Source organism: Poecile atricapillus, chromosome 23 (assembly GCF_030490865.1).
Source record: "Poecile atricapillus isolate bPoeAtr1 chromosome 23, bPoeAtr1.hap1, whole genome shotgun sequence".
Taxonomy (NCBI): Eukaryota; Metazoa; Chordata; class Aves; order Passeriformes; family Paridae; genus Poecile; species Poecile atricapillus.
This window is the reverse complement of record NC_081271.1, coordinates 5,217,455-5,494,981: the sequence shown is the minus strand read 5'-3', so window position 1 is coordinate 5,494,981 and position 277,527 is coordinate 5,217,455. Positions and strand designations below refer to the sequence as shown.

General features: G+C 50.5%; 14 protein-coding genes and 1 long non-coding RNA gene across 24 annotated transcripts; 8 read left to right on the top strand and 7 right to left on the bottom strand.

Annotated features, from left to right (window-relative positions):
• Window positions 1-4,709: 4,709 nt before the first annotated feature.
• KCNA2 (potassium voltage-gated channel subfamily A member 2) lies at window positions 4,710-6,209 on the bottom strand. The gene has a single exon (XM_058855994.1). The coding sequence runs from the start codon at window positions 6,207-6,209 to the stop codon at window positions 4,710-4,712; it is 1,500 nt and encodes a 499-aa protein (XP_058711977.1).
• Window positions 6,210-25,388: 19,179 nt separating this feature from the next.
• On the bottom strand, window positions 25,389-38,609 carry KCNA3 (potassium voltage-gated channel subfamily A member 3). The gene is made up of 2 exons (XM_058856154.1): window positions 35,229-38,609; window positions 25,389-25,791 (listed from the first exon to the last, which is right to left on the bottom strand). Exon 1 carries the CDS (start codon window positions 38,464-38,466, stop codon window positions 36,715-36,717), a length of 1,752 nt encoding a protein of 583 aa, XP_058712137.1. The 5' UTR covers window positions 38,467-38,609; the 3' UTR covers window positions 25,389-25,791; window positions 35,229-36,714.
• A 39,136-nt stretch (window positions 38,610-77,745) lies between these two features.
• On the top strand, window positions 77,746-87,784 carry LOC131587774 (omega-hydroxyceramide transacylase-like). Its single transcript, XM_058856004.1, has 7 exons — window positions 77,746-78,497; window positions 81,254-81,350; window positions 81,996-82,216; window positions 82,874-82,939; window positions 83,710-83,770; window positions 84,211-84,421; window positions 86,309-87,784. Exons 2-7 carry the CDS (start codon window positions 81,272-81,274, stop codon window positions 86,337-86,339), a joined length of 669 nt encoding a protein of 222 aa, XP_058711987.1. The 5' UTR covers window positions 77,746-78,497; window positions 81,254-81,271; the 3' UTR covers window positions 86,340-87,784.
• A 2,438-nt stretch (window positions 87,785-90,222) lies between these two features.
• Window positions 90,223-97,155, bottom strand: PNPLA1 (patatin like phospholipase domain containing 1). The gene is made up of 7 exons (XM_058855579.1): window positions 96,954-97,155; window positions 93,951-94,183; window positions 92,833-92,898; window positions 90,919-91,131; window positions 90,447-90,507; window positions 90,271-90,367; window positions 90,223-90,226 (listed from the first exon to the last, which is right to left on the bottom strand). Exons 1-7 carry the CDS (start codon window positions 97,153-97,155, stop codon window positions 90,223-90,225), a joined length of 876 nt encoding a protein of 291 aa, XP_058711562.1.
• A 4,223-nt stretch (window positions 97,156-101,378) lies between these two features.
• BCL2L14 (BCL2 like 14) lies at window positions 101,379-106,752 on the bottom strand. The gene is made up of 7 exons (XM_058855578.1): window positions 106,678-106,752; window positions 105,459-105,679; window positions 103,702-104,438; window positions 102,972-103,106; window positions 102,455-102,516; window positions 101,944-102,201; window positions 101,379-101,741 (listed from the first exon to the last, which is right to left on the bottom strand). The coding sequence occupies exons 2-7, from the start codon at window positions 105,488-105,490 to the stop codon at window positions 101,697-101,699; spliced, it is 1,269 nt and encodes a 422-aa protein (XP_058711561.1). The 5' UTR covers window positions 105,491-105,679; window positions 106,678-106,752; the 3' UTR covers window positions 101,379-101,696.
• A 2,927-nt stretch (window positions 106,753-109,679) lies between these two features.
• On the bottom strand, window positions 109,680-115,812 carry ETV7 (ETS variant transcription factor 7). Its single transcript, XM_058855991.1, has 8 exons — window positions 115,679-115,812; window positions 113,806-113,923; window positions 113,372-113,536; window positions 113,013-113,120; window positions 111,943-112,131; window positions 111,538-111,680; window positions 111,085-111,185; window positions 109,680-110,634 (listed from the first exon to the last, which is right to left on the bottom strand). The coding sequence occupies exons 1-8, from the start codon at window positions 115,682-115,684 to the stop codon at window positions 110,523-110,525; spliced, it is 942 nt and encodes a 313-aa protein (XP_058711974.1). The 5' UTR covers window positions 115,685-115,812; the 3' UTR covers window positions 109,680-110,522.
• A 1,457-nt stretch (window positions 115,813-117,269) lies between these two features.
• On the top strand, window positions 117,270-147,003 carry KCTD20 (potassium channel tetramerization domain containing 20). 4 transcript variants are annotated; one of them, XM_058855604.1, is made up of 9 exons: window positions 117,401-117,418; window positions 121,874-121,945; window positions 137,920-138,116; window positions 138,758-139,037; window positions 140,051-140,153; window positions 140,651-140,771; window positions 141,709-141,906; window positions 142,345-142,455; window positions 143,877-147,003. In XM_058855604.1, exons 3-9 carry the CDS (start codon window positions 137,969-137,971, stop codon window positions 144,167-144,169), a joined length of 1,254 nt encoding a protein of 417 aa, XP_058711587.1. In that variant the 5' UTR covers window positions 117,401-117,418; window positions 121,874-121,945; window positions 137,920-137,968; the 3' UTR covers window positions 144,170-147,003. The 4 variants fall into 4 exon arrangements, with proteins under 4 accessions (XP_058711586.1, XP_058711587.1, XP_058711585.1 ...); XM_058855602.1 differs by lacking the exons at window positions 117,401-117,418; window positions 121,874-121,945 and adding an exon at window positions 128,557-128,684 and having other exon boundaries at window positions 138,758-138,792; window positions 138,895-139,037; XM_058855603.1 differs by lacking the exon at window positions 121,874-121,945 and having other exon boundaries at window positions 117,270-117,418.
• Window positions 147,004-147,129: 126 nt separating this feature from the next.
• On the bottom strand, window positions 147,130-163,846 carry STK38 (serine/threonine kinase 38). Its single transcript, XM_058855605.1, has 14 exons — window positions 163,654-163,846; window positions 161,710-161,842; window positions 159,170-159,221; window positions 158,903-159,025; window positions 158,299-158,382; window positions 157,467-157,590; window positions 156,918-157,072; window positions 155,230-155,332; window positions 154,619-154,680; window positions 153,953-154,070; window positions 153,473-153,596; window positions 152,684-152,779; window positions 152,342-152,436; window positions 147,130-150,952 (listed from the first exon to the last, which is right to left on the bottom strand). Exons 2-14 carry the CDS (start codon window positions 161,838-161,840, stop codon window positions 150,822-150,824), a joined length of 1,398 nt encoding a protein of 465 aa, XP_058711588.1. The 5' UTR covers window positions 161,841-161,842; window positions 163,654-163,846; the 3' UTR covers window positions 147,130-150,821.
• A 12,467-nt stretch (window positions 163,847-176,313) lies between these two features.
• SRSF3 (serine and arginine rich splicing factor 3) lies at window positions 176,314-182,354 on the top strand. Its single transcript, XM_058855955.1, has 6 exons — window positions 176,314-176,454; window positions 177,195-177,402; window positions 178,267-178,401; window positions 180,596-180,634; window positions 181,229-181,315; window positions 181,564-182,354. The coding sequence occupies exons 2-6, from the start codon at window positions 177,197-177,199 to the stop codon at window positions 181,589-181,591; spliced, it is 495 nt and encodes a 164-aa protein (XP_058711938.1). The 5' UTR covers window positions 176,314-176,454; window positions 177,195-177,196; the 3' UTR covers window positions 181,592-182,354.
• An 11,589-nt stretch (window positions 182,355-193,943) lies between these two features.
• On the top strand, window positions 193,944-198,951 carry CDKN1A (cyclin dependent kinase inhibitor 1A). Of its 2 annotated transcripts, none has more exons than XM_058856076.1 (3): window positions 193,944-193,992; window positions 196,598-197,011; window positions 197,728-198,951. In XM_058856076.1, exons 2-3 carry the CDS (start codon window positions 196,606-196,608, stop codon window positions 197,775-197,777), a joined length of 456 nt encoding a protein of 151 aa, XP_058712059.1. In that variant the 5' UTR covers window positions 193,944-193,992; window positions 196,598-196,605; the 3' UTR covers window positions 197,778-198,951. The 2 variants fall into 2 exon arrangements, with proteins under 2 accessions (XP_058712059.1, XP_058712058.1); XM_058856075.1 differs by lacking the exon at window positions 193,944-193,992 and adding an exon at window positions 194,539-196,208.
• A 2,280-nt stretch (window positions 198,952-201,231) lies between these two features.
• Window positions 201,232-214,516, top strand: RAB44 (RAB44, member RAS oncogene family). Of its 2 annotated transcripts, XM_058856116.1 has the most exons (17): window positions 201,232-201,400; window positions 202,760-203,002; window positions 203,098-203,212; window positions 203,448-203,619; window positions 203,867-204,010; window positions 204,312-204,402; window positions 204,511-204,606; window positions 204,890-205,077; window positions 205,409-205,457; window positions 205,754-205,848; window positions 206,336-206,730; window positions 209,971-210,528; window positions 211,002-211,083; window positions 211,420-211,534; window positions 212,210-212,311; window positions 213,139-213,215; window positions 213,659-214,516. In XM_058856116.1, the coding sequence occupies exons 2-17, from the start codon at window positions 202,793-202,795 to the stop codon at window positions 213,744-213,746; spliced, it is 2,577 nt and encodes an 858-aa protein (XP_058712099.1). In that variant the 5' UTR covers window positions 201,232-201,400; window positions 202,760-202,792; the 3' UTR covers window positions 213,747-214,516. The 2 variants fall into 2 exon arrangements, with proteins under 2 accessions (XP_058712099.1, XP_058712097.1); XM_058856114.1 differs by having other exon boundaries at window positions 206,336-210,528.
• A 3,692-nt stretch (window positions 214,517-218,208) lies between these two features.
• C23H6orf89 (chromosome 23 C6orf89 homolog) lies at window positions 218,209-238,093 on the top strand. Of its 2 annotated transcripts, none has more exons than XM_058855678.1 (8): window positions 218,209-218,322; window positions 221,751-221,958; window positions 223,330-223,495; window positions 234,975-235,129; window positions 235,446-235,567; window positions 236,652-236,778; window positions 237,449-237,572; window positions 237,957-238,093. In XM_058855678.1, exons 2-8 carry the CDS (start codon window positions 221,770-221,772, stop codon window positions 238,040-238,042), a joined length of 969 nt encoding a protein of 322 aa, XP_058711661.1. In that variant the 5' UTR covers window positions 218,209-218,322; window positions 221,751-221,769; the 3' UTR covers window positions 238,043-238,093. The 2 variants fall into 2 exon arrangements, with proteins under 2 accessions (XP_058711661.1, XP_058711660.1); XM_058855677.1 differs by lacking the exon at window positions 218,209-218,322 and adding an exon at window positions 221,177-221,408.
• Window positions 238,094-242,674: 4,581 nt separating this feature from the next.
• Window positions 242,675-252,990, top strand: LOC131587621 (peptidase inhibitor 16-like). Of its 2 annotated transcripts, none has more exons than XM_058855679.1 (6): window positions 242,675-242,804; window positions 245,046-245,283; window positions 246,515-246,727; window positions 247,332-247,441; window positions 247,724-247,812; window positions 248,779-252,990. In XM_058855679.1, the coding sequence occupies exons 1-6, from the start codon at window positions 242,734-242,736 to the stop codon at window positions 248,919-248,921; spliced, it is 864 nt and encodes a 287-aa protein (XP_058711662.1). In that variant the 5' UTR covers window positions 242,675-242,733; the 3' UTR covers window positions 248,922-252,990. The 2 variants fall into 2 exon arrangements, with proteins under 2 accessions (XP_058711662.1, XP_058711663.1); XM_058855680.1 differs by lacking the exon at window positions 242,675-242,804 and adding an exon at window positions 243,514-243,609 and having other exon boundaries at window positions 248,779-249,780.
• Window positions 252,991-253,900: 910 nt separating this feature from the next.
• LOC131587617 (proteoglycan 4-like) lies at window positions 253,901-262,372 on the top strand. Of its 3 annotated transcripts, XM_058855675.1 has the most exons (7): window positions 253,901-254,163; window positions 256,592-256,810; window positions 257,072-257,181; window positions 257,976-258,064; window positions 258,458-258,585; window positions 258,640-260,263; window positions 260,615-262,372. In XM_058855675.1, the coding sequence occupies exons 1-7, from the start codon at window positions 254,011-254,013 to the stop codon at window positions 260,755-260,757; spliced, it is 2,466 nt and encodes an 821-aa protein (XP_058711658.1). In that variant the 5' UTR covers window positions 253,901-254,010; the 3' UTR covers window positions 260,758-262,372. The 3 variants fall into 3 exon arrangements, with proteins under 3 accessions (XP_058711658.1, XP_058711657.1, XP_058711656.1); XM_058855674.1 differs by having other exon boundaries at window positions 258,458-260,263; window positions 260,618-262,372; XM_058855673.1 differs by having other exon boundaries at window positions 258,458-260,263.
• Window positions 262,373-264,609: 2,237 nt separating this feature from the next.
• On the bottom strand, window positions 264,610-272,710 carry LOC131587645 (uncharacterized). The gene is made up of 3 exons (XR_009279393.1): window positions 271,804-272,710; window positions 270,956-271,204; window positions 264,610-266,654 (listed from the first exon to the last, which is right to left on the bottom strand). It is a non-coding gene; the product is annotated as an uncharacterized LOC131587645 (long non-coding RNA).
• Between the last annotated feature and the right edge of the window lie 4,817 nt (window positions 272,711-277,527).

The following is a 277,527-nucleotide window of genomic DNA, read 5'->3' as shown; positions in this document are numbered from 1 at the left end:
TTCCAGGATTCTGTGATAGAACTACCCTGGCTCCAGAATAGGAGCCATCACGCTGGAACCAAAAGTCTCCATAGGTGAAGAGATTTAAAACCCAACCATTACAAACAATAACCCCAAAGCCCACTCAGTGCAGCACAGCACCTGCAGCTCAACCAAATCCCTTCAACCACTGCTTGGCTTTCCCTGCACAGTCACTGAAATGGTCAAGACCAGCCCAAGCCAGGACTTGGGGCTGGGAACAGACACTGCAAAGCTGCTGTTTGCAGAGGGGTGCGAGAATGCCACCAGACCCTCAGGATGCTTCTGCTCCCAAGGCAAGATCCAGATCTCCTTCCCTTGGACCCATCCCCAAGTATATTGCAAGCTCTGGAAAAGCTACAAGGCTTTGGCAGCAGTTTCAAAGGCTGACCCAGGAATTATCTGATAACAAAGCAAGGTCCTTCCTGAAATACCTCCTCCTCCTCTGTCTTTTTCTCTCCTTCTGTGTATTTATGCACAAATATGCCCATATTTATACACCCACGTGCCACTCTCATAACGCCAATCCAGAGATCCTTTTCTTCTTATAGCTCAGTATTCAAATCTGTAGGACTTTGACACAGTCACTGCAGAGATTAATTTTCCCAATAAAACATTGTGCTCCAGAGAGATCATTTTTTCCTAATCACTTGGTAGCATCCAGCTGGTACATGAGCCTCACCCCATTGCCCTCAGCAGATATTCTGGAAGATTTGAAAGGGCTGATGGGCTGCCTGCAGGCTTGGGCACGAGGCTGGGTGTTAGAAGACAACCCGCTCTGTAATCACAGCTTTCCATCTCTCCAAAACCATGGCACAGTGACTAAAACTAAAATAGAGGCGCTGCCTCCTCCGGGTGCCAAGCCAGGAGCACCTCCACAGACCAGAGAGCTCCAGTTCTCCATTCCAGGCCTGGAGAGAGGGAAATGGCTCCTCAGGAGGAGGAGAAGAGCCAGACTATCTCTGTTTAGGGGCCTGATCAACTCTAACACCGCTGTGGGACCCTCCCCTTCCTCAGTCCCTAATTTAGCATCCTCAGTCTGAGCCTCTTTGCAGCTCATTTTTGCACCTTTCAGAGTCAGGAGGAGATTGGGATGCTCAGCATCTCCACAGAAACAGGCCCAGACTCGCTCAAACCACATTCCTTAAGAAAAAAAATTTTAAAAAAAAGAAAAAAAAAGAAAAAAATATCACAGTCTCCTCCTGAAAAACTGGTTCAAGATCACATCAGTGAGTCAGAAGCAAAGCTAGAAATAGCACTAGAGCTCCGACCTGCAGGCACAAATCCCATTAAAAGCTGTAGGGGAACAATTTCTCTGTGCGAGGCAGGAGTCTGGACCCTTCTGCTCCATGTGGGCTGTCAGATCCCTCCCAGCCACGAATCCCTCCCAGCCGTGGATCCCTCCCGCCCACAGCCCTCACCGACCCTTCCCACCCTGAGCCAAACATCCGAGCACTGACCCTGAGCGTTTTCCTTGTGCCCCCAACAAGGGCAGCCCAGAGCCGCGCTCCCACCAGCGCTCGTTTTCCCAGGAGCATCTGCCAGGGTCAGTGCAGGAGGTGCTGGATCTGTCCTGAGGAAGGGACGGGCTGTGCTGGCATGGGGACACTCATCACCTCACGTCAGTGACATCAGGAGAGTGGTCTCATGCTCTTCACCCCCGTTTGCCCCTGATGTGTGACTGTGGAACTTCCCCCAGCTTGGAGATGGGGTTTGGATGTTGGGATCCTGCTCACGGATCCGCTGTCCCCTCCTGCCTGGCCTTGGAAAGCCCAGGGGAACACCGTGCCCAAAACCCCACCTCCCCAAAGGAAAAGCTCACCTTCCTCTCACCAAACCACCACCACACACACCCACTGCTTTGGCCAGCGCTCCTCCAAACCAGCCCAAGCCCTCGGGCATCCAACAACCGGACACTTCACAAAGTCTCACCGAGTGCCAGCAGCCTCCAAAGCACCTGCAGCAAAACCACCAGCAAAACACCTCAACCCTGACCAGGAACGGGATCACCTGGTGCCAAGGGCATCCAGAGGATCCCAGCACATCAGGCAGCTCCCCTGTGTGAGCCCATGTCCCCACGGAACCACCACGAGCCGGATCTGTGGAAGTTGGCCGTCTGCCCTGGGAATCGTGCCTGAGCCAACGACTCTCGCCAGCCCTGTCCCATCCAACAGGATGAGCTTCAGAACTCAAGATTTATTGCTTTTGGTTGTGTTGGCTTTTTTGTGTGCGTGAAGGGGCTTCAGGGTCTCCCATTCCCAGGCTGCCACAGCAAAGTGGGAGTGCAGGGCTCCCAGTATAACGAGATCCAGTTAAAGACAGACTGGGGACCCGAACACCCCTGAACCCCAGCACTTGGAAGCTGCTGGTCCTCTGCCCCACACAGAAACAGGGACTGCCACGCACAAACCATGGATACTTGGAATTAATTATAGCCAGGCCTCAATCAATCAATCAATCAATCAATCAAATAAAACTGAGGAGTGAGTCCACAAACCATGGATACTTGGAATTAATTATAGCCAGGCCTCAATCAGTCAAATCAATCAATCAAATAAAACTGAGGAGTGATTCCGCTTGGCCAAGTGGAGCCCCATCAGCACAAGATGGATCCTGCTCTGGAGCAGCATTTGGAGCCATTGCTGTAGATACTTTAGCACCAGTTGGATTATTGTCAGGAGCAGGGGTTTCCTCTCTGAGGAAGGAAGGGTCTGGCTCACCCCTCCCCAAGCTCCTTGTGCTCACCCTTCATGCAGAGTTTCAGGGCTGATCATGCCCCAGTTCAGCCCAAATTCACCCCGACTGAACCCTGTTCCACAGCCCAGGGAGGCTTTGCTGCACCGTGACCTTGGCAGAGATTTTTCCCCCGTCTCCCCTGACCTGGAAGAGGAGCAGGACACCTCTCCCTGAGGATTGTCAGCAATAGGGAAAAAAACAAGCAAACCCACACAGGGATGGGGAAAGCAGGTGAGATTCCCCACACATCAACAGCTCTCACCCATCCCCAAATAACACTGGGCATGAAGAAAGAGAGCCTCAGGCTCTCTGCACCTTGACCCACTGCTCTTGAACACCCTGGAGGAAGGCAAAGCAAAGGCTCAGAGGAGCCAGCTCAGATCCAGGCCACCTCAGCACGTGCCCTCTCCATCAAAAAGGAATAAAGCCCCAGCCCTGACAGGGCTTTTTGAGCTTTCAAGCCCAAAATGCACCCTGCCCTGGTGACCCCATGGGCTCCAGGGGCAGGCCACCCTGCTCCAGCCCATGTCCCATCATCCCAGCAGCCCTGAGCCGGGAAGTCCTCGATGCCCCAAGCGCTCTGTTTGCTGAGGATTCGGCCCTGTAGTCGCTCTCTAAATATCTATACACACACACACACGGGAATTCTACGGGAACGGCTGAAAACTGCTGATCAAACAAGTCAGGAGAGCTGGAACCTGCTATTCCACCTGCTCCTCGTGCCCTCTCCGATCCGTCGTGGTTTCTGCTCCTGACACCACGATTAATGACTAATTACTCGCCCCATAATGAGCGCAGGTGTTTAACTTTCAGCTCACCTTCCCTGGCTTGCATTCGTCAGCTCTTGTGTCTGGATGCTCGGACACTCAGGCTTTGCCTTGTTATCTCTCAGGCTTTGCACTGGTATCTATCCAACTGTTGTCAGCACACGCCTTCCCCATCCGGTTTTTAACTATAATGGAGATTTCTTTTTTTAAACTCCCATGAATCTCCTTCGAGCCACCGGAGAATCTATAAACACTATAAACATGAATACTGTATAGTCTACTAAGAAAATATATATTTGTGTGTGTATTAAATATTCAGATTCATGCAACAAATATCCATGCAGCTGTACTGTATTACTGGTTAAATTTCACTGCAGTATAAATATATTATAGGCCACAGCATAGTTGCTCCAGTTTTATATATAGATATAAAAAAAGATGCTTTTTCCAACTCATTTTCAATGTGTCAGTGGAGGTGTCTTTGGTGATCCTGGAAATATTGATGATGGAAGTGTCATCTAAATAAATAAATAAATTCCAAGCTCTTGATTTATTTACTCGTCCCTCCCGATGCCTCGCATAGAAAATTTAAGACTTAATAAATAATGTGCTGTCACACTAATTATCCCTCCCCTGGGCCTCACACTGGCACACTGCAGTGGCTGAAACTATTGCAGCATGCAGCATTCTCAGTTATGAAACAGGAGCCGGGCGCCGCGTTCGCCCTCGGCTTTCCCGGGGCAGGAACCCGAGCCCTCCAGCAACCCGGCCCCACGCCTGCAGCGGCCCTCCAGGAAGTTCTGCCTGACCTTTCCCAGCTGTTCCCTGTGCCTGGGAGCTGTCACCCAGGACAGGGACCAGGATTTGTGGCACCCGGGGGTGGCCCGGACCTGCCCCTTGCATCCCCATCCCGCTGCTCCAAGTGCCCGTCCCCTCCGTATCTTTGGAAACCCACGAGCCTGGGATGGGAGAAGGGCGACAAAATGGTTTGGATTTGGTGTGGTTTTTTTGCACGGACGCTTATTCGGTGCGGAAATCAAAGGTTAAAAGTCACTTACACAGCTATTGCTTCCCATGCAGAACCAAATATACACCGTAGAAAATACTGTATTAACTACAATGCAGAGCAGCACTCAATATCTGCAATTGTTCCACTTCAGCTTTAAATACGGGACTAGATTTTAGCAACTAGACATCGGTTAGCATTTTGGTGATATTCACATAGTTTGTGTTAGCTAGGGTGCAATTGGCTGTCTTCAAGTTCTCCTCCCTAAAATCCTCATTGCTATTGTTCACACCTTCCTGAATCTCCATATAATCAGACTTACTAATGGTAGAGGCACTTCTGCTTTTCTTTAGGTCAGGGGAAGAGGGGATCTTTGGGCAGCTGGTTACTTGCAAATATTGAGCCTGCTCCTCTCCCTCGGTCTCCCGGTGGTAGAAGTAATTGAAGTTAGACACTATGACGGGCACAGGTAAGGCAATCGTTAGTACACCAGCGATGGCACACAAGGAACCCACGATTTTCCCCCCGATGGTCGTGGGGACCATGTCTCCGTAGCCAACAGTCGTCATGGAAACCACAGCCCACCAGAAGGCATCGGGGATGCTCGGGAACTGGGACTCGCTCTCGTCGGCCTCGGCAAAGTAGACGGCGCTGGAGAAGAGGATGACGCCGATGAAGAGGAAAAATATCAAGAGGCCCAGCTCCCGCATGCTGGCCTTGAGAGTCTGTCCCAGGATCTGCAGCCCCTTGGAGTGCCGGGAGAGCTTGAAGATCCTGAAGACCCGCACCAAGCGGATGACTCGAAGGATGGCCAAGGACATGGCTTGCTGGCCCTGCTGACCATCCTCTGGCTTCTCGGCCAGCTCCGTCCCTAAGGTGATGAAATAGGGAATGATGGCTACGATGTCTATAATGTTCATGATGTTGGTAAAAAAACCAGCCTTGCTGGGGCAGGCGAAAAACCTCACCAAGAACTCGAAGGAGAACCAGATGATGCAAAGTGTCTCCACGATGAAGAAGGGGTCTGTGAAAGAAGTGGACTGCTGGTACCCCATGCTGCTGTTGGAGTAGGGGGGATGGCTCAGCCCGCTGCCGTGCATGTCTTCGTTCTCATCCCGAAAAATGGGCAAAGTTTCCAAGCAAAAGCTGACGATGGAGATTAAAATCACCATGACAGAGACAATAGCTATAATCCTGGCAGGGCCTGAGCTCTCAGGGTACTCAAAGAGCAACCACACTTGTCTCTGAAACTCGTTCTCAGGCAGCGGCCTCTCCTCTTCCTTGATGTAGCCTTCATCCTCCCGAAACATCTCCATGGCTTCTTCCCCCAGTTCATAGAAGCGGATCTCTTCGGAGAAGATGTCTAAGGGCACGTTAACCGGCCGCCGCAACCTCCCCCCAGACTGGTAATAATACAAAATCGCATCAAAGCTGGGTCTGTTCCGGTCAAAGAAATACTCGTTCCGGAGAGGGTCGAAATACCTCATCCTCTTTTTAGGATCCCCTAGCAGGGTCTCTGGAAACTGGGCAAGTGTCTTGAGCTGCGTCTCGAAGCGCAGCCCCGAGATATTGATGACCACCCTCTCACAGCACTCATGGTCGGTCTCAGGGTTGTACGTGTCCTGCGGGTGACCGGGAAGAGCTGCAGCTTCATCTGCAGGATCTCCAGTAGCAACTGTCATATTGGGCTTTAAAAGAAATCCTTATGCTAAACTCTTCCCAGTGCCCAGCGGTGGGATCGGGTTCGGGGCAGGGCTACTATCCTGCAGAAGGACAGGTACGTAGGTTTGGTAGAGTCTCATGAAAAGGCGAAGGGATGAGATAAAAAAAGAGAAAAAAAAAAAAAAGGAAAAAAAAAAAAATAAGAAGAAGAAGAAAGAAAATCGCCCCTGCTGAGAAAGAGAGAGATGGAATAAAGTTGGGGGGAGGAGAGCAGATCCCTTCTCTAGCACGTCTATCCCCTTCCTGGAGGGGTTAATTTGCCTTTCTTGGGATAGAGTTCAACAACTCTCATCTAAACCCATTAGGTGGAACACCGAAAACACCTGAGGAACCAGCACCTGTTCAAAACCAGCGTGGAAAAACTGGCACTGCTAAACCAGGGCTTATTTTTTGGCTAAAAATAAGAATTCCAGTTAAAAAAAAATAAAATAAAGAGGGGGGAGGGAAGAGAAAGGAAGGAAGAAAAATAACCCCATCCAGCCCTGAAGTGCCGAGAGGACCCCCCGGGGTGCCGGTCTCAGCTCATTTCCAGGCATGCAGCTAAGGGTTAATTAACATTTAACCTTACGATCTCAGGCAATCTACCCTCCAGGAAAGCTCCAGCTCCGCTTTTAAGTTTAACACCTTCCCAATCCTCTTTCCCTGGTGACATGCTGCCCTCCCTGCCTGCAGCCAGGCTCTGCGGCTGCCGGAATGTGGAGCCGGCGGTTCCAGCTGCCCCGCGGACCACCGCAGTCCCCCTCCTCGACCGCTGGGGTCCCGGCTCCTGTCATTCTCTGCAAACCACCATGGCACACAGAAAACAAATCACATTACCTGGAGAAGCCAAATCTTAGTGTCTCTTAGTAACACCGATTATCTGACCCTGGGGAAATCCTAGAGAGAAACACAGGCTTCCAAGATCCCCATAATTTCCTCTCTCTTCAAAGTTAAAAATAATGGTGAGTCATCGTAGAAAAAGGAGAAGGGACATAAGAGGGGTTAGATTTCCAGATGGTGGAAGTCAGGTCTTGTAATGGTTTGGACTGGAGAGAGAGAGAAAGAGAGACAGAGAGACAGAGAGACAGAGTCTTCCCGGGAGCTGTTGCAGATATGCACTTCAGGGCAGATGAGCGTCTGTCTGATGCCTTCGGTACGACGGTGAAAAGCTGCTAAGCTCAGCAAAACCCGATGTCCCCAGTGTCCTCGGGAGGTGTGGCATCGCCTGGAAAAAACACCGAGAAGGTAGCAAGCCGTGGGGGCTCGCAAGGAGCATCCGCAAAGCCGCGGCTGCTCCGGGCACCCGCTTTCCCCGGCCGCCCGCCCAAGCCGCACTGCAACACGAGCGAGAGAGAGCAGGGCGAGAGCGCCAGCGCCGAGGCGGAAAAAACCCGAGCCCCGTGTCCCTGCGCTCTGCTCAGCCCAGCGGGGCCGGCTGCCCGCCGAGCCCGTGCCAGGCGGAGGAGCGGGGGGGGAACGACGCAGCCCCCCCGGCAGCCGAGGCTCCGCAAAGCCACCGAGGGTTCCCAGCCCCGCCAGCACCCGGCAGTCGGTGTCACCCACCGGGCACGGCACCCACGGCCATCGCCGCGCCTTCCCCGGTGACTCAGGAGGCTCCGGCTTCATCCGGCGGAGCGAACCCCCCGCCGGTCCCTGGCTGCGTCCCCGCCAGGGCCACCAGCCCCCCGCTGATGGCTCCAAGCCCCGGCCGCGGGACCCACGCGAGCTGCACCCACCCTCCCCATCCTCCCGAGAGCCACCCCCCCGGCCGACCCACCCCCGTGGGAATTCGACTCCGTTGGGTGAAATTTCTCGTGGGGATGTTGAGGCTCATGTCCCCGGTGGGTGCCGGGTCCTCAGCATCCCTGCTCCCGACGAGCGCTCCCTTGGATCATCCTGCATTGCCTTGCACCATGGAGATGCTCAGCCCGGAGAGGGACAAACAACCTCTCATTTTTTTGCTTTTGCTTTTTTTTGTTGTTTTTTGGGTTTTTTTCCCCTCCCAAATGAAATAAAAACCCCTCTAACCTCCCTTCTTCAGCTCCAACTCGACTTGTCTACTTTGAGCCAGGATTAGAGAACCGGGCAGGGGAGGCAGGTGGAAAATAACCCCGCAGTCCCAACCTCCTCGGCAAAGATTTCAGCCATCTCCAGGCCATTTACGCCTGTTGGTTCCTCTCTTCATTCCCCGAGGTGCAGATATTGCCGCAGATCCCTCTTTTCTTGGAAATTTCCCTTTTCCGTGCAACCCTCCTCTCCCTTCTCCTTATGCACTAGAAAAAATAGTACAACCCTGACGAGGCTTGCAGCATTCAACCGCTTCTCTTAACCCTTTTCTGCCAGGCCCAGAGGAGAGGAGGTCGCATTTGTCCCAGTTTTTATCCTTTCCCTGCGTTTTCTCCCCACCACTCGCTCCCCAGCGACTCACCGAGGAGTTCAGCTGGATTTGACCTTCCCTGGCTCCTCCGAGCATCACGCCAGAACACCACAAACACCATCTTCCTGCTGCTGCAGGAAAGATCTGGCAGCCACAAACCCCCATCTCACCCAAGATCAACCAACCTTCAATGTTTTTTGAATTTTTTCATAAACACGCCGTTTTCCTCCTGCCCATAAACTCTCTCCTCCCCTTTCTCCCTTCCCCAAACACCCCAGATTTTTTTTTTAACAGCGCAGAAATTTACTTTGTTTTTATTTAACGTGTTGATTTTTATTTGGCATTGGTTCTGGGTTTCTTCCCCCGACTCCAAACCCAAGCGTTGATGCTCGGTGCTTGGAGGAGAGGGTTACGGCATCATCTCAGTTGACATCACCCATCCCAGCACTCAGTTTCTCCTAATTTCTCCCCAACCCTGCTTTTCCTGGCAAACAACCTCCGCCCCCCTTCAAGCATCTTTAGGGTTAATTCATGCAAATTTGGGGTCTGAAGAGGGGGGTGGAGGAGGTGAGGAATTGCCCAAAGCCCCTCAGTTTGTTCTGTGCCCGCACTGAGCACTGCAGGCGGGAGTCACAGGATTTGGGGTCGTGTTTGCGACTAAAGCACGACTCCCTCGCTTTGCACCGCTCCTGGCCAGGCTGTGTTTGAGCAGGGGAGCAGCGGGAAGAGGGGGAAGGATGCAGGGATGGGGTGGGGGGGAGAGAAAAAGGCACCAACTTACACTTGGCTCTGCAGTCAGGCATGCGGAGAATGCACAAGCAGCTGCTCTGCTCCCGCCGCTGCCGGCACCTCTCACCCAGAGCCCCCCAAAAACTCGGACCCCGGAGTCAACCTCCGAAGGCAGCTCAGCTTCTCCATGAATATTCATAAGATTAATATGAGCGTCTTCCCCCCTCTCCCCCCCCCGCACCCCTCCTCCCGAGCAGGAGACCTAGATTTCAACCACTGGGAAATAATCATATCCCTGGATACACGATGCTGCTTTGCCATGCGGCTCCGATCCTTCCCATACTCCTGGTAATAGCCTGGATCTGCTCGGGAGATCTGGGGGATGGAGAAGCACCCGCAGCTCTGGGGAAGGAGATGGGGCAGGGTTGGACTTGCAGGGGCTGCCCTTGGCGGGGCTGAGGATGTGAAAAGCGATAATTTTGTATCACTTTGCAATTACTGAGGTCCTTCATGAGGAAGCTTCTTCCATCCCAAAGGAAGGAGATGGCCAAGCTCCCACCAACATAAAAGACCTATGGATCAACCCCTGCCTTCAGGCACAAGGTCTGGACCACTTTGCCATTCCCCCATGGCCCCACAAAGAGCACCAAGGAAGCAACAAGTCCCACAAGACTCCTGGCACCTGAGGCACAAGTGCTGGACGAGACGATGGGAAATATTTCTGTTCCCATATACAGCAGCCAAATTTGCATGGAGCTACCAGTGCTGACAGCAATCCCTCCTGGAACAGCCTGAACACCTGAGAAAACCAGTGCTCAGTGTGGTGCCCAGTCATCCAGGGGGATGTGGGGACATGGAGGGGTAAATCACTGAATTTTAGCTCACCAAGGTGCCTGGAGCAGGTGGCACAGACAGAGAGCGGGTGCAGCACTGGGGGATGTGATCGCCTGCTGCTCCTCCCAACACTCCTCTTCACCTTGAAACAAAAATTGTATTTTCCCAAGGCCCAGGCAGATCCCAATACTGAAAATTAATGTATAACCCTAAGGAAAAATGGTATTCCTTCACAACCAGCCCTTGCACTATGGGTTTCCTTCCTGCACGCATCCAGCTGGGCAGGAGGCTGCTCTGGCCGAGGGTTTTTCATGGCAGTTGCACCATTTTAGCCTTTTCTGGAGGTGGATCTGCCATGGCAGGGTGGGTTGAATGCAGAAAATTATTTGCCTGAGGCTGCTCCTTATGCAATACGTAGAAACTGAGGCTGGGGATGGAAGAATTCAAGTGGAGCTGAATTTCCAACGCGCTCCTCCTGCTGCCGCCTTGCGAGGGTTCTGCAAAACCAGGGGGATTTGTCACCCAAACAGCACCAGCTCCGCACAAAGAGCCAAACTCCCGTCTCCAGCAAATCAGGGGAATTTCTCTGAATTGAGTGACGCTCTCTCCTGATTTACTATCCTAATTGTGAGCTATTATTATCATCTGTGTGTCTGCGCTCGCCTCCCTCAGCCACGCTGACAGCTCCAGACGGATCCCAGCCTTTCAGAGAACCACACGAGCTGAGCTCTGCACCCACTTGGCTGTTTCACAAGGATTTAACAAGATGACGCCTTTGCTCAGTATTATTATTAAATAATAATTTCCTCCTGAATTATTTCTCTTATCTCAATGGATTTTATAGGCGCCCAAACTGGAATTCTTACCCCGCCTGAGTGCGTGGTGCTGGGAAAAGCATTTGGTGGGAAGATGTTCCAGGAACCCGGCCATCCTGTGTCCAGGATGTCTCCTTTTACTCCCAGGGATGCCCCCACAGGCTGTTCTGACCCTCTGTTTGTGGGTTTGCAGGCAGCCATGAAAAATAATAAAAAAATGTGCCTCTCCCCCCTGTTTCCCCCAGTATGGTGCTGGCAGTGGGTCTGAGAGACGTGTCAGGAAGAGGTGCTGTGGGGGAGGGATGAAAGCCACAGGACAGGGTTATCCCCAGGCCTGGCCCTGTCCAGAACAGCTGAATCCAAGCCCCAGGGTCATTGGAAAGCCCAGCCCACAGCCAGGCCCTGCTTAGGGCACCCAGGGTGGGCAGCTGCATTGCCAGGAAGGGGTGGGACAAGCTCTCCAAAGAGGACAGAGCCTGTGCCACCACCTTCACACCTCCTGCACAGCCTCAGACAATGGCAGCTCTCTGTGCTGTCCCTCCTGAGGACCCTGTCCCACCTGCTGCAATGCCAGAGGGACTCTGAGGGCTGGAGCAAACGCCAGCAGCCGTTCTGGGAAAGGGCTCCAAGCTGGACCAAGCCCAGAAGAAGGATTGGACAGGGCAAAGCACTGAGCCCCATCTCCATCTGAGCCACGGTTTTCCAGCTGAAGGTGTTGACATAACTGGGCCTTGTGTCATTTTGGGAGCTGTGAAAGCTGTAAGCGAGTTCCCAGGACTGTGATTCACCCTCCAGGGAAAGCATCCGACCTCCCACCCGCTGCTGACGTCAGAGCATGGAGCTCCTGGACCCTCAGCACCTCCTCACCCCCCCTCGGCGGGTGCTGGCAAGAGGAGGGGATGCCAGGAGACATCTAAAAATGAACAGAGCCTGGGAGCAGGGTGACACGGACCCACTGAGCTGGCTCCGCTCTGCCATGGCAGGTGCTGCTGGTGGATCCCAAAATACCGCGGTGAGATAGGTCAGAGCGGCTTCCCCCATCCTGGGAGATGGGGGAAGGACCAGAGCCTTGCCTGGAGTGATGTGGGAAAGGAGGAACAGAGCAAAAAGGGATGCTGGGCAGGGCTCCTTGTCCCTGGGAGAACCTCCTGGACCCCAGAAGAATCCCCTGGATCCTGGGACAACTCCTAGACCCTGGGGGAACCTCCTGGTTTCTGAAACCCTGGTTTCTGAAGAGATCTCTTGGTCCCTGGAAGATCCTCCTGGGTCCTCTGTGGTTCTCCTGGAGTGTGAATATTTCCTGGTCCCTGGAGTGTGAATATTTCCTGCCAGGCTGCCCCTAATGGGCCTGGGCTGGCTTGGGACAGGTGCTGGGCCTGGAGGGTGTCTCCCACCTGGGCTGCTCCTGCCACCCCAGCTAAAAGGCTCTCAAAGTCTCTCTGTTTCACAAATTCAGGAAGGGAAAAGGAGTCAGAAGTCTCATTCCAGCCAGGGATGAGGATTTCCAGCTCTGGGGCTCACAGGCCTGCACAGCACCCTGAGCTTCCCTGGGGCTGGGTCTTCATTGCAGGTGTCATCTGAGCTGGTCTGGGCCACCACCTCCTCACCAAGGAGACCCAGGCACGTTCCTCTGTCCTCCCAGTCCTCCTGTTCCAAAGAGACCAAGAACAGAGAGGCTTCAAGGCTCCAAATGTGCCCAAACCTTTGCCATGATGCCAATTAAACACCTGCCAAGCCAGGGCTGGCTGTGGCACCCCAAGATGAAGAGGAGCTGATGAATATCTTGATTTCTTCTTGCACAGGTCTGGACCAGCCCATGCCCATCTCCCAAAGGAACATCCCTCTTCCTCCAGTTCCAAGGAGCTTTTCTCTCACTCCAGGAGCTGGTGCTCACTAAGAAACAGGGAAATGGGGCCAGAAGTTGAAACCTTCTGGTTGTTGAGATCAGGGAAGAGAAGACTAAGGGGAGATGGAAGAAACCTGCAGGGGAGATGGAAGAAACCTGCAGGGGAGATGAGACTGCTGGAAATGGCCAAAACGTCGGCTGGAGATGAGCAGTGTCTGCAGACAGATTTGCTTTGCCTGGGGGGAGCTGTTGGTGACCTCGAGGTCCCCTCTGCACTGCCCTGGTGGGACACAACTCCCCCCAGCCATCAGCTCTGGGGCTGGCTCCCCGTGCAGGGGCTGGCCAGGGTGGGAACATCTCCCTCACAGCACAGATGGGATGAGCAGCCCTGCAGACGCTTCTTTTAGAGCCTGTGGGTCTCAGCCCGAGTGTCTGGTGGTGCTGGGAGGGGGCCAAGAGCTGCTGAAGGTCAGATCTGAGCCACAGAGTGGGGTGAGATGTTCCCATCACCCCAAACTTTCATCCCTCCCCAGGCAGCCGCAGGACTGCAAACAAGGCAGGAGGAAAAGTGGTTTGAGAGGATGATTTCCCTCTTCTCTTCCTCCCACACAGAGCTGCTGCAGGGAGGAGCAGCCCAGGGCTCGGGCTGGGAATGCCTTCCCCATGGCCTGGGCACGTGGCACTGTGGTGGCACTGTGGGCAGGGTGGCACTGTGGGCAGGCTGGCACTGTGGGCAGGGTGGCACTGTGGGCATGGTGGCACTGGGAATGTGGTGGCACTGTGGGCAAGGTGGCACTGTGGGCAGGGTGGCACTGTGGGCAGGGTGGCACTGGGGATGTGGTGGCACTGGGGATGTGGTGGCACCGTGGACATGGTGGCACTGTGGGCAGGGTGGCACTGGGGATGTGGTGGCACTGTGGGCAGGGTGGCACTGGGGATGTGGTGGCACTGGGGATGTGGTGGCACTGTGTGCTGGGTGGCACTGTGGGCAGGGTGGCACTGTGGGCAGGGTGGCACTGGGGATGTGGTGGCACTGGGGATGTGGTGGCACTGTGTGCTGGGTGGCACTGTGGGCAGGGTGGCACTGTGGGCAGGGTGGCACTGGGGATGTGGTGGCACTGTGGGCAGGGTGGCACTTGTGGGCAGGGTGGCACTGTGGGCAGGGTGGCACTGGGGATGTGGTGGCACCGTGGACATGGTGGCACTGTGGACATGGTGGCACTGGGGATGTGGTGGCACTGGGGATGTGGTGGCACTGTGGACATGGTGGCACCGTGGGCAGGGTGGCACTGGGGATGTGGTGGCACTGCGGGCAGGGTGGCACTGCAGGTGTGGTGGCACTGGGGATGTGGTGGAACTGTGGGCAGGGTGGCACTGTGGGCAGGGTGGCACTGGGAATGTGGTGGCACTGTGGGTGTGGTGGCACTGTGGGCTGAGTGGCACTGGGGATGTGGTGGCACCGTGGACATGGTGGCACTGTGGGCAGGGTGGCACCGTGGACATGGTGGCACTGTGGGCAGGGTGGCACTGGGGATGTGGTGGCACTGTGGGCAGGGTGGCACTGTGGACATGGTGGCACTGTGGGCAGGGTGGCACCAAGGCAGCGTCAGATGCCCTGAGTGGAATGGCCACAGAGCTGGCCAAAGTCCTGGGCTGTCACAGGATGTGCCAGCCCCATGGCTGTGCCAGATGGTGCCAAATCATGGAATCACAGAATGGTTTGCGTTGGGAGGGAGCTCAAAGCTCATCCACTGCCACCCCTGCCATGGCAGGGACACCTTCCACTGTCCCAGGGTGCTCCAAGCAGCCCCATCCAGCCTGGCCTTGGGCACCGCCAGGGCTGGGTCAGCCACAGCTGCTCTGGGCAGCCTGAGCCAGGGCCTCCCACCCTCACAGGGAGGAATTTCTTCCTTGTATCAAATTTAAATCGACCCCTTTTAGTTAAAATCCTGGGTTCTGCCAAACCTGGCCTGTGCCAGATTCTGAGCTGTGCCAAACCACGAGCTGTGCCAAACTCTGAGCCACACCCGGCCAAATTGTGAATGGTGCCAGTTTGGGAGCTGTGCCAAATTCCAGGCCAGGCCAGCCCACTCTGCCTGGCTTCAATCTCTCCAGAAGCCCCCAGCTGCCCTCACCCTGGGGCCAAGCCCCCCCCATATCTCTGCTGCCCAGCGCAGCTCCCTTCCCTGCAACCTCCCCTGGAATCGGCCGTGTCACGGTGGAAAATTCCTGGAAGAAAAAAGCCAAGGTTTGATGTGCATTTCCGAAGCATTTGGAGGACACTCATTATTTATTGTCACTGCTGAGCTGCCAGGAGCAGCTGGAGGTGCCCCCATTGTGGTGACTCTGACCTGGCCCTGGGAAGGTGTCCCCAGCAGCTCTGGGTCACCTGGGCAGGTGACAGATCCAGGGCTGCAGGTGGCACAGGGAGGATGCCAAGTGACACTTCCAAGGCTGTGTGGGCAGGCAGTGCCAGAGCCCTGTCTGGTCCCAGCAGGACCCAGAGAGCCCTGCTCAGAATCCATGGGGAATGGCACTGGGATCCATGGGGAATGGCACTGGGATCCGTGGGGAATGGCACTGGGATCCATGGGGAATGGCACTGGGACCCATGGGGAATGGCACTGGGATGGATCCATGGGGAATGGCACTGGGATGGATCCATGGGGAATGGCACTGGGATCCATGGGGAATGGCACTGGGATCGTGGGGAATGGCACTGGGATGGATCCATGGGGAATGGCACTGGGATGGATCCATGGGGAATGGCACTGGGATGGATCCATAGGGAATGGCACTGGGATCTGTGGGGAATGGCACTGGGATGGATCCATGGGGAATGGCACTGGGATGGATCCATGGGGAATGGCACTGGGATCCGTGGGGAATGGCACTGGGATCTGTGGGGAATGGCACTGGGATGGATCCATAGGGAATGGCACTGGGATCTGTGGGGAATGGCACTGGGATCGTGGGGAATGGCACTGGGATGGATCCATGGGGAATGGCACTGGGATCTGTGGGGAATGGCACTGGGATGGATCCATGGGGAATGGCACTGGGATGGATCCATGGGGAATGGCACTGGGATCCATGGGGAATGGCACTGGGATCTGTGGGGAATGGCACTGGGATCGTGGGGAATGGCACTGGGATGGATCCATGGGGAATGGCACTGGGATGGATCCATGGGGAATGGCACTGGGATCTGTGGGGAATGGCACTGGGATGGATCCATGGGGAATGGCACTGGGATCCGTGGGGAATGGCACTGGGATGGATCCATGGGGAATGGCACTGGGATGGATCCATGGGGAATGGCACTGGGATCCATGGGGAATGGCACTGGGATGGATCCATGGGGAATGGCACTGGGATGGATCCATGGGGAATGGCACTGGGATGGATCCATGGGGAATGGCACTGGGATGGATCCATGGGGAATGGCACTGGGATGGATCCATGGGGAATGGCACTGGGATGGATCCATGGGGAATGGCACTGGGATGGATCCATGGGGAATGGCACTGGGATCCATGGGGAATGGCACTGGGATCGTGGGGAATGGCACTGGGATGGATCCATGGGGAATGGCACTGGGATGGATCCATGAGGAATGGCACTGGGATGGATCCATGGGGAATGGCACTGGGATGGATCCATGAGGAATGGCACTGGGATCCATGGGGAATGGCACTGGGATCCATGGGAAATGGCACTGGGATGGATCCATGGGGAATGGCACTGGGATCTGTGGGGAATGGCACTGGGATGGATCCATGGGGAATGGCACTGGGATGGATCCATGGGGAATGGTACTGGGATCCATGGGGAATGGCACTGGGATGGATCCATGGGGAATGGCACTGGGATCCATGGGGAATGGCACTGGGATCTGTGGGGAATGCCACTGGCAGGCAGTGTCCTCTTCCCCGTCATTCCTGTGCTGTATTTACTATTTCTTCATCTCCCACCCCCTCTTTTGGGAAGAGACAGACTTCCCCGTTTCCATGGAAACACTCCCCCTCTCCCCTCATTTCTTCAAAGAGGTTTTCATCCCTTTCTTTCAAAAATAGCTATTTTTAGCCACGGCTTCCCCTTCTCCCCCTCCCCACACTCTGCTTCCAGCTCACGTTTTCCCAGACAAGCAGCACCCACCAGGCACCCCCGGGCACCCCTGGGAGCCGTGGAATCGCCCCCGTGACTTGGCCTGGGCAAGAGCAGCTCAGACCCAGATCCTGAGGGCTCTCTGTGGTTGAGAATCTCTGGGGCTGTGGAATATTGGTATATTAAAAAGTGCTCATGTTTGAGGGAAGGTCCTGGGATCATCCAAAATCCATTCACTCTGTGGAATGTCCCCACAGCACCCTCTGTGATTCCACAGCCCTGGGAAGCCAGAGGAATATTTCCTTTCCTGCCGTCAGGATAAACCAAGATGTGACTCTAACACCCAACAGAGCAGGAAATAAAGTCTCTTCCACCCTTCCCAAATACTGACAGGGCAGAAACCACCCAAATCCTCGGGATTGGGGCTGCCTGTGGTGAAGTGAGGGGCTGGAAATGCACCACGGGGAGGACAAAATCAAGAATCTATCAATAAACTGAATAATAACAAATGGCCTGGATGAGGTGCTGTTGAGTAAAGGAGAATTCCATAGGGGAAATGATAACCTTAGCATTCCCATGGATAAATATGAGAGCAGAGGGACGGACAAATACCCCTCATGGAGGGATGCCAGGCCTGGCTGGGATACAAAGGAAGATCCTTTGGATATCACCATCCACTCCAAAGATAGGAAATGAAGTATCCAGGACAAGAGCTCCTTAGCAAGGCATGGTTTGAGGTTTCCCACAGGGAAATACCTGTAGCAGCCTGACTCCAAGCTGGAAGAGCCCCTCTGCAGCATCCTGGAAAAGTCACAGTTGGAAGATCCGGGTGCTCTGGCTTGGAAAGAGGGACAGGATACAGGTCATTAAAATCCTGCACGGTGCTGAGGTGCTGAGCAGGGAATGATGAATCGATATTTCTCCATAATGCAGGGAGCAAATGGCTCCCAGGGAAATTCCCAGGCAGGAAATTTCGAGGCAGCGAGGGAAGGATTTACAGCACAGCTCCATCGCTGTGCAGGGATGTGCTGCTGGAGCTGCCACAGCCACCAGCCCTCCCAGGGGATGCCCACACTCAGGTAGAGCAAAGCAGGAGCTAAAAGGCAGCAGAAACCACTCTGTGCACAGCCAGCTTCTTCCTGAGCCTCATTAAAGCTGAATTTCTCTGTGAGGAACCCCGGCAGCACCAGGGCTCGTTCTGGGGGTGGCTCTGAGCACCCAGCACTGTGGGACTGCAGCAGCAACACTCTGGACATGCAGCAGGAAACACCCACCCTGGAACCACCAGCCTCAATTCCCCCTCAGCTCCTCCCTCTAAGATCTGGCAAACGCAGCCCAGCTCTGGCACTGAGCAGCGCTGCCCCTCTGCAGCTCCTGCAGGCACTGAGCACCCCAGGACAGGCTGGGAACCCTGCACAGCCTCGGGCCAAGGCTCCTCCTGGGCTGGCTGTGGGTATAGCCCTGGGTGCCAGGCCCGTCCTTCCTAGCTGGGCCTGGCTGTGGCTGGTGCCATTGGTGCCCCCTCTGCACCTCAGAGTTTGACACATCCTGTTTTTCCTGGATGTTCCAGAACCCCCCAGGGAACCGAAACTTGCAGCTGGAGCCACCACAATCCTTCAGGGAGCTGATACAGAGATCAAGGTCACAGCAGAGGATGAAGCAGCAAGAGCTGCTAAAACCCACCTCAGAGAGCCCCTGAACCAGCCCAAAATGTGCCCTGAGCCAGGAGTTACTGTGGTACCATCCAGCACAGCCCCACGGACGGATTTGGGGGTTTCTGAGCTGGAGCTTTGCTCACCATGGATCATCTTCCCCCAGCAGAGCTGGTGGCCACAGCAAACCTCGAGAGCAGGAAGAGGTGAAACCACCAGACCAGGTCCAGCACTGTTCTCTAGGAGCTTCTTTGCCCCATCCCAATTCCTGAGGCTCAAGATGGATCAAGATGTTCTGTAAAGTTTGGGAATTTGAGGTTCTCCATGGCTGCTGAATTCCCCTGGTGTGATGCTGTCCAGGGTGACTGGGCACACGTGGCTGCTGCTCTGCTCCCAGTCCTGAGCCCCCAGGATTTCCTATTAGATTTCAGTCCCAGAACTGGGATTTGCAAAAATAACCAAGTCAGTTGGGATAATGCCCCTGCCTCAGTGACACTAAAATAAAATCCCCTTGCAGCAGCCTGGGACCTCTGGCCCTGGGACAGAGACCAGCAGCACTTGTATGCACAGCTCAGGTCATTTTATCATGGAATCATCAAGGCATGGAATCTTGGAATGGTTTGGGTGGGGAGAAACCTTAAAGCTGATCATGGTTTGGGCTGTCCCATGGTTGAAACCAGCTTCCAGCAGCCCAGATTTCTCCACCCTGCCCTTGGGTACTCCCAGGGATGGGGCAGTCACAGCTTCTCTGGGCAACACAGGAGAAACTATTTCAGTATTTTTAAGGCAACCAAAACCCTAAACCAAAACTTTGACACTCTTTGGCCACATTCATTTTTGGGTGAAGCTCACAGATGTGGTTTGGAGCCAAGAACAAGGTTTTCAAATGAACTTCTGAGCTCCTTTTGCAGGATTTCCACCTGTGGTCAGAGCAGGGGGGGTCAAACCCCTCCTCCTGATGGGTGTGCCCAGTGACATCCTTCTTGTGACACATCATCCCGATTCTAAGGGTTTGCCTGGAGTTTCCTCAGTCCAGGTTGGGTGGGGAGAAACCTTAAGGGATGCTGGGAATGTGCAGATTTTACCCCAGGATTTCATTTCTCTGGCAGGGTAAATCTGACTCCTGTGAACGGCATTAAATTTCAGATTATTTAATCCTGAAAAATGAGTTCACATTAGAGAACACTCCTCAAGCCTCACCCTCACACCACCCCTTCCATCCCAGCATCTCCTCCTCACCCACCTCATTATCAAACACCACACGCTGCGGTTCAGCCGTTTTATTGAACTTTGCGTATGAAAGAACAGTTTCAAGTTCTGATGAGAAAAAAATAAAATTAAAAAAATAAATTCAACATCAGGTAAAAAAATCACACAACTGAAAAAAAAATCACTTTTTTTAACCAGGAACCGAACACAAGGCCCACACCATGGTGGAGTCACCAGGACAAGGGGATGCAGCAGCTGGTTTTAGCATCAGACTGGTATAAAAAAAAAACAAGTTTTAAACAGTTGCAACACAGCTCACTGGCAAAACCAGAATTTAAAATGAACTCAGAGTAACAAGACTGCATTTAACATCTCCAGTCCAAAATTGCATCGCTCCTGTGGCACCTGAATAGCCAGAATTCCAGTTCAGATTTCCAGTTGGATACACAGAATTTCCCAGAATTTCACTGTTCATAGACCCAGTGCATGGCCCAGGTGAGACAGTCATGAAAACATTTCTGCATTACCCACGTGTGAAGGAAGGAAAGCAAAGTCAAAACTATATCCAGCCATCTCCATCCTGGGAAGATTCCATGAAAATCAGTTGCATAGTAAAGGATGGGAAATTAAGAAACACGAGCTGGTCCTGTGCTGGAGGACAATGCAAAACCTCCTTTTTGCCATGTTTTGGGGTCTCAGGTGATGAATTAAGAGCCTGTTTTCCTTGCAAGGTGCCAGATTCAGCCATGGAATCCCTGACCTCCAGCAGTGAGGATGACTTTCCTGCAAGACCTGAGCACTTGGGATAACCAAGACTAATTCCAGTGCACCAATGGCAGCACCAGGGATGTGGCAGCCAACACGGTTTTGCATAAAAATTCCAATATTTCAGGCACTTCCTGACTACATTTCCACTTAATACCTTTTGATTCACAATTCCAGCTCTGTCCAAGACCCGTGTGTTGCCAGGCAAATTGTCCTGCTCTGAAATCATCCTCTGGAATGGGAATGAGGCATTTAAAACCCAGCAGCAGTGCCTGGCCTTGCAATGGTCAGAGATGTGTTATGGACAGCAGCAGTCAGAACCATCCCAAACCACTCCCTTTACAGGTGCACTGGTGACATCAATGTGGACCAAGCAGAAAAAATGGGAAAAAGAAACATAATTTACCTGTATCATAGGCTGGCAGACAATATGAGGATTAGAATGTGCAATTTAATTCACCCAGAGCTGGTACTTGGCTTTAATCTCAGGTTGAGAGACAGACTTTCAGCTGGATTTGTGCAATGCAGCAGAGTGGGGAGCACTCAGGGAAGAAAAACTCTATCTCAGAAATTCCTTAATTTTAAAAGGATTCCGTAGCAATAACAGCATTTGAACACCTGGCTCAGAAAACACCCAAGTGTGTGAGGTAATGAAGCCTCCAGCATGCTCGAGGCTGGTTTCTGAGATGTCAGTCCTGCAGGAGTTTACCTGTGGAAAGATGCTGGAGGCTGGGATGGGACTGTAGGAATTACAGAATCACAAATTAATAAAATCCCACAATGGTTTGGGTTAGAAGGGACAACTTATCCTGTTTCCATGGGCAGGGACACCTTCCACTATCCCAGGCTACTCCAAACTCCATCCTTGGACACTCCCAGGGATCCAGGAGCAGCCACAGCTGCTCTGGGCACCTCTGCCAGGGCCCCACCAAATCCTGACTTTTCCCCAGATCCAGCAGGGCAGAGCAGCTTCCCAGCGTTCCATCACTGCTAAGCCCTGTCCCTGTGCTGTGTCCCCTGAGCCTTCCTTAGTGCCCTGAAACACTTTTGGAGACCTTTTGCTTTCTAATTTTGCTGCCTTCTTAAAACAGCTTAAAACACGTCATTAAAAGCAGCGGCTTTACGTGACCCCACACCAGCCCGGCTCCCCAGATCCGCTGTTGCTGCCTCTCCGCCAGCACAGAGCCAACAGCAGAGCTCTCATCACTGTAATTGCACCCAGAAATTAAAAGGGGCTGGTGCACAGCACTGGGCTGGGCACAGAGCAGAGATGTCGACGTGTTCAGTGTCTAAAGAGCTCGGTCTGAGCACGACAGCTCCGAGCTGCTCCGGCGTCTCGGAGCACAGCTTTGAAGGGCTATGAATAAAGATGAGCAGCCTGCCTTGGGATGATTATGGGAATCAAAGCACGCTATTTTTTGGATCTTCTCTTGATGTCAGCCATCATTAAATCGCTCCCTTTTTTTTGTTTTTTTTTAATCGGCTGGATACATTTTTAATTTGCCTTCCCTTGCCAAACGCAGCCCTGCCACGGCTGTCCTGGCACGATGGTTATCTGCAACACACACGAGACTGGGCTCAGAGCGGTGACAACACACATTAATACACTGGACTGACAGTTAAAGACTATCAAACTCCCAATTATTGTGGAAAAGCACATTAACACCCAGCTGGCTCAGCGACCAAGCACAAGGAACCCAAGAGCACGGAGCGACGTGGTCAGCGCCAGAATGTACAACACCGAGGAGAGGTGGCATTTGGCAAGATTGTCATCGGTGTGAGGTGGCCAGGAGGGACCCACCCACCCAGCCAGGTGAAGGGATAAGGTTTTTCCCACCAGTTTAATAATCAAAATACGATTTTGAGCCCTAACAGAGAGATGCTGTAACAAGTGGCTACTGAAAACAGATGAGGTATAATTATGTTTCACACACACACACACCATAAAAAAGCTCTCTGTAACACCGGTGAAAAATAAAAATAACTTTAGTACTGATACATTCTATCCCCCATTTTAAGGGCTACTAGATCATGTTCCAAAAGAAACTAAATATAACACCTTTGGGACCAGGGTTTCCCAAGATCCAGGTCTGTGCTGCAATCCAGAAAATCAATTCTCCTCCTGTTAATGCGCCCTTACCTGTGTGGGCAGCCTGGGCTCCCCCTCCTTTCACGGAGGCTTTGGCTGTTTGCAGCCCAAACCCATCAACGCGGTGGGAAAGTGGCTTTGGGGCCAGTCTCTCACTATTTCAGAGCTGCTAAAGCTTTGCTCGGTCTCCTTTGCAGGCTCAAGAGCACACTGCGAACCTGTCACGCTGCAGGGAGGCTGCAAACAAATGTGTTTTGCAGCTCCTTAGGGGTTTGGGAGGTGAGATGTCCCAAGAAAAGGCCAGCTCCATCTCCCCCAGCCTGCCAGCAGCTCCCTCCAGGGCGCTGGGGAAGAGCCCTCGGGAGCTCCCCGGGATGGAACCGGCCCAGCCCTCGCCCCAAGCAGCGGGCACCTGGCCGGCTCCTTTTAAAGGGCTTCTCTAAGGTCTCTGAGATGTTATGGTCCGAGCAAAAACTCATTTGAGTGCTGGGGTGAGAGAGGCAGGGGAGGGGAGCCAGCTGCTGTGTCAGGGACACCGGAGCGCGTTTGGCTGTGCCCGGCACAAGCGCCCCGGCCGCGGGATCTGCCGCAGGAGCGATCTGCGGGAAGATCCCCTGGAGAAGCTCCCTCTCCCCGCTCCCAGCACGGGCTGGCCTCCGGGCAGGGCACGGCCAAAGCGAGCTAATGAGAACCACTGCTCTAATTAGCTCTAATTTGTGCGGGCGGCTTTCGCACCGCATTGATTCCACCCCGCGGGTTGTTTCACCTCCGCATCCCTGGCGAGCCCTGGCACCCCCTGCTCATCTCCGCGGGCTCGGGGACCTGCTCCATGTGCTCCTCCAGCAATCCTGGTCCCCCATCCCAATGTCCCTCGGCACCTGGCGCTGCTCCAGCCGTGGTAAATCCGGGTGCCGGCAGCACCAGCCCTGTCTCCTCCATTTACCCACGGCTTCAGTGGCCACGGGGTTTCTTCCATGCTGGGAATAAATGCAAGAAGAGCAACGTCCTACTGAGAGCCAGATCCATATTTGCTCTTCATTCTCCAACTGATTAAATTGACTAAAACTGCTGGGTTTAACACTTTTGCCTCTTTTCACCCTCTCAGCCCATTCTGCCCAACCTACACCTGTGCAGAGCCCCAGAGACTTCAGTGTTTGGACCCCCCAAGCCCTTCTGAAGAAAGTCTCCACCACCAGTGGTGCACCTGCCATGGCAGGAGGAGGAATTCCAGCCAAGAAATTATCCGTGTTTCAAAAACAAACCAAATAAACGCGACCTCACCAAAGCCGGCGCGTTCCTTGTAAGAATCACATCGTTCCCCAGCGTTAAGGGAATTTCTTGACCCGAATTTCAGCTGACATTTATATGTGCAGGGTTCTTGTTCATCTTCAAAGCTCTTTTGCAAGACAAACGTGGTGCAGACAGTTGGCTGCTTTGCCTTGAATATTCCAGAGTTTTCCCATTTCTGAGCCTTCCAGGGGTTGGTTTCAGCTCAGCCTCGCTGGGGCTGTGCCTTGAGGCACCCCAGGTGTGTCTCCTGTGGATGTTCCGTGTCGAATGCAGGTAAAAAGGGGATAAGGATCCAGGTTTTAGTGCTTCCCTCTGGAAGAGAGGTCCTTGCTCCACCTTCCAGATACCTGGTGGGGACCTCAAGGCTTGTCCTTGGACACCAGAGACAATCAGCAGCATCAGCTCAAGGGTCTGTTTCACACAAAACCATTTTGGTTCCTGTTACCTCCCCCTGAGCAGCCTCTGCTTCACAGGAAGCTCCAGCTCACTTGGCTCTGTCCAGTCCAAATTAACATTCCCAAACCATTCCCAGGGAATTATTGCAATGCAGACAAAGAGGTTCCTGTGCTTATCTGAGTCCCTCCAACATTATTTTCACCCTTAAATCCAGCGCTGTTCCAAGTTTCACTCTGCTCCTCCGACAGAGGCTGTGCTGGGAGGGTTTCGGTCTCCAAGCTGGGATGGAGGCAGCATGAGCAGGTGGATGAGGCTGGGGAGGGGGAAAAGGGGGAGCCAGAAGCAGGAGAGACCATCAACCCCTTTGCCATTTGCATTTATCCCTTTGCAGACCATTTATCTCATGGCACCAGGATGATATTGATCCGTGCACTCCTAGGAAACACAGTGAGGTTATAGAAAGCCCAGCTTTAAGAGCTTCCCAGCCCAGGAGGGGCAGCCCACAGCTCTAAACCTGCCACCAAAACCCTCAACGTGCAAAATGAAACAGCAACAGGCAAAGGAGGGATGGAATTCCCGATTATTACAGAACTGGCAAGGCAACACTGTAATATTCCCACAAGACTGGGGAACTGTGGAAGTGCAGACAAGGGCAGAGAGGCTCTCATGAAATGAAGCAGGAGCATGGTCAGCCAAGAATTGGGGGTTTAGACCTTTTCTACCCTGGAAATTCAATTTGTCCTTATTTTTTCATGGAGTGATCCTGATAGAAAGGCACAACTGTTCGACACCATTTTCCTCAGCACCAGTAGAGATGTTTCTTTCTAAATAAGGACTTAAAGTAAATCACAGCCTTTGGTACAGCACAGAGCTACTTATAAAGGGCAATTCCAGGAAAGTGAGAAAAATGGAACAGGAATGATTCTCGAAGAGCTGAGAACAGCCCGTGGCCTTCACCAGGGAACAGTGACAGCAACTGAATTTCCCCCCACTCCCTCCCACCCCGAGCAAAACACTTGGACTGTGTTTTAGCAGCTCTGTTTAACATATCCTTTCTGGCTGCTTCATCTTTCAAGAGATTTTTTTAAAAAAAATAATATTAAAAAAATTGAAATAATGTCCAAGTGACTTCCACCTCTCCTCCTCCTTTTTCCTGGCTTTGCTCAGTCTCGTTATATTGCACATGAGTTGAAGATAATCTGGCTCCAAAGATGTTCCCTTTTACATAATGCACTTGTTAGAAAACAGAGATGACGTGGGGAATGTTCCATATATAAATAAATGTATGAAATATGGACTGGGTTTAGGTGGGGAGGACAGGCCCTCTGTCAGTCGGGCCCATGGCAGCGTTGGTCACCGTTTTGGAGATGTTTGGGATGTTTGTCCTTTCCTTGGAGATGTTTCATTTCTCAACACAGTCCTGAAGGTCCTCATTTCAAAACTTCTTCTGTGATCTGTTGGGCAAAGCAAAGAACCACTTTTATGCACAGCCTGATTTGGAAAACAAAAACAGGTTCATTTTTTTCAAGTAAAGTGGAAGTTGCACATTGGTCCCCCCTGGCAAATTCCCAACTCCTTTTCCCACAAATGAAAAATGAAAATTTTCTAATTAAAATTCTTTAATGGACTAGATGCCACAGAGTCTAAAGTGAGCTAAAGATAGGAAAAAGATTCATTAAATATATTCCTGTTGTTAACTGTTATCTCACATTAATGGCAAGTTCCAAACCCACAGTAATTAGTGCCAAGTGGGTTTTCCTCATGTTTTTGTCTTAATCAAGCTGTGTTTGTTCTGACCTGATGTAATTCATGAGATACTGAGGAACTGGTTGATTTTATAAATGCAATCCAGGTGATGCCAGGAGCCAAGGCTGATCCCAGAGCCTGGACTGTGGAGCTGCTCCCACAGGAGCACAAATCCCAATTCCCATTTTGATGTGGAGATGGGGGTGTCCAGCAAAGAGCCCAAAAAATCCCCCCAATTTATGCAGTGCCAGAACTGCATCCATAACTCCACACCCCAAGGACTGACTCCTATTTTAATACAGGGAGATGCTCTGCTCTTTGAGACACTGAAGTTTCTAGAAATTTCATGCAACTGTTTTTGTCCCTCTCATCTTCCAAACAATCCATGTTCTGCCTTTACTTCACACCATGGCAACTGGAGCATCCCAGCTGCCCCGAGCACACTGAGCCGGGTGCTTCATCAGCAGCTGGGGATGAGGGAAAGGCTGGGAGGAGATGCAGTCACAGCCCAGAGCCCAGCCTAAGGCACCAGGACCTGCCTGCTCCCAGCTCAGCCCCAAAAATCAGCCTGTGTTCCCCAAAGATCACAGGATCTGTGTGATGAGGAGGGATGGATGCTGCAGGGATCAGGATGGAGGGATGGAGACGTTGCAGGGATGAAGTTGCAGCAATAATGAGGATGTGGGAATGAAGTGGCAGGGATAACGAGGATGCAGGGCTGATGAGGATGCAGGGAAGATGTTGCAGGGATAATGATGGTGCAGGGCTGATGATGTCGCAGGGATGATAAGGCTGCAGGGAGAATGATGGTGCAGCTATGATGAAATTGCAGATGAAGTTGCAGGGATGAAGTTGGGATAATGAGGATGCAGGGATGAAGTTGCAGGGATGATGAGGATGTATTTGCAGGGATGATGAGGATGTAGGGATGAAGATGCAGCTATGATGAAGCTGCAGGGATGATGAGGATGTATTTGCAGGGATGATGAGGATGTAGGGATGAAGATGCAGCTATGATGAAGCTGCAGGGATGATGAGGATGTAAGGATGATAAGGTTGCAGGGATGAAGATGCAGCTATGATGAAGTTGCAGGGATGATGAAATTGCAGAGATGAAGTTGCAGGGATGATGAGGATGCAGGGATGATGATATGGGGGTGCTGAGGATGCCTCTGCAGGGATGATGAGAATGTAGGGGTGTAGGAATGGTGTTACAGGGATGCTAAAATCCAGCAAAGGAAAGGGATGGGAATTCCTGGCAGGAGCAAAGATCCCTTGTGAGGCAGTGGGGAAATGAGCTTCCAGAGGGGCTCAGTGCTCTGAGCAAGGATCTCAGCCCAGGCACTTGTTCAAGCACCAGCTTATCCTGAAGTGCCAGCAGGACATTCCTGGGCTTAAAGCTAACAGGGCTTTCTGCTTTATTGGACTGGGTTTGCTGGGGGATTAAACCCCTCCCACCTGCCAGCTGGAAAGGGCTCCAGACTGCCAGGATCCTCGAGAATCAAGGGAGCATTACACACTCAGGAAATAAATAAATACACAAATTAGACCCAAACAGCACCTTCAGCCCAGGAAATGCCACTGGGCAAGATGGTGATGGTGGAGCTGGGACTCTGCAGAGGAGGTGGTAAATAACAGTTTGAATTCCCACCAGGCAAATAATCCAGTGCTTTGGGGTACCCTGGAGCCTTTCCAAGCTGTATCCTTGCCAGTAAAGAAAGAAATGCCAAATCCTCAGCCTAACAATGGTGTTATTTCCCTGGATCCAGTAAGAACAGCAGTGAGAAGTCAGGAGCATTCAGGAGCTATCCCTGCTCCGGCTCCTGAAGGGATCCAGATGTCTTTCCTTTGTACAGGGCTGAGGAAATCCTCTCCATCCCAAGAGAAATAGAGGATATTAAACAGCAGCCATAAAAATTAGATGTTTTTTAATTGGCTGAGCCAAATAACTTCTACCTAAACACTCAGAGCTGGCAAAACAGCTCCTGGGAGGGCAAGTCCTGAGCATCTCCTTCCAGAGGAATGGAAAACAGCTCCTGTTTGGAACAGGTTTTTAAGGGATAAACAAAGCAACCTCCAAAAATGATGGGTCTGGCCATCCATCACTGACACAAAGAATATACTGGAATGGCTGAGAGTCTTAATGCAGAATTAAAGAGGCAGATTTAATTGATGCCAATCAACACAGGGTTTCTGTTAAGATAACAGATCTTATCAAATTAACTGATATCTCTGACTGAGTCCCACACTTGGCTAATAAAGGTGCTTGTGCAAAGCTCTCCTCCAAGGGAATTGCATGGCTGTTAGGTCAAGAGAATGGAGCAATAAAGCCAAATTCCCAGGAAATTCCCAAGTGAGAACGCAGCTGGACTCAGGTCACATTCCCCACTCGCTTCTCCTCAGGCTCACTGCGCTTTCTCAGAGCATCTTGCAACCAGGATGGGAGAGATATCCCTGAAAATTTCCAGCCCTGGGAGAGAACAGCCCAGGCTTGTTTCTGATGCTGCAGAAAGAAGACTTCCTGCCTTAATTCTGAGGGATTTAAAGTGTGGAATATCATTCAGGCACCTGCACACACTGAGGCGCGGGCAGAGGCAGAGAATCCTCTAACCTGCAATGCTACATCGAGTTCCCAGCAACTCCTTCCTCATCCCTCCTGCAAACTCAAGTTGCCAGCAGCCAGGGCCATTTTAAGCCCAAATTTCTAATGTCTGGTTTCTGACCCACTGCAATAGCAGGAGGTTAAATTTTTACAGAGACACAGAGGCAGCTCCAAGCAGAGACCAGCAAGGAGGGAGAAGAGGGTTCTCAACCCTAAACTCACAGAGATTTCAGGGAAAATGGGCCAGAAGGGGGGGAAAGGGAAGATGCAGAGTGAAGAAATCATGGGAGAGGAGGCTGTTGATGGGGATCTGAAGGCAGAGTTGGCAGCCTGGGAAGCTGTGTGAAACCTCAGGCTTCCCTCCAGCCAAGGGAAAAAAACTGAATTATTGGGGTACCCAGGGCAGGGTCTGCAGGCTTTTCCAGCCCCAAGAAAGCTGAATCCCATAAAACCTTTGGAGGAGTCCTCACTTCTTGCTCTGTGTTTCAAAAGTGCCTCTTCCTTTTTCATTGCAAACACTTCCTGAAGTGGTTCTGTGCCATTTACAGATGGGGAAACTGAGGCACAGAGCCCACCTGCCCAAGGCCAGAGAGAAAATCCCCCACAGTGCTCACACACTCCAGGCTGGGGAGCAGGGACACGTTTCCCTGGGGTACAACCCAAACCCCCTGAATGGCACCACATCACCCACAGCATCACCCACAGCATCACCCACATCACCCACAGCACCCACAGCATCACCCACATCACCCACATCACCCACAGCATCACCCACCACATCACCTTCATCACCCACCATATCACCCACAGCACCTACAGCATCACCTACATCACCCACATCACCCACAGCATCACCCATAGCATCACCCACAGCATCACCCACCACATCACCCTCATCACCCACCACATCACCCACATCACCCACATCACCCACAGCATCACCCACATCACCCACATCACCCTCATCACCCACCACATCACCCACAGCACCCACAGCATCACCTACATCACCCACATCACCCACCACATCACCCACCACCTCACCCTCATCACCCACCACATCACCCTCATCACCCACCACATCACCCTCATCACCCACCACATCACCCACATCACCCACAGCATCACCCACATCACCCATAGCATCACCCACCACATCACCCTCATCACCCACATCACCCACAGCATCACCCACATCACCCACAGCACCCACAGCATCACCCACATCACCCACACCATCACCCACACCATCACCCACCACATCACCCACCACATCACCCACCACCCGCTCCACACACGGCTCCTTCCTTGCACCCAGCCCAAGGGCAAACTCATCTTTCTGCAAACACAGAAAACACTTTGCAAAGTGTGTGTTCATCCCTTCCATCCTCCCTTCCATCCTCCCTTCCATCCTCCCCTCCATCCTCCCTTCCATCCTCCCTTCCATCCTCCTTTCCATCCTCCCTTCCATCCTCCTTTCCATCCTCCCTTCCATCCTCCTTTCCATCCTCCCTTCCATCCTCCCTTCCATCCTTCCTTCCATCCTCCCTCCCAGCCTTTAGCTTCCCGTGGAGCCACAGCCCGAGCGCGGACCCTGCTGCAAGCCCCGAGGCCGCTGCCCAGCCTTCGGTGCTTCCACCGTGACAAAACCCCAGAGGATTTTCCTCATCTATCCGTGGTGGTGCTGTGAGGGAAGCAAAGCAAAGCAGCTGTGCTGGGCAGCCTCCGAATAAACCTGAGTGTGCTCTGCAGCCTTGCTGGGGCGAGCAGAGGGGGCGATGGGCTCGTGTTCCTCACAAACCACACATCCAAGCCCAGCCCCCCCAGCCAGGGGGTTCAGAGACGTTAAAAATGAAACGCAACCACTGGAGCAAAGCATCAGAGCTCCAACACGCTCAGAAAAGCATCGGAATCACAAGTGTGAAGGAAATGAATCATTCCTAAACAAAGCCAGCAGCGCCTGCTGCCGTCGGTGCGGCTGAGCCGGGGGTCTCACAATGAGTGTGCAGAGCCAGCAGAGAACGGCTGCTCCCACCCCGAGCAGTGATCAGGGAGCATTCCAGCTTCTCCTGACTCCAGTGAGGAGCTGAAGGAGATGGGAGACATGTTCTAATTTATTTGAGCATGTCTTGGTTCATAAGGAGGAGAAAAGTGACGGTGCCCTGCGGGGATGTTCATGCGGGGAGGTTTCCCTGCGCTGCTGCCGAGCATCCTCAGCACTGAAAATTCAGGCTGTGAGCGGTGATGAGACACAGACAGACCCTGAACCCTGTGGGTGTCAGAGCAGCACGTTAATCGAGGAAGGAAAAGCACAGAGAGGCTCACGGGGTTTGTGTTTGTGGTGAGTTTTGCAGAGCAGGGGATAAAAGGGCTGCAGGCGGGACCCCGCACAGATCCCTCTTCCCCACGCAGGGAGGTTTTCAGGAGCAAAATCTGGGATTCGCTGAGTGACAAAAGCAGGAGCACTGACGCCTTCCCGGCATGGAGCAGCCAACAGAGGGACAAACACCCCTGGGACAGGGACACCATCGCCCAAGGACGGAGTGAAAGTCTCGCTTGTACCCCAGGCTCAACCACAGGAGAGCTTTGCCTGGAGCAAGAGCTGGGAGGAGCTGGGAGATGGGGCTGGGGCTGCTCTGCAGGGATCCCAAATGTGTCCTTCCCTCAGACACAGACTCCTCCTGGTGCCAGTCTCATTTCTGACCTCAGGAACCCCCACTCGCCACCCCCTGGAATGGATGGAACACCCTCCACTGCTGGACAGGCCATTCCCAGCTAAGACGAGGCACCTCAGGGCACCCAAAATATCCCCCAAATCCTCCTCAAGGTGGTGATGGCCACGGCCCCGGGGCTGTTTCCAAGGAAAAGAAGCACATGGCTCCATCCCTCCGTGCTCAGTGCCCACCTCCCACCTCTGGCACGGGGCGAGGGCTGATGCCACCCTGCACCCGGCGGGATTGCCGGGACCTCAGCCATGCAAACAGCACCCAGGAAAAGGGGGAAAGGCAGCAACATCCCATCCTTAACACATCCTCCAGCTGTACAACACCCCCAAAGCCGAGCAAGGGCCAGTCGTGCTGCAGGGAGGGTGCAGGGGAGCAGCACCAGCTCCGTAGGAGTGAGAGTTCCTGGGACATGGCCCTGCCCACAGCAGCCTGTAACCATCGAATCCTCAGATCCTTTGGGTTGGAAGGGGCCTAAAAGATAATCCATGACAAAGATCATATCATATCCAGAAATCCCTTATTTCCCTGCTCCCACACGGCTGCCCTTGCAGGAGGATGCCGGGGCACTGAGCTCTCCCTCCAGGTACACACAGAACGGAGACTGAAGGGCAAGATAAGGCACAGTTAAACCCTGTTTGCCTGTTTGCACTCCCAGGTTTGCAGCCTACCCAGAGATCGTTTGCTAAAGCATTTAAAAGCAGGGAAAACCAAGCCCTGCTTCCCTGCGGCGGCGGTGGAGCCTCCGTGTGCTCGCACCAAGACATGCATATTTTAAAAGCTTGGCAGGAGAGGGCTCCAAACTACACAATTAAACAGATTTTACACACAACGCTCCCAAGCACTGCCAAACACCCTTTCCTTGTGCAACATCCCTGCAGGAGAGACCTCTTCGGAGCAATGACCCTGGCTGGCTCTTTCCATTCTGCCGGGGAAAGCGCTTGTCTGCCCTTTGCCGCTGCTTAATTGCCCATAAACTGGGCATTAAAAACAAAACCGGCTTCTTTTGTCAAGGGACGGAGCAGGAACAATTGCCTGGGAGGAAATTTAACCCTCCTGGAGGAAAGAGGATATCTCCAGCTCTTGTCTGTGTCCACACGTGGGGTGGGATGGATACTGCTCTGCTCCGGCCACCCCAAGCACCCGAAGGGCATCTATTGTGCTGGAGAACAACAGAACCTTTTGAAGGAGCTCAGGCCTGAAAACACACAAAAAAGAGGGCAAAGAAGCAGGAGAAAAAGGTGATGGTGTCAAAGCACCAAGTGGAGGGGTCAGGGGTGCGGCTGCTGCACCCCCCAGCACCAAGGGTGTGTTTCAAGGTGGCATCCAGGGCTGAAACAGGGAAACAGGAAAATACGGGCAGAGGGAAAAGGAAACTGTCAGGACTCTGTGAAAACAGAAAACAGGAGGTACAAGGTTCTACAGCACCCAGTGCCCCTGTGTAGGGGCTGGAACAAGATGTTCTTTAAGGTTGCTTTCAACCCAAACCTTTTCTGTGATAAATTAAAGGCATCCACAGAGGCAGCTCCAGCCTCCCAGGGCTGCATCCCTGGGGTGGGAGCTGCCTCTTCCATCCTCGCTCCCATCCTTCACCATCACCGGGTCTCTCGGGTGACAGCAACAAAGGACAGGGGACGGGAGGACATCGCAGCAGAACCACGCTGGGACTGCCCAGAGCTGCGGGGACCCTGCTCCCCTGCTCTTGGGGTGCTGGGAAGCATCAGCCAGGAGCTCGTGGTCATGCCTGTTCCTCCATTTAGTGTAAAAAGCTGAGTCTTTGGCTCACAGACAGCAGCTCCACTAACACAGATCCCCCAGTGCTGCCCCTCCAAGCACATCAGGGACAGGCGAGTCCAGCACAGCCGAGGCTCCCCTGGAACTCCCCAGGGGCTGCTAAAACACTGCCTTGTCCTAATGGGGCACACGGCAGGAGAGCAGAGCCACTTCAATAACAGCTGGCTGTGGAGAGCCCAGTGTTTCAGGGATCTCTCCAATTCCTGCCACAACATCTGCAGCAGCAGTTCCAGAGAAGCCTCAGACCACGGAACAGAAGGTATTTATCAGAGTCACTGGTTGGTTTGGGTTGGAACAGACCTTAAAGATCATCCAGCTCCAGCTCCCTGCCATGGGACACCTTCCACTGGAGCAGGTGGCTCGAGTGGTTCAGTTTCTCTCAGTGAATGGTACCCACGAGACAGCAGAGAGGGAAGATGCAGAGAGGGCAGAACATCCAAAGGATATCTCCAGTTTTCCACTTTCACTTCTTGGGATCTAAAAGACAGAGCAGCAGTGTATTTTTGTCTTTCAGTGATGCTGAAAAGTATTTTTCTGAATGTGAGAAAGGGGAAATTTAGGTCAGATATTGATTGCCCAGAGCAGCTGTGGCTGCCCCATCCCTGGAAGTGTCCAAGACCAGGTTGGATGGGGTTTGGAGCAACCTGGGATAGTGGAAGGTGTCCCTGCCCATAGCAGGTGTGGAACTGGATGATCCTTAAGGTCTCTTTCCACCAAAACCATTCTGGAATTCTACCAGAGCCAAACTGCCTTTTACCCCAGTGGGTGGAGTGGTTTCCTTGTCACCACTCCTATAAAGCATCTTTCACTGTCAATAAAATCCCCTTGAAACTACTCTGCTCCTATAAAATCAAGCAGGGAGGAGTCAGGAAACCAAACCAACAGCCTGCAAGGTCTCTGCTTATTTCAGATGACAGAGAAACTGAAAATTGTTCTGTGCCATTTCCAGGAGAACATGTGGTTTCCGTACCCTGTGCAGCTGCCATGGGGAAAACACCAACCCAGAACCCATCTGCAAACTCTCCTGAGTGCAATGTTTCCTCTGCTCTTAAACTCAAACCCTCCTTTTAGGAATAGGCATGAGGGAAAGCTTTAATAACAATAAAATTTAATAACAATAAAATTTAATAACAATAAAAAGGGAGAGCTCATAGGCTGAAATGACATTTTGGCCCACTGGCAGCCTGGGGAAAAGGCAAACTGAGGTGTTCCCAGTTATCCCACACAAGGAATCCCACTTATCCTGGACAAGGGATCTCAGGTTTGTAACTTCCCATGAAGTTCCAGAGCATCTACCTAATAAAGATCATTCTCTTGCACCCTCAGCTGATGGAAATCCTGGTAGCTCCAATAAAACCATCACACCCAGCAGCCAAAGAGAGGCTCTGATGTTTTTCTTTGGTTTATTGACTGTGGCTAAGGGAAGGTGCTACAAACCATCCAAATCCTTCTGAGTCTCAGAAAAATCCCAGCTAAACTCCAATCTTGGCATGGCCAGCATCTCTCAGGACGAGGCCCCCTCTCCACAGCCTTGGGAAAGGTGCGGGGAACCTTGGGAAACCTTGCACAGGTTTGGGATAAATTCCTCTTTGCTGTAGGTATTTAACAGCATCCCTGTTCCATGTGCTACCTCAAAGGAATTCGGCTTTTTAACCCAAAATCCAGCAAAACTGAGCAGAGCTGAAGCCAAAGCTCTCGAGGCCAAGCTGCTTTTGGTTTGTGTCGATGGCAGGGGCTGGATGGGAGCACTAAACCACTGAAATCACCTTTTTAGCACAGAAGTGAAGCAATCCAGCTGCAGAGGAGCAGCAGGGTTTTCCTCCTCCCACAGCACTAAAAAGCAAATATGATCAGAGGAGCTACAGGATGTGATCCCACTTTATCTAAGGTGTATAAAAATACCCGAGAGCGGCAGGATAAGCTGGAATAAAAGTAATAATAAAAGTAAGCAATGGGAAGCATGGAGTTTGTCCAAAAAAACCCGAACATTATGACTCCATTGAACTCTCCCCCGTGCAAAGCTCACCTGATCCCATCAGATGTCCCATGGCCCCTGGCGCACACGTGACGATGAATTTTCCCCGGTGGGATTTTTGGTTATTTTTCAATCCTGTTTTTTACTGTCCCCCTTGTTTCACAAAGCTGCCGAGGCTCCCCGGCCAAGCTTCCCTGCAGCTGCTCGGTGCCAGCTCCCACTGGCTTTGGGGTTGTTCTTGGTGGAGCAGGATGAGCCTCCATCCCCAGGTTCCACGGCCAAGGTGAGGGACAGGAGGATCTGGGGGTGTTTATTGCCTGTGGATGCTTTGTTGGGCACACGGGAGGAGCAGCGGGACTGGAACAAGGAAGGGGGTGCAGAGCCACGATGGAGGAGCTGGAACCATCTGGAAAGGCTTTTTGCGGGAAGAGCAAGGACCAAGGGGGATGGGAGAAGGGATGCCATGACAACCTTTGGGGGTTTCCCAGGAAACCATGGTCACCATGGCAACTGCATCACTCCGGTCGGAATTAGTGACTTCCGCTGGAAGGCGTGTTCACCACTTTAATCTTCTGGTGATAAGCGGCTGCATCTCTTCCAAAGGCATTGCAAAAAGAGGAGGAAATATCCCTTTGTCTCCGGCTGGGTGGGTCGGAGGCTCCCAGCCACAGCGAGGAGCCCATCGTGGATCCTGCTGACACCGCTCCCTGCTCCCGAAAACATTCCAGTCCTCGTCTCCTCTCCCTCCCCCTGCACACATCCCTGCTGCACCGCCACAAACTTGACATTGGAGGAAATAATTCCGTCAGGTTACAGGGGAAGGGAATCCAGAATAGAAAATGAAGGCTTAGGGGATTCTTTTTCTATTTAAACCAGTATTGATTGCGCTCGGTCTCTGACCAGATTAGAATTTCATAAATTATCTAATGGGGAGAAAAAGGGAATCTGGGATGTGCCCATAATGGCACATCACATGTTCCAATATTAAGCATCATTTAACGATGTGGTAACAGAGACTCTCTGCAGAATTAAATGGTTATTTCCTCCCAGCCCCCTCCCAGTATGCTCTGCCTCATGTTTTCCTCATTCCTCCACCCAGTCCAGGTTTGTTAATCCAATAAATTACTCTACGTGATGGAAGGGAGATCGGCTACACACTGCCCTTAGGGAAAGGGGGGGAAATTCGGGAGCAAAGCAAGAGGTTCCCCAAAAGCCCAAAAAGCAAAGCAGCCCTGCAACACGTTGCAGAACAAACACCTGTTTTGACAGTGAGTGTGGTTTGTCTTCATCTTCCTTCTCTTTACCCTTTAGCTGTCCTCTTCTCCAGAGAATTTTAAATCCTTTTACTTTTGGATCTTTAGAAAGGAAGGATCTAAAAAAATAAAGGTATAAAAACGAGGGCACACACAGACCGACGATGGTGCATGTTCCACACAACACCGACACACAGTCACTTTGCATTATTATTGGTATTATTATTGGTATCGTTTTACCGCGTCCTCAGATTTTGTTGCTGTTTGTTTGGTTTGGGTTTGTTTTAAACATCCGTAAAGATCTTTTTGATGTTCACACAGTTGGGATTGTTTGTGGTTGTGCAGTTGCCTGCTTTAAAGGCAGCCTGTTTGAATGCACTGTGATTGATCCCCCCTTCCTCGATCACCATGTACTCGGACTTGCTGAGGGTGGAATTGCTGCGAGCCTTCTTCATCTCCTCGCTGGACGAGAGGTGCTGGCAGCTCCCGACGTGCATGTACTGGGCTTGTTCCTCACCTTCCGTCTCCCGGTGGTAGAAATAGTTGAAGTTGGAGACGATGACGGGCACAGGGAGGGCGATGGTCAGCACCCCCGCGATGGCGCACAGAGACCCCACGATCTTGCCCCCAATGGTGATGGGGTGCATGTCCCCATAGCCCACGGTGGTCATGGTGACCACAGCCCACCAGAAGGCATCGGGGATGCTACTGAACCCCGAGCTGGGGTCATCGGCCTCTGCGAAGTAAACGGCGCTGGAGAAGAGGATGACTCCGATGAAGAGGAAGAAGATGAGCAATCCCAGCTCCCTCATGCTGGCCTTGAGGGTCTGCCCCAGGATCTGCAGCCCCTTGGAGTGCCGGGAGAGCTTGAAGATGCGGAAGACCCTGACGAGGCGGATGACTCTGAGGATGGCCAAGGACATGGCTTGCTGGCCATTGCCTTGCCGCTCAGCCAGCTCTGTGCCCAGCGTGATGAAGTAGGGGATGATGGCCACGATGTCAATGATGTTCATGATGTTCTTGGAGAAGGTGGCCTTGCTGGGGCAGGCAAAGAAACGGACCAGCAGCTCGAAGGAGAACCAGATGATGCACAAAGTCTCCACCACAAAGAAAGGGTCAGTGAAGGATGACACCATGGAAGCAGCCGAGGATGAGGAGTTGGTGAAGACGTCAGGTGGGAGAGGGCCACCCCCTGTCCCGAAGGTTCCCCCGGTTCCCTCATAGTCGTGGTCATCCCTGAATTCGGGCAGGGTCTCCAGACAGAAGATGACAATGGAGATAAGGATGACCAGGACAGAGACAATGGCAATGCCTCGGGCCGGCCCAGAGCTCTCGGGGTACTCGAAGAGAAGCCACACCTGGCGCTGAAACTCCTTCTCAGGAAGCGGCCGCTGCTCCTCCCGAATGAAACCCTCATCCTCCCGAAACTTCTCCATGGCCTCCTCCCCCAGCTGGTAGAAGCGGATCTCCTCGGAGAAGATGTCGATGGGGACGTTGACGGGACGCCGGATGCGCCCGCCCGACTGGTAGTAGTAGAGGATGGCGTCGAAGCTGGGACGGTTACGGTCGAAGAAATACTCATTGCGGAGGGGGTCGAAGTAGCGCATCCTCTTGCGGGGGTCCCCCAGCAGCGTCTCGGGGAACTGCGCCAGGGTCTTGAGCTGTGTCTCGAAGCGCAGCCCCGAGATGTTGATGACCACGCGCTCGCAGCACTCGTGCTCCCCGCTGCCCGCGGGCTGCCCGGCGGGCACGGCCGGCGCCGGGGGCTGATCGTAGCGCTCCCCCCCGAGCAGCGCAGGAGGAGGATGCTGGGGCTCCTCCAGCAAAGGGTCCCCGCCGCCGCCGCCTCCCACCACGGTCATGCTGCCTTCCTCCCCTTCTTCGCCCTCTTCCTCCTGCTGCTCGGGGCCCGGCTGGGGGGCGGCGGGGGGCTCGCTGTAGCCCAGGTTGTGGTGGCTGCTGCTCGAGCCGCCCCGAGGCTGCCGGCCGGCGGAGGAGGCGGCCGGAGAGTAGAGCAAGCTCCGCCGCTCGTCCATAAAGGTGTGGGGCGGAAGGGGAAGGGGGGGGAGGGGGATCGGAGAGGCGGCAGCCGAAGCCTCTTCTTCCTCCTCTTCCTCCTCCTCCGGGCGGAGAGGGAGCAACAGCCGCCCAACTCCTCCAGCGGCTGCCGCTGCTCTGAAGAGCTGAGGCTCTTCTCAAAAAATCCGCCCCCAGCCCTGGCACCGCCTCACTCAGTCACCGCTCCCGGAGACACCCACCAGCCCCCCGGCCCTGCCCCGCAGCCCCCCGCCAGCCGCGGGCACCCCCTGCCCTGCCCGGGGGAGCCCCATCCATCCATCCCGCAGGCAGCGCCGGGGGGCTCCAGCCTCCTCCCGGGAGCATCCTTTGCTGCTCGGCGGGCTGCAAGCAGGGAGAGGGGGGTTTCCTGGCACAACCGCTGCCTAGAAAGACTTTTTCTGCCCTTCCCCAGGTGGAATGCTATTTTGGCTCTGATTTTTGGGGTTTGCCTGTTGGTTTTCAGCCACGGTTTCACACGGTGGGAGGCTGTGGGCAGTGGAAAGCCGACAGCGTGGCCAGAACCAACAGTTCTTTTGAATCAGCGTCTGGGTTAGGCTGGGGGTTGTTTTTCTCTGTCTAGGAGAGCGTGTGTGTGTGTCCATGAGTGTGTGTGCACACGTGTGTGTGTGCGTGTGCTTCCCCCACCAAAATAAACCCGGCAGCAAAGCTGAGCCAGCCTCTACCAAGGAGCTTCCAGGCTGAACCGAAACCTGCATTTCAGACTTTCCATCAAGAAAGCCAAACCCTTTCTATTTCTTTTTCTTTCTTCCTCCCTTCATCTGGTCTTCTTAAGCAAATAGTTCAATTCTGAGCAAAAGGGACTTTTTCAAGCAAAAACCTCCTCTGCAGAAGCCCAGAGCTGGAAAGCACCCCATGCCCAGGAGATGTGCGTCAGGGACAGCCTCTGATCTCTGCACTCCCAGCTCTCCCCTGGATCCTCGTTTTTCCAACCCCCTGCAATAGCTGAAATGCTTTAACCCCCAGCCAAGGGGATTTAACCCCCAGCCAAGGGGATTTAACCACGTGCCAAGGGGGGTTAGGCAATTCAGGGAGCTCCCAGCTTGGGAAAAATGAATGGAATGGTTTGGGTTGAAAAGGACTTTAAAGCTCATCTCACTCCACCTCTCTGCCATGGTCAGGGACACCTTGCACTGGACCAAGAGCTCGACCATGAGGCCTGGGGAGAGGAGAAGAGGGAGCCTGAGTTCTCTTCTGGAGCCAGATGGGTGGTCCCAGCACCACGATGGAGGTTAAAACCCATCCACCATCCCCACTTGAGCTCATCATCCCGGTTATTTTTAACCAGCACAGCCTCCAGAAGGTAGAGAGAACAACAGATGAAAAGATCAAACTTATTTATACTTTAAATCAGAAACAAGCTGTCCAAAATACCCAGATCTGGGGAGGGAACAACAATAAATATTGGTGCAAGAGCCAACTCCAGACTGAACGGCAGATGAACCATGAGGATGGAGTCCGGCTGAGCTGAGCCCACCGAACTCTTTGCTGACAGAGGGGAAACACCCTCTGCCACCAGAGAGCCAGGAGGATTCCTGAGGGAATGAGCCCCAGCCAGGTGTGCATGGAAAGGTGGATGCTCACCCATGCCCCCACACAAGGAGAGTTGTCTCCAGGCCATGTCACCCCACCCCAGACTTGGGCTCAAGTCCTTTGTTGCCACCTCCATCCTTGGCTTTAAGCCCCATTTTTGACACCTGGTTTTCTTGGATTTCCTGGAAGGAGGGAGTTGGGAAGTTGCTTCCCCGCCATTCCTGCAGCAGTTCATGGTGCTAACCAGCAACTTGCTCCCAGTGAGAGCATCCACTCCTCCCTTCCAACCCACAGAATCTCCCAGCCATCCCCAAACCCAGACAAGGCAGGAAGCAAAGCCCTGGAGCACCATTAACCCTTGAGCTCCCCTTGTTGCTTGTAGGTTGGGAAAAATTCCTGTATGCAACAGTTCACATCCAAATCTGAGGCTTTATTTTCATGAGAAAGAAATAACCATCATCTCTTCTCCACATATATGTGTGTGTAGCAGCTAAAAACTTGTCTGGCTCATCCCTTTTCCCTGCTAGGATTTCTGCCAATAAATCAGAGTCGTCTGGTCTCAAGCAAACAAATGAGGCTGCCTCAAACCATAAACATTTATTGAGGATACAAGGCTCGAGGCACAAGGTGTAACTTCCATAATTGCAATAATTTACTCTGCATCTGTCAGGGGCAAACCCATCAGGAATTGCCGAGAGAGCCACAGACCTTTGGGATGCTGCTTGGGAAAGCCTTTCCTTTAAGAGCAGCAGGATGAAGCCCTTACCCCATGGCAGCAGCACAGCAGCAGACATTAACCCTTGAGCTCCGGTGCCCTTGGTCGGGCGTCGCGCTGGGATTTCTCCAGGAGCTGCCGGCCCCAGCACCTCGCCCTGTTTACTCCTCCGCTGCCTCCCTGTAATCCTATCAAAGCCAATTAGGCTGTGCCAGGCGAGCAGCAGCGCTGCAAGCGGAGAGCAGCCGAGGGGCAGATCCTCCCCAGCCCTGCCCTTCGGCTCCTGCCTTCCCCTGGGTCTCCAGACGAGTTTTGGATGCAGCAACAGCATCACCTCCCCTGCGAGCCCCCGCCAGGCTCACACGGCTTCCCTGCAGGGGTTTGCATCCAGGAGCTGCAGCAAGCCCAGCACTTGTCAGGCAGAAACAGAGGTGTTCCAGGTCAGGCTTCACAACCTGGAGGTCTGAGCACAAGGGAAGGGGAATAAAAGCCCGGGGGAAGGGAGATCTCCCTGGTGTCCAGCCTCACCAAAGCTTTCCTGTAAGCTGGGAACTCGGTGCAGCACCAAACCGTCTCCTCTAGGCTGTGGTTTGCTGTCTAATGCGAGATGTCCCCTCTGCAAATTTCCTTCTGCTTTTTCATCCATCTCTTCTGCAGCATCTGGTCTCAACAAATTGAATTTTTTTCCTAACGGCCATTTAAGAAATCCCCCAGTGCAATGATCCACACACAGGCTGCCCTGGAAGAGAGCACGCAGTTTCTATGAGGAAGCAAAGCAAGCATTGCTCTTTTCCTCCCTTAATGGCCTTCTCAGGGCAGATTTCCAAGCAGAGGGGATGAACAACTTCCCTCTTTCCACAGCCAGGCCCAGACCACGAGGAGAATTCCCCCCAGCATCCCTCCCCTGGGGGACACAAGCTGCACAAAACAGCTCCTTCTCCCCAACTCTCAGTTATTCCCAGCCATGGGGCTGCCTTAGCATCCTGCTTCCCCCTTGGAATTTTCCTTCCTTCTTGATGATTTCCAGTGCCTCTCAAGCAGCATTTTGGGGTTGTCCTTCTCCCCCTCAAGGCTCCCCCTGGTAGCACCAGCAGCCAGGCAGAGCATACAGAATCCAGCCTGGCTGTGAGCAGGATCTCACCCACCCTTCCTTCCCTCCCATTTCAATGGGAATTCTGCTTCCATTGATAAACCTGGGACAAATCTGCTCATCTTTATTTCACAGATCAGAGACCTCTCAGCACACACAAGGTTACAATAATACCTTAATGCACTTCAAATGCATTGTCTGTCCTCCTGCAGCAAAGCCCCAAGTGCTGCAGCCAGGCAGCGCAGCTTTAACTCCCTCCAGGTTTCTCCTGTCGGGAACACGAGCGCTCCTGTGCTGCTCAGGATGGACAAACCTCATGGAGAAAGCTCGAGGTTGTCACTCAGTCACCAGTCACATGCAGGACTGCAGGGACTGTTGGCAGAAAACACAGCTCAGCACCAACCCAGCCTTCTGAGAGAAACTTGGAGCAATTATCACAGAATCATGGACTTGTTTCATTTGGAAAAGCTCTCTAAGGTGATGGAGTCCAACCATCCACATAACTGCCAAGGCAACCACTAAACCATGTCCCCAAGTGCCACATCCATGTGGCCTTTAAATCCCTCCAGGGATGGGGACTCCACCACTGCCCTGCTGACACTGTGGTAGTGCCATTTCTTGGGAAAAAAATTTTCCCTAATATCCAACCTGAACCTCACCAGCACAACTTGAGGCCGTTTCCCCTTGTCCTGACTCTCAGCAATCAGGGAACAAGTTGAACAATACAACAATCAGGGAATAAGTTCACCAATACAACCTCTGGTTCCAGACTGGCCAGTCCTGCCATCCTCACCTTCTCCCTGGAGACAGGAGGTGGGAGCATCCCCACAGTCCGTGAGCTCACACCCTTCCAGAACTGGGATGTTGTTCCCAGCGAAGTCCAAGTTGAGGCCATCTCATTCCCAGAAATCAGGGATCCTTTCTCATCTCATCTCCTCACCGAGCCACAAAAGCAGCCAGTGAGGGTTCCCTCTCTGGGGTAAGACAAATCCTCCACCAACGCCATCCAGGGAGACAGCAGGAAGGACAGGATCTGAATCTCGACTTCCCAGGATGGATTTAGAGCTCTAAGTCTGGAGCACCCCATTCCTATTCCTGTCGCTGTCTTAGTCAGACTCCAGGTATAGCTCATCCATGGAGTGAATCCTTCAATCCCTCCGTGCCTCAGTTTCTCATCTGTACATTGAGGGAGTATTTCTCGCCTCCCACCTGGAGTCTATTTCAATCCTACACCAGCAGCTTTTCACTGCACTCACAGTTGCAGAGTTGTTTCTGTTTCTCAGTTGAGAAAGATACTGGAAGATGGAAGAGGGGGGAAAATCTGATGCTGCGTAAATCCTGCAGCTTCCTCAGCCCTCGGCACAGGTGGGAAGCATCTCTGGGAGCTCCCCTGGGAAAACTGGAGATGCTTCTCTGCCACAGGACAATCAGCACCAGGCACAGCAGGACCCCAAACACCCTGGGATCCTCTCTGACTGCTGGCTGCCTTCAGAGAACAGGCAGAGGGGAGGGAAGTGAAAATTGAACCGATACCCCAAAATAACCGAGGGTGGACAGCAGCTATTTTTCATGGGTTGTTTCCCACAAAGCCGAGGATTGAGCAAGAGCATTTCTTGGGAACTGAAGAACAAGTTTCAGTGGCTAAAAAAGATCAGCCAAATTACTCAGCATCACCGTCATCCGTCGGCTTTAATGGAGCTAAATCCCATCCAACCTCTGGGGATCCAGGGGTTACAGCTCAGGATGGAGATAGACCTATTTCAATATCCTAAAAATGTGATTAACTGGGTGGGATTATGATGGCCAAACAATGTTAATGCAAATTCCACTGGAATGGGGATCACATTCCAAGGCCTCTGCAATGACAGCAAAACGATACCCAACGACTCCTGTTGCAGGGCATCATTTGGTCATTAAGGTCTAAGATTACATTGACAAAGCAATTTAACCACAAATCCTGGGAGACAACAGTGTTTTCATTACCGGTGTCCACAGCAGGGGAAGATGAGCTGCACTTCAGAGAGGGGAGCAGAAAAATCAGGGACATCTCAGGGACTCAAGGTGATGCTAGAAGAGCACCGCTGCTGAGCCAGACACAGACTCAGCCTAAAGATGTGAAACCCCCAATGTCTGGCCCTAAAAAGCATCCTGTGGGCCAGGGGGGACTGTTTGGCCACTGAATAATTTATTCTGTGGATGTCACTTCTGGTTGTGATTGGTGACAGTCACTCAGTGAGGGGACAGAAGCTTTCACAGCCCCCCTAAGCAGAGCAATGCCATCCCACAGCAGGGAAAGCTCTTGGTGCCAGCCCCTACCACCAAAACCAGCAACTGATCTCCCTCTAAATCAATGTGGCTGGAAAAATTTTCCCTAAAATGTGGGCTCAGTCTCTTTCCAGCAGTATTTTAAGCTGAATTTTCAGAGGACGTTCAAGTCTTTCTGGGTGATTTGGTGCCTAACTCCAGCTGCACAAACAACTCTGTTTTTAAGGAAAAAGGTTCTGCCTTCCATAGAAAACCCAGGGAATCTGTAAGTCACCGCTGTGCCACAAAGCATCCCTTGTTCAGGCTCAGAAGTTTATTTTTGAAACACACCCTCTCCACCTTTTCCCCACTCTTTAGCCAGTTTTATTCAGCAAAATAAATTGCATCAGAGAAATGAAGCAATTTTTCCTGCGTTGGGCAGCTGGGCTGGAGCCAGCCTCGACCCTCCTGTGCCTGGCAGCAGGCACCAGAGTCCCCCAGCAGTGAGAGCCGTGGGAGCTGGGTGAGGAGGAGGAGGAGGAGGAGATGTTTGGAGGGCAGGGAGCTGTCTCAGCCAAGCACAGATCCCAGTGACAGCCACGGGGCTGCCTGGAAGCTGTCAAGGACATTCAAAGTGTGTTTTGTCTCTTGGATTTTTCTGCCTTTCCGCAATCCTCCCAATTTTTCTGTGACTTTTCATTTGCTCGTTCGCTGAGCATCGTGTTAGAAAGGAGTGAGGGGGAATCTCAGGCTGCAGGAGTTTGACTGACACAGCCCAGGAGCAAATAATGGATGAGGCATTGCCATCACGGTGTATTCCAGCAGGACTCTTGGCCCATCAGTCATGTGTTGATGGAGAAGAGCCACCATTTATTGAATTATACAACCCCAGCGTGGTTTGGGTGGGAAGGGACCTTAAATCCCATCTCATTCCACCCCTGCCATGGGCAGGGACACCTGCCACTATCCCAATTTGCTCCAAGCCCCGTCCAGCCTGGCCTGGATGGGGCATCCACAGCTTCTCTGGGCAACCTGGGCATCAACACCTTGAGCTTGGGGACAAAGCAGTCCTTGGGGGGCAAGGCTTGCTCTCTAGAGCGTCCCAGGTCTCCAAGGATGAACAGGGTTGGGCAGCCCAACCCAGCTCTGGGTACCCCCAGCCCCCCTGCAACCATGAAACCCAAAAATCCAACTGAGGGACCTCTGCCTTTCACCAAAATCACACAGCAGGGTTTGCATGATGTGAAACTGGTGGTGGCTAAAGCAGGAAACACACAGGGAGAAGAAACCGAAAAGGGGGAGAAAATCCTCTTCTGTAGTTCACATTTTTGTGCCTTCTAGTACACACAGGAACAAAGTCACTGTGCTAGAATTACCCTGAAGCCATCAGACTGCCATTAGAGTTTGATGAAATCATGGAAAGAAACAGAGTGACTCTGCCTGGCTGCAGTGAGAGAGCCACAACAGAGACCAGGATGCTCCTGAGGGCTGGATCCCCCAGCAGCTCTGTCCTTGCTTTTGGTCTCAAAGGAAGTGACTAAACAGAAAATGAAAATCTGCACAGGTCACCAGGCCAAACACATTAGTGCAGCCCCAGCTTCCTGGCCTCTGTTCATCAGTTAATGTTTGGGCAGTGCTTTGAGAGAAAAAACACACCCTGAATGCAGGTCTAATATTGTCATCATTCCCTTTCCAGCTGGAAATCCAGGGAAAATTCTCTCCTGCCTCAAGACCCTTCTGTCTGTCCTCCCCATCTTCACGGCCAGTTTAACCTTCCATCACCAGTGCTGGGAACTGGTTTGTTATAAGCACCCTCCCCTGAGCTGTAAGGTTGTTATTGAAGGGTCACTTTGTGCAGGGGAGGTGAATTTATTTGCAAACACAGGCGGGGACTTCAGCTTTAGCTGCAACATCTGGATGCTGATAGAGCTGCAGAAGCTGCAGGTAAAGCTGGAGCTCCCAAACACTCCCTTAGCCATTGGCAGAGGTTTCATTTCTAGCTGGAAAACCCAAACCAGCAAAAATTTGGAGCAAAGGAATTTGTCTGCAAAGGGCTTGGAGACCTGAGCTGTGCAGCTCAACCCTGTGATTTATTTTTAATCAGATTTCCTGCTTGTCAGCTGCAGCACTTCTGGGGAAAGCCCCTGAAGCCTCACTCAGAAATCTCCTGTTTGCAAGGCTGCAGATGGGGTGAGGGAGAGCAGAGGAGTCATTTTTTGCCTTCTTAATCATCCTGTCGAGACTGTGGGTGTGATGGGTGACAGTCCAGGCAGGAGGTGACCCATGGGTGCCACAGGTCAGGTTCTCTCTGCTGACCCACGTCCTTTCCAACAAGAACCAGGAACAACACATTGATCCCGAAACAATCACCACAAGATTCTCTCAAATGACTTTTCTTACACAACTTCCAAAACCACCATGTTCCTTCTATTCCTTTTCTCTAAGCCCCAAACGACAACATAACTAATTTAGGGGTGGGGTTTTAGTTTGTGGTGGTTTTTTTGGCAGAATGGAGGATTTCTGCAGCCTGGATTTTGGTATTGCTTTGATATATTCAGAAAAACATGTCCTGGCTGGGCTTGGGGACACCAGAAAGGCTGATCCGCTCTGTCACCTGTGACAGTCACCCCAGCAACAGCTCTGCTGCCAGCAGAGGCAGGAGAGGATGCTGACTCACTGCCTGCTTCGCTTGTGCAGCTCACCCTTCACAGAAAGCATTGCTCAAGTCTTGCTCTTCCTTTCCTTTAAGCCCTGCCTTTAAAAAAAAATAAAAATTAAGAAACCTTAATTATAAATGGACACGTGAGGGAAAAACAAGCCAAGTAGCAGCCACTTTCAAAGAGAAGTTTTATTCCACTAAGAAATTGATTTGGGTTCCAAAGGCAGTGCCCATTGTTAATTCACTGGAGTTGTTGCACACAGGAATTACTCTGAGATGGAAGGGTTTGCTGCAAATATAAATCATTGGTTAATTTACAGCCCGGAGACAGCAAGGAAGGGGAGGAAACTTGAGGGGCCTTCTTAAAACAGGAACCTGCCCCAAAACAACCAGGTTTCCTCTTCCCTTTGACCCTGTTTCTGTCTGCTGCTTGCTTTTCTTTTCAGTGTAAATCTGGTGATTTCTCTGCTGCTTTGTTCCCCTTCTTCTCTTGGGGAAGCACAAAATGAAATCCAGAACAGCCTAGAGAGAGAAAATCACCTGACTTTGCCTTTTCCTCACAGCTTTTCCTCCTGGTAAAGTCATTTTGGCCAGCAAGTGATGGGAGCAGGGTGGAGGCAGAGGGTGGAGGTGACGGTGGGAGTGGGACCAGGAGTGGCTGGGAGAGGGGATATCATGGAAGTTCCCACCAGGATGTGCTTCTGCAGCTTCCCTCTGGCCAGCAGAGCTCTATGACACACCTCCTAATAAATGGCCAGTTGGCCATATTTTTTAATTAATTTTAATTATTTTTAATTAATTTTAATAATTTTTTTAATTTTTTTTTTATTTCCAGGACTTATTTCTGCATTTGATTTCTTCATTTGGTCCCTCCTGAGGAGCATCCAGGTACCCAGACACAGGGTAATGCAGCTCTTGCCAGATGTGGCCAAGCGTGGGCTGGGTTCTGTCTGTGGTGCCCCCAGTTCCTGTCACCCAGCAGGGATGAAAGACCTTCTCTTTCACTCAGAGGTGAATTCCCAGCCCTCATGCAGCACAGAGCCAGAGAAAACCCTGCACAAGATATTATCATTGTTATTATCTTCCAAACCCTCAGGAGGTGCCTGGAGATGCCAGGGAGGGGGAGAGGCAGAGGATGAGTTGTGACTCACGGCTGGGAAATGCACGAGGATGGCAGAGCCTGGTAGAGAAAAATGAACCCAAAAATCCCTCCTTGCTCAACAGTTGCCAAAAGCCAGAATTCAACAGGGAAATCCTGCTAAATCCTCCTGCTCCTGCAACACACAGAGCCAGCTCTGGCACCGTGGGGATGCAGCAGAGCCCAGGGCACGTGGATAACACAGCCTGGGGATGTGCTGGGGTACTGGGGAGTACTGGCCAGAGAGACTCTACACTCACCCTACACACACCTTACACACACCTTACACTCTACACACACCTTACACACACCCTACACACACCCTACACACACCTTACACACACCCTACACATACCTTACACACACCCTACACACACCTTACACACACCTTACACACACCCTACACACACCTTACACACACCCTACACACCCTCTACACACACCCTACACTCTACACTCACCTTACACACACCCTACACACACTCTACACACACCCTACACACACCCTACACACACCTTACACACACCCTAAACACCCTCTACACACACCCTACACTCTACACACACCTTACACACACCTTACACACACCCTACACACACCCTACACACACCCTACACACACCTTACACACACCCTACACACACCTTACACACACCTTACACACACCCTACACACACCTTACACACACCTTACACACACCTTACACACACCCTAAACACACCCTACACACACCTTACACACACCCTACACACCCTCTACACACATCCTACACACACCCTACACACCCTCTACACACATCCTACACACACCTTACACACACCCTACACACACCTTACACACACCCTACACACACCTTACACACACCCTACACACCCTCTACACACATCCTACACACACCCTACACACACCCTACACACACCCTAAACACACCCTACACACACCTTACACACACCTTACACACACCCTACACACACCTTACACACACCCTACACACACCTTACACACACCTTACACACACCCTACACACACCCTACACACACCCTAAACACCCCCTACACACACCTTACACACACCCTACACACACCTTACACACACTCTACACACACCCTACACACACCTTACACACACCCTACACACACCTTACACACACCCTACACACACCTTACACACACCCTACACACACCTTACACACACCTTACACACACCCTACACACACCCTACACACACCCTACACACACCTTACACACACCTTACACACACCTTACACACACCCTACACACACCTTACACACACCTTACACACACCTTACACACACCTTACACACACCTTACACACACTTTCCTTCCCCATTCACCCCTTGCAGGTGTCAGCCCCCCCCCTGCAGACAAACCCCCCCAGGAGCTCCAGTGCCAGGAGGCCGAGTGCCTCCACTCCCAGCAGGGAACCTCCCCGGCCTCCCAGACCCACAGTGCTGGCACTTGTCCCCAGCCCAGAGCACCGAGTGTCACCTCCAGGAGTTCACTGAACACTCCAGGCATGGGCACTCCAAACCTCCCTGTTTTTTCCAAGGGAGCCAAGGCCTGAGCAGCCTTTCCATGGGGAAATTCCTGCTGATGTCCACCCTGAGCCTCCCCAGGCCCAGCCTGAGGCCGTTCCCTCTCCTCCTGTCCCTGTTCCCTGGCAGCAGAGCCCGACTCCCCCGGCTGTCCCCTCCTGCCAGGGACTTGTGCAGAGCCACAAGGGCCCCTGAGCCTCCTCTGCTCCAGGCTGAGCCCCTTTCCAGCTCCCTCAGCTGCTCCTGGGGCTCCAGACCCTTCCCCAGCTCCGTTCCCTTCCCTGGACACGCTCCAGCCCCTCCATGTCCTTCTTGTCTTGATGAACCCAAAACTGACCCCAGGATTGGCGGCGCAGCCTCAGCAGTGCCAAGAACAGAGGGACAATCGCTGCCCTGGGCCTGCTGGAGCCTGTTCCTGATCCAAGCCAGGTGCCTTTGGTCTTGTTGCATTTTGTTAGAAACTGATGTCCTCCAGTGATGTTCTTCTTTAGTATCACAGAATCCCAGAAAAACTGAGGCTGGAAAAAACCTCCAAGGACAACAACTCCAACCTGTGCCCCTTGTCACCCAGCCCAGAGGACTGAGTGCCACATCCTCTCATTTCCTGGTCACCTCCAGGGACAGCATTTCCACCAGCTCCCCGTGCAGCCCCTTCTAATGCCCAAACACCCCTTCCATGCAGAAATTCTTCCTGATGTCCAGCCTGAACCTTCCCTGGCATAGCTTGAGGCTGTGCATTGTCATCCTGCTCCTCATTCCCTGGGAGAAGCAGCCAACTCCTTCTTGCTCCCATCTTGCTACAACCTCCTTTCAGGGAGAAATCATCTCCTTTCAGATTGAGATGCTGTCAGCAGATCCACCTCCTGCTCCTGCTCCTGGCACGGGGAATGACTCAGAGAATGTTTTTCACCTGCTGCCTCCTGCACAGGGCTGCAGCTGTACCTGCCTGTGCCCATCGTCTGCTGCCTGTCCTCCACGGGAGCTTTGAACAGCTCTGCCATGGCAGCAGAGAGGGTGAGAAGCGTCTCTGCAGCTGAGCTGGAAATGCCTTTTAATGAGGATGATTCACGGTAGCTCCCAGCCCTGGTGTCAGCCCTGGCACCGCGGACACGGCGCTGCCTCGCGCTGACATTTCATCACGAGGAGCTCGGCAGAAAAGCTCCTGGCTGCTGGAGACTGCAGAATGGAGGAGACAGGGAACTGGGACCTGAGGCAAATCTCTGCTCATCTGAAGCCAAAACAAGGAGATAAAAGGACGGGTTGAGGCCCAAAATTTGAGCAATGATGTAACCACCTCCTCCACCCTCCCAACTCAAGGACGGGGATAAAGCCACAGAGCAGGGACAGGAGAAGTCCTGGACCTGGATTTTGGTGGCTGCTTCACCATTTAAAGATACCTGAACTGCAAATCAGGGTCAGGGAAAAGCCAGGATGTTTGACCCAGGGTGCCCAGGGAAGCTGTGGCTGCCCCAGACCTGGCAGTGCCCAAGGGCAGGTGGGACAGGGCTCAGAGAACCTTGGGATAGTGAAAAGTGTCTCTACCCATGGCAGGAGATGGGCTTTACATCCCTTCCAAGCCAAACCATTCCATGAGTCAGTGCCCACACCCGGCTCAGCCCATCTCTCCTCATGGCAGGAAACAGATCCATTCCTGAGCCCATCAAACCATTCCTGAGCCCATGAAACACAAAACCGGGACATTTCCCAAGGCCATGCGGAAAATCTGGGGGGAAAAGGACCAAACCACACGTTTCCCCATCCCTGTCACCAAGGGCCTGCAATGCTCTGTGGTGCCTCAGTGTCCCCATCTGTTAAAAGGGTTGCAGGTATTGACACTTCCTCCTGAAGTACCCTGAAATCTAGGAACCAGTAATCACTGGTGGGGTGGCAATTATAATTATTCACACCCTCCTAATGGATCTTTAGAGCCCATCAGGGCTGTGTCTGCATTCTAGCATTTGTTAGAAAGAGATAAAAGCTTTTTTCGCTGATGATGTGAAGATTTTCGGGCTCTCTTTGATGTGCTGTGGCTTAATAGCCCCTTGGTTTGATTAATTTTCATTCCTGCCGTCGGTCTTTAAGAGCTGCCACACAGATTTTGTGAATGGACTGGAGGAGCTGGAGCAGCGATTCCCCCGCCCCGAGCTGCTCCCATTCTCATTAATCCCAATCCCTGCAGGGCGAGCTCCCAGCCCGGTGCTCGAGTGCGCGGAGCCGAAAATAGCAGCGTTTATAATAACAATAAATAACGGGGCAGGCGCTCGGAACCATGAAATGGCTCCGACGGATCTGGGGCGGGGGGGGCTGGGGTGTGGATGTGTGCGGGAAGGTCCCAAAACGCAAGTGACAGCAATAATCCAGGCTTTTGTCAGAGTGTGAGCGCTCACAATAATTGAATCGCTGCCTTGTTACATACGGACCGATTTAGACCCTCATTATGCGTTTGGCAAGTACTTGGCATAACGAATCAATTTAAAACGGCACATGAGACTCGAGTAATTCATAATGAAAGTCCAAATCAAGATTACAAGGCAAGACTAAGCCTCCTCAGCAGAAATTACCGGGATGGGGATGAGGGAGGGTGGGAGGAGGCTGAAGGAATCCTCGGGTCCAGCATCTCCCCCTTCTGGGGCTCTGCCCCCCAGAACTGCACTCGTGGAGAAGAATTTCACTCTCCTTTCACAGGAGGGAGGTGAGGTGTGCTCTGTGGTCACTGCTGCACCTCCCTGGCTCCATCACATCTTCATCTTTCTACTGAAGAAACAGCCCCAAATTCAACCAGCTCTTCTCCTCAGTACTCCCATGAAAAGCCCCTATTCCACATGGCCTAGGAGCTCTGTCATCCCCCTCTGCTGATCCCAAATATTTCCCCACCCCTCAAAAATCAAAAACCAAAAATCAAAAATCAAAAATCACTGTTTCTGGGCTTACAACTGTGAGATGGGACAAGAGGTATCGAGGAGTCATGTGGGAGGGGTGAGGTACCCACAGCAGGATTGGGGTGTAAATGAAGCCCAGAAAGGTTTCATAAACATCCTAAAATCATAAATCCATCAGAAAGGACAGGGAAGTAGTGCAAAAGACTTGGAGCAGGGCAGAGCCTGGCATAAACTGTGCTCAAACCTGGCTTTACACAGCCGAGGCAGGCAAGGAATGAACCAGCACATTCCCAGAACATCCGTCTGCTCAGGATTTACCTCTGTGCATTTTAGGAATTACCCAGCTGGGATTAAAAATGCCTCCCACCCCTTATTATTTAAATATAGGTTTTCAGGCTAGCAGAAAAAAAAAAATAATAAAAAGAAGAAATTAAAAAAAAAAAAAAGAAGAAAAAAAAAGAAAGCAAGTCAGAGAGAAGGCTTTGCTCAAGTAGAGCTGAATAATTAGGGATGACTAATACGATGTCCTGTGGGAAAGCACAGAGGAGACTCTTGCCAGGATGCAGGCCCTGGCTGATAAAACCTGCTGCCTCTACAGGATGGGTCACCTGGGGTTTCTGGGACACTGCTGGCTCCAGCTGACAGCCTTCTGAGGCCTGAGCAGGCTGCTCTGCTCCCACCCTGAGGAGCTGCTGGGCTGGCACTGCCCGTTCCATCCTGCTCCTCTCAAGAGCTCCCAAACAAACAGGACCATGCAATCATCCCATATGGATGCTAGCTTTGGAGCAGGCTGCAGGGAGCTGCACAAACTGCAGGCCCCATGGCCTTTCAGGATAGCTTGAGAAGCTAGCCTGGGAAATTCATAGGAGGATTTCAAAACAATCCTCAGAGACACAAAACAACTGCCAGGTGCTGTTTGTCTGTCCTCTTGTTTTCCTTGCAGGAGAAAGTCAGGGGGTGGTGAACCCCACTGACCAATGATGGTAATGTAGCACTTTACTAACCAATAAGAGTTTCTTTTCTGTACTTTCCATGAACTAGTCTATATAACATGACTGAAGCAATAAACTAGGGATCCTCTCCTGTTCTGACTCCCTTGAGAGTCTTGTCGTTCTTTTCCGCCGTTCCTAATTAGAACAACAATCCCAGGGTGGGCTGGGAGGGACCTTAAAGCTCATCCCATCCCACCCCCTGCCACAGGCAGGGACACCTTCCACTGTCCCAAGTTCCTCCAAGCCCCATCCAACCTGGAAATACACACCAGAGCCAAGTCCTGGGAGCACTGGGAACTCCAGCTTGGCTCAGACACTTGAGTTACTCAGGGAAAGGAAAAAGCTCATCTCAGCAGATTTACACCCAAGTAATGCTCCTAGCAGTTATTCCTGGTTAGAGGAATTAGAGCTGCTGTTACAGGGTGACAAAAGGATGTTGCTAAGATCTTGAAATGCAAGCACAATCCTTAATCTGTATTATAATGTAAAGCAGACTAAGAAAAATATTTGGTATCCTCTGATATTCCCACTGCTGCTGAAGCTGCTACCCAGTGTTAGTATTAGGGATGTGCAGCAGCAGCTTCCACATTTATTTTTTTTTAAGATGTCAAAAAAAAAAAAAAAAAAAAAAATTAGAGCTTTGTGTGTCCAGAACATTTAATGCAAGAGATTGAAAAGAACAGTATCATATCCAGTGTCACTGTGGAATAATTTTGGCTGAAAGGCATTTCTGGAGGGATGTTGTGCACAGGAACACTTAAAACAGGCAAGAATTGTACAGAAATATTCATGGAGACTTGCATGTTGTGATAAATCAATACTTATTGCAATAAGTTTCATTAGACATATTTCTTGCTGAAGGTCTTAGAGGTTCAGGATTTATTCTAAAAAGTGCAGGGGTGAAGTTACAAGATACTTTACAAAGTTATTTTACCTATTTTCCAATATAAACACCTAAATATTCCCTGCTCAGTATTATATCAACAGTGCCATGGCCTATACAGGTCTTGTTTTGGACAATATAAAATTTTGGTGGGATGGGATGTCCCTGAAGTCACAGCAAACTCCCAAAATTTTGGCAAAATTAAGGCTTCTCCTGCCCTGGTTCTGTTTACATCTCCCAGCTGGATCCATACGGTTCTATACATCAAATGTGCACAATCAACTCTTTCCTGTCTTCACATTTTCCCAAAATTTTTCTTTTTTTTTTTTTTTCTGAAAACACTTTGCTGCATTTCTGTGCCCAAGGCAGGCTTTTTCTGCTTATTCTAAAATCTGCTACAACTCAACAGAAGATGAGAGAAATTCATTCCCCAGAATGTGTTCACAATTCCTCTACCCAAAACACTTCCTAGGACTCAAAACCAGAATGAAGTATTCCAATTTTATCCAAGTTTGCCAATTCTTGTAGATTTGTTTAGAAAGCTGTAATCCCCAGGAAACCAACAGAAAATTGGGGAAGAAAAAAAATCAAAGGGGGAAATAATGGGAAATTACAAACTTGGGTCATGTTTTGCTCTAAGGGAACTATTGTAAATGTGGAGTCTGGACTCAAAGCATCTCTGGTGAGATTGGAGAGTTGGGATAGAAAACAGGGAATCTGCTGAGCCAGCAAGGGAATGTGAGTGTGCACCCACACGTGTTCACAGCGCTAACTGAGACATGGCAAAGTGTGGAATGTGTTTTATCAGAAATTAATGTGCTCTGGGGGTGTTCTTCATTAATATCACAGAATCCCAGGATGATTTAGGTTGGAAAAGACCTTTGGGATCATCGAATCCAACCTGGGCCCAATCCTCACCTTGTCCCCAGCCCAGAGCACCGAGTGTCACCTCCAGGAGTTCACTGAACACTCCAGGCATGGGCACTCCAAACCTCCCTGGTTTTTCCAAGGGAGCCAAGGCCTGACCACCCTTTCCATGGGGAAATTCCTGCTGCTGTCCACCCTGAGCCTCCCCTGGCCCAGCCTGAGGCCGTTCCCTCTCCTCCTGTCCCTGTTCCCTGGCAGCAGAGCCCGACCCCCCCGGCTGTCCCCTCCTGCCAGGGACTTGTGCAGAGCCACAAGGGCCCCCTGAGCCTCCTTTGCTCCAGGCTGAGCCCCTTTCCAGCTCCCTCAGCTGCTCCTGGGGCTCCAGACCCTTCCCCAGCTCCGTTCCCTTCCCTGGACACGCTCCAGCCCCTCCATGTCCTTCTTGTCTTGATGAACCCAAAACTGACCCCAGGATTGGCGGCGCAGCCTCAGCAGCGCCAAGAACAGAGGGACAATCGCTGCCCTGGGCCTGCTGGAGCCTGTTCCTGATCCAAGCCAGGTGCCTTTGGTCCCTTGGCCACCTGGGCACACCTGGGCTCGTGTCCAGCCGCTGTCAGCTGCACCCCCAGGTCCTTTTGCAGCTTTCCAGCCACTGTGCCCCTGGCCTGGAGAGTTCCATGGGGATGTTGTGACCAGACTGAGCTGGTCATTGTGACCATTCTGGAAGCTGCACCAGGGGCCACCACAGTCCCAGACAGCAGGAGCTGGGTCCTCCATGGACACAGAGCTGGCTCCAGGGCCATGGACCCGAGAGCAGGTGAAAGCCAAGGCCGGGCCGTGTGGGATCAGTGCCTGAGTCACCCAGAAGGAGAGCAGGTTTATGGGTTGTCATGAACCCTCCTCCTGCCACTCCATGGCAATGTAGGACACACAGCCTCCAGGGAGGCTCCAGTGCTGATAAAGCGTTCCTGATTTACTGAGGGTTGTGCTGCAACGTGGTCCTTGGCAGATGGATAATCTGGGCCAAATCCTGCCCAGGGATACCCAGCACACCTCTCCATGACTTCACTGAGCCTCTGGATGCTGCTGAGCCAGGCAGGCAGCGTGACCATGGAGTCTGTGAGTGCTGGAACGGGCTCCTGAGTGTCCCAGGTGTCTGCCAAGCCATGCTGGGCTGTCCCACACACACAGGACGTGGGGACAGTGGGGCTTCAGCCACCACTGCAGCCCTTCATTGTGACAAGAAGCATGTGGCCATCCCAGCACTGGGAAAGGCACAAGGGAAAGGATGGGATCAGCAGCTCTCCAGTGTGTGGAATTGGGGTTTTTAAGTTAAAGATCAGCTGTGCAAGGCAGATTTCAGCTCCTGCTTGTGGCACTGAGCATTTACCGTGAATCCTCCCCCAAATCCTGTTCTTGAGGGAAGCCACGTCCCAGCTGCACGTGTTCAGTGCAAATGAAATGCAAATGATTAAAAACCCTTTTCTAAGGAATCAGAGAATCATTAGGGTTGGAAAAGACCCAAGATCGTTGAGTCCAACTGCTAAAGGAGACCCTCCCCTTCCATCCCCCCACCATCTGCACAAATCAATGTCCTGTCCCTTGCTGGGGAAAGGAACTGACCTTATTTCCAGTTCTCCCTCCTGCAGAGCAAGGAGAGAAGGTGACACAGTTTGGAGATCCAGCTGAGGCACAAGGCAGTGCCTTGGGCATTGTTGGAGCACCCTGGAAGATGCTCTAAACCGGGAGGGATGATGTTTTTGGCACTGTGTTCTGCAATGAGCTGCTCTAAAAATCTGACTTGCTATGAAAATAATAATAAAAAATAAAATTAAAAAAAAAAATAATAAAAAAAGAGTTTCATGCTACAAAAAAATGCTGCACCTGGTAAAAGACTGCTCCAAAACACCAAGATCCTTGGTTTAGCTATTTTTTGGGAAATGTCCCCCAAACTGTGACCCCTAAGCACTGATTAAATCCATTCATGTGACAGTTTAAGTGTTCTGGGCTTCCCCACTGGTTGGGTGTTGGTACAACACAGATTTACCAGGAATGTTTCCCTTTGTGTTTAATATGAAAAAGCTTCTTGCCCTGCAATTCCCACATCAAGCCTGGCTTACAGCAGAGCTGGAGGAGCTCTTCAATATTACACCTCATCTCAGTGCAAAATTTCCATTACTTTTTCCATTCTCTCTTTATTCCATGGCTGAGTTTATTTTGCTACATCTTACAAATATTCCCATAGAGAGACAGACTTTGAACTTTGAATTTTAGGGCTTCAGCTCAAAACATGATGGAAACAGAGCCACAGTTTAAAGGGGAGAAGAGGAGGAGCATCTCCCTGCCAAGTATTTTAGCACTTGAGCCTTCTGGATACAGACACACAGCTTAGCCCAGCTTCGTATTAATTTTTTTTGAGATGCAGAGTTTGACTGAAAAATGCAATTTTGCTTAAGAAGAAAACTTTATCTCCATGAGCCAGCAAGGGAGAGGCTGTACCAGAGCCATTGGCACATCCTGGAGCAGACACAGCCATTCATCTCAGTCACCTGAGGACAAGGAGTTTGTCTCTTATCCTATTTTAACACCAGCTGGGCCCAAGTGGCAGAAAGACAGAACAAAGCTGTTGATTTAATTTCTATTCGTCTCCTTCAGTTTTGCTGGATGCTGAGCCCATTACTTTGGATACATCCCATGAAGCTGCTGCTGTTCTTCTTGGGAAGAGCTTCTGTGCATTATCCAAGCAGAGCAAGCTCAGCAGTGACCAAATCCTTTCTGGTTCTTGCACTAATCCCCCAGCCTCTCCATTTTACCTAATAATCTCTGTGTTTCCCTATTTATACTGCTCTGCTGACCTCCACCTAGGCAAAATCTGCTGCTCTCCCCATCTAGGAAAGCAGGGACTAGCTTGTGAATTTTTCAGTTGTGCAGGTGAGTTAAAAAAACTGGCTTCATGTTCACAGCCTCATCTGTTCCTTACTTTTTTCCCATTGTTTCGGTTTTCAGGGACTGACAGTTGTGTGAGCTGTGAGGTTTGGGGGCAAAACTACCCCTCAGCCCCCAGTCCCATGGGCAGAGTGGACACCCAGGAGCCATGCCAGGGATGAAATGAAGAGCTGAGGACCCCCTGAGGGAACCATTTTGTTCCTCATCTCAGCCTGACCCAACCATAAATACATGAGGATAAAATGATAAGAAAAAAGGCCTGGTTTTAGCCACTGCTGGGAGAGGTGGGAAGGTTCATATCAGAGGATCGAAGAGCAATCTTTGTGAGTCCCTGGAGCTCAGCCAAGAGTCACGAGCTCAGCCAGAAAACCTGCTGCCCTCGGTTATTAGCTCTGCTGTAATACAGATGCTGCAGGATCCAGCTCTGCCTCACTGAGCGGGAATCCTGTCCCTGGGGAGGCTGGGAAAGCACACAGCCACCCAACCTCCCCCCTTCACCTGCACTTCAGACACCCACACACAACCCTTCCTCCTCCTCCTCCTCCAGAGCCAGCACTCTGCTCCTGCTCATGTGCTGGAAGGGGGTGACGAGCACGGAGGTGTTTTCCACAGGGCAGAAAACCTCCCAGGTTTTGCCAAGTCTTCCCCCAGACACCTTCAGCTGCCAGCCAGACTCTCACAGAGCTGCCTGTATTAAAATCAGATGCAAATCTCTCCACTGCAGAAATATTTGACAGATACAAGCCTTTGTTCTTTCCCAGGCGTAATTGCAATTTGAGGAATGCTCTCATCTAAGAGAAATGTCTATTTAACCTCTGTGCTATCTAGAGCTGGTTAAACTCCACGTGTCCATCTGCAGCAGCTGATAGGGAAGCACTGAAGGAAGCTGATAGCATCTTTCATTTCTCCTCGGTAACCCCATGGCCAGCCTGCTGCCAGCCAGCTCATTTGCCATTGTACAAGCACCAGCTGCATCCTTCCAAGCCCTAACAACCCACTTTTCTATCTATTCAAAGTCTGTCACTTCCACCAACATCATTAACAACAAGATTTAGGACAAAATGTTTTGCACCTTGGTTTTTTTTGTTCATTTTATAGTCACAGCTGGGAGAAGGAGGTTTGTTTTTAGCTTTGCAAAGGAAGCTGCTAGGAGAATGACAAGCCTTTGTTCTTCCTAGGGTGCTTGGAGAATTGGCACTTCCAGAATTTAAGTCCTTAGGAGGCCATTCAGACTCGAGGCTGTTAAGAAAATTGATTAGAAATTCCATTAAGCAAGTTGAATGAACTGAATCTGGCACCGTTGATTACCAGCCCTGCTTGCCTCAAACTGACATTCCCAAAAGCCTGACAGATCCAGCCTCCTTTTTTTTATTATTTTTTTTGACAAAAACCCTTTCTGCAAAGTTCAGCAATGCAGCTGAAGAGCCCTGACACAGAAACCCAGGGTCAAGCCTCAGATCTGGTCCCCACAGCTGCGATGTGTCTGTGACACTCAGGCAGAGTCAGGATCTGGCTGTGGCAGAGCCTCCACCCAAACCCAATCACCCCTTCCCAGACCCACAGAACATCCTGCAAACTCTCCAGAAAGTGCTGGAAACGGAAGGGCAGTGAACAAACAAACCAACCCACTCTGCAGCCCTCAGCAGAGTCTGGCACCAGGATGGACACAAGCCCTGAAGGGCACAAACTGACTCCAGCAGATATCCCAAGTTCCTGCCATGGATCCCACACCAAGGAGAGGCTGTCCCTCCTTGCCATGGGTCCTGCTGAGCACAAGAGGTGCCCATAACTGCTGGAAGCTTTCCTGGAGAGCCTGGAATGTGCTGCATCACCTCCAGCATCCAACATGTGTCTCTGAGGAGACATGAGGGCCTTTCATCAGTCCTCTGTACAGTGGGACCATTCTGGGGGGTGATGCTGGTAGCCCCCACCAGGAGAGTGTCTCCTACTCAACACCCTAAATCCCCACCTGGCTCTGCCATCTCCTGTGTCAGGTCCTGCCTACACACCTACTGAAAGGTCCCTTTTGTCCCAAAAAGCTCCAGCTGGAAGTGCTAACCTTGCTGTAGACATGGGAAATGGAGGCACAGGAGTTCCTGCAGCTCAGGAACTACAACCAGATCTCCCACATCTGACCTCAGTGTCCCTCAGTGACCACTAAACCACAGCCCCTCCCAGCCCCACAGCTCATTTCGGTTTCCTCAGCACAGGGATGGTGGAATTCTCCCTGTTTCCATCACTCATCCTGCAGCAGGGTCTATTCCCAACTCCCAGCACCAGGCCAACACCCTCTCACCAGGTGAGAGATGATGGGGGATGTGTGGCCTCTATTTTAAGGTGCTGCTGTGAGGCTGCTGTTTCACTGTTTTTCCAGCAGCTCAGCGGTGTGAACACAGTGTCAGGGACAAGGTGGGGACGGTTCCCCACCCTTGGCTGTGGAGCAGGAGCAGTGCTCACATCTTCCAGCTGAGTCACCACCAACATGGGGAGAAAGCAGCCTTCCCTTCCCATCCACCCCATCCTACCCCATCCCATCCCATCCCATCCCACCCCACCCCACCCCATCCCATCCCATCCCATCCCATCCCATCCCATCCCATCCCATCCCATCCCATCCCATCCCATCCCATCCCATCCCATCCCATCCCATCCCATCCCATCCCATCCCATCCCATCCCATCCCATCCCATTGTGCCCGTGGTGTGGAGGAGATGTTGGGATGAGGGAGCTGATGATGTCCTGGGGCTGAGACATTTGAGTGCTCAGTTCGGAGCCAACCTCCATCCTCTCTCCGTGTCACCGGTGCCTGGTGACAGTGACTTCCAGCACTCCCATGTGCCCACCTGAGAGCACCAGGTGCCAGGCTGGAGCAGATCCCAGTGCCCAGCTCAGAGGTGACATCTCCCACCCTCATTCCAGTTTGTCTTCCTGCCCACCCTTCCCAATCCCACACCCGGAGGCGCAGCCGGATCCGTGGAGGGAGCGACGTGCCCCCGCCAGCTGCCATGAACAGACACGTTGTGCCCAGCTCCTCCTGGAGCCTGTTCCAGTGTGCACTGGAAACACCAGCTTTTTGTCTCTGGTGTTTGGGAGGGTTATTGGTACAGAGGCAAAGCAGACAATGAACCCTCAGTGCTGCTTCAGGAAATTTCAAAATCCATCCACAGGGACCTGAGCCCTGAGACCTGAGCGGTGGCTGATGCTGGGCTGTTAAACAGGCTTCTATTTATTTTTAATAATAATTCCTCCATTAAAGCAATGATTTTTGCTTCCAGAGACAGGAAAGTGAAAAAAGGAGATGTTGAACCTGCAAGGCCAGGCAGCCATCTCCACTGTTTTCCTAACCCTCATCAAAATAGTCCTAAAAACAAGGAAAAGCTTGTTTTCCTGACAGGGAGGGATATACAAATGATTTGGCCCAGTGGGGAAAGCCCTGCACATTGATCTGCCCCTGATAGCCAGGGAAAACCACATTTATAGGATTAGATCAGCTAATCCCTGATAAATGCCGTTTTGTTGCACCTTGTTCGGATTGAGAAAAGAACCCAGCATAAAAACCCGGACAAAAAGCAGAGTTGAGGTTATTTGGATCCCAACAGGGAGGATGGGGAATGGTAAACACTAAAATCCAGCAATTGATGGAAACACAAAACTGAGCCCAGGGGATAATTCAAGGTAGAAGGAGGCAGTTGAGGAAAGGTTCCAGGGCTCCTGCTTTTACATTCGGTGTGATTTAATGCTCAACTCCCTGACACCCTCCCCTAGGGAAAGAAAAAAGGATCTGAGCGCTTTGATTTAGCTTGGGTTGGCCCCAAATCCCACCAGAAATAGGTTCAGATGAGGTTGTGCCATACAGCAAGGGATTTCCCTGCCCCTACATGGAAAACTTGTGCTCAGTACCTGCTGCTGGTGAGAAGGAAGGCAAGAACTTGTCCAATGTACCAGACACTCCAGGGATGTCTCCAGTCCCCCTCCATCACCTCCTGCTTTCTGCCATATCCCACCCTGCACTTCCCCCATAGGGAAACCCCCAGCCAGGGATATTCCTTCCCATCAGAACACTGCAGCTCTCAAACTGGAATGAACCTGACACCATCCAGCACTGCCACAGCCACATGGAGAACACAAATCCCTTCTGCAGGCACGGCTGGACGTGTGTCAAACCCCACGAGACCTCACCAGACAGTGCTTTCCTCTCAGCCCTGCAGCAGCTGATTCTCTTGCTTTAATGGGACTTGACAGGGTTATTTTTTCCCCCAGGTACACTGTTCTGTCTTTTCTGCTCTCTTCCTGGCTTTTGATGGCTGTGATGCTGTCAGCTTCATCCCGTTTCACAGCAGGGGCTGATGTTTGGAAGGGATGCCCTGTTAATACCAGGAACTGGGGGAGAGGTGGGGGGGCAGGAATTACATATCAGATGCTGATTTCTTCCTTTTAATTGCAAAAGGGGGATCAGGCTCTGGCTCCCACATTTCCCATAGGGTCAGTTCTTCATGAGGACTATGTATTTCCACAGATCTTTGCATAAAGACACCAAGAATCACAATTACATCCACAAAAAACCCAGACCCTCCAGACTTCCAGATTGCAAACCAGGGTGCTGGGTGGCTGCAGGGGACCTTGTGACACCCACTGTTGTCACTGCAGAGGTTCAGGGTTACACCCAGCAACCCAAGGCCTGCACAGCTTGAGATTTACTTTGAGCAGAAACACCTCTCCCAGCTCCCATCCCCTTCTCCATGTCCTGTCTGAGCAGCAACAGCCTGGTGAGCTCAGGCTGAGCGTGCCAGATGGACGACCTTGAGGCGAGCGAGCACGCTTGGATTTAATGTGCTGAACAATCCCGTAGAAATCCTGGGCCCAGATCCTACATCTGCTCCAGCAGCCCAGCAGCGCCTGGAGCCGGAGCCTCCGCGGGGTTCCCTGCACGGGGAATCCCAGCCTGACACCGATACCCAGCGTGGAGAGAGAAAACAGGAAATCTCACAATTCCTGTAAGAGCACCCTGGGGTCGTACTCTGGTAGCCTTGGAGGTGATGTAAGTGACATGTGGAGCCACCAGCCAGCGTCAAGGCCTTAAAACAGGGCTGGGCTGCTGCTTCCCGCTGGCAGAGGCTCCGTGTTACACAGGTGTGAAAAAAGAGGTTCACATATTTCTATATAGAATTTTAAAGTTTAATAAAAAGACAATTAGGAGATAAAAATAAAGTATACAGATACGGCCGGGTGTCTCTGCATTCAGCCAAGAGAGCTCACCTTACTAACAAAGGATTATTCCTTAAAAACAGAACCCTACTACATATCCATAAATTCTCATACATATTCATACATTCTTCTTAAGCTTTTGATGCTCATTTGTTTAGTTTTTACTTTGCTCCCTTCCCAATAGATCAATCTTCTTGGTGTCATGGGGTTTTCCACCCTCCGATAAGGATGAAATAAATCCTTCTCTTGGTGGGATTGGAGGACAAGATAATTTTAAGAATGCAGGGGGGTCTCTGACTATCTTTTCAGTCTCTGGGTTATAGAAACAAAAAGTAGTTTGTGCTTTAATATCATGTTATAGCCTAACATATATGCGTATTATACCACTATTTCTAAATTTCATTATTAACAAAAATAAAAGAAACTATATTAGTACAACAAAGTTTTCTAACCTTATACATACCATTCATTATAATATTTGCAAAAAGCCAGTAACATAATATGCACTTGTAACACAGGGGACACAGCTGGGCTCAGGTACGGCTGTGCAGCCTTACCCCACCTCACAGCAGCATCTGCAGACTCCCAAACCACACCTGCAGCGCCAGGAGCACCCGAGCTCCTTTTCACACTCTGTGTGTACGTTTTCTAGTCCACTGCAGCAGGGCAGGGAAGTCCCAGGAACTCCGTGTCTGGCGTCCTTCCAGCGCGCCGGGGGACCTGTCGCGAAGGGAGGGCGATGGAGCTGCTGAGGCTGCCGAGCGTGGCAGGAGCCTTGATGCAAACCCCAGCGTGCTATCTTTAGAAGGAGCACATGCTCTGCTCAATTCCTTCTGCTCTATTTGCCACGTGAAACCCTTCCCGGTGCACGCTCACAGGACGTGGAGGGAGGAGGGGGCTCCCCGTGTCCTGCAGCCAGTGATGACAAGTCCGGGAGCACCAAGCAGGTTGGCATTTAAGCTTTGACACCATAATGCCTCTCCTCCTGCTGGGGACTTCGTTGTCACACACCAAGAGGCACAGGAGAAGGTCACCCCAGTGGGGTGTGGAATGGAGCCACGTCCTGCACAGCCATTCTCACCACTTACAGTCAGCTCCAGGAGGGCTGGTGGAAGCCCTGGTGCAACAAGTGTCATGGAATCATGGAATGCTTTGAGTTGGAAGAGACTTATAGATCATCCAGTGCCACCCCCTGACATGGGCAGGGACACCTTCCACTATCCCAGGTGGCTCCAAGCCCCATCCAACCTGATCTTGAACACTTCCAGGGATGGTGCAGCCACAGCTTCTCTGGGCAACATGTGCCAGGGCCTCCTCACCCTCACAGGGAAGAATTTTTTCCCAATATCCAATCTGACCCTACTCACTGTCAGTTTGAAGCCATTCCCCCTTGTCCTGTCACTCCAGGCATCTGTAAATAATCTCTCTCTGCTTCTTCTAGGCTCCCTTCAGGTACTGAAAGGTCACCATTAGGTCACCCCAAAGCCTTTTCTTCTCCAGGATGAATATAAAGGAGAATTCATGGTCCAGCATCCAGACCCATCCAAGTCTGGCAGCTGAGGGCTTCCATTCTGTTACTCACATTTATCAACCTTTTAATAACAGCTACACAAGTGTTCCCTGTGGAAGTCTATAGTGTCCCTGCAGGTAAGAAAAGCACTTACCTGGAAAAGCACCTCATCTGCTTGGGGTGGGTGCTGTTATAAGTGAGGTTCTTCCAGCAAGTTTCTCCAGCCTTAATAGAGATGAATTTCAACACCCTCGAGCTGGGGTCCAACCTCCACTTCCTGGTGGGTGGTTTTCACTGTTAGACTCAGCTATAAATGGGTCAAAAAGGTATTGCCTGTCCAGAGTCTGTAGGAAAAGAGCTGATGGTTTCTGTGGGCTTTGGGAACTCAGCCTTCTACCTCACAGTTCTCCTGTGCCTCAGACAGTGGCTGGGTTTGCAAACCCAGAAGAAATCATTGCTCAGAGAAACTTTGAGTTCAGAGCTCATCAGCCAAAGGAGCATCATTATTCCCCTTAGATTTCAGGAACTGACAAACTTCATGGGAATCTGACCCCAAACCCTGTGTCGGGAGTAAATAGCAATCATTTGCACCACTTGGGAAGGAGGACAGGGGAAAGAAATTCCTCTCTGGAGAGCCAAATTAAACCTTAGTGCAGCCACAAATGAGAAATGGGAGTGAAGAGACTGTCCCCACATGCTCCCATCTCTGAAAGTGTTCTCAGTCTGCCCCCACCTCTGGGGTTACAATCCAGCCAAACCACGTGAAGCAGAAAGAGAAATGTTTGGCAAGGAGTCGAGGCTTCTCTTCTGGGCTGCCAAACCTCATCAGAGCTGCCTGCGGGCAAAGCAGAGCTCTGCCACCTCTGTGCAGCGTTGAGCACAGCCACCCACCAGCCCCACCGTGGCTCCAGGGCAGCAGGAAAATATGCTGCCAGCCGAGGTGAGGAGAAAATGCTGGATACTGCTGGCTCTGGGAGCCAGGAGGCTCTCCCAGGGCAGGATTTTGAACAGCAACACCATTCTCTGTATTAAAACACCCCACCATAAATAGAGAGATGGGTCATTTATTGTCTTCAGTGAATTTAAGTGCAACTGATACTGCATTGGTGTGTGATTTCTCAAAGGGCTGACAAGGCTGTCACCCATAATAACCTTGCCCACTGTGTGTGACAGCCACCCAAGGCAGAAGCGCAGGGCTGGCCCTGCTTGGTGGGACTGGAGAGACAGCTCCAGCTCTGGGCCATTGCATCAGCACCAGGGCTGCAATCACGGAGGTCATTGCTGCTCATTGCTCCTCAGAGCTGCTCATTGCTGCTCATTGCTGCTCATTGCTGCTCATTGCTCCTCAGAGCTGCTCATTGCTGCTCAGTGTACCTCAGTGTTCCTCAGAGCTGCTCACTCCTCCTCAGAGCTGCTCATTGCTGCTCATTGCTCCTCAGAGCTGCTCATTGCTGCTCATTGCTGCTCACTGCTCCTCAGAGCTGCTCATTGCTGCTCAGTGCTCCTCAGAGCTGCTCTGTGCTCCTCAGTGTTCCTTAGTGTTCCTCAGAGCTCCTCAGTGCTCCTCAGAGCTGCTCTGTGCTCCTCAGTGCTCCTCAGAGCTCCTCAGAGCTCCTCAGTGTTACCCAGTGCTCCTCAGTGCTCTTCAGTGTTCCTCAGAGCTGCTGTGTTCCTCAGTGTTCCTCAGTGTTCCTCAGTGTTCCTCAGTGTTCCTCAGTGTTCCCCAGTGTTCCTCAGTGTTTGTCAGAGCTGCTGTGTTCCTCAGTGTTCCTCAGTACTCCTCAGTGTTCCCCAGAGCTGCTCAGTGTTCCTCAGAGCTCCTCAGAGCTCCTCAGAGCTGCTCAGTGCTGCTCTGTGCTCCTCAGTGTGCTCTGCGCACCAAGAGATGCCCAGCAGAGTCCAAATTCCTCTTCTGCAAGACTCCCTGCAAGGCACCAAGCCCTGTTTGTTCTGCAGGGTTAAGCAAGGGGACATGAGGACCCTATGGGAGGAAGCAGCATCCATCCTCAGTGCGGGCAAAAAGGGAATTTGTGTCCTCTGCTCCCCCAAGTTGCACAAAGAAGGAGTGCAGGGGGCTGAGTTGTTCTCCTGGTCTTCAGGTACAAACCTGATACACCACATTTCTCACTGGAAGGGATGGGGGAAGGCACAGGGCTCTTTGCAGATATTCCTTTTTCATTTCCAAGAGGAAGAAGAACAAAAGAGCCCCAGCAGGCCCCAGCAGCAGCCAGCCAGCAGAGCCACCGGCCAGGCAGGCAATTAACACACTGTCACTGAACCAGGAGAACAGCCCTGATGGCTGGGACCGCCAGCAGCCTCTGGCTTCTTCTCTTTTGTTTGGGAGCCAAAGGAAAACAGAGGAAGGAGCAGCCATCCTGCTGGCCAAGGGTCTGATTCCACTTGGATCAGCACCCACGCTGCCCAGGCTGCTGCGGAGGGCAGGTGGCAGAGGCCAGGCTGCCAGGGGCTGAAGGAAAGCAAGGAGCTCTCCTCCGCCTCTGCTTTGCCAGGGGATCTTAGAAAAGGCCACTGTCATCCCAAAATGTCCAGATGTGCCTCCAGCCAAGCGGGGTTGCCCTGACATTTCTTGCGGCTTCCTCCACCCACCACAGAAATCCAAAGGGATAAAAATCAAAGTCTGGAGGAAGGAAGAGAAGAAACGCTTCTCAAGGCATTTCTACTAGAAATCGTTCAGGGAGTGCTGGTTTCCAAACTCTCCTGGCATTGAAAAGAGCAGCAGATCTGGGGTTCATCCAGTGCCAGCTGAAACCCTTCTTGTAGAAGACATCTGGACCCACTTTTTTGTTGGCCTTAATGCCACAGTTTTGGTCCAACTGATACAGAAACTCAGGTTGGGAATGGGATTTCAAACTGTGATTTTCAGTCTCTGCAAGAATAAAGAGATTTTGGACAGTCTCACAGTGCCTGAGCACCATGTGGAGGCAGCATCAGGAGCAGGATGGGGGAATTCTCACACCAGACTGAGAGCTCTGACACTTTGCACAATAGCAGTAATAAAAATCAAAGAATTAAGAGCCACTGAGGAATGTGTGAAGCCCCTGAGACAGGAGAGGTCACAAGGCAAGGCTGCTTTTCAGATGGCACAGCAGTGAGTTTGGCTTCTTCTGCCAGAACTTGGCTGAAACAAGCAGGAAAATTTGAACGGGAGGAAGGGGATGCTTCATTAAATATTCATAGGAAAATGCATTTTTCTCCCTCATAAATAACAAAAATGTGTTCCTCCTCAATTAATATGCATCACTACTAACTTGTCTAATGAAGCCAAGCTCAGTCTGAGGAACTCAATGCTAATGCTTTCTGTCAGCTACACGCACCAGCACTCAGATTATTTTTCAGTCATTTTTTTCATGATTTTCCTCCCAAGGTGGGAGTTCCCAGCTTGTGTCTGTCCTGAAAAATGCAAGCCAAGGATCTAGAGACACAATAAGTAAGAAAGAGCATCACACTAGAGATACAATCGTGCTGTACCAGGCAATGAAACCCAGCCCTGGTGGGTTGGGGTTTTTCCTTAATTAGAAATATAAGCAATCCCTCTTGCTGGCCTATATTTGGACTAGGATATTTAAAGAATTCCTTTTATTAAAAGAGGAAGACATGGAAATCCCCCGCAGAAGGAGGCTGACACTAGAAAATACAAAGATTATGGGGTGGTAACATGTACTTCATATTTCCCATTTTGCCAGCCATGGGGTGGATGATTAGAGGAAGAGGAGGAGGATGCTGAAGTCCAGATGCAAATCACCCCAAGGCAGAGCTAAGATCCACCTTGCAGCACTTGAGATGTTCCCAGGGAGGGACCCAGGGCACCAGACCTGAATGCAGATGGATTATGTGGATTACAGGGCTGTTTTCTTGTAGGGAGTCCTCAAGACAGATTGAGAGAACAAGAATTTGTAATGACAGCCCAAGAGAGAAAGGTTTCAAACTGAAAGAAAGTAGATTTAGATTAGATGTTAGAAATTCTTCCCTATGAGGGTGGGAGGGCCCTGGCACAGGTCTTCCAGAGAAGCTGTGACTGTCCCATCCCCAGAAGTGTCAAAGGCCAGGCTGGAGAAACCTGGTCTAGTGGAAGGTGTCCCTGCCTAGTTAGGGGCTGGAATTGGATGATCTTTAAGGTTCCTTCCAACCCAAACCATTCTGGGATTACAGGATTCCATGATTCTGTGATTCAGCTGACTCCACATCTCACTACAGGTCCTTCAGAAAGGTCCTTGATCAGTTGCTCTGCATCTTCCCCATGAGCTCCCCTGTCTCTCCCGGAATCCTTTCTGACTGTCTGGAGCTGTTTTGTCACAAAAGGCCAGCTGTCAGTGCTGTCTCTCACCTCCTGCACGCTGCATGTCACTGCCTGGCTCCAGTCACTGTCACCCCAGCCCCGGCTGCCGGGCCCGGCTGTGAACCCTGGCAGTGGGGTGCAGACACATGTGAGCACTGAGCCGTCCCTCCTGCTGGGACACTCACCTCCAGGCAGCTGGGAAGGTAACTCCTGCCACAGCAACACTCAGCATAGCTGGGTTTTCAGGCTTTTTTAAGCCCTGGAGGTTCAGCTGCTCCACACAGGGCCACTGATGTTTCCTCAGAGCACCCCAAAACCTCCATGAGAGCAGCGCGCAGGGACAACTGCAGCATCCGTCCTGTCCTGCTGTCCCAAATTCCCTGTGCTTTGGCCACAGGGAGTGAGTGCACTTTGACAGAGATCCAGCTGGCTGGCCATGCCCACCAGCACATCACCAGGGCCACTGCTCTCCCCTCCCGTTGCTGCTTCACACTCTCCAGCAGCCCCAAAGTGGTTGAGATGGGATCTTAACAATATCTCGCTGGTCCCTCTCTGTGCCCAGCTGCAGGCAAGAGGCAGAGAGCAAAATTACAGCACCAGTTTCTTCCAATTAGGAAATCTGGGGTCTTTGTAGTCAAAGAAGCAGATGATGGACCACACACAGCCTGAAATCCATGAGCACCTTCTGGAAATGCCATGCTGGTACCACCCTGCTCCTGTCTCCACACCAGCCCCAGGGAGGAGAGCCACAAAAGGGGAGCAGAGAAATGCAAGAGCCAGCCCAGCACACAGCACCTCTGGAGATGAATATTCAAGTGAATTTCCCCATTTTTTGTTCAGGATGGAGAAAAGATGGCTTTGGGGAGATCTCATTGCAGCTCCCTAGAACCTTGAGAGTTTATGAAAAGGAGAGAGAGAGAGAGAATTTTTATATGGGCAGATAGTGACAGGACAAGGGACAATGGTTTTAAACTGAGAGGGCAGGTTCAGATTAGATATTACAAAAAAGTTCTTTATTCAGAGGGTGGAGAGGTCCTGGCACAGGTTGCCCAGAGAAGCTGTGGCTGCCTTATCCCTGGAAGTGTCCAAGGCCAGGTTGGACAGGGCTTGGAGCACCCTGGGACAGTGGAAGGTGTCCCTGCCCATGGCAGGGGGGGTGAAACTGGATGAGTCTTAAGGTCCTTTCCAACCCAAACTGTTCTGGCAGTTAACCCCTCAAAACCAGGCTTACACAGCAAAAGAGTAAAGTATAAATCTAATTCCTACCATCAGTTCACAGTACACAATATTCGTGACACCACAGTGCCAGAGATTGATAAATCAACAAAAAATAATCCCTGGTTTAAAATCACCTTACACAGGTCCCTCTCAGGATGACCTAGAATTGATGGATCATGAATTTTCTTTCACCAGCCCAGCCAAAACCTTGTATCTGCTTGAAAGAGCAGGCGATGCTACACAGGAGGAGAGCCAAGAGCAATACTTCTAACCCCGCGTTAACAAACATGACTCACCCATTTATTTTCACTGGTATGTTCATGGTTATTTTAAGCTTTGTCTAAAGAATGCCAGCTACTGTATAATAACTACAATGAAAGATGGCAGTGTTTTTATTTTGCTTTACAACTAAAGATTTATTTTTAGGTCCTTTTAAATAATGCAAAGCAAAACTGGTTTGTAAATTATTTTAAAGACTTTGGCACCGATTTCCTAAAGCAGATCCACATGAGCAAGTCCCAGCTCCAGGCCAGTGTCCCCATGAGGGAAGACTGGTGGCCCATGTGCCACGGGCTTTGTACTTCCATGAGATTCAGCCTGGCTGCCAGGACATCCCAGGAAAACTCCACCTCACAGGTGAGGGTTTTTAAGAGGCAAGACTTTGCTTTGCAGGATGTTTAGTTCAAGTCTGCATCTAAACAGCTGCCGTGTTTCCCCAGGCCCTTCCCAGCACTTAGGCAGTATAAGAGGAATTATTGGTGTGTTGGATCCATCCTTGCCCTGCTCCCTGTTGTGCTGGTTTGCAACCTGGAGCATTGCAGGGGGTCCTGTGGGGTTACACCATAAGCTCCCATCAGGCATCCATCTGCTCTGTGGTTCTCCATCTGCTCCCACAGCGAGGAGCTGGGTGTTGTCTGGGGAGGATGCAAGTCAGGACTCCTGGGCTCTGCTCCTCCAAACCAAATCAGTGGAGGAGAGAAAAAATATCCATAGCCTGAGGCTGTCCTCCCTCTGTTGGAAATGGGGGAAAAGGAAAACAACACCCAACACCTATTCTCCTGTTCTGGAGAAACTTGGTATTGAGTAGTCAGTGCCCAAGGCTCAAAGAGCTTGTTAGGAAAAGGGGAAAATCAGCACTTCCAGCTTCCTTCTCCTTGTCAGGACTCTCCATGCTGGGAGAAGGGTGCCCAGGGCTCAGCTGTGAAAAAAGACAAGCTGGGTCTGCTGGCTGCTCCTGCCTGTGGTGCCAGACACATGGCACGTCTCCAAAGCCCCTGGGTACAGGAACTGGAGAAGCAGGGGTTAAGTGCCTGTTCACATGGGTGATGACTTCAATTTCACACTTACAAATCCCTCTTAAGGATTTCTTGGAGCTGGCAAACTCGGAGCTCCCCGGCATGGCCATGGCAGGGTTTTCCCTAGGCTGGGTCTAAGCAAGGCACACTCAGGGTGATGGGTCTCCCTGAACACCACTGTGTACATCCAGTGGTTTGTCTGGCCCAGGCAGAGCTTCCTTCTCCCTCCAGCACACCAATTTCCAGGGAAAAATCCCAACTCCTGTTTGGGAAACAGGAGGAGAAGCATCCTTGGAGCAAGAGGGGCTGAACTTCAGCTGACCAAGGGAATAACCACATCCAACCACCACTTCTCAAACTTCCCACAACCCTGAGTAAACACCATCCCATAGCTTCATTTCACCTTCCTGCTCTCCCCACACTTGTATCTGGAATAAATCCCCTTTGCCATCCCCAGGAGACAGGGATGGGGAAGGCTGTGACTGCTCATACAAAATGCAGAGCCGCTCACACAGGGTGCTCTCAGCAGGGACACTGCTCTTGGCTTTGCTCTCTGCTCCATGTTTATTCCAGCTCTGCTGGCAAATATGCAATATGCTCCTGCCTCCAAGCAGACCCGAGCTTCCCTAAGAATTTTCCATCAGAAATTCACTGTCAGGCTCCCAGAGCCAATCGCTCTTCTGCAGCTGTTTTCTGCCCTCTTGTGAAGCTCTGCAGAAATCCACAACTCTGCTGAGCCACATTCCCTCATTTCCCAGGCAGAGACATGAAGAGATGGTGACTGTCCCCAGCTCACATCACTAAGGATTTCCTGAGAGTGAATAAGGGGTTTAAGGGCCATCACCTCTCCCAAAGATGTGCATTGCTCCCACTTCTGCAACAACCCACACTGGGCTCAACCCTGTCTGAGCTGCAATCACCACTTTGCAAACTCCTGAGCAGATCGTCCCTTGCACTACTGACCTTGGCAGAGACAAAGCTCTTGTTTTCTCCATCCAGCCCAGCGCTTCCCTGAGACCCTGTGGGAATAAAGGCTCAGCAATCTATGGATTCTAAAAGGCTGAGCATCTCCACAGGCTCTTCCTACCAACAGCTCCTCAGGTGCACAGGCCAGTGCATTGTAGAGTTCATCCCTCCCTCCCTTTTTCCTGACCTTATTTTGGGAATTACCTCACTAGGTTTGTCCCACTTGGTTTGTCCCAAGGGACAAGACAGGGATGCAGTAATCAGCCTGAGGCTCAAAGTGTTCCTGCTCACCAAAGACAACAGTTACTTGTCCAGGAGGAGCAGGAACCTTTGCCTCTGATTCACATTTGGTGCCAGCGTGGGCTGTACCAGCACAGCCCAAATTTCTATTTCAATCCCAGATCTCCCCTCTTGGTCCCACAGAGGGACAGACGGGGTGTGATTCATGCAGACACTGAGAGCAAGGACAGAAGGGGAAGTTGTGCCTTGCTGTGCATGTTGCCCTCCAAGCACAACCCCTCCATCTGAACCCTGCCTGATCAACAAGTCATCTTGTCCAGGGAAAGCAGGACAGCTTGGACCAATACAGTCCAGCCAGCCAGGTCCCTCCATAAATCCATAGCTGCAATTCCTTTTGCCTAAAACCAGCAGTACTGCCCCGCTAAAGCAGCAGAAGTGATGCACAACAGGGGCTGTGACTCAAAAACCCTGTCCCTGTTAGGGGCCAGCAGATTCACCCACATGCTCTGGCTACAAAAGCCCCCCAGGTCAAACCCCACACAGCATTCTGTGCTCTCCTCCTTCTCCAAAGTGCCAGTGACAGATGCCAAGGGCTCCCTGGGGTCCCTTCCATCTTGCCCTGGCATGTGCTGCTCTCACACAGATTGTGACTGTTCCCATCAATTCCTTGACTCGGGCAGAATGACGTGGTACAAAGCACCGGCTGCACAGCCCCCTGGCTCCTAAATGCCAGGGACAGAAGGAAAACAAACTCCATTTGGTCTGCTCCAGTCACTTGTCACAGCCATTGCAGGACTGCTCCTTAAACGCAGTGTTTATTACGGATTGTGATTGTATCCAACAGCCTGACACCACCACACTGAGCCTTTTTCCTTCCAAGAGCTGCTTTTCAGTGCTCGGGCTCCGAACCCCACAGGTGCTGCCAGGGATCTGCTTGTGTCGATGCCGGATCCATTCCCAAAGCCGACAGTTGGATCCAGCATGTCCAGAGCCACTTGCCAGATGGCACAGCCACCCCGCTCCGCTCCCAGACAAACACTCAGCCACGCGCAGCCCAACCCGCTCCGACAAGTGAGACAGGAGGAAGGTCAAACCATCTGTTTGCTGAGGGCTCAGTGCTGTACTTAAGGACAAAGTGTTTAAAGACTGGAAATCGGATCTTAGATTTGCCCATTACACAAGTGCTTTAGTCTTGCTTCTGTCCAGTCTCAGTGAGCCTGGAATCCTTTGGGTGCTAAAGCTGATCAGAAATAGGAAAGCACCCAACAGCAGCACAGTTGTCCTCAAACCAATGCTGCCACATGACAGTCAGACCCAACTGTATTCCCAGAACAGGAAAAAAATATTCTGTTATTTTTCACAATTTAAGTTTCTGAAGCTTTTACTGCTAAAATATTTTGAATATTTCCAAATATTCAGTTGATATCAGTTTCCATCCCTTCCCAGAGCAGCAGCTGGTGCCTCTCATCACAAGCAGCTGGATTTCATGAGACTGTAACTATTGCCAAGAGTTTGGGGAGCTCTGAGACACATGGGCACACACACTCAAGTTTATTAATTCCTTCTGCAATGAAGGAGACCTTTGAAACCTCTCACTTCTACACAGCTCAAGCATATCTTGAGTGCCCTGGTTTGAACTCCCAGCGCACAGTGCTTTGAACTGGAGAGCTGGACTACGAAATTTCCTTCTGAGCTCTCTGAAGCTGAGTTTTCACGAGTTTCCCGGAGTACTCCAGCCACACTGGCATTCCCAGCACTCCCAGCTGTGCCTGCACCTCACAGGGCTCCCGCTTGGCTCTGCTGTGTGTTTATTTCGAGGCCAGGTTGGACGGGATTTGGAGCAGCCTGGGAGAGTGGAAAGTGTCCCTGCCATGGCAGGGCTGGTACAGGATGAGCTCTGAGGTCCCTTCCAAACCACACCATTCTGGGATTCTGTGATCTACTTTTCAAATGTCTTTCTGGTATAACAGGGTGATTCCAAGGGTCAGCATTGGCTAAGGAATCTCTTCTAGGCTGAAATGAAGTTGTGCCTGGCCAAACGCCTTCCAGCTGAAGGTGATCTGCTCTAACATCTCCTTATCCTCACCGTATGGCAGGAAGTGGAAAGAGATGAGCTTTAAAGCCTCTTCCCACCCAAACCAGACTGGGATTCTCTAAATGCTCCATGGTTTGGGAGCATCAGCACCATCTGCGCTAGTCACGGTCTGATCTGTCCAGAGAGACTGTAACAGCATGAAAATAAAAAAATTAAAAAATTAAAAATTATAAACATCAACCGCCACAAATTATGGAGCCTTCCCGTGCGTCTAAAGGCTCCCATGGCGCATGCGCAGGGCGGCCGCTTGCTGCCGCCGCCATGTTGGCAAAGGGCAGGAGTGAGGGCAGGAGGCCCCGCCCCTCGCGCGGGGCTGGAGGCGGGAACGGCCGAGCCCTCAGAGCCCCGGGAGCGGGAACGGGAATGGCCGAGCCCTCAGAGCCCCGGGAGCGGGAACGGCCGAGCCCTCAGAGCCCCGGGAGCGGGAACGGGAATGGCCGAGCCCTCAGAGCCCCGGGAGCGGGAACGGCCGAGCCCTCAGAGCTCCGGAAGCGGGAACGGCCGAGCCCTCAGAGCCCCGGGAGCGGGAACGGGAATGGCCGAGCCCTCAGAGCCCCGGGAGCGGGAACGGGAATGGCCGAGCCCTCAGAGCCCCGGGAGCGGGAACGGCCGAGCCCTCAGAGCTCCGGAAGCGGGAACGGCCGAGCCCTCAGAGCCCCGGGAGCGGGAACGGCCGAGCCCTCAGAGCCCCGGGAGCGGGAACGGGAATGGCCGAGCCCTCAGAGCCCCGGGAGCGGGAACGGCCGAGCCCTCAGAGCCCCGGGAGCGGGAACGGGAATGGCCGAGCCCTCAGAGCTCCGGGAGCGGGAACGGCCGAGCCCTCAGAGCGGTGGGAGCGGCAGTGGGAATGGCCGAGCCCTCAGAGCCCCCGGAGCGGGAACGGCCGAGCCCTCAGAGCCCCGGGAGCGGGAACGGCCGAGCCCTCAGAGCCCCCGGAGCGGGAACGGCCGAGCCCTCAGAGCCCCGGGAGCGGGAACGGCCGAGCCCTCAGAGCCCCGGGAGCGGGAACGGCCGAGCCCTCAGAGCCCCGGGAGCAGGAACGGCCGAGCCCTCAGAGCGATGGGAACGGGAACGGCCGAGCCCTCAGAGCCCCGGGAGCGGGAACGGCCGAGCCCTCAGAGCGATGGGAACGGGAACGGCCGAGCCCTCAGAGCCCCGGGAGCGGGAACGGCCGAGCCCTCAGAGCCCCGGGAGCGGGAATGGACGAGCCCTCAGAGCCCCCGGAGCCCCGGGAGCAGGAACGGCCGAGCCCTGACCAGGGCTCCTGAACCCAAAGAATAGTGGTTAATCCAGGGAACAGAGATTCACCAGGAGGCACCTGGAGCGCGGCCAGGCTGGATGGGTCTTGGAGCAATCTGGTCTATTGAAAGGTGCCCATGGCAGGGGGTGGAATGAGATGAGCTTTAAGGTACCTCCCAGCCCAAACCATTCCATGGTTCTGTGATTTCAGGATTCTGGAAGTGTATCATCCTCCTGCTGCCACTGCAGACTCCCAGGCTGTCACTTAGGTATAAATCAACAAGGATGAGGTTTTTCCCAAGGAACCCAGACATCCCAGCTGTGCCTGTATTGCGCAGGGCTCACGCTTGGCTCTGGTGTGTAATTATTTCAAGGCCAGGTTGGACAGGGCTTGGAGCAATCTGGGATAGTGAAGGTGTCCCTGCCATGGCAGAGGTGGAACTTGATACAGTTTAAAGTTTCTTCCAGGCCAAACCATTCCGTGATTCTGTTCTCAACTACCAGCATCTCTTAGTGGTATAACAGATCCTAAGGGTCTGGCAAGGCTAAGGAATCTTTTCTGGCCTGAAATGAAGCAGTGCCTGCCAGAAGACCTTCCAGCTGGAGGTGATCTGGAAACCACCATTTCCTGGTGCTCTCTGCCCGGGGCTGAGCAGGGCTGTCCTGCAGAGCCCTTGGCTGGGAGCACGGGGCACAGCTCCAGAGCCGGGTGAAGTCACCGTGCTGAAGTCACTGTTTCATCACCATCAGGGCAGCTCTTGAGGCTGCCCTGGGCAGTGACATCATCACCTCGTGTTCCCAGATGAGGTGTCTGTCACAGGAACAGGGAAAAGGTTTCTCTCCTTAATGCTGGACGTAGGATAGGTTGGAGGTTCATGTGCCACAGTTCTGGTAGAAGGGAAGATAAGTGTGTTTGGGGCATGTTCTAGAAGCTGCCAAAGTCACAGGAATACCAGTTAGTGAGGCAAGGTCCAGGGTGGATCATTCCCACTCTTTTTCTTTACTACTTAGAATAAAGGTTGTCTGTGACATCAGCAGCAAAAACGTCACTCATGTGGTCAGCTCTTCTAAAATCTGTGTCCTGGTAGGAGGGCAGGGATGGGAATGTGCTCCCTGGGCCAGTGTCAGCACTTCCTGCTGAGGAGGCAGCGACTGGGATGTGCTGAAACATTGAGCAGCCAAGAGGCAGCTGAGGGGCCCGGGTGAGCACACACAGGTGAGCAAGGCCCCAGCATGGGCAAGTTCAGACCCCTGTCCAGGCCACTCCTTTCTTCTGCTCCTGTTCCAGTGCACTAAACTGGGGAGGTGCCATGGAAACTCCTTGATTAATCACAGACTGTTTAGACACAAATAATAAAACTCATCTTCCATGAAGGCAAGAGAGGAACAACAACTGGGTTTTGCTACGATTAGGCTCTTACAGGAGAAGATTTCAACTCAAAATAGAACTGCTCTTTTGGCTTTCTGTATTGGTGTCTTTCTGCCCCTCAGTCCTCTTTTCACCCCCTGCTGTAGCTGTAAGGACTGGTCAGATTCCCTGGTTTGGACCCTGCAGCATCACAGTTTCCAATTATCCACGGGAGCAGGAGGCACTGAGGGTGGGCTGGTGTGTGGGAAGCAGGACTGGTGAATCCTTTGGTGTTGGCACAGTCCTGCTGAGGGAAATGTGAAGCCAAAACACCCTTTTGTTCCAGGAACTGTGGCAGAGGATACAGCTTAAGGCAATCCCTGCTGACTTGCAGAGGGAAACTCTGTTCCTGTGCTGGAAATCTCCCAGAAGCTTTGCTTTCCTGGCCTCCACAAGCCCTCCCCACTTCACCTCCTTGCAGCCAGCAGCTTTTTTTCCTAGTGCCTTTTGCATCAGCAGTGTCAGGGTTCCAAATTCTTCCTGGTCTGTAGCGCTCTTTTCAATTGTCCTGGGGCTTTTACATCACTGTTGGGCACTGCTACAAGTATGGCTGGAGCAGGGAATTTTGGACAGGGCTCTGTGTGAATGAATGAGCTCTGTGGGAGCTTGAATGAGCTCAGCCCCTCCTGCCTGCTGCCTTGTGCCCCAAACCCTGGCCAGCTAAAGCTCCTTCAGCCAGGGGGGTGCATTTTGAGCAGCCAGCCACTGTCTGCAGGGAGCAAAGCTGTGGCTGTCTGTAAAAACATCCGGGACATGGCTTTTCCTGTATTTCTCAGGTGCAGGAGATGATACTTCTGGTCGTGCAGGGGATCTGTGAGGGCAGCGGTGCATCCACAGCTCCCAGCCATGATCCTGCCCGCACAGCACCAGCTCCTCACTGCCCGTGGAACTGCTGCTCGAGGTCTGTGCCAGTGCTTGAAGTCTGACAGCTGCACGTTGGATTCTGGGGTGATTCATTGTCCCACAGAAACAAATTCCTCAAAGTCTTCCTCTTGAAAGGACTTACACATCAGAAATGTAAGTGGGTTAGCTACACACTGCATTCCCAGAACGGGGCAGCCCCGAGGTCACAGCTTTGTCATTGCGGCAGATCCGTGAGGGAAGCGGTTTGGTGTCAGCTGTGTGTTAAATATTCCACCTTGGGGAGCTGAGAGAACCTCCTGGCAGGTGCCAGCCTGTCCCTGCTGTGTCCTGGATGAGCAGCTGAGGTGGCTCCTGGTTCATTTGAATCCCGCAGGAGGAATATCCTACTTGGGCTATTGTCTTGTATTGTCAGGCACACGGGTTCCTTGTTTCCCTTTGCCTAATGGAGCTTCCAAGTGGCCCACACTGGATGGTCTCTTTGCCCAAGGCCAAGCTTGGCTGTGTCCCCAAAGCTGGGATGAAGAAATGAGGGACAGGCGAGCAGGGTCCCTGGGCTCGCAGCACTTTCTGACCCGGTGATGGGGAAATGCCAAATGTCATGAGGGTGTTTGGCCTGGTAAAACAACAGACTTGAAACACAGGGTATCACCCAGGGACACACACAGCCTGTGTCCCATCCAGGGCAGGGCAGAGAGAGGCCAAGAAACAGCTTCTGCATTTCCACAGCAGCATTTCCCAATCACTGTTTATGCCACCTGGCTCACTCCTACTCAGATCACCTGGATTTCTTCTTTCCAAGCCCCACCTTTTTGGAGCCCTGGGTACCTCACTCTGACACTATCTACACCCAACTAAATTTTTTCTAACTCCTTGCTCCTTTTGGAAGACACCAGGCACAGTGCAAGGCTTTGAAAGCCAGGGAGATCTGGCACTACCTGCTAGGAGGGAATAAGCAGATTCAGTCTTGGCTTCCCTCTGCTTTTCAATGCTAAACACTGTTTATTTCTTGGTGCTGCAAGATTGGGTAAGAAGGTAAAACAAAGGCATTTACAAACAATCTCAATATTACAAAGCTGCAATTAAGAATAAACTATGACTTGTGTGGTGTGATCCATGGGTTTGGTTTGGGATTGGAGTGCCAGAGTTCTCTAACTGTATTTGGAAAGCAGTGCAATACTGTGTTACGTTTCCAGTTCCCTCTTGTGCTGCTATCTGAGGACACGAGAGCTTGAACCCAAGGCTTGAAGCACTGGGAATGCTGGTGCTTCTCTAAGACTGGCTCTGGTTTTTCCCCAAGCTATGGAGTTGTGCATAAAGGTTTTCCTTAAGCTCAAGGGCTTTGTGTGCCTCACCCATGGCTTCCAGATGCCACTTCCCTCCTGCGGCAGAAGCAGCTGCTGAAGTTGACTCTTCTCATTGCAGTTAATTCTTAGGGGATCTTTGCACTAAAGAAGAGATGGAAAGTGATTTCCAGTGCATTTGTCCTCTTGATTAGGCATGGAATATATTTCTTCCTCTTGTCTTGAGTCTTCAGTTTTATTTTGCTGCTCAGCAGCAGGATCAGCAAGGTGTGTGCAAGGAGCTCAGTGCCTTGGCTCCTGGCTGGTGGCAGACACTGCTCCCGTCTGCAGTTGGGGCTGGATTGACCCTGGGCCGATGCTTTGGTGGGAGTGGAGCCCACAGCCCTGTCAGCCCCAGCACATCCAGCACAGCTGCTCTGTCACCCTCAGGGCTGTTTTGCAGCCCCCTCACAGAGGTCATGGCTGCATCCAGCTCCATCCAGCACTGCCCCAACAAGAGGGAGAGAAGCATTTCCTGGTGGCTTTGGGAGCATTTTGTCTGAAGATGTTGGCTAGATTTCCATGTGTATCAGATGAGGCGTGTCCCAGTTGGTATTGTTTGTGCAGGCCACTTGCTCAGCTCTCAGTGCTGCTTTTCCCACTTGCAGCTTCCCAATGTCTCACCCAGCTGCAAAACTAACAAGGCTTTGCATTTCTAAGGGGATAACCAAAACATCCCTTCATTTGTCAGCCTTTTTGTCCCTTCTTTCCTTCTTCATCGACCTGTTGCCCTACTGAAACCTTGGCCATGTAGGAGGCAGGTGAAACCACAAGTTGTTGCCTGGACTCTGTATTTTTATCCTTTTGCAAGCAAACTCAGGCCCTGAAATTGTGAAAGAAGGAAAACAACTTGTGTTGTGATTTCTTCAGTAACCCGATCACCTTGTCCAAATTCTGTTATGATTTCTCTAGTAATCCAGCCACCTTCTCCACTCCCTGGGATGGGGTTTGGCAACCTGTTGCAAATGGAGCAAGAGAGTTTTGAGCAGCAGCTTGCAAGACTCTTTTGTACCAAGGAATATTTGCAGATTCCTACTGCCCAAGAGGCAGGAGTTTTGTGCTGAAACTCCAGGATATCACTGAAGCAGTTCACCACTTTGGGAAGCAGCTTTTCCCTCCCAAAGCCTCAGTCCTGGGGCCCACCAGAGCCCTGGGCTGCTCTGCCAACACATCGGTGTGACATGTGGCTGTCCCCATCGCCTGGGGCTGCCAGTGCTCACCTCAGCCACCCTGCAATGCAGTAATCTTATTTTAATGAGCATTAGGACATCACATCATCTACTTCTGCCCACTGCAGCTGTTTCACTGGACCTTTGGCTCACAGATTGATGTCAAACAGAGGCATATAAGACACTGAGAGTGCGGATGGAAAGAGAACCACAGCTGAGGGTTGGCTTGCTGGGGAAAACCCATTGAAGCTGTTGGGCAGCTGTTTTCTTCTTGTTGGGGTCCTTGGAGTTAGCAGAGATGCTGAAAATAAGTGGAAAAGAGGGAAGACCTTACTCTATACTGTTAAGAGGCTGTGGTTTCATGATTCCATACCAAGCTGGAGTGTTATCTGCTTTGCAGGATTTGTCTCCTGACATAATGAAATCTGCATACAGGATCTATGGGTCATCTTCAGGATCAGTTCTATCTTCACTCGGACTGTGTGGATGTGATGTGGGTAAGAGCTACAGATTTCTGTATGTTTTTTTGTCTGAAGAGATGGAATATCTGGGAATTTTGCAGTTGCAAATTTTTTTTCATCGTCAGTGGTTAATTCCTCAGATTTTTTACTTTATTGGCTTCTTGAAGAGTGGAAAACATGGGTAAATTAGGCAGCACAGAGAAAACAGCGTAGATATAGTCACTGCATCTTATTAACTGGAATTAATGGCAAGCATCTCTAATAAAAAAACCAGAGGTGCTCTCCCTGATAAGGCGTTTGGGATTGTTGGTAGATTGCCAAAACAACAAGGGGAAAGAAATCCCATTAGCAGAGAAGAGATGCAGAGCTAACAGGAGGAAATGTTATACAAATGCTTCCTGTCAGTTTTCTCCCGTATGTCCAAAAACTTTTAAGATGCCTTGTGCAGAGAATGGGGAGAAATGGGGAAAGAAAAAAAAATGCATCTGCCTCCTGCAATATTGAAAGTGCTTGGAAAAGTTGGGTCCACACATTGGAGCTACAGCCCTAAGGAAAACAGTGGTTCTAAATGAGCATTTAGCAGATAAGATACCCCTTTCCCTGGTGGAAGTGTAGCTTAGAAAGTACATAAATAACAATGTAAGGGATGTAGAATGATTGCTTTCCTTTGCTTTACTTCAGATGAGGTAAAGGAGTATTTCCTCAGTCATCTGAAAACCTCTTTCTGGGGCCTGGTCCCTGGAGGAGGGATACACAGACTATTAAAGGATGCCTTACAAAAATTCCTGCCTCCAAATGCTCACGAGCTGTTGTCTGGAAAGCTGCACATTGTCCTCACCCGTCTGCATGACTGGAGAAATGTGACAGTGTCTGACTTTGCCTCGAAGGAGGAGCTGATTCAGGTGGGAGCAGCCACAGCCACCCCATGAGGGAGGAGCTGGGTGACATTTGCTGCCCGGCCATGTCCCACAGCACAAAATCACAGAATGGTTTGGGTTGGATGGGACCTTAAAGCTCCTCCAGTTCCAGCCCTGTCATGGGCAGGGACACCTTCCACTGTCCCAGGCTGTTCTCAAGTCCCATCCAACCCAGCCTTGGGCAACAACTGGGCAGCCACAGCTTCTCTGGGCAGCCTGCACAGGGCCTCAACAGCCTCATGATAAAAACTATCTGCCCAATATCTAAATCTGCCCTTGTAGTTGGAAACCATCACCCCTTGTCATATCCTAAGAGGCCCTAGTCCATTCTTGTCTATGCCATGTCCTTGCCACCTTCTGAATCCACACAAGCTGAAATAATTAAAAAAAAAACAGCTCTTTTGATTGCTGTCTGAGTTATCCTGAACATGCAGGGAGCAAATTGAGGCATTTCACAAGTTCCCTTCCTACTTCTCTGCCCTGGCTGTGGGTATCCCACATGGTCTGGTGCCCATTTGTCAGTGGTGCCCAATAACCCTGCTGGGGGGGTCGCTTTTTGCATTCACAGATGAGCCACCACCCCCAGAGGACACAGTTTCTGTGGCTCTTTGCTCACCTCTGTCCTTCCCATCTCACCCACAGGCTGTGATGTGCAGCTGCTACGTCCCGGTGTATTTTGGGTTCTCCCCTCCAACATACCGTGGGGTGGTGAGTAGCTTTGTGGTCTGGAGACCCTGTCCCAGCTCAGGCCCAGGGCCCCTCCAGCATCTTTCCTTTCTCCAGTGATGGCATTAAGGATGTTTCTACCTGTGTTTGCCACCAACATAGCTCAGGATGGGTTCCCCATAAGTGTCTGCAGAGGGAAGAACAGGGCCCCAAAATGTGACCTCACTGCAGACTGAGTTTCTCACAGAATTGTCCATCTTCCCCTGTCCCTGGAGTTGCTTCAGCTCCCTCGTGCTGCAGTTTCCTCCCAGTTCCATTGTGGGAGTGTTTTGGGGGGAAGGAGCAGGGCGGGTGTGGACCTGGAGCAGGGGAGAAGCGGGTGGAGCTGATCCCTGGAAGGGGATCCCTGGAGCCCCAGAACCTCAGTCTGGTGTGGGCCTGGCTGGGGAACAAGGCCCACATTTGCCTGTGTGAGCAGCACTGCTCTCTCTGCCAAGGGCAAGGCTCAGGGCTCCCTGCTCTGTCTCCCAGCGCTACGTGGACGGGGAGCTGGCCATGTGGAAAGCCAACTTCGTGTCCCGCTCCACCATCACCATCTCTGCCTTCGCTGGTGAATATGACATCTGCCCCAGGGATGGCCCAGCTGCCTTCTTGACCTTCCAGCTCGCTGATTGTATCATGCAGATCTCAAAAATGAACTTCTGCCGATTAAAGAACATTTTATTGGTTCCTAAACGTGAGGTGAGCTGCTCCTCCAGGTAGGCAGAGCCATGAGCCCCTGCAGCTGCCCTGAGTGCCACTTCTCCCCACAGGTCATGGAGCGCTTTCTTATCGAGGGCTACCAGGACACGATCTCCTTCCTAAAGAGACTGAGTAAGTGACTGGGAGTGAGGACAAGTAGGTTGGTGTTTCCCTTACATTGTTGATTTGCTGACACAAGGTAAGAGATGCTGCCCCAGAGGGACTGGGACAGAGAAATGCCTGTATTCCTGGATTACCTGCCAGGATTACCTGAGTCTTGGCCTCTCCTGAAGTTCCCTCTGGAGCCACACTCCCCTTTTCTCTGCCATACTGGGCATGACAGAGCTTTTCCCCAGGGAACACAGGTCCCAGGGCCTCTAGACAGAAGCACAGGCTCAGGTTCCTGTGTGGTGTTTGAAGCCCGTGGTGCACAGAGCAGCAATGTTTGGTGATCCGTGAGCCCTGGGATCATCAGTATCCCAGATTTCCAGTCAGCCCAGGTTGTGCCTCACTCTGCTGCAGACCTGGCAGTTTAGCAACAAGCAGTGAGAGCTGGAATCTCTTCCCACCAGGGGATTTCCAGGTGAATTACTTTGAGGGCTTCACACTTTCCTTGGCCAATGAATCCATTCAGAAAGGTGAGACCCTGCTCCTGAAGCAACAAATGAGGGTTCTTCACTCAAGAGCCACCGATCATGAGGATGACACCACAGAGAACTCAGGGATCAGCCAGCAAAAGATGAAGAATAGGAAGCCCCACACCCCTTCTCCACGCCCAGCAAGGTAAAGTACCAGCTTCCTTTACCCCATCAGTTTTCAAGTGACTTGCCCAGGGTTGTCAGTGCCCAAAGAGGCTCTGTGGCAGCTGAGAACATCAGGAATGGGAGAAAGTTCCCACTCAGGTCAGGGGTTACAAGTGAGGCCTCACACCGAGCCCGAGCCCTCAACATAGGTGAGCATTGGGGACTTCATTTGTGGCTGGGTCAGAGCTCTTTCCATGGAGAAGGCCATGTATTCACTCACCTTGTGAGGTAAGAACAGGTTCTGCCCACACATCCCTTCATTAGGGGTGTCTCAAGGGTTCAAGCTGCCTTTACTATGCCAGCCAAATCCAAACATCTCCTTAGGAGCTCTGGCTGCAGCCACAGAAATCATGCAAGGAAAGCATATCACAGCTGTAGGTAAACCTCTTACTGTATCATTTTTAAGCAACACAAGGCAGGTTTAAATCTAAAACTTATAATTTTCTGCAATCCTATACAAAATAATGCCCACTCCCATTTTAGTTTTGCATGGAAAACCAGTGAATCCTCTGCATTTCACTTTGCAGTTTGTTACTAAAAATTACAAAGAAGCAGCTGATGAAATGCAAAATTTCTTTCCATTTTACTCTTTATTTTCTTCTTCTTTCTGAGTCTTTCAACATTTCAGAATTTATCAGCTTAAGAAAAATTACACAGCTTTTTCAACATGATGATTATTTAAAATGTAGCCAGATAAATTAAATGTGAAAAATGACACAATCTGCTAAATCACAACAAATGAGCAACATACAGGGGAAAGAATAGGACTGTTACCATTCCAGATCTAAAAATAAAAGCTTGTAAAACATAAAATAGGAGCAAGAAAGATATTTCCTTTGAAAACAAACCAACTCTAGACCCACTAAGAAATGCAGGACACAGTGTTAGGCTGTAGAAGTTGATTCCCTGGTTGCTTTTCTAAAGGCTCCATCAGACTGAGCTATGTGGAGATTTTGGTAACAACAAGGTGGGAATGAGGTTTCTTTGGATCTTGGGCAGCTCTGGGATATCAGGGATCTCTGTCTCTAGTTTGCAGCTGGGCTGCAACATTTTTGACCAGCTTCAGGTGAAAAATTCCTCCTGTGGAAGGAATAAAGGCTCATCTGTTAGGCCAGAGACCAATCAAGGGGTGAGCCCAGGCTCTTGTTCTCCAGAGGAGAAGCACATCAGATTTTCCACTTCTGACAAGGAAAAGCCCTACTGATGAAGGGCAGGCAAAGGCTCTTTCACTGTTTGTCTGTGCAATGCTAGAATGTCATTGATGCCACCAAAGCAGCAGGGGGATAAACTTGTGAATAATTTGTACCTGATTTCTTGAACAAGTGACATTTCCAGAGGACAAGTGTCTGGAGCCTGCAATCCCACGAGGCTCAGGCTGCATTAGCAGGTTATCCACAAGCACTTGCCTCTTATCCATGTGCCCAGCAGGACAATTGCACAAGGAATTGCACTCTTCTCAGTACCCAGACTGGAAACTGAGTCTGGCATGAGGGACCTGCGGCCAACAGCCAGGGCCACGGGCAGGACTGGGCACATGCTTGGCTTTGTTGGGCTCAGTTTCATGCATCAGACTCAAGGACTCTTCCCTCTAGACCTGCAGTGGGATCCAGCTCCAGAGGGAGCTGTGCTGTCTTGGGTTGTCTCCAGACTCTCATCCCATCCACCTCAGGCTTCACATTTCTGCTGAGCTCAAAGCAGAATGAGGACAGGGGTATGAGGGTGATATTCTGAGGATACCAAAACCTGCTGCCCTTTAGACAACAGGAGGAAGGGAAGCGGCTCTGAGCAGGCACTTGAATCCAGTTTGTCCCACAGGAACTGCCTGAGGTGTCTGTCAGACTGACCAACATGGTTTTATTCCCTTTAGGGCCAGCTCAGCCACAGAAGAGCATTTCTGAGCCCGCTGCTGCCTTTGGTCCCAGGCTATGCTTTAAAGAGGCAATGAGCAACTTGGAACCCAGCCTGAAGGCTGAGCCTGACCTGCCCCGAGGAGCACACGGACTGTGCCAGCAATGCCACAGCACAGGCAGGGCCACAGCCCCTGGATGATTCCCATGATCCACCCCTAGAGGAGTCATTCCAGGCTGCTTCTATCCCCACTGCTGCAACTGGGCTTCCCACTTTGCTTCCTTGGGGTGAAACAAGCTCCTGCACAAGATGATTCCAATCAATGCCAAACTTTGCCTCTATCTATTGCCTCTGACAAAGCCTCCATTGCCATTAGCTCCAAGCTCATGTCTCCAAGAGGAGACAGCATCAGCCCTGCTTGCTTGAAAAGATGAGGGATTAATAAAGCAAAACCCAGCTGATTTGAATACTGAATTGTTAAATTGTTAAGTACTCATTTCTTGCTCATTCCTGCAGGTTTGGAGCAGGAGGGTTTTGTGCTGAGACCATTTTAGTTTGGGAGTTCCTTGCAGAATGATTGTTGTTAAAGTTCTCCAAGTTTTACTAATTGTTTATGATCAAGCTCTGCATGGGGCAGGTGGGATACACTGGGAAGTTCAAACCGTGCTCCTGTTTGTGGCTGAGCTTTGCAGATGCATTTAGTGGATTGGGAAGTCCAATTCCTAGATGAGAATTTTCTTGGGGGAATTTTAATGCCCGTTTCAATAGGGTAACTATTGAACTTCAGGCTGACTGAAATGGCAAATTCCTGCCTGGAGGTGGGGATGGTGCTTGCAGCAGCCTGGAGAAGGAGCTGTTGGATAAGTGGGAGGGAGCAGAGGTGCAAAAGCAAATGATGGGCCGATTGTGCCTGCCTGGGGAGGGCTGGCTGTCTCTGAGCCTTCCACTTTGCCCTGTGGCAGGAACAGCTGAGCAGCCTGGCTTTGGCTGCAGGGCTTGAGAGCTGTAAATCCATCCAGGATGGATGGAAGACAGGAGCAGACAGGATCCAATGCAAATGGGATCCATCAAAATGGGCCAGGAAGTTCTAAGGGGACTGGAGCACCTTCCCTATGGAGACAGGCTGAGAAAGCTGGGCCTGTTCAGCCAGGAGAGGAGAGGGTTGTGTGGAGGCCTCACAGCCCCACCAAGGATCTGAAGGGGCTACAGAGAAAGCTGGAGAGGGACCTCTCATCAGGAACTGGAGGGACAGGCCAAGGCTCCATGGCTTCCCACTGCCAGAGGGCAGGGATGGATGGGATATTGGGAAGGAATTTTCCCTGGGAGGGTGGGCAGGCCCTGGCACAGGATTCAGAGCTGCTGTGGCTGCCCCTGAATCCCTTGAAATGTCTAAGGCCAGGTTTCACAGGGCTTAGAGCAACTTGGGAGAGTGGAAAGTGTTCCTGCCATGGCAGGGATGGAACAGGATGAGCTTTGAGGTCCCTTTTAATCCAAACCATTTAATGATTCTGTGAAATAAGAATCCAGGTTTCTTTTAGCAAACTCATTCCACAGAAAGTATTACCAGATCACTGATTTCAACCAGAGATGGCAGAATATAGGATATTGTTCTTTCACACAGCACTCCTAGTTAACTTTGAGGCTGGTTACATCGAAGCTGCCTTCAGCTACTCCCTACATTCATTCCTGCAGTCTCCGTGGCCCTTTGGATGAAACTGCCCTCTGTTCCATTTCCCTTTGTGCAATTAAACAGGCTCTTTAATAAACAGCTGCTGCTGTTGGGATCCATTTGTTTCCTGTTGAGAACCAACAAACAGGGGAGACACAGCTGGGGCAAAGGCCATCCACAGCCTCTGCTATGAAGCACAGATTTGGGATAATTAAGAGCACTGCCATTAGTTCTGTGTGCAGACCAGTGACACGGGGTGTGTTTGCCTGGGCCATGCTCTGTGTGTGGCCCTGACTTACAGACAACTGCAGAACTCATGCATTTGTGAAATGTCAGGAGATGCAGCCTGCAGGACTTGGAACTAGGGGGAAGTTAATCTTTAGGTTTCTCCATCCTTCTGCACAGCTGCAAGTTCCAGGGGGATCCAAATGCACTCCCAGTTCCACAGGCAGGAGAAGCAGGGCTATGGGGAGGTGTGAAGCTCAAGAATTGATAATTGGTAAAAAAACTTCAGGGAACTGTAGGAAAATTAGTTCCTGCCAGGTATGATGCTCCCTAAAGCTTTTCTCTCTCTCTCTCTCTCTCTCACTCTGAGGAATCTCTCTGGAGGTATTTGAGTGGGAGGAAAACACTTAAAACCTGGCATTTCCTGGTGAGTGCCTGCCCTGTAATCTGCATTAAAGCAGGGAAGGGATGCTGCTGGTGGGGAGGAGATGGAGTGGGCAGGGAAAGGGCTGAGTTGTGGGGGCTGCAGGTGAAGCTGCCCCGTGGCCCCTGCAGCCTGGGGTGAGTCCCAGGAGTGGCCCCGGAGCTTTGCCTCAGCCATCGTGGAAGAGCAGGTGAGGCCTGAGCAGGGGCACTGCAGTGGCAGCACTGCAGGCAGAACCAGACAGGTTCTGAAGAGAAGAAATGCTCCCCAAAAATCCCCTCGAGAACCAGCAGCCATGCTGGTGTGTGCTGGTGTTGCCCACCACATTTCGAGGCAGCGCTGGAGACCCCCAGGGCTCCGCTGGGACAATCCTTGTTACCTGTGGGAACAAGGTGAGAGTTGAGGCAGGGTCAAGATACTGACAGGGATGAGCAGCCCCAGGAATGTTTGACTCCAAAGGGCTTTCTCACAGCTGAGGAGCTTGCAGCTGCCTCAGGGCAAAATCATTTCAAGTCTCTTGGGCAGCTGCACAGGAGGGAACTCGCAAGAAGATTTTGGGGGCTATACTTTAAATCCCTGAGAGCTTAGTGCCCGAACATCTCTCAGGATCTTGGTGAATGTGCCTGGTGTCCTGCCAGGACAGAGCCCAGCACATAAATATCTGGGACACAACTGTATTGCCGTAGGGAGGTGGCACTAAGCTGGTTTGTAGCTTTTTTGAGATACCAAAATAATATCATAGGGATAAAAAATATCTACTTATAATGTGAGCTACTCCAGGCTTGGAGTTTTTAGCCACACTCAGCATCAGTAACCCAGTGGATGAGGTTCCCAAAGATTTTCCTGCCCTGTACCCTGCTCTCTTTATGCTGAGGGTCTGCAGCCCCCCAGTCCCTCACCTCCTCCTGTCCACGGCTGTCTTAGGCAAACCAGGCACCAAGGTCTGGAGGAGCTTGTGGAGTCGTTGTACCAGGGAGCTGACACCTTCCAGCAGCCCCCACACCTTCTTCACCCTGCAAAAGCAAACCATGCAGGCTGAGTTTAATGATGGCTAAAGGCAGCAAAAGGAGAGGGTGTTGATGGTAAATGCACACTTATGTAGTGTAATAATCTTGCAATAACCATGAGATCCTGTGGCATTCCCACCAGCTGTACCCTCTCTTCCTTGGGTCTTGCCTTCAGGAAACACCAAATCCCTCCATGTGTCCCTTCAGCTGCCCAGCCTCTGCTAAAGGCACAGCCCCTGGTTTGTGTGTCATTCCCTAATGCCTCTGCTGGGATGTTCTTACCCCTTCCTGAATAAGGCTGGGAGCCTGTACGGCTGCAGCAGGACCTTCGCCAGTGGGTCCTGCAGTCCATTCACCTGCTCCTTCTTCCACAAGCCTGCACCCAGGAATGACAGCACACAAGGAAATAAAGACCAGTAATTACAAACAGTGAAATAAATGCAATAACTCCTCTTGTCCAGCTCTGAAGCCCATGCCAGAGTCCAGCTGGAGCCACTCTTACAAAGTCTCTTTGCAATAGAAATGTTTAATAAATAACTCTTAAATATAACACTGCCACTCTTGAAGGTTGCAGCTGCTCTAAACCCAAACTGAGCACCCCAAATCCTCTACCTGGCAGGAAGTAAGGGGTCAGGCACTGAGGGACCCTTTTGTACAGGCCAGGGTGTGTCCCGTTGGGTTTTCCAGAGTCATTCTTCCCACAGGTGCTGCCAAAGCGGAAATTGCCATCGAAGTAGTTAAAGCCAAAGGCATCTGGGAGACACGGAGAGAAAGGGATGATGCTTGTCTGTGTCACACCCAGGTGCCCCTCAGGTCCTGGGGTGCCACTTACTGTTCCTGTACAGGAAAAGGGCAGTGTCCTGGTACCCCTGGGAGAAAATGTCGTTCAAGACCTGCAAGGAGAAACACTTGAGGTCACTGAAGAGCCCTGTCTCCAATACTACAGGATCTATCCAAAGCTGTTTGATTGTGGAGGGTTGGGATGGCCCATTTGGGAGGGCAGCAAGCAGTGGTTGGTTTCCAGCCACCACAGCACCGGTCAGAGAAACACAGAATGCTTTGCGTTGGAAGGGATTACCTGGTTTTGTCTGGTCCTTTGCAGATTGTGCACCCCATCCCCAGCTGGCCATCCACCAGCAGTGCCCCCCCCAAAATGTACCGCAGAAACAGTGGGTGCTGCCCCCTCCCTTTGAAATCCCATTAATAAACAGTGGAGATTGAGCTGACCCTTAAATCTTGACAAGGCAGGAACAGCATTAATCTTTTCACCAAAACTGAGCTGGGAGAAGTCCCGGTGGGCTCACCATGGTGCTGGGTGGAAAGAGAGCGTAGCTGATCCTGCACAGGTTCTCTATGGAGATCTGGATGCTGCCATTGAAGATCTGGAAGCAGAAGAAGATGGCGGGGCAGTCGCGGGGGCAGATGTCCAGCTCACCGGTGAACGGGGACACGGTGATCACGGGCTCCTCCAGGCTGGACACGGGCTGCAGGCCTGTGAAGCCTCCGTCCACGTAGCGCTGGGGGAGGAGCAGAGGGAGGGTTTGCTTTGGGCACCTTTGCAGTGTCTGCACTTATGGATGCTAACTCTGAAACAGAGTGCCTGTGGAAATTACAGGCCGCATAGTTTCTCAGCCTTGCCTGAGAAAGTGGCCTGAGAATTCATAAGGAGGAATTAAAACAATCCTCAGAGACAGAGAACAGCCTGGCAGGTGCTGTTTGTCTGTTCCTTGTTTTCTTGCAGGAGAAGGTCGGGGGGTGGTGAGCCCCACTGACCAATGATGGTGATGTGTTAGTTCACTGACCAATAAGAGTTTCTTTTCTGTACTTTCCACGTATCGGTCTATAAAAAAGACCTGAAGCAATAAACTGAGAGAAATTCTCCTGATCGACTCCTAGAGAGTCTGTGTCGTTTCTTCCCAGCCGTTCCTAATAGAGCAACATGCACTGGTGACACTCCTGGTGTGAGCCTGTTGCAGCTCGTCCTCCCTTCCCACTTCCAACAGCTCCTTGTCCCTCCTGTGCTCTTTATCCCTTTGCCAGCTCCTTCCCCTGCCCTGCCTGTGGCACCCAGCCAGCTCCTCCACCAGGTGCTGTAATCCACAGCTGTTATTAAAATGGAAATATAATTATTTTCATTCACAAAGCTTTATACAACAATTTTTGGCAGTCAGGAGCCAAATCAGACATCACCAAATGCACAGTGTTGTGTAACTTTCAAGTCCTCAGCTCGAGCAGTAGGGCCCTCACGTTTAATAGTTGCCTGCAGATTCATGGGGGATTACTCACTGGGCAGGGAAAATGTCAATTGCTCTATTCCAAAAGGAATCTGGATTTACCACCCACCTCAGTGGGACTGGAAGTTGCAGGTGATGGAATTAAATGTTGATGAAATAACAGTGCAGAGGGGCCTCACAGAGCAATCACAGCCCTGGGGATGGGTTGGGTGGGAAGGGACCTTAAAGCTCATCCAGTGCCACCCCCTGCCATGGGCAGGGACACCTCCCACTATCCCAGGTTACTCCAAACCGTGTCCAACCTGGCCTTGAACATTTCCAGGGACCTTAGAGACCCTTCCAGTGCCTGAAGGGGCTCCAAGAGAGGTTTTGGACAAGGGATGGAGTGACGGGACAAGGGGGAATGGCTTCCCACTGCCAGTAGGGTCAGATGGGATTTGGGAAGAAATCCATCCCTGTGAGAGCGGTGAGGCCTTGCACAGGTTGCCCAGAAAAGCTGTGGCTGCCCCAACCCTGGAAGTGGATGCACTGGAAAACACTGCTGAGATCCTCCTTCCCTTCCCTCAGACATGCAGAACATGGAAATGCTCAGGGCTGGGGGAGGATCCTCCCACGAACTCTCGATGTCTCAGCTGTGCAAGTCAGCACCTGAGCCGAGGGATGAACCTGCTGCAGCCAAGCCCTGCCTGGGATAACTGGATTGTGTCTCAAGGTCCCCACTGTGGGCGTCCTCTTAAGTCACTCAGAGATCTGCAAGGTCATCCACGCTGTCCATGGGCAGAGCAGGAGAGGGTTCTCCAGATGGCAATTCCACCTAGCTGTCATCTTAGGATGTGGTGAAGAATAAGCTGAAGGACTTTATCATCCTCCATCAACTAAAGGAAAAGCCTGGACACACCTATCCCTCCCTGGTCAGAGGAATGTCAAGTTCATACCCGAGAACACCCTGCTGGGAGTGTGTGTTTTAGTGGAAATATCACTCACCACTCCTCGGTAGGATGGAGGGATGAATCCACAGTAAATTGGAAGAAAGCAGCTGCAGAGGAGAGCCTGGGGAGGAGAGGGATTGCAGAAGTCAATGTCCCTGTCAAAGGTCTTCTGAACAAAAGCTGTTGACTTGGTGCCTGAAAATTCAGCCTTGACAAAATCTGGAACCAAGCTGTTGGTGCCACCTGGACTTTGCTGGGGACTGTGACAAGAAAGGCTTCAAAAAGGGAAAATATCTGATTTCACTGAAGGGGAAACACTTCTCTGGAGCAGGGCACAACACTGCATTTATTTAATTTTATAGCTGCCAGAATTAATCACTGTAAGTCTACATGTCCGTGTCCAATACTGCCCTTTGATGGTGGCAAGCTGAAGCTTTGGTGCCAATTTCTATCTGTGCAGGTTTTTGGACAAAACCAAGACACCCTCACGAGGCATCCTCACCCTGCTGGGATCTGTCAGTGGTAAAGCCACTGCTGGAGTGTTTGCAACCATTTCCCACCAATCTCATCAGCTGGGAGTGAGCACCCCGGGCTCCTGGGCTACCTAGAGGAGGCACCATGGCGTGAACTCCAACATCTCCATGGAGTTGTCATCTTCTGCTGTCTCCCTGGGACAAGCTCATGGTCAGCTCTGTTAGGACTTTACCCTGGGATTCTCCCCACAGCAGATAATTTACTGTTTATGAGCTGCTTGTTGTTCAGCAGCAGCTTTGTCCAGCTCTTTCCTCCCAGGAAAGTGCTGAGGCAACAAGGAAAACCATTGCCAGATGGCTGAAGAGAGACCTGTGGGGAGAGCTGAGGGGTCACATCAGCACTGACAGGGCTCTTTGCAAAGTCATTATTAGAGCCCAAACATCATCTGTATAAGGGTGGAAATGAACCTGCTGGTTTTTTAGCGTGTTTTATTCCATCTGATCCTGGAACTCAAGCCTTCCTCCCTGCCCCCAAGCTCATGGAGCCCATTGTGGTGGGACCACAGCTCTGGCAGGGCCTCCTGACCCTCTCTCCATCTCGGGTAGAAAACAGTGCAGTTTAAGCCACCAGCACCTGGGGTATGTCCATCCCAGGCGGTCACTGGAGACCTTCCTAGGCCCCAGAGGAAGGGCTCTGTACCTGAATGAGCTCCTCCTTGGAGCTGAACTCCGAGGCCATGACGTTCTGGCCATCCACCACCCGCGTCAGCGAGATGTGCAGCCGGCCCGAGGCCAGCAGGTAGGAATCCTCCGGCAGCATCCGCTGCAGGACAGTTTTGAGATTGGCCAGCAAGCTGCACTTGGGAGAGAGGGGGCCCAGGATGGTTTTCCTGACTTCCGTTGCCAGTGCAAAGAAAAACTCCTTTAGGTCATCTGAAACAGAAGCGAGGGAAAGATGGAAAGTCAATATCCCTCCTGCATAGTAATTGTCTTTTAAATCCTGTTTTTAACACTCCTCACAAATAAAGCTTCTTGCAGCCCCTCTGTGCTACCCCAGGATGATTCTGCTGCTACAGTGGGGGATGCTGTGGTGGGGCAGGAAGGGGACCATGATGCCCACAATGTCCTCAGAGGACATCACATCTCTGTGTGACCTCACTGGTGAAATCCCCACCTGCACCAGAGGTGGGACCTCAAGATGTTCCTAGTCAGGATTAGAGAAAGGCTCCAGAGAGCCCCAGGAAGGGGGAAACTGAGTTATCCATGACAATGCGACTTGCACAAATGTTCCTGCCTTTCACCTCTGGTTTTCCATGTGAGCAGTCCCAGGCTCTGCAGGGAGCTGGGCTGGCTCCCAGCCGAGGATGAGGGGCACCTCTTCTGCTCAGGGCTGTCCTGCAAGCCAGGTGTCCTGGCTGCACATTGCTGGGATGCCCAGCTCACCTGAGCTAACCTCAGGAGGTGTTAATAGCCATGACATGTATCAGCACATCCCACGAGCTGGGTTAAAGGAGCAGAGCCCTGGAGCTCTGGCCGAGGGCTCAGGAGACTCCAGGTTTTAAAGGTTTCACAGTGATGGGGAGGAAGAGGAGTGCAGCAAACTCTGCAGGCAGCCTGATGCCACAGAGGGAATTGGGTGCCTTTGCTGGCACGGGGAGCTCACCTGGGGGAATGTCCCACCTGGGGGGTTGCAGTGAGAGCCCATCCAGCACCGAAGCAGCAAGGAGCTGTCCTTGCACCCACGTGAGCTCCCTGGGACCCTGCACGGGCTTGGCTCAGCACCAAGGCTTTGTAGGGGCAGAGGTTTCCGTGCGGTCTCATGGGATTGTGTGGACGGACAGACGGATTAGGTGGAGTGTCCTGAAGGCAACTGGAGCAACACAGGCATTAAGAGGGGTTATGTGTGTTTGAGTGGATGCTGAGGCCACGTGGGGCAACGATTAACCCTGGGCAGGTTTGCACGGAGGACCAGACCTGCAGGGAGGTGGGGCATGCCCAGGTCACTGTCTGGCTGCTCTGTGTCCTGGAAATGGGGGAAAACATGGAAAAACTGCCCACAAACTGCCGAGTAAGAGGTGGGAGCCGAGCCCAGCTTTGTGGGCTTTGGTTCTGTACGGGGCTGAGCGAGTGAAGGATGAGCCTGGCAGCAATGTGACCATCCCTGCCTGCACCAGCTTGGTGCCAAGCCTGTCCCCACGAGGTGACCAGTGGGGTCACAGCCTGGCTCTGGGAGCTCAGAGCTCCTTACCCAGCCCGGGGCAGGGGACAGGCAGCTGACTGCAGCCGCCCTGTGGGACACCAAACACACCTTTCACCTTCTTTTTGCCCCTCTCATCCCCAGGACGAATATGACAGAGCTTTTGCCCCATTCATTTTCCTTGTTAGAAACCTGACCAGAGTCATCACTATCCAAAGTGTCTTTTTTCCTCTGGGGAAGATATTTTGGGCACAAGATCATCTCAGCTCCACAGAGTGGATGGTGCCTTCCACCTCCAGGCAAGCAGATGCCCAGTTCAGGACTTGCACCCCCAGCAAGAGCAGTTGCCAAATGTATTTTTACTGCTGGACAGCCCCAGATCCACCCACTACAGCAGCAGGAAGAATCAGAAATTTTGGGGCCCTTGCTTATTTGTGGAGGAGTTTGTCCCCATGTGGGCAGAAATGTTCCTTTCTGCCTTGTCTAAACATATTTGCCAATGTTTGGAATTATTTTTAGCTGCAGAAGAACCATTCCAGCACCTACCAGAGGTTTCAGGAATCATATGTGCCCTCCCAGCTTCCTCCATCATTTTTTGGTCCCTAAAACCTTCTGCTCTTCCTAAATGTCCCCATTGCTTGAAGCAGAACTTGGATCAGGCTTTAGATCCTTAAGCCTTGTGTACACTTGTTTACACATGGGCACTAATTGGAAATATGGGAGGATGTGATTATTAAAAGTGGATTAACTACTCTGAATTAATTCTTCACATGGAGGATCTTGTTGCTAGAGGGGCCTGTTTCCACACTGTTGAAAGAGGGTCAGAGGAAAACCCCTTTAGCAGCAAGAAGAGAAATCTCAGCCCCGGGCTGGAGCAGACTGCTGTTCCTCCAGGAATTTCCTGCTGACAAACCCTTGAGCTTTAGCCACAGGGAAAGGTGCACCTGGAGCTGGGAATCACAAGACATGTCCTTTTGTTCTGGGAGGTCCAGTGGAATAAGCCAAAGTGACACACAAACAATGCTGTCAGCTCTGTAGATACCTGTGTGACAGCCACTCCTGTCCCTTCATAGCTACACATCCCAAGAACTGATCCATATGGAGATCCATAGGGAAAAGGGGCTTGGCATGGGCAAATCCAGCCCCTGCAGCTGCACAGACTTGGCTTTGGCACATCTCAGCACCCCTCAGGCCTCAGAGCAGAAGGGCAGGAGATCTGCTCCTCCAGCAGGAGCAGGAAAAGGAGCCAATGGAATACAGGTACATCCAGATTTCCCCATCATTTCTGCCCACCAGCTGAGCCAGGAACACTCAGGCTGTAAGAACCGGCTTTTTCAGCTTACACCTCCCAGCACTGCCCTGGCTGCCAAGCCTGGCAACACCTTGGGTTTCTGTGCTGCCTCACAAGCCAGGAGAGTTCCAGCAGCCCCACCGCCCCAGCAGCCCCCCGAGGCATCACCCCCAGGGGATGAGCTCCCAAAGGACTCGAGGCCGTGGTTTTCTTACCGAGGCCGACGCCGCACACGACGGCGGCGGCGATGAGCGACCCGGCCGAGGAGCCGTAGACCTTGCAGGCGGACTTGAGGAGCTCAGGAGCCAACTCCAGCAGGGACTGCACCACCCCAACCTGGTACAGGGCCAGGAAGCCACTGCCCGAAAAGGAGAGCGAGAAAGGGGTGCTGGAAGCCCGGAGATCCTCCACAGCCATCTCGGGATCAAAGCAGCGGATCTGACTCGAGGTCTCAGGTCGTCCTTTTTCACCAGGTGAACCTCAAGCTCTCTTCTCCTCTGCTGCCTCCAGGCTCATCTCTGGCTGCAGAGGAGTCCAGAAGACGGATTTTCTGCCTCCTTTTATGACAGCTCCCTGAGGCGTTGAGATTCGCGAGCTATTTTAATTGCTGCCTGTGCTAAAAACAGAAATTTTCCCCTGATCAAAACAGCTCTTATAATCCTCAACCACAGCCAGCTTGGATGCTCAGGGATGAATCAGGGCTCCCCTCTCGTGCCAACAGGCCTGCAGTGCCCCAGGAGCCCTCCCAGAGAGGGTCCTGGTGTGACTGTGCCCGGCACACAGAAACGTCCGTGCAAAAATTCCTCTTTGCTTCATGCTTTCTTCATCAAGGAGTGTTTTCCTAAATTGGATTCTCCATCAATCCCAGCTTAGGCACAGCTCAGTACTGAGTGAGTAAAGGCTTGTATAAGACACTTAAAGCCAGAGGGTGTTACACAAGGGGTGGATGCAGGGCGTTACGATGGGTTAGGTTTGGAAATATTCCTTATATTTGCTCCCTGTTGGAAGGGTTTTGCCCTTGCCTGACCCTTGGATATTGTTTGCATGGGGCAAAAACCAAAGACGTGGATTTGTTTTTCTCTCCCCTCTCAATAAAGCCCTACAGCAGCACCACGTTACCCAAACTTGTGGTTATTGAACCAGAATCAAACTGCCTTTGGACTGTCTGCTTTGCCTGGGGGATAGTTACAAAACCAGGGAGAAATGCAGATTTCTTCTCTTTTCTAAATGATTTCTTAGTGATCCAATGCTGCTGCCAACATACAGAACAAAAATTGCCATTTTAACAGATGTATTTATTAAGTACTGGTAAATATTGTGTCGTTTCTGTTGTCCAAATTCAGTGTTTCTGTTTCAGTGTCCAGAGCTGCACACTGAGAGGAAACATTCCATGGGTTAGAATTAGAGCTGTGTGTACAACACATGGGCATGTGGGTAAGGAACAAGGCTCTCCTTCCCTGGCCAGGACAGTACAGGGAACCACAGCATGGTCCCAGCATCCTGATACCACCTTTGCAGTTCTGTTTCACCCCAAATTTTCATACATTTTTCCCTGCCTTCCCCAGCCATGACCGTGTCCCCAAGACAGGAACTGGAGCAGACACACTGAAATGCAAAATGTCCCTGGGTTGAGTTGTCACCAGGAGCTGCTGTCAGCAGGTGGACATTGCCTGGAACCCCCAGGGAAATGTCACAGCATGGCCAGGGCTGGTCTCTGGTGCTCCCTGGATGTCAGGACACACAGGAGGAGTTTGCCAGCTCCAAGATATATCTAATAATGAATGGGATTATCCTGGAAGTGAACAACTGCCTGAATTAGGGCTTTTAGATGCACAGCTTTACTGGAGCCCCTAATTTCTTGTCTTTGTGGTGTCTGATGTTTTTCATGATCCCCTCGCTGGGTGAGTCTCCCACACACCCCAGCCTCTCCACCACCCTGAGAGTTATCAAAGCTCTCATCTGTGTGATTCATGCCACTGGCTCCTCCAGCCATTGGGAAAGCAAATCCCTTCATTTAAAGGATTTTCTTCCAGTTCATGAAGGACAAAACTATCACCTGTTGCTGTGACTGGTCCAGACACGCCAGGGCACTGGAAGTGCAGAGGGTTTATGTGTTGGAATGAGTTGTTCCCATGTTCCCTGTTCGTTGTTCCTATTGTTTGCCTCAGGCCCCCAGGGGCTCCAGCAGGCTCTGCATAAGGAGCTGTAGGATGCTCCTGCTTCACTCAGCCCTTGCACCTCCTCAGCCCAGCCCAGCCAGCGTTTGGGAAAGATATAAATGATCCCATGGCAGCTGTGGGAACACACGGCTCTGTCCTGCACTCAGTTACGGGGGCTCTCCAGGGGGGAGATTGGCCAAGGTGCCGAACCTCCCCTGCAGCCACCCCAGCAGCCAACACCACAGCCCGGGACAGCATCCAGGAGGCATCATCCTGCCTGGCTCAGTTCCATGCTCCCGTGAGATGAAACCTTGTCATCATCCTCTTAGTGACAGCAAATTTTGCATTAATTGGCTCATCAAGCGCCGGGCTGATTTTCTAAGCTGCCCTCCCCCGGGCACTCCAAAGCAGGATTAGTGGGGACTGACGACTTTGGAGACACAGGATTCCCTCAGCAGCCTGGCACGGTTTGGGGAGAAAGCCCCCAGCTCCCATGAGCACTGGGGGGGCTGGGGGCTGTGCAGGGCTGGGTTTTACCCGGGCAGGATCACAGCCCAGATGGCCGGGGTCCGTGATCCAGGGATTTTCATGAGAGGCGATTGTCTTTGCTGTGGGAAGCCACAACAGGGTGTTTAGGGAAGGATGAAGGTAATGCCGAGAGCTGGAAACGGCTCAAACCCTCAGGACTAAGAACTTGCCCTTCTTTAAAACCTTCTCAATATCTTCAGTGGCCACAGGTGATCAAGTCCCAATTTTATAACCAGGAGATTGATCCAAGGTGTTGGAATTTCTCACGGGAAGGGACCTGGGCTCCAAAAGCCACCAGTCCTGGGGTGCTGCACTAAGGCAGCTGTGGCTGCTCCCGATCTCATCCCACCGTGCCCTGCTGGAGCAGCATCCCTGCACACTGGGTTGGGATTTTTTGGGAGCAGAAGCCTCTTGTGCAAGGGGCTGGGCAGGTTTGGCTCCTTGTTCCCCTGGCACAGCTGCCCCGATGGGTGGGAAAAGGTCCAGTGAGAGAGAAGGAGGGTGTCTGGTGCAGCTGTGGTACTAGCAATAGCACAGGAGAAGGGAATGGGAGTTTTCCTCTCTGATGTTTCACCTGGCAGGTGCATCCCACGTGCTGATGGAAGATGATAGCCCCTGGGACAGAGGATATTTGACTTTCCTTTGGGAAGACAGTGAGGAGACAGAGCCCTTTTCCTCTCCATGCAAATCCCAACCCATCCCTGGCACCGCACGAGCTCAGATGCAAAACAAATTGGGGCATCCTGTGACCCTCTAACCACATCCTGAGCACCAGCTCACCCAGCCCTGGTCCCAGCCCAGCACAGCCCCACGGGCTCTGGGCAGGGAACAGGAATGTCGGGGCTGTTGCAAACAGACAAGGGCGGTTTCAGTCTCTCCCACAGTAAAATCTCCTGGGTTGGTTCCCAGCCAAAAGGCATCCCGGTGCTGACACTGCACATGTTGCCAGGGCCCAGGAGTGGGATTTAATGTTTTGCACACTCCTAATTACCCTAGGCTGAATTAGATGGAGCCCTGCAAGTTGTCCCTCCTCCCTCAGCAGCTGGTGTCTCAATCCTGTCTCTGTCAAACACGGCCCTGAAGGCTTTGGGGATGTGGATCTGTCCTGTGAGGGCTCGGCTTCCCCATTTGCATTAACTTTGGCTTTTACAAGGACCAAGAAGCTCAGATCCTTCAGGAAAGGAGGTGCTGGGCAGACCTGGGCTGTCACCACTGGCCTGTGGGGGATTGTCACCCCAAACGTGGCAGTGACACAGACCCACACATTTGTTTGTCACCACCATCACCTTCAACCCACTAGAACCTCCCTCCTGCACAATGCAAACCCCAAAACTTCATCTCCTTCGCACCAGGCCAGGTCCAACCTTGTAGAGGGGATGCTCTTGCTGGTGCCACCACACCAAGCCCTGGCAAACCCCGCCCAGCCCCAAGCTGCCTTAATCCATGGCCCTACGTAGGGGTCTGGGCAAAGATTAGCTGGAAACATTCCCAGTGATTAGGGTTTAAATCGCTTTGGCATTTCACATCTTCTTAGAGCTCATAGGTGAGACCCTGGCAGCTGTAAATCCCCTCAGTCCTCAGGGATGTTACAGCTCCTGCACCACTTGGGAATGAGCTTTACCCAGTTCTTGGTGTCAGATCAAGCTGCTCTGGGTAGTAAATCTCCTTCTGCTGGAAAGGGAAGGCCTATAAATTGTAAAAATGGCAGGACAACACTGTGTACCTGCTCTCAGAGACCCTTGTGCCACTTGGAATTTGGCTGGAAAGGATCAGCCCACAGCAGCTGGAGCGAAGCAAACATTATTCCATCTGTAACACAGCTCCCAGCAGACAAGCCTGGCTGGCATTTAGGCACCAATTTATTTGAGTTTTAGATTTTTTTTCAAACTGGATTCTTGGCTGGTAGCAGAAACTACAAAAATTATGTTGTACATTCACAAATACATTTAGAAAAGCAGGTAAATAAATACATGTGCACAAAGAGCAACAACCCCTGAGGTTCAACACAAGCACTTGGCAGGAGCTAAAATACAAATACAGGGTGAAATGTGGGCTCTGATTTATGGACTCTTCACCCCCTGCCAGGTGGGGTTCAAGCATTTCACACTGCTGGCACTGTCATGAGGGTTTTCCTTAAAAGATTTTAAATCCCCTGTCCAGAAGTTCACCCCACATCCAGGGGGATCCCAGTCACTTCAGGGATTGTCCTCCCACCATGAAATGTTTGTCCTTGGGTTCCCAGGCACCACAGGCCCCTCACAGCAGCCACTCTCAGTCTGGGCTGTCACAGTGGTCTGTCCTCAGCTTTTCTCTCTTCTGCTGAAACAGAACGAAATATTCTTAGAATCATGGGATCCTTTGGATTGGAAGGCACCTTTAAAGGGACACCTTCCACTACCCCGGGTTGCTCCAAGCCCTGTCCAGCCTGTCCTTCCACAGATGGGCAGCCACAGCTTCCTGGGGCTCTTGCCCTGACTTGCTGCTGGGAGCTCAGCCCCAGGCTCATCCTCCTCCTTACCTGGAGAATTTTGCCGTAGGGCGCGAAGGAATCGTCCAGGTAGCGGCTGCCGAAGCCCATGATCCTGTTCACTGCCTGGCTGCAGATCCCCGCCACCGTGGCGGTCAGATGGACCGTGTAGGCAAACTGGATCTCCTGGGGGTTGACGTTGGGCCTGCTGGCTGTCAGCTCCCTCTGCACGTAGGCGTCAGCCAGGCTCTTGAAGGAGCTGTAGGACATGTCCCTGAAGAAGAGCTGCAGCCGTGCGTCCTCCCTCACCTGGGCGGGAGACAAGCGGGTGCATGTCAGGAACGGCTCCGTGTGCCGCCCCGACGCCTGTGCCCCACACCAGGACAGCAGCTGCCAGGCACGATCACACCCAGGCAAGGAATTAAAAGATTCCATTTCCTTGATTCTCCTGAGTGTTTTCCTGCCCCGGGGAAGTGAATGGTGCTGCTGTGTTTATTTTACAGCAGTGCAGAGCTTGGTCCAGATTCCCTCAGCCCCATGCAGCTGTCCACAGCTTCCTCACCTGCCTGTCCAGCTCATCTCCTGCACTCCTGAGCAGGGCAACGATTCTCTTGATGGCTTCATCTGTGGAGAGAGACACAAGGTTATCTCCAGCCCTTTCTCCAAGCCTCACACATCCAGATGCTCTTTTTAGTCTGCGGGGAAAATTCCTTGAGCAAAGTTTATCCACCTCCATCCTTCCAAAACCCATTTCAGCCTATTGCCAAGTGCCTCGATACCCTCAGCCAGCAAAGATACTCTCTAACCTCTGAATTTTGTCTTGTGTGGTCTAGTGGAAGGTGTCTCTGCCCATGGCAGAGGGGCTGGATGAGGTGTTCTTTAAAATCCTTTCCTACCCAAAAACCATTCTGGGATTCTGTGAATCAATCAAACCCTGATGCTGAAAATCTCCCACAAAGTCTTCGTCCAACTCTCAGGGTCACGAAAGCCCCGGGATCAGGACCGAAGCAGGGCTGGATCCCAAGCAGGCCCTGCAGGGGATAAGTCTCATGCCCGTTTGTTTCAGGGCCAGCACTCACCGACCCCATCGGTGCTGGGGGGCTGTGGGGGCTCCTCCTGTCCTCCTGCTCCGTCCCCCCGGCTCTCGCTGCCCTGCACGATCAGCCCAATCTCCTGGGACACTTGTGTGTAGTATCCATTGGGCTGCTCCTCCTCTGCCGGGACACAAACGCAGATCCAGACGTGAGGATGGGTTTTGGCAGCGTTGGCTGCCGGGGCCGGTGCCCACCCCAGTGCCCACCCCAGTGCCCACCCCTGGTCAGCACATTCCGAAGGTGAAGGAAGCGACCGAGCAGCTGTGGCCTGCCCCGAATCCGCTGAGGCTCCCCAGAAATCCGCTGGGCAGTGTTTGGGCACGGGATGGGCCAGGCTGGGGATGGGCTGTGCCGCGCCAGCTGCCTGCAACCGTCCCCAAGGCCAATCTCACGAAGCTTAGCGATGGCCCTAGAGTGGTTTAGGATCTAATCTCAGGTCTCAAATGCAGGTTTTAACTAAACCACCATCACCCTTGGCTGCCAGAGGAGGAAAGCTCATGCTGCTGACAGCTGACTTGGGGTGACTGTGCTCAGGGCATGGCCCTTCCTGGGGATTGGGATTGGGATTGGGATTGTCTCCAAAACCTATCCCAGCCTGCAGAAAACCCTGGGAGGGGGGTTAGAAACAGGCACTAAACACCACAGCTTTCCCCAGGGAAGCCCAGCAGGGCCCTGCTGGCAGCAGGGGTGGGTCAGGGTTGGGGTGGGGTCCCACCTGGCTGTGCTGGCGCCAGGACGTGCCGCAGGGGAAGGCAGCTGGGGCGCTTGCTCCGTGCCCCGGATCCCGGCTCTGCCCGCTCCTCCTCCCCATGCTTCTTCAGGGAGAAAACCTTCTTGAGGGTGGGTTTCTTCTTCAGGGCTCTGCCCAACGCTGGGGATGTGCTTGAGTCTACTCTGTGCTTTCTGGCTCCTTCTGGTTTGGAGCCCTGAGGAGCTTTGACATCTTTCTCCTTTGCTTTTTGCCCTGTGTTTTCCTTCTGGTCCTCAGGGCTCTTCTTGAAGAAGAGATTTAAGAAACCTTTCAGCCAGCCTTGTTTTGAACCTGAGTGCTGTGTTTTGCCCTGGGAAGAGTTTTTTGTGCTTTTCCTCTTGGCCTTCAGCCCCTCTGTAGGCACCTCCTGGGGTGATTTGCTGCCATCATCCAAAGCCTCCTCTGGGCCTGGTGTTTTGAGTCTCTCCTCCTGGTCCTTCCTAGGGCTGGGTGTGACACATGGGTACGTGCAGAAATCACTTTCTGACCGTTGTAGCCCGTCCATTTTCCTCCCTTGCCCTCCACCTTTCTCCTGAAGGATTTTTTTGGCCACCAGTGAGTTTTCATGGCAGCTCAGTGAGCGCTTGACGTAAATCTCCAGCACTTTCTTGGCCTCTCGCCTGTCCAGAGATAGGATCTTGCCCGACAGCTGCCTCCCCACATCCCACCGAGGCATCTCCTCGGCCGGATCCCGCGTGTTGCTGTGGAGAGAAACAGCATTTTCAGTCTGGTTTTTGCCTTCCCCTGGCCACTGCACAGCAGGGCTGGGCCGGATGGAAACCTCCCCCATGCTGGCACCCAGGGGTGCTGTGGGTGTCTGGGGTTGTTTGTGCTCCTGGTTAATGATCTGTCCGTTTTATGGCTGTTATCTGAGCTCTCCCAATGCAGACGGCCCACACGGGGTTGTACAACCACAGACTCGTTGATAAAGGAACCGAAACTGTGGAGAGGGGGGAGATGGGCTGGATATATCCTGGAGGAGGAGCCTGGTCATCACCCAGGGGGTTTTATCCAGCAAGGGCAGCACCCAGATACCATGTTCCCACACTACGATGGAAAACAACACCCCAGTGAGCCACAGAACCCAGAATTTAGAGTATTTCCCCTTAAAGTATTGGCTGCTAAAAATCATTCCAGCCCCTCGAGAGGCCAAGGGATGTGGGCTCTTGCAAATGGCCTTGGTCACCTTGTGATGGCAGAGCCCTTCCATGAGCACCACCAGTGCAGGGCTGGGAACGGAGCTCGGAGCACCAATCCCTGCCCTTCCCACCACCCTTTCTCTCTACATTTACAGGCAAAATTCAACCAAAGACACTGCTATTGGAAAACCATGATGGTGTCTTGAGCTGGACTCCAAAACAAATTTCACCCTTCAAAGAACCAGACCCAAGCCAGGCTTCTCTCCCCTGAACAGCACATGGGGAACCAGCACCGAAATCTGGCACACTTGGCTGTACAAAACACTTCGGAGTTGGGAATCAGCCTCTGCTCAGAAGATTATCACCACAACACACAGCACAGCCACCCACCCCACCTTGGCCTGTTTTTGGGATCAGAAAAGCAAGTTCCCTTCATCCAGGCCAACACCAAAGCCCACCAAACACTCATTAAAAAAAACATTCCACTAAACGCAATCACAGCAAAGCCACGACCCCCATCCTGCTTTGATTGATTCCTGTACACTGACCACAACATTGGTTATTTGCTGGTTTGGTTTTTACCTTTCCATCAGTATTTCTGTTCCTTTGGACATAGTTCAAGACGAGCTCCTGGGCGCTGAGGGACCGCAGGCTCTCCTGGGAGGTGCCTTTTTATACTCGAGCTGGTGGCTGAGTTAAGTCCTATTTTTAGCAGCCATTGGGGTAGGAGAGCAGCCAAGGTTTCCGCCTGGGATCCCCGCTATCACCGCCCTCGTGGTGGAGATGAATGGGCGTGAGTTTCACTGGAGGAGAAAACAATTTCCTTATGACAAGTAGCAGCAAAACAACATAAAATCACCTGTCACCTGGTGTAAGCACTGCCCTTTGAGACCAGCTATCTCAGGCAGCAGTCTGCCCTTGGGTTTGGTTTGGTTTGTTGTTTTGTACTGGGTGTGATTCCCGAAATGGGCTCTTCTGGGTCGTTTCTGTGAGGGGAAGTCACAGTTTTCTCGGATGAGCGGGGTTTCGGTGCAGGAAGGAGAGTGCCCTGTTCCCATCCCTGGAGCTCCCAGGCGGCTCCTGTGGGAGCTCAGACACTGCTGGACACGGCACTGTCAGGTTCTTGCACAACATTGGGCACGGCACCTGGAACCCACCCTGGGCTCCTTCAGACAGCCCGTGCTTCCACCCTAAAACATCAACCAGCTCTTGCCCCAGATCCTTCCCACTCCCGTAGCTCACGCTCAGCCTCACCCAGCGAGGGGAAATCTCCCACCAGGGAGATCTACCCAACCCAACACCCACAAACTGCACCCAGGCCAAGAAAATCTGACACCAAAGCTCCGTTTGGCCCCAGTGCCCCCTGCCGTGGCTGTGGCATCCCCCGGCAGGTGCTTCCCACTGTTCCCCATCGCTGCTTTGCCATCTGATGGCAAAATCCTGCACTGCAGCTCGCAGGGACGGGGCTGGACCGGGCGGCAGCTGCAGACACACAGGCTTTGGGAAACCCTCTTTGGGAAACCCTCTTTGGAAAACCCTCTTTGGAAAACCCCTCGGGAATATTTCCCGAGCAGCAGCGCTGTTTTCAGCTGGAAAGATGTTCAGCCAAGCTGTCTCCTGGATAAAAATTTTCCTGTTACGGAGCTCAGTTTGCAAGCAGAACACTTCAGGGCTGTTTTATTTCTCTTTCTATAAACTCTCCATGCTGTAATTTCCTGTGACTGGGAGAGAACCAGACCACGACCCTGCATTTCTCCTGAGCCCACATGCCTGAATCAGTCTGGTATTGATCAGGAATTACCTGGCTCCGATTTTCAGCACCCCATCTACTGATAAATGGATGAGGAGCTTCCAGGCTGCTTCCCAGCTCTTGTCCACATCCTTCCACAAGCAAGTCAATTCCAGGGAGTGAGGAGGAGTTTCACTATCTATTTTATTCCATAAAACAAAAAGCCACATCCATGGGAGTCAGTTTGGCCAGCTCCAGCTTGGAGATCTTTCTACTGGAGATTGCCTGAGTCCAAGCACCATCCCTGCTCATGATTCAGCTGGAATCAGCATTGATGTACAACACAGCCAGAAGATGGGAAAGCCAAACTCCAGGAAAAATCTTCACATGAAATGTGATTCAGGACTGAGACTTTTATCCAAGTTCAGATCCCTCCTGGGATTTGGGATGTGTTCAAACCTAATAGGAAAGAGGCACAAGAAAAAGATACAGATAAACCAAAATCCCATTACGGGAGTGGGGAAAAGAGATCTGGACCCAAATTTTTCATCCACTTTTCTTATCAGTGCTGGGAGAGAAGGAGGAAGCTGGCAGGAAATGCAGTCTTGGGGCGGAGCACCCAGTGCTGGGGTTGTCATCTTCAGGCCAGCAATGCTGGGGGAAAAGCAGAACTAAACCCATGGGAACACAGCAGGGGATAAGCAGCTTCTGTGCCAGAAATTGCTTCAGATGGAAAAAACCCAAGGGAGAGGCATTCCCCACATGGAGCTGCAAGCTGCAGAGGGCAACAACAGGTTCAGAAGGTGGGGGCCAAAGCACCTGAATTCCTTGGGAAGACATCAGGAAAACTCTCCTCTGCAAGAGGCTGGGACAATCTCAAACGTGTGTCCAGAGGGGATGGGAATCACACCCCTTGGAGGTCTTCTAGGCTTGGCCAGCCAAAGCCACAGCCAACCTGCCCTGGTGTAGGAGGCCACAAAGGTCCCTTGGAGCCAACAACCATCCACGAGCCATCAACCAGCTGCAAGGGCACGAAAACACAGCAGCTGCAGATCTGATCCATGGTGGTGGTGTGGAGGGAAGAATCTGAACCATGGCAGGGGTGTTGAGCAGAACACCTGGACCATGGCAGGAGTGTTGAGCAGAACACCTGAACCATAGCAGGGGTGTTGAGGGGAACACCTGAACCATGGCAGGGGTGTTGAGGGGAACACCTGAACCATGGCAGGGGTGTTGAGGGGAACACCTGGACCATGGCAGGGGTGTTGAGGGGAACACCTGAACCATAGCAGGGGTGTTGAGGGGAGCACCTGAACCATGGCAGGGGTGTTGAGGGGAACACCTGAACTGTGGCAGGGGTGTTGAGGGGAACACCTGAACTGTGGCAGGAGTGTTGAGCAGAACACCTGAACCATGGCAGGGGTGTTGAGGGCAGCCACTGCTACCTGCCCCAGCCAACACATGGCCTCAGTGGAAAATTCTCAGCCCAGTTCTGCAGCTCCTCTGATCCAAGAGGGTGGTGGGCACCAGCCCCCAAAACAAATCCTCTGTTCCTCTAGCTCTGGGCATGGTTTTAGCTGCTTCCCCCAGCAGATGAGCAATGTACAATGCCCTGTCCCAAACACCAGCAGATGTGGGGCTGCTAAAGGGTGGCTGATGCTCTTCAGGGAATGAAGCACCTGGAAACCTCTGGGAAAGCCCACATGAGGCACCTGTCTGTGTTTCACAGCCCCTGAGCTCCAGCCATGCCAAAAGTCACTGGAAGCTCTGTGCTGTCCCTCACCCCACACCAAACTCCCTGGCACAAGCAGTGGTTATTCCATTGTTTACTGACAGGGATGGGTTCCTGTTCCAGGAAAGCTGCAGGTTTACAGCCCTCCTGCCTGTTTGTCACAGGGAAAGACAGGTATTTCTCCAGGAGGTACACAAAAGCTTCTGAGGAACGTGGACAAAGCTCATCATTCCACCCCATCCTTGCAAAGGTGCCCTTGGATTGTCACCCCCCAAGCCCCCTCTGGAGCTGCTCAGGGAGACACAAGGCGTGTTGAGGACTTTTGGCAGCTTCCCAGCCAGGAAAGGAAATCCCCAGCCAAGCCCAAGAGTGATCTTTAGTCATCACAGGAAAAACAGGGAAGAGAGGTCACCTCACACACTCCCTGCGAGCACAGCACAAGAACCAGGGCCACCAGCTGTCACCTACTCAAACAAAACAAAAACCCAAGTGGAAGAAGCAGTGGGATACTCAGGAGCCATCAGGGCTGGTTCTGTTGCAAAAAAGTGGAGTGGAAAGAGGAGATCAAGAAAAATGCACCCATGGGAAGGTGATCTGCTGTCCCACCAAAACTGAAGGATTTCACCCTGAGAAAGATTTGGTTTGGCTCTTCCCTGGAACAAAAAGCATCCTTTGTGGAGGGAAGGATGAGGTTTGGGGCTTCACTGCACCCTCCTGCTGTGGAGCATTCCCAGGCTGCAGCTTGCTGGGTGCTGGGTAGGCTTTAGCCCCCTCCTCTCTTAGCAGGGATTGTTGTGGCCTCCCTTCCTAGCCAGGATCTCCCCCAGGCTGTGACCTCACACTTCCTAGAGCTCCTCGTTTCCTTCTCCTCCACCACTCAAACTGTCAAGCACCTCTGTTCTGCCAATGAGCTGGTGATTTTTTCTGGAAGTGAATCTCTCAGCCAGTTTCCCAGAGATGTTACACTGCTGAAGCTTTGCCATCCAGCCACCACCCATCCCACTGCTGTCCATTCCTGCCTACTGCCCACTAGCATCTCCAGGCTGCAGCTGTTAGATAGTTCTGCAGGACCAAGACCAGTTACAGCCAAAGAAACTGTAGTTTCAGGCTGCCAGGAGCCAGTTTTTGTGGAAACCTCATGGTGCAACCACGTGTTTGTGCTGTGCTCACCCATCAGCTGCTGAGCAGCTCCGACTGGTGACCTCTGGCTTAGGAGCCAAAAGATATTGGGGATGAAATCTGGGTGCCCACAGGAGCTGGTTTTAAATGAGGAAAGCTTGGATTTCTCACATTCAGACCTTCAAACAGCAAGAAGTGAGATTTTCAATCTTACAGTCAGCATTTTATTTCCTCTTCAGAAAGCAAAGTGAAAATAGCAGTGGGTATTTTCTGTTTTCACACACACTCTGTTTCTGTTCACACAGACACTGTTCACTTCAGGTATTCCTGCTTCAAACTCAAAGCAAATAATCACATATCTGACCATGAGTGGGGTCATATTTGTTACTTTTCACATTATTTAATCACAAAATTAATTACAAAAGTCATTACCTGGAGGGAAGGAAATTAAAGGGAATACCAGCTATGGGCAACTTTGGAGCCTGGAGCTTCAGCCAGGCCTGATCCAGGCAGGTATTTCAGCACACTCCTAACCTTAATCCCAGGAGCAACCTCACAGGAGACAGTGAGGTTCCAGCATGCACCATATTTGCAGTGCCAGTCCATGTTCAGGCTGGGGAAATGGCTCAGGTCCAGAGCAGGATGCTCACAGCTGGGGACAGCACTCACTGCCAAAGCAGAGCAGCAGATGCTCAGCCTGGAGCTTGTGCTCTGCTCAGCTCAGCACATCTTGCTGGAAGATCAGAGGGATCTTTTCCACAAGTTTAGACCTTAAAGACAAGCATCAAAATTTCAGAGCAAAAATATCACATTCCCTCCCGAAGGGCAGGAGAGGAACCAGCAGGAGAGCAGCCCACACATCCACCTGTGCTTTTGGGTCTGGGGGACAGCTTCCAGCTGTGTTTTGCTAATGAAGCCCCAGAGATCTCAGCTTTGATTCACAGCAGTGTTTGAAATCCAGGCCAGCTCTGTGGCCTTCTGTCCAGGAGAGGCAAGAGACACCAGCACTGCCCAGCACAGCATGAGTCTCTCTGCCATGCACTGAAGTGAAGCCGCCAAAGATTTACTATGGTGAAACCTCCAGTGGGTCTTCCTTCAAATCTTCATGGTCCTCATTCTCCAGCTGCTCCAGTTTTCTGGATTTCTCATGGACAACCTCCCCAGGAGTCTTCAAAAACCTGAAATAGGTTTTTGAGATGACTTTAAGGGCATATCCAAACCCAGCCCCAGAGCAGGCTATAAATGCCAAAGCCTTTGCCCTCAACAAGGCCAGGCTGGACGGGGCATGGAGCAACCTGGGAGAGTGGAAGGTGTCCCTGGGGGGACACCCAGGGGGTGGAATGAGACGAGCTTTAAAATCCCTTCCAACCCAAACCATTCCATGATTCTGCAATCAGCTGAGTTCTGGAGCTCAGCAGGGATTTGCCATCCTTGGGCTTTGCTGAGAATCCCAGGAAGCTCTGAGGTCCAGCTGGCACAGGACAGAGCCTGGACACAAACCCACTGGGGTATGTGATGGGGAGGATGTTGCTGGATGAAGCAGCTGCCAACATCTGGAGCTCATCACTTTTCCCTGCCCCATCCATGCCATCCCAGGCAGCTCATTCCTCTGTTCTGATTCACCTCACCTGAACAACAGCTTCTGCCCTGGCTCCTTTTTGATGATGTTGAGTTTGTAGTAGTGTCTGAGTGCTCGTGACATCTTCTCATAGGTCATGTTCATCCGGTTCTGGAAGGAGAAAAGAATTGTGGGGTGTTGAGCAAAAGCGAGCAACAACACTTGGGTTGGGTCTGCGTGCAGCAGGGCCACACGTGGGACATTGGAGGTGGTTTGGGGCATTGTGGGTCTGTAGTGTGTGTCCCTAACCCAGACTGGCTTCATGCTTTGCCTTCCAAGGGATGAGAAAGTCCCTCTTTAACCACCAGGCTGGCAGCTCTCACTAAGCCTGCACCCCCTGTGTCCCCCTCCCCAGCCCCTGGGCCATCAGCTCTAGGGAACAGGTCGTGAAAGGCACATGCAGAAGCCCAGGGATGACAAATTCATTCTCAGGGATGACAAATTCGCTCTCAGTTGCATTTACCTTGTGGTTGCCCCAGAGCTGGGCAAGCCCGTTTGGGTTGACGATGCGGAACACCTTGGCTTCCCTGTCCTCCCACCTGATGTAGGGCTCGTAGCGGCGGTCGGACAGGAGCTGGTACACGTATTCCCACAGCAGCCTGCAGTCTGAGCACGGGGAAACTGGTGGTCACAGAGCTCCCACCGTGCTCAGCAGCAGGACTGCACATTTAGCAGCAACAATAAACGTGAGAAGAACCCAGAGCTCACACAGGGCACTTTTACTGTGGAATCTCAGAGCAGTTACAATTTTTCAGGTGGGGAAACTGAGCTGGAAAAACATGGAATGAAGGGAAGGGAGACAGATGGGCAGACAGGACAAAGCACCATCTCATTTCCCCAAGGAGCAAGGCTATAAATTCATAATTACCTGCAATTTTCCCATCTACTGGGGCTGACAGGGTAGCAGGAATAGAGCAGATGGCACCTGGCCTGCAGCTACTCTCTGAGCTGTGGTGGGAGAGGTTCAGTGGCTCCGTGTGGCTGTGCAACAGGGGCTGCTCTGCACAGCCCAGCCACGAGGAAACAACTGGAGCAGTCTCAGCACTGCAGTCTGCACCTGCAAAAAAAAAAAAACGCTAATAAGCACCCTGTGGCTCGTTTTGCAGGTCCCAGACCTTGCAAAGCCCTGAAACAGGAGGGGAGGGACAGCTCAGGGTGGTTATCAGCCTGGGACCAGCCCAGGCAGAGGAGGAGGGTGCTGAGGAAAGCCTGGGATTTTCCTAAGGCTGGAGCAGCAGAAAGTCCAGGAGGGTTAGAGGAGATGGCAGGTAGGGTAAGGGTCAGATGTAGAAGAAAAACTGGAATAAGAAAATGGCCCAGAGCACAGGCACCCCTGGTAAATTGTTGTGGGGACTTAATGTGTTAATTACCTTGCACATGAAACAGCAGAAGAGCCCAGGAAAGTGCTCCCAGATCCACCTCCACACACATCCAGCCTCTGACACCAATTCAACCCCACTCCTACCTGAGACCCCCAAGGGCATGAAGAAGCCTCACTGGCCCCCACCAACCTCACCTGGGCCCTGTCCCCACCCCACCCTCTGACCCAGAAGCTCTGTGCAAGCTCAGCCCCGGCACCTCAGCCCTTTCCCAGTTATGTTGCAGGACTGGTCTCCAGCAGGGCTGTGCCTCAGCCTGGCTTTGACCCTCCCTGATCCAAATCTCAATTTGCAGGCAGGCTTTTTAGGGAAGTCATAGTTTTGCCAGTTTGCCACAGACCCCCTGGTGCTGCCTAGCACTGGTTCTGACCTGCTGCATCACGACAAACCTCCCAGATGACCTGGACTTTGCTGGGCCTGGTTGCCTTTCTCAGGTAGTGTGGGATGGTTTCAGCAGGCTGAGCTCCAAGCCCCAGGGCTGTGCAACCCACTGGGGCTGCAGGCAGGTTCTGCCTACTGCACACCGCCGTTCTCCCAGGATATTTTTCTCCCATCATACCTTCCTCCGTGCTCCTGGCTGTCCTGAAGGGTGAGTTCAGCAAGGGGCTGCACACCAGAGCTCTTCTCTGAGTCTTAATGAACTGGAGTATTTCATAAAGCACATCCCCTGCAGGGAAGGAAACTCTGCTCAGATGACTTTGGATAATGGTTCCTCTCAGGTAAGGTTGCTGAGAGTCTGAACTACACTATGGAGTTATTCCCCATCCCAGAGTATCTGCAGTTCAGATGGACCAGAGGAAGGAAGAGTTGTCCTCATCTCCAGCACTAAACTTGTTCTGCTGGGACCCATCAAGCCCTCTCAGCAGAGCACACCTTGTGCTGGGATGATGCTCACAGACCCCTTGCCCTGGGTCTAACCTGAGCTCGGAGCTCGGTGTCTGAAGTCATCCTTGGTGAGGATGCACAAGGCTTTGCCATTCATTTCAAACTTGCTCTCGTCAGTGGGCCGCAGGGAATATTCCTTCTCAGCCCATCGTAGCCAGTGGATCACATCATCCTTGCTCCACAGTGAGGGCTGGATTCCTGAAATCAGGAGCAGCCTTTGAAACAACTCTGTCCTCAAAACTGCTGAGTGGCAGGTGGGACTTCTTCTCCATCACATAACTTTCCCTCTATATTAAGCACTCACGGGTCAAAAACACCACAAAGAGAGAAAATGAACCCTGACAAAGCCTTGTCCCCCTTGCCAGCAGGGAATGGTCCCTGGGTTGGACACCATGGCTGTACCCACCCTGTCCCACCCCATGGGAACTCCTTTTTGAGCAGTATTGAATTGCTTAACCTCTACTCACTCAGCCTCCCAGGAAGCCTGAAGATCTCCCCAGTGCTGATGGGTGAGGGTCTGGCCTGGGATGGGGCTGGTAACGACACTGCCACCACGGGGCTGGAAGAGCTGATGGCCACTTTGCCCTGGGGAAGAGATCAGATACATCAGTGGGGGGAAATTCCCAGCTCTGGTCCTGACTTTGCTTTGGAGATGCCTCCACCTGCTCCAGTATTCCCTAACTGGTTTCTCATAGTTCCTCATGTGCTGTCTGCAGGGTTTTCCTCATGCTTTTCCTCATCCCAGCCCCAGGATGAGTCCCTGGCTGCCCAAGTCAGTACTAGTAGCCAGAGTCCCCTCTCTTTCCAGCTCTTTAGCAGAGGAACCTGCCCTCAGTCAGGCTCTGGAGGGCTTTATCCATCCCCACTCCCCATGGCTGCAGGGAAATGGGAGATGGAGTTAAGATTGGCAGAGCCTGCAGTGTCTGTGCTGGCTCCCTGTTCCTGCAGGATCCTCTGATGCTCAATGGATGCTCAAGGTTTTAGGAGAGCACTTCAGTTCCTTAGAGCTGTGAAAATAAAGCTGGCAATAGCGCTTTGATTTTGTCTTGAAAACACCACAGAGAGAGAGATCTCTCACTCCATCCCCAGTGATCATTTGGGCATAAGTGGAAATGGCCACCCCATGGTTTAGGGAGATGCAAGCTCCTCTTGCTCACTGTCCATGGAGCTCTGGCCCCTCAAGAATTACTTTTCCCCCTCAGCCAGGGCATGTGAACCAGACAGGAGCTCAGATCCTTCTTCCAGCCACATCTAGATCTTGAAATATTACTGGCAGCCAAGCAGATAATGTTTCCCCTTAAAAACCTATTAATGTGAATCCCAGCAATTTCTCAGCTTCACTCACTGGAAAATAACAATTTTGCTGTCAAATGGTATTTTCTGAAGCAGTTACCAGCTCTGAGCACTTCAGGCTCAGGCAGGCTTTTGCAGGTGATTTAGAGCAGCCACCCCTCGACTGTGTGTGCAGGCAGAGGAGCTGAGCTCTCTGAAAATGAGGGGTGAGGAGATGGGACTCGGACACAATTGCAAAGCTGAAGCTCCAAAAATGAGGAGAACAGGAGACAGGAGGAATAGTGTACCACTCCAGGGAAAAATGCTTCCCTGGGAGTTACAGCAGGAGGAAGGCAGCAGGGTGGTGAGGGGCTTTCTTTGGCAGAAGGACAATTTGGTGGCCACTGGCTGTCACTGGGTTGGATTTAGCAAAGCAGCAGCTGCATGACACTGAATGAGAACAGTGAGACTCCAGAATAAACTCTGAGCAGGCTTGGCAGCAATGCAAACTGTCTTTCAGATTCACTCTAAGCATTAAGCTATGGGGAAAATAAAAGTGAAAGAAATTAGCAGTGTATTTTGTCTAGAACTATCTAAAAGCTATTTTAATTTTCTCCCAACGGTGTGACTCTTTTACCAATGAGATTTATAGTAAAACCAGAACAAATTGGGTATTTTTTTTGCTCCTAAAGATTACTAGGCTTTGAGATACATTCTTAATTTTTATTATATTAATTTTATGTTCTTGCTTTTTACCCCTACTTAGCTGCTTTCAGACTTTTCTGATATGGCTTTTCTTTGCTTCAAGAGGAAATACTGTCCTTGGGGGTGTTCGAGTGGGAACATGAGAAAAAGAGGGGGTGAAAAGGAAAAGGAACCCACAGATGTGTGAGAGCAGCTTTTTGCCCAGAACCAAACGAGGGGAACAGAGGCTCCCGGCTGCTTTGGGAGCCCGTTTGGAGGTGGGGAATGGGGTCACCCCCCAGGGCATGAACTCCCAGCCCTACCTGAGGAGGACAAATCCCGAGGGGACGCGGAGGAGGGAGGGCGAGCCCGGCCGGCTCCTACCTGCATGGCCGCTGGCCGTGGGCGGCCGAGCCCCGGAGCGCTCAGGTCCCGTCCCCGCGGCCGCTGCGGCGCGATCCTCGCCAAAAACGAAATCGAAACGAGCCGGAGCCCCGGGAGGCTGGAGAGAGCCGGGACAGCGCAGGGAACCGTGACCCGCGGCTCGCCCCGCTCCGGGACAGCACCGGTACAGCACCGGTAAGGCACCGGTACAGCACCGGTAAGGCACCGGTAAGGCACCGGGACAGCACCGGTAAGGCACCGGTAAGGCACCGGGACAGCACCGGCACAGCACCGGTAAGGCACCGGTACAGCACCGGTACAGCACCGGTAAGGCACCGGGACAGCGCCGGTACAGCACCGGTAAGGCACCGGGACAGCACCGGCACAGCACCGGTAAGGCACCGGTACAGCACCGGTACAGCACCGGTAAGGCACCGGGACAGCACCGGTAAGGCACCGGGACAGCGCCGGTACAGCACCGGTAAGGCACCGGTACAGCACCGGTACAGCACCGGTAAGGCACCGGGACAGCACCGGTAAGGCACCGGGACAGCGCCGGTACAGCACCGGTACAGCACCGGTACGGCACCGGTACAGCACCGGGACAGCAGCGGTAAGGCACCGGGACAGCACCGGTACAGCACCAGTACAGCACTGGTACGGCACCGGCACAGCACTGGGACAGCACCGGGACAGCACCGGTACGGCACCGGGACAGCACCGGTAAGGCACCGGTACGGCACCGGGACAGCACCGGGACAGCACCGGTACGGCACCGGGACAGCACCGGGACAGCACCGGTACGGCACCGGGACAGCACCGGGACAGCACCGGTACAGCACCGGGACAGCGCCCGGAAACCTCCTCGTGCCCGGTCCCGGGGGCCGACACGCCGCAGGAGGACGGAGGGAGCCCGGGACGCCCGGGAGCAGCTCCAGTTCCGGGGTTCATCTTTTTTCTCCACCGGGAGCGGCCGGGGGGAAGCGGGGAAAGAGGAAAGGGGAAAGGGGAAAAGGGGGAAAGGGGGAAAGGGGGAAAGGGGAAAGAGGAAAGGGAGAAGGGGGATAGGGGGAAAGGGGAAAGGGGAAAGGGGAAAGGGGAAAGGGGGAAGGGGAAACGGGGAAGGGGAAAGGAGGATAGGGGGATAGGGGGAAAGGGGGAAAGGGGAAAGGGGGAAAGGGGGAAGCTGCGCAGCGGTCCCGGAGCAACGGGAGGTGGGAGCACACCTGGAGGGTGCCCACCTGCCCCCGCGCACACCCCGGGAGGTGTAACACACACGGTGTGGGTGACTGGGAGGGGATTGAATGGGATTTGGGAGGGATTGGACAGGACTGGGAAGGACTGGGAGGTCGTTTCCGGACAAAAAGGGCACTGGGAGTGGACTGTTAAGGCACTGGAATTCACTGGGAAGCGCTAGGACAGGATTGGATGGGACTGGGAGGACAAGAAGAGTGTTTTTAGGAACAGACGAGGCAGTGGAAGGGCTGAGGGAGCCACTGGGGGGCACTGGCAGAGACTGGGATGAACTGGGAGGGGACTGGGCTGGACTGGGCGGGCTCCGCTCCCCGCGGGGCAGACCCCTCTGGCCCCGCCCCCCCAGCTCTCTCGGTTCCCATTGGCCAATTCGAGAAGCCAATCACAGAGTTGGTCCAATCACGTGGCTGCATAGGCGGTGGGTGGGGTTCAGTGGCGGGGCCCCGCCCACCGCCCGCCTGAGGGAGAGGCCGCGGCGGGGACGCGGTGAGTGAGGCCTCAAAGGGCGGGGGGTGGCCCGGGACCTTGTGGGGCTTATGGGGGCCCCTTCCCGCTCTGCTCTGAGCTTCTGACGTTCTTTTACATCTCCTCTGTGCTTTGAGGGTGGTTACGGGCCTGGGGGCGCCCGCAGTGCGCTATGTGTCCGGAAAAGGGAGTTGGGGGGGGGGGGGACTTTCCCGGCCCAGCGGGCAGAGAGGAGGGTGCGGGGCCGAGAGGGGCCGAGAGGGGCCTGGGGGTCACAGCAAACGTGGGGGAGGGGGTGAGGGGCTCGCTGGGGGTCACAGGGGCTCCATTGCTGTGAACGGGCTTCCGAGGCGGCTCGGGGAGTATCTGGGGATCACAGGGGACATGGAAGAGAGTGTGAGGGGAGATGGATGAGCGGGCTGGGGGTGTCACAGAGGATGTGGGGCTGAGGGGGTGCCTGGGGGGTCACAGCAGACTCTGCTGTTGTGAACGTGCCTTGGAGGGGCCTGGGGGCTGCTCTGAGGGTGTCTGGGGACAGCACCTTGTGTGCACTGGCCAGAGGGGATGGGGGTGCTGCCACCTTTTTAGTGTTTACTTGCAAAGGGGGTCTTTAGAGTGTGTCCTATACTCTGTTTGGCCGGGGGCTGGGACTGTCACCCCTAGGTTAGCACTGCATCCTCGTATCACTGACATGTTTGCCTTTTCCTGGGCTGTGTGTGAGGCCGGGACTGTGCCCAGTGTCCTGCAGAGAGGCTGCTGCTGTGCCCACCCCCCCCAGAATGGAACCAGCCTTGCCTTGGGGTGCTGGTTGGTCACACACCACCCTCCTACGCGTGTTCTGGGGCTGTAGGCTGGTGCAGCATTATTCTTAAATACACTTTTAGACTTGAGCTAGCCTCCCTTTCCTCCCTCCTTTCTGGCCCCACTGTGATTTGAAAGGTGCAGGAGTTTCTAAGGGGTTTTCCCCTAAATGGGTGAGTGGGTGAGACTTTAGCCCACCTCTACTCATAGGCACATTTTTGTGTCAGCTGTGATCCTGCCTGTCTCTGTATTGCCATCTCAGTGACCCGAGGGTCTTTGGGGAAGGGGTGATAATAATGTGAACAGTCTGGGGTATGAGGTTTAATAAGACCAAGGTCCAGGTGCTGCACTGGGCTGAGGTCAACCCCGAGTATCAATGCAGGCTGGGAATGAAGAGCTGGAGAACAGCAGTGGGAGAAGGACTTGGGCATGATTTGCTTGGACATGCCCTGGTCACATGTGTTGGACCCAGAACTCCCGGAGCCCTGGGCTGATCCCCCAGTGTGGGCAGCAGGGGAGGGGGGAAATTCTCCCCCTCTGCCCTACTCAGGTGAGACCCCACCTGCAGAGCTGCCTCCAACCCTGGGGTCCAGCACAGGAAGGACATGAAGCTGTTGGAGGAGACCACCAAGATGATTAGAGGGATGAAGCAGCTCTGCTGTGAGGAAAGGCTAAAATTTGAGATTGTTCAGGCTGGAAAAGAGAAGGTTTGGGTGACTGTATTGAGGCCTTCAAGGAGCTGAAGGGAGCCTGCAGAAAGAGAGAAGCCTGGAATGACAGGAGAAGGGGGAAGAACTTCACCCTGACAGTAGGCTTAGATGGGATATTGGGAAAAAATTCTTCCCTGTGAGGGTGGTGAGACCCTGGCACAGGTTGCCCAAAGCAGCTGTGGCTGCCCCATCCCTGGAAATGTTCAAGGCCAGGCTGGACAGGCGTGGAGCAACCTGGGATAGTGGGAGGTGTCTCTGCCCATGGCAGGGGGTGGCACTGGATGAGCTTTAAGGTCTCTTCCCACCCAAACGATTCTAGGATTCTATAAACCTGGGAGGCTAAGAACCTGTGTAGGGAGAGTGTTTTGAATTGTTTTGCCAGGGTTGCTACAACCCAAATCATGTTGTAGCTGTAGATTATTGCTTTAAGGGAGAAAGTTCACCTGTGGTCCCTGTGAGAGCCTTATCCTCACCTCAGTCCCAATCCTTCCTGCTGGCATTAGCAGCAGTCACAAACGGTTCATTGGAAGGAAGTTGTGTCTGGAAATCAACGACAAGGCTGAGCTTTCCCTGTTCAGGTGTGTCCTTGTTTATCCTGTGCAGGGGCTGTGAGGCTGCACTGCCCACAGTCACCTGGCTTTGAGGGTTATAAATACCTCAGTGCTCAGTTCTCAGAAGTGTTTTCAGTAATCTGAGCATCAAAACAGTGATTTATTGGGGTCAGGAACTGTGGGTTAGTGTGTAGGCAAAGCTGCTTGTGAAATTTATTATTCTCCAGGCTCAATTTCCATGTGCCTTTATTATTATTCTGTTTAGGGAAGCAGTCATCTTTCACTAAATATGCAATAATGCACTGTTTATAGCATAACTCTGTATTTACATCATTAGCAAATGTTCTTCTGCAAAGCAGCCTGTGCAACAATTGTCTTTATTTTCTGTAATAACATTGATGTTTTGATCTTATGGCTGAAATGCAGCACTTTATGTAAACCCAGTGAAGCCTGTGCAGAACATTGTGTCTAGACTTATTTCAGCTTGTCTTAAAGCAAATAACGACAGGTTAAAGTAAGTTCTGTCATGGAAATAGGCATGTGCTGATTTATTTGTCTTAGTTTCAAGACAGACTAATTTGCAGCACATGAAATGCTTTTTGATATCTTTTGATGCTATCTTCTGCTGCCAGAATTAAAGGAGATGAGTTTTGTGTTTGATTTGGGCTTGAAAGGAATGATCTTCCTGGTAGGAGTTCATTGCATCATTTTATTTTGGGGAAGCTTTCTGTTTTGTAGTTGCTTTCTATAAATGAGTGGAGTTCAGTGAGCTCAGTCAAGCTGCAGGGGCAGCTAGAAGTTGTAGATGAAAGAACCAAAGTGCTTCCTTAACAGTGGTGAGAACCAAGTAGCCAAGTTATCTGAGCTGTTTGATGTCAAGTGCATGTAACTACAGGCAGAGAGAGGGAATATGGGGTTTTCTTGGGGTTGTTTATTTTCTGGAAAGGTTTTGAGACAGTTCTTGGAGTGGCAGATAAGAGTAACTCCAGAAGCCTCATCACTGGTTGTACTAACAGATATGTATCATCTAAGATCCATCTAGGGCAGCTGGATGTGTCCAGTATAAAATCACTCAAAATTACTTTGTTTTCCTATGCTCCAGAGGTGGCCTTACCTGAGCTCTGCACACCAGTAATCGATATTTGCATCTGCAAAGTATTTTTAACCATCAGACTTGAGAAACTCTCTTACTTCAGCTGATTTGATCTTACCCCAGTCTCTTTGAAGTGCCTTCGTGTTTTGGCATGCTCAGTCCTGCCTTCTCAGAATCCTAGAGGTTTCATAACCAATTGCTTGGAGTTTTCTGTTCAGGATATTGTAACATTTTTTGTGTGGTGACTCAGTCTGTCTTTACAGGTCACGAGAAGTAAGAGTTATCGTCACATTTTATTAGTTGATGCTTTCAGCCCTGAGTTTGGGCCATGCCAGGATGTGTTTGTCACTCGACCTCATCTTGAACTCACACCATGTGCCCATGACAGGCAGTGTTCTGTTCACTGTGTAGCTGTCGGGAGAATCAAAGTATAATACTGTTTAAAAGTCTTGCTTAAATTCTACTTAAACACCTGAAAACCCATAAGTAGAAAATTTGGGTGTAGAGAAAAGTAAATAACCTTTCATCCTGTGTAATGAATTTGCTGAAAGGCTCCAGTGCTCTAGTTAACACCACCTTTGTCCCCCTTTGCCAAAAGCTGTGATCACCAAGGGACATTGGCCAGGCAGAGGGACTGGATTAATAATTGCATCACCGAGTTGCAGAGTCTGTTTGGAAAGTCACTGCACGATGAAAGTCCAACTCAGCAGCCAAATAACTGGGGGAAGGAGCCTTGCAGCAGTCCTGAAATAGCACCTGTGTGCTCTCTTTGGTGCCTGTGCTTGCCAAAGCCACTGCTGGGAACTCTTCCTCCTTCTAGAAAGTCAAATCCTGCCTAATAAATGCTAAGTGAGTCTCCTGAAAGCTTCAGCTTGGGATAGACTCTGGAACTGCTGTGTTCTGCTTGGAGATCACAGAGGAGTTTGTGGATAATGAGCTCTTTTCTTTACAAGAAAAATGCTGAGTTGGTGCCTGCTGATAAAGGTCACTTGAGCTGTATAAAGGATTTCCTGACTTTTAAATGAGTTTCTTAATAAAAAGTGAATTTAGCTAGAGGATCAGTGCATTACTGGCTAGTTTAACCCACATCCAGACAAGAAGCACAATAAACACCTTTTCTGTGGGAGAAAACGTAAAAGAATGGGGAGCCATCAGCATTTTTTTCTTCACTTTATTCATAAATAGCAGAACCAGAGCTAACATAAAGTTTAGAAATTACCAATTTGGTGTCATTAATATTTTTGTGGAAAGATTGTAATTGCAATATCTGTTTTTGGGGGAGATCTGGCCAGGCTGCTGATGAAAGCCACTCTGATTTCAGGTTTCTGATCCCATTTTGCCCTCCAATTCCAACATGACAGTCGGGTAGCACTGCTGGACTGTCTTTGCCAAGGTTGGTACAGTTTTAGGTCTCTAGCTTTTGGATGGCCTTGCCATGTGAATTATTCACTGAACACCCACCCTGTTGTGAGCCATGACCAGTGCAGAGAAGCTGGGACTTGTAATCCAGGCAGTGGGGAGGGGATGTGTTTTGGGAGTGCTACAGTGGGCAATGATTACAGGTACTGAAGTAGCTGAAGTCCTGGGACCTGCCTTCCCTGTGTTACTCCATCAGTTTTCAGGACCGTTTCTCCTCCTGTGTCTTGCTAGAGTTCTAATTTGCAGTCACAATGTGTTCTCCAGCCTCAGCAGAGACTTCAGACTGGCCCCTGTGGGCTTTGGATCCATTTTTTGGAGCACTAAAGAGGACTAAGGACTTTTGAAGGGCAGCTGGTCCATAAGCATAGGTCTGAAACTGAGAAGAAAAATTAATGTCTGTTAGTGTTGGAAGCAGCATGAACATTGTAGTTGCTGAAGCTCAGCATTCAGTAATTTCTTCTGCAATTTGCAATTGGTTTTTTTCTTGCTGCCCTCAGAACAACCTCAAATGTGTTATGTGCAGCTATTAAAAATGGTGTTAATCCATGGATTGCTCCTGGGAGCATGAATGTTCAGCCATTGCTTTGGTTTTGCTACTAAACACACAAATGTAGAAATACCCCTGTGAACTATAAAATGTAACAGTCATATGTATCCCACTGTCAGTGTGACTGAGAATTACTCAGCTTTTTACTGCGAGAATAAAAAGCTGTCTGAGATTCAATACAGAAATAGCCAAAAGAAACAATAAAAAGGAGGTGATGGAAATGGACTAAAGATAGAGAAATGAGAGTGCAGCTCTGTGTCAGGTCTGCCTCTGCAATTTGTGAACAAATACTCTAGATTAGAGTATATTAGTCAGTCCTGCTTTCAGTGGCAACAGCATGTGTTCCAAGAACTGGGAAATGAATGCATTTCCCAGCCAGCTCCCATAAAACAGTGCTACGGCCCTGACCTGTGTTGGGTGTCAGAGTTTAGTCCATTGAATCAGGAAGTTTTTCAGAAGGAAGCAGAACTTGGCAGACACAGAACCAGGAGAACTGACCCTTGTGACAGCAGTGAGAAGTGGTGTGCAACTGTTAATGATTGCTGCTGCCACATGATTGGTATTCAAAGTTTTGGCTAGGCAGCTTTGCAAAACATATGAGGAAGATAAAAATAACAAGGCCATGTTTAATAAAAGAGGGAGTTTTGATACATGTAATTCCTGGACCAGAAAGCATAGATGAGTCCCTTGGAGCCCAACCCTATGGCTCACTGTGCTGGAATAGCAGCTGGTCACATTTCCTGAAATTAATCTGGGAGTCCACGTGATGCCACTGAATGTCCTGTAAACTGTCAGGATTAAGCATCTGCCCCAGTTTGAGTGATATGCTCAGTTTAATAACCGTTCACATTATTTTTCTGTAACTGGTGCCTGTTTTATAACCAAATGACTGCAGTTCTCAGGTTATTTGGGTATCTCAGATAAATTGGAGTGTGAGGTCCACAAAAAATGTGAGTAGGGAAAAGGCAGGAAGAGAGAAACTGATGGCAGCAGCAGCAGAGTTTCTGGATGGACTGGAGATGAGCAGGGTGGATTTTCCAAGTCCCTCAGTTCATGTGCTCAGTGTCATCTGGTAGTTCAACATGACTGGAACAAACAGAGAAAAACAGAATAAGGAAGCATTAACCTCCGTGAAAGTGAGCTCATTTCTTCTTCCTCTGGACAAGTGGATTAAAAATTGTGGTGTTACATAATCTCTACCCACAGAAAAGCTTCCGTCTGTCTGGAATGTTATCTGCTGTGGCAGTTGGTGGTTATGAATGAGTTCCCTAATCCATTGACAGAAATGTTCCAGCAGGCACTCACAGACTTTCCTGTAGTCTAATGCTTGCTGAGAAGCCCTTGGTCAGATGTCAGGGGCTGATATAGCCTCAGGAGATGGATGTGTACATAGCAAAGGCCTTTAAACTGGTAGGGGTTTTGGGAAAAAAATACTTTACTGCCTGTGTTGGGAAAGGAATCCAACTAAGGAATAGAAAAGACATAGAGATTATTAAAATCTCAGGTTCTGATTTGCTGTTAAAATTTAGTTTCTTAAAACCATGGAGTTTCTCTTGTATGTATGAGCACAACCTGGCCTTTTTCTATAGGATCTAATTTTAATTTTTCCTTTCAGACTGACCAAGTTACAAATATGAAAAATCCTAAGATTATTCAGCCATGTGCAAATCAGATGATTCAGGTAGATTTAAGAAGTGGCTCAGCTTTAACGTAAAGTACCCAAAGACCATAAGGTTTGGCCCATATCCAGGCTTTGCTGAGATCCATCCTAAACATGTGTAAATTAGTTAATGTTTGAGTCACTTGGGACAGGCAGGTTTTAGCTTTTACTCTAAATGCTGCTGATCTCTGGACTCAGCTGTGCTGCCCAGCGATTTCAAAGCTCCCTTTGAGTGCAGTCGAAGCCATCGATTTGGATGCTGCACTAATGGAGATTGCAGTATTGATCCTGAGCATTTCTTGGGCACATGGAAGAGGAGCTTTCTCATTCCCAGCATTCTCTCCTGTTTCACATCCAGTAAGGGGGCTGGAGCGTGTCTGCCCCTGTCCCTGCTCGGGGTGAGGCTGTGGTGAGATGGGAAGGATGCTGTGACAGCTGTGCCACTGCTCCCGGTGTTCTGGGGGTGGAAATCCCCTCGCAGGGCTGAACAAGGTGGCTCTCAGAAAGACCAGAATGGGTGTGTTTGATGCAAGGAGCTGTGCTCATGTGCAGCTTTGCTGTCAGGCCCAAGGAGTGATAAACAGCTGGGTTAGAGGAGGTCAGCTGGGGATTCTCTGCACAGGATACTGAAGTGAAACCAGTCTAAGGATTTCTGTTACCTTGTGCTGGCCAAGCAAAGGGGAAACTGGGTTTGTTTATTGATAATTATAAAGCTGTGGAGAGCTTTGTGCATTAGCGCTGTGCTATATTTACATGGTGTCCTGTCTGTCAAATGTCCCTATTACAAAATATTCTTTGCCAAGATCATGGGCCTCTCCTTTTTAAAGTTGGGTTTGAAAATCAGTTGTTTTCAGAAAGTTGGTTAATGTGCCATGGCTGTGGCACCTCTGTGTTTCTTGATTTTGTGCTGTTAAGTCATTCCAAAAGCATTTTAAAGGTGTTATGAACAGCTATGGGAAATACCACTTCACCACTTGGAGAGTGGAATTATTGCATTTCTGAGAGATGAAACAATTCTTAATGCAGAAAATAGAGTGTTCTCCAGCCTCTCACCCTATGTGCTGCAGACATTTAGTGCTATCTTTAATTAGAAGGCTGTCACAGCTGAAGTAAAAATAACAAAACAAAACCTCCTGTGAACCAGATTGAGAGCCATGAGCCTTAAAGGCTTTACTTCTGGAGCAGCTGGAGCCCTGACAAGGAGCATTCCAGCCCCTCACGCTGCCCAGGCTGTGTCTGGCACATGGGGCTGGAGGAAACGTTCCCCTGCTGGGACTTCTGCTTATGGGAGAGGAGCTCCAGGTTTAGCAGTGAGAGGTGATTGATGTCCTGTGTCTTCAGCCAGACTGACAAAAGCCACCTCATTTCAGGCAGGCCATGTTAAGAGCTCTAAAATGTCACAGTGTGGTCACCTCTGGTCAGGACTGAGTTGAAATCCTCAGGTTAGAGGGAGCTGCTTTTGGGACATTTATAGACCCTTTAATTAGCAGGCTCTGCAGGAAAACCTATCTACTTGTTAAGGATTTATTAAAACCACACATAAGCTCTGCTGCTGGAAGATGCGAATTAATTTGAGAATCTCTTGGATTATTCAGCAGAAAAGTGAATATTCCTCCTAAAGACAGGCTTTGAAGACCATTTCCTTGGTATAGGTAACTTGTAAAAAGTCCTGGCATTTCTTTTGCATCTTATCTTTGAGATAGGCACACAACCAGCTACAGTTTTGACTAGAATATTGCTGGGTTCTTGCTTGTCAAGGTGAAAACAAGCCAGAGAGGTCTGTTCTGGAATATACTTCAATTTTAGAACTTTCCTGTTTCAATAGTGACCTTATCCAGTACCCAAATGGGCACCTTCCCTCAGCACAAACACCTCATTATGTGTGTTGAAATAGGCATCTTTGCTTTTTCAATTTTATATTTTTTTTGGTGGTATTTTCCCTTTTTTACTCCCTCAAAATATGGCTCCAGTTCCTGGCTAATTTTGCTGTAACACGGCACTAGCCAAATATTTTTCTAGAAGAAATAATGTAATGGAATATTCTTAGAAAGTGTTATAACTATGCTTGACATGTAAAATATTTATCCAGGCATGTAAACAAAGCAAGAGGTGTCTTGCCAATGTCCCCTTGTAAACCTTGGCTGGTTTGAAATCATGAACTGTTTTTCAGTTCTTGAAAATAAGGTATCAGGTTCTCTGCTGAGATGAATTGCCAGAGTGCTAATGGTTGGCCTCACCTAGATGAAATTGTAGCCCCTGCTCTTGCCTTCCTCAAAATAAATCAGGAGGCGTTTTCAAAGAGCTGTAATTGTGCTAAATAAAACTCCTGTGTTTATTTTGGTTTCGGATTACTCAGTATTACTTGCAGTTACTAATGCAGCTGCACCGTGAAAGGAGCCTTATGTTTGTTTTGCTTTTTCTTATTGTCTGTATCTTAATGAGAATTAAACCATGTGTCTGGTCCAGAGAACTCGGTTCTTTCTAAGGACAACACTGATAATATTCCCTTTGTGCCTTAGCTCAGAGGAGCATCTCTGTCCTTCCGTAGGAAAATTCAGCTTTATCGGAGCAGGCTTGCAGCACCTGTTGTGGTGAGATAGGGCAGTGCCCGTGGGGATGGCAGATAATGCCCCTGGCAGGGACCCGATGCCAGCCTGAGCCACCCCAGACCTGCTCCGAGATCCCCAGCGCTGCCTGACCACACCTGACTTTTGCCCTTCCACACTGGATAGGACCTGGAGTCTCAACCTCTTTCTCAACGTGGCAATATTTCCTTGCAAATGCCACTGCAGCCTCCCTGGATTTGTTTCTTGGGTTTGCTTTGAGTTTTTTCATTGTCATTATTTTGAAAGCTCCTGTGACTGCATCCAACTTTGAAAAACGCGTCACCTATTGTTAGTTTTGCGAGCTGCTGCCGTGTAATTGGTTAGAAATGAATGGCAGTTGGAGTTGTAGGGCAGAGTTGTAGCAGATGAGCTGGGAATGAGTGAGCAGTTACTTGTTGGGATCCCTTCCAGAGAAGGAAGGTGGAGTTTGGAGCTGCTCGCAGCCTTTCTAAAATAAGAGTCAAAACAAGTAGGTGTTTTTTGCCATGGGTGAAGTGTCAGGTAACTTTTTGTATCAAATCAAAAGCTCTGTAAATGAGGAGGGGAATTCTGGTTTAGGATATTGTCTGTGCTGAATTTTAAATTTTTACTTAAATTAATCAAAACTTGTGTAGTTCAAAGTGCATTGATAACACACAAATGCTCATCTCAAGAGATCCACAATGGACAGTTACTGTGCTAAAAACAAATGGGGTAATTATAAAAGCTAATTTATAAATTATACATACACAAATTATGTAATTTATATATAAAAATATATAAATCTATTATTTCTCCTGATGATGGCCACCAGCCTCACCTGGTGTGGGACAACACTTCTTGATGATAAGAGGTTCTTGCTGTTTTCGTTCCCCCAGCCTCTTTACCAGGGGCTTTATTGCACCTGCTTCTAGACAGATGAGAGAATTGGACATTAAAGAAATAAAATCCTGCCCCCAAACCAAAAGTAATAACAAGTTTTTGCATGCAAAAGTTAGTAAATTAGTCACTTGGATTTGTTTTCTATGTTGTATCACTTGGTTTGTTTTTAATTAAGAGCTCTCCAAAGGCATCTTTCATTCAGACTTGTCAGGACACATGTGCTTTATCACTGGCATGAGTCAGGAGGAAAATAATTTCCTGCCTGTTTAGACTCTTTGCATTAAAAGTTATATATTATTGATGATATGTGATCTATTTAATTCTGTTGTTTTATGAAATTGTGTTTGGAGCAGTCTCTGAGCAATCCAGCTGTATCTTAGGGGAAAGCAGTCAGAAATAGAATCGATTGATTTAATGTTTGAGCAGACAGAGGGTAACATTTCCAGATGACATAAACATGTATTGCTTTGCCCATGGAAGCACTGAGGGAAAGTGGTGGTTCTTACTGAGGCTCTTCAGCAATGCACTGATGTGTCCAAATAACTTCATTTTGTCCTCACTTACTATAAATTTCTTTGGGCCCAAGTCCTAGGGCTCCTGAGCTTGGGAATCCATGTGCACATACTTATGTTCATAACCAAAAATTCTGGTGGCTGATTCCTCTCTGCCTGTCTAAGGGGCTTGTGGCAGGAGGGTGTTTTACCTAATGGCATCAAGGGTTTAATAAAATTGAGCCTTTTCTACCACACAATTCCTGCAAAAACTATCTGAATGAGGAAGCTGGAGAGAGAGGGAGGCTTTTACTGAAAAGAGACTTAAAGCTCTTATGGCACAGATTATATTCAAACTCCATGAATCAGCTGGAGGGACTTTTAACCTGAAATATTTACATGAATCAGCCGCCCGGGCTTTGGGGGAGTGACCACTGCTGCTCAAAGAGTTTAAACTCCGAGGCTTTGCTGTGCCCTGGTGCTTCCCTCTGCTCCGGCAGGATTTCGGCATCGCGGTGCAGGGAGCACCGAGCACGGATGAGCCGGCAGTAAGTGAGGGGTGCTTGGCAGAGGGGTTGCTCCAGAGTTACACCAGGAAATGTGGGTGATCAGTTCTGCTCAGAACTTCTGGTGACTGCAGGTGGATCAGTCTCTGTTAGAACTCCCTCAGAAATACCCTCATCCTTACGCTGTTTGCTGCAGTTCATAATTAAAAAACTGGACTTCTCATAATATAAATGCAGGAATTGAAATCGTGGGAATTTGGAACCAATATTGATTTAACCGCCTAAGAACAAAAGTTGAGAAATAAAAGCTTTTTTAAATCCAAAGGGATAAGGCAGCTCTTGCTTTTAGGCTTTGCTGAAGTGTGTGGGATTTTCTGAAAGCTTTATAAGTACTTTTGCAGCAAATTGTAGAACAGAGAACACAGCCAGACTGTTGTCTGCAGCACTTACTCCTGTTGCAGGCTTTCACCAGAGTATTTGTAGCTTAGTTTAACACAGGTGAAGAGAAGTGTAACTCACAGGTGTCACCTGCCTTAAAACTTTATTTAACTCAATAGTATTTATTTAACTCAGTATTATTTATTTTAGCAGGGAGCATTTGTATTTCCAGTCTCTAGACAAAAATATTCTGCTTATATTTGCAACAGCTCATCTTTTGCCACAGTTTTTTTTTTCCCTTTTCCCCGATCAGATCTGCATACTCCAACCTTCTGCCAAGGAAGGAGGTTTAAATTCTATATGGGCATGTCAGCTTTATTAAAAGTGCTGAATTTCATCAGATAGCACTGGCAAAGCTGCCACTGCCATAGTGGTAAGAAGGTCTTTATGAGGATCAAATATAATTTTTCAGATGACTGTCTTTATTCCAGTAGTGTGAGGAAATACCCTTTACAGTTTGCTTGGGTTTGCTCTCTAACATGAATATCCTGGACCTCAGAGGGAAGGAAATAAAAAAGCAGTAACTTGTTGCCATGGTCAGGAATTTTGCTCTCATGGTGGGACATTGCTGGATGCATTTCATCTGTTCTGTTGATGAGGCTGCCACGGTGTGACCTTCCTATTTTGGGAAAGTCTGCAATAGGTTACATCCAGTTAATAAATCTGTTATTTTACTGCAGGTATCAGTCTTGGTGATTGTAAATTGGCAAAAGAAAAGCTGCTGTGAGTGTGGGGCACTGATGAGGGGTCAGTTCAATGCATAAACTGAGTGCTGATGATGACAGAAGGACCTGGTGACCCCCAGGTCTTAAATCAAGGGGTGCAAGTGCAGTGTTAAACCCTTAAACCTGTATTTCCAACTGTAGTTTTGAGTTGCATTTGTAGAAACAGTGGATTTTTGTTGAGCCTCAAGTAAATGAGTAAGTCAGTAAACTTTGCTAACAGTGCAGCACTATGCACAGAATGCAAGAAACAATCAAGCATTTCATCAGCCTCCTTGCTGTCTCTTGCCAACATTTTCAAGCTGTCCTGCATTGCATCAGGCCTGCTGGACATTATTTTCCATCTATCATTTGAAGCCAGATGGAAAATGAATCCTCTGTATATTGATAGAGTTATTTCATAACAAGGGAAAAGCTTTTTGTCATGTGCCTGTGCTGGTTCAACCTATAAATCAGCTTTTATTGTCTGCTTGTGTTTGGAAAATGAAATGAGGATCAGTAGGAGGTTTGTGAAAAGCACGTGAAGGCTGCAGTCAGATGTTTCTCACTCTGGTGCAGTCCAGGTGAACGCACTTCCGTGTTGTGCTTCAGGTGTATCTACAGGTGCCAGGGAGTGGCAACCCCACACCTGCCAAGTCTCACCTTGCCCTGAGCATCTCCCTTAGTGTAGGTGCACAGCACAGTGCTTGGAGCTCAGCCTGGAAACTCTGATTTCCCTGCCTGGGAGAGAGCTAAGGAGCCAGGCTAGGAGAGTTGGAGATGTCCATCCTGGACAGAAGGCTCCAGGGAGACCTTAGGCCCCCTTCCAGTGCCTAAAGGGACTCTAAGAGAGCTGGAGAGGGGTTTGGAACAAGAGCCTGAAGTGACACAGGGAATGGCTTCCCACTGCAGGGAATAGATATGGGGCAGGAATTTTCACTGTGAGGGTGGGCAGGCCCTGGCACAGGGTTCCCAGAGCAGCTGTGGCTGCCCCTGGATCCCTGGCAGTGTCCAAAGCCAGGCTGGACAGGAGTTGGAGCAGCCTGGGACAGTGGAAGGTGTCCCTGCCCGTGGCAGGGGGTGTCTCTGGAGGGTCCTTCATAGTCACAGAATGAGCCACCAGGTCTGGTCTAATTTTTTAATAGAGGAGAACATTTCACTTTTTGTTTTTCTTTCTACCAGGTGAGTTCCTGTCACTGCACAGCCCTCTGGAATATCTCTCTGTAACTGGGAAGTTTTTATTGCAGGTGAACTGACCTGACAGCCAGAATCATTTGTTTTTTCTCTTTTTCTCTCTCTCTGGTAAAGTCTCCATCTGATGATCAGAAGCAAATAGTTATTTTGAAAATTGGAAGTTGGATTGCTACCTACTTGTCAATATTATAACTTTTCATATCAAGTTTGATGGCTTTTTTACTTAACCAATATTACCCAGCCCAGGGGAGATCTGTTATCTCTGTGCTGCATTCCCTGCTGTGGTTTATATCTTAACAGTGATTCCTGTAATCCTTAGGTACAGGAAACACTTCTCCTTATTTATCTTAAACCCATGAGATTGCTCTTTTCCTCTCGAAAGTAGAAGGTCAATCATTGCTAATTTGTTTCTCTGCTTTTATGTTTAGAGAAACTTTTGGCATATTCTAAGGAGACCTTTTAAGAATTTATGCTGGTTTTGGCTGATTTAAAGTTAGTTTTCTTCCTAGTAGTTTGTAGGGGGCTGTGGTTTAGATTTTAGCTGGAAAAAGAGAGGTTGATAACACAGGTGTGTTTCAGTTATTGCTGAGCAGGGCTCACACAGAGCCAAGGTCTTGTTTGCTCCCCACCCACCAGTGGCTTGGGGGTGCACAGGAGCTGGGGTACACAGCCAGGCCAGCTGACCCAGGGATGGATGTCCCATTCCTTAGGGCATCAATCTCAGCATATAGAGCTGAGGGAAGAAGGAACAGGGGGAGATGTTAGGAGTGATGGTGTTTTTCTTCCCAGGTGATGGAACCCTGCTTTCCTGGGCATGGAACACCTTCCTGCCCATGGGAAGTGGGGAATGAATTCCTTTTTTACATGCACAGCTTCTGTAGAGTCATAGAATGTCAGACTGGCTTGGGTTAGAAGGAACCTTAAAATTTATCATATTCCACCCCCTGCCATGGCAGGGACACCTTCCACCATCCCAGGCTGCTCCAAGCCCTTTCCAGCCTGGCCTTGGACACTCCCAGGGATCCAAGGGCAGCTGCAGCTGCTCTGGGCACCTGTGCCAGGGGCTTATCACCCTCACAGGGAAGAATTCCTTCCCAATATCCCATCCATCCCTGCCCTCTGGCAGTGGGAAGCCATTCCCCTTGTCCTGTCACTCCAGTTGATTATGAGCAACTCTCTGGCTTCCTTGGAGCCCCTTCATATCCTGGAATGTGCTGTGAGATCTCCACACAACTTCCTCTTTTCCTTTACCTATTAAAATATCTGGATCTCAACCCACAAGTTACGAGTTTCCAGTTCTCTCCCCATCCCACCAGGGAACAGTGAGCACGTGGCTGTTTGGGGCTCACTGGCCATCTGGGGTTAAACCAGGACACAAATTAAAGCCAGGCTTTAGCCACTGTGGAAGGACGTGCAGTTCCATTAGAAATCCATCTTGTTCTCAGTGTAGGACTGTGGAATTAGGTCAGGCACACCCTGCGTATGCGTGTTTCCTGCTTGCTCATATTTCTGAGAATAATTGTACATGGGAATGTTTTTGTAGTCTTAAAGGAGTGTTGTCACCTTAAAAATTAGTTGTTTGGAGTTTTATTTCAGTCATGATGGTTAGGCTGTGGTTTAGGAAGAGGGGAGGATTGTTCACCAGCTGATTCACTCACTGCTGGTCCTTCCTCACCGTTTGCAAACAAAATGGTGAAGTAAAGACACTCATTTCCACTACTTTACTCTCTTACATCTTCTCTCTTGCCATGCCAGGTGACAGTGAAACCCTGTATAAGCTGTCAGGTCTTACAGCACTCCTCAATGGATTTTGGCAGCTAGGCTTTTCATGATTTTTCTTTGAAGTTTCTGTGAAGTTCTTAATACCTAAAATACTCTATAATGGCTCTTTAAAAAAAAATCGAATTATAAGGAATATGTCTTTATAAATATAATAGAATATTGTATTTCTGTAATACAATAAATAAAACCCAGAAACCAGTACATTTGTACTGATGCTCTTGTTTTCTGTTGCTTAATAAATGTGCTGTATCTAAAAGAGTTTTCTCTGCTGGCCACGTTGCAGCATTTCTTTTCACAGCACACATTACCTTGGTCATGGTGCTCTGTGCAAGTGAAGCCATTCAGCTCTTCCAGTACTGGGGTTAGAGCTGTATGCATTGGGAAGTGGCTTTGGAAGTGCTTTAGATTCCTTAGGGTGGGGAAGGATATAGTGCTGAAAATGTCGCAGCCTCTTTACATTCCAGAACACTTCCTTAAGGATTGCAAAGAACAGGGATCAGCCTCTTTATCTCTGCAAAGCATTTGCAGCATGAATTGTTTGTACCGATGGTGCATTGCAAAATTAAAGTGTTTCCGCTTTGTGATTAAAAACAATTTAAATATGACTTCCATGATTTTCCCTCAACAAAAGACAAGGCTCTAGACAATTTCAAATAGAGATGATTTCAGTGGGACCACCAGCACAGGGTCTGGAGAACAGAGATGTTTGTGCAGTTGCACAGCTCATTCTTGACATTGTCTTCCAGAGGAAGGAGGGGCCCACATGCTTCAAGTCTGGCAAAACCAGCAGCCTGAGTCCGATGGGAATTTTGATTTTTGATTCTGATACTGATTCCTTCAAAAAAATTAAAATTCCAGCCTTTCTCTCGCTGGAGGTGTTCTTTCTCTGCTCTTTAGTGCTCAATGTGACATGGGGCTTTTGCTGCTCCTGAGTGCCCAGCTCCCACAATCCAGCTGTGAGGCTTCAGCTCCTCTGTGGACCTGATCCTTCAGGAGCTGAGCACGCAGACAAGTCACAGAGAAGAGAGGAAAGACATCATCAGGGTGCCTGTTCACTGCTCCTGAGCCATTCTGTGCTGCCAGCCAATTTACACTTCCCAGAGGGTGGAAATGTGAGTGGAAGGATCCCTCTGAGGAGGGTGGTAACCTGGGAGTGTTTGTCCTGCTAGCACAGGGGAGCTGCTGGTGCAGGGCTGGGGAGCTGAGAGTGAACGTGCTCCAAGTCAGAGTAACACCTGAGTAGGCAGTGGGCCTGCTGCTCTCATCCTGAGGATTAGGTCTCTGCCTCTGTGTCCCTGTTTTCTCTCATAAAATGCTTCCCTGCAGTGCTTCCCAGGGCTCTTAGGAGCAATGAGCAGTTAATATTTGTAAAAAACTTTGAAGCTGAGTGGTGCTAATTATTATTTATAAGCATTCATTCTCACCACGGGTAGTTCTCCTTGATCCTGGGCATGAAAGGAAAACAGGACATTTGTAATCTGGTCAGGCAGGAGTTTGGCCTTGAAGTATTTATGTACTTGTTTCCCCACTGGGTTCTGGGTGTGTTCACAATATATTTGTCTCGTTAAATGACCAGTTTGGGGATTTATTGTACCAGCCAGATGTGCCAAAAGATCTTTTCTCATTTCCCTCAATTCTGCCGACACACAACGTGCAGGGTTTTGGCATGCCAAGAGGGGCCAGGAGACAGGGAAATGCCATCAGCCTGAGCTGGGTTGGATGATCAGCAGGACTGGATGTTCCACTTCCAGGAAAGAGGAATGTCAGATCTTACGCTTGGGAGAGCCACCACATTGCAAAGAGCAGCTGTTTTTAGCAGGTTTTGCTGGTGCTCAACTTGGTGTAACAGAAAAGAAGGGGGAGAAAGGTGTCAAACAGCTGGGGCATTTTTTCCCTGACAATCCTGTTTAGCAGAAAGGGGGGAATGATAAGGGGAAATCGGTGTATCATAGATCCTGTGTAACTGGTGATAGTTCTGTAAATAATTTCTGAGCTGCTGTTGTTAAGGACTCTGCTGAGGGGTGTGCAGGGTCTCTGCATTCAACTCAAAGCTTGAGGTGATGAACAAAGATTTCGACATTTGCCCAACCCGGTTTGGTTGTTGTGAAATTCAGTCTGTTGGTGTTTCGTGCTATTTGACATCACTTAAATGGGGCTTGTCAGGCAGCGCTCTGGGGAAGTTATGGAGTCTTAAGTGTCCCTGAACAAAGCTGCTCTTTGCCTTCATGTACTCTGCTTATTCATCTGATTTCCTGCCTAATTTCTCCTCTCTGCTGAGTAATGCATTAAATAATCAAGAGATTGTTCAGGCACCCCAAGGGGAGGTTGTTGGCAGAGCTGCAGCAATTGAGCACTCTTGGAAGAAAGGGGCCCAAGAAGTAAATTTTATGCTTATCTTGTTTTCTTAATGGAGTTCTTGTCAGCTCACAGAGTAAATTCTGTTCCCTGGTGAGTGTGGTAGCATCAGCTTTGTCAGGGATATTGTTTCAATATAGGAAAGTTAATGCAGGGGGAAGAGAGTTCCTGAGCTGCAGCCCAGTGTGGTGTCTGTTCCTCTGAGCAGCCTGGGCTAGTGGGAGGTATCCCTTGAGATGCTTTAGGGTCCCTCAAACCCAGAGCATTCCAGGGTTCCTCCTAACAGCCAGCAAGTCTCAAGAATGACTCCTCTTAAGGGCTTTCCCTTAGAATTAGGGTTATGATTGTACACGTACTCGACAAGGGTATTCTTTTCCCCATCTCAAAATACTTTTCCCTAAGTAAATCAAACTGCATTTTAAAGAACATGTTTTGGCTTTCAGTGCAGTTACCAAATTTTAAAGCATTTTGGTTCAGATTACAGATTGCAGAATGTTCTGAGTTGAAAGGGACCCACAAGGATTATTAAGTCCAACTCTTCAGTGAATGGCCCATGCAGGGATTGAATGTACAACCTTGGTGTTATCAGCATCATACTCCAGCCAATTGAGCTAATCTCAGGGTCAAAGCATACAATGTAATAATTCAGTGAATGTGTTTGAAATCACAATATTAGTTGTATAAATACTTTAACATTTGCAGTCTTGAAAAATTCCATTTTCTCACAATAATTACAGTGCTATGAAACAGGAGATAGTTAATTTTTTGTTCTACTGGATATTGTCAATTCTGGAATTGATTTAAAGGCTGGGGGGGATGGGGGGCAGTTTGGGCGTTTTTCACCTCCCAGGATGTTTTTGACTATGTGGGTTTTCATATTTAGATTTCCCTCCACACCCACTGCCCAGCACTGCTGGACTTTCTACCACCCCTTTGCTGCTCTGACACACGAGAGAAGAGGGCAGACAGTTGCTCAGGTTGTTCACACAGAGTTTCTGGGACACAGTGGGATTGTTGGGCTGTCTGTGAGGGGCCAGGAGCTGGACTCGGTGGTCCCTGTGGGTCCCTTCCCAGGGGTATTCCCTGAATCTCCCTGGAAGATGCTTGGTCACACAGTTTAGTTGTGGGTGGTCCTGTGAGCAGCAGAGAGGTGGATTCTGATGTTCTCCTCTAACTCAAGATATTCCATGAGTCTATTCCCACTTACAAGGCAGCACTCACAGGGGTTTCTGGTGGGACTGCTGAGGAAGGTTCCTCCATGGTCCAGGCAGCCAGGAGAGAAAAGCAGCCTGAAAGGGGAGAAGGAGTTTTCCCCCAGTGGGTATTTTGGTGAGAACAGAGGAGGAGGCAGTGTTCTGGGTGCTGTTTAGGTTGCTGGGACTGAGATGACCCTTGGGGGCTCCTTGTGTCACTGTGCTGCCAGCCAAAGCCTTTAAAAAAAGAATTGGTTTTGTTGTTGCCAAAAATCTTCCTTTGGATGACCATCACATGATGTGTTTGCAGCAGATTTTCTAAAAATATACAAATATAATAATGCTGACAATTTAGAATTAGGTTTACAGAACAAAAGTAATGAATTGTTGCTCCTTTTTTAAATTCTCATTAAGAATGAAATGCTTAATTCAGTAATGCCAGTAAACTTAGTGCTAATAACAATGGGCTTGAAACCCAGCACTGAACTGCTCATTAAGGCCTTCATCCTCAGCAGGTGCTGGCTAGAAAACTCAGCAACTCTGACTTGGCATTTGTTGTTTTATTAGTGCTGTGTTTTAGCTGCTTTGTCTCTGCCATGGCAGAGTTCTGCCGGGTGTCAGAGATGGCACCCGCAGGCCCTGCAGTCTCCATGCAGCCAAGGGAAAGACACAGGACAATTGTTCCGCAGGGGTGAAATTGGAAAAATTAATTAATGAGGAAATTGGTGGTTTATGTTTGAGAGAGTGAAAGGAAAACACTTGAAGCCAAGAAAGGAGAGCTGGTTCCTGTCCAGGGCAAAACAAATGCCAGAGGGAATGATGGAAAGAGACAGCAAAGAGATCTGATCTGTTAGGAGATACAAAGGAGTGAAGTGGGTCATAAAGATAGGAGGAGGAAGGAATTTTACTCGGAAAAAAAGGAAGCTGTGTCTCTGCATATGCTGGAAGAGCATTCCAGATCTGAGTGGCAGTGCTTAAAGTGTCTGTGTGAGGCTGCTCCAGCCCTGGCTGTTCTGCACCATCCAAGTGTTTGTTGTGGGACTGTAGTGGGTTAAATACTGGGGGCAGCACTGTGTGACAGCATGGCATAAATCAAGAAGGAAGAACCAAAACCAAGCAATGACTGGGAGCAGGGGAACATCCTGGTGAAATCTCACAGTGGTTAAGAGGCAATGTCTGAGCTGTTAACTGGGAAAATGTTTTATTTCAGGCTGTTCCATGTTACAGAGCTCATTTGGCCAGGACTGGGAGTCAAGAACATAAACATTTCTAAAGGGTTGTAGAGGTCTGGAGGAGTTGCCAGGAAGGTATTTGCAGGAACACCTATGTGATCTAAAGATAACAGTGGCTTTAGACTTAGCTTTAAAAAAGTGAAGATCTGTTGATTAAATAGATTTAATAGACCCCTCATTATTTTAAAATCTTTTTTTACCCCCCTCTTCCCAGGTGAGGGTAGGGGCATAATTACTACCATAAGGCTCTGAAACAGAGTTAAATACCTGAAGAAATGCCTTTTGAGCATGAGGGACCTTGTTTGTGAGACCAGATACAGGGATTTTAACTTTATTGCTTGGGAATTTCTCCCAAAACTAACAACCTGGATTCTCTCTCCAGCTCTTCTCTTAGGAAACGCCACCAACTCCTCACAGCACGGAGGCCCAGCATGAATGGGAACTGTGCTGGGGGCACAGAATGGTTGAGAAATCTGGAGTCCAGCTGTCCTGTGGAAAACAGAACTGTAGCAGCCCATGAGTCAGAAGAAAGTTCTGTGGTGTTAGGAGGTCACAGCCCTGCAGCTCCCAGGACTGAGGGTAAGGATAATGCCCTCAGCCTTGTAATCTTTAGAGGAGATTATTTTTTGGGCTTTAAGGGGTGTTCTGTTTTGGAAAATGTTCCAGTATCACAGGGCAGTTTACACTGGAGAGTATGTGCCCTGCCTGTGCCAAGCTGCTCTAAAGGACAGAAGTTCACAGCAGAGTTCAGCATCTTGGCAGGACCATGCCACGGGAAGGCCCTGGTCAGCCTGGAGCTGGCCCTGATCAGATTCACTGCAGGCACCTGGGCAGTCCTGTGTGCCCACCACGGACTGGCACTGGGCACTGCTGCCTTGCAGCACTCTGGTGAGGTGTGTGCTGCTGCTCAGCTTCCTGTGGCAGTGCAGCCAGCGGCCTGGCTCTGTATTTCTGGCCTTGTTTAATTCCTGTGCTCCTGCCCTTTGAATTCATCTTGCTTTAACAAGGAACATTAAGCACCATGGTTCACCAAAACATCCAGCTGCTGGTTCAGTTCAGTAACAGCCTAGTTTTATGTCATATAACATCACCCTGACAGTTACGGCATCCTTAATTATCACGTGAGTCAGTTTTCTCATTTCAGTAGGAAGTGTTACTATGAATTGATGTTTTTCAATAAATTTTGTCCGATCTTTGCAATGTTTGTTTGTGTCCCTCAGGTTTGGATTCTGAATGCCGACACAACACTTGCCCAGTAAGTCCCCAGATCAGTGGCATGCTGTCTGCTCCTGAAGAACCTCACAACTGCCATATCCCAGATGGAAATAAGAGACAGCTGGAATATTTTAATACCCAGGAACGCCATGGATGCTGTGCATTGTCTTCAAGCAGCAGTTCCCAGACAGTAGCTCCAGAGAAAGTGACCCTGGTGGTGGATGGCACCCGCTTTGCTGTGAATCCCCAGATCTTTACTGCTCACCCTGACACCATGCTGGGAAGGTGGGTCACTTCTGTTACCTTCAAGGTACCTCAAGGCAGTCTAAATGTTTTTTAATGGAATAAACATACCATGTTTGTTTTGTGATGTCATCTGTACACATGGTGACTTCAGTCTGAATTTGGCTGTGAGTGAGGCCCAGAAGACATGCCCAGATGGAGAGTTGGTAATTCTCTAGATAAGTCTCCCTTTGGTCCATGTCCATCAAAAAATGCACACTTTTAGCCAAAGGCAGTCTCCTTTTGCCTTCTCCCCAAGTGTGTGCCTGGTCTGTAAGCTGTGCATCTGTCCCCAACTGATAATCTTCCTCCTGAATGGGGAATATGATAATGCTCCATCCTCTCCTGCTGCCACCTCTCGATACTCACCCGAAGGAGAAATTACTCAGCTCCTGCTGAGGGGTTGGAGCCTGTTGCTGCACCAAGAAATCCTCATGTGCTGTATTGCCAGCATTTTCCCCCTCTCTGACCAAAGGGTTCTGTTGGGTCACTGACCCTTGCATGGGTTAATGTGTAAAACAAGGCATCAAAAGCCATGTGGAGTTATCTGGTGTAGGTCAGTGCAAGGGCTTTATTGCCAGGGGATTTTCTGCCCCAGGACTGAATGATCTTTTCCTTTGGCTTGTTCCTTAGAGTGCAGTAGCCATAGTAACAGAGGCCAGGCCTCCCTGAGCCATCTCTTGTCCTTATTTACTAAGGAAGAGACTGGAGTGGAGGTTTAAGTTACTCTGTCTCTGTGTCACTGCTGGGCTTTATCACAGAACCAAGGAATGGCCTCAGCTGCCATTCTCTGCCATGAGCAGGGACACCTTCCACTATCCCAGGTTACTCCAAGCCCCATTCAGCCTGGCCTGGAACTTTCAGGACTGAAGCAGTCCCAGCTTCTCTAGGCAGCCACTGCCAGGGCCTCCCCAGCCTCACAGGGAAGAATTTTTAAACCCCAGTGCACCTGTTTGTCTCTGGAATAAATGCATTTTGATGTTCTTGTGCACTTACATCGTTCTTTACCTCTTCAGAATGTTTGGGCCAGGCAGAGAGTACAATTTCACCCGGCCAAATGAGAAGGGCGAGTACGAGATCGCAGAAGGGATCAGCTCAGCTGTGTTCCGCACAGTGCTGGTAAGGGCAGCTCTGCAGGTGGGGAGAAAAGAAGGAAACAATCTGTTTGTCTCATGTGCACAGATGAGCCAGCTCCAGGCAGCTGCACTCCCTGGGACATTCTGGTTTTACATTTTGCATTGTGATTTCTAAAGAAAAAATATAGCAGTCTTTGGTATAAGCCCACATTTCAGATATTTGCTCATGTTGCCTTTTACCTTTTCTGTGTCCTGCTGTTGTGATTCCTGAGCTGTATCCTGACCTTGCGGTTGCATATAAAGATGTTATGAAACCCTGTGCCATGGAAAAGTTTTAACTGGAGCTCATTGTTACCAGACCCTAGAGGATGTGCAAAAAGATGTCGATTCTCAGAGAAGCAGGGCTGTTTTACTGTACACAGAGCTATAGTTTCAGTATCTCTCCAATATCAACTAAAGAAATAAAGAACTAATTAGGAATTATCATAGTCCAAGATGTTCTTAATTTTTTCTCTCCAAAAGCTGTCCTTTTATTCACAGGATTATTACAAAACTGGAATAATTAACTGCCCTGATGGGATTTCCATCCCAGACCTTCGAGACACGTGTGATTACCTCTGCATAAACTTTGATTTCAACACAATCAAATGTCAAGATTTAAGTAAGTATGGAGACAAAGCAGCTTTTAGGAGATCATCTGCAGGGCGTTCAGCACTCTGATCCTGATTCAATGCAGTTCTTAATCTTATGCTTTAGTTTAAGCATGAACAAGTGGATTTCACTGGAGCTCAAGTTGCATTTAAACAGCTTCCTTTTGGCTGCTTCAATCCAAAGTGGAGTGACTGAATACTTCAGAACACAGGCTCTTTGCTCAAAAAGCAAATTATAAACATTTTAGTCCCTTTTTTTAACAAGGGCTGAGCAGAGCTTGCTGCTACTGCCAACAAAATGAAGGCTAAAAGCAGGATTATAACCCCTATCCAAAATGTACCAGAGAATCATGAATAATTTAAGCTAAAGGCTGATGGGCAGAGCAGGAACTAAGGATGCCAAATCTGGAAAGTAGTAGAATTCCTGATCATGAAGAGATTTGATTTGGAGCAGCTTTTTGGTGGGCATGCTGGCAAAAACAAGTACTTTTAACACAGGCAGGTCTGTGAAACGTACTTTACCGAAATGGGGTGTGTGGTATCATAACAGGCTGTGGGTGGAATTTCCTGCCCTGTTCTCTGGTGAGTGATCACAGAGAAGGCAGCAAAATGTACTTTCAAGGGCAGAGGTTGTTACTGGAAATTCAAGTTAAGTATCATACTGAATTAATTATTCAGTCTGTTACTGTTTCACTGTATTGATTGGAGCTTGGTGGGTTTTTAATGGGAATGGAATAGTTCTGCAGTGCAATTTGCATCCCATTGGAAATACAGTCTGCACTTCTGACTTTGCCAGTTCTGGATCTGGAGGCTGTCGATGTGTCTGAACATATGTTGAGCATTTTGTCTGAGGAGGAATTCTGGCTGTGCTCTTGGATGGATCTGCGAAGTGCAGAGCTGAGGTATTTTCATGCTGTAGCAAAGCTCCTGTGATCTGTGTCTCCTCAGGTGCTCTGTTACACGAGCTCTCCAATGATGGGGCTCACAAGCAGTTCGACAGCTACCTGGAGGAGCTGATCCTGCCCATCATGGTGGACAGCGCGAGGAAGGGGGAGCGCGAGTGTCACATCGTCGTACTGACCGATGAGGACACCGTGGACTGGGATGAGGATCATCCACCTCCCATGGGAGAGGAGTATTCACAAAGTAAGGGCTCTGCACTCTGTTCCACACACACCCAGCCATAAGGAAAGGACACGTTCCCAAACTGGCTTCCTCCAGAAGGAGATGCTGGCATGTGGAGCCCTTATTTGTGTGCTCTGTATGAGCTGGTGCTGCTGGAGGCAGGGTGCCTGGCTAGTTAGAACTGATCCCAGCACTCACTGCACTGTTCCTTCTGTTTCTGCCTCCCCCTCAGCCTTTTCCTGGCTCCTTAGTGAGGGAATATTCTTTGCTTTACACTCCCATCACCACCCAGTCTATTGAGATTGATGTGCATCTCTGCCCTCCCACAAGGAAGTACAATTAATCCCAGTGAGGAAAACAGACACCTGAAGTAATTCTTGGAATCCATACCTGGCACAGCAGGGCATGTCAGAAGCAGGGAGAAAGTTCCTATTCTAATCACTCCTTTTATTTCTCAAGTCCTTTACAGTTCCAAGCTGTACAGATTCTTCAAGTACATTGAGAACCGGGATGTGGCAAAAGCTGTGTTAAAGGAACGGGGCCTGAAGAACATTCGCATTGGCATCGAAGGTAAAGTGCTGCTTCAGCAAGGGAAATGCATAAGCAGGTGACACCACAGTCAGTAAAGCCTGATTTCTTCTGGGCTCCAGGCATTTCCTAGTTTACTCTGTGTTTTACATTTATCTTTACAAAACCAGTTAAAACTCAGCATGTTTTTCCTCTACCTCTACCGTGTTCCACTGAAATTGGCCAGGGGGCTTAAAAGTTAAAGGAAAGTAAAAAGTACATAACATGTATGAGAAGGACTTATCTCCTTAGGAATGAGTAAACAGGAAACAGGAGTCAGATGTTTCCACCTGCTGATCCAGTCATTCCCTTAGGGAGCTTAGAGAATGCTGGGGTCTGTCCTGGGAGACTTATTTTTATAGTAGCTCTGTTTGCTCACAGAATGGCTGGTGCTGTGCAGCGCCTGCAGACTGACTACACACAGTGCTGCACCCTCTTGTCAGAGAATCATGGAATTATTTAGGTTGGAAAAACCCTCTGAGATGATTGAGTCCAGCCATTAACCCAGCACTGCTAAGCCCACCACACCCCCAGATGCCACATCCACACATCTTTTAAATCCCTCCAGGGATGGTGACTCCACTACTGCCCTGGACAGCCTGTGCCAGGGCTGGACAGCCCTGGAAAAGAACTTTTCCCTAATATCTGATCTAAACAGCTCCAGCACAGCTTGAGGCTGTTTCCTCTTGTGCTGTCCCTGTTCCCTGGGAGTAGAGGCCAACCCCCTGTGGCTGCTCCTTCCTGTCCAGGAGTTGTGCAAAGCCAGAAGGTCCCCCCAAGCCTCCTTTTCTCCAGGCTGAGCCCCTTTCCCAGCTCCCTCAGCTGCTCCTGGGGCTCCAGACCCTTCCCCAGCTTCATTCCCTTCCCTGGACACGCTCCAGCCCCTCAATGTCATTCTTGTTGTGAGGGGCCCAAAATTGAACACTGTGCTCCAGGTGCCTCAGCAGTGCCCAGCACATGGGGACAATCACTGCCCTGGGCCTGCTGGACAGACCATGGCTGGTACAGCCCAGGTGCCTTTGGCCTTGTTGCCCACTTGGGCTCATGTTCAGCCTTGACTCCCCATTTTCTCCCCACATAACCTCACGACATCCTCATAGTCCTCCTGATTTATCTGCCCCTTTTTCCTTCTCATCCTCACCAGCTCATCTTTTGGCACATGGGGATGACCTGCTCTGTAGCTTTAGGATTTCCTTCGTGAAGGATGTCCAGCCTTTCAGAACTCCTTTGCAGGGGAAAAGAGAGCAGTCTTTTGCAAGCCAATAGTGCTAAATGTGGAATCTGAGCATTTGTCTACTGAGCTGTGTGTGTGTCCCACCCTGACCCCACAGTCACTCCTACTTGGATGTTCTGGAATCCCGTTGTCCCTTTGTGAGCGAGCACAGAAAGGTGCAGTGGAGCTGAGTGGCTGTCTGTGTTTCCAGGGTATCCCACCTGCAAGGAGAAGGTGAAGAGGAGGCCCGGTGGCCGCTCCGAGGTGATCTACAACTACGTGCAGCGGCCGTTCATCCAGATGTCCTGGGAGAAGGAGGAGGGCAAGAGCCGCCACGTTGATTTCCAGTGTGTTCGGAGCAAATCCCTAACAAACCTGGTAACGGTGGGGGATGATGTTTCAGAGGACCACGAAGTTATAATGCATCACCCCCCACAAGTGGATGAACTGGACAGGCTGAATGCCCCCTTCTCCCAAATGGTTGTTAATGATCTACCGGATTAGTGTGGCTCAGCGTGGAGAATCCTGCTGGATGTGGGAACCTCTTGCCGCAGTTTCATCCCAGGTGATGGGACACAGACTCCTGCAAGGTGCTTTATCCTCGTTCATGCTCTTACTACGTTGTCATATTTCAAGCATGTTAATAAAGAGCCACACTCCATAGTCTTAATTGTGCAATCAAAAGCAACGTCTCCTCAGACAAAAAGAAACGACCTGTTGTTTCTACTACAAAGGCTTCCGGATTGTGGGTGCTGAATATTTTATCTAAACTTCTGAAAGAAGAGCACAAGTGCGTAGAAACGTTTTGTTTGACATAGAGGAAATTCTGGGCCTGTCAAGACAAAGCTTTCTTTTACCATTAGGCACAGCTTTGTGAGTCACAGAGGAGTGAACATCAAAGCAGGACAGATGATACCCTCTATCAACCAGCAGAAATGTAGCACAGTGCGACAGCGAAACCCTGAGCACGGAGGAATCTGTTTGCACTGCCACCTGGCTTTGGATCCAGTGTGGTGTACTGCTGCCCTAGGGAAGGAGGAACCAGTTCCATAGGAGGCATATGCCTGGTCACAGGAGTTCCCCATCTGTACTTCTCCGTGAGATGAAATCATTGTTTTTAGGGATGTTTTCTGTTAAGTTCAGTAAAATGAGTAGATCATGCTGAAGGAAAACCCAAAAGAGACTGTAGCTGATATTTTACCAATAAAATAAATCTGTTAATACTCAAATAGATGTAAGAAGCTTTCTAGAGGTGACTGTGCATGCTGAAGTTGAGTTGTCTTCTCCATCCTCTTGCTAAAACAAAGCCAATGGAGGAGCTCTGTTTAGTACCTGAGTAAAAGCCTTGGTCTCATCAACCTTAGTCAGTCAGAATTGCTGTAGACTCTCCTAGGAGCTGCTGCTGAAGCTTTAAAAAGCCAGCTACTTTCCTCCCAGTTTGGACTGACTGGACCATTTTACTGTCAGGCAGGTAATAAATACCAACAGTAAACCAGGCCTCAGTAGAGAAAAATGCACATACCTGGGAACAGCTCTCCTTTGCAGCATTGAATGTATTATCCTGATCTATGTAAGGCTCTGGGAATTTGGGTTCAGGAACAGGCACACTCCAGGCTGGTTTAGCTCAGGTGGATTGGAGCCTCACTGGTCCTGCTCCTGCAGCACTGAGTTCCCTGTGGGAGTTCCCTGTAGGAACTGGATACTCCATTATTGCTTAACACCTGATGAGCACAGAGTTCTGCCCTTCCCCAGAATGGGGCTGCCTCACAAAGCCATCCCTTCTGATGGCTGTGTAAAGGCTTTGTGTACCCAAACCAGAGTTTTTAAACATGCTGAAACCATTCAAGAAGAAAGAGAGGGACAGAGCTCCTGACAAAGCTGGGCAGGTCAGTGCTGCTCTGGCAAAGGTGTTATAATCTGGATTGCCTGGGTGTTGAGTTACCTGGTCAGACTTGGCAAAACTGAGGTGTAGGTATCAGTCTGGCCCTAGAAAGTTTAATCCTGTTTTGGCAGGGCTGCAACATCAAGCAAATTTGTATTGCTCTCCTTCTGACTGCAAGTGCATGGTGGATTGAGCAGTGAAGTTTGCTGCTGGTTGCTGCTAATGTGTTTGTGGTTTTCAGTGCAAGTAACATGACAGGATCAAGCAGAAATTTTCAGTTGCAAGTAACAAATCTCTGCCACGGCACATTTTAGTTTCCATTAGTATGGATACAAATTCCATTCTCTCAGTGTTTCTGTTCTTAGCTTCTTTCCCAAGTGCAGCAAATAGATCTCTTCTAAAAAGTGCCTATAGGAAGATTTCAGGACACCTAAGGGTTCCAGGTGTTCAGATGCCCAGATTCCACTTGTCTACTTTAGAACTCCTCTCTGTGTCAGGGTCAGTAGAGAGAAGTGTCAGGTCATTGGGTCAGTAGAGAGAAGTGTCCTTTGGTGCCTGCACAGAGCTGGGGTGATGTGCAGATACTCTGTTATTGCTCCAGATGAATTGCTGTTTATGTGGTAGATAAAGGAAGATACATGGCCCATGAACCTCCACCAGGGGCCAGACCAGCCCCACTCCTTGCCTTGGAGATGAGCTGTTCCTCGGGACAAGCACAAGCACTGGTGGAACTTGTCCCTAGGCCCTGAGTGCTCAGCAGTGCTGGCTCCCTGGCTCTGTGATTGTTTTCCAGTGTGTATTTATTTCCCCAGCAGTGTCAGGTTTAAGAGTGTTGGTATTGCCCAGCTGAGCTGGAATTGGAGGTTCCACATGTTCTGCTCTAAGGACTGAAGTGTGGGTGTTGTTCAGAGCTCCTCCTCATGACTGTGTCAAGGCATCAGGTGCTGAGAATTGCACCTCAGTGGCACCTTTTGGGATCTGGCAGCTGAAGTACCATATCCAGCCAAACCAAATCCCACCCAGTGTGTCCCTGAGCCAAGGGATTCAGGAAATGCAGGAAATTTATTAAACTGCACCAGGCCCTCTTGAGAGTTCCAGACTCTCAGTGCCTGTAGGAGCTTGTGGTTCCCTGTGCACTCAACTGGACCATCAGCGTGGGATGGACATATCCAGCTCCCATGACTTCCATACAGTTTTTACCACTTACCCACTCTAGTTTATCGTCTTTCCCAAGTAATTACTCATTTTGGACTTCACTTTTTTTTTTTTTAGTAGAGCCAGTTCCATTGGAACACTGAATCAAATTTTAAAAGTGTTTGCTTTTCCTCCTCTCACACCTACTTCAAGTACAAGGTCAACTTTTGTCTTACTCTAGATGTACTGAAGTGCTCCTGTGCTGTGTATGAACCCCAGATGTATGGTTTCTTTTCTGTATTAAAATATAAATTATATGTGACTTGTTTGTCTCCTTTAAAAATGGTTTTAAATGTGGAGTAGAAGAACAGGCAGGGCATAGAGAGCTACAATGAGCTTGCTTCATTAAGTAAGTGTGGGTTGTGATTCTGAAGTCTTAGGAGTAGTTTGGCACCAGAGCCTGGTTTGGCAGGGAAGTGTTCCCACCATTTGGGCTGAGAAGACCTCAAAGCTCACTTCACCCCCACACCTCATTGCAGTGATGTTCTAAAGGCAGCACAGACAATGCTCCTTGACCCACAAACTGCAGCATCTCTAACAAGCCCCAGTATTTTTGGTCAGTGCTGTGAAAAGTGATAATTCCATCTACTTATCTTCACAAGAAAACAGCTTTGGAGCAGGTCTGGCTTTCATTTCCATCTTCAGCCTTGTATGTACTTCCAGGCTTCTCTTGGTGAAGTTTGGGGAGGGCACTAAGAGTTCAAGCAAGGTGGGATTTGTGTGAAGACCTCACAGCACCGTCCCCTATCTGGAGCAGCTACAAGAAAAGTGGAGAAGGGCTCTTCATCAGAACCTGGACAGGGGAATGGCTTTCCACTGCCAGAGGGCAGGGATAGATGGGATACTGGGAAGGAATTCTTCCCTGTGAGGGTGATAAGCCCCTGGCACAGGTGCCCAGAGAAGCTGTGGCTGCCCCTGGATTCCTGGAAGTGTCCAAGGCCAGGCTGGACAGGGCTTGGAGCACCCTGGGATGGTGGAAGTGTCCCTGCCCAAAGCAGGGGCTGGGAATGGATGAGCTTTAAAGTCCCTTCCAACCCAAACCATTCCAGGATTCCCTGATTCCTGTTTGTAGAACATAACATCCCAACAAGAGTGTGTTTACTAAGAGGATTTTATTTACACAACACAATGAGATCGCTCCATTAAAAGTTGACTACACCTGCCAAATTGTACAGTGCAATTTTGTAACAGCTTTTAAATATTTACAGAACACTTTTTCAACTTCGAGGTTAAGGCAGAGTCAGGGCACAGTGATAAGAAACACTTAGTGCAGCTTTGTGCTAGGCATGATACAGAGATGAACTGGCAGCGTAAGGTGTTCAGATCCATTGGAAATTCAGATTGGAATTACTTCTACAAATCCAGCAACTGCAGCTTAAAAAAAAAAAATACTAAAAACCTCAAAACACAAAAAATGTAAAAATGTTTGGCTACCATGGGAGATGTAACAGTCATACAAAATTCTTACTGTTAGCAGTGAAGTATGGATCCTGGGAAGGAGACACTACAGGAGATGCTTTTTTCCCTAATGTTGGTAAAAAACTGGAACAGGATGCAGGCTTACAATGAACCTGGGATACAGAACCTCCCGCTGCAAAGGTGTGTCCAACAGAACTGGGTTCAAAGACATCCAACTTTTGCTGGAAGACAACAGGAATGAGGTACCCAACTGCTCCTCGTGCCTTTGAAAACTTCACCTTGGACTCCAGTGCCACACCTGAGGGGTCCCACTTCAAACACAGCACTAAAAATGCGCAATACACAGTACTAGAGAGTTGGTTTTTCACAGCAACTTAACTTAAAATTGCTTGGCTTCTTCATCTTTGGTATTTAGAAATAAAAATGCTGGTCCCTTTCAGTAAAGGGCTAAGAATGCAGCTATTATCTATAATCATTTGTTCCTAATCCACAGCAGCTTCAAAGGATTTTGACTTTCATTTTTATTTTAAGGCAGTAATTAAGCTGTTAGAAATTGAAAAAAAAAGGTCTTAAATTAATTCCAATGGTTTATAAGGCAGCATTTTCAAATGGCTAGAAGAAACTGCAGGATAAGGATGGAACGGTTTGAGAAGTTGGAATCAGTCCTTGCAAAGTCAAAAGGGAGCAGATCTAGGGACGAGCTGATGAAAGCCTGATCCTGTAAGTCATTCCTTCCCTTAGCCCATTCATCCAAGTGAGCCCTTCTGACTGCAGAGATCCTGGGACTTCTAATTAAGGCTAGTTTTGCATTTCAGCTTGGTAGGATCCAACTGCTGTCTGAACTGCTTATGGCAAGGCATAAACTCTTAAGACAAGTACAAAAAGCACAGAGGTGGTGAGGGGAGGACCCTGACGAGTTCTGTACAGTACTGGCAGTCCCCCACCAGTCCTTCAGGATGGCACTCGAGTCAAGAGACATCTAGGTAAACATTGCCTAAAAGCACCTATATAAAAAAAAAGTTCCACTACAAATCCATTTTGTTTCATTTTCTAATCAAGAAAGTCAGGACTAAACAAACCTGGAAGCCTTTTTTTTTCCTGTGAGACATCACTGGAGCTTTATCTTGTCTGTACTCTGGAGTTAGTGTTCAGCACCAAGAGAAGTTTGCAGGAATCCAAGACAATTTGAATTGAGACACACTTTTAAAAACCTCACTGAATTGTATTTTAATTGTAAATTTATATATATTAATAAAATTGTAAATTCCAGGACTGGAACCATACAGGCCCAAGGGTTAATGCCACTTGCCCCTGGAAGTGCAGAGTTAACTACAAATGGGCACAAAGTGGAGCTTGTGGTTAGGAAAACGAATTAGGAAGAGCTCAGCTGAGGCAGAATCCTCCCTCTCGAAATGCTGTTGTGTACTGAGAGAGGCTGAGGCAAGGAAAGGCACTTTGGGGCTCTCCTGGAGAGACCCTGATCAGAACTGAATGTACTTTTATAAATTAGAGTAGGCAACAATCAACAAGTGGACACGGTGGGTTCCACTGCCCCAAAAGTGACCCCATGAGGCACCATCCGTGGAACCCTCTGGGTACAGATAGTACAGCAAGAGCAGCTCTGGGAGGGAACACCAGGCAGGCCTCCATCAGCAACAGTCTGATCCTGTTCTGCTCAAAACCAACAGCAAAAAGGCCACAGAAGATGCATTTTGGCCTTTAAACCACTGAAGATGCAGCAGAGCTCCGAAGTGGCTAAGAAACAGCAGCAGCCAGCCTGGGGAGCCTCAGGGCTGGTTTAACTCTGCTCAACTTGCCCACCAAGGATCAGCTTCCTGGAATTTCCCTCCCTCTGCTCTAATTCCAGACCCACTTGTGTGACCAGCTGTAGTTTATCTGCATTGTTTATGGATCCATCCTGACATACAGTAACCAAAAACTCAGCACTCAATGGAGGAAATGACCCATTTCTCCTCTATTTAGGAAAGAAAAAGTGTTGCAAAATCTTTTAATTTAGAAAAAATATTAAATGGCTTGAGGGTCACTTAGTACCAGAAGTAAAGTGCACCAGAACTGGAGGCCACAGCGACAGAGCTGAGAAATGCTATTGAAGAGGCTTCCAAGGAACGTTATAAAAACAGCACTACAAAGTAAGGTTAAGGCAATCTGAGTTGTGTCCTTCTACTAGACAGTTTCCTGGAGAGTTGTCTGTCTCAAGCTTCAATTATTGCTTTGTTTCCTCTCTCCTGGAGTCCTCAACTACTGGGCAAACAGTGCTGGCAGAATTGGCAGAGTGAGTTTGTCACTTAATGCAGGACTGGATGCAGTCACAGAATCCCATGCTTTGCAATGCCAAAGGGAAAGCTTGCTCTCATCTCCCGAAGGACTGGACAGTCTGGCAAAGAATATAAAAAAAACCCTTGCTCCTGAAGCAGCAAAAGGTGCTGGCAGCAGAGATGATGCAAACATGGAATTTTTCAATGGTGCAGGAAAAAAAAGTCTTTAGTAACAACCAGGTGTGTAACAAAACAGGGTCCTGAAGTCTTCTCCAAGAATTGATAGCCCTCAAGTTTTCTTTAAAAAAAACAAGTTCTTTTATGGGTATAAACCCAAAGTACAGCAACAGAATTCCATGGCTCAGAAGTTCCAGGTAAAGCTGTGTTACTTCCCTCCTTTCATATAGGATGGAATTGCTCCTCGGGCCGTCAGGCCCTCGAAACGCTTGTAGGTGTAATTGATAAAAACCCAGTCTTTGTTCTTGTAGTCAGTCTCTGGGTGGTTGCTTGTTGCCACTGGGAAGACATAAAAGAAACAGAATTATCCTCTGGAACTGCAGAGTTTATATTCAAACAAAACACTGGATGAATCTTTTTAAAGGAAAAAATATCATAAATGCAGGATGCAACTTCATGCTTCAAACCCAGGAAAGAACTTCTGGGACACAGGATATGGCACAAGCATTTTAAGCTAAAAGAGGGTAGATTCAGACCACAGAAAGAAATTTTTTACAATGTGAGCTGTGAAACACTGGCACAGGTTGCCCAGAGAGGTGGTGGATGCCCCAATCCCTGGAAGTGTTCCAGGCCAGGCTGGACAGGCTTGGAGCAACCTGGGATAGCAGAAGGTGTCCCTGCCCATGGCAGGGGATGGAATGGGATGAGCTTTAAGGTGTCTCATTAAGGACTTTTGGGTTAGGTTCTTTTTCCCTTTGAACTGAAGATTGACGAGAGGGAGGCAGTTTTTTCTTGTTTGGTCTCAGTTGTTTATTCTTTTCCTATCAGCATTACAAGGTACAAGGAGCTGTGTGCACTATGATAGAAAAGGGGTAAAATGGCTAACAAAGATCCTCTTCAAGGTCTTTTATATGTCCATTTACCCAATTAACAGATGCCAACTAAATTATCTTTCTTAGTGACCCAATGACCCAACACCTGTGTGCTGCACTGTGGCATTCTTTATCCAATCACTTACTACTACCCAAAAACCTCTAGAAGAGCATGAAGAAGAAAGAAGAAAGACAAGAGACAACACCCTAAATCCTCCATCTTGTCTTTTGCTCTCTAAATGACTTTTTCACCCAGTGATTTAAGAAACTTTCTAATCTACACACACTTTTTCTATCTAACATTTGTTCTCATGTATCACCATGAAAACATGCTCATGAATTTCATGTTATATGAAATTCAGTGTTTCCTTGGATCCTAGAACTAAGTATTAGAAACAAGGGCACACAGTCTGTATCTCAGACTCCAACATTAAGGTCCCTTCCAACCCAAAGCAGCCTGGGAATCTGTTTTTAAACTCGTGGAGCAAATGTGTGACTATGCTGTGATCCTTCAGAGATTCACACCAAAACAACTCCTTTCCCTATCCCTATTCCAAGTGCCAGCAGGAATCAGCACCAAGGGGAACTTGCAGCATTGGGCTCTCCAGCCCTGCTGAGGTTTGAACTTTCTGGAAGCTCTGCTGCCTCTGAGAGCTGCCCTTTCTCAGGCAATTCCCACATCATTTACAAGCCTGCATCTCCTGGAACTCAAATTCCAGCTTGCACTCCCTGCACCGTAAGGCTTCCAAGCTATTTGGTCATGATAAAAAAAAAAGCATCTAGTAAGATCTGACTAACAAGAAGGATTATTCTACAGGAGAAGAAGGTTTACACAGAGAATCAAACAATCACTTACCTGTTGGTTTAAGGATATCAGATTCTGGAAATTCATCAAAGTTTGAGGTATCATCAATGCTTTTAATTTCTATTGAAATCGCAGCAGGTCTCTCTCTGCCAAGAAGAGCAGATGGAGCATTGAGATTTCAAAGGCAGACAAAGCAGGATTCAGACACCTTCCATTTCTTAACAGAATCAAGACTGAAGGTACCTAAACCTCAGCAAGCTTCAGGTAGAGAACAAAATGCTCTCACCCACAGCTGGATATGATAAAAACCAGTCAGCTGCTCCCTGCTGCAGACCAGGGCTGGCCTGAGCAGTCTCTAGAGAAGAGCAGTTGCTTTTCTGCAGAGCATCTTACCTGATGTGCTCCCAATCAACCCCTTCAAAGAATGGGTTACTCTTTATTTCCTCCACACCAGATGCACCAATTCTGTGCTCCCATTCACAGCAAAATCTGGGATGGAAGGAAGAATGAAAATGAAGGGAGAATGAAAACAAAAGCATTCCATGCAGAAATGGAACAGCTTTCTGAACTGATACTGCTGTCATTTCTTAACATATAAATGGAGCAGACTAAGAACTTCCACAGCAAAACCAACACACAAAGTTATGTATAGGAATGTCGTGTCCAATGCCACAGTTAAGATGTGCTGTTCCTTCACAACAGGATAATGTGACCTTTCTATTTCAGGACCAGAGTAGAGCAGAACATATAAAGCCTAAAAAGCCAGACATTTATATTTCTGTCCTGAGAATAGATACTGAAGTACAAATGAGTCAGCAAGCACTGGGATACATTTGTATGCTCCAGTGCATACAAAGGCAAAATCACTGCTGTTGCAAGAAGTCAGCTCTGTCAAAAGGGTTGTGCCCTTCCATGAGAAGCTTGCAGGCAAAATAAGGAGCAGAAACATTTTGCCAGAGCAGTAGCACTTACATGGGAGCTCCTTTTTAGCACAGTTTAGTCAGGAAACCACTAAATGGCCTGAGAGACAAAAGTATTTGACAAGGGAGTTCAGCATTTGATGCATGTGTGTAACAGTTTGTAGCATCAGGGTTTTTCCATATGAAACAAGCCATGAGAGGCACAGAATACAGAGACAAGACAATTAGAACTGTATTAAATGGCAATCCATGGGGCTGGCACCTTAAAATAAGATCCTTTGCTTTATCAGAGATTGGAACCTCTGGAGGAAATGTCAGGGTTTCCTTCCAGTTCATCACTTTCTTATACGTCTCTTGAGGAGTCTCGGAACAGAATGGTGGGTAACCTGAAAAGAAACAAAAATACAATCTTGGATCAAGCAAAATTAATTCCTGAAATCATAACACATCTCAGAGACCAGGCAAGGAGTGGATGGTCTGAGAACTTGACCCCAATCACAGAAATAGGCTGCCCAGAGCAGCTGTGGCTGCCCCAGCCCTGTAAGTGCCCAAGGCCAGGTTGAGCAGGGCTTGGAGCAGTCTGGGACAGTAGAAGCTGTCTCTGCCCATGGCAGGGGTGGCACTGGATGAGCTTTAAGGTCCCTTCCAACCCAAACCAGTCTGGAATTCCGGGATTCTATGACTACAGCTGATGTCCTGCTCCACCATTCCCACCTACAGCCCTGTCCTGCCTGTTCCTTACCAATCAACATCTCGTACATGATGACCCCCAGGGACCACCAGTCACACAGCTTGTTGTATCCAGTCTGCATAAAAACCTCAGGAGCAATGTAATCTGGAGTTCCCACCGTAGAAAAAGCCTGGAACAAACACCATCAGTTATGCATCTGTAGGGAAAACTGCCTGACATAGACATGGGAACTTACACAACAGTGGTTATTTTGAGGAAGACACCAGATTGTCTCTGAAATCCTTTAGCAAAGGTGTTTAAACCCTTTTTTCCAAGATATGTAGAGACAAAATCAACATCTTCATGGAAGAGAGTCTTAAAATAACATGAAGAAAACAGGGATGGGTATTACTGTCCTGGAATGGGTCACCTTGGAATGGGTCAGCAGCCCTTTGTGAGATTGGAAGTGGCAAGAACTGAAAGTTTTGGCTGGGAGACTTCAGATATCCCTGTAAGTAATTATGGCAGCACTATCACTAGCACATATGGCACCAGCTGTTCAGCAGATGGATGAAGGACAAACTAGAGTAATTCCTCTTCTTTTAAAAAAAACCCTGAACCTTTTCCTTTCAGGACTGTCCAGAACTCAGATACATTAAAAACTTCCATGTAAATCCACATTCAATTTGGATGCAACAACACAGCAGCAACATTTCCAAGCAGGTGGAACCCACTCACCAACTGCCGGCGATTCCTCTTCCAAGTCTCTGCTTTCCTTTTGGAATTCATGTTCTGGAAAGCTGAAGGAGATTCAACAGCTGTGACTGAATCCTACTGGTCACCCAATATATTTTAACCCCAAACCATTACACTAAAGATTTCTTTTAAGATGTGTGTCAATACCCCAAACCTAAACCTCTCAGCAACTTCCAAACTTATGAAATGTGGGCAACATCTAATAGAGCCTTTCATTAGCAAACCAGGATTTCAGGGTTGATGTAACTCCATGATCCAAGTTATTCCCCTCGAGAATAATCCTGGGACTGTGCTGGTTAATTTCAGTAACACTTGAGATCCAGCCAGCAGCTATTAACTCAGTGAGTTCTCATTTTATTCATATTACACATGCAAAGGGCTACAGCAGAGTTTGCTTCAGAGACAAACTTCTGGAAATGAAAATGGGTTTAAAGTAATTGAAATGATTTTTAGTTTACAGAAAATGAAAATCCACCTCAAGATGTAAAGTTGATTATTAGACTCCTCACTGCAGCCACACCCTCACACTGAAAGGCATTGTTTCAGGACCCAAGAGCAACCAACCAGATACCCTTTGGAGCCAAAGAACTTACTGAAGTCACTGGGAAGACTGTGATTCAAGTTCCTGTAAAATTCTGTCCTGTGGGCTTTCTTCAGCCCAGTACACAGACCAAAATCTGACAGTTTCACGTGACCCTAGAAATAAACAAAACAAAACAAAAATGCAAAACCAATATAAAACATTAGCATAGTAAATCACAGCATCAGCAAGGCTGGAAAAGAACCCAGCAGCACCATCAACACCTCTAAATGATGTCCCCAAATGCCACCTCCAGATGCCTCTTGAACACTTCCAGACACTGTGACTCCATCACCTCCCTGGGCAACTTACTGCAATGCCTGACCACTCCTGCAGTGAAAAAAAAAAAAATCTAATATCTAATATGAACCTCCCCAGCACAACTTAAGGTCAGTTCCTCTCATTCTTTCACTTGAGACATGGCCAAAGAGCCTGACCGCCTCCTGGCTGCACCTTCCTGTCAGGGAGAGCAAGAAGGTCCCCCCTGGGCCTCTTTTTCTCCAGGCTGAGCTCCCTCAGGTCTCTCAGCTGCTCCTGGTGCTCCAGACTCTTCACCAGCTCCATTCCCTTATCTAGACATGCTCCAGCTCCTCAGTGTCCTTTGCCTTCCTTGTTTAAACCTAGCACTGCATGTGTTCAGGGAATGAAGCCATCAATACTTCCATTGCTGCTCCACAGAGAAAGCCCAGTGACAATTTACTTCAGGAAACCTCTGCTCTGCAAGTTCCCAACCACTTCAGGGTGAAAGGAAACACCACCTCCAGAGGCAGCTGCAGTCCCTGGGTTGTGTATTGGCCCCAAGAGATAAAAACCACCCTCAATTCAGTGAGTGAATCTGTCCTGGTGCATAATGTGACCACACTGACTACGTGCAATTTTTAGAAGTGTATATATATAATATACTTCTTCTTCAAAGTCCTAAATGTATTCATGTCTAGATGTAAACATTCTGAATTGGACACATTGCTTGGAGAAGCTGTGGCTGCTCCAGCCCTGGAAGTGTTCAAGGCAAGGCTGGACAGGGCTTGGAGCAACTTGGCACAGCAGAAGGTGTCCCTGCCCATGGCAGGGGGTGGAACAGGATGAGTTTCCAGGTCCCTTCCAACCCAAACCAGTCTGGGATTCTGCAGTAATTCCAACATTACACCGTAGTGGGAAGGTCTTTATTTACTGCTGGCAAACTCTTCCCAAGAAATCTTGATTTTAGGCAAACTTGGAGTGAGCAATAGGAGGACACTGAAACAATCAAGATTTCTGCAAAGTGCCTGCAATAACCAGGTAGCCTGGCCAGCCCTCAGGAGTACAGCCTGATCCCAAGGGAGACTTTCCATGCTCAGCCTGGCTACTGGAACAGCCACATCCTTCACATTTGGTACAACCAGAACTGGCAAGTGGGAGTGGAACACATGCGAGAGGAAAGGGAAGCAGCTTTGCCTAAGAGAGAACTGAAACCACATGCTTTAAACTGCATCTGAAATAGCCAAAAATAGTTTAAACAGCTGTCAGAAGAGCTCAAGGTCTGAGTGGAGCTGGGGTCTTTCCTGGCTTTTGGGGATTTTCCCTGGCAATTTGGCAGATATGCCCTCAAAAGGGCTAAATAAAGAAGCACCATCTTCTTCCACAACTGTCAACACCCCTTCAGGTCAGTATGAACAATCACAAGGCCTCTTTGCTCCTCCTCAGCCAGTGGCCAGCCCATACCTTGCTATCCAGGAGGAGGTTGTCAGGTTTTATGTCGCGGTGGATGAATCCCAGCTGGTGGATGGAGTCAATGGCGAGCACGGTCTCGGCAATGTAGAACTGCGTCTCCTCTTCTGTCAGAGTGTCCTTCTTCATCAACAGCGTCATCATGTCACCTGGAAACCCCCCAGAGGTGAACACACGGGCTCCACTCTCACTAAGTTTGAAGACATTTATAGAAAAAAGCTATTTCTGCTGCATTCAGCTAAAACCAGCAGGTTAGAGGCTGCCTGACCTGGATATGCTGTGGCTCTACAGACAGCCAGGGCATAGCAAGGGTAGGAACTAGAAGAATATTAAAGCCAAGTTTAAACACCTGCAGCTCAAACAGGAAACCTCAAGCCTGCCAAACACCTCAGTGCCCTAAAAAGCAGAAATCTTGGTCCCTCCCAGATGTACAGTACAAACACCACTGCAGGGCAACCACGTACACTCCAGTCCCAGACTTTGTAATGAAGAAATTAGCAACCCCCAAACAACAGGTGAGCAGCCCTTGCATTCCAGAGTTACCTCCAGGCAGGAACTCCATGATCAGGTAGAGGTTTAGCTTGTCCTGGAAACTGTAGAACATCTTCACAACCCACAAGCTGTCTGCCTCCACCAGGATGTCCCGCTCTGCACGGATGTGGCCAACCTGGACAGACACAGTGCATTGGATCAGTTTTATTAAATGCATTTATTTCACAGGCAATTCAATTATTGTTCTGAACAACATCAAATACTGGAAGACAAAAGTTAAACTTCTGCACAAAGGCAGAAACACTGTCAGAACTTCAACATGTGGTTGATTATATACATATCTTTCATACCTATTATATATACACCTAGTAACCCTATACATTATATAAATCCTATATACAAAAATCTCAGTTCTTTACAAATATGCCTAATCATTAAATCTCTTTTTGAAAACACAAGAGCTTCATCCCAGTGCTGAACAGGTGACTGTCCCACATCATTATATATCCAGAAGTACTAGCAAATGAAAGCCTTAAAAATGTTAAATGCTGCTGCTTTATGTCTCTGCGTCAGAATTCCAGCAGTTGTATCTCTGATATTTATATCTGATCCTGTAAGTCAGAAATGCAGCAAAACACCAGCCTTGAAGTCTGCATTGAATCATTTGCACAGGAATTTGTGCTGAAAGAGCCCACTAGAAAAGAAGTCCTTGTGAATTCAGAGATTTTTGTGACTTATTTCCTCTATAAGAAAAGATGTAAAAAAAAACCCAGAATTTTTAGCTACTAAACTAAAGCCTCATAAACATATTCCTCCTATGCACACACCACAGTGACCTCCCAGAGTAACCCACAGTACAATTCCTGCTCGGGGTGTTCCTCACCTGCTCCTTCTCAAGCATATCAGCTTTGCGTAGGATTTTCATGGCATAAACGTGCCCCGTGTCCTTCTTCTGGACCAGGCGCACCTGGGGGCACACAAAGATTGGATCAAATCCAGCGTTCCCAGCACAACTCATGACAAAGTTGGGTATCGAGCCCTTGGCTTCCATCTCAGGAAATCATCTCAGATTATAAAACACAAGAAGCATTACAGTGCACAGCGATGGCACAAAGTCCTGCTAATTAATGCTAAGAGCAGCAGGTATTTTAACAGAGAGGATGCTGATTCACACCTAAAGCAGGTGCCAAAGCCCCTTCTCTGAAGAGACTTTGCAAGGGCCCTCCATGTCTCCCTAAGTCCAGCCCCAGAAGTTCACCTTTAAAACCCACTGTAAAACTGTCCATCAGGTCCTTTTCAACATCACTCCATTTCCTTTAAGGCACAGGATGTCTTGAACCAGCATTTAGTAGGTAAAAAACAGCTGCACATGACTGCTGAGGTGAAGTCAATCTGTGGTTGTTACACTTACCTTTTGCTTGTATAAACCCAGCAAGTCTTTAACAAACACCAGAGCCAGTTAAAACACTTTTTTTTTCTGGACTCACCTCTCCAAATGCTCCTCTGCCTATTACTTTTAGAGACTCGAAGTCCTCCAGTCCAAGCCTGGTTCTCTTCAGGCGAAGGAACTCTGTCTCCTTTTGTGCATGTGCCGACCTCCTGATTCTTTTCTAGAGTTTAAGAGACCCCAGTGAGAGTTCTGCAGGTGGGTTCCACAGGGACCACAGCAATTCCAAGGAAAGATCCCAGATCTCCATTTAGAAAAGAAAATTTCTGGTATTTAACCATTAAGGTAGTTTTTCCATATTCATTACCTCTTCATCTTTTAGGCCTTCTTCTTCCATCATTTGTTCTAGTTTCTTTTGTCTAGACCAGAGACAAATTAGAAAAATAAAGGTTGAATCATTAACCTTGCTTTTTAAATCAAGTTTTAAAAAAACCCAGGTTGAATCATTAATGTTGTTTCTTAACAAGGTGCACATACCCACAACCTCTGGTCTGTGCCAGCAAGTTACAAGTGTAAAGATGTACAGGAGAGACTCAGGAAATTAATTTTGTAGAATCTACTATCCAATTTTATAATTCCAACCTTACCCTCTATGATTTTAATAAACTAAACCTGCCTTGAGTTTCACATGTTATTCAAGTGTAGATTTTTGCTGTACACAAATACAAATTGAGAGATCTGGGTTCTGTTCTTATCTCTCTCACAGTTGGGCAAGTCACTTCAGGTCAGGGCCATAAGAAGCATTTAAACACTAAAATTTCACTTATTCCAGGGAAAACTGGTATTCAAACACATTTAAAATTTCTCTGCATCTCAAACTATTCACATGCAAAATGAGAAAAGTTATTTTAGATTTCCTAATCCCTGAGATACTCAAAATAGTTGGGAAGAGGAAACCTGTCTGTACATGTTCTCCCTCTTAAAGAATCAGAAATATTTACAGCCTTATTACAAAAGGATTATTTGGAAGAAAAGAAAGGAGGAAGCAGGACTTTGGAAGGGGAATGACTTCAGGGGACACTTGTAATGATTATCCTCTGGGAACTTTTTCCCAGTGCCAGTCGTATTAACAGCTGGCTGAACTGGGACCAGTGGTTTGGGACATTACAAATGTATTAAAAAATTCTTTCTCTTTCTGCAAGTCATTCTTTGCAAGATCCTCTTCCTGTCTCCTGGGGCTCTCTGCAGCTGCTGTGACATGATAATATTTGGGGTTATCACTTCAGAATTGGTCACAATGAAAATGCCCTTGCTCAAGTACCAGCGAGCCCTGCCCAGTCATCCCAATCCACACTCAAAACAGAAACTCTAGTAGCAAAGTCTGTACAATAAACAGAATGAAATGGCTCAGCAGGACTGAGTGATGCCAAAGCCACACTGAATTTCCCCCAAATATCTCTAATAGGGTCAAGGTGCACTTCAGGGTACAGTGTCAACACCATTTAAATTCCAAATTACACACACACAGACATCTGTTGTTGCAAAAAAACATGTAACTTATAAAGTCCAGTCTGTTTGTTCAGACAAGGTCTTGATCCTAAACAGAAAAAAAAGAAACACTGACATTTTGGGAATACACAACAGTGGACATAATAAGTAAATAAATTTTCAAGGCAAGAGCTGTGCGAAGAGAAAGAAATGAATTAAATGAGAAATATTTTCTGCCTGAACTGGACTTCAGTTTCTCTTTACTCATTTGAAGCTTTGAAGAAAATATCTTTGCACGTTAATATTTATTTCTGAATTGCTTCCTCATTTCTGCAGCTCTTGTAGTGAGCAGGCATTGGGGAGCTCCTCAGGGAGCTCGTTACAGGTTTGGCAGCAAAGCCAAAACCACACTGAACCACTTTCCAAATTCTGGTTATAGACTCCATGGCAAGCTGGGAGAACAGCAGAAGTCCCAGTGCTACAGCTTGAGGATATTCAGCAAATTAGAGGGTTCCAGCTGAAGGAAAATCACACAGCTCAGTCCAGTCCTTTGTTCTATTGGACTGGAGAACTTTGAGAGGTGCCCCAGGTGCAGTCAGTCACAGGCAGCACTGACTCCTCACAACTCCCCCTCCCTGGCTCCTTGCCTGTCTTCCTGTAGGTCCTGCCCATGGATCAGGGCAATCCCAGCACAAACACTGAGCAAGGATTGGGAGCAGCCCTGGGAGAAGGACTTGGGGGTGCTGGTGAGGCAGAGCTGGACATGCCCCAGTCCAGACCCCACCGAGCCCTGGGCTGAGCCCCAGCGTGGGCAGCAGGGCAGGGGGGATTCTGCCCCTCAGCCCTGCTCAGGTGAGACCCCCCTGCAGAGCTGCCTCCAGCACAGGAAGGACCTGGAGCTGCTGGACACAGCCCAGAGAAGGCCACAGATGCTCCGAGGGCTGAAGCCAAGCTGGGAGGGATGGGAATGGTCAGCCTGGAAAGGAAAAGGCTCCAGGGAAAGCTCAGAGCCCCTTCCAGTGCCTGAAGGGACTCTGAGAGAGCTGAGGGGAACTTTGAACAAGGCCCTGGAAGGACTGAACAGGAGGGAATGGAGTCCCACTGCCACAGAGCAGGTTAGGAGGGATATTGGGAAGGAATTGTTCCCTGTGAGGGTGATGGGGCCCTGGCACAGGCTGTCCAGAGCAGCTGTGGCTGCCCCAGCCCTGGAAATGTCCAAGGCCAGGCTGGACAGAGCTTGGAATAAACTGGAATAGTGAAAGGTGTGCCCATGGCAGGGGGTGAAATGGGATGAACTTTAAGGTCCTTTCCAGTACAAATCAGTCTGTGATTTTATTATTTTTGCTTTGAAAACGAAATTCATTCAGTATAAATTTTGGCTCTTATCCAGTATGGAAGGGAAACAAGAAGGATTTTTACCTCATCTCTCGCTCCTCGTGCTGGGCAATGAGGTTGCTGTAGAAGTTTTCCAATGTCACCTTTGTCATGGTGACTCTCTCCTTGGTGTGGTTACTCATGGACGAGCACGGCGTTGGGCCTGTCATGGCCATGGCTGGCAGGAAAGAAGGGAGGAACATCCAACATTATAAATGACAAATAATCCTCAAGCATGAGCCCAAACCCATTAACTGATGCTTAATCACAGAGTTCAGATTTTAACAACAAATATCACTAGTATAAGCTAAGCAGGGAAAAGTCTTACAAAATAAAAGGTACAAGTCAAACTTCCTGTTTTGAACATTTTTGATCTGAAATTAGAGGGAAGGAAACTTAAGAAACTTTGTGCCTCAAAAACCACATTTTCAGCCAGTAGTGCAAATGTTTATCGCTCCCACCACATTCTATCTTTAATGAATGTTCAAAATTCAGGAGTATCACACTGAAACATTTAATCCAGAAGTTATTCTTCCCATAAACCCTGCAGAAATAATTCCACCAGTTGCCTACTGGCTCTTCTGCTGTGAAATTTATCTAAAACCTGAAAGTCATCCCAATAAGAAAGCAACTGAGGAATGAGTGAAAAGGGCATTTAGTTGCCCTTAAACACTTTTACTAGATGTTTTCTCATGGAAATTTGGCCAAATCCAGAGAATCACTGCCTTTGAGCAAGTTGTCTCTTAAAAATAGCCAAAAACTCAAACCCTAGTGAAAGTATCTGACATATTTATTTCCAAGAAAAATATATGTATTTTAATATCCTTTCTATTTCTGAGAATACAGGATATAAATATTGGAGTGTGGCACCCCCAACCAGCAGCAGCTTCAGTATATTTAACACCCCATCTCTATTTCCTGATATGCATAAAAAAAACCCAAAGATTTCAAATGTACAACTATGCCTTACCCTGGGCACCACCTAACTCACTGTAAGGTAACAGAGTTTTGCAACTATTACTAGAAATTGCAGACAAAATAGGTGAGACACTTCCCCTTTTTTACAACTCTGGGTGCTGCCAACACACCCGAATCACTCTTTCTGTTCATTTTTTTGCAGATTTTACGAGGCATCACCACGGGGCCCCGCAAACCACCTCCCTCCCAGACAGCAGCTACGTGTGTGCTGCCTTTACAAGTTCCTTGTGGGACAGGAGCTGGTGAAGATCTCCAGCTGGGTGACTTTTGAGATGGAATTATGTCTTTGTGTGAGGTGGAATCATGGCTTTATGGAAGGGCAGCTCAGAGTGACACACACGAGTGGGGGTTCACAGTCTGTGAGTATCCCTGGGATGGGGTCACACCCCCACAGGTGAGTGGTTACACTCCCAAAGATGGGGGGCTGCACCCTGAGCTGGTGAGCAGGAGGTGTAAAAGCCATGGGCGGTTCTCACTTCCTAGAGAACAAACCAGGAAAATTATCTGACAGATGGGGTGCGGGGAAAAAACGGAAAAGGGAAGAAAAGAGAAAGCATCCGTGCCAAACCACCTGTTGGTGCTCGGGGCCCCTTCCACGGGGATGGGCGCTCAGAGCCCAGCGGCCGCCCCGGGGGCCGCGGACGGAGCGGGGCTGGATGCTCCTCTCCGGGGCTCGTCCGGGGAGGTGACACCGGCACGGGGGTGGCGGCCCCGCGGCCCGAGCGGCGGAGGGGCCCGGCAGCATCCCCGGGAGCGGACAAAGGGGGCCCGAGGCACCAGGAGAGGAGGAGCAGGGGACCCCCCCTGGGCCCAGCCCGCGGGACGGACCCCGGCCCGCAGCTCGGCCGCCCTCAGCTCCACCGGACCTGAGAGCTCCGGCTGCCGGGCCCGCTCCGCTCCGCTCCCCCGGGGAGGGCCCGCGGGGAGGGACGGAGGGAAAGAGGAGGGCGGGGAGGGGATGCGGAGCGCTGGGCGGGGGACGCCCGTGGGAACAAGGCGGGAGAGGCTTACCCGGAGCCCCCGGGAGGGGCGGCAGGGGCTGCAGGCGAGGCGGGGTCCCGGCGAGGCGGCTGCGGAGAGGCGGGTGGGGGGCTCGGGACCACCGGAGCCCCCGCGCCGCTACCGCCGCCCCCCGCACCGACAGCGAGCCGGCCGGGACGGGCGGCCCAGGGACCGCTAGGGCAGCGCAGGCGCCCCGAGCCCGGCCCGCCCCGCCCGGGCGGGGCCCCGAGCCCGCCCGCCCCCGCCCTCAGCGCCTGCGCCCCGCTCCGGGCCGGGCCCGCCCGGGCTGCGGGGACACCGGGGGCTGCAGGGGACACCGGGGGCTGCAGGGGACACCGGGGGCTGCAGGGGACACCGGGGGCTGCGGGGACACCGGGGGCTGCAGGGGACACGGCTCGAGGGGCCGCGGTGCAGATCAGCCCTTGCTCTCCGCTGGGTCCGGCAGAGGTACCGGAGCTGCGAGCTCTGGATGCCGGCCGGCCTGCCGTGCTGCTGGGGTGCTCCAGGGGTAACTGCTCCCGGCCTGGGAAGCTCTGCCCTGGCTGCCTTCACAAGTTCCCTCCTCCCCACAGTGGTGCTGTGACCTGCAGCCTCCCGGCACAGAGCCGGGGCTCACCGTCCAGGGGAGGCTGGATTTTCCCATCCCCGTGGAGGTGATACACATCACCCAGTGCCCACAGGAGCAGGGCGTGCCCAGGGACAGAAGCCACCGAGCCGCCAACCTCTGCCTTGCGGCGATCAAGGAAACAACCCCTCAGTCCCAGAGGAAACTGCATCTGCGAGGACAGAGAGGCTGACCCACAGAGTGCTGGGCAGGACAGGACCATTGCCCAGAGCTGTCACAGTCAGGTCCCCGAGGCTCCATCCTCTGACTCTGATGCGGAGGAGCTCCCACATCCCAGCTCAGCAAACTCATTATACAGCTTGGGCTGTACAACCCATTTTCATCTTGCTCCTCCTGGGTCATCAGGAATAGCTGAAACCATCGGCTTCAATAATGGTTTGACTGACCTTGGGAACATAATAGGGAGCTGTGAGGATTGACATAACAAAAGAAATGTGATGCTATAATCATCCAAGATGTGTGGAGACATTGGGAAAATGTCATTTTTGCATTTCTTAAAAAAAAAAAAAAAAAAAAAAAAGGCAAATGCAGTTAAGAGGGTGAAAAGGTTTTTTTTTTTTTATTGACAACATTTTAATCACTGAGAGCTGCATTCAGCACAGTTGAAGTCTATCAGCAAGAGAGGAATTTCAGGATTTAAAACAGTGTATAGAGTCCCTACACAACGGAAATGCTGGTACATTTATATATTTTTAACACACATGACAGATTTCATTTCTGAAAGACTGACTTTACAGTTAAACCGGACTTTGCTTTGCTTAGACAGAGGTGGTCAGTTTGTTATCAAAGGTGAACAGCAAAATCCAGCGGTACTTCTCAGAAAACACAGGTGGCCTCATTAATGTTTTTCTGATGCTGTGGGAGCTCTTGGATAGGATTTCACTTGAGGAAAGAAAAGAAAGTGTGGAACAAAAGGCTCAAAGAGGGACCCTGCAAGCTCGTTCTCATCTCTTCCACCAGCAGAACAAGGTGGATGTCTGGGGCTTTGGCTGAATGGGGATCACTGCCAACTTCTACCCGGCAAAACAAAGGAAATCCTGAGGGTCCAGGATGAACAGTCTGCAAGCTGAAAAACCCTTTGTAACTACAGTATAAGAAAAGTGATTACTAGAGAGAGTGTGAAATTACTGCAGGCAAGTGTGAATGGAAGAGAACCTGTATTCAGAGGTAAAGTTCTTCCAGAGTCAAAACATTAGGCTGTGATTGAGCCTGTGAATGTGCAGATTAATGACCCAAACTTCCTGCTACGTGTGAGCTCCAGGAGCTCCCAGTGGCTGCAGCGTCCCTAAGACATCCAGGAGAGACAGGGAGGGCCCTGGCGAGGGAAGAGGGGACCCATCTCACAGTCCCAGCGCTCAGATGGGAGAGGACCTGTACGAGGGTCTATGTGAACACCTGGAGGAGTGAATGCAGTTAAGGGTTTTCATTTTGCTGTTCACCTTTGGCTGGAGCTGTTCCCTCCAGCGGTGCACGTGTAAAGCGAGGGACAGAAGGCTGGGCTGACGCTGGTGGGAATAATCAAAGGGGGTCAAAAAGGTGCTGCGGGCTCCAGTGACCCTTTGAGATCTTCCCATCCAGCTGCTTTAGCGGGAGGAAGCCCTGAGCTTCCATCGGTTCCAGCAGCTGCTTCATCAGGCTTGAAGCCTCATCTCCATCGCTGCTGTTGAAATCTGAGGGATCTTGGCTCTTCTGCACATCCCACCTGGCATTTGGGAGTGGGATATTCCTGCTGCTGGCAGTGTGCACGGCACCCAGGGCGTGCTGCAGCCACATCAGGCGCTTCAGCCCTTGGACCTCCCTCCCTTTGTCGTGCATGAGCTGGTGCTCGGTCACTGCCCTCCTGCTGCAAGGGAAGGAACACAGAGTCAGGGCACGGAGACACTGATGTGCATCCATGGACCCCAAATGCTCTCTGCACCGAAGAAGAAGCACTGGAGGTGCAGCAGCCTGTCAGGAAGCCTAAGGATTCCTGCAGATGGGAAGCTGAAATGCTGTGCTACTCACAAAGGTGTACCTTGAATCTCTTTTTTTAAGAAAGGTAATCTGGGGAGATTGGCAATTTGGTATTTCCCAAATTTAGATTATTTTCGGAGATTTCAATATTAGAATAAAGTTCCCTTTCCATCACCTCAGTGTTCCAGGACTCAGGTTTGTTTCTTTCCTTCCAGAGTTGTAACTCGGGAGTAATTTACCTGAAATCACTGATGTCCATGAAATAAAACTAAACTCCTATTTTCTTCAGATGCACCAAAATATTTGAGTCAACTGTTGACTGAGGAGGGCAGGCTAAATCTCAGATGGAAATGTTTCAGGATTCCAGGCTGCTTAGGTAAGATCTAACTACAGCTATAGGCTCCTACTGCAGATTTTGATCTGAATGGGAACCTAAATATGGAATTTCAGCATGTGCCATCTCCATGGCTTCTGTTGAACATCCTTATGTGATTTGCTACACAGTGTTTAAAAGTGACAACTGAAATGTGGTCCATGTTACACATCTAAAAATGCAATTGGTCTAATTTTACACTTCAGAGATAGTGAGGTAAAATGGTGCTGTATCAAATACATCAAATTTTTCTTCTGCCATGCCTGGAGTAACCAAGAGCAGTGTAGAACACACCCATGAAATCAAAAGTGAGCAGTTTTCTAATTATATCAATGAAGTAAAAAGGTAATATTGCTTACTTTTCAAGGTCTTGGCACATTGCAAAACAGGCAAAAGAAAGAATTGCCAAAAATGTAACTGTCTGCAGAGATCTCTGGGGCAGGAACATTTCCTCTCTTCTTTAAATCAGCTCCACAGGTCCAGAAGCTGATGGTGCGATCAGAAATCTTTTCTTCTGTGCTTGCTTTCACCTGACAAAATTAATTTCAGCTTTTAAGCAGGAATGAGAGTGGAGCATTGTGCTGTGGTAAAACACCCCAGGACTTCCCACATCATCCCAGACCTGTGGATTTGTAACATACACAGGAAAGGATGAATAAGATTCACAGGATATTTCTACATTTCCTTGCTTAGAGTCCTGAATCTCCTTTCCCGCTGCTGCCTCTTGATATAACATTTTGATCTCTTGTGCATTTGCAAGCACAGAAAATTATTTCAGGACTTGGAAAAGACACTCCTGATAAAAAAACTACACAGCAATTTTACACAAAGATCAGGATGGCTGAAAATCATGAAATCCAAAAGGTATTTGAGGCTGGAGCAGGAATATCAAGTTAAAGTTGTCCACAGCCCTGGGGTTTGGGCCTTCAATAACACAACCTTTTCCATGAGCAAGACAAGTGCTGACACCCAAATGTCCAATATTAGACTGATGCTGGATTTCTGCTCTGTGAAGAAGTGGATTTCTGGCTTAGGGAAGGGACAACTAGAAGATGTAATTGTGCCATGATAATTTTAATATATGTTATAATTCAGCAGCTCTATATCTGCTCATGGCATTGGGAGATCCATACCTGCCCATCCCTTCAACCCTGCCACACCTTTATTGCCAGGTCTAGCCCTAAAATTTCTGCATTTTTCGTACTAATGACTATACTCTGCTTTAGGATTGGCTCCAGCCTAACCCTTTACTCCATTACCAGCAAATCCTGTATTAATTGTTACATCAAAACCTGGAGGGACAACAAAACAAAAGTTTCAGCATTAAAATTGTTACGTAAGAGCAGTAAAGACAAGTTCCTGTACCATTTTTTTAAGGAATATTTTTTCTGTGAAGAAGAAATTTGGTATAATAAAAAACGCAGCATCTCCTCAAACGACTTGTTTTTATACTAACTTGAATATTGTCAATGGCTGGATAAAAAAACAAATTATACATTAATAGAACATAAATACACATCAATTCTGTATTTGCTTGTAACAAGCTTGTTCTTAATAAGCCTTCCCCAGCAATTTGTGAGTAATTTTCTTGGGCAGTATGTTGAAATCAAACTAGATGTGAAATAACAAGTGGGTATTAGTTCTGATGAAAAACATGTGTATTAAATGCAGATACATGCACATAAATATACATAGAGATGTGTGTATTAAATGCTGGGGGATATTTTAAGTTATGCTAATGCAGAACTGCTCAGACACAATAGAGAAATGACACTTTGATCAACAGTAAACCCTACATTAATTAAAAGCATCTCCCAGTTACAAAAGGAACATTATCCACTCACTGATGGTGGTGTTTGGATCCCAGTGAGTCCTGACCTGCAGAGTCTCCTGCCAGCCCCGTGCTGATGCTCCAGTGCAGTGACACCGAGCGCCCTTGACAGCCTTTTATAGCAGCCCAGAGAGCTCAGGAACAATGGGAATGGGCTCCACAGCACGCCGTGACTAAGACCTTGTGCCAGGGAAATGAGATGGCTCCAGCAATAATAAATCTTGGATTTTAAAATATTCAGCTGTGACTAAGGAAAAGATCACAGCTTTGCAGGCAGTTTCTTCTTCCTTTGCAGTCTCTCCTGTTTTGTGAGAACTTTTGGTTCTAATGCAGCTTTCCTGTGCCCCAAGATGATGGACAGGGATATCCAGTTGTTCCAGGGTTGATCAGGAAAAGTACCTCTGGTATGGAAATAGATTCTCCTCCTTTCCTGTCCTTATGGCTCAGGTGTAGGACCCTGAGTTGGGTCAGAGGAATCTAAATTAACTGTACTGATGACCCCTGTGATGTACAGTCAGCAAAACCCAGTTACAGAATCATGAAATCACAAAATGAACTAGGTTGGAAAAGACCTTTAAGATCATCTAGTCCAACCTATGACCTAACCCAACACACCCTCATCAACTAAACCATGGCACTGAGTGCCACATCCAGGCTTTTTGTGAACACATCCAGGGACGGTGACTCCAGCACCTCCCTGGGCCGACCATTCCAGCACACAGTCACTCTTCCAGTTCAGATTTTTTTTCTGATGTCTAAACTAAACTTCCCCTGGTGCAGCTTAAGGCTGTGTCCTCTCGTTCTGTCAGTAGTTGTCTGGGAGCAGAGACCAACCCCACCTGCCTACAACCACCTTTCAGAAAGCTGTAGACAGTGATAAGGTCACTTCTGAATCTCCTTTTCTCCAGGCTAAACACCCCCAGCTCCCTCAGCCATTCTTCATAATGTTCCAAGCCCTTCACCAGCCTTGTTGCCCTCCTCTGGATGTGCTCAAGCAAGTTCAAGTTACTGACAGAAAATCTCAGGAGCTGGTAAATAATAAAATCCCAGGACAGTTAGATTGTAAGGGACCTTAAACCCACCATCCCAACCCCTGCCATGGCAGGGACACCTTCCACCATCCCAGGCTGCTCCAAGCCCCATCCAGCCTGGCCTTGGGCACATCCACAGCTTCTCTGGGCAACCTAAATAAGATCCCACTGGATTTTAACATTCAGTACAAATTTAATTTAAATCTGTTGATTGTACAGTAAATAAATTGGTTTGAAATCTTGGAAAATGGGTGAAACTCACTAAACAATAAAAGTGCAAATGGTAGTACAGACAGAAAGCCAAATTCTGATACATTTGGAACCCTGCAAGTTGACACCACACAAGGTTTGATACTCATTTCATATGTGATATGTTCATATGGCCATATATACCAATTCACATTCTATGATCTCTAAGCAGGCAATTTCCGTCGAATTTGGGTACTCAGGATGTGGCTGGATCATTAGGCTGAAACTGCTTAAGAGGACCAGTTCCTGCTTCTCAAAGTGAAAGACAATGAATGTATTTGTCATCTCTGAGGAACAGTTCCCTGGGGTGATTGGAAAGATCATTTGCTCTGCTCAGTGCTTTCCAAAGCCCCGGATTCCTTTCCCATAGGCACAGGGCTGCGTTCCTGATAAAGCCAGGCTCAGGTGGATGCAGACACATTGTCCTGCACAGACAGGCCCCTTGCAGGGCTTCACAGCCTCGTCTGTTCTCACAGCTTCCATGGACACCAAATTGCTTTTCATTATGTTCCTCAAGGCAGCTTGTCTGAGCCCCCCTATGCCTGAGACACCCAATAAACATTCCTGATTTCATTACCTGAGTCCTGATCATTAGGAGTGTCACCCATTAGAGTGCGTCACCAATTAAAGTTGACATTCATTAAATATTGGCAGATCAGGGCCCGGCTTCACGTCTGAGTCTCTGGGGCAGCACTTAACGCTTACTTTGGTTACACCAAATTATCCACCGTGGATCCCTTGGTTACATCTTCAAGGATTAATAAGCGTTAGCCAAAGTCCTGTGTAAAACATCTGGGACAATTCATCCATGAACTTTTCAAGTCTCCTGTGTACAATGGGTTTTTGTTGGATGCAGTTTTCAGCATCTCCACTGGAAAAACATCAGATGAGTGAGCACAAGCAGAGATGGCAAAGTGGGATTGGGACAGGGGCACTTGGGGAGCATTCTGGTGGTCACACCACACTGCCACGGCTCTGCCCTTCCACGGGCCATTTCCTTCCACCCAATGACTCGGCAAAGTCGGAATAACCATGGTCATCACTTGGGGACATCTCCCTGAGGTCGGACTTCGCCAGGGTTACCCTGTATCTATGAGAGAAACACTATTTCTAAAGAAAGCATAAAATGTGTCAATTGTACAATCCAGCCACACACGAGGAGGAAGTGTTCCCAGTTCCAATGGGGTCAGTGCTAATGTCATGGGGGGAAATTGTACCCCCAGCACTCCCAGGTGATATTTTTAGCTGGGATGAGTTCACCTCTGTGAGAGCCCTGAGCGGGGCAGGGTGGAGCAGGAGCCCGCTCTGCCGGGGAGGTAACGAGGGATTCGGGCTGACCAGACCCTCGGGGCCTCCCTCACAGCATGCTTGGAACCATCAAAGGTTTTAGCCTGGGCTTCAAAGCCTTCGCTCCCTCCCTCCGGCTTTTCCTGGGCTCTTCATGGGAGGGGCTTTAGCTGTTCCCTCACCTTCAGCGGGAGTTTTGGAGCAGCAGGGTTGTGCCAATTATAGTTTCCCTGGGAGTGATTCTTTTGTTTTGCTTTCCAGTCCTTCCCCCGGGGAGCCAGGTGGGGGAGGAAGGGAATATGGCCTGCTGCAGAGCATGAAAGAAAAAGGGAAGAGAAAGCCTGGAGGCCCAGTTGAGGGGGAAGAAGGAACTGGGGGAGGGAACAGAAAGCAAAGCAAATGTGCAAATAGCCTCGTTAGGGTATGGGGATCCTCTGGCCTGGGGTTTGAAAACTTAATTAAACAAAGACTGTGCTGCATCAAAGGAATCCTCTATCTGTAGGGAGACGGGCTGAGAGATCTGAGGAATTTTTTCTGTGTACTGTTCTCTGTTACTCATCAGTAACAGAAGTGTGGGCTCCAGAAGTCTTCCTGCTTCCCTGACGAAAACATCAACTCTTTTTTATTATTATTTTTGGGTTGTGGTTTGGTTGGTTTTTTTTTCCCTTACTGCTGTTAGCCCGACAGACCCGAAACCCCGAGCGCTGCGGTGCGGTGAGCGGAGAGCCGGGCACCGCCCTGGCCGGAGGAAACGCTCCGAGCACAGGACAGGACACGGAGCTGCCGCAGGGCTCCTGCCCTCCCCGGCCTGCCTCTCTCACAGCGGGGAGGAAACGACACCACCGCAAAACACCCGGATTGTGCCATTATCGCACCTGCACTCGAGGTGCTACAGAGTGTGAAAAACAGAGTTCACTCCTTAGAATTTTTAAGAATTGAATAAGGGGATAAAAAGGGACAATGTCCAGCGTGGGATGTTTCTGGCTATCGGCTTAAGAACACACTGGTAGATTAAGAAAGTGTTACTTATATAATGATACATTACAGAGGTCCATACATTTTCATGTGTTTCATACATTATTCAAACATTCTTGGGAGCTTTTGATGTTGCAGAAACTCTTTTGTTTGGCTTTACATGCTGATTTATCTGCATGACAACCTGTAGATCAGGTCAATATATTTTATTCCTTCATCCTGTTGTTTCACACTTCTCTGATAAAGAGGAGTTAACAAGTTTTTCTCCAACTCTTCTCGGGTGCTCTGATTTGTGTCACTGCTATCACTTGGAGAGGTCAGTCAGCAGATGTGGGGAAAATCACGTAATTGCTTTACACCACTCTCTTAGTTACACAGAAGCATTTTAACATTTCATGTTTTACTAAGGTTTACAACATAATACATTTATCACGCCACTAGTTCTATAAGCTATATGGTGTATACACAGATATAATATATTCATCACATGACTATTTCTGTGAGCTCTACAGTGCAAAACTAATAGATTGTGTTATACAAATGAGCAGCTAACAGGAGTTACAAATTGTACCATATTCAAATACTTAGGATCAAAAACAACGTGTAAAGGCTAATACATAAATGTGAAAGCCAATATTATATTGTTGTTTTTAACAAGGGGCATCACCAGCTCTCTGTCCCTGGGGAAGGAGCCAGCAGACCCATAACCATTTCAAGATGTGAAGTTCAGCTCCCAGGAGTGAGTCCCAGGCTTCCTCTCCCTCTGGGTGCTTTTAGCTCTTCTGTGTCACCTCCTTGTTTCTGGGGACAGTCCTGTGCCATCGGCAGAGGTGCCAGCAATCATATTTGGGAGGGGGGCAAACTGTTCCAGGAGCAGTTTGAAATCCTGGCCCCTATGCACTATGTACTGCGTCATTCCAGAGAAAACTCCCATCTTCCAGAAGTTAAAATTAGAGTTGAACAGCAGTGACTCAGGCTCACTGTTTTCATTTTCTGTTTTCTGATTTCAAGCCAAATCTCCAGAAGCTCCTGGGACTCACAGCTCTGTATGAACATGGCAGCAAGGATGAGCATTTTGTCCTCCCAAACCTGAAGTCAAGCCTGGGGCTGATTCTCTTTTCTGCCCAAAATAGTCTCCAGATGGAATATTTTATGTGTGCAAAACAAATTCAGGTGAAGTTGAGGCAAAGCCTCATGTCCCTATTGCTGCTTTTGTAACACCCATTGGGCTCTCTGAGCTTATCACAGGTTTCACAGTGTTGCAGAAGTCTCCTGAGAACCTCATCTGAGTCAAAAAACAAAAGGGGGATGTCTCCCAGTGCCATGGGCCCTGTCTCCATGGAAAGGAACCCTCTGGGATCTGCTCCTGCAAGGGAATGTCACTGTGGTGCCAATAGCTTAGACATGAGACCCCAACAGTGGCAGAAGCCTCACACCTGGAAAGGTGAGGATGAAGGATGAGCAATTAAATGTCATCCAAATAAAGAAACAACGTATTAATTAATCCCCAACTGCTGAGTCTTGGGGACAGGCAGTGCACCCTGTGCTGTGGTGCTGTGTCTTACTTAGGTCTATGATATATAAATTACAGTCTGTTGTTTCATTCTCTCTTTACATGAAGTCTGAGCTAGAGATAAAAGCTTTCACAGGGTAAAAATATAGGTTTTAAAAGTGAGGAAATAAGGGACTTGTACCCTGTAAACAGGTGAGTGAGTGGGAATAAGCTCACACACCGAAATATATCTAAAGATCAGGCTTGTGTAAGTCTCTGCTTCTTCAGAAAACAGCCTTTACCAGGGCTGGTCAATGGGCAGGATGTGAAAATGGAGCAAATCCACAGGAACCTCATGGCAGCAGGCTCAGATGTGCCTGTGTGCAGTCAGTTTCTGACTGAAGATGCATCCCCTCCACCAGTTCCTGTTGTTCAAGCAATGACGTTTCCCAGCAAAAGGCCTCTCTGTGGGCAGAACTGTGCCAGTAAATAACTGGTTTTGCTGGTGTCTGGTTTTGCTTGAGGATCAGCTCTAAGAGATCATCTTGCAGGTAAAAGTATTCTCCAGTAAATATTATGTCTTGTGAGGTATCCAGAGCTCCAGGAGCATTTGGACAATGCTCTCAGTCACATGCTGGGATTTTGGGGTGTCCTGTGAAGGGCCAGGAGTAGATTTTTGATAGTTCTTGTGGGTCCTTTCCAGCTCAGGATATTCTGTGGTTTGGTTATCCCTTAAATTTGGCTCACACAGCTGAGGTTTCTTTGAAATCATAACATCTAGAATGTGTTAATTTTCCTCTGTGAGACTGAAATCTCAGAAACCACAACTGTAGTTTGACTAGAACACCTTACTCCAGATCAGTGTGGTCTTGGATCCTGGTCTGGGGGTGTTATAAAACATTCAGCCAATAATATTGGACACAAGTGGTAAAAGCCAGCGAGTGCAGTGCAGCAGGATTTTTCCAAACACTCACAAATTTGGAAGGAGGGAAGTAATGTAGCACAAAGCTTCCACATGTGTGACATCCACAGGGCTGGTTTGGGGGCCAGTTTTGGGAGGATGATCAAACCACTGACTTTGGAATGACACAAGTGTTGTGTGGCTGTGCTGGCACACCCCAAGCCCAGCTCTGGGAATTTGGCTGAACACTCTGACCTCTGCCTTGTGTCCCCGTGATGGGCCATGTTTAGTTTCTGAATAATGCCAAAAGCAAACTGGAAACAGATTGTTTGGATGATGTGATTTTTGTGGACTGTGATTTATAAAATGTGGTGACAGGCTCAACCCCAGGGAAGAGGTGCTTGAATAGAGCAGGTAACTTGTCCTAGGTGAGTGCTGAGTGCTCTGTTTGCTTTGCAGCAGGTGAACTGACTTCTGAATAAATCCTTTGTTCTCAAGTCTGTCACCTGGAATTATCTTCATACATCATGTGTAACTTTGGTATGAAATTAAAAGCTCTGATAGGATTACAAGGTTATCTAAGTTGCTCTCTAATATTTGTTCTGATTCTTTCTTTTTTTAAAAATATCCATTATTACAAAACTTAAATCATGTTTGAAACATAGATTATGTGATGTGAGGAGTGTCTAGGAATGCTGTAAACCCCCCTGGAGAAGGAAGGGGAGTGCTGGAAATCACTGTCTCAAAGAAGCCACAAAGTGAAATGGCTGAACAGCTCCAACCTTCAAATTATTTCCTTTGTTTGTGTTGCCTCAGGAAATTAGCCATCAGCTAATTTAGATTACAATGGATTAGATTTCCTTAATTAAAGGCAGGTAACTCTCAGATAACTGTACACAGAATAAAGATACTTTGGAGCATTCATTACCTCAAAATTGTTGTGTCTGTCCCTTGGCCAGTTTTGACCCTTGGAGGATTTTACTGAGAAAAAACTCCTTAAAATAATGGAGGATGCTGTAAAAGATTTCTGAAAATTCCAATTAATTATATCAGCTGGTTGTTTTTAATTCCAGTTGGGTTTCTGGAATTCTGGTAGACAGAGGATGCTCCATCCTCTGCACAGCTCCTCCTTGGAAAGCATAGTCAATGAGCATTAGTTTGTACTCAAAATGCCTTTTTGTGTGTGATATGATTTAAAGTATTACTAATTATATTTGTACCAGATAAATTCGTCTTCTTTTGCCCATGGCAAAGAGTTGAAGTCTGGATTAAACCCAGCCTGGCTGCAAAAGGAGGTTTTTGGGAGGTTATTGCAGCAACAGCCCTGGGTGGGTTTTTTATATTACCTGATAACCAAAACCAGGAGGTTTGTTACCTAAGGCAACCATTTTGGAACAAGTTAATTGTTTAATTAGAGCTTAAAACCCATTGTACATACAACATGTACAAACATCATGTATGAGTGAGAGTTTGGCAAAGCACATCAACAGCACTGTGTATCTTAACTAAAATTCCTCCGTTCAGATCCTCTCGTCTTCTCAAGCGCTAAAAAAAATTCAGTTCCGTCCTTTATGCCTAAGTAAGCAAAGCCCGGACATAAACTTTACCAAAAACTCTGGTTTACAGCAGTTTGCTCAACACACTTATTGAAAGCTCACGGAGAGAAACGGCTCTGAGAAAATTAACGCATTCATAGATGCAAACCCTACCTGGACGGACCCCATCGGGCCAAAGACACAAGGAAATAAAACTTTATTTTCCATGTTAGCCAGAAAAGCAGCAGTTCTGGGGGTGTTACCGCTCCCCGACTGCAGGGCCCGGGCGGGGCTCCCTCAGCGCTCCCGCCATTATCACCAAAGTCCCACCCACCCGCGCGCGCGCAGTGACGCTATCTGTCAATCAACGCAAAAACGCCTTGTGATTCGCTGTTGCATTGCATCACGTGGGGGCTACTGGCTCTATATAAAGACGGGCGGGGCCGTTGGTGGCCGCCATTTTGTCCAGTGAGGAAAAGCGGAGCTGGGGTCTCGCTGAGGGTCGAGTCGGCTGAGTTTAGCGCGGGCTCCCTTCGCGCGGCCTCCCTCTGAGCACCGGTGAGGATCTTCACCCCGGCGGGCGGGGGGGAGGCGGCAGCCGCGGTCTCGGTGCCCGGCAGGGCGGATGAAAGCGGCGGCGGCGGCAAACAAAGAGCAGCCGCCATTTTGTAACGCCGGGCCTGGGGCGGCGGCTGCCGCAGCCCTGAGCGGAACCGGGCGGGAAGGCCGCGGGTTGCCCGGAGGAGCCCGTTCTCGCCCTGCTCCCCGCGGTGTGCGAGTTGGGGCGGGAGGTGCCGCGGGGGCGGTGTGGCGGCGAGCCGGTCGCCGGTGGCAGCGCTGGCCCCTCACGCCGCGCCGAGGAGCAGCTCCGGAGCGAGTCCCCAGGCATTGCCCGCGGGGCTTGGCGGGAGATGGCGCTGCCCCCCACCCCGGCTCGTGCGCCGATCGCCCTGATCCTGATCCCGATCCGGGAACAATGGAGCCTCCCCCGCGCAGCGCCCTCTGCAGACCCCCCCGCGCTAAGCAGGGAGAGGGGCGCAGGGACCTCCCTCAAATCTAAGCTGTAAAAGTAAACGAAGTTCCCCGAAATAGTGACTTATAATCACAGTGCAACGTAGCAGCTCTCTTGTTGGGTTTTAAGTCTTCTTTCACCCCCCCCCGCCCCTTCCAAACAATTTCTCCATCAGAAGGGATCACTACTGAAGTTTCAGGGGGAAGCAGCCAATAGAGTGATTTCCCTTGAAGTGAAGGAGCACATGCGCTGTGTTAAATATATGTGAACTTTTTTCTTGTCCTAGCAATGCATCGTGATTCTTGTCCGCTGGACTGCAAGGTCTACGTGGGTAACCTTGGAAATAATGGCAACAAAACGGAATTAGAGCGAGCTTTTGGCTACTATGGACCACTGCGCAGTGTATGGGTGGCGAGAAATCCTCCTGGTTTTGCTTTTGTGGAATTTGAAGATCCCCGAGATGCAGCTGATGCAGTAAGAGAACTAGATGGAAGGTAAAACATGCTTGTGTGCTTGGCTTGGCTGGTCAAAATATGACACATTGTAGGAGGGATACAGTTTTAGATTGTGAAGCTTAAACTGCAGGACTAAGGTTTTGACACGTTTCTTATGCACTATTTATTTATATGCTACTGTAAGGGTGTTCTTACAGTGCAGCAATAGAACCCCGGATTGGTTTGGTCTGAAAGGGATCTCAAAGCTCATCCAGTCTAACCCTCCCCATGGGCAGGGACACTTTCCACCATCTCAGGCTGCTCTAAGCACCATTGCCTTGGACACTTCCGGGGATCCAGGGGCAGCTACAGCTTCTCTGGGCAACCTGTGCCAGGGATTCCCTGCCCTCACAGGGAAGAATTCCTTCCCAATATCCCCCCTAACCCTCCCCTCCATGAATAGCATTGTAGTGGTTAATTTTGCACTTCACAGTTGAACTCTCAAGTTGGAAATTACTTGTACTTCTTTGTGTGCGTTAATTAAATTGCACATGGTTTTACTATGGAGACTCCTTTGCTCTTTCCCTGCCTGATTTACTGGCACAGCAGTTTTGAGAAGCAGCCAAACCTTTGTCTGCCAAGGAATCTCAGAATGGTTTCAGCTGGAAGCCCATCCAGTTCCACCCTGTGCCATGGGCAGGGACACCTTCCACTAGATAGACAAGTTTGCTCCAAGCCCAGTCCAACCTGGCCTTGGACACTTCCAGGGAAGGGTCCCCCACAGTCATGCTGGAGCTGAGTCTGGGCACTGTTCTTTGATGACAGAACATTTTTGCCCTTATCCGTTCTTTCTGGATCATGTATGCTTTGTTCCATGCTGCCGTCTCCCTGGAAATGCTAACCAGCGTCACCCTCTCTTCCCAGAACCCTGTGTGGGTGTCGTGTCCGAGTGGAGCTCTCCAACGGGGAGAAGCGGAGTCGGAACCGTGGCCCCCCTCCATCGTGGGGCCGGCGCCCTCGGGATGACTATCGCAGGAGGAGTCCCCCTCCTCGGCGCAGGTACCTGGGCACAGCACAATCCTAGAGCTCTTGGCACAGTTACCACGTAGCGTCCTAGAAGCAGGCTTGTTAAAGGCATGTTGATGGATGACATTCATCTATCTGATCATGATTCGGAAATGACGAATGCTAAAAAAACCCCCCAAATCAACCCCCTCCCCACAAAATCGAGGTGAACTTGAGTTGTGTTGAATGTTGTTGGCTTTTGTCCTTAGGTGACTGTGCAGTTGGTAGTCAGTGTCCTCTGTCCTGGGCTTATCCTCCTTCCTCTTAAAACCTGCTCATCTTCTAGTCACACTTTCCCTTTCTTCCCCATACTTCAACTTAGGCTGTTCCTTTCCTTTACTCCATAATGGCAGAACATGACATACAGCAGTTTAGCATTTCCATACCAATGGGTTTTTCCACTTCGTTTGCAGAACTTAAATACTTCCCAAGCAGGCAGCTGTTTAATAATAGATTAACAGTTGCTTTAAACATCTCGAATCTTGACACTTTAGTGTTAGCATGGAAATAAAGCATCATGTGACAATCCTGTCACTTGAGGTTTGCAAACCCAGCTCTAGCAGATGGCAGGATTTTTGGGAACTGGCACATTCTTGGACCCAGACTAGTTTGTCTGGCAGTTTAAGTGTGCACCGTGGTTTTTACAGGACTCAATTTGCCTGTGGCAGGTGAGTGAAGTCCTCCTGAGCCAGGGTTTCAAGCTTACCCTTTTGCTGTTGAAAAAATAACACATTAGGAGTATTTGTTAGCTAATAGATGGTTGTACTGATGGCTTGTTTTTCATTTTTTTTATGCTTTTTGGTCCATCTATTAATAAAAATGAACCCGTTACAGAGTCACCATCATGTCTCTTCTCACCACCCTCTGAGTCTGCATTAGCCAGCCAACTAGCCCTTTCAGCGTCATGTGACCAGCGCGCCCCATGCAGCTTGGCTGGTGTCGTTTCACATGACCCAGGCATGGCCAGTCGTCAGGTTGCACCGCCCTTTGGTTCCCGAGCATGCTGTTTTCTCTCAGCCTTCTCTCCAACCTTAACCAAATCGGCAGCAGCCACCTCGACCGCCCACACATTCCCGGCCAATCAGCTCAGCTGTTTATTTACCAAATGTCTTCACAACAACTACAGCAGCAGCCTTCGGCTAACAAAAAAGCAGGAAAAATCCACAACACCCCCTTCGCCAACCAACTAAATACAACGCAACATCTGGCAAAACCTTTTCAGCAAATTCTTCTTGGCAGTCAGTCCGGCAGCCTCACCTCACCATTTCTAGCTTGTTGAAACCAAAGACTTGTAAGTTTTTCCTGCTTATACAGTTTACTGCTGGTTAAAATAAGGAGTAAGCGGCTTATAAGTAATTACTTTTCTCAATCAAAGGCTGGCTGTGCATAATTGAGTGGTAACGTACATATGTTGCTTGAGAAAACTTTTAAGGGTGATATGAAAGCTCTTACACTGTGAATAATGTAAAAACCAGGATATTTGCATGTGAGATGCCAAACTAAATTTTTAATGAAGCTCTAACAAATGTAGCTTTTCCTTGCCAGAAAAAAATCCTATCACCTTTAAATGGTTTTACTAACAGTTTTCAAAACTTAAAACAATTACTTTTTGGGATGAACTGGGCCGAGCTAAGGTTATATTTTTAATTTTTAATTTTTTATAAGAAAATAGTCTAAACACACTCTATGGCATTAAAAATGACAATCACAAATATGCAGTTCTAATGTAGCACTTAATGGCATTATCAATATTGACACTGAGCGCATTCTCACATTTTTTTTTCCACTTGATATCTCTTATGTCTTGTTATGGACCTTTTTTGCTTGCATGGGTTCCAAAACATTTGCTCTGTGCTATTTTTTTTTTTTTTTTTTTTTTTGGAACCACCTGTGGGACTTTGGTGTGGTGTCCTGGGCAGTGTATTTAGTTGAAATGGAAAGTGTTGCATTGGACAACTCTGCTCTGACGCGTTCTTAGTTAAGTGAATTCGTGGTTGGAAATGTGCTGTTCACCCTGAACTTGGTTTTACTGCCTAATCTTTCCATGCCTTTTACTGGATGATGGATGCCAGTTATTCTTGGCACGTTCCCTGGGCCCAACAGTGAGTTTGACAAGTTGGGAAATGCCTCACCCCATTAAAGCTCAAAGAATGGATAAAGTGCCTCACATTTTGTTTTCTGGTTCTAGATCACCACGAAGGAGAAGCTTTTCCCGGAGCCGCAGCAGGTACGAATCCCATCCCTGCCCCATGGACTGCTCCAACCTGGAGGGTTGAAAAGAACAGCCCAAACCAGCTCCATGCGTGGGCTGTGCACAGTCAGTAGTTTGGTAAAAGGGAAACAGATTTGTTTCTGTCATATTGCTTGCCTGGAATTACTGAGCTGTTTGAGATTCCAGGGACAGCAGTGGAAGGATACTGAGAACAGAAGTAATTTCCTTTCTGCATCTGCCTGTGGTCTTCTGTCTGTTTTCCCCAAAGTTTAACTGTTAATGTGCTGCTGTCTCACAGATACTGTGAGCATAGGATCATGGAGCCCTTAGGTGGGAAAAGACCTTTAAGATTTGAGTCCAGCCATAAATTAGAATGTGATTAAGTGGGATTCTGAAAAAAAAACAACTTCTGCAAAGCACTGTATGCCTGTTTACAGCTCTTGGCTCAGGTGTATTATTCTTCCCTCAAGAAAGGGTTAATAGCAGCCTGGGTAACAGGTTTCCCCTGGTTGAATAGTTAAAAACCTCCACTCCTGAAGGGAAACTCCTCAAGGAACCTCCTTGGCCTGATGAAGCTTTGCTCTGATGATGTGATGTGATCTCTGCCAGGTCCCTCTCCAGAGACAGGAGAAGAGAAAGATCACTCTCACGGGAGAGGAACCACAAGCCTTCTCGCTCCTTTTCCAGGTCTCGCAGGTAAGAAGAGTCTTCAGTGTTTGTGTGTTCTGAGAAAATGCAAAAATGACTTTTCGTGCCTTGCTGGAGAATCACCTGCAGTGTCATAGGAGATTCTTCACCTTAAACAATAAAATACTCTGTTTTAGTCAATGAACAGTATTTTTAAAATGCTCAAATATCACCTGCTGATTGTGGCTGGGGGGCTTAAAGGAAAATGTGCTGCTCCTGACACCTGATCCTAACCTTACCTGTCTGTTGTTCTTCAGTCGCTCCAGGTCAAATGAGAGGAAATAAGACTGTGGGACGGAGCTGTGTACAGGAAGTCATGAGATCCGAGGCCAGGAGTATGTACAGAACATTGTTTTGTTTTGAAACTTCATAAAGCTTGGTGCATTTTTAAAATGTTTTAGCTGTTGAACCTGCTTTGTTCTTTGTATCTTGTAACAGGTGGCAAATGTAAAGATGTGAATCTGTATATGGTTCTGAGCAGATCCTATGATTTGTAATATTAATGGTTTTCCAATGTACCATTAGACACGGGGGGGGGTGGGGGGTTGGAATGACAAACAGTCTGTGTTGTGTAGCAGGGAGAGCTGGGCTGGGCTGGGGCTCAGCTAGAGCAAGTGTGCAGGGATGGTGTGTGGGATCAGGCCATGAGCAGAGCAGGACATGGGTGCTCCATAGCCTGTCTGGGAAAGAGAGTAGTGAGCCAGTGGCATGGGGAAGGGAGATGATTGGGGGCTGCAGCTTCATCCAGCTCCAGTTCTGACTGAGCTGCTTTATATTCCATGAAATAAAACTTTTTAGCTATAGGGTCAGTTAATTTTGTACTTGGTGTGAGTAGAGTCCTTAATTAGATGATTGTTGGTTGACCATGTATTCCAGAAGCTCTGAATAGACCAAATCCACAGCAGAACTGACACCTGGAGTGGATGTGTTGTGTCTAATGGTACATTGTAAACATTAGTTATTAAACATTTCTTTACTGTACAAGAATTTTCATGTCACTTGTAAAATGTCTTTTGTGAGATCCTTGGGATTAAAGTTTTGGTTACAACTTGTTGTTCAGTATTTAACTTTTCACTGACTGTGACAGTCACCCCACCTGGCTGTAACACCTGTGAAGTGTCCAACACAGCTGTACCTGCTCACCTGTCTGGGGTGAGGTGCAGTCTAATCCCTGCTTTACAGGTTCAGCTGGGGTGGTCAGTAGCTGATGCCACCTGACTTCTTGCCTAGCAGTGAGCCCTGTGGTGATTCCTTGGAAAACAAGCTGGATGTGCAAAAGCATGGGCTTTGTATGCCGGCTGTGGGTTTGGATCAACAGTTAAGGTATTCATCCTATCTCTCTTTTGGAAATTGCTGGTCTGGAAGCCAAAACGTACCCTTGAAGATTCACTTCCTGTAGAAATGCAGCATGGCTGGAGAGCAGGTGGAGCTCCCACACTGCCCAAGGGGCTCCCTTGGACCTGTATCCATCCCAGAGAAGATGTGTTCCATTGGTTCAGTTGTGTGGTTTAGATTAAATCCCTCATGATAAACACTGGTGGTGAAGTTTCCTTTGCTTGGTGGTTTCTAGGCAGGGACAAGGATGGTGAAGCTGTAAGGGAAGGATGTGCCAGTGCTGCCCCCTTGGCTTGCTGAGCTCAGTGTCTGGATTGATTTATCTTTTTAATGACTTAGTGTTATTTACGGTGGGACTGGTTCTTGAAGGGCTCTTCCAGCCTCAGTGACTCTGAGGTTCTGTTGGTAAGTTAGACTGTTGCCCACCTGGTGTCACAGAAGTGCAGGGTGGCCGCAGGTGCTCCGAGAGGCACTCACAGCCCCAGCTGCCCCTGGAGCAGGATTCACGGGCCGGGAAGGCCCAGGCTTGTCCCCGGCTTTTGCGGGGCCCGTTTCACCTGGAGGCAGAGGGAGTAGCGGGTGGAGCCGGCTCGGGCCGTGCAGCGCCGCCGGTGCCCGGCAGAGGTCAGCGCGGCTCTCCGAGCCCGCCCGCTTTCCAGACACCCCAGCCCAGCTCCGGGCCCGGCGGCGGGGCCGAGGGGCTGCCCAGGGCCCTTCTCGGCTCCACTCCCTTCCCCTACGTGCCTCTGGCAGTGTCCGACGTGCAGAAGGGTCACGGCTCGTGGCGCCTCTGCCGGCACAGACGTTCCTCCTGTGGTTACCTGGGGGAACAATGAGCCTTCAGTAGTTCAGCTACTGCAGGGAGAGAAATCTGAAGTGCCAGAGACAGTGGGAAGCAGGTTGTGGTTTTCATATGCAAGAGAGTCTTGCGGAACTGGAAGCATTTCAGTTTCGGGTTTCTGACTATTACTCCTCAGCTGAATGAAGAAGTTGCCCTTTTTAGATTAGCAGTGTGCTGGTTTTATATGTTCAGGTGGAGTTTTGAAGGGGAGCACAACAAACAGCTTCTGCAGAAAGATGGGACATGTATAAATATGTATAAACACTGACTGGACAGCCCTACCCACAGGCCATAAGTAACCAAGAGCTATTTTTGGTCTACCAGTACATTCATGGATTTCAGGCAGCCCCTTCCAATCTGAGGGAGTGACCAGCCTGGGAGTGTTGTGTTTAAAAAGTTTGCTCTCATATTAACTGTACAAGAAAGTGTTGGTGTTCTAAGGCCATGGATATCCCTCGCCTCTTCCCAAAGATTCTGACAGCAGGAAGAGTCACTAAGCAGTTTGTCCCTGCCAGGGTAGGACAGAGGGACACTATCCAAGGCTCCTTGGTAGAATTTCAGCTGCAGCCCTGCTCTGGAGACCTGGGATGATGGAGCAATTGCTGCTGCCTGACACCTTCCAAATTGTTTCAGAGCCTGGTTTCATGGTGCTGACAGTAATGATTTACACCGTGTTTCTAATTTGGGGAGAGGTTTAACTGTGCCTGCTTCAGGCAGAAGCATCCTGGGGTTAATCCTTGGAGATCCTCAGCAGTGGCTGAGCACATCCCAGTTATTTTGTACACTCTCCCTGGGGAGAGCATTGTGTGCAAATGGGTTTGCAAAGAAAAGGATCTTGTTTTTTTTTCTTTTTATGTACATGCTGCTCCTTGTTTATGACCAAAGATCATGTTAAGAATGTGCCTTGCACTTATAAAGTGGAGAGGTTAAGGATGTCCTTGCTTTTGTTGGGATTTGTTCCACTGGCCTTCAGTTGCACTGGTCATGCTTGGGTGAGGAATTGTGATCCTCCCAAACACTGACTGTGCTTCTGCTTGGGCTGCTCCACGTGCAGGATGACATGTCCATATACCTGTGTTAGTTAGGACAAAAACTGCAGAAAAGAAAGACTGACAGATAATGTTAGAAAAGCAAGGAAAAAAATCCCTTGAAAAATAAATTACTTTTGGTCTGTTCCACTCAAATGCACCAGGTTTTCAGGTACCTTATCCTTTCAGAGCTGACCCTGTTCAGAAAGCTGAAGGGAGCCAGTATGGCTCATACCCAGTGTTGATTTCAAAGCTGAGCCTTGGGAAGGATTGCTGCTTCCCTATGCCAAATCCCTGTCCAGAGGGTGCAGCCTGGCAATTTCTGGTTTCTCCTCTGTTAAGTTGATTTGCTTCCCCTCTAAGAGCAGAAAAGAGCTGCAAAAGTCCAGGAACGTTGCTCTGAGAAGGAAGAGCATTTTCACACAAACAGGTGTGCTCTGTTACCCCCTCATCCTCCAAACCCAGTCTGGTGCTGGAGCTTTGCTCTTCTGTCCTCCAGCCACAGCGGGAGCTGCAATGTGTTACTGATGGAAGGGCCTTGAATTTCATCCTCTGCCTTTGTGTTTCCTTCTTTTTGAAGTCAGAGAAGCCAGAGAGATGCCACACAGTGCCCGTGGATTTTCTGCAGCAGCCTGGGCCAGGTTATACTTTGTACCTCTGAACCTCTCCTGCTTTGGTGGGGGGTCTGCAGCAGAACCCAGTGCTGGAAGGGAGTTTTGACCTATAGATGTTTTCAGGGTTTTGTGTTTATTAGTAGAATCGTGGAATCACTAAGGTTGGAAAAGCCCTCTACCATTGAGTCCAGCCATTCCCCCAGAAGTGCCCAAGCACTTCTGCAGGTTTTTGCTGCTGTTATCACCTTTTTTCAGTTTACAGTTTTACTTTCATTTGCCATGATGTCATCACCATGAGCTGCCTCAATGTCACCTCCTCATACAGATCCTCAAAGTGGCTGCATGTTGGACATACTTATTTCTGCTGGATTTAATCCCTGTTTCTGTACCCATGTTCAAATCCTGCCCCAGAAATACTGTCCCAAAACCTGAGCTGCAGTCCCCACCACAGATCAACCTGCTCTGGTGCTGTTGTAGTGCAATCTCTTGGTTGGAAAACAAAAACAAACAAGCAAACAAAAACAAAACCAAAAAACCCCAAAACAAAACAAAAAAAAGAAAAAAAAAAGAAAAACCTGGGGCATCAACCCCTTTTGCAAACAAAAGGCTGAAGGGCAGGAGTGCAATTCCAGTTGCTCCGGTTCGACCTTAGCTCTGGCATGGGGCGATGGCACAGTGCCAGGACTGTAAAGAGGCGGGTCCCCACTGCCCTGCTGCTGGAATGCAGCTGCCTCCAGCTTCACACCTCTACCTGCCAGAAAAAGGCAGAATAAAGCCAATGTTTGTGTGGCCATGCTTTGCTGAAGCAAAAACCTTATCCCAGGCTCTCACACGAGAGGTGTCCTGGCTTCCTTGAAACACCATCACTGGGGTTGTTCTTTCGTTTCTGCAGTTTCACTGGGGCATGGTCATGAGTTCCTCTGTTAATGCCTTTCAAACAAACATGGCTGGGGACTAAAATAAACACGGGATCCAGACAAATATAAAATAGACATGCAAGAGGAACGCTATGTTCGTTCCCAAGTGATTCATTTGGCTATTATTTAATAATTTAGTGGCTGACATAACTTGGAGTTGAACAAATCTTCACATTGATTCGGGTGGTGTTTCTGCTTGGTCCTCTAAGTCATTTTAGCCGTCAGATTTTCTGTGGGAGTGATCCCAGTCGGGAAAAAGCAGGGTATGTCCTTCCCATCTGGATCCTGTCACCATGTCCAGCAGTGTCACTCCACAACCTCCCTGTGAGGAGATTCCTCCTGCTACAGTCACGCAGTTGTTCTTGGGCATTTTGCTGGATAACACAGAGGTTGGGATGTGCCACTGCCTGATGCCACCCCAGAACAGCCCAAGGTGTGTGACAGGCCCTGGGCAGCCCTAGCGCTCCGTCGGGACGGCGCTATCGGGGTGCAGCAGTGGTATCAGGGTGGGGCACTGTGTCACCCGGGCTGTCGCTTGGGACGATCACCCCTGCCAGCTGTGACAGAGGCATTATCTGCTAGTGGGCAGAGGCTGCTTAGAACATGAATATCAGAATATGAATATTCAAAAATACTCAGCCGGAAGCCCTGGCACTGTCTCAGTCCTCCCTGCTGACTGAGTCTTTGCTGTCAGTGTTTGATACAAAGTGTTTGCAGGCAGTGTTTTACTGAATCCCAGAATGGTTTGGGTTGGAGGGACCTTAAAACTCATTTTGTTTCACTCCCTGCCATGGGCAGGGACACCTTCCACTATCCCAGGGTGCTCCAAACCCTGTCCAAGCTGGCCTTGGACACTTCCAAGGCTGAGGCAGCCACAGCTGCTCTAGACAACCTGTGCCAGGGCCTCATCCTCATCTCAGGGAAGGATTTCTGCCCAACACCAGTGTTATTACACCTCCTGCACTGGGTGCTGCTCTTCCTGGTGCTGGATTGATCAGCTTTTCATGCACTTGTACTATAAACTTTGTGGGAGGAGGTTGCCCCAGCTGGGGAGATAAGCTCCAGGTGTGGTTTGCTGCCACTCCTGCCAAGTTGTCCTTGCAGCTGCCTGGCTGACACGTGCCGCTCAGAAACTCGTGGAGGAAACTCCGCCAGATTTGGAGTCAGGACTTCCCCTGTGCAGGGAATGTTTGACAGGGACCCGTGGGGTATTTTTTTATCTATAGATATTTTCAGGGTTTCATGTTTCATAGAATCATGAAATCATTTAGGTTGGAAAAGCCCTCAGGTCATAGAGTGCAAGTGTTCCCCCAAGCACTGCCAGGTCCAGCACTAACCCATGTCCCTACGTGCCTCATCCACACTTTTTTTGAAATACTTCCAAGGATGATGACTGCCACTGCCCTGGACAGCCTATGCATGTGCTTGACAACCCTTCAAGGTGAAGTAATTTTTGCTAATATTCAGCCTAAACCTCCCCTGGCCCAGCCTGAGGCCGTTCCCTCTCCTCCTGTCCCTGTTCCCTGGCAGCAGAGCCCGACCCCCCCGGCTGTCCCCTCCTGCCAGGGACTTGTGCAGAGCCACAAGGGCCCCCTGAGCCTCCTTTGCTCCAGGCTGAGCTCCCCCCAGGTCTCTCAGCTGCTCCTTGTGCTCCAGACTCTTCTCCAGCTCCATTCCATTCTCTGGACATGCTCCAGCCCCTCAATGTCCTTGTCATGAGGGGTCTAAAGCTGAACACAGTACTGGAGGTGTGGCCTTAGCAGTGCCCAGCACAGGGGCAGAGCTGCTCCTCAGCTTTACAACATCCCTCTCCCTTTGTCTCCCTCCTGCTCCCTTTGTGAATTTACAATTGATAATCTATAAATCTCTCAGTGTTCTGCAAAGCCAAGGTTTGTGCAGAGGTGGGAAGGGCTCTGGTGCAGCATTGCTGGGTAAAGTACAGAACATTTTAAACCCTGTTTCCTCTGTGCCACTGCTGACCACAGCTCCAAGTTCCAGCAATTTTTTTTTTTTTTTCCTGAAACTGAAAGAGAAAGATTTTTATTTTGGCACCTGGAACTCCCCAGCTTTAATCTCTGTGGAACTGGGCAGAGCCCCTCTAGTGTGTGGAGTATGTCCAACCCCATGGCCCAGCTCGGGGATCCAGTGGGGTGAAAGCTGCTCTTCCATCTCCATTCCCAAAAATCCTGCTCTGCCTGACTGACATGGAGGAGGGAAAGTGCAATCGATCCTTACCCCGGTGTCAAGGTGGTGGCTGTCATATCATCACCCCTGCCTTTATTGCCATCTCAGCTGTCCCTCCCATTACCTCTGCTCTGCTCCGGGCTGTGCAGGAGTCATGGCGCAAGGCAGGGCTCTGTCTGTCCGTCTGTCCGTCTGTCTGTGGTCTGCGTTCTGGTCCCGCCCTCCTACAGATCCCATTTGTTCAGGGTCTGCCTGCCCCTGGCTCTGCCCCTTCCCTCCCGCTGCCCACGCCCAGCCCCAGCACAAGGGCAAAGTGAATCAGACGCTGTGCTCGGCTGGGGCATTCCCAAAAGGTGTGACTGGAGATCCCAGGAGATGGTGACACACGCTGAGCCAGCGGGTGTTGGGATGGGCAAGCGGGCCAGCATGTACGTCCCAGAGCCCGGGTTTGTGTGGGACAACCCCAAACTCCCAGCATTTGAGAGTGGAGATGTCCCATCCCGGTGTCTGGGTGCTCTGGGCAGAGGGTGCCCCATGGAACTGGGGTGGTTTCAGAGGTGAAACAACTCATCATGAGCATGGTTAGAGCTCCCCATCCTCACCTCCTGCTCACAGCTATAAAGGGCCAAGGAACGAGCTCCCAATGGATTTTAAACCATCCCATGGCTTGGAGAGCAGCAAATCCCTCAGCAGCAGCACCGTGCCACACGTGCTGTGCATTGGGAAGAAGCTACATCCACTGACAACTTCCACGGGCTGGGCTGCCCCGAGGGCTGGGCACCCTTGAGCTGCATGGACAGCAGCAATCCTGCCCCACGCTCCCTGCCCTTGCTTATCCTGCTGGGTGAGGTCCTCTCTTCCTCCCCCTGTCCTCACTGAGATGCCCGTGGGCAAGTGCTGGTTGCCAAATAATCCTCAGTGGGCGTTTTGGATGGACCCTGTTCCCTGCAGGAAGCGCTGCAAGAGGCTGGAGCCGCTCTCCCCTGTTCCCAGCGGGGTGTCTGTGCCCCCTCCGGGCATCTGCCCCGTCCTGCCGAGCTCTGGGCCGTGGGCAATGAGGTGGAGCAGCAGGGGAATAAAGGGGCAGCCGGGTGCAGGGTTTGGAGCCAGGTACTGCGGCCGCCCGGCCGTACTCTGAACAATGAGGCCTTTGCTGCCAGCAAAAAAACCCCACAAAGCTTCCAAGCTGCTCATGGAAAGTCAGTGAAGCAATTACGTTAATGACTATGAATGGGGCTAAAAACAATCTTGGATGAAAATGAGTGAGGGGCCGAATGAAGCGACCGATTCATAGCCCGGCTCCCGCATCCAGGAATATTTCCAGTAAGCAAAGACCTTGTTTTAGGACTGTCTCATCCCCCATTTGTGCTTGGTGGGACTCTATTTCCACTCTGCTGGGTCTGGTGTCTCATCAAAATGCCTTCATAAATGGGGCAAACAAGGGCTGGATATGGCAGGGGAACAGTCAATTAACACGATCCGAGTTCTTTTAGGGGCAGAGTTAATCAAGCATTCAGCGTTTTGTCATTCTTGTCTTTCTTTCCTGGGAAAATCCTATTAGTATAAAATCACTTAATTGGGCACTTCAAAGAGCTGATGGGAAAACAGGCTTCGCTGGGATATAAACGCCCTCCAGCCGAACACTGGGTTCATTTAGACTTCTGCTGGAGCGTGAGGGTTTCATTAAGAGCCTTCACGATTCCCACTTAAAAAAGCTTGTTAGCAGAGATAATAAAAAAACACACAGAAAAAGCTCTTGGTGATTTGAAACTTGCTGAAGAGAGTTTTTAGTTTTTAGCTGTATTACTCAGGACTTTGTCACTGGCAATCTGCTGTCCTGAGTCAAGCAATTTCCACCTGCCCGGGATGTTCTGACAAATAAAATCTGTTTGAGGAGGGAAAAAAAATCTCCCCTGTGCCCCATGGAGTGGGACACAGTCCTGGCTGGATATTTTGGGTACAGGACGGTGTGTTCTGCAGGACTGAACCCCAGCCCCATATGCTCATCCCCACTGTCTGTGCTGGGGCAGAGGTCCTGTGTTAGTTCCTCCCATTTTCAGGGTGTTTCCCTGGGTAGAAATTCACCTTTTTGCAGAGTTTGTGTGTATCTCACCTTGAAAAATAAGTGTGCCCTGATCTCTGCCATCTCCATTCCAAAAGACCCGAGGGATACTCATTTGCACAAATCTTTGCTGTTTTTCTCGCTATGCTGGTTGATAAAACAAGAATATTACTTCCCCACCCTAAAAAAACCCTCTTCACATAGACCTTTGACCACTAAATCTCCAAACCGTGTAAAATCCCTGCACACAGGAGTCTGTGTGCATTTCAAACAGTGCTGATGAGCGCGGGGTGCACCTCGGTGTGTTATTGCTGTAAACACAGCTCCACGAAGCCACATTTCCCCGTTCTCCATCCTATCCAAGGCTGGAGCATTCCCTGATTCCTCCAGCCCAGCCGAGCCTCTCCCTGCTCCTCGCTGGAACTCCCCCCCATGTCCCCGTGGCTTTTGGGGGTGCTGCTGCCCGAGTCAGGGGAGGACACGGGACGGGAAGAGGCTCGGAGTCAGGAGCGATGTGTCCGGGCACGTTCCCTGACGGGTCCCTGACGATTCCTCCTGGCCGTGCCGAGGGTGAGTCACACTCCGGCTCTGCCTGCCCTGAGTTTGCTTCCGTGTCTGCAGAGGCTTCCTCGGCTTCCTCGGCTCCTGCGGGACCCACCTGGGGAGATCCCCTGGGAATGAAATGCTCCCGAGGGCTCCCTGGCTGAGCCAGCGGCCGCCGCTCGGTATTTGGGTGCCCCCGGTGTTGGGGAGGAGGTTCCTTTGAAGGCTGTGAAATGTGCAGTCGTTTCATATATTCCTTTTGCTTCCAGGCATTGGGACGGGTTATTCAAGGAAATTATAAACATGGATTCTCCGACGACCACACCCCTCCCGGGCGGGGGTTTGGGACCCTGGGGAGGGCGAGCCTGGGCCAGGGGAGCCCACGTTGTGGCTATAAATGGTGAGAAGGAAATAGCTCATCCTCCCTCCGCACTGATCCTGGTCCACAGTCCTGTCTGCCCTCCTCCTCCTGCTCCGAGCTGTGGGATCAAACACTGTGAATCACCTTTGGGATTTTCTTTTTTTTTAAGTTTCTGTATCACCTTCTTAATCACTCTTCCCCCCTCCTGACCCCTTTTTTTTTCTCTGGTGATGCCACTGCAGACGTGCCCATGGACTTCCTGACCCAGACCCTGTCGCCATCCCTCTGCTCGCTTCCCATTTCCAACACCCCACTCGGCTGAGGTCTCGGTCTCCTCCGGTGCCGCGGCTGCAGCTCCCCTCTCCCGGAGGAAGGGAAGCGAGAGTGGAGTTTGTGAGGGGCAGAAACCATCCCAGAGTGTGGGGAGTGAACCCCCACCCCAGCAGAAAATCACTGACAGAATTACAGAGTTACTTCCCTAAGAGAAAATCTACATCTGATTGATTCTTTCACTGGTTTAGTCCTGGGATGAATCACTGGTGTAACTGGGATGTTCCCAGTGGCCACGCTGGTCGGTTATCTCACTTTTTGAATCCCTCACTCTTACACCAGTGGCTGTGGGGCCTCTCTGGGTTGCACAAGCTCCTTCCTCTGCCACCTCAAAAAGCTGCTTGTGATGTTCCCATTTGCTTCTGTGCACTGGGAGGGGTGGGAGGGAGGGGGCCATTTATGGAAAAAAAGGGATGTGTTTTAATCAGGGAGCATCCTCTGGTAAATGCTGCTTCATCCCAGAGTGCCAGGTGGCACTGGAGCTGCACTGACCCGGGGGATGCCCACGGTGCTACCGGCGCGGTGCCGATTGCATCCCTCACACCCAGAGGGAACAACCCCACACCTGCAGCTGGAGCAGAGCCGGAGCTTGGCAATGAAATGATCCACAGCCACACAGCACAGCAGTTAGCTCTGCAGTGAGCCTCTCAAAGCTGCTCCTTGCACCCAGGAGCAGAAATCATTCCCAGGTGGAAAAACCAGTGACAGCTTCCCTGTCCCAACTTGCCCCCTCCTCTCCCTGCCTCTTACAAACAGAAAGACAGGATGAATTTTGGAGCCTTTAAGTCCAGATTGCAGCTTTCCAGGATGGATTTTCAGCAGTGTGTAGCATGAATTTAAGATTTCCCATTCCCCATCCTCATTTCACCTTTCCTGTCCATCCCCCTGTGCCTGTCTGAAGGCAGCCAGGGGCTGAGCAGCCACCACTGATCCAAATCCCAGCATCTTGGCACAAGCCCAGCCCCACAGAGTGGGGATGAGTGATTGCAAAATCCTGCAGCATATGGCAGCCTCCAGCCAAACATGCCCAAACATATTTTCCAGCTGCTCTGGCCAGTGGGGAGCTGCTGGTCCAGCTGGAAAAAGCAGGAGTGGTCTGCACACCAAGGGTCCTCCTCAGCTCCCCGGCACCTGCTGCCTCCAGGAGCTTTCGAGGAGACCTGGCATTCCCAAGAGATCACTTTAACATGGCCTTTGTCACTTGGAATTGTGCTGTCACCTCCTTGTGCCCAGGGGAGCAGGTTGTGTTTGTCCCTGTGAGCCGTGAGGTCTGGGCTGGGAGGGGCTGAAGGACACGGCCCCTGTGCCCGGCTGTGCTGGCTCCGAGGGCATCCCTTCCCTCCTCCCTGCAGGGCAGGCTCGGGGCAGGTGCCCTCCAGGCCCACAGAGTAACCCCAGCAGAAGCTGCCCTGGCTTCCCACCTTTCCTGCCTGTGGACTTGGATGCATTTTCCAGCTAAGCCACAGATCCCCTCAAATCCTTGCCACAGGTTCCTGCAGGACATGCACAGACTTGTTCCTCCTCCTCATCCCTGCCTGGACATCTGCAGGACTCAGAGCAGCAGATCCTACTCCAAACACTTTTTTTCCACCCACAGCGGGTGCTGGGGTTCCGCTGGTGGAGCAGAGCCAGACCTGGGGGAGACAATCCAGCTGGAGAGGCCAGGGTGGCGTGGGGCAGGTTGGGCAGTGCCTCAGGGCCAGAGGAGAATCATCACCGTGTGGTTCTCAGGTTGGCACCCCGAGGGGCTGAGCCACCCCTTCCTTAATCCATTCATCTCCTTCCTACAGTGGGTGAGTGGAACAGCGACCGGAGCCCTGTGAGCCGGCTGAACTCCGGCATCTCCCGGCTGGAATGTGGCATCCCTGGATCCATTGCCGGGGGCTCCTTGTACCCTCTAACGAGGAGCTCCCTGCATCCCTCATGGGGGCGTCTCCCTGTCCCCTGCCCCTCTAGGAAGGGGGTCTCTGAATTTCCTCATGGGGGGTCCCTGTATTCCCTGCTGGGGGAGATCACTGCACCTCCCACGAAGGAGGGCCCTGTATCTCCTGGCTGTTTCCCTCCGGTCTCTGATGCCGGGTGCCTACACCCACCTAGGAAGGGGTTCCCCCTATCCCCTGATGGGGGTCCCTCCATCTCCTGCTATAGGGGCGTCCCTGCACTCCTCAAGGAGGGGGGTCCCTGTATCCCCTGACACAGGCCCCGCCCTCCCTAGGAAGGGGGTCCCGGTGCCCATGGTCCTGGCATGCCCGGGTCTCCCCTGGGCACATTCCCGGCACCGGGAACGGAGAGGAAGCGGCGGGGGGTGTGAGGGGGCACAGCAGGAGCGGAGCGGCTGCCGTGGGGCCGGTCCGGGGCGGGGCGGGAGGGAAATCCCGGGCGACGCCGGGACCGGCGCCCTGCCCTGCCCCGCCCTCCGCTCTTAAAGGCGGGGACGCGCCAGACTTCGGCAGACGCGGGGAGAGACGGCGGTGAGTGCGGGCGGGGCTGGGCGGCGGCAGCGCCAGCGCCTGGCGGCTCCGGTCCTTCGCTGGCCGGGGAGAGAGGGCGAGCCCCGCTTTCCCCGGGCAGCCCCGCTTTCCCTGGGCAGCCGCGGAGCCTGGAGTGGGGAAGGCGTCGTAGCGGGGGCGGCTCCGCCTGGGGCCGCGACCCCAGCGCTGGGAGAGAGCGGGGCCGCGCCCGGTGGCGGTGCCGGGGCTGGCGGTGCCGGGGCTGGCGGTGCCGGGGCTGGCGGTGCGGAGCCCCCGGGAGCCCCCGGTCTGAGTCGCGCTCGCCCCCTCGCGGTGCGGGGCAGGGCGCTCGGTGCGGGGCAGGGCGCTCGATGCGGGGTGCGGTGAGGGACAGGGCGCTCGATGCGGGGTGCGGTGAGGGACAGGGCGCTCGATGCGGGGTGCGGTGCGGGGCAGGGTGCTCGATGCGGGGTGCGGTGCGGGGCAGGGCGCTCGATGCGGGGTGCGGTGCGGGGCAGGGCGCTTGATGCGGGGTGCGGTGCGGGGCAGGGCGCTCGATGCGGGGTGCGGGGCAGGGTGCTCGGTTCGGGGTGCGGGGCAGGGTGCCCTGCGGGCGCGGCCCCGCCGCCGAGCATCCTGCGGGGCCGGGCGGGGACCGGCCACCCCCGTGCCAGCCCCCCCGGGCCCATCGGTGCCATGAGCCGGGCGTTCTCTGCGCGGCATCAGCGGCTTCAGCCACTCCCGCACGCTCCTCAGCCCCTCCTGCTCGCCCAGCCTTCCCCGAACTGGTGTGACTGGTCCTGGGTGTCGCAGGTGTCTGTGGAGCCCCGCTGGCTGTCCCCCAGGGGTGCTCACATCACCCGGCTCGGATGGAAGAGGTTTTGATGTGGCCGTGCACCTGCCGCTTCCTCGCCCAGATCTTGGGGTTCCCGGCCGGGAGCCTCGAGGCTCTTGCTGGGCAGAGGTCGCTGGAAGCGGCAGCAGCGCCATGGGAGGGGACGATGACCCGGCCCCGGTCCTTCCCCCATTGGTGGCTTTGGCAATCCGCAGCTGTGACTCAGGGTGCGGTGTTATCTTGAGGCTCCAGGGTGGCACCTGAGTCGCGTCGGTGACCTGAGGATGGGGACATCGGCTCGTGACGCGGGTGGGGAGGGCTGGGGGTGTCTGATCAGGGTGACGGAACGTGTCCCTCTCCCGCTACCTGCCCGGGCTTGCCTGGACATGCTGGGACTTGCCTGGCAGTGAGGTCACCCTTGTCTGTGTGCTCAGACTGCCCGGAGATAGGAAGCTGGATTTCTATTTTTACTCGGGGATGCTGAGTCTGAGCACAGGGTGCCCACGGGGGTGGCCCCAGGAACTGAACGTGGCCCCCCAGCCCCGGGCTGGGCACTCCCTACTGCCCACTGGCACACCGTGCAGTGCCAGGCCGTAACAGGATCGTTGAATCATTAAGGTTGGGAAAGACCTCCAAGATCCTCAAGTCCAGCCACTGATCAATCCTCACCTGGTAAACTGGACCAGAGCTCTGAGTACCACATCCAGTCATTCCTTGCTTCAAGGAGTGGAATATGGGGAAAACAGCATGGCACAGGCAATCCAGAGGGGCTGCAGGTGCTGAATTTGAGGTGAAATCTTCCCTGCAGGAGGCTGAGAACTCACTTCTTGGGGAAGTTTGGGGATGGGGAGGATCTTTTGTGGCCTGGCTTTGGGAGTCCCAGATTAGGTGGGAAATGGGAGCTATGAATCTTCCTTTTTAAAGCTGATTTAACAAGTGTGGCTGTCCCCACAGGAGCAAGCCTTAGCTCTGAATACTCAAATCCCAGAGCAGTGCTGACTCTTATCAGCTGGACTCAATGATCTCAGAGGTGTTTTCCAACCTTAACAATTCTGATTCTGGTTCCTCATAAGTGGGGGTTTAGTGTCCCCACACGTGTGTCAGGGGAAGGACTGCTTGGATGGAAAGGCTTTGTCATTTACTGGGAAGGTCAAGGCTTTTGGCACCGATTTGAAAAAAAACAAACAAGGTCTTGTTTCTGGTTACCCAAGAGCTCCTTGCAGATAAGGAGGGTGGTTAACAAAGTGGTCAAGCTTGCGGCATGTTCTTGCAGTTGCTTGAAGGTTTCCTTACCACCAGGTCTGGGTTCTTGAGATGAAGAAACTGGCCAGAAAAACATCCTGTTGCTTCATTTGCCCGTGTGCCAACTTGCCCTTGCCTGCATGGAAGTGGGAATGAGCAGGTTGGGCAGTGTCTGGGGACCGGGGGAGCATCATTCTGGTGTGGCTCTGAGGAGTGTTGTGAGTGGGGCCTGTGGCAGCATGAGGTGCTGGATGCCCTGACCTGGCAGGGCTTTGCCTGCTGGAGGAGGAATAGGGAATGTTGACATCTGCACCTTCCCCACCCTCCTGTGTCGCACTGGGCTGTGTCTGACCTCAAACGTGCTCAAGCCTCTGTTAAAATCTCCAAAGTCAGAGTCGAGATGTGTCAGTCCCCTCTGGGCTGCCTCAGTGCAGACCCAGCCCAGCTCATCCCACCTTGGCTACCGTGTGCTTTGCCCTGGTGGCCAACACTCTCCTGTGTTTGCTCCTGCCATCCCAACCCCTGTAACTGGCTCTGGTTTCCCCGCAGCCGCCACGATGCCGCTGTCCCAGAGCAGGGCTGGGCAGACCCCGTGCAGCAGCAAGGTGTGCAGGAACCTCTTTGGCCCCGTGGACCACGAGCAGCTCCAGCATGACTTTGAGGACAAGATAAGACAGCAGCTGGAAGAAGCTCAGCAGCGCTGGAACTTCGACTTTGAGACAGAGACTCCCTTGGAAGGGCCATTCAAGTGGGAGAGGATCCTCGTGGCTGAGCAGCCGCCTCAGGAGGTTCACAGCCTGGTCAGGGCTGTCACCAGCAGTGACAGCAGGAGCTCCTTGGCCCACAGGGTCCCCCCCAAGGACCGTGTTGGCAGGATTTGCCCCGAGGAGTCTCAGCAGAGCTCGAAGGCTTACAAGGCTGGTTCCTCGCAGAGCTTGAAACGTGGGCAGACCACGATCAAAGGTGAGTGCTGGGGCTGGTGTCACTCCTGGGAGCTTGGTGGCACTGATGTCATGGCAGGGACAGACAGAGGGGACTTGGGTGCTAGAGTCCTGCCTGGTTCTTGGACATGGGGAGGGGTCCCACCCTCTGTGGATCTCTCCTAGGGAAGCAGAGCCCACCTGCCAAAGGGAAAGAGGCCAACAGCTGGGTGCCTTTCAGCCGCTGGGGTTTGTGCAGGGGTCTGGCATTGGGCCTGTGGGTTTTATAGCTGAAGATGCCCCCAAATTCATCATCTTCAGTTCCAATGGCCTGACCCAACCACAGAGTCACAGAATATTAAGGGGTTGGAATGCACCTTAAAGATCTTCTTTAAAGTCGCATGGGCACCTCCCACTGACCAGGTTGTTCAAAGCCTTTATCCAACCTGGCTTTGAACATTTCTATGGTTGGGGCATTCAGAACCTCTGTGGGCAGCCTGTGCCAGTGTCTCACCTCCCTCACAGTGAAAAATTTCTTCCTATCCTCCATGGTCAGGGCCTGGAGTGGAACTGCATGTGAGACAAGCAGAGATGATTCAGATTTACATCTCTGCTCTTCAGCAGCTTTGCATGGGGGCTTGAAGGTGAAGCCCAGCTGGGCTGATTTTGGGGTACCTTCCTGGGGACATGTCCTTCTTCCTGTCCTGCTGCTCCCAGTGGGCTGGAGACACTTTCCAACCCTTTCCCTCTTCCTTTCAGACTTCTACAGTGCCAAGCGGAGGATCGTCCCTGCGCGGCCCCGGCCATGACTCGCTGGGGCAGCTGCCAACGCCGGGGGGACGTGGCTCCCCCAGCCTGTGCTGTGCTATCTGTACAAAGCAATGTAGAGTCTTTAGTTCCCTATTTATGAGTAGTTCTGGGGTCCTGAGGGACCTTCACTGTGTGCAATGTAGAGGAGGAGCCCCATGGCGGGGCTGGAGGAGGACTGAGATGGGCCTGGTGGGATAAAGGCACTGCTCTGCCTGCAGAAGCGTGTCCTCTGCCCTGTGCTTGTGGGTCCAAACACCGTCCTTGTGCCATCCTGCTGCCCAGCTGTGCTCCATCCCCTGCTTAGGGGCTGGTCCTAGGGGGACACTTGTGTCCCAACCACCTGGTGGCACCAGATACCTTCAAGAAAAGTCACTGGTGTGGATTGTAGAGCCCTGGGACACCCTGGCTGCTGGCACATGGGGGTGGCCCTGTGCCCCAGCAGGATGGACCCGAGCACTTGTCTGTGTGTGGGAGCAGGGTGACGTGGAGGCTGCTCCTTCCAGGGCTCTGGGGAGAGGAAGCTGTTCCCTGGACAGCCCTTCCTTGGAGTGACTCACCAGGAACAGCCACCGGGGGACCAGCACTGCCCCTGGGAGACTTTGGGATCCTCTGCACTCTGCTGGCCCCAAACCCCACTTGTTGGCTTGTTGAGTGGTGCTGCCTGTGCCCACATCCCTGCCTCCCTCAACACTGACACCAGGCTGGGGAGCCCCTGCTCTGGCTCTGTTGGGCTCCTCTAGGAAGAAGTCCTGCTCAGCAGCAAGGATGATGTTGAAACAAGGAATTGTAGCTTGTGTTCCTGGACTTTTTCTTCTTTGGGGTTGGTGGGAAGAGGACCTCACCTGGCGCTACTCTGGCACCAGGGGATGGCCTGGAGCAGAGGCTGCTCAGTTCCAGCACTGAAGGATGAGTCTCGGCACTTTCATGGGGTTCATCTCCTGCTCTGCTGGATTTGGACTCGGGAAATTGGTGCAAGATGGTCCCAAGAAGGAAAGGGACAGGGTTGATCTCCCACCTTGCACCACGATGCACTTTGCTGTCGGTGAAGCTGCCAAGCTCCCAGCACTAAATGTTTATTTATATTTAAAATAATGCTATTAAGTGTATGTGGGGAAAGGGGAAATACCTGTTTGTCTGTAAGTGTTAACTCTGAATAAACACCTGTGCAAAGGATTTCTGGGTTAATGAGGATGATTGGGAGCAGGGGCTGGCTGGGGAGGAGGGTGTTCCAGGGGCTGGGGATCCCTCTGGGAGTGCAGCCCTGAGCTGGGATCTCCCTCTGTGTGGGCTAAGAGGGATAAATCCTTGCCACAACCTCTGTGCTTGACCCCATTCCCTGGTGACAGTGGCTGGTGCCACCTGTGTGGGATGGCCCTGCAGGACCCCTGTATGACAGTGGCTCCTCTGTTGCCCCCATCATTCCCCCTTCCCCTCTGGGACCCTGTCCTGTGGTGCAAGTGGCCATTGGCCATGGGCAAGCTGCTCCTCTCCCTTGGCCCTTCAAAGGGGCCCACGAGGGTGACCCAGGCTGTGGGACGGGGACACAAGAGCATGTGGTAGAAATGTGCAGTGGCATTTCCTGGGTGGGCCTGAGATCCCCTGGGAGTCAGGGATGTCTCTGCCACTGGTTGCTTCCTTGGAGGACCCTGAGCAAGGCTTGGATTCAGACTCGGAGTCTGGTCAATGTGAGAAATGACCTGATTTGCAGAGGATCCAGGTGAAAATAAAGTTGATGGCAATGAACAACCTCCTGTCATTGTTCAGCTGAGGCTCCCTAAAGCATCTGCCTTTCTCTGGAGTGTGGGGTGACATCCATGCAGGCCTGTGGCCCTTGACACACACTCAGCCTTTGAGCTGCTGCTGAGTCAAACCCTACAGATTTAGCCCCTGTAATCTTTCCCCTTACGTCAGTCCTTCCAAAGCCCCCTGGCTGCTGCCAGGAGCTCCCCTCTGCTGTCCCCTCCCATTTGCCAGGAGCAGTGACAATGAAGGAAATGAGAAATAGAAACAAGAAAGGAATCAGTGAAACCCCCTTGTTGGTGTTTGTGGCTCTGGGGAGAGGGAGCTGGGCACCAGGGCTTGAGCTCTGAGTCCCTGGGACACTCCAGGGCTGTGTTCCCCCAGCTTGGGGACACAAAACAGTGATGGGCTCCCAGCAGATGGGGAATGGATGGAAACCTCCCACTTTCAGCCCAGGCTGTGTTCTGCTGCTCCCAGCCCAGCCTCAGCACAGAGCAGGGATGATCAAACACCCACAGGGGAGGGGTCAGGTGGTTCCTTTCCCTTGTCCACGCTCAATCCCCTTTCACTGACACCTTCCAGCATCTCATTGGGGTTGGATCTTACCCTCTCTCCTGGATTTTACCCTCTCTCCTGGATTTTACCCTCCCTCCTGGGCTGTTCCCCTCCCATGGCTGCTTCTAGTCATGGAAGCATGATGCCAGAGTCTTGCTGGGCAGAGGGCACAAATCAAGCTCTCCCAGGCATATTTAGGGTTTTGCCTTCAAAAGGGAAATTTTTCTCCTCAAATCCTTGGGGGAAGCAAAGCCAAATCCAGCCTTCTGTGTGCAGTGACAAACATTGCAGAGGGTTGCAGGACACGCTGAGGCTCCCAGCCCGACTGAGGGAATGCTCCAGTTTGGGGTAAGCAGCAGCAGATTTGCCCAGAGTGTGGAGAAGAACCAGCCAAGCTTTTATCTGGCCCATAAATGCCCTGATGGAGTGGATGGACCCGAGCTCCGTTAGGTTAAACAGCAAATGAGCAGGGTGTGGCTGGTTCCCAGTGAGGGATTTCACCAGTTTAGGGTTGGGGCATCAGCTTCCACCCCACAGCTCCTGCCCTGCGAGCCTGGGCTCAGATCTGCTCTGAGCCAGGGGATGTTAGTTTGAATTATGCCCTAGAGATAACCGTGTTTCCTCCTGCCTGAGTTCTCTTCACATTTTGCAGCTAAAGGGCAGGAAAAATGCCTGTGGTCCATCTGATCCCTTACGAAGCTGAGTGCTTGCAGCCCATGGGTAGGCAGTGGGTTTGCTGCTGGGTTTAAAGCCAAGTTTATAATTCTGGGAGGAGCCTTAAAAAACCATCAGAGTTCCACAGGGGGAACATCTTCAAATTCTGGGGCCAAAGAACCTCCACAGGGGGGTATTTTCAGGTTGTTCTGTCTTTGACAGGATGTTATAATCCAGGGGTTACAAATAATCTTGTATTTTGGGTTATTTGGAGTCTTAAAATAACATTTGCTGTTCGTCTGCTGTTCTTCCCCCCATTCCAAACACCCCCCAGCCCCGGACTCTTGCAAACCAGGACAGGGTGGGGACTTTTCTGCCCTTCCCAACGGCACTGGCAGTGCCTTCGCAGAGCTGCCCTGGGATCTGAGGACTTTGGGGGCACCATGACCCTCTGATGGGTCCTTCCCACACCCCACTTGCAGCACAGCAAACAGGAAATGTGTGAGCAGCGGCAGTTGAGTGTCAGAACGGAAAGTGCCTTGAGTAAGAGAGACAAGAGCGGGGCCACGGGGCAGCTCAGGCACCCTCGGGGTGGGACCGGAGACCCCCTGGCCTGGGGAGCCCCTCGGCCTCGTGTGCCCCAGCTGAGGATCCCTCTTGGCACGTGGGGAGGGTAAGTCCTGCTGCCCTGGGGATAACTCAGGCATCAACTTAAGAAATAGAAAAGGGAGGGAAATAAAAGGTTTTTCTTGCTGTTGGTGATCCAAAGGGGATTTTCCTGCTGCCTGTGAGGGGCTGTGGCTGTCCCTTTCTGAGGGCTGGGAGCAGCACAGGGAGCTGTGGAGGGAGGACACTGGGAGCTGGTGATGCCATGGGGGGTCCTGCTTGGCTGGGGGGGGCACAATTCCCATCCCATCCCATCCCATCCCATCCCATCCCATCCCATCCCATCCCATCCCATCCCATCCCATCCCATCCCATCCCATCCCATCCCATCCCATCCCATCCCATCCCACCCCACCCCCTGCTTGTTCAGTGCCTCCATCATGTGGTGAGCTCAGCTCACCTGTCCTGGGGCTGGGACAGGTACCCAGGGGCTTCTCCATGCCTTAAACAACCTCCCTGCCCCCCAGAGCTCCCACTTCTGCTGTCTTAGAGGCTGGGACCACCACAAAGCTGTTTCTGGTCCTGTGGGACTCCAGCAATTCCACAAGACCCTCTGGCTTCAAGGGGTTGGGGCTGGTTTTGGGCCCTGTTCCCCTCTCCTGGGATTTCACAGGATCTGTTTCTCATGGCAAAAGGAGGGGGCAGAGGGCTGGAGGAGCTGGAATATCCCCAGGCTGGGAGTGCAGAGCTGGGCTCAATCAGACCGAGCACGGCCCCGGCTCTGCGTCACCGCTCCCCACGGCTGCGGTTTCCTTCCCTCAGAGTTTCAGCTTTGCCACGCAAAGAACAGCCCCTCTTGGGGGTGGCATGGTGGCTGTTGGTGACACGGCCACCCACCATGGGGACAGGGCACTGGGGGTGCCCAGCTCAGGCCCCACAAGCCTGGGCGAGCAGCAGCGTGATGGAAACCTCCCGAGCCCTCGTGCCCTGTGCCCAGAGGTGACTCACGGCTGTGAAAACTGGGGGAGGAATTTTAAAAGGTGCTGCTGAGCTCTGAGAAGGCAGGTGGAACCAGCACTTCCTGCTCACACATCCAGCATCACCTCGGCTGGTCCTTTGCTGGTGTCACCTCCTGGCTGTGTCACCTCCTGGGTGGCCTTTGCTGGTTCTGGTGCCCTGTGCATCCTCCACAGCCGAGGAAGAGCACGGGGAGATTTGGGATGGGTGCTTGGCTGGTGGCAGGAGAAGCTGTTCAACTGGAGCTGGGCTGGGAGCCCCTGGGACAGCTGCCGCTGATCCAGGCTCCATTTGCACTGTGCATTCGGAGATAAGGGCTTCCCTTCCTGCTGCAAACCCTCCTCAGCAATCGGGATCTGGGCCCTGGCCAGCAGCAAAATGAATTTCCAGCTCGGTCCCTCTCCGCCAGGCTGGAGCAAAGGTGTGTGGTGAGGACAGAGCCATGTCCGAGCGCCGGGCGGCCGCCAAGGGCCGGCGCTTGGGCTCCAGCCGGCGCAAGCAGCTGCCTGAGAGCTCCAGGGAGGCCCCAGCACCAGTGGCCAGCCCCGGTGAGGAGCCACCGTGGGCATCTGAAATAGTGCAGAGAGTGCAGCACCTCCTCAGCCACCGGGGCACAGAGCAGGCGGGAGTCATCACCCGCTCGGATGTGCAGGTGAGGATGGGGGCATCTCCTGGGGTCCAGCACTGCCAGGGTGACTGGAGATGGTGCCACAGGTGGGTTTTTACCCTGATTTGCTCCGGTTTTAGAAGCTGCAGGAGGAAGGTTTGCCGTGCAGCAGGGAGGAGCTGGAGCTGGTGTTCGATGGGCTGGATGCAGCTGGCACTGGGCGCTTGGGCACAGAGGAGTTCACGGCCGGGCTCCGTAAGTGCAGATCCTGGACACAGTCCTGGGGCTCTGCTGGGGATGTGAAACGCTGCCTTTGCAGTGTGGCACGGGATGAATCCTCCCTGTGACCAGCTCTCAGCCCTTGGCTCACCTGCTGAGGGGCCCTGTTGTGCTGAACCGCTTTGTTGAAGCTGTGGAGGGGGAAGCGCTGGGGTTTGGGCTTTGCTGTTGCCCTGCCTGGGCACTGAGGATTTGGGATATCTGTCAGCAGGGCAGTTCCTGAGCTCCCAAACAGCTTCCAGGGAGCACCGGCGGCGGAAGACGGCGTCCCGCAGGGTCCGGCTGGTCCTGCCCAACCCGGCGCTGGAAGGGGGGGACAGCGAGGAGCGCAGACACTTCGCTGCCTTTATGGAGCAGCTGGGCACAGAAAACCTCTCTGAAGAGTAAGTGCCCTGCTTGGCACCCACGGGTGTCCTGCACCATGGATAGAGGGGGAAAGGCTTGGGGCAGGAGACCCCACACAGGCAGGGGGCCCAGGAATGCCTTGGCCTGAGCACAGGAGCAGGGTCCCAGTGTCCCCAGTGCTCATCTGTCCTCGCACATCTCAAAAATGTGTGAGTTAAATGACTCAGCTGGCCTGGCTTCGGGGGTTCTGAGGGGATGCTCACTCCAAAACACCTCTCCCTGCAGACAGGAGATCTGGCAGCTCTGGGTGAAGCTCCGGCAGGATGAGCCCCAGCTGCTGGACAATCTGGAGGCCTTCCTGGCCAAGATGAGGCACCGCATCCAAGAAGCCAGGAGCGAGAAGGAGGCTTTGGAGCTGACTCTGAACAAGTGAGTCACCCCAGGGGACAGGACAGGAGGTATGGGACAGGGACGGGGCCCTGGAGGGCCTGGGTGCTTTCAGCATATCCACCAGCGGCCGGAGCAGAGGTTTGGTTGATGTTTGGGGTCGGGCTCCCTCTACAGTCATGGATGGGATGGCAAAAGGGCCGGGTCGGACTGCCGGACACCTCCGTGCTGGGTGACACCCTCCGGGCACACCCAGCCGCAGCCCGAGGCTCCCGAGGGCACCGTGGGCTCCCAGGGTCCTGCACCCCCTGTAGCGGGGTCTCACACCCCGCTGTTGCCACAGGCGTGTGGCCGAGCACGACAAGGACGTGCAGCAGCTCTGCGAGGCCCTGGAGCAGCAGATCCAGCAGGAACAGCTGCGGCTGCAGCAGCAGGTGGGTCCCTGCTGCTCCTGTCCCCCTTGTCCGTGCCGGGGGGACCCGGCACCCCAAACCCCCTCGGCAGCTGGATGAGTGGGTGCCAGTGTCCCTGTGCCACCGCAGAGCAGGGCCCGGAGCCAGCAGCAGGGCGAGGAGCTGCAGCGAGTGCTGGATGCCAGCGAGAGGGAGGTGCAGCGCTTGGTCACGGCGCAGATGGAGGTGGGCAGGACCCAACCCCGCTTTGTGGGTCAGGGGTCTCTGGGCTGTGCTGTAACAAGCCCACGGTGCTGCAGGGCTGATCCCGGGGTGTCCCCAGCACCCTGTCACACAGGACTCTCCCCACACTCCCCTCCATCCCCAGAGGACACAAGTTGAGTTTCCCACCCACCATCCTCAGGGGACGGGGGGTGTCACAGCCCCGGGGCAGGAGGAGGAGGTTAGAATTATTGTGTGTGGGAGGGGATTTTGGTGGGCTCTGAGTGTCCTGGTTGCCATCCCACAGCTGGAGCGGCGCTGCCACAGCCTGCACAGCTCCCAGCAGGTCACCAGCACGGAAAACCGGCAGCTGGAGCAGAGCAACCGGGCACTGGAGCATCACCTGCAGCACCTGCACCAGCAGCTGCAGCAGACCCAGGGCCACCTGAGGACCATGAGGGCTACAGTGGTTTGGCAGCACATGGGGGAGCCTGGGTGAGCAGCTGAGTGACCTTGTGTCCCCACACACATCATTTCTTCCTGGATGGGGAATGAGCTGGATGGGCCTCAGCCATCAGGGTGCTTCAGGTTAATCATTGTTTGGTGTGCAAAGCATCGGAGGAAAAGGCAAGATTATCAGCACCATATGTCCCTGGAGGGCAGTGCCAGAGAGATGGGGGTGTTCTTCAGCCACGAGGGCTCAGTAGGACTGATCCAAGATTGTGGGGTTTGCTGCTCTCTCACTACCCTGACAGCCCTGGTGCAGGGGTGGATGTGGTGAAGAGGATGGAGCTCCTGTTTTGACCCTTATGCTCTGTGTTTGCAGGGACAGAGTGGTGGCAGAGTTACCCATCGAGGTGCCAATGTCCCCACAGGTACTGCAGCTGGGGACAGGACAGGGTGTTCAGGGTCTTGTGCTGTTCCTTTTGGGACTGCTGAGGAGCTCAAGAGCACAGGGTGCTCCTGCAGCACTGCCTCCCCTAAAAGCTCTCTTAAACAGGGCTGGTGCAGATGTTTGGGAAGGGAGGGGGTTGCAGCACCTTACTTCTTTTACCCCCAAGATTTTGGGTGGGTACAGCTGGATACCTGTTGGAGAATTCCACATTGTTCCAGGTGGATATTCTCCCTCACCTAGTGTTCCTCTCTCCTCTTCCCACCCTGTTCCCCACAGCTGAGTCCTGGGAAGAGCGAGCAGTTCCGCTCCGAGATGAGGATCAGGCTGGGATCCCAGAGCAGCGAGAGCAAAGCCAAGAGCACCCACCAAGTGTAAGGGGTCCTGCTGTTCCCATGTGTGCTCCTGGGGTCTGCGAGCTGGGGCTGAGCCCCAGACCCTCCCTCCACCTTCCCCAGGCAAACAATGATCTTTTGTCCTTTGAGCACTCCTCTCCCACCCACTCATCTCTCACCCTAGAGCTTACACCTCTTATCCCAGCTCATCCCTCCCTTGGCTCAGGAACTTGCTGTACCTGGTTGTGAGTTGCCTTTTCCTGTCTGATAATGTCAATCTGGGTACTTGGGAAGAGGCCAGGATGCAGCCCCGGGTCTGGCTGCCTGTTTGTGCATCCCCCTTTCCCTTGCTCCCATTGCTGCCTGTGTGGACTCCAAGTGCACCCAGCAGGGAAATAAAATCAGGTTTGGAGAGGGATGGGGCGAGGCTGTAGATCAGAGACCCTCTGGGACTGACTGGGGATGGGAGAGAGCTGGAGCCTGACCTGGGAGCTGGTTCATCGCCCCCATTTTTTGACCTTTCCAGGGTTTGGGAAATGCTGCCAGCAGAAATAAACCTTTCAGGAGCCCCACGAACAGCAAGCCCTGCAGAAGAGGACCCCTTCCCAGAATCTCTGAAAGAGGAAGGTGTCTCTGACCAAAGCTCTTTGCTAAGAGAGATGAATGATGCAATAGCAGCTCTGAGCAAACATCTGAAGGCACAGGCAGTGGGAACATCCCCTGCCCTGGCAGACACGCCCTGCCACCCCTGGGACAAGGCTGAGCCCCAAACGGGGCCAGAGGCAGCCACAGCCCATGAAACAACCCCTGGGGTCCTGCAGGAGACCCTCCCTGGAAATGTCCATCATGAGCTGCTGGAAGGAGACCTGCAAGAGGGAGCAGCCACAGCTGAGCTTCGTGCTCTGGATGTGACACAGGCTGGTGCGTCCACAGGAGCCGGGCACTGCACGGCTCAGGAGCCAGGGGCAGAGCAGGAAGACAGCCCAGAGGAGGCACAGAGGATGTTATTCCTGCAAGGAAAGGGTGCTGGTGTGGAGAAGATGGTGCTAAATGTGGCAGAGCATCTGGGAGAGAGTATGGAGGCAGAAGAGCAGGTGCTGATGGAGGTGGAGGGAGCAGGGTGGCTGCAGGAAAAAACAGCTTGGGCAAAACCACAGCTCCTGGGAGAAGCTGAGGAAGTGGAGATAAGCCTGAGAGAAAATTTGGAGGCAGGTCTGGGACCACCTGAGGCTGGGCAGGAAGGCATGTCAGCAGGACAGTGCCTTGCCATGGATGAGCAGCAGCCAGGCAGGACTGAGCCAGGCACGGTGCTGCAGGAATGGGCTGACCCAGCATTGGGGCTCCCTGGGAAACTGGAAACTGGGCTGGGAGAGCACCTGGAGCCAGAGCCACCATCCTGGGGTGAGGCACAAGTGGAAGCAGCCCATGGGGGTGGTGTCCCTGGAGTGACAGTGGCTCCTGGCCCAGGAGTGCTGGACGAGGAGTGTGCCAGGACAGAGGTGCAGCCCTGGGGAGAGACCATGGACTCCAAGGCACTGGAGGTGCTGCCAGCCCAAGCTGAGCTTGCAGGGAGCAGCAGAGCCGGGGGCAAGGAAGAGGAGGTGGAGGAAGCAGAGCTCAGAGAGGCAGAGCAGCAGCTGCAGGGTGAGCGTGCCAGGGGAGCTGCAGGGTGGAGAGGGAGCGCGGGCTCTCTGGAGCCACTGGCAGTGGCTGTGCCACCCACCCACGGGCAAGGAGGAGCAGATGTGGATCATTCCTGCAAGGGAACAGATGTGGAACTGCTGGAGGCTCAAAGCAGCACCAATGTGGAGCTGCTGGCAGAGGTGGAGGCAGATCTGCAGGGATGGAATGAGGCTGGATCCCCAGGAACACAGCAGGGAGGGGATGTGGATCCAGGTGTGCAGTTGGAGAAGGATAAACCAGAGGTAGGGCTGGGAGAAGAAATGGGGGCTGCTGCAGTTAACAGTGAGGGTCCTTCCCCAGCAGAAACACCTGTGGGCAGCCCAGACAACTGTCGGCTGTTCCCAGTTAAGTCTCAGGCACTGGAACTGGTGGAGGCCAATCTGCAGCTGTGGAAGGGTCTCAGCCCAGAAACCCCCCAGGGAGGGAAGGGTAAAAGAGCTGTTCAGCTCCAAGAGAAAGAGGAAGAGGATGGGGAACAAGGACAGGGTGAGCATGAGCTGCCACACGAGCCTGTGCCTCATCCCAGTGGAGTGAGCCTGGATCAGGGAGAGGGGGCTGGTGCAGGTCTACAGCCAGGGGAAGAAGCTGAAAGCCTGGACACTGTCGAGGACCAGAGCAGTGGTGCCCATGTGCAGCTGACTGCAGAGGGGAATGAGCTCAGACTGAGCCTGGGAGGGAGCACAGAGGCAGATCTGCAGCCCTTGGGTGAGGCTGGACCCCTGGGCACAGAGCAGGGAGGGAGTGTGGATTCAGAGGTGCAGTCCCTGGATCAGGGGGATAAAGCAGATTTAGTGGAAGGGGAGGCAGAGGATGCCCAGGAAGACATGCAGCTGTGTGAGAGTCTCAGCCCAGGAGTCCTGTGGGGAGGAGAAATTGAAACAAATGTTCACATTGAGGATGAGGAGGATGGAGCACAAAGACAGGGAGAGGGTGAGCTGCCACATGAGCCTGTGCTTGATCTGCAGGGATCAGGGGACAGGCAGGGAGAGGAGGCAGGTGAAGACATGCAAGCACAGGAAGAGGCTGAAAGCTTGGACACTGTCGAGGACCAGAGCAGTGGTGCCCATGTGCAGCTGACTGCAGAGGGGGATGAGCTCAGACTGAGCCTGGGAGGGAGCACAGAGGCAGATCTGCAGCCCTTGGGTGAGGCTGGACCCCTGGGCACAGAGCAGGGAGGGAGTGTGGACTTAGATGTGCAGTCCCTGGATCAGGGGGATAAAGCAGATTTAGTGGAAGGGGAGGCAGAAAATGTGCAGGAAGATACGATGTTCCATGAGGGTCCCAGCCTAGGAGGCCCATGGGGAGGGGAGGGTAGAAGAGCTGTTCAGCTGGAGACAAAGGAGGAGGATGGGGCACGAGGACAAGGGGAGCACGGGCTACCACACCAGCCTGTGCCTCATCTGCAGGGATCTGGGGACAGGCAGGGAGAGGAGGCAGGTGAAGACATGCAAGCACAGGAAGAGGCTGAAAGCCTGGACACTGTCGAGGACCAGAGCAGTGGTGCCCATGTGCAGCTGACTGCAGAGGGGGATGAGCTCAGAATGAGCCTGGGAGGGAGCACAGAGGCAGATCTGCAGCCCTTGGGTGAGGCTGGACCCCTGGGCACAGAGCAGGGAGGGAGTGTGGATTCAGAGGTGCAGCCCCTGGATCAGGGGGATAAAGCAGATTTAGTGGAAGGGGAGGCAGAGGATGCCCAGGCAGATCTGCAGCTGTGTGGGATTCTCAGCCCAGGGGTTCCATGGGGAAGGGAGTGGGGAAGAGCCATTCAGAATGAGGAGGAGGAGGATGGGGCACAAGGACAGGGTGAGAATGGGCTGCCACAAGACTCTGTGCTTGGTCCAGACAGAGCACGAGGCCAACAGGGAGAGGGGGCTGGTGAAGGAGTACAGCCACAGGAGGAGGCTGAAAGCCTGGACACACATCAGAGCACTGATGCTGATGTGCAGCTTTTCACAGGCCAGCAGAAGCCCAAATCAGGCTCAGGAGGGAACACAGAGGCAGATCTGACACCTCTGGGTGTAGCTGGAATGTGGGAAGGGGAGCAGAGCCTGACTCTAGGTTTGGAGGCAGATCTGGGTGCATCTCCCACTGCAAACCCATGGGAAGGAGCTGCTGCTGCAGATGTTCCCCCTCCAACTGAGGCTGCTTTGTGTCCTGAGCCTGTCATTGCGGCAGGGGGGCCTGGTCTGGAAGCAAATCTGGGTGCATGCATTGGTCCTGAGGGGCAGATTCTGGAGGAACAGGAATTACTGCAGGGAGAGAGGGCTCCTGCAGAGGGGAAGCCTCTGGATGGAGCTCATGGTCTGGAAGTGGCACAGGGAGAGAGGCTGGAGGCATGGGCAAGGAATGGAGTAAAAACTCAGGGTGTAGGATTAAACCATGATGACGCTGCGTTGACCTCCCTGGTCTCCGAGGTGCTGTTACAAATCAGCCCCCTAAAGCTGGAAACAATGATGCAGGAGGATGTTCTCATTCCAGATGCGTGGCAGCTTTGTGCTCCAGGACAGGCAGCCCAAAGGGAGCTTCAGGAGCAGGTCTCAGCACAGGGACATGAGGGGAGGCTTCACATGGTGGCCCAACAGCCAGAGAGGGAGACACCACCCGCGATGGCACCGGAGCACACGGCTGCTGGACCTGCTGAGCATCCAAAGCAAGGGCTGCCACTAGCATCAACACTGCACACAGTGAGACCAGAAGATGCTGGGAGGGATCAGCTGGGGCTGGTCCTCAGAGACAACTCACTGTGGCAAAGGCAGCTCTTGGGAGAACAGAGCAAAGACCTCAGTGTTGGTCAACGAGAGAAGATGCAAGAATTTGGTCAGAAAATGAGCCAAGAACGTGATTCCAGCCCAGAAGAGCCAGGGGCTGTGACTGCAGGTGGGGCAGGAGCTGCCCCAAGGGGTTGTCCCAAAGCTGCCCTGGACCCAGACCATCTCTACAACGTGCTGTTCATTGGGGACTCCCATGTGGGCAAAACGTCGTTCCTGTACCGTTTGCACGCCGACACCTTCAACCCCCACCTCACCGCCACAGTGGGTAGGTCTCCTCCAGCCCCTCTCTGAGCACTCGCTTGGATCATGGCTGCAATTCCCTTTCCTCCACCCCACAGGCTGCTGCAGGTCACCACATCCTGTTACAGCTCATGCCAAGTGTGTTGTACAAGCGGTCCCCAGGGGCCGACCAGAACCACCAAGTCCCCACGCCTGGATGCTCTTGGGCAGGAAATGCTGCTCCTCCTGGTGGGCACCAGTGACAGCAGCCCAGTGCTTTCCTCTCTGCTTTGTCTTTCAGCTCCACTCTCCTCTCTTCTCCAACCTGGTTTTATTCATCATGCGATGAGAGACCTTCCCAAAATCCAACAATTAAACATCTAAAAGGCAGAGGTTCGCTTGGGACCAGCCCCTGGAGCTGCAGCCTCAGACCACCCTGCACCACATTTCTTCTCCATCCATCTTCTGTCACAGGGCAGAACTCTACACTATCAAAATATCCTCATTTGTGTCTTCCAGGACTGGATTATCAGATCAAAAACCTCGTTGTGGATAACAAGCGCTTTGCTCTCCGCCTGTGGGACTCAGCTGGTCAGGAAAGGTGAGGTGCTGTGCTGCTTAAGGACACAACCTGAGTTGTTGTTTTTTTTTTTTCTGTGAAGTTTAGGGGCAATGAATATTCTTGGCTTTGCTAAGCAAAGGTGAGGTTGCTCAAGGAGGGACTCTGTACAGTATGTGATCTGATAAAGCATAATAAAGGAAGTAATTAAGATAAAACTGGCACTCAGGCTGTTCCTACAGCCCCTGCCATCAGGACAGGAGCCAAATCTGGGGCTTGCCTTGTAGACCTGCATTCCCAACTTTTCCACTAAGATGTCACATCACTCCTAGCAGAACCTCCTTAGACCATGCTGGTGATCATCCAAAATGCCCACAGGTACCACAGCATGACCAAGCAGTTCTTCAGGAAGGCAGATGGGGTGGTGCTGATGTACGACATCACCTCTGAGTACTCCTTCTCCGACGTGCGCTACTGGCTCAGCTGCATCCAGGTGAGGGAGGTCCTGAGCTCTTGGGACTGATAGGAGTGGCCAAGCCTTTTGGAAAGGGTATTCTGCACTGCTTTCATGATAAAATATTTTTTCGTGGAGGATTTAAGTCAGATGCAGATGTCTTTCCCATGCTGGCAATGTTTCCCCAGGTTATTTGTTGATAGCATCAGTAGGGTAATGATCAACTCTTAAACAATTAAACACTAGTGCAAATGAATGGAAAATGTTGCTTTAACATCAGTAATAGTCTGCTTTGAGTCTTGGGGAATGGGAGGTGACTCAAAGCTTATTAAAAACTTATTTTCAGAGATTTCTAGCTGACAAAAACCCAGTGTTTAAAAATGCTGAAACAAAATAGGATATTGCCTTGCTCAGTGCCTGTGAATCACAGCCAGAGCACCTTCAGAGGGGCTGCTACAGTTGAGAACAAATGAATTTGTTACAAGTGTAACTCATCCAGTGCTCTGTACTGTTAATAGACACGGGCAGATGATTTAAGGAAAAAAACATAAATCTTAAATGCTGCTGAACTTATTTAAGAATTTAAAGTTTTGTTATTAGCCCAAATCCATGGGTGTCAGTCATGGTGTTCCAGGACATGTGGAGACACTGTGGCCAGCTGGGATTCAAGGAAGATTTTGAAGCTGTCCTGATCTTCCCTTCATTCTCACTCAGGAAGCAGCAGAGGATGGAGTTGTTGTTCTGCTTCTTGGGAACAAAACTGACTGTGCTGCCCAGAGACAGGTCCCTACAAAGGAGGGTGAATGCCTGGCCAAGGTAGGTGGTGAAGCACAGCCACTCAAGCGAGGTGGGGACAGCTAAGGATGGACACCACCAACCTGAGGAGCTGGAGAAAGGGAAAAGCCCTTAATTTACCCCTCATGCATCAATGGCTGCCAAAATGTCCTCTGAAGACATCTCTCACCCTTCCCTGCATTGCTTTTTCTTTAATTTTGCCTCAGCACCACCCCAGTAAATTGGTTTATGGAACTGGGTTTGTAAATTAAAACATTTTCAGCTCTGCTTGTCTTTGCTGTGAAGTGTTGAGTATCTTCACAGCATCATAAAAAATAATAAATCCACTGAGCCCTCTTCTGGTTTAAAGATACGGAAATTATCAAAGTTTGATTCATCTCTTCAAATATAGATGGCAAATAAAAGTTAGGTGAGGAGAATGAGAAGAATTTCACCTTTACTGACTTAATTTTAAAGCTTATGGGATTTGGGCCAGAATCCACAGACCAGTTTTACAAATGGAGATGAGGGATAGATGTTTATTTTCCCAAACTGGTAGGGAACAAAAGAGTTGGGAACATCCAGTTATGCCTCTCTGTTTGCTCCCATAACCCCAGGGCATCACAAATTCTTCTGTCTGCACAGTCAGCCTTTTCCTTGGTATTAAAAGCTGGTGTTGTAGCAACCAGAAACTCTGGATTTCATCCTTATATTCCAGTAAATAAGTTACTGAGTTATTTTTTTCCTTGATTCCCTCCTGTTTCCCCTTGACAGGGACTATCCCATGGCTATTTATTCCCATATTAAGTGAGAATTTAATGTTCCAGTGCAAGAACATTACATTTCTATTCGGGGTCTGTGTCTTCTAGGAGCATCAGCTCATGTTTTATGAGTGCAGCGCTGCCTCGGGCCACAACGTCTTCGAGTCCATGGTCAGCTTCATCAGGTGAGCTGTGTGCTTGGATTTTTCCAGCTGTCCTCAACTTAATGGGCTCCCTCCCTGCTTTTTAAACTCCAGATACAGGGGTGTCACTGTCACCAGAGACTCCATGCCTAAATGTCAGGGAAAACTCAGGGCAGCACGTGCTGGGATGAGCACTTAGCAGTGCCCTAACTTATCTCCTGAACAACCAGCATTGCAAGGAGGTGAATAAAACCCTTTTGGGGATGCTGCTGATTTCTCCCTGGCCTGACTGAAATAAGTTCTGCCTGTGATTTGATTTAGGCTGGCATTTTTAGCAGCATCCACAGCTCCCGGATCACATGGACCTGCAAGGATCCTGACTCCTTTCAGCTGTGCTGAGCCTCTTGTTGGCTTGTCAAGACCAACAGCACAGCAATACAAAATATGGGGGAAATACCCAGCAAATTTGCTTCCTTTTCTCTCAGGTTGCTCAAAGTTCGTGAAGATAAATTGAAAAATAAGGCAGAAGAGGTACCACAGGCACCCCAGAAGAAAAAGGGCTGCTGCTGGTGATGGACAGACACCCCACACATTGATCTGAAACTGCACCAACAGCCAGAAAAGCATCAAAACAGTCCTTGGACACCTCCTCTTTCCCTGAGTGTCTTCCTTGCCTGATCGTCCTTGATTGCTGTGGGGGACCCCCTGCCATTCCCCCTGAGCACACCAGCCCTCCAAAATACTTCTCAGAGAACTTTAGCACTTTCTTTTAGAGACCAAAATCAGGCCAAGAAAAGAGGCAGAAAAGGAGCCCAGCTGGGTCTGAGATGCTGCAACGACATGGAAGCAGCAGGGAGTAAACCCAAGCCTTAGGATAGAAGAAATGAAAACCTGAAGTCATCCAAGTGTATAAAACAAGGGGGTTTAGTGCTGTTGGTGCTCTGGGCTCTGGGGACTTCTGCTCTGGCTTTGCAATCTGATTGGATTTGATCAGGAATAATGAGATATTCAATATATTTTAAATGCACTTAAATCTCTCCAATGAGACAAGGTAAAGCTAATTTTTCCCTTCCCTGGTTTATCCTGGCAGTGAGCAGTGATGGGGCTTAACAGAAACTATTTAATGTTTTGCTCAAAATAAATTCAAAAGCCCCAAGAGATTGTCCAGGATAAGAAGAAGATCAATGCTTGCAAGAAGTTTTTTTCATTGTGTTGTCCCCAGAGCAGAATTCTAGACTATTGCAGCAAATCTCAGGCTGGGCAGAGAAAGAGCTGCTGCATCCTGCCCTTCTGCTCTTTGTGAAGTACTGAATTGTTTTTAAATCCAGCTTAAAAAATCTAAATAAACACATGTCACAATTTCAAGTTTGTTTTGTTTTTTATTAATCTTTTTACAGCTTGATTGAACTATATTTTTACAGAAAAAAACCCAAACATACAGATTAATCGAATAAGAATACAAGTGCTATATTTAAGTATTTTATATGTTCCATGTAAATTCCCAGCAGTTCAACAGGTGTATTTAAAGACTGTGCTTATGTGCAGAGTTTGGGGATATAATTCTGCCTAGCTGGCTTTGCTTTTTGTTGCCACTATTATATAGTCACAACAGGAGTTGAGCTTCTAGCAACACTATATATTTTCACCTATAATTATATATATAATTAATTATTATAATTAATTATATATATATATATAATAATATATATAATTAATTATAGCTGATATATATATATCAGCTTCACCAGCCAGGGTTCAACTTTGCAGCGACTCTGGAATTTCTGAATCTTTAAGGGATTATTTATTTTTTGTGCACACCCCAATTTATCACTCCAGTACCTCTGTACCCTAAGTCTCCATCCCCTGTGTCTCCCCCCCACTGACCTCAAGTCATTTTCCTTTGGCCCCATCATTAAAACACTTTATTTTCTTAATGCAATACATTTAATGCTCCCATTCCATGTTTATCCCTCTTTACTGTATTTCTTTATATAATATTTTTAGTAATGGAGCAGCTCCTCAGGAAGGGTTTATGTGGCTCAGAGCTGGGCCTGGGTTTGGTATTTGGGATATCTGGAATGGCTTTTTCTTATGGTTTGGGACCCTCTTCACTATTTCTTCTTTTCTTTAAAAATAATATAAATCAAAATGTACTTTTCAAATTTGATCCATAATAAGAGAAGCCCCATTTCAGCTGGATCAACCCAAAAACTTCTTTCTCCTGGGTCTGTAACACTTCCCCATGTAAAGCCACCCATCAGATCAGCTTTTCCTTTTGCATAAAAATGCTGGGATTGCACATGGAAGATGCTGCTTGGCCGAGTGGCAGCAGGATTGTGCAAGAAATGGTTTTATTTGATTCCAAAATGAAGAGTTGAGGCCGTGGAGGCTGAATTTTCCCATTAGATGGCAGCAGCTGCAGCAATTCCTCCCCACTGCAATATTGCTGCTGCAGGGAAGGACCAGGGAGCTCGAACAGGGCCCAAAGTGGGAGCCGAGGAACAAAAGGCTCCCCAGAACAGCAGGCAGAAAGAAATGTCTTATTCCCCTGGAAATAATCTCTAGAAAAAAGGATGGCGTTTTTGCCCAAAGCATGAGTTACTCCACTCCAAACATCCCCGCCAAACCTGGAGATGAATTTTTCATTGCCAGGCTAGGAGAAACACTGGGCAGGCAATAAATCACATTGGAAAACATGGGCAGCATGTTGCACTTGAAAGCATCTTTCACCTTTAATAATTCACATCCCAGCAAACATTCCCACTCCAGGATCAAAGGCACCGCTCCTTTGCAAGCCATTAAACGCCTGCACGAGTATTTGGAGGAGGATCAAGGCCTGGGATATTAATAGCAGGAGGGAAATGCATACTTGTTTGGACCACAGGATGCTTTTTTTAAATCAGGTGCTTTCCTTTTAAGCAGTTTGAAATTTCTCAAGGTGCTCCACAAGAATTAGAGGAGCTGCCTCAGCCAAGCCAAGATTGGGAAGATCTCAGATACCAGCCCAAAGGCAGCGGGCGTTTACCACCATCCTGCTTGGATGAATCCACCTTGGAAGCCAAGAACCCACACAAGCTTCTGACAAGTTGGAACAAATCTTCAACCACAGCTTTCAGTGCCCCAGCCATGGGATTTGGGTTCTGCCCAGGAGTGTCTCCCAGAACTCCACCTCATTCCCCTGGAAAGGCAGTAAAAGCAAGCTGAGGAGACAATCCCTCTCCCTGGGCTGGTATTGACAGGGCAGGAAATCCAAACCTGAGTAGAGGAAGTCCTTTTTCTTGCAATGTTTAATTCATCTGCAGAACTCAGTGCTGCAGGAAGTTGTTGAGGCCGAGAACTTAAACAAGGTTGAAATTGAAACAAGATTGCTCTAAAGGGACCTGTTCTAGTGGAACAGGGGGAGTGGAAGGAGAAGATCTTTAAGGTTCTTCCAACCCAAACCAATCTAGCATTCTATGAAAATGCATCGGAGAGATACCAAAACCACCCATCACACCCACAATCAAGAGCTGACTGAAAATATGTTTAATTGCACTTAAGGACTGAAGTTCATGTCTGAGAGCACGGTGAGGCTGAAAGCCCTCACTCCTGCATTCTCCCAAGCTTTTCACACCAGGGGTGCCTCCAGGGACCTTCCCTTGTACCATCTCCAGCCCTTTACTCCTCAAAGGCTTTCCCACAATTTTTAGGACTTTCCACATTTTTTTAGGGGGTGTTAACTGTGTGCTTGTCACTTGACCTGTGGGAATGGGCACCCATGTCCCCCATGGGGCTGGGGATAAGTGGGATTCAAGGGGGCACTGTGTGGGTCTCCCAGGGGGTGCTGGAGGGTCTGGGGTGCTGCAGGGTGATACTGGGATCTAATGGGGTGCTGGGGAGTGGAGGGAGGTGTTAGGGGTGCTGTGGGATGTGGCTGTGAAAGATTTTGGGGGTTCTTGTGTGTGCTGAGAGCTCAGGAAGATGCTGAGGGTTCATGTGGGTGCTGTGTGGGACGTCTTACGGTGCTGGTGGGGTCCTGGGGGCTCAGCTGTTTCTTGGGGGGGTCTGTGAGTGATGGGGGATCAGGCAGGTGCTGGAGTGTGGTCTCAAGGTGTTTGTGGGCTCAGGTAGGTACTGGTGGGGTGTCTGTGTGTAATGATGGGGTCAGGCAGTTGCTGGGGGTAGTCTCAAGGTATTTATGGGCTCAGACAGCTGCTAGGAAGGGTCTTAGGGGTCCTGAGGAGCTCTGATGATCCAAGGGAGGCTCAGGCTGGTCTGGGTGGAGGGCAGTCACAGACTGAGATGGGTGCCATATTCTCCATATTCTGGGCTGAAACATGCAGGGAGTCTCAGTGGGACACTGTGGGTGCCAGAGGAGAGCGATGAGGGTGTTGGGGGGCTGTTGGGAGGTACTGGGGTGGCTGGGGGTCCTGAGGGATGTTTGTGGCACTGGGAGGCCCTGGAGCTGGCTCAGGTGTTGGAAGGTCCTGGGGGGTGTTGGGGGTCCCAGGACAGTGCTGGTGGTCCCAGGGCAGTGTTGGGGGGTTCTGAGGGGTGTTTGGGGCAGTGGAAAGACAGGTGTTGGTGGGGACCTGGGGGTGTTGAGGCTTCAGGCCAAACAGGGTGTTGGGAGTCCTGGGCAGTGCTGGGGGTCCCAGGCTGGGCCGGGCCGGGTGTTGTGGGCCCCGGTGGTGTTGGGGAGCCCCTGGCAGTGCTGGGTTCTCCAGGCGGTGTTGGGGTCCCAGGCAGTGTTTCCTGGGCGGTGCTGGGACCCCGAGCAGTGTTCCCTGGGCGGTGTAGCGGTCCCAGGCAGTGTTCCCTGGGCGGTGTGGGGGTCTCGGGGCGGTGCTGGGACCCCAAGCAGTGTTAAGCAGTGTTCCTTGGGCGGTGTAGCGGTCCCAGGCAGTGTTCCCTGGGCGGTGTAGCGGTCCCAGGCACTGTTCTCTGGGCGGTGTAGGGGTCCCGGGGCGGTGCCAGGCCCCCGGGCACTGTGCGGGCCCCAGATCGGGCTGGGCCCTGCCGGAAGCCGGAAGCGGGGCCGCGCCCGCCCCGCCGCGGGAGGAGCCGCGGCCGCAGCCGGAGCCGGAGCTGGAGCTGGAGCCGGAGCTGGAGCGGGGCGGGCGGGGCCGCAGCCGGAGCGGGAGGAGCCGCCGGGCGGGACGCGAGCGGGGTGAGGTCGCGGGCGCGGGCGGGGGTCGCGGGGGGCCCGGAGCGCGGCCTCTCACCGCGGGCTCGGCCTGGGGGGGCTCCCCGGCTTGTGGAGGCCGGAGCAGGGGGTGGGTGTTGGGGGTGTCCTGTTTCAGTTTATTGATGTATTTTTAAGAGTAACCCCCTAGTTGGGGCTCCTCTGCCTCAGAGGAGCACGGGCGAGGCCGTGGGGCTGTGGCCGGGTGAGGGTCCCTCCGGAGGGGTTTCAGCGCAAGGCTGGGACCTGATCCCCGGGCAGGGCGAGGGAGGCAGCATCAAGAGTGTTAAAGCAGATGGAATATATTTTTATATCTATACATATGTACATCATTGTAGGTTCACTAGCAAGGCGAGCAAGCTTTCCCTATTAAAGACTCCTCCAGCAGCGTTTCTGTCTAAATATTTACCTTCTAAAGCCTTGGACTAACCACCCTGGGCTCTGTGGGCAGAACTGGGCGCTGGGGTGCAAACCCTGCAAGCCAAGTGCCGTCGCTCTTTCTGTTCGTGGAGAGAGCTGCTGATTCCTGCCAGGGTGGTGGAGTTCATAAAAAACCAGGATAACATACGGGTTCCTCATTCAAAGGCCTCGCTCTAAGGGGTTTGCAAGGGATGAGCCCTATTCAGAGTGTGTGTGGTAGCAAAGAGGGTACCGTAGCCTGTTATTGTTTTGTCGGTTGTATCAGAGGGATATGAAGAGAAATCATTGGTCGTTATTTGTTTTTTAAGGCCTCATCTGTTCTCCCAACGATGTGGGATCATAATGCCTTATTTCCGAGCTGGAAGATTGAGTTACTCTTGAATTTGTCAAGGAGCTTGATTGGATTTTTAGTGTCTGTGATTTACAGGGGTTGTCTACAGAGGTGTTTGCTCAGAGTGGAATGTAAATGGAGAGGGATGGGAACTGAGATATATCTCTGTGTTGTATTTTAGCAGGATTTTTCTGTTGTTTGGAAAAGGGGAAACCACAGTGTTTGACAGCATTTCTGTGGGGATGTTTGTTTTAAGTGGTTCCAGACAGATCCTGCGAGCAGAAGAAGCTTGTTGAATCTGCTGGAATTCTGCACTGGACAGCTTCACCGGGGAGAGCTTTGGCACTCTGGAGCCAGAGGACACTAGATAATCTTTCAGACCACTTAGCACACCACTTACAGTGTCCAGGCAACTAGAATAACCAGAAAAGCTGGAGGGGGAAAAAATAGGCCATTAATATCCTGCAGATGTGCTGGCTCTTGCTTGTTCCATGAATCAGGCTATTGCGTGAATGAAAGAGTTAGTAAAGCAATGGTTTGTTTTTATCATCACGTGCGTGGCAGGTACTTTACAGATGAGAAGAAGAAGTCCTTGTCTTGGAGAGGTTAATATGAGATATTATTGACCCAACCTGCTTTGCTTGCCCATGGGGCTGCTCAGGTGGCAAGATCTGGGACAAATATTTGCATGGAATGCAAGGAATGTCGGTAGAAGAGGGCCAGGAGCTAATTAACCTGGTAATGTAGTGCAATGTGTTCTGGGGCTGGGTTTTAATTTGCCATTTTTACCTTTTTGGTGTTTCTGTGGCTGTGGCTAGAAATTTGACACTGATGTTAATATAACATCTGACATTAACTGCTGGAGTTGACTGCTTAGGGAGCTGCTGACCAAACAAATCGTGGTTATTTTTCAGCCAGATAATTTTCCTGATCTGATGCTCCATGTGACCACATAAACAAGTCTGCAAGGGCAGAATGGGGGGGATCTTGTGGGGAGAGGAGCAATCCCTGAAGCTGGTAGTCCTGTGAAACCTAGGGGTTTTTGAAAATACACCCTAGTGTTGCATTAAAAAGAAGATATTAAAATTGCCCTTGCTTGAGCTGTGACTTATAGGAGCCCATGGTTTAGGCGGAAGGCTGTCAGCCAGTTCTTTAAAGGCAAATCAGAGTTTAAATCTGAGCTTTATCATGTCTCTTGTTCTAGCCATACATAGAGTTATGGCTGATTTGCCCTGTGGGAGCAGCCAGAACAAATTGCAGCTGAGCAAATCTAAGTTTGGGTGGCTTGTTACTCAGGGCTGGTCAGTGTGTGTGCTCAGGTGAGCAGAGCAGCTCTGTGCTTTCACAGCAGGCTGTGCTGGGAGGTGTGTACAGAGCCCTGGGGATACTTACACTTCTCACAGTGCAGGGACAGAATTTGGGGAGCAAAGTGGTGAATTAGGTGAAGTGGATTCATGAGGTGGTTCCTGGGCCCAGGAAACTGGAGCAAAATGGGGACAGGGCCCTGATTTCAGTTTTCAGCTGTGGTTATCCATTGTGCTTCTTGTGTTTTTATGCGATGATCCTCAGGCTGTGCTCTGCAGGCAGAGCATTTCTAAACTCTCTCCCAGCTGGCCCAGTTTGATCAGGTTAGTGTTACCCAGCTCAGAAACAAGAGGCAAAGCAAAACTCTACAGATGCCTTTCCCCCAGGCAATGCCAGTGTTTTTCCCAGGCAATGGGAAAATTTTTTACAATGTGATTCTCACATTGTCAACTTGTACCTTGTCCAGCAATTTCTTTACATCTTTTCTTGAGCCCATCAGCTGCTCTCAAAGAGGCCTTTGTGGCAGAGTGGAAGTGGTAGAGGAAAATACTTTTTTTTTTTTTCTTTTTTTTTTCTTTTTTTTTTGCAACTTAACGTTGATCTCTCATGGCTAGATTCTTATAAGTGAGAAATAATTGGCTGTCAGATGCCATTTTGTCACCCAACACAATGCAGTTCTTGCTGGGATATTTAGTTCTGGGACATCTCTGACCTGCAGGCAGACTTGGAGAGAAAGGTGAGGGGCTTTATTGCCTGCAGAGCAGCTGCTCTTATGTTGCTGTTACTCAATAATCAGTTGGCCTGGACATTAGGTTGCGAAAATTTAAACAAATTGTAAACTGCTGAACTTTGCCCCACACATTCTGCTTATTTCTCTGTCCTGTCCCTATTGCTGACAGGGGATTTAATGAAAACAAATCTGGGTTAAAATAAGCGACTGAAATTATAGCGCGGGAGGGCTTAGTGGGGCTGCTGCGTGTGATGATCAGCTTTGTATTGTTGGCTTTTGTACTTGGTGAGCAATTGCTTTATGGGATGGATTCATTTGGAATAGATGAATAAATGAAGTTTCATGGATTTCTGGGAAGCTTTGTTCATTTACATAAGCTGTGAATCTCAGCCGGTTCTGCTCTTGTCAGGAAATTTCACGGCTTCTTTGAGTCGGTGGGAGATCCTGAACCAGCAGAGACTATCAGGAGTGCAGCTCAATGTTGTGCTGTTGGCTGGGAGCAGGTTTGCTCCAGAGGAGCCTTCCTTGTTTCCTGGGCACTGCCACATTGCTGGGATGGCTGTGCACGCTGCTGTTGGGTGGTGTGGCTGCAGTTGATTCCTGTTAACGCACCCCATCTCTCCTCAGGGATTTCTCCTCGGAGGCCATGGAGCTTTCGGCCAATGAGCTCAGCATCTATGACAAGCTCTCCGAGACCATTGATCTGGTGAGACAGACTGGCCACCAGTGTGGCATGTCAGAAAAAGCCATTGAGAAGTTCATCAAGCAACTCTTGGAAAGAAATGAACCCCAGAGGGGCCCTCCACGGTACCCTGTCTTAGTGGCTCTCTACAAGGTAAGATGACTTTTGTGCATGAACACATTTGAGGGTCAGGGTTCTCCTTTGCACTTGAGCTTTCTATTTCCTGTTACATTTTATTAATTAATTTTCCAAGATCTTTATTTAAAAAGCTGTGAAGTGTAGCTTCCTTCCTTCATGCCATGAGCTGCTTTGAGAACAGGAGACAGCTGCCCAAGATTTGGAATTGCTTATGTGTGCTGTAAATTTAGGTTGTCAACATCTTCCTCACCCATAAATTATTAAATAATGACATCTGGATTGATTTTTCAGACTAAGATTCCTAGTGTTGGCATCCTGAGTGGAAATGTGAGGAAGGAAAGAGATTCTTGAAGTTCAGGGTTGAGTAATGAAGTGAACATGGCTTTGTTTCTGACCCTGCCACAAACTTCTACATGTTTTTATTCTCCTTATGGTCTGTGAAACAAACCTATTATCATCATGCTTGATGGTAGAAAAATGTTTTAAAAGTCTTAACTAAGAGATTCTGTAGAATCTTTTGCAAAATGGGTGAAAAGACGCTATTGTTAGGTAGGTTTGAGACCATTCAATCAACTGGTTTGGGTTGGAAGAGATCTTAAAGATCATCTAGTTCTAAGTTCCTGCCATGGGCAGAACACCTTCCACTAGACCAGATGTTTGCTTCAAGTCTGAAAAGTTTCCCACTGACATAATATTCAGTAATACTTTAGTGTCATCTCTACAAATCTATTGCACTGGGTTTTATTTGGAAAAAAATTCAAGCTCTCTTCCTCGTGTCCTATAAAAAGCTGTAAAATGAGGCAGGAGAACAGGAAACTGCAAATTTGAACTTTCAGCTTCTGTTCTTGTTTTTGCTGTTGATTCAGTTTGACTTTGGCCAGGGGGAGAAATGCGTCATGTCATCTCTTTAAGGCTTATTTGGGATTCTGGTATGGAGGAGGGAGCTGGTGCCAACTCTGCCAAAGTGTTTCGAGGCTTGACGGATGTTTGCAAAAGCCACAGGGTTTTCCTTGTGTAAGAGGCATGGCAGGAGTGCAAGCTTTTATTTGATTAGGTAGGGAGGAAAAGGAACTATCTGTAGATAATCCTGATTGATCTCATGCTGGATTATTTGCAGTGCTAAAATACAGGAACAGAGTTGTTTGTGTGGCTTGGGTTTTAAGGCTGCTTAATTTCATCCTTGGACAGCCCTAATAATAAAATTGGGTGTCAAATCTGTGCACATAAATAGCATTGCAGCTGAACGAGGAGACACAGCAAAAATAAGAGTGTTCATGTTGTGGTGCACAGCCACAGACCTTTGATACCAGCAGAAGGCGTGTCCCGGTGTGAGGACACCTCAGCTGCCTGCAGTGTGATTAACTCTGTGCCTGTTTTCCCTCACAGGGTCTGCTCACCCTGGGCTTGGTGTTGCTCACTGTTTACTTGGTGATCCAGCCCTACAACCCGCTGCCGCCCGAAGCGCCGCTCTCCAGAGCCCAGGCCTGGGGCTCCCTCGTCGGGCACATCCGGCTGCTGTCCCTGCCCATTGCCAAGAAGTACATGCTGGAGAGTAAGGAAATGTTTTCCCTGCTAGCAAGAAATACCAACTTAAATATCAGCCACGCGAGTCACTCGAGCGTCTCCAGGGCACCATAAATGTGTTGCTGGCTTGGCATCATGCTTTTCTCTTTTCCTACCACTGTGCTTAAAAATAGCATCCTGAGTTCCAGCTTCACTGGGACTGAAGCATATTTTATCTCTAACTTGATAATTTTGTTCTTGCACATTCTCTTTTCCTTGCTTTTAACACTTCGGGTCTTTCTTCCACATGAGTTCCCTTTCCTCTAGAAATCTTTGCACTTCTAAGAACCAGAACTGAGATAGCTCTGCTGGGAAAATGTCACCTTTCCTTGTTTTTTCTGAGTAGAGCAAAACCAGTTTCTCAAGCAAATCTTGGTATCTGTGAGCAAAGTGTAAAAACCTCAAGTTGTGGCCTGGTTTAAGGAAGAGGAGTTTTTGCCAAGTGGCATATTGGGAAAGGCCTGGGGGATTGAGTGCTGTCGTGTTTACGTGACATTAAGGGAGGTGTGTGTGTGTGTGAGGAAGTCAGATAAGGGTTCCCTGTGAGGTGATCCCATCACAGCAGAGCAACATCATAGATTTTCCTAGAATGGCATAATAGAAATGGAAAAGTTTGGCTGTTTCTCATTCTTCGTTAATCATTTCACTGACTTAGACTGGCAGGTGGGTGCAAGCCTGGGCTCTGCCTCTGCTGGAGCACAAAGACTGTCAGTGATGATAAAGCTGTGAATTATTTTGAGGAGGGATGTGGCACAATGTTGATGGTCTGGTGGCTCACTGTAAAAACAAACTCCTATAGCCTGCCCTTGTCAGATTTATATTTAGCTTGGGCACCTCATTGTGTTGGAGCTGTCTGTGTTGGCTCTGACCTTCCTGCCAGAGCTAAAAAGGGCTCCCTGAAATGCCAGCACCATTCTGCATTCTCTCCCTCCCTCTTTTCCAACGTGGGATTTCTGTTGATTCCGATTTGTACGGTGGCACTGGGTATGCCCCATTGTTCCTCTTCTTATACATTGGGATATCTCTGGGAGTGAAAAACAAAGGTGAGGAGATGGCTCTGATAAGCACTTGACATTAGAAGCCTGCTTATCTACTGCATTCCAGCTTTTCCATGGATGAACACTCCCCTGCTCCTGTATTGAGATGGAATCCAGTGGGAATTTTAATGCTCATTTCACTTTTCACAACAGCCAGGAGTGACAGGACAAAGGGTAATGGACTAAATTTGAGGGAGGGGAGGTTGGATGTTAGGAGGAAATTCTTCCTGTGAGGCTAGGGAGGCCCTGGCACAGGTTGCCCAGAGAAGCTGTGGGTGCCCCATCTCTGGAAGCATTCCAGGCCAGGTTGGATGGGGCTTGAAGCAACCTGGGATAGTGGAAGGTGTCCCTGCCCATGGCAGGGGATGAAGCAAGATTAATTTTAAGGTCCCTTCCAACCCAAACCAGTCTGGGATTCTATTTTATTTGTTCAGTCAGATTTTGTCCAGAAAGTTGACAGGTTCTTCCTTCAGATACCACAGGGTCCCTTTGGATGAGAAGAGCCCAGGGATGTTCCTTGGCACAGCAAAAGGTTTGTAGGACAAGGGCTGCCTGAAACAATGAGCATCTCCTTGATAAATAAGAGCATGAGCAGTTCTGACTACCTTTGGAAAAACCAGCTGAATGATGAGGAGATGGGCAAACATCCAGAGGAAGAGGGGAAAAGGGAAGGATGGATAGAGAGGAAGGATGCAGTGTTGTTATTTAAATGCACATAAAATCCTTCATGCCTGTGTGAGTCCTGTAAGTCTTCAGAAGCGATGAGCAATAGGATGGGCAGCAATCCAGTTCTGGGGAAAAGAGGAGAGGGGGGAGGCAGTTCCTGCTCTCTTTCCACAGAATTTGGTTGTGGTGGAAGCCACAGCATGTCCCCATTAACAGATTGACTGGGGTTGGCTGGAGTGACTTTGATCCTGCCTCAGCAAAAGGAACTGGACAAGACTCTGGCTATTTGAAGGGAGAATGCAGCACCCAGCCTGAACCTTGGCTGGGTTCCTGTGGGAATCCCTCATGTCCTGGCTTCCCAGCAGGCAGCTGCAGCCACTGACACTGTCCCCGTGACACTGGTGTCACCATCACAGCTTGCTGCTGAGAGGACACTGGTGAAACCATCCAGCAGGGAATTGGAAGAAGGAGTTCCTTAGCTTGCAGCTGAGTGCTCTCCCAAGCCCTTTCAGCCCTGCTTTGTGTGTGTTGTAATTTTGGCCTTGTGGTATGCTGAAGGGAAGGGGTAAAGCTGCATCTTGTGTCTTGTTTGTTGATGAGGGTGTAAGTCCAGGAGGTCTTGTAGGCAGGTCTGGTGTTCTCTGATCATAGGATCCCACAATAGTTTGGGTTGGAAGGGACCTCTGCAAGTCACCCAGTTCAACCCCACTGCCAAGGCAGGGTCACCTGGAACAGGTGGGTTTGGAATGTGTACAGAGGGGGAGGAGACATGATGTCCCTGGGCAGCTGTTCCAGTGCTCTGCCACCTTCCATGAAAAGAAGTTCTTTCTCATGTTGAGGTGGAAAATGTTGTGTTTTAGTTTGTGGCCATTGCTCCTTGTCATCTTGCTGGGCACCATGGAAGAGTCTGGAACATCCTCTTGGCATCTCTTGGAGATGTTTATATGCATTAATGAGATAGAAGGGATGTTTGCACTGTGCCTGAGCAGCAGAGAAAACCACTAATGAAGGGACTTGACGTACAGACTCCTCATCCTTTCCCTACGTAGGTCCTGGGAAGAAAATTTTGAGGGGGCTGAGGATGGATCTTGGAGCTTTCTGTGCTCGGGCACCAGTTCAAAGCCAGCTGGGGCTGTTCCTGTTGAAAGCCACCTGTTGTCAGCTGGAGGCTGCTGTGGCCCACCGGCAGTGCTGGCCCACATTGCCGTGGTGCGGACACGGCCCAGCCCGGCACGGGTGGTCTGGCTCCTTCCTCTGTGCCTGGGCAGGCAGGGGCAGCCTGGGCTGTGCTGTCCCTCCTGAGCTTTGGGGCAGCTTTCCTGTGTCCAGGGTTGAGGTTGGAGCCCGGTCTGCTGGGAGGTGTGGGCTGAGCAGCCAGGTTTGTGTTGCAGAACAAGGGCAGCTCAGTTGCTGGGTTTCCCCTGAGAGCCAAGAGCTCCAGTCAGATTGGTGGTGAGGCTTTGGGAGGTACAGAGGTGCAGGATGTGCTCGCCCCTCCCTCCTGCTTATGGTGACCTGCCCTCCATCCTTGTCCCTTCCACCCAAGAGCTGTGCTGTGGGTGACAGGGGCTGCCTGTCTATCAGTGGCTGTGGGTGGACCTTGGAGCAGCCGAGGTGAGGAGCAGGATCCGCAAAACTCTCTTGCATTGTTTATAGGATTGAGTCCAAAGTAAATTTCCTTTTTGCCTGTCTCTGTGCTCTCTTTCTTGCTGACTTTTTTCCCCCCAGATCAATTCCCATATTAAACCTTATGTTCCCATTCTTTGTTCCTTGATAGCTGACTCTTAGACCCTTGGGTCTGTGCCTCTCTTCCAGCTGTTTTCCCAGGGCAAGGTCTCTGTGGTTGGGGAAAAGGTCTGTGGAAATGTGGTTTGCATTTGCTCTTCCTGAGCTGGTGTTTATGCAGAGCTTGTGAAGGCCCCAGTGCTGGGTCACATTGGCTGCTCCGGGCCTGTGGCTCTTGGCACATCAGCCCTTCATTTATAACTCCAGAGAGGCAATGGGCTCTCAGACCTCTGGGTCTACCTGCTGTAAGGAACATGGTGTATTGTGATGGCCACATGCTATCTGATGCTATTCCAGGGAAAAAGTAGGACCTATGCATTCTGGATTCATTTCTCACACAGGCTGTGGATGGACAATTCCCTCTGTGTTCCAGTTCTCTGGTGCAGAATAGGGATACAAGTGCTGCTGTCTCCCCTGCAAGCATTAGGAAGTAATATATGAGCTCTCTGCAGTAAAGCCAAATGAAAAGGGGTTTCCTGTTCTTTTAACAGAAATTTTAAATTCACACTGGTGGTCACTCTGCCTGATTTTTCTTCCCTTCACAACTGTGTCATCCCTACAGCCTTGTTAATATCTAAATATGATTTTTGATGTCAGCTGGTTGGTAACTGTTCCCTGCCAGCCATGCAGGGATGTGATGAGCAGAGCATTAAGCTGCTTTCACATTAACTTGTGTGTCTGCCCATAGTAAATTCAGTCCTTGTAGCTCAAAAGCTCAGCAGAGCAGGTCTGTCAGTGGGGAACAGGCTGTGGCCCAATGTGACAATTTGCACGTTGTACTGGTAGCAGAGGTTGTAATGATCTCAAGGAAAACCCAGCTTTACTTTTAATAATGACACTTGGTCCTGGGCACACTCATCCTACACAGCCCAGAATCAGCTGGGTCAGTAACTGCTCAGCACACCTGAAATCAGACAAAAGCACACATGGACCTCAGTGCTGGAAAGGAGATCCTGTGTAAGTTATCTCCAGCTTGGAGAAGAAGTGTTAAATACCCCTTTTTCAGTAGACCAGTAGGGCTAAAATCATGTTTACGGGTTTATATGTAATTATTGTAGAGAAAGGAGCCCAGCTGGAGGAGCTGTGTTTAGCAACACCTTGTAAATGGCCTGTCACTGTGTTACTAATGCCTGCTGGGTGCCAGAGCTGTTTGTGAGGACGGGTCACAGCAGGGTTACTGGGGGAGGACAGCAGCTGGTTACTGGGAGAGGGCAGCAGCCTCTGCCTCTTGGCTGGCCCACCTTGGGTTTAGCTGGAGGCTTGCCTTGGCACTTGGCCAGCTCCTGTCTCTTCCCTGATCTTAACCCTTTGTAGGCAAAACACTTCTCCCTATGCTTCTCTCACTCCAGCCTTGGAGTGTTTTTGTCCTTGGCACAGCTCTGTGCAGAAGGGGAGCATCCAGTATGCCTGCCTTGCACAGAGACTGCTGCTTCTTGAGAGCAGCGTGAGCACCCAGGTGTTCATCCAGCCTTTCTCTGTGAGCTGAGCACCCAGGGGTTCATCCAGCCTTTCCCTGTGAGCTGAGCACCCAGGTGTTCATCCAGCCTTTCTCTGTGAGCTGAGCACCCAGGTGTTCATCCAGCCTTTCCCTGTGAGCTGAGCACCCAGGTGTTCATCCAGCCTATCCCTGTGAGCTGAGCACCCAGGTGTTCATCCAGCCTATCCCTGTGAGCTGAGCACCCAGGTGTTCATCCAGCCTTTCTCCATGGCTTTGCAGCCCATGCTCTGTCTGACACATGGAGCTCAGGGATTCCTGAGCCAGAGCAGCATGGGCCTGCTTTGAAAGAAGAGTTGCACAATAAGGCTGCCTGGGAGGTAAGGCAGGATCTGATTTCTAACTTGTTGCTCTCCTCTTGCTCTCAAAGGATGTTACTTTTTTTTTCCTAAGCAAAGTTGAGTTGGTTTTTGCTCTTGTTTTCATGCGTGTTCTGGTGCACGCGCTTTGGGGGCTAAAGTATTTGGAGGTGGTTGTGGGTCACAGCATGTGCAGGGCTCCTTCCCATCACTGCACAGCTGCCAAGTTTATCTGATCTTTTGTGTGTGTAAACAACCCTTTTATGATATAACCTGAGAGCAACCAGCAGACATGTGTTGGCTTGTTCAAAGGGGAAAAAACGGCTGATTTTGCAGGGCAGGGTGCTGCCAAGCTGTTCATACTCTCTGTTACTTTGGCCTTCGTTCAGCCTTCGCTGTTTATTTGGGTTTTCTGGCAGTAAAGTAACCTCAAACCATTGTGGTGCTGTGGAACACGAAATACTCTGCCTTTTACTTCTGTGTTGTGAAGCCTTCAAATTGCTTGTTTGCTCATTTGCAAAGTGAAACCTTACGTTGGATTTGCTTTCCTGAGAGGAGCGTTTGCCATAGGTGGCCTCTCGCAGAGGCATTTAGCAGCCTGGCAGAGCCCTCTGTGCACTTGTGACACAGACATGTCAAACCTTTTACAGGCAGAGGCCACCATCAGGCAGGTGACAGCAGCTGGGAGGGATTTGTTTCCAAAGCTGTTCCTCTGAGGCAGATTGCTCATGCAGCACAAGCTGTCGCTGGGGCAGGTAACCAGAGGTGCAGCTGGAGTGGACTTTGGATGCTTTCCTGACAGCTTGGTCCCTGCCTTCCATTTTTGAGACTGGTAGGTGCAGATTCCTGGAAATAATGCTCTTTTGCCCCAGTGGACTGTGAATTCCTCTTGGGCTCGGCTCAGCAGACTTGATTTCACAATGTCTGGTTGGATCAAAATCATTTTCGTGCTTTGCTTGAGGTTGACTAATAATCCCTGGGCTGGTGGAGCAGCCGTTACCCATTAGTAAGATGAACAAGTAGTTCTTCAAGCTGTTGACTTCTACCCAGAACAACAATGAAGGGGTTCTTGATGGGTTTTTTTGGTAGCAGTTATTTTGTTCCTAGTTGTTCCTAAAAATGCTGTGAACCAAACTAGGAGGTACTTTCGTCTTGTGGCATAAATATATTCAGTATACCCAGAGGTACAATAAAAGTTCAGTATGAGGGAGGGGTGAGGATCTCGTCCTGAACAGGGACACTTTTTGTAGTATATATTTAAAACCCCACTGTGATACAGTCCTTAATCAGGACTTGCAGGCTGTAATTAATAATCCTTATGCTTCCTGCCTGACTTACTTAAGAGCCCATCAGTTTAGCCTGACTTTGACATGACATTATAAATGATCAAATTAATTTTTAGCCTAGTGAAGAATTTCAGCAAGATAGAGTTTGGGAAACATTGTGCAACAAAGTGCTCCAAATGCCTCTTCCAAACTGTGCCACCTGGTAACTACAGAGCTTGGAATTCCCACATCTGTAAAGTAAGAATGATGGGATTTACCTCTGTCAGAGATTCTGATCATGAATTGATGCCTGAATTGTTCTACAATCACAGGTTGCTCCAAGCACAGTCAAGCCTGGCCTTGAATGCTTCCAGAGATTGGGCAGCCACAGCTTCTCTGGGCAACCTGTGTCTGGGCTTCCCCAGCCTCACAGGGAAGAATTTCTTTCCAATATCCCATCTCTCCCTGCCCTCTGGTAGTGAAAGCCATTCCCTCTCATCCTGACACTCCAGGTCTTATCCCAAATCCCTCTCTGAGATCTCTTTTAGGCACTGGAAGGGGCTTTAAGGTCTCCCCAGAACCTTTTCCTCTACAGATGAGCAACCCCAGCTCTCCCAGCCTGGTTCCAGAGCAGAGGGGCTCCAGCCCTTGGTGCATTTCTGTGGTTTCCTTGCTACTCACTTCAGCAGCTCCACATCCTTCTTGTGTTGGGGTCCCAGAGTGGAGGCAGCTCTGTAGGTGGGGTCTCACCTGAGTGGGGCAGAGGGGCAGAATCCCCTTTTAACAAAACATCCAGGTTTCTACAATGCACCTACAAGAAAGGACACAGAGAAATGTCTGGGTAATGTTCAGTGCACAGCCATTCTTGGGAGCCCTGAGCTCATCCAATGCTTGCTGAAGTTGCTTGAATATTCCTAGGATTGGCTCCGGCGAAGTAAGTGGTGGGTCTGGGCAATAGTCTCATCCTCAGAAAGAGGAATCTGGGATTTGGAACCAGCCTTTGCAGGTTGTGGAGCTGCTCAGTACATCAGCCAGTCCTCTGGGGAGCTTCCTCTCAGTTACAGTGGGTGATGGCAGCAACAGCCCCTATGGACACAACACCTGGGGGGGCTGTGAAGTCCTGAGGGGTCTTCCCTGGGAGCAGACTTCCCTGTGCAGACCTGGCTGGCACTTGCCTGGTGAAGATCGCTTCAGCCTTGCAGCCCTGAGTGCTAGGGAGCAAACCAGCTTGGTGGGGAGCCAGCAAACTGCCTCAGCACCTGCAGTGCTACAAGCAGAAGGTTTTGTGTTTTGAACACTTTGTTAGGGTCAGAAGCAGCCCTTGGCTCTGGATCCTGCAGGAACAAAAGTTTCCCCTGCTAGAGGCTTCCCTTGAACCTGCTGCACTGGCAGATTGATCCTGCGCCCTCCATATGGTCCGTAAAGAGATCAGGGCTTGCTGAGATCCTGCTCTCAGATCCATGTGGGCAAGTTTCCGTAAGTTAATTTGCTCTGCTGCAATGGGCATAAGCAGGGCCAGGCCTCCTCAGGAACTTTGAGTTTACAATCTGATCATCCACACCCAGCATCTCTGGGGCTGTGCACACACACCCCTCTCTAGTGGTGGGGGCAGCCAAAAATTTGGGAGATCCTCTGTGAAAACAGCCAAGAAGGGCGGGGTACTCATTTTAAATTGGTGGTGACTTGAAAATTATTTTTCTGCATAGTGGAAAGTAGAGTCATAAACTCCTTGTAGCATTCATTAATCATAGATGTGTTTTAAGGGAAGATTGTTATCTCTCGGTCTGTGCTGTGTTAGCAGCTGAAAGTCCCAGCCCTGGCTCTGCTAGGAGCTCTCCTGACACGGGAGAAGGCAGATCTTGTTCTGGAGAAATAATAACACATAAAAGGAAATACTAGGTGCTTATGGCCATTGGGGAGCTGAAGTTCTGTTGAACAAACTGAAGGCTACCCCTCAAAAAGGGGTGAGAAAGCAGAAAGAAGCTGGCCACACTTGTGTCGTGTAACGAATAGTTGGATGTGTCACTGCTACAGCTGCTCTCCTGCTCTCCAGCTCCGCAGGGGTAATTGCCCACGCCCAGCACTTCAGCGTGTTGATGGGAGTGGATGGGACCATGGTGTGAGGGTTGTGCTGGGATGAAAAGAGCATCTTCCATTCGCATCCCCAAGCAGCCGTGTGTGTGCACAGACAGCGCGCTCAGCTTCCACCGGAACAGTCCCCAGGGTGTCTGGGCCGGCAGGGTGATAATGGAAAAGGAATGCAGGGAGGGTAAGGAGAGAAAATCAGCATCCTGGGTAAAACCCTGCCCTGGTCCCCAGTGGCAGTTGGCTCCTGTGTGCACCATCTCTCCTCCCGCCCTCCCTGGGAAGGGCAGGCGCTGCCTGTACTTGTCATGCCAGTCACACACATGCTGGTGCACAGACTAACACCCTCCACAATAAATCTAAAAGATTAATTACTAGGAAAAAAAAAATCCCACAACCCCACTTGCAGCATTTGAAATGCGTCTCAACCAGTGCTCTGCTCTGGTTATTCATGGGGAAAAGAAATCACCTTCTGAATCGAGCAATTGAGAATGCAAATATCCCAGCCTGGCTCAAAAGAGGAATCAAGCTCTGTACTGTCAAGCTGATTAGCATCCTGTTCCGTGGGGTACTGCCCTGAGCCCAGAGGGAAGATTTGGGGACAACTGTGCTTAATGCTTAGGGATGAGGTTTCTGAGTTTTGCCCAGAGAGAAATTACAGTCTTGCTACGCCCCGTCTGATGACAGACCGTAGAGATGTTTTCTTGTTCTCTTCACAGCGACTGCCCTTTCTCTGGTGAGATCTTTCAGCCTTTTGTTTCCTGTCACTGACCAGCTGTTTTTTGTGAGTTGAGTTTTTTTGTTGTTGTAAAACTGAAGCTTTCTACAGGCAGTGGAACAAAGATTTTCTTTTTTCTCTTGTGAGCAGGGAGGGAAAGTACATCGGAGCAGTTTCTCATGGGAGTGGGACTTCTGCTTGCAAGAAGGATTTTACACTTTGTTTTGCCTTTTTTCCCCCTTTCCCTGAAAGCGGTGTAGATGCGTCTTCCAGAAAGACTAGGAATTATATCCTGATCCCTTTCAGTCCATATCCCAGCAGTAGGGTGGGAAATGCAGCATTTGGGAGTTGGAAATACTCAGCAAGAAAGAAGCAAAATGAATCCAGGTCTGCTCCTTGTTGTGATGACCCAATGAACGTAAATCCTCTGTAACATTCCTCTTGGCCCGTTGCAGATGTCAGAGGGGAAAATAAAACAAGAGCTCTTCTATGAAGTGCAGGAGTGTGAGTGTGACTGGAAGTTGCAGTGACAGGCAGGTTTTGTGTGGCCTTTTTTTCCCCCAAAAAGCTGCTATGCATCCTTGTTTCCCAACTTGAATTTTCAGCCAGACTTCACTCTTCTTTCTCCCTTTGCCATCCCCTCCGTTTCCAGAGTTGCCTGCAGCAATGTCCAGGAGACTTTGGAGCTGTGTTGATGTGTGCTGGCAGGGTGGGCCTGTTGGTGAGGATATTTCACGTGAGATGTTTCCTGACCCACCCTGACAGATCAGGCCTGGGATGGGTTTGCTGCCACTGCCTAAGTTAAGCCTCCCTCATTGGATTAATGCTGCAGAACCAGAGCTGTCACTGCCATAAAATCTGTATTTGAAGTGGAATTTCCATTAAGCTCTCCCATTTCTCACAACCTGCTGCTGTATCTCCAAATATAAAATTTGTGTTGGTGGCATTTAGACTGGGTATCAGAGAAAGGTTCTTCCCCCAGAGGGTGCTGGCACTGCCCAGGCTCCCCAGGGAATGGGCAAGGCTCCGAGGCTGCCAGAGCTCCAGGAGCATTTGGACACCGCTCTCAGGGGCAGAGTGGGAGTTTGGGATGTCTCTGTGCAGGGCCAGGAGTTGGAATTTGATCTTTGTGTGGTTCTGTGATTCTGTAAATTAGAGCCACACCCTTTCAGTGTGGTGGCTGCTCTGCCCATCCTTTAGCATAGAAATGCATGGTGTGTTCAGGATTGTCCTGCTCATTCCCTGCTGCAACAAGTCCCTTCTCTTAATGATTCTTTGTTTTTTTGGGAGAGCTCTTAAGTTAGAGGAGGGAGGCTGGATATAGGCATCAAGTTTGTGTTTTCATGTAGAAATTGAATTTTTAAAGATGTAAACATATGCAGTGTTCATTGAAGGCCAGTTCAGCTCATTGTGGTTTAACAACAATTTTTGGAATTTAAAATGAACGTAGCTGTGGTGCAGGGTTCTTCATGCTGGGAATCTTCTCCCCAGTTAATCTTCAAGTCAATGCATGGGATGAGTGAAAACAGCAGCAGCATGTCTTGGTGAAATCTGACATTTGGCCAGCATTTTCTGCACATCAGAGACTGGGCAACAATTACCTGGGACAAAGTATTTCTAAATTAACACAGTGGTGAAGGGGAGGGTGATGATTTCAGGTATGTCCTAGCAGGGTTCTTGACACCAATGCTAACCATGTGGGAGTTACTCTTTCCAACCTGGATCTTTTTTTGTTTACTGGGTGTTATCTCCTTGATAACACTTTTGGGTTGCTCTTTTGCTTATGGACTTGTTTCCATTTAATTACGCTACATGTGATGGTTGCCATCCTTCTATTGCTCGTGGAGAGGTAGCTGAGCCTGTGTGCCTCATGTACAGGGAAGTGGAATTTTCATAAGCTCTCCCATTGCTCACAACCTTTAGCTGTATCTCCAAAATGTGCTGGAAACATTTCCTTCAGTTCCCTGCCTGGCAAAGCTGCTTTTTGAGTTACAGTCATCAGAAACTATAAGAAATCTCAGTCTTTCCTGTTAGGGATAATGAGTTTATCATTGAATTTGTCTCCTTTTAATTCCATTTTTGGTCTTACTAAACAGGTTTCCCTTGTTTCTTCCCCAGAATGCCAGGACTGGTGGGCAGCAGGTTGCAGACAGAACACTTCCGCACTTCCCACAAACTGCACAGTCTGTTCTGCTGTGAAAAGCCTTCAGATAGTGACAGACTTCAGAGAGCTATCAGAAAAGCTCCAGAGGCATCAGCCTTTTCTAATCAAGGTAATGCAGGGATTTGTGAGGCTTGGTGATGAGTCCAAACTCTTGAACAGCATGAGCCCAAAACCCCTGCCCGGTATTTTCACCCATGAACTCAAACTGCTCATTCAGGACATGTGTCTAAAAAGACATTTCACCCCAGTGTAAAAATGAGGGAGGAGAGAGCTCCCTGCATTGTTCCTCTGACTAATGATCATTGTATTTGGACACCTAGCAATCCACATGGCTATTGCACTTGAATGTTTTCTAGTGGGAGGGAAATGGAAGCAGGGAGCAACCCTGGGGGCACAGCATTTATCTTAGTTTCTTGTTCTTTAAGACAGGGCAGCATCTCTCCTATGAAGAACTGAAGCATTTTCAGTCCCAGGATCCAGAACTGGCAGAGGTTATAATAGAAGAAAATTCAGCTGAATTATGGAGCTGCCCATTTTTCTTTCCCTGGTGAGTCAGACAAAACATGGTGGATGGACACCTCCTTTCTGCAGGGGTGCTCAGGCTCTGCCTGTGTGAACCACCAGTGGTTCCAAGTTGCAGTTTAACTGGAGGGAAGGCGTACAGGAGTGGGCTACAGGCTTCTTCTGCTTTCTGGCACTGATTTGTTCTGAGGACAAGACTTCTGCACTAAAAATGGAGCTTGATCTCCAGGTATTGCTTCCCTTATAAGATAAAATTATTCTTATAAGATAAATTCCCTTATATTATTAAAATTCCCTTATAAGATAAAATCTCAGGTCCTGTTCTTCAGGCTGTAAATCATCTGGGCTGTGATCTGATCACATAAGGCAACTCGTTCACTTTTCTATCACCTCTGTCTGCTCAGTGGAAATCCTTCACCACTGGTGCTGACTGAGAAGAGATGCCATGACTTCTGCAAACACTGAGAAGTAACAAAGTCAAAGAATCCTGCAATTTGTGTTTAGTCTTGTGCAGAAAATATGGCCAACTCTAATCCTGCCCCTGTAAACTAAAGGCTCTTTGCCAAAGCCTTTTAGTGTGAACAACTCAGAGCTCTCTAAGGTCTCACAGCAAGCACTGGTAGAGGGATGGTCAGGGTACAGAAGAATTAATCATGTCAGTCCCCCAGACAGGGATGTAAAAATAACAAGGCCCACCTGGCCTTTTCCAGTTACATTTCCTGGTTTAGAGAATAGCCTTGGATCCCCCTTGCCTTGCCATGTGGGTTCAGTTATGGTTGTGTATGATGCCACCTCTCTGCACCTTTTGTAATTAATGGATCTGGTCAATGACTTGGATCATTTTAAGGGGAGAGGATAATGAAGTTCATGTATGCATCAGGATCTGTTTGTTCCTTCTTTACACGGTCCTGGTGCAGGAGCCCGGAGGAAGGTGGGAAGGAGCACAGGTTTAGAGACTGAGATTGAATTTTCCTCCTGGCTCCCAGGGCTAGTCTGTCATGCTGTTTATCAAGCATGAAGGTTTGGCAAGAATTTTATTTGGAAAGTAGCTTTTAAATGCAAACATTATCATTGTATGATGATTCTTTAATATGGGCTGGTTTGTTTAGGAACAAGTCTGTGAATAAATCTCGGATTCTGCAGGACTTTTTCCCTGCTTCCTCTTTGCTGTCCTTCCCCAAGACAGTGTCCCTGGAGACCTGCTTCCTCATCCGCCATCCAGATTTGGGGAATAAGGTGAGAAATTAATTCCAGAGACATTCTCTTCCTGTCTGTGAGTTGTCTCCCAGCAGCTCTGAGTTTTTGTGGGATTTGCAGGGTATTTTTAGCTGATACAGTCCTGAAAGGGAGCATTTGGGATTGTATCAGCTCTGTCCATCTGTGTGTAAAGTAGCATCTCAAGGTTGTTGTGTCTAATTTGGGACAGGAGATACCCTGTGCCCATCTCCCTTGGCAGCTGGAAATGTCACAGAAACAAGGGACTTTAAAGATCATCTTGTTCCAGCACCCCTTGCCTGCTCCATTCATGTGTCTGGCCTTGCTGTAGCTGGGTGAGGTGCTTTTGTGCACAGTTGGGCAGAATTCCTTTAAGAGTTGCATTTTAGGAGCTGTTCCTGGCAGTGAGTCTTACTCATTCTGAGACACTTCAGGCTTCTGGCCTGATCTCCTCCTCTGTTTTCCTGAGTTTTGGGGATGTGCAAGCCCTGCCTTGCCTTGGAGGGGAGGAGAACCCTTGCATGCAGCTGACCTCAGCTAAGATTCTGTGATCCGCTGGTAACTGGGGCAGCAGCAAATGTGTTGTTTGCTCTGTCTCACCTGCCTGCAGGGCAGTGACTTGTCCCTGCTTTGGGCAGACAGAGCCAAGGAAAGCTGACCAGGCTTTTGAAATCCTCTCCTCCCATCCTAGAGCTACAGCCTGCACAGTCTCTTCGCTGTTGGGAGTGGGCAGCTTACCCTGACTGTTGCACCTCTGGACACATGCAGAGGGCACTGTGAGATGTTCAAGGTGGAGCTGGAAGCTGGAGATTTGGGTGAGTACCAGAGCTATGGCATGCAGGGACTGGGAGAGCCCTTGGAATCAGGAGACTGCTTCCAGCTGGGTCTTTTCAGTCTGATACCTGGGATGGTGGTTTGTGCCATTGCCACCTCCAGACTGGTTTGTGCCTGCTTGCCACAGCACAGGGAGTGATCCTTCTGGACTGGGAGTTTGTGGCCTGGAACACCAACACTGGCATACCAGGGGGTGCTCAAAGCTTGAGCAGTGTGGGTACACAATGGGTATTAGAAAGCCAGTGCCCACTGAGGGGAGTGTCCTTGCAAAGAGCTCCAGCATGACCACATCCCTTGGTGGGAAATGGGAGCACTCGTTAAGGATGGATTCATCTAACACAGCCTCTCCATTGCCTCTTCCCAAGGTTATGCCAGCGCAGATCACTGGACAATGAGCTTCATGGCCAGAGGGACACAGCCAGTGGTGATTTGTGATGGAGCTGCCAGCTAAGGATGGTGGGGTGGGAAAACAGAGCTGTTCCCAGGACAAGAAGACTTTCAGCTTTGAAGCCAAGGCAACGTCTTGAGAGGAGCGAGCCGGGGCAACTGGGGCAGGCAGCTTTGCCACCCTGCATGTTTACAGTGTTTAAAAGTGACTATTTTCCTGACCCTTGAGGTAATCCTTTGCCTTTCCTCAGATGTATTTTGGGAGAAACTCAAGCTATTTATGACCCTCCCTGTCCCCTCAGGTAAGCCCTGGGTTTGCAGCAAAGGGTTTTTTTTTCCAGGAGCAGCAGATGGATTTCTCAGGATGAGATTCACCTTGTGTTCTTTATGGATTATGGCACTTCTGAAACTTCCGGGGGGGTTTGGGAGTGGATGGGGTGTGTGACATTTCTGTGTACATTCCTCCTGAGGAGGAAGCTTTGAGCCTGTGTAGTCAGGCCAGTTCTATAAAGGGAAGGAATTGGTGATGCATCCCAGCTCTCCCTCAAGTCCGCAGCTGTGTGAGCCCTGCAGAGCTGATCCCAGGCTGGGGAAAGCCTTGAGCCTGAGGGCAGAAACTCTCACCCACTTCATCCTTCTAGTACCAAAAGAATCCCTTCAGGCCTCTCTGTGTTGTGGTCACCCTTCTGCAGCTCTCTGTCAGCAGGTTGTGAGCGAGTCAAATGGTAATTGTGCTTTTCTTCACCTCTACTTCCTTTCCTGCAAAAACACCAACAAACACGTGTTAGTGGTGCTGGCAGTGCAGGAGTTCTGGATGGAGCTGGGAGAGAGCAGCTCTGTCCAGCTTTCACCTCAGACACCAAGGGCTGCATAGCCATTCTCAGCTGCTCCTTGTTTTTGGCCTGTGTTTCCAGCCCACGGTACCTCTGGGAGCACCTGAAACCTCCCTTTTCCCTGGCATATTTTTGTATTGACTCCTTCCAGACCTGGAACTCTGTCTTGAGAATGAACGTTGGTTTTTCCTGGGTCCTTTCCAAGCTGCCTTTGCTTGTTTCCTGCTGCTGGAGCAGTGCTGTCTCCAGTGCCCTGAGAGAGGCTCGGGTTCGGTGTTTGCAGGCTGCGGATGCTCCGGTCCCTTCCAAGTCTGATCCTTTGGGTCTGATCCCACTGCTGAAGATCATTTACAGATGTGTCAGGCTGAACTCATAGGCCAGGGCTGGAGTTCAGGACATACTCTCACACTTGTTAATATGGAGTTGGGAGGGGTTTTGGTCGACAGTGAGTTAACTCTGTTCTCAGGAGCAAGAGCCTTTTTCTCTGTAAATATTTTAGGTACATGTAAAATGACAGATTGGAAAATGTCTGTCCAGCCTTTGTTTTTGAGGAGAATGGGAGAAAACATTGTGCTAATCTGATTAGGAGCTGACAAAAGCTGCCAAGTGGGATGACCACTGGCTCCTGTACAAGAAAAAGGCAGAGGACAGTTCCTGCTCCAAAGAATTTAGTCTGAGGCCTTGACACTACAATCATTTCTATGCATAACCCTTGTTTTTCTCCTGTCAAAACAGTGAGAGCAAGCCCAGCACCTGTGTCAGTCTGTGCATGGCCCTCGGTGCTGGACACACACCAGATCTAGTCGAACCAAAGGGGGAGAGTCTGGCTCTCTCAGGATAGAAAAGGACTAATATAATTTGTTACAAAGTATTAAAGGGAATTGGACTAATAAAACTTCCATTAGTATTCTCACTGCTTGGAGTGTATTTCACACTCATGACACTACATTCAATCTTGTACATGCCAAGACACACACACACACCACCCCTCTCCCTCCTCTTAAAGCCTGGGTCTTACTTAATGGAAATTTGGGAGTTCGGTGATGGCAGAATTAGGGCCTCATTAGTGACTGTTGCTATTTACACTTTGGCAGCTTCTCAAATCAAATTCAAAGGCTGACAAGGTTACTTCACCTCTTACTGGTTTTGTATCTGACCCATTTTTGTAAAGCATTGGCTCAAAGATGCTGCTGGAGCCATTCTTGCTGAGATTGCTGCGGTTCAGTGACACTGTCACTGCTAAGTGTCCTTGACTGTAACTTGTAAAAGAGCTGCGGAGACAATTCCCAAGTGTCTGTGAAATGCCTGGATTTTGAGAGTCACACTTAAGCCATTGTGGCTGTCTGGCTCTTTCGGGAAGAAGCAGAGAAAATGGATCTATTTACAGTTGCTGTTTGGACTGGGGGGAGGAGGGGGAGGAAGGGGCAGGTTTGTGCCTGTTTAGCAGAAGTGCTCTCACATAGTGCTTCTCCCTTCCTCGAAGAGTTGCAGCTGGTTGGACAGGAGCTGGTGAGTCTGGCCTGTGTGCAGAGCAGCCTTCCAAGTGCACTTTATGGGCTCTGCATAAGTTTCCAGCTCTGTCTCAGCGATACATTGCATATGTCCCAACCTCGCTCCCTTCGGAGTTTACATAATTTGTTTTTAAGCTCTCCGGTATATTTTCTCTTCCTCTTCCAAAAGCTGTAAGGAATTAGCTGCTAAACTAAAACAGGAGGGCAGTTCTCCTGCTGATAAAGAGCCGATTTTGGCCGAAGTGCAGAGCCCCAGTCTGCAGCACAGCTTCCAGAGCAGCTCCTGTCTCTAGCTGCCAGAGGAGTGGTGCTCACACCTTCCACATGCCGGGGCGGGTGAGGAGCCATGGTGGGAAACCTGGAGGTGAGGCCACAGTGGCAAAACTGGGATGGCAAAAGGGAGGATTAAATACCTTTACTGCAATTAAGCCCTGGTCATCTTCCACATCCAGAGCTCCAGCTTCACAGAGTCCCTGGAAAGGCTGCAGGACTTCCCTAGAGAAGGGGTCCTAGGGGCCTGCTGAGGTGGAACTGGGGGGAACAGGGCTGTTCCTGCAGCTACTGAGGTTTCACAGCTGTGATCAGATGTCATGGAGGGGGTCCGTGGTCTCCCTCACCTCAGCTCCCCTTTTGCACACTCTGTGCTGGTTTGGACAATCTCCCACTCCCACTCTGCCCAGCTCACAGGGGTTCCCAGTCAGCACATTTTAAAATCCCTTTGTGTGCTTCAGAGCTCATTGCCTGTGAGCTGGGAGATTGATTCCTCCTCGCCCCACATCCCAAGGCTGTAAAGCTGCTCTGAAATCACACCAGAAATCGGTACTACCCACGAGCTTAGTGGGCAGAGGTGAGAAGAAGTCACCTCTGCACATGCCAGGCTGGAAGGACGGGCTGTCCTGGTCAGCTGGGCAGGAGGATCGTGGTTTAAAGCTGCTCCCCAAAGCAGGGGTCACTGACCGGTGCTGTCAGTCAGTCCTGAACTCAGGGTAACTGAAAGGAGGAGAAAGGATTATTATGATTTACTTCAGTACCAGGAAATCAGTGGCTCCCACGGGAGCCAAGCTGGCAGTTTATATTGATTCTTTCTTTTGCTTTCTTTGTTCCTTTTCATTTTTTTCCCTGCCCACTGTTATTGCACACATTGATTCCCCCGAGGGGTCTCTTTGCAAGGCTCTGGAGAGCTTTGAGTCAGATTTCCCGTGAGTCTCCAGACTTCAGCTTCTCCCACCAGACCTGTTTTTGCAGTGTTCTGGAGGAGAAGCTGGTTTAACTGGGCTGGATCAAAGCACCTCCCTGCCTTTGTGGCCTCCTGGGCTCCAGCAGCAGCAGCAGCAGCAGGAGGTGGGGAGCAGGAGAGCATCCCATGGTAGAGATGTGAGCTCTGTAAACACCAGTGTCTCAGAAGAGGGGATCCTTCTGCCGTGAAACCCTCTTGTTCCCTCCCTCCAGGAGGGAAGTTTCCACACACCCCAATCCCAGGTAGACGTTCAGCCCTGTGGCCCCCAAGAGAACTGAACACTTCCTGGGGTGAGGCCATTTTGGTGGGTACACAGAGCTTTTGCTTTCTGCAAACCAAACTTTGTCCTCTTGTTAAATTTTATAGGTAGAACTCGATACCCTCCTCTTCAGGAACCTCCTCCTTGTAAAGGGCAGATTTAGTGTCCTGCTGAGTTAGACAAGGGAGATACTGGACTTCCCTTTGCTTTGGAGATTCAAATGGCAGGTGATTTATTTTTAGCATTATCTCCTTGTCTTGGGGAGGGGAGCCACATTCTAAAGGCTCAGAGGTGCTGGGTAAAGCTATATATGCATAAAGACTGTTTCAATGCTGAACACTAAATTCAGTGATGGATTAAAAAAAAAAAAAAGAATGTGAATATGCACTTAATGCAGAATTTTATGGATGGTCCTAATTTAATATATTGCAAACTTTGTAAATACTTGGGAAAAGCCTGTAAAGTGTGTAAATAAATGAGATTTGTATGTAAGAAGAATAAAAAAATTTTTAATTTTTGCAATTAAATACAAGTGTTAATGACCCTTTTCCCATTTCCTGATTTTTATTTTCATGTCGCATGTCAGCTATTGAGGGGTTATTTAACCTTTTTTAGGTCACTTTTTCTAAAAGAAATGTAATTTTAAATGAAAAGTCAGAAACACTTTTGTTAGAAAAATGTCATAAGAAACACTTTGTGAAAAAGGAGCAGTTTGGGAAATGTTCTGTGGATTTCAGCCCAGTTCTCTGAACAAAGTTGATGCAACAGCTTTGCCTATCCCTCCTTTCTTTTCTTCCCAGTAACAATCTCCATCTTTCCATCACAATTCAGTTGATTTTAGCCAAACTTTGAGGCGTGGAAGGCGATAAACTCCTCCAGAGCTCATAAATCCGGGCGAGTAGGGAGAAGAGAGAGATGCTGTTACTCCCACAGCAGTGCAGGAGCCTTGTCAGACACCGGCCAGCCCCGCTGGAGACCCTCGAGATGTGAGTCAGTAGCAACCCAGGCTTGGTCACTGCTGTGCTGCAGAGTGGAGCCTCTGGAGCCGGCAGGCTGGAGCAGAGCCTGTCAGGTGTCGGTGTGTGGCTCCTGTCCCCGGGGTGTGGGGATGGGCTGTTCCTTGAGCGAGCAGAAGGAAGGCTGCATTCCACATATCCTGTCAATGCAGAGCCCATGGTTTGGTTATTGCAGCCAGCCCTGAGGGCAGCCACAGACTCTCAGCTCCCCTGTTCGGGGCAATTTCAGCTCTGTACCCTGTTCTTCCTCTCCTGCTCCTCCTTCTCCTGATGGTTCAGGGAAGAGGCATCAACCCTCTGCTTTCCCCTGTTCCCAGCAGGCTGGGGGAGCCCAGGGGCTGCTCCTCAGCTGCCAAATGCTGTCCCCCCAACACAGACACGGGGCTGGCTGAGGTGGCTCTGACTGTCTGGGGAGTTGCTGTGCTGCAAACTGCTCTCAGCAATTGCATCTTGCTGCCTTTGTTTCTAAAGCAGCTGCAATTCCAGGGATAGAGTTCTCTGTGAAAACAGGGCTTTGTCAATTGTTGTAGGGTGTGGGTGACACTGGTGGGTATTTACTACAGGACACCTGTGAGGAGGAGGAAGTTGATGAGGTTTTCTATGGGCAGCTGGAAATAGCATCATGGTCACAGGTCCTGGTTGTCCTGGGGAACTTCAACCATCCTGATATTTGTTGGAGAGACAACACAGCCTGCCACAGGCTGGAAATCCAGGAGGTTCCTGCACATCATTGAAAATAACTTTTTGATACAAGTGGTGGAGAAGCCAAGGAGAGGTGTGTTTCTGGACCTTAGGAGGGGCTGGTTGAAGATGGGAAGGTTGGGGAAAGCCTTGCCTTTCACCATGTTATGGTGAAACTCAGGATCCTGTGTGGGGAAGCAAAGCAGTAGCAGGGCTAGAACCCTGATTTTCCAGAGAGCCAATTCAACCTTTCCAAAGAGGAATCCCATGGAATAGGACTCTAGAAGGGAAGGGGGCCCAAGAAAGCTGGTCAATATTCAACCATCCAAATTCAAGACCAGTGTACCTCAATGATCCAGAAATCAAGCAAAGGGGGCAGGAGACCTGCATGGAAGAGCAGGGAGGTTCTAGCAATTCTAAAATGGAAGAAAAATTTATGGGATGTTGAAAAAGGGACAAGCACATGAGAGATCTATAGGAACATGTTCAGGGTATGCAGGGATGCAACCAGGAAGGCCACAGTCCACCTGGAATTGAGTCTGGCAAAGGATATCAAGAACAAGAGCTTCTCCAAGTACATCAGCAGCAAAAGGGAGAAGAGGAAAAATGTGGGGCTGCTACTGAATCCAGTGGGTGTTCTGGGCACAGAAGACACAGAGAAGGTGTAATTACTCAACACATTCTTTGCCTCAGTCTTTACTGCTGAGAGCAGCAATCAGAAATCCCAGACACTGGAAGTAAGAGATGAAGGAGGGAGAAAGGGAAACTTCCCCTTGGTCACAGAAAGTTGAGAGAGATCAGCCAGGCAGACTTAATACCTATTAATCCATGGTGGGGTGCACCCACAGGTGCTGAGGGAGCTGGCAGAGGTTGTTGCTTTAGCCACTCTCTATCATCTTTAAAAAACCCTGAAGAATGAGAGAGGTGCCCAGTCATTGGAGAAAATGATAACTCCTGTTTTCACAAAGGGCAAGTAAGATGGTCTGGGAAACTCCCAGCCAGTCAGCCTCACCTTCATCCCTGGAAAGGTAACAGCTCATTCTGAAGATCATCACCAAGCACCTGAAAGTAAAGGAAGTTATTGGGAGTGGTCAGCATGGATTCATCAAGAGGAAATCCTGCATGGCCAATCTGTTGCCTTCTATGATGGCACAGCAGGATGGAGTGAGAGGAGAGCAGTGGATGGTGTCTACCTTGACTTCAACAAGGTTTTTGACACTGTCCCATAGCATCCCCATGGATAAACTCAGGAAATGTGAGTGGATGGATTCTAAGATTTTGAGAAAAAGGACAGGAGGTAGAAGAGGGGACCCATAACTGAAGGCTCAGGAGATGGCTGACGTTTGGAGAAACAGAGGCCTGGATAAAGAATGCCAGTCCAGGGATTAGGATTCAGGCATGGGGAGTGACCATGCATGTTTGTTGGCACCAGCCCCAGGGTAGCCACTCCATCAAGGCCAGTACGTGACACGGGTGTGCCTCATGGGGCTCCAAAACTCTAATAAATACATTTCCTCCCTAATCTTCAAGCTGTTGGGTGTTCCTGGCTCTTGGGAGGTGCTTTAAATCTGACTGCCAGAGCCGTGGGCTGCTGAGAGCAGAAGCTGCCTGCACGATGCTGAGCTCAGGTCTTCTTCCCGTTCTCCTGGTGCTCTCAGTGCTGGAGCTGAGCTGGTCCCTGAGTGATGAAGAAAAGAAGATCATCTTGGATGAGCATAATAGATATCGCTCCCAGGTCTCTCCTCCTGCCAAGGCTATGATGAAGATGGTAAGTGGCTTTTATTGCAGAGGAATATTGGGGTGTTCGTGTGGTCCAAGGCACGATCTTAACGCAAGGAGGGATCAGGGTGTTCCTGAGGGGAGGCAGAACAATTCTCATGTAGGATTACAAGTCGGTGTCAATGGAGGGGTTCCCCAAACTGCCTCTAAAGGGAAGAGTTTCCTTCACCTTTGGAGTTGTCTTTGATCATTTTCTGCAAGTTCCTAAGTGTGATGTGAGTCCCCCGATGCTCTTCATGAGAGTGATGCAGCTCTCACTCACATGAGTGCCTGCTGGAGCTCCCTGTGATGGCAGAAAGGGCAGGTGAGGCGCTGCCCTGAGCAGGTGCTGTGATGTGGAGACTTTGCCAAGAGCTGGTGGGGGAATGCTGCTGTGTGGGACATCACACAGCGCTCTATATTTGCATCAACTTCAAACATGTCGGTCAAGTCTGTCAGTTATTTGGGGCTTGTCATACTCCTACTCCTCACCTTGCCTTGTGCAGAGCTGCCTTGGACATGAGGGATCCCCTGTTTTGCTTGAGGAAATCGAGTCAGGTCCCACATCACATCTGGCTGCAATGGGAGCAAAACCAAGCTCTACAGCTGGTGCTTTTTGTCTTGTTCAGACTCTTGACTTGATTAAAAGTTGGCTATCAAATTTTATCTTACACCACATGTGATTTTTCCTCACTGTTTACAAATCATGGGGAGGAGAAGGACAGCTGTTTATCCTGGAAAGTTGGAGCCCTTTCCTCCTTGGGTAACAGTGTGCTTGTAGGACACCTCCCCAAAGTTGCCCAGGCTGAGTAAAGCCTTTGTGGGCTGGTAAATGGTAAAAAACAACAAAAAAAAAGCTAAAAGTTAAATTCAGAGAGAGGAGGTCTAACCAGTGTCTGCAGACTCAAAGGGAACAGAGCCAGAACCCTCAGCACTGTGATGGTTTCTCCACGCTGGGTTGAGGATGCTCCATGATGGTGTTAGATGAGCTCCAGGACAGGCTGTGAGGGTCATGCTGGTGCCCTGACCTTCTCCTGTCTGACCCATAAACCAAGGTTTAGTTTGTGCTGGGACTGACCATGGAGCTCCCCTCTCCTGAGGACTGTGTTAGGGAGAGGTTTGAATTTTCCTCATAGATGGGGAAACTGTGGCCAGACAGTGCAGGGGTCCTTGGTAAGTGCCTTGTTTGTGTTGGAGAGCCCAGTGTCCCTCTCTGTGTGCTGACACCGAGCTCCTTTCAGACCTGGGACAAGAAGCTGGAGATCATTGCTCAAAACCATGCACAGAAGTGCATCTGGGGCCAGAACGGAGGCCCAGGAAGGGAGAACCTCTTTGCTATGGCCCCAAGCCTGGACGTGAAATTGGCTGTTGAAGAATGGAACGGGGAGAAGAAATTCTACAACTTGACAACATCCACATGTGTCCCTGGGCAGAAATGTGACAGCTACACCCAGGTACCAGCTGCTGGGGTGGAGGGGCTGTTGGGACAGGAGCTGTACCAGTGCCCCAGCTCCTCCCAAAATCTTTGCAAAAGGACAGGGAACCAGGTGGGATTCATGATTACAGAGGTGGACCTGGTGTCATCCATGAGCAGCCTTTTGGAGAAGACCTTTTTTGAGACAAGCTCTGCAACCCTTTTTTTGGCTGCTCAGCAGAGCTCAGTGCCAGCTTATGTTGGGTAGAAGGATGAGGTCTGAGTGTTTCTTCACAGTTTGGGTGGGAGCAAGGAGGAGAAGAGATGGTGATGGTAAGTGGATGGATGGATGGATGGATGGATGGATGGATGGATGGATGGATGGATCCAAGACCAAAGCAGAGCTGGTGATGCTCTGCCTGGGTAGACTGTATGGTAGGAAACCTGTGGCACAGGAATATATGACCTTGGGAAGGTGGTTCAGACAGGGGCAAGGGGGAAGATCCTGAATGCCAAAGCAACATGGGGATGTGGGATCTGGGGCACACACTGGGAGATGAGGAAGATACTGGAGGAGCCTTTAAGGTCAGGGGAGAGCGTGCCTTCAGCCATCACCTCACCTTCAACCCTGGTCTTTGCCTTAGGTGGTCCGGGCAGGAACAACTCGCATTGGCTGTGGGAACAGTTACTGTAAGAAGATCGAGGGAAGCAAAAAAGAGAACGCACAGCTGCTTGTTTGCAGCTATTATCCCCCGTAAGCTCCAGGCCCAGTGCCCATCCCCTGCTCTGTTCTGAGGGGGGTGAGGGATCTGCTCCATGGAATTGTCTGCCCTGGCTTGAGCTGCCTTGGGGTCAGGCTGGTGACTAAACGGCCCTGACAGGCCGTGGCAGGAGACCAAGGCCTCTTTTCTCTGTTTTCTACTTTCATCCCAAGTTTTGCCTTGGCTGGGAGATCCCAGCTGAATCAGCCCCCTCTCTGGGATGGGTGTTTCCCCTTTCCTCACGCCCTCTTTATCTTGGCATTTTCTGCTTCCAGGAGTACTTCAAAGGACAAAAAGCCCTACACGGAAGGACCCTCGTGTGAAACGTGTCGCAATGGCACAGTCTGTGTGAACAACCTGTGTGGTGAGTGAGCAGAGCCACGCGTGGCCCTGGAGGGGCTGCTGGGACTGAGACCCTGGGCTGGGTCTGAGCTCTGAACCCTCCTGGAGCTCTCAGGAAGCCCTTGAACTGCATTTCCAGGGCTGGAGCATGAGATAAGGAGGGGCTTGTACCCCATTAGGCAGCATTATTTGCCCCTTGCATGGCAGGAGGTTGTGAGGGACATGAGATGTCTCCAGGTTGGGAATCCTGGAGTGAGGAATGGCCCAGAGTGATCTGAGAGGGGTCAGCTTTTGTTTCAGCCCCTCACTGGCTTCTGCTGGTCCTGCTCAGTGCAGGGGATCCATTGAGGTCAGCTGAGCCATCCCTAACCCAAGGCACTTTTCATCTCTGCATCTCTTTCAGCCCTGCCAAAACTCACAGCCACAGCCAAACCAGAGCCCACAGTACCAGTACACACCAGAGCCAAACCAGAACACACAGAATCAGAAGCCACCAGGACCACAGCCAAGCCACCATCCAAAAATTAACTTCCAACCGCAATCACCGCCAAGCCACCACCCACAGCCACACTGCCAAACAGAGCCAAGTCCAATCCTCCAACACTCACCCATCACAAGAGCCAAACAAACATCTACCACCATGTTTCCAACAATAACCCCAGCCAGTCCAAAACCCACAACAACAAAACACATCACAACTCTGGCTAAGCCTAAACCAACCACAACTCTGGCTAAGCCAATATCTGCTGCTACAATACCAGCACGTGCCACAACGACAGACACCACCGAAAACTGCCACAACCACAAAGCCAGAGCAGAAAGGCCTGATCCTGCTAAGGCAAACAGAATCACTCTTTCCTTTGAGCCCATGTTAGACCTATCTCCAGAGGCAGAGGCAGGCATTAGAGAGACTTTTAGCTCCATCACTGAAGAGGATCTTCTCTTCTAACTTCATGTTCTCTTCCAACTTCATGTTCTCTTCCTTCAGTTTCTGACCAGGACCCAGAAGAACTGAAGACAAACTCGGACCAGACAAGTGTGGATCCATCCAAAGGTGGAGCCCCCAGTACCTGCTTGGGGCTTTCCCTCTTCCTCCTCCCCAGTGCCATCCTGGCGGGCCTTCTGCTCTGAAGGGTCTTCCTCAGCTGTCCCTGCACCCCTCACCAAGGCTTTTCTCAGCGCTGGTTGTTCCACAGCCCTGGTAGGCTCAGGAGACTCCTTGGACAATTCACACGCTCCCTCCTTACGCCGCCTTCTCTGCTGCAGCCCCGGTGAGCCAAGGGCAGCTGGCAGTCCCAGGGGAACTTTGTCCCCTTCCTGAGGAGACCTGAGGGCAGGAGGGTGTTTGCCATAATGCTGGTGACCTTGGACGCTTCTCCTCTTTCCTGGCTTCTGTTCCATTTCCAGGCTGGAAGTGTTGAGCTCTCCCATGTACCCACAAACCCATCTGGCTGGCAGGCCCTGCCACAGCGTGACCCTGGGGACAGAGGGTGACTTGGGGACAGTGAGACATGGTGCTCGGCTTTGGTGTTTGTCAGGATGAGTTTCCAGCAGAAATGCTCTTTTCCTTCCCAATGTGTTTCAGTTTTGGACATATTTTCTCTCTTTCCTTTTTTGTCTAAATAGAGTGGCTTTTTTGAGGATTTCTGTTTCCCCCTAGTTGTGGTGTAGCTCTGGCCAGTACTACCCAGCTGATCCCCCCTCTCCTCCTCATACTCTGCAGCCCATGCCTCCTCCCTCTCTCCTCCTCCCTCTCTTGCTGTCTGGCACATGTCCCATTCCTCCCCCCATTACTCCAATGCCACAGATTTATTTTACGCGTGTGCCTGCACCTGTGTGCACGCACAGAAGAGAAACCTTCAGAGCTGAGAGAGGCTACCAGCTCCTTAATTTAGCTTTTACCTGCATGTCTTCATTCTTTGCATAATTTCTGTGTATTTGAATTTAAATACAGATCCTGCTTGATGTGAAACTTGTACGTGTGTGGTCAAGGAGAACAAGTCCCCACATGTGTTGGTACAATCTGAGCTCCAGACATGCAAGTGCTGCTGTTACAGGTCACTGGTGGCTCGGCATCCCCAGCTGTGCTGCAGGACCCTGGCTGAGGTCACTGCCAGTCCGGCCTGACCAGCAGATGGCACTGGGAGAGGCACCGCTGAGAACTGGGCAGCTCAACTCGCCCCGCACACCCTGCCCGCAGCTCTGAGCTTTGCTCCATCGCCAGCTTCAGCTGCAGTTAAGAATCACATTAGAAATAACCTCTATTCTTTCTGCTGCCCAGCTGCCTTCGGGGGACAAACCCATCCCTGGCCTCTGGACAGAGGATAAAAATACAGCCCCACAGGCTGCTCCTCACCCGGGACAGGGGAGCGGGGTCAGAGATGAGACAGCATTTCAAGACCTCCTCAGGTTTTGCATCTGCGTGAAGGACAGTGTAGCATTCCCTAGAAGTTCCCTAGAAACACTACAAAGAGCACAAAACCTTTTCTTCTGCCAGCAAGATCAGGGCACTCGCACAACCCCTGATTTTTTGCAGTGCTGGATCCCCCACCCTGCTGAGAGCCAAGGAGGCACAACACGGAGGCTGCTGATTAACAGCCACCACCATCATTCCAGGATTTAGGTGTTTTATCACTGGGGTGGGACTACGAACCTTGTGAAAACTCCTGAGTTTTGTTCTCCTGAAGGCTTTGCCTTGTGGAGACAGGCTGTTGTGCAAGGACCTATTTATAGAGTTCCTCGCAGCAGAAAAGTCCAAGCCAGAAGGAAATCCGCTTTCCTCTTGCCCTGCTCCCCGGGCCAGCGGGGCTGAGCCTGCCCACACAGGCATTTGGGGGCTTTGGCTTCATCCTGACTTTGGGGGTTTAGGCAAGGGCAGGGTTTGGTGTGCTGCACAGGGGAGGACACAAAACATTCAAGGGAGCCTTTTGCAGCATTTCCACTCCTTTTCTGGGGTTGGCATAAAGGGGACTCTGGCACTGGGGTGACCCTGGCAAAGATTCTGCCAGGTCCTTACAGCCCGGTGGGGTGGGAGGAGGAGGAGGAGGCATTAACCATCAGCTGGGCTGGTTAAAGGGTGGGATTTGTGGTGTTTAGGAGGCCTGGCTTCTTTATGAACCTCACCTGCTTGGTTGCCTCCATCCCTGGGCCTGTTTCCAGCAGGGACAGGGAGGTGTTTGCTGCTGGTGGAGTGAGAGGAGGTTCCTTTGCTTCAGCTCCTGAATCTCCCGTGAATGCAGTGGGCCAGAACAGTTGTGGTGAGCTCACACACCCTGCTGGGTATTTGCATTTGGGGTTATGCTGCTGGCAGGTCCATCCAGCTTCCCTCAGAATGTTTGGGCTGGAAGTGCTCTTGTCCCACAGTGTCCTGTGAGGGTCTGGGGAGGACTCACCTTTCTTGATCTTGTTTCCTGGCTGCTCTTTGCTAAAAGGTCTTGCCCTCCATGCCATTGCAACCATTTGCAAAACTAAAACAGGAGGGCACTTCTCCTGGTGGTAAGGAATCGATTCTGGGCAAATCTTCCTAGCCTCAGTCTGCAGCACGGCTTCCAGAGTAGCTGCTGTCTTCAGCTGCCAGAGGGGAGTGGTGCTCACACCTTCTGTATCATTAGGGTGGGTAACCGAGGTGAGGCCACAATGGCAAAGCTTGGATGTCCCAGGGGAGGTTTGGATACCTTGGTCAAAGAGCTGTAAGTGAGCCCTGTTCATTTTCCTCATCTAGAGCTCGTTTGACATATCCTTGGAAAGGCTACAGGAGGCTGGGACTTCTCTAGAGAACCTGCTGGTCCTAGTGACCTGCTGAGGTGGAATTGTGGGGAATGGGGCTGTTCATGCAGCTATTGAGGCATTGTGGTGACAGACACAATTGGATGAGTCAATATTGATTAAGTGTCTCACTGTAGCCTCCCTCACTTCAGCTCTCCTTGGTGCTCACTGTACTGGTTTGGACAATACCCCATTCTCACCCTGCCCAACTCAGAGGGATTCCCAGTCAACACTTGTATCCTAGCATTTTTAAATAATAAAATGGATGAATGAATAGGATGGAAGGCGATAAAGTCCTCCAGAGCTCATAAATCCGGGCAAGTAGGGAGAAGAGAGAGATGCTGTTACTCCCACAGCAGTGCAGGAGCCTTGTCAGACACCGGCCAGCCCTGCTGGAGACCCTCGAGATGTGAGTCAGTAGCAACCCAGGCTTGGTCACTGCTGTGCTGCAGAGTGGAGCCCCTGGAGCCTGCAGGCTGGAGCAGAGCCTGTCAGGTGTCGGTGTGTGGCTCCTGTCCCCGGGGTGTGGGGATGGGCTGTTCCTTGAGCGAGCAGAAGGAAAGCTGCATTCCACACACACTTACCTAATGCCGGCTGGACACGAGTGTCTCAGCTCCAGGGTGGGGCTCGGACCTTGCACTGCTGATCTTGATGCTTCAGACATTGGCTCCAGAAGGAGTCATCGGAGCAGGTTGGGAGTTGAGAAATGGCCCTGCACCCCTTTGGCAGCCACCCTGCTCTTGCCAAAGGCATCAACTCTTACTCACGTTTCCCCATGAGCCACATGCCCTGGTGATGACTCCTCCAGGGCTGTTTGCTCTTCCTCACAAGCTCTGTGTATCCCATTTTCCTTCATCCTTGTTGCCACGCTCTCCCCTGCAAGGCTCAGCCAGGGTGCCAAGGGCTATGGGGAGTTTGGTCCTGCATCTCCACATCAAGTTTGGAGAGATCAGCACCTGCACTGCTCTCGTGGAAGGTGTCCCTGCTCATGGCAGAGGGGTTGGAATGAGATGAGCTCTCAGGTTCATTCCAAACCATTCCATGGCTCTATGATTCTCAGCACTTATTACTTGTAAGCCAGGCCATGGTGAACTGGCCAGCAGGAGCTGGAGCCCGTGTTCATATTTTCTAGATGTTTCTCCAGGTCTCCAGAGATACAACAGCAAATATGTTGAGGTGCCTCCATCAAGAGACAGATTTGCCTTAGCAATACATGGACACGTCTGGTTTGACCACCTGAGTTGAAGGCCTGGTGAGATGTTGGCCTCAGACCCCATTTGCAGGAATTGTTGGACAATTGAGTGTATGGCTGACCCCAGAGCTAGTGAAGAATGAGGTAATACACAGAGCTGAGATCTGGGGGGCAGCAGGAGAGCTGTTGTGGTGATAGAGCTGATCCGTGTGGTCCAAAAGCAGAGGAACACCGACAGAGCATTGCCTGGGGAGCGGGGAGGGGAGGGGGAGGCAGAGCCGGCAGCGTGTGATTAACTTGGCTCCGCTCTCCAGAGCTGCCCACCCGCTGATCCTCCCGAACAGGCTGCGATCCCAGCGGAGCTCCTGGAGCCGGGCCGGCCGCTTGCACAATCGCAGATGGGGAGCCGAGGCTGGAGCAGCCCGGGGGGCTCGGCCAGAGCGGCTCCGGCGCGGGGGATGCGGGACACGGATGCTGAGCCCTCCAGGTGCCTGCGGGGAGGGAGCACAGCCTGTCCCCGCAGAACTGATGGTTTGGTTATTGCAGCCAGCCCTGAGGGCAGCCACAGACTCTCAGCTCCCCTGTTCGGGGCAATTTCAGCTCTGTACCCTGTTCTTCCTCTCCTGCTCCTCCTTCTCCTGATGGTTCAGGGAAGAGGCATCAACCCTCTGCTTTCCCCTGTTCCCAGCAGGCTGGGGGAGCCCAGGGGCTGCTCCTCAGCTGCCAAATGCTGTCCCCCCAACACAGACACGGGGCTGGCTGAGGTGGCTCTGACTGTCTGGGGAGTTGCTGTGCTGCAAACTGCTCTCAGCAATTGCATCTTGCTGCCTTTGTTTCTAATGCAGCTGCAATTCCAGGGACGGGGGAAGACCCGTGTGAAAACAGGGCTTTGTCAATTGCTGTGGGAGTATTGTTATAGATTAGGAGAAATGGAACAGGAGGTAGAAGAGAGAACCTGTAACTGAGGGTTCAGGGGATGGCTGACGTTTGGAGAAGCAGAGGCCTGGATGAAGAATGCCAGTCCAGGGATTAGGATTCAGGCACAGGGTCTGTCCCCGGGAGAGGACCCCACGTGTTCGTTGGCACTGCTGCCTCTCCATCAAGGCCGATATGTGAGATGGGTGTGTTCTGCATGGCTCCAAAACTCTAATAAATACATTTCCTCCCCAATCTTCAAGCTGTTGGGTGTTCCTTGCTTTTGGGAGGTGCTTTAAATCTGACTGCCAGAGCCGTGGGCTGCTGAGAGCAGAAGCTGCCTGCACGATGCTGAGCTCAGGTCTTCCTCCCGTTCTCCTGGTGCTCTCAGTGCTGGAGCTGAGCTGGTCCCTGAGTGATGAAGAAAAGAAGATCATCTTGGATGAGCATAATAGATATCGCTCCCAGGTCTCTCCTCCTGCCAAGGCTATGATGAAGATGGTAAGTGGCTTTTATTGCAGAGGAATATTGGGGTGTTAGTGTGGTCCAAGGCACGATCTTAACACAAGGAGGGATCAGGGTGTTCCTGAGGGGAGGCAGAACAATTCTCATGTAGGGTTACAAGTCGGTGTCAATGGAGGGGTTCCCCAAACTGCCTCTAAAGGGAAGAGTTTCCTTCACCTTTGGAGTTGTCTTTGATCATTTTCTGCAAGTTCCTAAGTGTGATGTGAGTCCCCCGATGCTCTTCATGAGAGTGATGCAGCTCTCACTCACGTGAGTGCCTGCTGGAGCTCCCTGTGATGGCAGAAAGGGCAGGTGAGGCGCTGCCCTGAGCAGGTGCTGTGATGTGGAGACTTTGCCAAGAGCTGGTGGGGGAATGCTGCTGTGTGGGACATCACACAGCGCTCTGTATTTGCCTGTGCAGGTGGAGGTACTTGTATCTATTGGAGGGAATGTCAACTTGTCAGTCAAGGTCTTTCAGTTACTTGGGCTTGTCACACTCCTAATCCTCGCCATGACTTGGTGTCTTGGAGACGCGGGATCCCCTGTTTTGCTTGGGGAAATCAAGTCAGGTCCCACATCAGTGGGACCTGTAGTAAGACCAAAAACAAGCTTGGTGCTGATGCTGCTTTTTTGTCTTGTTCAGACTCTTGATTTGATTAAAAGTTGGCTATGAAGTTTTATCTTGCACCACATGTGATTTTTCCTCCCTGTTTGCAAATCACACAGAGAACTATAATTGTTTATCATGGAGTCTTGGAGTCCTTTCCTCTTTGGGTCACATTGTGCTTGTAGGACACCTCCCTGCCTGGCCCAGAAGTTGCCCAGAATAAGTAAAACCTTTGTGGGCTGATAAATGGGAATTCTTAACAAGTAGAAGAAGGAAAAAGTTAAATTCAGGAAGGGAAAGCCTGACCAGTGGCTGCAGACTCAAAGGGGACAGAGCAGAACGCCCAGCACCATGATCTCATCAAACCCACCAGCCACAGCAAACTCAGAGTATCAGGGCTTTGGAGCCAAAGTCTTAGAGAAAACCTGAGGGAAATGATCTCTCAGGGTCCTTAAGTCAGTGCAGTTCCAAACCTGTGGGGGTTGCTCCTGGCTGAATCTTTGATTGCAGCCCCTGTGCTTTGAGATGCTCCCTCTGCAGCTTCTGCTTCTGCTTAAACACACAGGACCTGCTCGTGGTCTGGAGCCAAAGGCTTTTTCATTTTGAAGCCAGCAAATGTTTAGCTCACAGCAGCCCTGATTCCTCAGTAGAGGTTTTCCATGAGAACACCATCCTCACCTCCCTCCTGGGACATTTGCTTGGGCTGTCTTTGCCTCTGGGTTCACCTGCTGCTGTGGCACTGTGCCTGGCTGAGGTCACCCCATGCTTCCTTTTGGGACATGGGGCTGGTTGCTTAGGAAATATTTAGTTGAAGAGGAGGAATCTGTAGCCCAAAGCCACTTTACTAATGAGGCAAATCTGCAGGTGTGAGTTCCCTGTTCATGGAACCCAGCTCCGTGCCAGAGGGAGAGGGGTGTGTGCTCCCCACATCAGGTCTCCAGCCATCTCTGTCAGCGTGGCTTGGGGCCATGGTGGGAGGTGAACCAAAATTCTGTGTCCCATCCAGGTGTCTTTGGGCTTGTCCTCATCCCCTCACCACCCCAATGGTGACATGCCCTCCTGTCTGGCACCTTTTGGATCCAGCTGGCTCTGTCCAGGAAGGTCCTCCCCTCAGGACCCCCTGTTTGCAGGGCTGCCTTCCAGCAGCCAAGCTGCTCTCTCCATCAAGGACAGTCCAAACAGCTGCAGTGTAGGATTCCCCACATGCATGCCTGTGAGAAAAGCTCTCCACCTCCTCCTCCTCCTCATTCTCCTCCCGCACATCCCTGTGGCCGGGGACTCAGCTGGTGATGGGGCTGCTGCCGCTCCAGAGGGGGCTCCTGGCTGGCAGCCAGACAGACACATCTCAGTTCCAGACAAACAGATGATGTTTCCCAGAAGTGTGTGCTCCCAGGGTTTGTACAGCTGCCAGGAGAGCTGTGTCCCATTCCCCTCCTATCCCCACCCTGGGCGAGGAGGGATGGCCCCAGGCCCCTCTGGCGTGACCCAAGATGAGTTTCCTTCCATCCTCGACAACTTCATGGTTTCTCCACGCTGGGTTGAGGATGCTCCATGATGGTGTTAGATGAGCTCCAGGACAGGCTGTGAGGGTCATGCTGCCCTGATCTTCTCCTGTCTGACCCATAAACCAAGGTTTAGTTTGTGCTGGGACTGACCATGGAGCTCCCCTCTCCTGAGGACTGTGTTAGGGAGAGGTTTGAATTTTCCTTATAGATGGGGAAACTGTGGCCAGACAGTGCAGGGGTCCTTGGTAAGTGCCTTGTTTGTGTTGGAGAGCCCAGTGTCCCTCTCTGTGTGCTGACACCGAGCTCCTTTCAGACCTGGGACAAGGAGCTGGAGGTCCTTGCTCAATCCTATGCAGAGAAGTGCATCTGGGATCACAACAAGGAGAGAGGCCGACGGGGAGAAAACCTCTTTGCTATGGCTCCAACCCTGGAACTAGAATTTGCCGTGGAAGACTGGAATGGGGAGGAGAAATTCTACAACTTGACAACATCCACATGTGTGCCCGGGCAGATGTGTGGCCACTACACCCAGGTACCAGCTGCTGGGGTGGAGGGGGGGCTACTCAGCAGAGCTGGGTGCCAGATTTTCTCCGAGAGAGACGAAGTCTAAGTGTTTCTTCACAGCTTGGGTAGGGGCAGAGATGGTGGTGGATCCTGAATGCCAAAGCAAGGTGGGGATGTGGGATCTGGGGATCACTCTGTGAGATGAGGAGGTCTTTGGAGCAGCCTTTAAGGCCAGGGGACAGGCTGCCTTCACCCAATCCCCTCACCTCCACCCTGATCTTTGCCTTAGGTGGTCTGGTCAAACACACATCAGATTGGCTGTGGGGCACATTTTTGTGAGAAGATCGATGGAATTGAAACAGAGAACATGCACCTACTTGTTTGCAACTATTATCCCCCGTAAGTCCCAGGCCCTGCATGAATTGATGCATCTCAGTGGGATTTCTGTGCTGGAAATGCCCTAGCCTTCAGTCCTTGTGTCACAGCAGGGTTTGTCCTTGGTCAGAAATAGAAGTTCCAAATAATGCTTCTGTTATCTTGGGTGGGTCCCAGAGTAAGGAAGGGTTGTCTGGAGATCCTGGCCCATGATTATGACTGCTGAGGGCTGGTTCAGCTCCTGGCACACACCCAGGGAGGGACCTTCTTCCCCGAGGGCTGCTCAAGGCTGAGGTGGCAGTAGCTGAGGGTACAAACAACTCCCTGGGTCTTGTTCTTCCCTGCTGGCAGCAGCTGTTGCCTGGGGTGGAGAAGGCCTTTTGCAGCAGCAGGAAGGGTTGGACGTGGGAGGAGAGCTGGGAACCCCCTTCCCAGCCCTGGGACCAGCCTTGGCACCACTTGCTTGGAGCTGCTGAGAGCACCAAGAGCAGCCAGTGGCTGCAGACCTTCCTGGGGGTCTGGAGCAGAAGTGAGATGGAATTCCCTTTCCCAGTGCCCATCCCCTGCTCTGTTCTGAGGGGGGTGAGGGATCTGCTCCATGGAATTGTCTGCCCTGGCTTTAGCTGCCTTGGGGTCAGGCTGGTGACTAAACGGCCCTGACAGGCCGTGGCAGGAGACCAAGGCCTCTTTTCTCTGTTTTCTACTTTCATCCCAAGTTTTGCCTTGGCTGGGAGATCCCAGCTGAATCAGCTCCCTCTCTGGGATGGGTGTTTCCCCTTTCCTCACGCCCTCTTTATCTTGGCATTTTCTGCTTCCAGGGGTAACATGAAAGGCAAAAAGCCCTACACGGAAGGACCCTCGTGTGAAACGTGTCCCACGGGCACAGTCTGTGTGAACAACCTGTGTGGTGAGTGAGCAGAGCCACGCGTGGCCCTGGAGGGGCTGCTGGGACTGAGACCCTGGGCTGGGTCTGAGCTCTGAACCCTCCTAGAGCTCTCAGGAAGCCCTTGAACTGTATTTCCAGGGCTGGAGCATGAGAAAGGACAGCTGCCTTAAGATAAGGAGGGGCTCGTACCCCGTTAGGCAGCATTATTTGCCCCTTGCATGGCAGGAGGTTGTGAGGGACATGAGATGTCTCCAGGTTGGGAATCCTGGAGTGGGGAATGGCCCAGAGTGATCTGAGAGGGGTCAGCTTCTGTTTCAGCCCCTCACTGGCTTCTGCTGGTCCTGCTCAGTGCAGGGGATCCATTGAGGTCAGCTGAGCCATCCCTAACCCAAGGCACTTTTCATCTCTCACCAGAACTCGTTGTAGAAGAGACCACTCCGGCCTCTGTGACTGCAAAGGCAAGGCCATCCACCCCAGCCACAGCCAAACCAGAGCCCACAGCCAAACCAGAGCCCACAGCCACAGCCAAACCAGAGCCCACAGTCAAACCAGAGCCCACAGTCAAACCAGAGCCCACAGCCACAGCCAAACCAGAGCCCACAGCCAAACCAGAGCCCACAGCCAAACCAGAGCCCACAGTCACAGCCAAACCAGAGCCCACAGCCACAGCCAAACCAGAGCCCACAGCCAAACCAGAGCCCACAGCCAAACCAGAGCCCACAGCCAAACCAGAGCCCACAGCCACAGCCAAACCAGAGCCCACAGCCAAACCAGAGCCCACAGCCAAACCAGAGCCCACAGTACCAGTTCACAGCACAGCTGAACCAGAGCCCACACAATCAGTGTCTACCACAACCAAGCCAAAACCTACATCTGCACTTCCAGCCACAACCACAGCCAGGCCATCACCCCCAGCCACACTCCCAACCACAGCCAAGCCCAAACCCCCAGCACAGGTACCCTTCAGCACAGCCAAGCCAAAACCTGCCAGCACGGTCCCTACAACCTCAGCCAGGCCAAAACCCACAACACCAGCAGCCACCACAGCCATGGCCAAACCAAGACCCACCATGCCAGCAGCCACCAGCACTGCATCCAAGCCAAAAGCCACCCCAACTATGGCCAAGCCAACACCCACCACACCAAAACCCACCCTAACAACCACTGCCACTAAGCCAACTACCACCAAGGTGACATCCACTCCCCTGAAACCCAGCACAACCACCACCAGGAAACCAACAACCTCCACACCAAACCTCACCACCACCACCAAACCAACACCCACCACACCAAACCCCACCACCACCACCAAACCAACACCCACCACACCAAACCCCACCACCACTACCAGCAAACCAACAACCTCCACACCAAACCCCCCAACCACCACTAAACCAACAACCTCCACACCAAACCTCTCCACCACCACCAAACCAACACCCACCACCACCAAACCAACAACCTCCACACCAAACCCCACCACCACTACCAGCAAACCAACAACCTCCACACCAAACCCCACCACCACCACTACCAGCAAACCAACAACCTCCACACCAAACCCCACCACAACCACCCCTACAGCCAAGCCAAAACCAACCACAGCTGTGGCCAAGCCAACACCTACCACACCAAAACCCACCCCAACTGTAGCTAAGCCAAAACTTGCTACAGCCTCAGCAACACCAACCCCCACCACACCAACATCTACCACCACTACAGCCAAGCCAACACCTGCTGCTACAACACCAGCACCTGCCACAACAGCAAGGACACAACTGAAAACTGACACAACCACAAAGCCAGAGCCAGAAAGATCTGATCCTACTGAGGCAACTGGGATCACTCTTTCCTTTGAGCCCACCATAGACCCAGATTATGAAGTGTCTCCAGAGGCAGACACTGGAGAGCCTTTTAGCTCCTTTACTACAGAGGATCCAGCCTTATTAGAAAGCCTGGGCACAGCCTTCAGCCCCAGATCAGTCCCAGAAACAAAGAAAGAGGTCAAAGAGGATGGGAAAGAGAAATCAGCCTTTTCCAGTCCATCTCCATCCCTCAGCCAAGCTGTGCCAGAGATGAAGTTAGGTTTCAATAGAGCTGAGCTCATAACCCCCTCCAAGTCAGTGGTCCTCAGCCCTGAAGAGCCCACATTCTTGCGCTTAACATCATCCTCCAAAGACAAAAAAGGGCCGAGCCCCCATTTCCAGACCTCCCTCTCAGGTAAGGCAACCATGGAGTTTGTCCTGGCATGGACACACAGACATTCAGGGATCCCCAAGCAGCATGGAGAGGGCTTGGGAGGAGCAGTGTCACACTGGTCCTTCGGATCCTCCTCTTGTATGTGGCACCAAGCCTTTTCCTCACTCTTTGCTCTAACCCTGAGGGGCTAATTGGATGTCCCTGAAGCATGGTCCCATTCACAGCCTGCTCCCACTAACTCACAGCTTCCCTGGACCAGAGCTCTACTGCCTCATGGTGCCTTGGGGCACATCATGGCACGCCTGCATGAATGGGAGTTTCTCTTCTGCCAGATCATGCCCTCTAACTCCACATTTTCCTCTCCTCTTCCAGCAGGTGCCCTGGACACAGAAGAACTGGAGACAAACTCGGACCAGACAAGTGTGGATCCACCCAAAGGTGGAGCCCCCAGTACCTGCTTGGGGCTTTCCCTCTTCCTCCTCCCCAGTGCCATCCTGGTGGGCCTTCTGCTCTGAAGGGTCTTCCTCAGCTGTCCCTGCACCCCTCACCAAGGCTTTTCTCAGCGCTGGTTGTTCCACAGCCCTGGTAGGCTCAGGAGACTCCTTGGACAATTCACACGCTCCCTCCTTACGCCGCCTTCTCTGCTGCAGCCCCGGTGAGCCAAGGGCAGCTGGCAGTCCCAGGGGAACTTTGTCCCCTTCCTGAGGAGACCTGAGGGCAGGAGGGTGTTTGCCATAATGCTGGTGACCTTGGACGCTTCTCCTTTTTCCTGGCTTCTGTTCCATTTCCAGGCTGGAAGTGTTGAGCTCTCCCATGTACCCACAAACCCATCTGGCTGGCAGGCCCTGCCACAGCGTGACCCTGGGGACAGAGGGTGACTTGGGGACAGTGAGACATGGTGCTTGGCTTTGGTGTTTGTAGATGAGACATGGTGCTTGGCTTTGGTGTTTGTCAGGATGAGTTTCCAGCAGAAATGCTCTTTTCCTTCCCAATGTGTTTCAGTTTTGGACATATTTTATCTCTTTCCTTTTTTGTCTAAGTAGAGTGGCTTTTTTGAGGATTTCTGTTTCCCCCTAGTTGTGGTGTAGCTCTGGCCAGTACTACCCAGCTGATCCCCCCTCTCCTCCTCACACTCTGCAGCCCATGCCTCCTCCCTCTCTCCTCCTCCCTCTCTTGCTGTCTGGCACATGTCCCATTCCTCCCCCCATTACTCCAGTGCCACAGATTTATTTTACGCGTGTGCCTGCACCTGTGTGCACGCACAGAAGAGAAACCTTCAGAGCTGAGAGAGGCTACCAGCTCCTTCATGTGAATTTTATCGGCATGGCTTCATTCTTTGCATAATTTCTGTGTATTTGAATTAGGATACAGATTCCTCTTGACACGTAACTTGTGTGTGTGTGGTCAAGGAGAACAAGTCCCCACATGTGTTGGTACAATCTGAGCTCCAGACATACAAGTGACATTGTTAGAGGTTATTGGTGGCTCCTGGGCTTGTTGCAGGAGCACTGGCATTGTCTGGACCACTGTGTTTTGTAACCCAACATCTCTCCTCCCTTCACCTGAGGATTCCCAGTCTGGTGTGTTAAATATGTGACAAGCTTTGCAGACAAGTGGAAGGAAGATAACAGCCCCTTCTCTGGTCATTGCAACTTTTCATTTCTTACAGATGAGGTGGAGGATGATCTGCAGGCCATTATTCAGATCCTCCACTGCTGCTCTGTCCTGTGCATCCCCAGAGCATGCATTGAATAAATCCTGTTGTGAAAATCTGTTCACTGTCTCTCTGGGGAATCTGGACACCTGGGAGCAACTTATTATACCTGTAAAATGCTCTTAATTATGTGCTTACCTGGAACTGATAAAAGACAACATGACTTCTGTGGGTCCTGAACAGGTTTTTTGGCTTTCCAAAAGCATCCATGTGCTGCTTTTTGTAAGGATGTAACTTAATGTTTTTAAACTTGTGTAAAAGCAGCAGGAGGCTATGGGGATTGAGGATGACGTAGGGAATTTTTCTTGAGCATCCAGCTGAGTGCTAAGTAAAAATGTGTCCTCACCAGGAATTCTTGGGCAAGGGAAGCAAGAGAAAAAGAGCTCAGAGCAAACAAAGAAATAAAAACGATGGCAGCAGCACTTCTGGTTCCCTGTTTTAGGAGGCCCAGCACAAGCTTTTTACACGATAAACACACACAATTTCATCTTTGCGGCACAGAAAAAAGTTAAATGCAAGTATACATCCCCAGATTCTATTTTTGCAGCATTTTCACCTCTGGGAGCAGCAGAAGTTGAAAGCAGCTCGAGAGGCAGAATCATCACTGGAGGGATGCTGGTGTCTGACTTTGCCTTTTTCTTTTCCCCATCCTCCTGCCCCTGCTTTTCTCAGCAAAGCTGCCCTGCAGCTCCACATTTCCTTTCTCCCGAGCCCCAGCTGTGCTGCAGGACCCTGGCTGAGGTCACTGCCAGTCCGGCCTGACCAGCAGATGGCACTGGGAGAGGCACCGCTGAGAACTGGGCAGCTCAACTCGCCCCGCACACCCTGCCCGCAGCTCTGAGCTTTGCTCCATCGCCAGCTTCAGCTGCAGTTAAGAATCACATTAGAAATAACCTCTATTCTTTCTGCTGCCCAGCTGCCTTCGGGGGACAAACCCATCCCTGGCCTCTGGACAGAGGATAAAAATACAGCCCCACAGGCTGCTCCTCACCCGGGACAGGGGAGCGGGGTCAGAGATGAGACAGCATTTCAAGACCTCCTCAGGTTTTGCATCTGCGTGAAGGACAGTGTAGCATTCCCTAGAAGTTCCCTAGAAACACTACAAAGAGCACAAAACCTTTTCTTCTGCCAGCAAGATCAGGGCACTCGCACAACCCCTGATTTTTTGCAGTGCTGGATCCCCCACCCTGCTGAGAGCCAAGGAGGCACAACATGGAGGCTGCTGATTAACAGCCACCACCATCATTCCAGGATTTAGGTGTTTTATCACTGGGGTGGGACTACGAACCTTGTGAAAACTCCTGAGTTTTGTTCTCCTGAAGGCTTTGCCTTGTGGAGAGGGGCTGTTGTGCAAGGACCTATTTATAGAGTTCCTCGCAGCAGAAAAGTCCAAGCCAGAAGGAAATCCGCTTTCCTCTTGCCCTGCTCCCCGGGCCAGCGGGGCTGAGCCTGCCCACACAGGCATTTGGGGGCTTTGGCTTCATCCTGACTTTGGGGGTTTAGGCAAGGGCAGGGTTTGGTGTGCTGCACAGGGGAGGACACAAAACATTCAAGGGAGCCTTTTGCAGCATTTCCACTCCTTTTCTGGGGTTGGCATAAAGGGGACTCTGGCACTGGGGTGACCCTGGCAAAGATTCTGCCAGGTCCTTACAGCCCGCTGTGGTGGGAGGAGGAGGAGGAGGCATTAACCATCAGCTGGGCTGGTTAAAGGGTGGGATTTGTGGTGTTTAGGAGGCCTGGCTTCTTTATGAACCTCACCTGCTTGGTTGCCTCCATCCCTGGGCCTGTTTCCAGCAGGGACAGGGAGGTGTTTGCTGTTGGTGGAGTGAGAGGAGGTTCCTTTGCTTCAGCTCCTGAATCTCCCGTGAATGCAGTGGGCCAGAACAGTTGTGGTGAGCTCACCCACCCTGCTGGGTATTTGCATTTGGGGTTATGCTGCTGGCAGGTCCATCCAGCTTCCCTCAGAGTGTTTGGGCTGGAAGTGCTCTTGTCCCACAGTGTCCTGTGAGGGTCTGGGGAGGACTCACCTTTCTTGATCTTGTTTCCTGGCTGCTCTTTGCTGGAAGAAGTTGCCTATTCCTCCCTGCCACTGCGGTCAGGGATGGTGTGGCTGCCCCAGTGCCATGTGATGTGGGGTTCTAGCCAGTGAGTCAGGTGGTGTCCCACAAAACCACAGGTGTAATCTCAGCCAGGCTGGTCACCCTCCTCCTAGGCAAAGCTGTAATTTCCTTTGTTACAGGACACATTGGAGCAATTAAACTTTACCTGGGCTGGTTTCTTAGCCCTTGATGGGATTTATTCGGGTTAGTGTACCTTGGAAGTCCCTGTGTTCTCCTCTTGCTGGTATAAACATTATAAACATGTTTACAGCAAGGTCTATGCAGGGCAGAGGGATAATCTTGAGCCCTCTAGCTGACTGAGGAAGCAGGTTGGGCTTCGTGTAAGAGTTGAGCTGAAAAGTTCTGTCAGGAAAGCACCTGCTGACAGCAAACAAGATGGTCTCAGCTGCTTGGCCAACTCAGTCCATGTCCTCACCCGGTGGTTTCCCTTTCATGCCCAGGATTTTGGTCAGTCAGGAACAGTGACCAGCCCTCGAGAGGTCCCAGTTCACCAGCCAAGCTCACTTCAGGGCAATAAAAAGACTCCGTTTTAAAAAAGTCAAACCAAGTTTATTTTCACAAGGGAGTACCTCCAGTAATACTTTATTCACAGCTTCCAGGTCACACAGTTCCACTGTTTGAGCTTCTCAGTGTTAGTATCAATGTCACGGAGGGAGACTGAACAGATTCCATCTGGGACACGTGGGATTAGCTCTTTTCCAGGGGACACCTCTCCAGATGAAGTGGATATGCCGCCCTGTTCCCATGCTTGTGGTGCTATTTTGGTACCTTCCAAGCAATCTGTGGGCAGGCGCCCTGCCCCTGAGCAAGCAGCTGGAGGATAATAATGCAGCTCAGAGGACCAAGCTGTAGTTTTGCACAGCAAGTCGCCAGGACTGCTGAAAAGCCAGATTTATGGAGAGAGGGCTGCATTCCTTCGCCGCTTGGAACTGCAGCATCCCCACCCACCAGCTGTGTCCCAGCCTCGCTGTAGCTACGCCCTGTCCCAGCAGAGGGGCCTGAAAGGAGCTGCTTCATTCTGGGGACTCCCACGGCCCTGGCAGCCAGGTCTGGCTCTCCCTGTGCCTCTGCTCAGGGTGAAATTTGCGGGCTCCAATTTCTCCTTGCTCTCTCCCTCCCACTTCATCTGAGAAGGTGTCCTCTGCTTGCCCTCGCTCCCCGGAGTCTCGGATCTCACGCGTCTCCCTGGCAGTAAGATGGTTGTGATAATGGCCTGAAATGTCCTTCCTGATGCAGCCCTGATCGTGTTACAGCTCCACTCGTGGTCTTGATCCTACTTACTCTGGAAAACGGCAGAGGGATAGTCCCACCTGCTCCTAAGAAAGAGAAGAATTAACAATTCCCTGTCCCTTGCCAAGGGCCAGAGCTCTGAAGCGTGATGACTTCTCACATGTCTGCTGTCAGGTGACAGTGCCTGGGTGAACCCAGAAGGATTAGAACCTGCTCCCTTTGGCTCTTCCCTACCTGTCTCCACTTTAGAACAAGATTTTAGTCTGAATCATTGGCTCATCCTATACAAAGAGCCATGAGTCCTAAACTTCCCCTGACAGGGTTTGCATGTGAGCGAGTTCAGTTGATACGGGATTATCAGATCAGAAAGAACCACCCTCTAACTCTGTTCCATGGGACAGGCTGGGAACTTGTCCAAAACAAAATGCACTTCCTGAGCAGGGGCCAACCAGCCAGATCTGATCAGCTCCCAGGGCTCTGAGTCCACAGGCTAAACTTGCTCTTGGGTCTGGTTCTGAACCCCAACTTCAGAAATGGGCACAACAAAATTCAATCACAAGCTCAGATCTGTCCCATTTATACCAAAGTATCTACTCCCCTCCAGACCTGAGGTCAGACCAGAAAAATCAACACACTTAAACACTTTACAACTTGAGCCCATCTCCTGCAAAAAAAGAACAGAACTGAACACTGTGAGCTGCTGTGCAAACTCATTTCCCTGGTTCTCTCACACCTTAAACAGAGGTGGGTTCCCTGGAAGCAGGTGGCTCCATGCTCCAGTGCCTGAGGCATGAAGCAATTCCTGGAAGAATGCAATTTTGGACACTGTAAGAGAAACACCCACTGAGTTGTTTAACAATGCCACGCTGCGTTTCTGGATCCTCAACAAAGGAAGCGATGCCTCGGGAGCTCCTCCCTGCCGGTGGTTTTGCTGCTCTTTAAGGAAGGCAATAGACTGTATAGTTATCACCTGAAATGGGATCAAATCCCTCCCACCAAACTATACAACCTACTACCTCACCTCCACAGAGCAGAACAGACGCATCACCGACACCGATTTGCTTTAGTTGCACCACCTGCCCCCACACCTGGTGCAGAAGTGGATGAGCAGACCTGAAGACCTGACTGTCTCCTTAGGAAAGACAGTAGATTGTATAGTTAGCTCAGAGGGAGGACCAGACTCCACAACTATTCAATCTACTACCTCAGCCTCAAGGACAGCTTGGGACTGTGGCAGCCTGAGATGATCCTTATCCAGGCACTGGGATGAGCCTTATCCAGGCACTGGGATGATCCTTATCCAGGCACTGGGATGAGCCTTATCCAGACACTGGCTGCTCTGCAGGTCCTGCAAAGAGACATGAAAAATCAGAATTCTTGATGGCAGGGGAGAGGAGTCATATCCAACCTTGTCCTGGAGCTCTTTCTCCTTCTTCAAACCTCCTTCAGCCCACTTGGACTATACCTTGTGCTTGGCAGTCCCACTGGCTGCAAACTTCATGCACCCAAGGGTGCACAAAAGCAGCAGCCCTGCCCTTGGAACCCGGGGCTACACATGGAGATAGCAGAGCTCTCGGGAAGCTGCAGCAGCGCCAAGCACACCCAGCCAGGCTGACCTCACCTCCTGAACACACAGCATATCTAGAACAAACCTGCCAGACCAGATAAGAGAATCCATCAATTTAGCTGCTGTGCACTCCAGGGAACTGAGCAGATTAGAAATAACTAAGTACAAGGAAGCTTTTAGGCTGCAAATGTAATGGTATCGAGTACATCAAGGCAGATCTTATTTCCTAAACAAATGAGTGCAACATGCAGCCGTGCTGTCCCTGTAATGCTCCAGCCCAGCCAAGCAGTATTAGCATGGATCTGAGACAGACTGGCTTTCCCCCAGGCCCTTGGCTCACCTTCTGAGGCTTCTTCACTCTCTGTACACCCAAATACAGAGGCGAGGTATTAATCTGGTAGTTTGAAAGAAACGTGTGAGGCTCTTTTGCAAGGAGAAAGAATTCCCTTTGGAGATTAAAGCAGCCCTAATGACGAGGGAGCCAAGCCAAGCAGGCTGCGTGTGCAGTGCAACACAGACCCAAAGGATAACTTCCCATGGGAGCTCAGCAGGAGATGTCCCCAACCTCCACAAGCGTCAGCTGAGAGCTCTGGTGGGAGAGGAGGGGGCTCAGGCAGAAGTCTCCAAAGGGATAAAAGCTGCCTAATGCTTTGTGCTTCCACAGCTACCAGGCAACAGCCTAAATATTCCCAGAGCTTTGGTGAACTACTGTAGCTGGAATCCTTGTGAGAGTTTAGGATGGATTCTGCAGCAAGGTTTGGGAAGTGCCCTCTTCCAGAGCTCTCCACAGGCTCTCCTCACTGGCATTCAATACAGTCCAGGTAATTTTCTTAATTTCCTTTGACAAACTGGTCCTTCACAGGGAATGACCCACTGTGCTGGACCATCTGGCCCAGGCCTCTCCTGGTGTACCAGGGTATGAACAACGCCAAAACCCCGATGTGGCGGAACTGGTTCCTACAGCACTGAAGTGCCCAGCCCATCCCTGGTGCCAAGTGCATCCCAAAACAACCTCCTGATGGGAAATGCTATTTCTCCTGTTTTTATCAGCATAGAAAGTGATGCACAGGAGTTGCACATCCCTTCTCAGCACATGCAACACCAGGCAGAGCTTTGAGGAGGTGACAGCCAGGCTTCAGGGTCCATCAGGTCTGTCACTGCTCAGCTCCATGAGGACAGAAGGGTTAGTCTGAATTAAAAATGTTTCAGCTCCCCAAAATTTAAGCTGCTGCCACAAGCATCAAGCAGAAGGGTGGCAAGAAAGCCAAGAGATGCTGCACTGGTCAGGGACTGGGAGGGTGGGTGGTCTAGGTGATTCCTGGGTGAAGCATAGAGGCAGAGGATGCTCGTCTTCTCCAAAGAGATTTTAGCAAGTGACCTGGAGGAACAATTTTTCCTGGTTCCAAATCTGGTGGTTTATATTACTTATTATATTATATTAAGGCAGATGTATCAGGCAGGCATTTCAAAGGCCACTCTTGGTAACACTGCAGACAATAGGCATTTGGGCCAATCTCAAACTGCTGGTGGGAAATTACATTAAATAACACTGAGTTCATATAGATGTAATTATGCATGGAGAGAGAGAGGGAAAAAATCCCTTCTGACTTCTGTAAGTAAACCTGAAAACAGAAGACTTAATTATAATAATTGTCTTAATGAGTATAGGTTTTGGGAATACCCAGCTGCTGACTCTGGAATCCTGATTTTAGCAGGATTTGTGAAGAAAGGAGTCAACCAGGAGGATTTATAGATCAAACAGGGGGATTTTTTATGCCCAGTAAGGATGACTAAGAGCATCCTACTCCTAGTATCATTGTCACACTTGTTTGTCCTACACAAATTGCAATGACAGGAATTCCCTCTCCTCATGGCCTGAGGTCTAAACCATCAAGACAAAAGCTGGGAAAAGAAGGAGATGTGCCCAAATTTGCCTGGATGTGATGTAGCTATGCAAAATTCTGGATAAAACAGCCAACAGGGTCTGTAGGAGTCAGAGACCCACACCCAAAGCCTCTCACTGCCTTCTGAGATTAAACCCAGTTTTGAAAGATTTTTGGATACTTGATTGCCAAGAACCTCTTCAAAGAATGCAATTTTCTGTGCAGGCCTTAAGGCAGTGGCCTTGTAATTTTCACTTTCCAGATTCATATGGATCCCTCAAAATTGATTAAATCTGATTTCTGTGAAAACACTTGATGGGTCTCTGCAAGCCACTGCACAAAGGTTCCTGTGCACAGAGTGTGTCACTACATGTTCCCACTGTCTACAGTGCTTGGAGGGGTAAGGAAAATTGGCAGGTAAAGGGTAAAAATGGCATTTCCAGTCCAGCTTTCAGACTTGTTTCTGCGATCAAGAAGTGCCCTAAACTGCTCCTCATTTATCAGGGCTCAGGGTGGCTTGTGATGACCCCAGCAGAAAACCTGAGATGATGCCCCCCAAATTCTGAAACATCTTTGCACCAGAGACTCCTGAGCACAACCAAGTGTCTGCATTTAAAAGGAGCTGACCTCGGAGAGGAGCTGGAAAGGCTCTGAAGCCTTGAGGAGCTGATCTGGTTTATTAAGGAGCGCTGAATGAAATGGAGGAGGGGGGGAGGAGGAAACCATCAAACAACAACGTCTCTGCTTTAAAAGCTGACACCACTTTCAGCCTTTGTGAAGCCACGGTCCCGAAACGTGCCAGGGACAGGGAGGAATTCTCAGTGGGAAATCAGGACCCTGAGTCTCCAAGAGGATTTTCTGGCTCCCTGGAGCTGGGGCAGAACCAGCCCCGGCTCCCTGGAACGGCGGCGTTGGCACAAAATGGCCGAGTGTGGCCATTTTGTTCCCTTGGCTTCATGTCCTCCCAACCTGGCTGGGATGGAAAAATAAAAACGGAACAGACAAAAAAAATATTAAAAATCAAACCCAAAATGAGCCAAAAAGAAGCATGGAAGGTTTTCAGTAACTCGCCATCATTGTGGGGACCCACGGCGCCAATTGGAGCTGCCGATCCAGCCGGCAGCGAGAAACCCGTTCACACGAAAAGCAGAAAACAGACCAAAAACCCATCTTGGACACACCCTGTGCCACAGAAAAGCAATAGAAAATGACATTTGCCAAACTAGCCATGAAGACAAGTTGTTTATATCCTCTCCCAGGCCAGGCAAACCCCTCAGCAAAGGAAGGCCAACCATCTTCGCAAACACCCCATCCTAAAGTCAATATTCAATATCACACTTTGAAACAGTCAATCAAAGGCACGGTGAATAGGGAAAGAGAAATGGAAGTAAAAATATTTACAGTTCAATCCTGCAACAGCCCCTGTCTCTAGTAATGCTTCTACTCCACACACTTTTAATGACACAGGGAATATTTCACATCAACTTTGCCACTGCATTCATTATTAAACAATTAGCAGGTATCTTTATAAACAGCTGCTCATCACTTAGGGGTTGTTTTGAGTCCTATCAGATGTTTCTAAACATCTGGATCATTACTAATGAATCTGATATTGTTATCTATAATGCAGTCAACTGTAACCTGCTTGTAATATGACTTATCTTTTATTAACCCTTCCTAAACACATTATTAAAGGTGGCCATAAAGGTAATGGTTTTTCTAAACATTTGTATATTTTTCTTGTAAATTTTTACCCTCTCCTGAAGAAAAAAAAAAAAAAAAAATCCCAGAATTTTTATCATAAAAGATAGGCGCTACTGATATTTCACAGACTAATTTCACTAAATACTTAAGAGGAAAAATATATCCTTCAGGCTTATTTTTACCTCTTTTGCACTTGATTCTATAGGTTAACCCAAAAATCTAAAGAAAGAAAATTTTTTTTTCCTGTAATACTCTATAAAACTGTTCTATTAATACTGTTAATTCTCCATGTTCAGTTCATGAGCTGCTCATGAAAGGTGTGCAGGTAATGTCCACCTCTAATGTAGATTTGGACCAAAACATTAAATTTGCAGCGTGAAGCACCCGCCCAGCACCCGCCTATGCAGCCCCAGCTCCGGAACCACCGTGGCCCTGCCATTCTCTCTATTGTCTGTTTGCAAACAAGCCAAGGGGATATGGAGGCAAATCAAATACCTTTCTGTGCAAGGAAAGCCATTTCACCTCTTTCTGCTCTCCTTCCCAGCTCCGCTCTGGAAGTCTCTGCTCCTCTCCACATGTCTGGAAAGCCACTCAAGGAACGGCAGGACAATCATTCCAACACCTTATCAGAGCCTGATCCCCCCGTGCCACAGGGCAGGGATCTGCTCCTCGGAGTGTCCATGAACAAAGCGACGTGGCTACTAACGCCAAGACATCCAGGCTACTGAAGGAGATGCAGAATCACTTAAAAAAAAAAAAAAATCACTTTTATTTGGCGCACGTTCTGGTGTTTTTGCCCTGCTTCTGCGCAAAATTTTACGGTAACGCCACCAAGTTGCTTTAAACTTTCAAGGCGTGTTCCTGTTGATGGTGTTTCTGTTGTGTATCACACCTTAACGTGTGCAGGATACACACAAAATGCAGTAAACAGCTTGTGAGCATAGTACAGCTTCAGCCTTGGGAGAAAAGCAAGGGCTTAAAAAGCCAAGAACAGCTATTGCTTTAAATATTTAAATTAAGATGTTTTTATTCCTGAGATGAAAACTTTCAAGACAAGAAGGCAATAAACAAAAAAAATCCCTAAAAAAAATATCCTCCAGATTACATCAGCTAAATCCAGGCAGTGCCAGCTCGGTGGAAAGGTCAGATCCCGTATGCACCAAAAACAAGAGGACACACAACAGGTTAAAACGCTACGGTCCGGCACTGACCGGCTCTGGTCATACCAAGCCGATGTGTAAAACCATCCGCCCGTCCAAAAACAAATTAAGACAACAGTGCTCTCTGGTACTTTATAAATCCAGAAGAAAGGAGGGCTGTTTTATTGAATATAGCGAACAAACCTTTCCGTCCGGCTATTCCGTGCAGCCCCGCGGCTCTGCGTGCACCGAGTAGCCCTTACGCTGCTCATACAAAAGCTCAGTTTGGCAATTCCAGGCATTTTCAGTGCTCAACATACGCCAAAACTACCCACTCTCTGCCTCTGCCTTTGGTCTCGTTCCAAAATGTCCTTTTTTTTTTTTTTTTCTCCTTTTTTTTTCCCTTTCTCTCTCTTGCTACAGCTGGTGCCACGTAGAGACGGGAGAGTTGGGCTCGGACATGGCCGCAGCCTCCAAAAAAGAGCCAAGTCCCAGCGTCCCGGCTTCCCCCTTCCAGATGGGAAACAAAATGGCCATGGAGCAGCCATTTTGTTTGCTGCGGGATGGGAGGGAGAAGGGAAGGGAGGGAGGGGAGACGCAGGCCAGGCGGGAAGGATGAGGGGGGAGAGGGGAGGGCGTCAATTCGGCAGGAACCCAAAAAGCTCTGCAGCCATGCCCGGGCGCGTCCTCCTTCCTCCTGCCGGCCCTGTCCAGTCCCACAGCAGGACTGAGGCGGAGGGATGGACACAGGGCTGGTTCTCCAGCCCTCCCAAGCTGGTTGAGCCCGAGTTGTCCGGCCTGACATGGGTTACACTTCCCTCCCTGGCCTGGCTGGCACCTCCATCCCGCCCACGGGGACCGGCCCGGCTGCTGCCGGGCTCTGCGACAGCTCCCGGAGGGAGCCGGGCAGGAGAGCGGAAACCAACCCAGTAACGTCAAACTCCTGAACTTCCCTGGGCAGGAAACGGTGTAAATAACACCCGCAGAGAGGGGGAGAGGAACCCGGCCTTGGGGACAGCGTGGCCTCTACAGCCCGGATCCCAACGGCACCCGTGGGAACAGCAGTCCGAGGTTTCCTTGCTCGATTCCATCAGGACGAGCGTGCCTCGGAAACAGAGGATCTCTCCAGCAGGACTTTGTGCCCACAAAAAGCCTCATAAGCTCCACGACTTTTATCTTCCTGTCCTTCCACGGAGCAGCATCACAGCTGCCCATCCTAGCAATGAGCCCATGGCTTGAGGAACCAGAGACGCCTCTCACTGGACCCTCTTCTCCCGAAAGCACAGGGCTGAAGTTCCAGTTAGCATCCAACAAGACACACAGATGAATCCCACCCTCCAACACAGGTGTTATGCTCCTCCAAATCCTGATCAAAACCAATGTCAGGTTTTTAGACCAAGGCAAACACCTCACAAACCTGTCTGGGAGTACCCGGCATGGGAAGACCCTTAGGAAGACACAAATCAAACACCCCCCGGGCTTTCTGCCTCTGTAGACAGGACAAGCTGTGAAAATCAGGAGTATTCCCAGGATTTAGGACTAGCAAGATCTCCCCATTAGAAGTCCTATCCCTTAAGGATGCAGGGAACTGGAAATGCCAAAACCCAGCACAGCTTTGAAGCTGTGTAGGAAAATCCTACAAAGGAAGAAGGTTGTCAATAGGATGAGGCACTTTGTGTCATATTCATATAGGATAAATTTAAGCACAGGAGACTGGACCTGCTCAGCTTTCTGGAGTCAGTGGGGAAGGTAATTTCTCTGCAAAGTAATTCAGAGCAGAAGCATAATGGCAACATCTTGAATTATCCTGTGAAAAAGGTTAAATCTTTAGATATTTTTAAAAAAACATTATTCCTCACTGCAATTTCTGCCAAAGTAACCTAAGATCTCCAGGTGAAAACGGTTATGGATTTATTAGTAATTTGTTGTTATTGGTTAGGCTTATTAAAATGTCCCTAAAAATAAGCATCACCTGTAATAAACTCCACTGAGAGCCTGATCAGGATATCCTGATTTTAGGTGTGGGTTTGATGTGGAGCCATGAGACCCCACAAGTAGGTCTGTGCAATTTGTATTAACCTCAATGTCTGGGAATTGTGAAGGCATTTAAGAGATCCGAGTCTGGTTTATTTTACTAGGCTTTGAGAAGACAAGGCTTACTTGAAAATGCCTTTGCATGGACAGAATAGTGCATTTCTTGTGTAATACTATTCCAGGAAAACCAGCAGGACAGGTTGGAGAATGATGACCAAAGGGCTCTAGATATGTATAGAAACAGACCAAGAATAGCCACACACAGCATGTCAGGCTGAAGCTGAGAAATAAAAACCGATTTCAGCTGCTCTGGCAGTGATACTCTCTTCTAGAAACCCCCGACAATCTGAGGAACTCTGTTTTTACCCTTATTCCCAGTGAAAATGAACAGAGCAGGATGAGACACATTTACAAGATACACTTACAAGAAGGGGAGTTTTGCCTTTCCCAATAACGGGGTCCCTACATCAGCAGCACCTTCCTGGAGGTCCTGAGATGGAGAAATGGGAACATGCATGGGGCTGGGATTGCTCAATCTATCAACACCCAAAATTCCATGCAGGCCTTCAGCACCAGTTGATTATTCAACAAACCTTAGTCAAATGAGGGTGCACGGGGGGGAAAGCTGGGAATACAGAGAATAAGCAAACACGGACGTTTGGGAAGCTTATGGAAGGGAGAGTGTCTGATGCGTAAGCAAGGGAATGAGACCAGGAATGCACAGGTTTTGTGGACCTGAGAGGGAGCTGAGATGGTTTGTGTCAGGAGAGGGAGGTGTGAACATGATTAAAATGCTGGAGCTTCACAAAGGACAAGGGAGGAGTTGTTGAACAGGGATATTTTTGTAGCCTCCAATCTGGGCTGCTGTGGGCTCAGCAAACTGGTGGTGGATTAAGCTGTGGTCATGAAAGGAGTCCCTTCTACAGGATAGGCCACTTGCTTTGGTGCCTTCTATGACCTCACCAGGTCCCTCATTCCAGGCACTCCCTTGACATTCCAGTGCTGAGCAGGGCTGTGGCTGCCTGGGCTGGTTGGAAGCCAGCAGACTGATAAGGCACGTGGGCCCATAATTAAACCTCGTGAGTTCTCCTCCTCAGGGATGGATCCCTGCATGCAGGAGCTGGCTCTCATTCCTCTGCACACACATCCTTGATGCTGAGAATTGTCATTTTACAGTAGGTAAAGCACAAAGCGCCTTCAGGTCAGAGCTGGGTGGAGAGAACAAACCTCCCCTTTCTGTTTGCGATCAGGGCTCGTGAGAACTGGTCTGTGGTGCTGTCACGGGTCTTGCAAGCCAAAGAACCCTACCCTTGTGCTTCAGCTCAGGGTTTTTTCCAACCATGCTGCAAAGCTGTGGAAATCAGCTGCTCATCATCATGTGCTGGAGTCGAAGGACTTCCTCAGCATCAAAGTTTCCCCTCTGGCTGTTTGAATCTCTTCAGGTCTTATCCTTCTGGTCTGATCCCATCCCAGTGAGCCTGTACAAACACAGCCCTGCTGTCATTCCTTGTGTGCTCTCTCCTTCCCACACTGGCCATTTGCTCATGAAATTTAGAGTAGATGAAGATGTGAGTGAAAAGCCAAGGTGGTAAGAAAAACTTTCCTTGAAAATGAGAAATGGTTTTGGTTTCGTTCCTTAGCTGGTGGATGTGGGTGAAGCAAATTGCCTCTTCTGAGTATCTGGATGGATTCAGCTGGATTCAGCTCTTCTCAGGTTTGTCCAGCAGTACCTTCCCTCACTGGGCCTGAGCACTCTCTCAGAAGGTTTTAGAGCTCCTCCATTTCTGTCTCAAGAAAATTATGTGCATAAGGCAGCAGCAGCCACACAAAATCATTTGGGACAGAAAAAACCAGACTTAACAGCTGCACTGCTAAGCTCCTGCATCCAGTCTTTGTAACTTTGCCTCTGTTTCCTCCTTTGGGAGACAGATATTCCCTACCTGGGATGCTGAGAAGGTTATTAGTTAATGTACTAATTAACCGAATGTGCTTTGAACAATGGAATTGCTTGAGGCAGTGGATCTCATGAAGGTCTAATTCTAACACTGGCTTTAACAAGATTGGGCTCCCAGTTCTTATCAGCTGGGACACCTTGCCCTCAGCCAGGGAGAGAAGAATTGAACTCCTATACATTATTCATACTGTTGGCACTTCCAAAGCACAAAGGCCGGAGTCCATCCAAGCTCTTTCCTGCTCCCACCACGGATGAAGATGGAGCTGCCACATCACAGACAGAGCTCTGGGGCTCCAGACCCACGAAACACAGAAAAATCCCAAGCCAGGGTTTTTCACAACATTGCTGACCTTTTTAGTATGTACCTAGCAGTCACATCCCACCCTGCTCTGGAGCTCTGCTCACATCCAGGGCAGCTTCTCTCTCTTCCAGAAGCTGGATGGTGGCAGAGAACTCTCTGAAGTGAGAGATGGATGGCTTCTCTATCCATATCATTGGGACCAATCCCAGGATTTGGAGCTGCAGCTGCCAAAAATCCTTCAAGCCAAACCAGTTTAGACTTTGGCCAGTCCTGAGCTCATCCAAAAGCCATTTTGTGCAGCTTCAGGCACCTCATGTGTCTGTTGAGGCAGCTGAACAGGGAAGTCAAAATCATAGTGGAGATTTAAACCTACTGAAAGGTTCCAATAGAGGTATAACCACTGGAGTTGAAGGTTGTTTACCTTGAATTCATGTTTGATATGCATACAACAATGCTGCTCAACCCTGCACTGCCTCAGGGTGTCAAAGTTACCCCTTAGGAGTGACACTGTCCCCAGGCCTGGGGGCGCTGGAGGAAAAGAAATCGTGACAGTTTAGGTTACTCAGGGAACCGAGTTTGATTCCCAAACGTGAAACTAAATTCTCCTTCCACATCAGCTTTGCAAGCTCTGAAACCCTGCAGGTTTAGCTGGTTCCTCACCAGCTGGAACAGAAAAAGCTAGGCAATGTCACAGCTACTTCTTCTGTGTCACATTTATACAATGCAAAGACCGAAATGTAAGAAGCTGAAAATCATAATTAGGCAGGCAAGAACCTACAGTCTGAAGAATTCATCCCTCTTTAGTCTAGTCTGAGGCATGTATTGTATGAGACTCTTAAGAGCTGAGTTTTCAGAGCTGCATTTTCAGAACTGAACTGCTTCTGAAAGCAGGGCCCCTAAAATAAGCAAGATTAGCAAATGTTCCCACCTCCAGCAGTTCTGACGATGACACCAACAGACAGATTTTCATCACCCTTTTGGCTGAGCCCTTCTGGAACTGTGGACATATTTTCTACAGGCAGAATCCTTTCTAAAACTCCCCCTTTGCAACACAGAAACTGTACAGATTCCTAATTGCAACCAAGTTTGACCACAGATCCAGCTCTTGGCCCTCTTTGTGAATGTAAAAATGCTTTGGAGAAACAATATCAATATGGCTGTGCTAATTGATGGTCTTGTGCTCGCTTTGACCCATCAGTTGATTGACCAGCCTCAAGTGTCATTTCCTAAACCCATTTTTCTTCTGCTTGTTTATCTTCCCCAGCCTTGTTTGTACACAGCCACCACCCAAAAAGACTTCTGTCCAGGGAGTGGGATTTATCAGTCCTATTTCAGTAGCAGCAGAGCACAGAACAATGTAGGGTCTATGCAAACAAGTACTGCTGTTTTCTTTTGCTTTTCATTTATTCCTTATTGTAAATCAGTGCATTCCAAACCAAACAAAAATCAGAAGATTTAGGACCCAAAGAGCAGCCCAGAGCAATATAACCGGGGCTGAGGACAGGTTGCATTTAGAAATGCAGCAACAAGTAGCCCTTGAAAGCAAATGAAATGTTTAACCTGTGCTGCATTCCTGAGATTGTTCCTGGCTGTAATGACACCTTGGCACTCAGCAAATGGCAGGAGCTCAGGTGCCCAA

Bases quoted from the DNA above. Each gene is read 5' to 3' on its own strand.
- SRSF3 (XM_058855955.1), top strand. From the start codon at position 177,197: ATGCATCGTGATTCTTGTCCGCTGGACTGCAAGGTCTACGTGGGTAAC. The intron at 177,403-178,266 runs GTAAAACATGCT...CTCTCTTCCCAG, and splicing joins GTAAGAGAACTAGATGGAAG to AACCCTGTGTGGGTGTCGTG. The intron at 178,402-180,595 runs GTACCTGGGCAC...TTCTGGTTCTAG, and splicing joins AGTCCCCCTCCTCGGCGCAG to ATCACCACGAAGGAGAAGCT.
- LOC131587617 (XM_058855673.1), top strand. From the start codon at position 254,011: ATGCTGAGCTCAGGTCTTCCTCCCGTTCTCCTGGTGCTCTCAGTGCTG. The intron at 256,811-257,071 runs GTACCAGCTGCT...TCTTTGCCTTAG, and splicing joins TGTGTGGCCACTACACCCAG to GTGGTCTGGTCAAACACACA. The intron at 260,264-260,614 runs GTAAGGCAACCA...CTCCTCTTCCAG, and splicing joins TTTCCAGACCTCCCTCTCAG to CAGGTGCCCTGGACACAGAA.
- LOC131587621 (XM_058855679.1), top strand. From the start codon at position 242,734: ATGCTGTTACTCCCACAGCAGTGCAGGAGCCTTGTCAGACACCGGCCA. The intron at 247,442-247,723 runs GTAAGCTCCAGG...TTCTGCTTCCAG, and splicing joins GTTTGCAGCTATTATCCCCC to GAGTACTTCAAAGGACAAAA. The intron at 247,813-248,778 runs GTGAGTGAGCAG...CTCTTCCTTCAG, and splicing joins CTGTGTGAACAACCTGTGTG to TTTCTGACCAGGACCCAGAA.
- CDKN1A (XM_058856076.1), top strand. From the start codon at position 196,606: ATGCCGCTGTCCCAGAGCAGGGCTGGGCAGACCCCGTGCAGCAGCAAG. The intron at 197,012-197,727 runs GTGAGTGCTGGG...TCTTCCTTTCAG, and splicing joins TGGGCAGACCACGATCAAAG to ACTTCTACAGTGCCAAGCGG.
- C23H6orf89 (XM_058855678.1), top strand. From the start codon at position 221,770: ATGGAGCTTTCGGCCAATGAGCTCAGCATCTATGACAAGCTCTCCGAG. The intron at 221,959-223,329 runs GTAAGATGACTT...TTTCCCTCACAG, and splicing joins TCTTAGTGGCTCTCTACAAG to GGTCTGCTCACCCTGGGCTT. The intron at 236,779-237,448 runs GTGAGAAATTAA...CTCCCATCCTAG, and splicing joins ATCCAGATTTGGGGAATAAG to AGCTACAGCCTGCACAGTCT.
- LOC131587774 (XM_058856004.1), top strand. From the start codon at position 81,272: ATGAAATCTGCATACAGGATCTATGGGTCATCTTCAGGATCAGTTCTA. The intron at 82,217-82,873 runs GTGGGAGCAGCC...TCTCACCCACAG, and splicing joins CGAAGGAGGAGCTGATTCAG to GCTGTGATGTGCAGCTGCTA. The intron at 84,422-86,308 runs GTAAAGTACCAG...TATTCCCTTTAG, and splicing joins CCTTCTCCACGCCCAGCAAG to GGCCAGCTCAGCCACAGAAG.
- STK38 (XM_058855605.1), bottom strand. From the start codon at position 161,840: ATGGCCATGACAGGCCCAACGCCGTGCTCGTCCATGAGTAACCACACC. The intron at 152,437-152,683 runs GTAAGATGCTCT...TCTTCTTGGCAG, and splicing joins GTTGATTGGGAGCACATCAG to AGAGAGACCTGCTGCGATTT. The intron at 150,953-152,341 runs GTAAGTGATTGT...ATGTCTTCCCAG, and splicing joins TGATATCCTTAAACCAACAG to TGGCAACAAGCAACCACCCA.
- KCNA2 (XM_058855994.1), bottom strand. From the start codon at position 6,209: ATGACAGTTGCTACTGGAGATCCTGCAGATGAAGCTGCAGCTCTTCCC.
- PNPLA1 (XM_058855579.1), bottom strand. From the start codon at position 97,155: ATGGCTGTGGAGGATCTCCGGGCTTCCAGCACCCCTTTCTCGCTCTCC. The intron at 94,184-96,953 runs GTAAGAAAACCA...CTTCTGTTTCAG, and splicing joins CGTGTGCGGCGTCGGCCTCG to ATGACCTAAAGGAGTTTTTC. The intron at 90,508-90,918 runs GTGAGCCCACCG...TTCTCCTTGCAG, and splicing joins TCTTTCCACCCAGCACCATG to GTCTTGAACGACATTTTCTC.
- KCTD20 (XM_058855601.1), top strand. The intron at 139,038-140,050 runs GTGGGTCACTTC...TTACCTCTTCAG, and splicing joins CCTGACACCATGCTGGGAAG to AATGTTTGGGCCAGGCAGAG. The intron at 142,456-143,876 runs GTAAAGTGCTGC...CTGTGTTTCCAG, and splicing joins CATTCGCATTGGCATCGAAG to GGTATCCCACCTGCAAGGAG.
- BCL2L14 (XM_058855578.1), bottom strand. From the start codon at position 105,490: ATGTCCAAAGGAACAGAAATACTGATGGAAAG. The intron at 102,202-102,454 runs GTGAGGAAGCTG...TCTCCCGCCCAG, and splicing joins GAGATGAGCTGGACAGGCAG to GTGAGGGAGGACGCACGGCT. The intron at 101,742-101,943 runs GTAAGGAGGAGG...CTGTTTCAGCAG, and splicing joins CCTACGGCAAAATTCTCCAG to AAGAGAGAAAAGCTGAGGAC.
- KCNA3 (XM_058856154.1), bottom strand. From the start codon at position 38,466: ATGGACGAGCGGCGGAGCTTGCTCTACTCTCCGGCCGCCTCCTCCGCC.
- ETV7 (XM_058855991.1), bottom strand. The intron at 113,121-113,371 runs GTTAGACCCAGG...CCTTCCCTGCAG, and splicing joins ACACCGAGCTCCGAGCTCAG to GGGATGTGCTTTATGAAATA. The intron at 110,635-111,084 runs GTGAGGTGAATC...AACCTATTTCAG, and splicing joins GGGCAGAAGCTGTTGTTCAG to GTTTTTGAAGACTCCTGGGG.
- RAB44 (XM_058856114.1), top strand. From the start codon at position 202,793: ATGTCCGAGCGCCGGGCGGCCGCCAAGGGCCGGCGCTTGGGCTCCAGC. The intron at 204,607-204,889 runs GTGGGCAGGACC...GCCATCCCACAG, and splicing joins TGGTCACGGCGCAGATGGAG to CTGGAGCGGCGCTGCCACAG. The intron at 213,216-213,658 runs GTGAGCTGTGTG...CTTTTCTCTCAG, and splicing joins TCCATGGTCAGCTTCATCAG to GTTGCTCAAAGTTCGTGAAG.